The sequence below is a fragment of the Saimiri boliviensis genome, chromosome 5 (genome assembly GCF_048565385.1).
Source record: "Saimiri boliviensis isolate mSaiBol1 chromosome 5, mSaiBol1.pri, whole genome shotgun sequence".
In the NCBI taxonomy this organism is placed as follows: domain Eukaryota; kingdom Metazoa; phylum Chordata; class Mammalia; order Primates; family Cebidae; genus Saimiri; species Saimiri boliviensis.
In genome coordinates this window covers 74,029,513-74,307,480 of record NC_133453.1, presented here as the reverse complement: position 1 = coordinate 74,307,480, position 277,968 = coordinate 74,029,513, and the positions used below count along the sequence as shown (strand labels likewise).

General features: G+C 36.2%; 1 protein-coding gene across 5 annotated transcripts; it reads left to right on the top strand.

Moving 5' to 3' along the window:
* Positions 1-71,918: 71,918 nt before the first annotated feature.
* CSRNP3 (cysteine and serine rich nuclear protein 3) lies at positions 71,919-277,728 on the top strand. 5 transcript variants are annotated; one of them, XM_074399563.1, is made up of 7 exons: positions 71,919-71,991; positions 91,442-91,612; positions 115,966-116,054; positions 196,563-196,733; positions 255,469-255,728; positions 264,361-264,657; positions 266,970-277,728. In XM_074399563.1, the coding sequence occupies exons 4-7, from the start codon at positions 196,586-196,588 to the stop codon at positions 268,020-268,022; spliced, it is 1,758 nt and encodes a 585-aa protein (XP_074255664.1). In that variant the 5' UTR covers positions 71,919-71,991; positions 91,442-91,612; positions 115,966-116,054; positions 196,563-196,585; the 3' UTR covers positions 268,023-277,728. The 5 variants fall into 5 exon arrangements, with proteins under 5 accessions (XP_074255664.1, XP_074255665.1, XP_003921966.1 ...); XM_074399564.1 differs by lacking the exon at positions 91,442-91,612 and having other exon boundaries at positions 71,936-71,991; XM_003921917.3 differs by lacking the exons at positions 71,919-71,991; positions 91,442-91,612; positions 115,966-116,054 and adding an exon at positions 173,369-174,362.
* Positions 277,729-277,968: the final 240 nt, after the last annotated feature.

Below are 277,968 nucleotides of genomic sequence, written 5' to 3'. Positions count from 1 at the left end.
GTTCTTTTTTGAAAGAAAAGATAACCTGTGAAAAAAGTGAAGAGGACATTTTCAAGTAAATGTTACAATAATCCCATGGTTCTAGGAATAATGCTTTTCTCTTCCAACTGAACTAAATACATATTTGAGTGTCTGCTATATATCAGCTTTGCAAAAGCAGCTAAAACATCAAAGAGGAATATAACTATCGAAAAGGCTAAACCAGAGGTGAAGAAACTGGAAAGTCGTGCTAGAGTCTGGAATTGATTCTGTGGCAAAGAGGAGTGATTACTTCTGAGCAGTAGAAGGAGCAGTGACGTATGATACATCTGTACCTGCTGAATCTGGTAGTAATAAGGCTAGGTTGTCCATTTTTTGCTAGTATTTTACAGCTATCTTATTTCCCGATTCCTTAAATGGGTTGTTATCTCTTGGTATTGCATACGTATTTTATTAAGTAAAGAATATAGCTAGATTTTTAAGCCATCAAATGTGACACTTTCTGCTAACAGACTATTTAAATCAACTTACTTTGTTTTACATTTACAGATAGGTTACATTTTATTTCTGTCACTTTCTTTTGTGCTTTCTACTTGTTGAGGCTTTTCCTTTGTTCTTCTCTTCCTTCTTGTCCTCTCTTGCTTTGTGTTTTCGATTTTTCTTTCCATCTTCTCTGACGGAAAGTCACGCATCGTCTGCCTTCATCCCTCCCTTCTTTCCTTCCTGTCTTCTTTTTTCTTTCTTTTTTATAAGTGATTACTCTTAAATATTAACATACAATTAACATGTAATTTCTCTTTTTTACTTGTCTTTTGAAGAAACAACTTTTGCTTTTTAAAATCTTCTGGACTGTATGTTCTTTTCTATTTCATTTTTTGCTTTTATATTTATAACTTTCTTTCTTTTATTTTTTTCATTTTGATTTATTAGTGTTTTCTAACCTCTGAAAATCTCTATTTCATTCATTGATTTCAACCTTTGTTCTTTTTTTGATAAATGCACTTAAGACTATCAATTTCTCTCCAAGCATGGCTATAATAACATCCCACAAATATTGGTATACTTTATTTTGTTAACATTCAGTTTAAAATATTTTCTCATCTCTATTTTAATTTTTTCAAATCTTACTAGACACTTAGAGGAGAACTGCTTAATTTCCAAATACTTGAAAAATTTTCTAGATATATTTGTTTTGATTTCTAATTTAATTTTTCTACATTCAGATAATATAGATAATATACTTTGCATAATCTTAATTATTTGACTTTTGGGGGAAAATGCTTTGTAGCTCAGCATCTATCAAGTGTGGCATATATTTCATGTGTAGTTGAAAATAAAGTACATCTCACTTGATAAGTACACTATTCTATATGTTTTATTCATGAATTTGAAAGAAATCTTTATTTCTTTTGGCTGATTTTACTATCCTTTACCAGAAGGGATGTGTAAAAATTTTCCAACGTAATTATAAATTTGTTTTTTTTTATTTTAGTCCTGTTAACTTTTGCTATATATTTTAATTTTTATTTGGTTATTTGATATTTATTAAGTGCCTAAATTTTTAAAATGCTACATTTTTTTCTAGTAGATGGATCCTACTGTCCTTTAGAATAGTCCTGTTAATTTTTAGTAATGATTGCCCTAAGTTTGTTTTGTCTGATTATTATTATACTTATGGTGGCTTTGGCTGGGATGATGGCTGCATGGTATATCTTCTTTCATTGTTTTACTTTAAATGTTTCTGCAACCTCGTATTCAATATTGAAAATTGATGAATTGTATTTTATAGCTAGTCTAACAATCTTTCTCATACACACACAGACACATTACACACAGACACACACCTCACATTTGCATTTAAATTTTATGACTTCTTTTGGATTATTTGTATAATTCAGTTTTATACATTTTGTCACTATACTGTTTATAGTTACCCCAGGAATTGCCACATGAATGTATTACATTTTAAAATGAATTAGTAGTTCACTGCTTTCTGGACATTACTAGGACATGAGAGCACTTTTATTCTATTTCTCCCATTTCATCTTTTGTACTATTATTATATATTTTCATTTTACATGTAGTCTAAACTCTGAAAGACATTATTACTATTACTTTTATGAAGTCAATGCTTACTTAGTGTTTTAGAATGTTTTCACACTGCTATAAAGATACTACCTGAGACTGGGTAATTATAAAGGAAAGAGGTTTTGTTGTTGTTGTTGCATGTTCGTTTTTTCAGAGGGAATCTTGCTCTGTTGCCCAGGCTGGAGTGCAGTGGTGTGGTCTCAGCTCACTGCAACCTTCATCCCCTGGGCTCATGTGATTCTCCTGCCTCAGCCTACCAAGTAGCTGGGACTACAGGCACCTATCACCACAGCCAGCTAATTTTTGTATTTTTAGTGGAGACGGGGTTTCACCATGTTGCCCAGGCTGGTCTTGAACTCCTGATCTCAAGTGATCCACTTGCCTCAGCCTCCCAAAGTACTTGAATTACAGGTGTGAGCCCCCATACACAGCCAGAAAGAGATTTAATTGATTCACAGTTCCTAGTGGCTAGGGAGGCCTCAAGAAAATTACAATCATGGCAGAAAGTGAGAGGGAAGCAAGGCACGCCTTACATGGCAGCAGGAGAGGGAGAGAACTTGAGGAAATGCCATACTTAAAAACCATCAGTTCTCGTGAGAACTCACTCACTAACACGAGAACAGCACTGGGGAGCCACCACCATGATCCAGTCACTTCCTACCAGGTCCCTCCCTTGAAGGTGAGAATTACAATTTGAGATGAAATTTGGTTGGGGAAACAGAGCCAAACCATATCACTTAGTATTCCCAAAATATTTACCTTTCTATTCTTTCCTACATTTTCTAGTTATCTACGGATTATTTCCCTTCTGCCTGAAAAAAACCGTTATTTTTAATATTTTCTTTACTGTGGGTCTGCTCTTATTGACTCTCTCAAGTTGAATTTGTCCCCTAATTTTTTTTAATTTTCACTTCTGAAGGATATTTTGACCAGATATATGAGTTCCAAAATATTTTTTTTCTATTTTAGCATTTTGAGGTGACAGTCATTGTCTTCTGTAAAAAGAATAATTTCGAAAAAACTCTAAAACAACAATTCTCATGAAAATAAAAACATGAACACATATGAAAGATTTCATTTAACTCATTAATTAATTAGAAAATCCAAAAGAACCAAACAACAGGAGGAGAATTTGACTTATAAAGATCCATGAGTTCTGCTTGATAACATGTATTTGCTTTGCCATGAACGGGGATCACTTCCTGGCCACAGGTAGGATTATCAAAAACAGAGGCTCTGTGGTCTCTTGGTGAAGATTCCTTCTCTAAATGTTGCTTCCAAATGTCTCTGGTCCATTGCTCTTTTGGGCAGTTTCATAGCCTGCTTTCTCCCCCTCCCCATGCCATAGCTCCAAAGAAATTCTGAATCCTCTTTTGCTCTAGGTGCAGACTATGTGTCATTGTAGCCATGTGCTTAGCTTCCTCCTGTACCTGCATAATGGCACCAAGGTACTCCAGGGTTATGCTAAATGTGGGTCATTCCTCAACATCTTGAAATTTTTTTGGCTTATGTCCTGTAAAGGGCAGAACATGCCCTTTGCTTGTGAGTCCCTTAAATGTTTCTGTCTTTGAATGTCTATCTTCGAGTTTTAATTGTGAGGGAGGAAAATCAGATTATTCATATCTAATACTTTACTCTTAATATTTTTCTCTTACTTTCCAGCAGTTAGCAATAGTGATTTTCCTTCCCTTTGAGGCAGAAACTTTCTTTACATAATATACTATTCTTTGTATTCTGGAATTCATTCTTTGTTCAGTTCTCTGAACTCTGAGTCTTAATATGCAACAATCTGACGTTACTATGGATTTATGCATATCAAATTTGGAGGCGAGTGATTTTTTTATTGTTGATATAATTGTATCTGAATTTCTATTCTTTGAAACAGAAGGCTTCATGATCTTCATGATGGAAAGGATTCAAGAAAATGAGAGAAATTTACAGAATAGTGAAATGCAATAGCAGACAATTCAAACACTACCTTAATAAATGTAAATACATGTACATATATTTTTAATTTCATAAATGTTATAGTATACTCTTGGTGCCAATCTTTAGGCTGTTAAGAGGAATTATCACCCTATTCCCATTTCTAGAAAGGCTTTATATAAAGAATTGGCATAGAACTATAGTTGGATTTAATAACTATTGCCATTTTCCATACTAAACAGCACCTTTTGACAAACCTGCCAATATTTTAGAAAATCATATTTTGATGTACCTGGTCATCCTTTTTTGTCAGTTTCTCAAAAGTTAAACACAGCATTATCACATGACCCATAAATTCTACTCCTAGGTATACACCCAAGAAAAATGGAAACATACGTCCAATATAACCCTGTACACAAATGTTTATAATATTACTCATAATAGAAAAGCAAAGGTGGAAAAAAGTGCCCATCCATGGATGAATAAACAAATGGGGTATACATATATAATAACTTATTCAGTCATAAAAAAATGACGTACTGATACATGCTACAGTTTGGATGAATCTCAAAAACATATGACAGGTGTAAAAAGCCATGCACAAAAAGTCACATATTATGTGATTCCTCTTATATACACAGAACGAGCAAATCAATAAAGATCAAAAGAAGATTAGGCTGGGTGCAGTGGCTCACGCCTGTAATCCTAGTACTCTTGGAAGGCCAGGTGGGGAGCATTGCCTGAGCTCAAGTGTTCCAGACAAGCCTGGACAACATGGCAAAACCCTATCTCCACAAAAATTAGCCAGTCATGGTGGTGCAGGCTTGGGGTTCCAGTTACTTGCAAATCTGTGGTGGGAGGATTTCTTTGGTCCAGGAGGTTGAGGTTTCAGTGTGCCTTGTTCCTGCAAGTAAGCTCCAGCCTGGGCAACAGAGTAAAACCCTGTCTGAAGAAAATAAAATAAAAATAGATTAAAGGTTACTCGGGATGGAGGGACAGCAGAACAGGAAGCGCTTACTTAATGGTTATGGGATGTTTTTATGGAGTAATAAAGATGTGAAACTACAGAAAGCTTGTGTTTGCACAATATGTGACTATAATAAATACTAGTGAATTGCACACTTTAAAATGGTTCTGTTACGTGAATTTCACACCGATGTAGTTACGTGGAAAGTGTTAGTTAACGTTATTGTAACCCTATCCACAAGGGGGCGCTGCTTCCATTAAGAAACATGACTCGTAAATTTTTTTGGCTGGTAGGAGGGCAGTTAGCCTTGCAAATACGTTTTCCGCTTATTTTGCATCTATTTGAGGTGTAAAACAATGAAAGCAAATATCCACTTTGGAAACATTACTAGAAAAATAATGTTTACATTTGAATTGTCTCTTCAAGAAAATCCGTTTGTGAAGCATCTTTATTGAGAAAAGATTTCCTTCCTTGAGCATAGATCTCATAGTGCAAAAATTAAACCAACATGAGGAAATTATGAAACTAAAGACGTGGCTAATGGAAAGCATCTCAGCGACTAACATAAAACTGAATGAGCAAAGTGTTGAAGTATTCATATCAATAGAGAGTTTCACTATAAGTACTTGAGAGTCTCGAAAGTGTTTATCCACGTTTTCATAAGCACAGTAAAATCTGGTTGTCCAACTCAGAACGCCTTTTTAATTCTGTCTCTAATTCAGAAAATACTTCATCATTTAGTAAAGCTACATTTCTTGAAGTTGCGTCAGGAATAAAATAATTAACTCATCATATACCAGAGTTCCTGTGGCCAAGGGTTTTAAGAGAGTAACACAGGAAGTGTGCACACACATGTGTGCAATATTTATTTTCAGCTCCAAATTCTCACAATAAGTCACTCTTCACACAAAAAGAATGTCTTTCTGCCACTGTTCACAACAAAATCCCAAATGTAACAAAAAAGCCCAGGAAAACATAGTCCCTAAAGTAAATCTGATCCAAAACAATCTGATTAAAGCCGTATAACTATAGCGTTGTAAAGTCATTCTTAGGTTATTTATAAAGTCAACAGTCAGCATTTTCCAAGGCATACTAATAGGAAGCAAAGCCTTGCTCAGGAACCAGCTGATAAAGATTATAAAGCTCATCCTCTGAGCAAAACCAGAATGATGTCACTACTAAATCCCTCATAAAATAAGAAACAGGCATTTTAGTGCAGGTAGTTTGGAACAAGAATCAATGTGGGGCTTGGCAAGAGAGTCCAAAAATCCAGAAACATATGTTTAATCTTAGGCTTTTCTTTAGAAAGATTTGGTTGTATACCAGAACCTACTCTAGTCAATACAATGATAAATCATACACTGTATACATTTTCTTAAGGTACTTCAGTTCATTCATTTTAGAAACACAGATATCCTTTTGCCATCTTTATGAAATAATCTTCAGATATTGTTATTATAGCATATTGATTTTCAATTGCTGAGTAACAAATAACCACAAATGTTGTGGCCCAGACCACATACCCAGTGTTTATTGTCCCGTGGTTTGTTTAGGTCAGGAATCTGGGTACCGTTTACCTGGGTCTTCTGTTCAGTCTCACAAGGCTGCAATCACAATGTCAGCCAGGACTGGAAACTTATCTGAAGCCTGGCATCCTCTTCCAAGTCTAAGCAGCCGATAGTAAAATTCAGTTCCTATCAGCTATAGAACCCATGGCAGTTAGTTTCTTCAAGGCCAGCAGGTGAATTTCACTGCTTCAAGGCTTTGAGCCCAGGGGAGACCTAAACCTTCTTTTAAAAGGCTTACTTGATTTGGTCAGGCTACGTAATAATCTCCTTTAGATTGACTCAAAATCAAACTGTTTTGGTACCTTAATTACATTTGCAAAATCCCTTTACTTTTGTCATTTTCTATTGTTTGGAAGCAAGTAGCACATTCTGCCCACATTTGAGTGGAGGCGAGTATAAGAGGGTGGTGGTCTAAGGTGGGTCGGCCATGTATAAAGATGGCTGGATTAGATGAACTCTGACTAGCCTAATCAGAATTCTAATGGGTACTCAGGACAAGCCATGAAGAAAGCATCTTCTACAACCCTCCCCTCATTATAGAGTAGCAAAGCTTCTTTCTGTCCAGTGGGTGCAAATATCACCCAGGCAACAAGCATAACCAGTCATCACACCTTATGCCTTGACACTAGCATTCTCATTCATTCATACTACAAATAAACCTATCGTTCCCCATAAGACAACGTCCTGAGCATGGAAAGTTAAAATGGTTTGTATCCATTTATATATTTGTTATTTGTGCCAGTACAGGGGATGTGTGGGTTAGAGGCATGCAGCTTGAATTTTAAAAATCGAAATTAAAGTTCTACCAGTACATTAGTAGGAAAATCAAGTGGAAGTTATCTAGTCATAATTTTGGCTTGTCTCATTTATTCAGGATATGAGGAATTGCTGGGGCTATTTTTCTTTTTTGCAGTTTATCCTATTGAACACACACACACACACACATGCACACACACACACAAACATACACATGATGAGTTCGTTCTCAGACCACTTAATGCACATAACTGTCTTCTCAGGAAGGTACTGAAGTGAGTTGGCAAACATATATTGGTTACTGCATTAGTGAGGAAAAATGGCTACTCCATACAATCCCAAGAATGAAAAAGAACAGAAAAGCAAAATGCAAAATTGAATTAAATTTAAGCCATAAAGGAATAAAGAAAAATAACAAGTAAAATAATGTTCTTAGAAACAATGTTAAACTTAAAGGGCTTTATGTGAGGCAGTAAAGATATTGCAGGGATAGACATTGGAGACAGCTTGGAAAAGCAACATTGCTGGAGGCTGGTTTTAAATCCTGACTGCATGGCCTTGAATAATTTGTTGGTCCTGGCAGTGATGCACAACATTTGGAATAATCATTCGGAATGAAATTTAACTTTTACTTGAGGATCATTTGTAATAATGATTTAATATGTTACCAGAAATGATAACGTGATCGAGTCAGTCAATCAGTAGGTGTTTGCTTAAGTCCAGTTACATGTCCAATGCAATGTTAGATTACAGAATATTGAGACAGCGATCCTGTATAATGCTAGACTTTTTTTCAGAGACCAGAATTTGGTGTGAACTAGTAACGAAGGGGTCAGAATATTGAAGAAGTCTTTTCATGAAACACAAGCCAATGATCCTTTAAGTGTCCCCTGACACAATGCCTTGTCAAAAATGCCTTGTTATATATTAGAATGTGAATTTCTGTCTTAAGTGAGAGAGCATCCAGGAATCCAAGCCAGTCACCTTTGGGATGGTAACCATAGAGATATGGCATCTTGGCTTCCTTGGAAGGCTTCAATGCCAGTTACTCAACGATAATCAGCTATTTGTGTCAAAATAGGGAGGATACCAAGGTATGGTGCCACCAGCCTGTGCATAGAATAGGATCAAGCATATAGCGTGTATTCATTAAATATTGCTGCAAATTCGAGGGAGTGAAAATCTGTTTATCAGCTTTCTGAAGTATTTGGGACAACTTAGAATTTGTAGCAGTTTGCACAGCCCTTATGCCTTTCCCGTTAGAACTTTTCCCTACCTCAAATCCCATAGCATGGGCAGTCGGCAGACATCCTTCCACTGTGTGACTGCACCCTACTGCTCACAGTTGATTGCACCAGAGACTGGACCTAAGCCGGCCATTCAAATTCTCTTCCTTAATCGTTTGAACTAAAGACACCGAGACTGGGAATTGCAAGTTTAACTATGTAACAGCAGAGCTGAAAAAGCCTCTCTTCTTCCTGAGACCTGGTTCTTTAACATTTCTTTGGATTCTGTGCAGAGTATCTTTTCTATAAATCCTTTTTTTCCTTTTTTTTTTTTTTTTTTTTTTTGCTTGGGCTACTTTGATAGTTTTATTAATTTTCACCAAACATATCTCAATAGGACCACTGACATGCTTTTGGAAAGTGCTGCAGACTGAAGAAAGAAATGTGAGACATTGTGCATGAATCAGCTTGTTTCTTTATTTTTCTCACTTCAAGCATAAAATCTATCAAACTTTAAGCTTTTAAGACATTGCAGTCTCCAGGATGCAGCAAGTTTAAACGCAGATAAATTTATTTTCTGAGAACTGGTTTTGTATAAATTCATTCAACCACTTACAACAGCGTCCCACCTGAAAATGAAAATACCACAACATAAAACTTTCCACAAAAATAGGTTAAAGTAAAAAGCGATGGCTGTGTTGTAAGGATTATGAAGAGATTCAGTAGCACTGATTGTTTTGTTAAGCATTCATTGTTTTCTACATATAAGCCATAGTTTATAAATTGACTCTAGTTTGTTCAGTGATATACATAACATTACGTGAACATATACACAGATTAAAAAAGGTTTGTCCTTTAACATTGTATCTTGTTTTTGTTTGTTTGTTTGTTTGTTTGTTTATTTCTCACAATACCTGAACCTTGATTACCACAAAGAAGAAAGGGTTGCAAAATACTATTTTTTAAACTTATTGAACAGCATTCTTTCTAAATTTCCATAACATCTTTTAAAAAAGATATCAAGACTACTTTTTACTTTTATTTTCTTATTTTTCATTTTACTTTAAGTATGCTTAAAATATCTTATAAAAGACATTTTAAAGTATAAAAGACATACATTTTAAAGTATTGCCAATGATAAAATTCACATGCTTTAGAGAGTATATAATTGAGTTGATTATTTATTGCTAATTTTGTTCTTGCTTGATGAAGAAAATGTAACTTGGAGTAGGCTAGAGAGGATAATTTAAAACTAACTGTTTTGGTGTTTTGAGTTATTACTCTATTTGGTATTTAGCCACTGGGATAACAATTACTAATGTAACAAAAGCACATCCAACCCACTGTGTTGCTGTGGGTCACAGGGGTCTGCCTCTGTTATTGCTTTTCTCTCAACGTTAGCAGCACTCCCTGTGGTTATGGCATGGTCTGACACTACAAGTCTTTTTCTGACTGTGTGTAGCTCAACACAGAGGAGTGATTCCAATCTCCGCTTGTCACTCATCTCTCATGCCAAATTCTGCAGTGAAAGGTGACAGCATACACTTAAATTGGCAATGAGCCCAAACACCAGAGTCTGAGATCTTGTCCCTCTTAGGTCATTATCTGGGTACACAGATGGCGATCACTTCCGCTTAAAGGCTCAGGAGGCAGAGTCCTGTGGTGAAGCTTGACCATGAATAGGTAAGGGGAGCTCCGTCAGTTAGGTAACAGTGTGAGAAAACAGTGTTCCTCAAGCAATCTAGGGCTGACATCAGTCCTCTGCGTAGTCTTCCTGGTGTCTCATTTCCCAAAACCTCAGTTAATAACATTCATTTATTGCATTCCTGATAGTGCCCTTTGGCCTGGATGTTTAGCCTACATGACCTTCTTGCTATATGCGTTTTACTGGAGATGCGCGGAAAAAGCATTGTGGACAGTGCATATTTGTAGCTTAAAAACAGAGCAAAAAGCGAGAGGCCTTTGATGGGGAATAGCTTAAGCTGGCGAGAGGAAAAAAATTAGAGGAGAGGAAGAAACACAGAGTGACTTTTACCAACCAAATTAAAAAACCCTGAATATCAGTCTATAACCTTTTATCTTTCTGAGGAGAATCACTGGTTACCACTGGAAGCTTTCATAGAAGAAGTCGCCTATGAGCTCGCTCTCAACTATATTTTTTGAGATTCTTCTTTCACAGTTATCTCTACTCATCATCTAGAAATAATAGTATTATTAATTATTACATATTAAGTTATATAATAATATATAACAATATTTTTATTATTGCAAACTTTAATTTCACTGTCACTCTTCCAAATAATTTATGTGAATTGCCTCATTTACTTCTCCCATCAAAAATATAAATATAATTTTTACATTTCAGTTGGATAAACTGAGGCATAATGAGATTGGGTAACATGCTTAACTGCACAAAGCTGAGTGGCAGGGGCAGGATTTGAACCTATGCACTGTGATTCAAACATGTACCCACTGAAATATGCCACACACGTGAGTCTGACTCAACTCCATTTTATTCTAGCAATTCCTTAAGCAGCACACCAAAGTTCACCTGAAGCTTTTTTCCTCTCCAAAAATGTGAGCAGCCAACGTTTGCACTCAGGTCAAACTATCCTAGGGGGATAAAATGTCATTTTTATCAAGGTCATTATAACTGAACTTTTTTGAGGACTTGGGAGCAAGAAATAAGATGGGTTGAATGAACATAACATCAGAGGCTTGTTTCTGGATTTATTCATTGATTAGTTCATCAAGTATTTGGATAAGCACTTGCTTTGTGTCCTAGGGACTGAGGATTACCCATGAAAGAATTACCCCTTCATTTGGGCTTCTCTGCCCCCAAATCCAGACTGTTTCTTGGAGGCTATTAAAAATAATTTTGAGGCAAGTCTGTAAGAACAAATTATAAATAAAAACTAAAACATCTGGTTGCCCATGGTGGCTCACACCTGTAATCTCAACACTTTGGGAAGCCAAGGAGGGATAATTGCTTGAGTTTAAGAGTTTAAGACCAGCCTGGATAACATGGCAAAGTCCTAGCTCTACACACAATACAAAAAATTAGCCGGGGGTGGGGTGGTGAGACATGCCTATAGTCTCAGCTACTCGGGAGGCTGAGGTGGGAGGATCGACTAAGCCTGGGAAGTGGAGGATATAGTAAGAAGAGCTCATGCCACTGCACTCCAGCATAGACCACAGAGTAAGATTCTGCCCCAAAAACAAACAAACGAAAACCCGTAAAACATCCATACCTCTCAATTCTGTGAACTACTGGATATAATAAATAGTGCTTTAGGATTCCTCTAACATATCTCCACTTTCCCTTCCAGCCACTTCATCACTTCACTGTTGCCTGACTTTGGTTTTGGGAGGGCATCTCTGAAGTCACATGGTGGAACATGCTTGTGGATGGGAGTAGCTGCAGGGACTGAAGGCCCTGCCAGAGCAATGTGGACTCAAGAAAGAGTACTGGGACCATGAAAGAGAGGGCGTGAGCATCGAGCATGTGACACTTGACTGCCAAAGCCCCAGCTGCCTCCCTGTCCTGCTCATAAAAAGCATAGACACAAAGGAAGGGGGATATGACCTTATAACAAAGATTTGGAAGTTGCGTGAAAGAAAAGGTAGTAAAATCCACATTTTATAATGTGGATCCAACCCGGATATTTCTCATCCAAAAGTATTGGCCCTGTGGGTGAGGCTAAGTGGATTTTTACACAAGTTTCTGAACTGGGGTTTGGGAATTCAAGGTAGCATTGGCCAGCTTTGGGCCCTGTAACATATAAATAGAGTGAGTGAGTGTTTGTAGACCCCAGAAACGGGTCTAAATACTTTTTTCCCCAATCTTTCTTCAAGAAAGAAGATTGTCTTAGATTAGCTTTACTGACTCTACTGCACTGCAGACCAAACAGAAAGAAGCAGGCAAAGATATTTTATATGGAAATGTTTTAGCCGTTAGTATCCGGAGAAAGGGGTTTTGTTTTTAGAGCTTTTAGAATGTTGTCCTGAGGCTAGTATTACTACTTCTTCAAGGTGGGTAGGGGAGTGAGGGAAGGGGAGGCAAGAAAGGGAGCATCCCTGGACAATAAAGAAGAATTAGTGTAAGTCCAAAAGAGATCTGAAAAATACTCCAAAAGAAAGGAAGGGAGGGGAAGGGAGAGAGCATGAGAGAGAAAGGCAGGAGTCAGAGCTTATCAGGAGTTCTAAGAAGGACCCAGGGAAGGCTCTTTCTGAAGGCAGCATGTAGTTTAGAGAGTGAAAAAGCACACTTGACCAGCTCTGAGGAGTTACTGTGAAGTCATCGTGTGCTGCGGATGCCAGAGGGTTAAAGGCACTTTCCAGGTTTCTTTCTTTCTTCTACTCAGATGAAAAGCAACTCTGAGAGTTTTGGAGGCCATGGTGATCAGTTGGCAGGTCCAAATTCAGATACGGCCAAAGTCACAAAACAGTAAATTGGATGCGTCAAACACTTCTTGTGATGACTTATCACAAATACACAAATATCTTATTATGAGCCTAGAGTTCTTTTACAGTTTACTGGTGTGTAACCTTGTTTTGGGTGTCCACAACTGCCAGCCTTCCATCAAAAGATGGAGGAGGAGCTAGGCAAGGTGGCTGTAATCCCAGCTATGCTGAAGGCTCAGGCATGAGAATTGCTTGAACTCAGGAGGTGGAGGTTGCAGTGAGCTGAGATTGTGCCACTGCACTCCAACCTAGGTGACAGAGCAAGACTCTGTCTCAAAAAAAAAAAAAAAAAAAAAAAAAAAAGATGGAGGAAGAAGAGAGAAAAGAATGGACATGAAAATGGGTACACTAAATTTCTTCAAAGGATTAGCCAAAGTGAAGACTATGGATGTATATGAAAACTGGATGTCTACACTTGTTACATTTTTAATAATAATCAAGTGTGTTTAAAACAACATTAACTTTTTCATTTTTTACAAGTGAAAACAAAAGAATATAGAAGAACAAACAGACAAAAACTCTCTACATTGAGGTTCTGATTTTGTACAAAAGGTATTGAAAGATGATGGGATTAAAATTCAATATCCAAGAAATTTTGGAGTTTAAAAAGTGGTTGGTTTTTTGGAAAGTCTGCTTAGGTAATTGTTAACACTACTTAAGTGGAAATAGAAAATTGCATCCCCATAGTTGCAAAAGATCCTCTCCTTTTATGACTTTTAAATAGCAGTGTTTGTGAATATTACATGCATATGTCTAGTCAGGCAATATGATCTTTGTTGGTAGGATGCAGCTATAAATTACCTAATGAAAATTTGCAAACTCCAGCAGAATGCTCACATTAATGAGTCCTTTGGGATAACATTTGCTTGAACTATGTTTATCTAAACCAAAGTGATAAAATCAATTAACTTAGAAATAATAATGAATTAATTATCCTATTTCAGCCACAGTTATTCTCTGTTGGCTGATATGCTCTCTGTCTCTCCCTCTCTTATTAGATTTCTACATATAATTTTTATCTGTTTCAGAGGGAATTAACATTTCCTTCGCCGCTTTAGAGAAGGAAGATTGTTTAAGATTGGCTTTATTGACTCTACTGCACTGGAGACAAAACAGAAATAAGGAGGCAAATGTATTCATGTGAAAATGTTGTAACCATTAGTATTAGGTTTTTGGGTTTTTAAAAATAACTTTTAGAATATTGCCCTGAGGCTGCTACCCCTTCAAGAGGCTTAAAACTCCAGACCCAGCTTTTAGTGAAAGTTCTGAACATCCAAGTTGGAAAGTTATTTTTTTTAGCCAAAAGTGAAAGGTAGAAAATGAATAGTATAATAGAACTAGAAAAATTTTACTTCTTATTTCAGGGTTTGTTTTTTTTTACATGATTACCCTAACTGATTTTATACAAATGTGATTATAGTTTGTGTTGTTGTTATATTATTATTGTAATAATTGTAATGATATTTTTGAAGATCTGAACTTCAATATTTGATGAGTATGATAATGATATTTGAAGAGCTCACGTAGTAATCCATTACATTACTTGAAAGCACAAAACTGGAGGAACCTGCATGGCGTATTGTAAATCCTGTGTTTATCTGCACTAATCACTTCCTGGTACTCTTGTGTTCAATGTTACATGAAACACTCTGACATAAAAACAAAAATGTACTTGCAATAATAAACATATTTGCAGAATTGTAACTAAAAAGTATTGTGACCCACCTGTTTTTTTCCTTTACAATTTGAGTTATACCAAGGCTATAAAAGCTCCCATATTGTTATATTATATTATAATGTCATATGCATTAATGTTGTATATTATAATGTCATATACATGTCTCAAATGGCTATTAGTTTTTTATTCAGATGTACTCTCTAAGACCTTGAAATAATTGATATTGAGTTAAAGGTTTGTCAAAAATTCTTCAATCTCCTAGATTCCTTTGTCACTAGCATAGTTCACACTGCTTACTTATCTCCAAAAGCAAACAGCAAGTCCAAAGATTGCTTTGCCTATTTTTTGGCACTGATACTCTTTGTGCAATTTATTCTTCTGTCTGCATCTGGTGCTTCTGAAAAACAGTCTCTCAATGTTTCCTTGCTATTTCTTACATACATGGGTATATTTTCTCAGGCTAGGAATAGAGTCAAGAGATGTTACTGGAGATATTCTGATATTGGCACATATAGCTGCCTAGGGAAAAGGGAAAATAACACTTATTAGAGTTTCACTTTTTTAATCAAGAAAGGAAATTGTCAGTGTAAAAAAAATTTCAGTGTAAAAAAACCACAGACCACAAAAAACACAATGGTAAAAATTCCACTGACTCCATTGGAATAATATGTATTTAAGTTCAAATATTAGTGACTTTAGTTAAGACCGTAAGGCCTAAAATTGTCATCCCTTAGAGAGAAGTTGAAATATCTTTCTTTAGACACAGAAAATGTATTATTCTGATGATGCTGGGCAGGAAACGTCATCCTAACCAATAAACATGGAGTTGATTCCAGACCACATCCAATAAAGATGTGGAAGCAGTTTTGAAGCAGGGTAACAGGCAGAATAACAGGCAGGCTGTATCCAATAAAGATGATGTGTATGTGTGTATATATATAAAGATGAACCCAAATCAAGAAGGAACAACAAGGAAAGAAGAAAAGCATAAATACCACACTGCTTTTCCCTGGACACTCTAGGTTTGTATTTTGTACGTGAATCATATTAGTCTCTCATGGCCTAAACTGAAATAGCTAGCACATTATAAACATCCTTTCATGGTGAACATCAATAATACCTAAAGCTCTGTTCAGTAGGGTAACCTGAGATGGTATAAAATATAAAATTTGGTGGCAAGGAACTCACACAAATACACACGTACACGCACATTAACAAGTTCTTACATTGGAATCAAATTTTATGTCAACAAATGGAAAGTATTAGTAAAAGTGGATGACTCTAAAAAACATTGTCACTATGTCAATGGGAGAGTTAGCTGCTAATGTCACCTGTGTCCCAACAGTAATTATGTCTATATGAACCCTCTTAACTCAGAAAGTCACCATTTGTACTGTTTTCACTAAACCTAGGGGTTGCCATTGTATTGTTTTTACTAACCCCCTTGGGGTTGTCTTGGGATTCTAAGTGGCACCAAATCTCAGGTCATGACAAATGCTTCATGAGCCTGTGTGTCAAGGATCCCAAGATAACCCCTAGGTTTCACAGGACTGTAGATAAGGAGTTAACAGAACTCAGCATATGGTTGTACAAAATTTTAGACTCTCAGAGGGAAAGCACAATATAAACAACATTATTTATACACTCTAGGCACAATGAGTCATTGTGATCATTCTGGGAAAGTTACATATAGTTGCAGAGAACTGTTTACCAGCTAAGTTCTCCTATGCCAGGCAGGGGCCAACCTAGCATGCAGCTCCTTCTAAGACAGCAGTCTCAGGTCTACTGTGAGAATTGCTTTCTGTATGGCCTGAAACCTACATTTATTGTCAAACATAAGAGTTTTTTCTTTAAAGAGTCATAGAGAGAGATTCTTAGTGGTAAAATATTGACTGAATGAGAGTCTATCTATCTATCTATCTATCTATCTATCTATCTATCTATCTTCCATCTATCTATATCTTTCTAGCTAGTATCTATCAATGAATTGATATGTAAATCAGCATCATTATTGTTGTTGGAATTACAAATAAATGGAATAACTTATTGCATTTGTAATTCTAAGACAGCCTTAAATTCATTGGGATAATAAAATGATAAAGGTAATTTTAAGTATATTAAAAGTAGTTGAAATATACTTATGACTTTCTTTTTAAATTATTATTATTATTTCAACAGTCTTGGGGGAACAGGTGGTGTTTGGTTACATGGATAAGTTCTTTAGTAATGATTTCTGAGATCTCGCTGCACCCAAGTACTCACTGTACACCCAAGCAGTGTACAGTGCACCCGACGTGTGGTCTTTATCACTCATCTGCCTCCCATTCTTCCCCTCGAGTCCCCAGAGCCCATTATGATCTTATTACATCTTTGCATCTTTGTAACTTAGCTCCCACTTATAAGTGAAAACATACGATGTTAAGTTTTCCGTTCCTGAGTTACTTCACTTAGAATAGTGGTCTCCAACTCCATCCCAGTTTCTGTGAATGCCATTATTTCCTTCCTTTCTATAGCTGAGTGTATTCCATGGGGCGCGCGTGCGCGCGTGTGTGTGTGTGTGTGTGTGTGTGTCACATTTCCTTTATCCCCTCATACGTTCATGGGCATTTAAGCTGGTTCCATATATTTGAAATTGTGAATTTTGCTGCTATAAACATGTGTAAACAAGTGTCTTTTTCTCTGGATAGATTCTTTCTCTGGGTCGACTTCTTTTCCTCTGGGTAGATTCCCTGTAGTGGGATTACTGAATCAAATGGTAGTTTTACTTTTAGTTCTTTAAAGAATCTTCACACTGTTTTCCATTCTGGCTGTACTAGTGTACATCCCCCTGGCAGTGTAAAACTGTTTCGTTTTCACCACATCCACACCAACATGTGTGTGTGTGTGTGTGTGTGTGTGTGTGTGTGTGTTTGTTTTTTTTTTTTTTTCATTTTTAAAAATGGCCATTTTTGCAGGAGTAAGATGTTATCTCATTGCGGTTTTGAATTGTGTTCCCCAAATCATTAGTGACATTGAGCATTTTTCCATGTGTGTGTTAGCCATTTATATATCTTCGTTTGAGAATTGTCTATCCATGTCCTTAGTCCACTTTTTGATGGGATTGTTTACTTCTTTCTTGCTGATTTGTTTGAGTTCCCTGTGGATTCTGGATATTCTGCATCCTTGGTTGGATGCATAGTTTGAGAAGATTTTCTCCAACTCTGTAGGTTTTACTCTGCTGATTATTTCTTTTACTTCAAAGAAGCTTTATAGTTTAATTAAATCCAATCTCTTCATGTTTGTTTTTGTTGCATTTGCTTCTGGGTTCTTGGTTATAAAGTCTTTGACTAAGCCGATGTATAGAAGGTTTTTTTTTCTGATGTTATTTTCTAAAATTTATATAGTTTCAGGTCTCAGATTTAAGTCTTTGATACATTTTGAGATTATTTTTGTATAACGTGAGAAATGAAGGTCCAGTTTTATTCTTCTACGTGTGGCTTGCCAATTATCTCAGCACTGTTTGTTAAATAGGATATCCTTTCTCTACTTTATGTTTTCATTTGCTTTGTTGAAGATCAGAATTTGGTTTTATTTCTGGGTTCTCTGTTCTGTTCCATCAGTCTATGTGCCTATTTTTTTATACCGGTACCATGCTGTTTGGTGACTATATCATTATAGTATGTACAGTTTTATATTAGGTAATATGATGTCTCCAGATTTGTTCTTTTTTTTTTTTTTTTTTTTTTTTTTTTTTTTTTTTTTTTTTTTTTGAGATGGAGTTTCGCTCTTGTTCCCAGGCTGGAGTGCAATGGCGCGATCTCGGCTCACCGCAACCTCCGCTTCCTGGGTTCAGGCAATTCTCCTGCCTCAGCCTCCTGAGTAGCTGGGATTATAGGCACACGCCACCATGCCCAGCTAATTTTTTGTACTTTTAGTAGAGATGGGGTTTCACCATGTTGACCAGGATGGTCTTGATCTCTCGACCTCGTGATCCACCCGCCTCAGCCTCCCAAAGTGCTGGGATTACAGGCTTGAGCCACCGCGCCCGGCCAGATTTGTTCTTTTTGCTTAGTTTTGCTTTGGGTATGCGGGCTCTTTTTTGTTCCATATAACTTTTGGGATTGTTTTTTTTCTAGTTAGAATTGTTTTTCATCATTCTGTTAAGAATAGTGGTGGTATTTTGATGGGAATTGTGCTGAATTTGTAGATTGCTTTTGCAGTATGGTCTTTTTTACAATATTGATTCTAACCATCTTATGAGCATGGGATGTGTTTCCATTTGTTCATCTCATCTATAACTTCTTTCTGTAGTGCTTTGTAGTTTTCCTTGGAGAGGTCTTTCACCTCCTTGGTTAGATATATTCCCAAGTATTTTATTTCTTTTTTCGCAGCTGTTGTAAGAGGGTTTCAGTTCTTTATTTGATCCTCAGCTTGGTTGCTGTTGATGTCTAGCAGTGCTACTGATTTTTATACATTGATTTTGTACCCTAAAACTTTACTGAATTCATTTATCAGATATATAGGAGCTTTTTGGATGAGTCTTTAGGGTTTTCTAGGTATACAATCATATCATTAGAGAACAACAACGATTTGACTTCCTCTTTACTAACTTGGATGCCTTTTATTACTTTCTCTCATCTGATTTTTCTTCTTCCTCAGGAGCACTAATCTTATGTTTAGTCACATAACATAATCCCCAGTTATTTAGAGGCTTAGCTCATTTTAAAAATTTGTTTTTCTTTTTATTTGTCAGATTGGGTTAATTCAAAAGCCTTGTCTTTGAACTCTGAAGCTTTTTCTTCTACTTGTTCAATTCTGTTGTTAAAACTATCTAGCGTATTTTGCTTTTCTCTAAGTGTTTCTTTCATTTCACGAAGCTGTGATTGTCTTTTCTTTATGATATCTATTTCTCTGGAGACATTTTCATCCATATCCCATGTGTGTTTTTAAATTTCTTTAAGATGATTTTTATCTTTTTCTGGTGTCTCCTTAAGTAGCTTAATAATCAACCTTCTGAATTCTTTTTCTGGCAATTCAGAGATTTCTTCTTGATTTTGAACCATTGCTGCAGAGCTAGAGTGAGTCTTATAGAACCTTGGATGTCTTATAGAACCTTGTTTTGCTATATTACCAGAATTACTTTTCTAGTTCCTTCTCATCTGGGTAGATCTGGAACTCAAGGGCTGCTGTTCAGGTATTTTTGTACCATGGAAGGATCCCTGGATGTGGGGGTCTCCTCCTTCCTGTAGGGATAGGGCTTTCTGAGAGCCAGAATGCAGTGATTGTTATTTATTTCTCTTCTGGGCCTAGCCATCCAGAGGGGCGACTGGGCTCCAGCCTGGTGCATGTCTGCAAAGAGTCCTGTGATGTGATCTGTCTTCAGGGTCTCTCAGCCATTGATACCAGCAACTGTTCCAGTAAAGGTGGCAGGGTAGCTAAGTGGACTCTGTGATAGTCTTTGGTTGTAGTTTTGTTTAGTGCATTGGTTTTCTCAATGCTTGTTGTGCTAGCAGTAAAGTCATGTGTACAGACTCAAGACCTCTGGTTAGCCAGGGTGTTTCAAGTGATGGAATTAGATGTTGTTTTCTCCTTCTTTGGAACAGAATCGTTCTGTTCTGAGTTTCTGTAATGGCTCGAGTTGGTTAGCCTTCAGCCAGGAGGTGGTGCTTTCAAAAGAGCTCCAACTGCAATAGTAGAAGTGGAGTGTAATTTTGCCCTGAGTTGGCCAGGATGAGTACTGGGGCTTCTCAGGTGATGGGCAGGGCCACAGAGCAGGTTAGCTGGGCTGAAATCTTGCTTGATATCTGAAATCTAGATTTTTAGATTCCCCAGTGGGAAGGTATATTTGGAGGCCAACTTTTTCCCCTCTCACCCATTGGGAACTCACAAGCTACAAGCTTCTCTGCTGAGAAAGCAAGCAGGTGTCTGAGGCCTCACTTCTGCCTGCCTGCACCTTGGGCTGCAGCTTCTGCACTTATATCTAGACCCTTTTACAGCCCAGCCTCCCAAATGCCTGCCCTTGTGCCTACTCAGGAAAGTTGTTCTCAGTCAAAATTATTACAAAATTCAGCAGGAATTTTCTTCACCCTGTGGACCCTCCCCAGTTCTGCTGGCTGCCTTCACTTCCCTGAGGACTTGTATGAGATAAAGCCATGAATGGTCACTGGGGTTCAAGGTGAGGACTGGGAGTGCTTATGGGGTTCTTTCTGCTGCTTGCTCTACTTTCATATTTTGCTCGGCTGTCTACATCTGTTTCAGCTCTAGGTAAGGTTAAATGCTTCTCCTGTGGTCTGAATTTTTAGGTTCCCCAGTGGGAAGATACGTCTAGAGGCCAATATTTTCCCCTCTCACACTTTAAAAACTCACAATTTTTTGGTTGTCTCATGGTGTTTGCAGTGGCAAGCCACTTCTTTCAAAGGGTCTGTGAATTCTTTTGGTTTTCCTGGTATGCTTCTGTGGTGGTTCTTGGAGCAAAACTTCACAATGTGAATCTTCAGATGCTGTTGTGTTCATCCAAGTGGGAGCTGCATGTTAGTCTTGTCTCCTAGCCACCATTATTTTTTCACTTACAAATTTCTAATATTTTCTTTTCTTCACCTTGCCCCACAGACAAAAAGATTTATTCCAGTTAACATAAATTATGTAAATCTTTCAACATAATTTTGGTCAATATCCAATCTATCAATCATAAATGGTAGATAAAAATAGGATTAAAGGCGTCATTCTATTATTTATGGATTTCAGTAGGTAAATATTAGATATGACCTGATAACCAGCACCCCCAAGTAAGTGCATAAAGATTAACTGCCCTGCTGCTGTTTTGCCTCTGCCCCAAAACATCTAGCTTTCTCCTAATATTGAAAATGTAGAAAGATGAGGGGTAGAAACCTCAAGATAAGCATTTGGGAATTCATCGATATAAGCAGAGAAGGCAATACACCATGAATGTAATGTCAACCAAGTGGTGACAAGGCAGACCCCTGAAAACTCCTTGTAGGTGGGGATGCTCGAGGACTGTTACACAGACAAGAACAAGCAGATGATGAATTGAGATCTGGGAGCATCAGAGAACCACTCTAGTAGCTCCCCATCAACATGGACTCTGTATCTTTCATACAAACAAGGCATAGACTATTTTCAGAATTGGAAGTCTAGCAGTCTGTCTCTTGGAGGTCCAGCGCTTGGTTATAGAGTGGCAGACATGTGAAACAGCAGTAAAGTCAGAATAACTGGAGTCACATAGCTTCGGAGATTTCTTAACACCAGATAGATAATACTATACCAAGCAGAGAGGCAATGATGCTCACTGTACCCAACAAAGTAGGAAAGTCTGAAAACAAAGTAGCACATCATAGAGAGAAGCATCTATTGGGAATTCCTATGCAAGTGGAACAATAGCAATGCCAGCAGGAATAGAGATGAACATATGTGTGTGCTCAGGTGAAACACACACTTGTGAGCACAGATGAAACTTGGAAATCTCCCAGAAATATATATGGAGAGGAATGTTTCTGAAGCTAGAGAACAAACATGTAGGAACAAAAGGAACAAGAACAAAAAATATTTGGGTAGCTATGGTGACCAACCATCTAGTTTAACTGGAAGATTTTCTGGGTTTTAGCACTGAAACACCCACGTCCAGGGAACCCCTCCCATTGTCAAGCAAATGACTGGTTACTCTAGTTGTAACTCTAATTGTGATCTAATTTGTGCTATGTACTAGTTGGTCTTGGAGAAATTTGAATTATGTATATTTGATTATACTTATTTTTAAATTTTTTTTAGTTAAAAATTTCAGAAATTGAATTGCTGGGTCAAAGATTACACTTAATTTTATGATTTTTTTTTTTACACTTACTTTCAAATTGCCCTAGGAAACAGATATAACTCCCACAAAAGACTAAGGCATTTTCAAAGCTATAGGAATTTAAATGGCTTGTACTAGCACAGGAGTAGATACATCAGCACAATCGTATTTGCTCAGATCATAAATAGATCCAAATATATATAGGGATATAAGACATGAAAGATATAATATTTCATACTAATTAGAAAAGATAGTTTTTGTAATACATGTTGTTGGGAAGGTGTATTGTTTTTCTGGAATAGAAATGGATCCCAGTACACCTCTTTAGAATAAATTCCAGACATCCCAAAATTCAAATAAAAAATAAAACCATTAAAGAAGAGCACACAAGCTATATATTTTTCAATGTTACTTTTTAGCGGGAAATGACTGTCTAACAAAAGTTTCCGAAGTCAAAGGCAAATGACTAGTGTTCTTGAACATATACAAATATTTTTTGAAATATATGTATATGCAGGAAAACATACCATAAGTTAATCACAAGAAAAATAACAAAGTGAGAAAAAGAAAAACTTTTTTTGAGACAGTCTCACTCTGTTGCTGGAGTGCAGTGGTGCAATCTTGGCTCCCTGCAGCCTCTGCTTCTTGAGTTTAAGCAATTCTTCTACCTCAGCCTCCCGAGTAGCTGGAACTACAGGCACCCACCACCACACTCAGCTAATTTTTTTACTTTCAGTAGAGATGTTGTTTTGCCATGATTTCCAAGCTGGTCTCAAACTCCTGGCCTCAAGTGATCTACTCTCCTTGGCTTCTCAAAGTGCTGAGTGAACCACTGTGCCCAGCCACAAATACAATAGTTTTAAATCCCATAATATTGGCAAAAATGAAAAGATTTGATAATATCCAGTCTAGGATAGATGTGGGAAGATCGCTTTTTTTTTTTTTTTTTTTTTTTTTTTTTTGCAGGGTTCCCGTAAATTGAAACAACATATTGGGATGGCAATTTCACAATATTTATGGCATTTTAAATCAACATATCCCCTTTACCCAGCAAATCCATTTCTAGGACTTTATCCAACACGTATATTCATGCAAATACACAAAGATACATGTAGAAGAATGTTCACTGCTGCATTATTTATAAGGACAGAGAACTGGAAATAACCTACATGCCCATCAGTATAGTTCTGGTTAAATAAATGATGTGACAACTACCTAACACAATGTAATGTGGCCGTTAATAGAATGAGGCAGATTCAGATTAATAGAAATAGACAGTTGCTGCAAGTAAGAACAGAAACTTAGAGAAGAGCATGTTTAGCACAAGTTCATTTATGTAAAAAGATGTGTATTTAAACATAAATATTTTCTGGAAAGCTATGGCTGAAACTGTTAAGAATCATTACCTCTGGCAAATAGAAATAGGAGTAGATGCTGGGGCTGAAGACTTTGACTTTTGATTTAACACTTTTCTGTATGATTTTGGTTTTGCCACAAAACAAAGTGACTTTTAAAACAATAAGATTCATAGGATTTATAAAAGGTTAGACCTATCTGTTCTACTTGTTTGCCCATTTTCAATATATTCCCAACAACCATGGCTATTTCTTGAATGACTTCATTCAGTTTGATCAAAATTGAACTTCAGAAAGAGAAGGAAGAATATCAGCTTGTTGACAGGGGTAATATTTGTTCTATTTGCCCCGCACCTATGAATCCTCTTCAAATTGGTGCAAATAAAAAGGCAGTATATCCCCTAACCAGGATATGTTGGAAAACAAACAAACAAAAAACAAAACTCTTAAACTCATAGAAAAAAAAAAAAAGACCCCTTTTATCCCAATATCTCTGTCTTTTTTGGCTTTTTACTATTTAGTAATCAAATCTTTAAAAAGTGACCCCAGATGGGTAGCTGGTATTGTTTGTTGCTCAGTAACAGAAACTCACTTAGGCTACTTCAAATTGTTTGAGTTATTGAATGGATATATGTGGCAAACAAGGAAGATAAGACCCCATAGGAACCCGAGAACACTGAACAAATGGTTGATGCTCATAGGAACGGAACACAAGTAGTGGAATTGTCACACGATATTGGGGTTCCATTGATTTGGTTGTTTTCTTGACTGAGCACATCATTCTTGGGCAATTATGGAACTCATCGTTTGCTCTTACCCTCCCCAATCAGCTTGTTCATCTCCCTTTCAGCTTCAGCTTCTTCATATCTTTACCTCCCTCATGGTTCCCATGGGTCTTGCCACCACATGGCCTCCTGGTGGTCCTCCCAGCTTCTGCTACCACATACTCTGCTCTTGCAAATTCTGTTTCCCAGTTTAAATTATACAGAAGGAATCTGGGTGACCTAGCTGCTTACTTGTGTTTATAGCACTTCCCGTCAGGCCACTTTGGATGGTTGCCCTTGAGATAGGTACCCACCTTGCTTGCATAATGGAACAGGAAATAGAGAACGTACTTACCCTAGCTTGGGACCAATGTCTTAGAGATTTTTTTTTTAATAGTTCTAATATTTTGTTATTGCGTTTTAGGTTTTGGGGTACATGTGAAGAACATGCAAGATTGTTGCATAGGTACACACATGGCAGTGTGATTTGCTGTCATCCTCCCCATCACTTATATCTGGCATTTCTCCCCATGCTATCTCTCCCCAAATCCCCACCCCTGCTGTCCCTACCCTATTTCCCCCTGACAGACCCCAATGTGTGATGTTCCCCTCCCTGTGTCTATGTGTTCTCATTGTTCAACACCCACCTATGAGTGACAGCATTTGGTGTTTGATTTTCTGTTCTTGTGTCAGTTTGCTGAGAATGATGGTTTCCAGCTTCATCCATGTCTCTACAAAGACATGAACTCATCGTTTTTGATGGCTGCATAATATTCCATGGTGCATATGTGCCATAATTTCCCTGTCCAGTCTATCATTGATGGGCATTTGGGTTGGTTCCAGGTCTTTGCTATCGTAAACTTTGCTGCAGTGAACATTCATGTGCATGTGTCCTTATAGCAGAACGATTTATAATCCTTTGGATATATACTCAGTAATGGGATTGCTGGGTCAAATGGAATTTCTATATCTAGGTTCTTGAGGAATCGCCACACTGTCTTCCACAATGGTTGAACTAATTTACACTCCCACCAACAATGTAAAAGTGTTCCTATTTCTCCACATCCTCTCCAGAATCTGTTGTCTCCAGATTTTTTAATGATCACCATTCTAACTGGTGTGAGATGGTATCTCAGTGTAGTTTTGATTTGCATTTCTCTGATGACCAGTGATGATGAGCATTTTTTCATGTTTGTTGGCTTCATGTATGTCTTCTTTTATAAACTATCTGTTCATATCATTTGACCACTTTGGAATGGGCTTGTTTGTTTTTTTTTTCTTATAAATCTGTTTTAGTTTTTTGTAAATTCTGGATATCAGCCCTTTGTCAGATGGGTAGATTGCAAAAATTTTTTCTAATTCTGTTGGTTGCCGATTCACTCTGATAATGACTGTTTCTTTTGCCGTGCAGAAGCTGTGGAGTCTGATTAGGTCCCATTTGCCTATTTTTGGCTTTTGTTGCCAATGCTTTTGGTGTTTTGGTCATGAAGTCCTTGTCTACACCTATGTCCTGAATGGTTTTGCCTAGATTTCCTTCTAGGGTTTTTATGGTGTTAGGTCTTATGTTTAAGTCTTTAATCCATCTGGAGTTAATTTTAGTGTAAGATGTCAGGAAGGGGCCCAGTTTCTGCTTTCTGCATATGGCTAGCCAGTTTTCCCAATACCATTTATTAAATAGGGAATCCTTTCCCCATTGCTTGCTTTTGTCAGATTTGTGAAAGATCAGATAGTTGTAGATGTGTGGTGTTGCCTCCAAGGCCTCTGTTCTGTTCCATTGGTCTATATCTCTGTTTTGGTACCAGTACAATGCTGTTTTGGTTTTGCCAGTATTTCATTGAAGATTTTTGCATCTATGTTCATGATGGAGATATTTTACGTTAAAATGAGAGAGCTAGTCTGGATTCTTCATCTAAGTGGCTTTAAAAGATCCCTGAAAGGGACTATGAAATTTACATAACAATGAGAAAAAAGTCACACTTCCACTGCTACAGGTTAGACCTCTCTTCCACCCATATAATCATGTAAAAGTAATGAAAATCTAATTGTATCAGTCTGTTCTCACACTGCTATAAAGAAATACCTGAGACTGAGTAATTTAAAAAGAAAAGAAGTTTAGTTGGCTCTTGATTTTTCAGCCTGTACAGCAAGTATGGCAGTATCTGCTTGGTTTCTGGGGAAGCCTAAGGAAACTTAAAATTACTGTGAAAGGCAAAGGGAGAAGTAGGCATGTCTTCCATTGCCACAGCAGGAGAAAGAGAGAGACAGTGAGGAAGTGCTACACACTTTTAAACAACCAGATCTCACAAGAACTCACTCACTCACTGTCACAAGAACAGCTCTGAGGGGATGGTACTAACTCATTCACGGGAACTCCACCATTATGATCCAATCACCTCCCACCAGGCCCTCCCTACCTCCAACAATGGGGATTACAATTTGAATGTCTTACATGGCTGGAACAGAAAAGAGAGCACATGGGGCTGGGAGGGAGGTGTTACATACTTTTAAGCAACCAGATCTCGCAAGAACTCACTCAGTCACTATCACAAGAATAGCACCAAGGGGATGGTGCTAACCCACTCATGAGAACTCCACCCTCATGATCCAGTCACCTTCCACTAGGCCTCACCTCCAACACTGGGGATTGCAATTCAACATGAGATTTGGTGGAGACACAGCTCCAAACCATATTACAAATCTAGTAAGAAGTTAGTCAAAAACAGTACAAATTTTGAAGAAGAATATGTATTATTTAATTTATCCTTTTAATTTCCTGGTTTATATATGCTTTATAATATACACAATATAGTAGTATATTAGTAGACTATAGTTAAGTAGATATGTGTAATAGGGATGTATTTAGTAATTAATTGATATTGTTTATAATGAAGCAAGTTATAAGCTACCCATTATTCTATAAGCCTTATGATGTCAAGGGTCCATTTGTTTGTTCATATTTATCAGTTCACACCTAGCATTTAAGTCATGTACAGAATCTCTTGAACCCAGGTCAGATGCTATTTTCTTTACTGAATACTACAATTCTAAAGAACTCTGCTTTTATGGAATAAAGTAGATTAGCGTAAGAGTCAATTCAGTCGCAGTAGTTGGTGTGGACATACTGTGATAGAATTAGTGTGCTCATCATATACAATGCATCATGCCATGGCCAAGCAGTGGGCAAGGGCAGAAATCACAACACGTAACTGAGAGCTGAGAGCTGTAAGGGAGTGAATGGGCAGGCATATAAGAAAAATGCAAGCATGCAGAAAATTAATGCAATATTAAGGAACTGTAACTTCTTGTCCTGCATGGCCAACTTGATAATAGGAGTATACATTTAGGCATCTGGTTTTGATAGAATTGTGGGATGTCACCCTTAGGCAACCTGAGGGGTCAGAATAAACATTGATAAGTTGAGGTACAAAAAATTATTTCAGGGAGGATCCATAAAGCTGAAATCCTAAAGAAAAATTTGAGTCAGAAAACAAAATGGATAACTGAATAACAGAGACAAAAGCAGATGTAGAATCCAGGGTTGAAGCTGAATAGGTAATCAGAACTAAGATGTCAGATACTGACTTGTATGGAAGTATGAGGGCAGCTTTTGTTATTTTTGTTAAGCTGTTAGTCTCAGAATCTTCACTGTCCCAATTGCAAACAATATATAAGTTAGATTTTTAAGAAACATGGTTAAATGACATTTTTCTTCCTGACATCTTTTGAATTGCTATAATCTTACTATAATAAGATTCAGGTAAAAAATATGATAACAAATATATACAATTATAGGTAAAGATTCACTGTTATTAAAATAATAAAATTTTTAGGCTATTTTCAAAGATCTCCCATTAAATGTTCTCAAACTGCTTTGCTAGACTTCTTATTTATTTTATGTTTCAAAATACCTTGGAGTCAAGCCACTCCCAGCTAGAAGTATTTATTAATGCAAGACATGCATATTCAGGTGTCTATATTTCAGTGCCTATGCATTTGATCTCTGTAGTACAATACAGAATTTGACTGATCTCTGTCCTCAGTTTATGAGAAGTAGCCTCTAAATCCTTGGAATTTTCTGAGTGATAGGAGTGCTTATGGTATTCATGGTGGACCCTATTTATACTAATGAGGTAACTCATGGTGGGCCCTACATGGTTTATGCTAATGAGATGACTCAGGTTAGGTACCAGCAACACCAGAAAGACCAACCATGTCATTAGAGAATTGGTACATTGATATTAGCTCAATATCTGGGGACCATAAAGGGGTCAGCGATTTGGTTTAATCACATGGACAGTGATTCAATCGATCTTCCCTGTGTAATGATACTCCAATAAAAACTCTAGACACACCTCAGGTGGGTCCCCTGGTTGACAAGTCTCTGTACATTGTCACATATCAATATGCTGGAAGGGTGACTCATCCTGACTCCATGGAGAAACAAAATGGAAGCTTTGCATTTGGGACCCTTCCAAACCTCACTCTTTGCCTCATTCCTTTTGGCTAATTCTATTTGTGTACCTTTTGCTATAATAAAGCTATAGTCATAAGTATAGCACTTTTCTGAGTTGCGTGAGCTGTTCTAGTAAATAATTAAGACTGAGGAGTTAGAGAGAATCAAGAAATTGTAGCCAACTGGTCAGAGTACAAGTGGGCTGAAGACCTCTGAATTTACAGCTGGTATCTGGTAAGGGCAATCTTGTACCTTCAATCTATGAAATTTGGCTCAACTATGGTTAGTTGGTGCTAGAAGTCATTGCAGTCTGTTTTCAAATGGCCCTTCCCTCACTTACGTACACAAAGCTGTGGTCCTCAAAGTATGGTCCCTAGACCAATAGCATTAGTATTTCCTAGAAACTTGTTAGAAGTAAAAATTATCTGGTTCCACCTCAGACCTACTAAATCAGAACCTCCAGAGTTGGGCCAGGAAACCCGTGTTTTATGAATCACTCCAAGTGATTCTGATGAATATTGTATTTAAGAACCACTGAAATAAAGAAACTTCATTCAACCTTCTGATGGCAGTGGTGGCCCGTCTGGAATGGGCATTGCCAAGATGCCAGCTTCAGCAGGGGAGGCATGGCTGGGGCTGCATGCTCTGCAGAGCTGCCAGGGGCTAGGAACTGGGTGCAGCTGCAGCCACCCAGCTATGGCTTTGCACCTGGGCATCACTATGCTCTCATGAGGCCCGGGAAGCTTCTACTGCCCCTGCAGGCTCAGAAGTGCCTGCTCCTGCTCTCTGACCTCTCCCTGTTCCTGGCATCCAGTCCAGTGCAAGAGCAAAGTTGTGGTTGAGCCTGGGCACTGTCATTACCCGACTGGGTGTGTGCATGATCAGTGCAGCACTGACATGCCAGCCGCCTGCTCCCTTGCCCCCCTCTGGACTTTAGGTGCCAATAAGCATGGGAAGGAGGCAAAAGAGGGTAAGGGCAGCTTGGTGCATGCCTGCAGGTGCCCCTCAACACAAATTGCCTGGTGCCATAGATGACATGTTGATGGCAAAAGGCAGATGGGCTCCTGCGCAGAAAGAGGTGGGTCCCTGACAAAACCCCACCTTCAAGCCAGAAAGGGCTTGAAGACTGGGGGCTGGGCTTCCAGTCCCAGATGAAGTCCTTAGCCCACAGTGAGAACTTACGGTGCTTTTTCTGGGGCTGCCCATGGCTGCCCATGGACCAGTGAGCACACATTTCCTTCCTCGGAGCCCATAAAAACCCAGACTCAACAAGACTCAGATAGACATTAGGACTACCAGCTGCGGGAAGGAGCTACCCATTTCTTGAGAGCTGTTCTGTTGCTCAGTGAAGCTCCTCTCCACCTTGCTTATCCTCCTGTTGGCCATGAACCTCATTCTTCCTGCTCACAGGACAACAACTCAGGATCTGCCAAATGGTGGGAATGAAAGACCTGTAACACAAACAGAGCTAAAACATGCCCCTCTCTCACCAGTTGCTGACGAAAATGAGAGAAGAGCTGCAGCCTTTAGAGGGCTGTGACACCCCCTTCAGGGCTCTGAAATTCCTGGTGTCTACAAACCTCTGGGAGTCACTGTGTTCCCCAGTGGCCACAGTGGAAGCTGCTTGTAGTGTACCTGGTCCACAGCCTCACATAATGCTGGCACCTATGGCAGTACCTGAAGCTGCTCACCTCATGGCTGCCAGCAAATGACTGCTTGTGCACAGTGGCTGAACCCCACACTCTCCCACACGCTCCTTACTGCTCTCTGTGCCTGGCACACCCTTGGCAGATGTGGGATCCAAGCTGGTAGCATGAGCTGAGCACAGCCTGTCAGGTCAAGTGGGCAGAAAAAGCCCAGCAGGTCTGAGCAAAACTTGGGCAAAGATGCTACAAGCCACAGAGGTCTCCAGCTAGAAAAGTGACACCCCAAGGATCCCATGACAATTCCATGTCAATCACATTAATCACATTTCACTTCCTGTAATGAAGACTTCCCAGACTTACAAATCTGACATCCCCTTTATGAGCTCCCAGGTCTAATAAACATATTCTAATACAGCAGTTACCAAATTTTGTTTCCAAGACAATCTTAAATTTCTGGAAAACCCCAAAGAGCTTTTGTTTACATGGGCTATAGTTACAGTATCAGAAATTAAAACTGAGATAATTGTAAAATATTTATTTTAGAATCTATTTAAGTTAACAAAAATAAGTGAATAAATGTTAGTATATATAATTTTTTGTGTGTAAAAAGTTACTGTTTTCCAAACAAGTGAGAAGAATGGCATCAGTTTATATTTTTGCAAATCTTTTTCATGTCTGCCTTAATAGAAGACAGTTCGATTCTCATACCTGTTTCTGGATTTAAAGTGTTCAACTATGTTGTTTCAGTTGAAGTATATTAATAAAAATTTGTCCCACATTGATATGTAGTTGAAAAAGTGAGAAATATGTTAATAGCCTTTATAGATTATTGTGGATATTAGTTTTAGTACTATTACAAAAGTTGACAAAGGTAGTTTTTTGAAGGTTAGCTGCAATGTGAAATTAGAAATTATATCAATGAAATCTTTGTACTCTGCTACATTAAAATCTTTTATTCTTTCTTGCACTTTGAACATATATTTTAACAATGCATTGTTTTGTAACATCATGCTTCCTGTCATTTAGAAAATATTCATTCACTGAGTTATACAGATTTCTTAGATGTTGACACATTTTATTAGATAATATCAAAATCACAGTTGTTAATGTTACTACTGATCTCAGGAAAAATTTTAAGTGTTGGGAAGCTCTCAAGTAAATGGTGGTAGAAACAAATTTTCAAAATTCTATTTTTTTTTTTTTTTTTTTGCTTGAAAGCTCATATTTTATCATTGGCAACAAACCCTGAGTTTTCTTTGAAATGACAGACTCACTTCCTTCATATCCAAGAAACTGCCTGCCAAATACCCAAATCTAAAAAACCAGTCTGTCTGCCAGTCATTCTTTCAAGTAAAAATGGCTTTTCATGGAGAAAAAAAAAAGACAACTTGTTTAGCTCCTGACTCAATCACACATGTGCTTTTCCTTGAGACAAGTATCATACTTTGGTATGAAGCAGAAGTGGTTTATTCATACTTGCCATTTAATCAGAGAGAACATTTTAAAAATATGTACTCAAGGGTCAAGGTTTTTTTAGAAGCAGGGTCTCACTTTGTTCCCCAGGCTGGAGTACAGTAGCACAGTCATAGCTCACTGTAACTTAGAACTCCTGGGTTCAAACAGTCCTCCCCCCTTAGCCTCCTGAGTAGCTGGGACTACAGGTGTGGTATGGGCTACCATGCCTGGCTAATTTTTAAAATTTTTTTAGAAATGGGATCTCATTATGTTGCCCAGGCTAGACTTAAACTCCTGGCCTTAAACAATTCTCCTGTCTCAGCCTCCCAAAGCACTGGGATTACAGGTGTGAGCCACAGGGTCAGGATTTAACAAAACTAAATATTTTAAAATTGTATTTTCTTTTAAGTTCTGGAGCATATGTGCAGAATATACAAGTTTATTACATAGGTATCAAGGGCATTGTTAAGAGAAATTCTCTCTCTCTCTCTCTCTCTCTCTCTCTTTTTCTTCTTCTTCTTCTTCTTCTTCTTCTTCTTCTTCTTCTTCTTCTTCTTCTTTTCTTTCTTCTACAAGTGTGTGGCAGTAAGAATAAAATCAAAGGTACAGAAAAATTCGGTGTTACAGATATTAGTGCTAAAGCACCAGCAGTTTCACACACCATGGCTTCTAAACCATTTATGCAAATGTCAACACAGCGGAAAAAAAGCAGATAGCATCTCAGTATAATTATGAAAAGTATTTTGCCCTCATGGTGCCTCTGAAATGGTCTTCCCCTAAGGGTTTGTGGACCCACTTTGACAACCACTGATCCAATAGAAATCCCTATTGCTTAGTTGCGCTTACACTAGAATGGAGATTTTGGGGGGTTAGAGATTTCATCTTTTTGGCCGTTTTATTTTAAAAGCCTAAAAAGGTGTTCAGTTCAAAAACTGCAACATAAATATGTAACCAAAAAAAAAAAAAAAAAAAAAAAAAAAAAAAAAAACCACAATTTAATGCTCACTATATTTGCAGTTTGTTCTGTACTGTTTTGCTTTTAGTCTTCCCTAATAAGTGTCTGACACTTTGACTTAGAATAAACAACAACAAAAACAACAACAACAAACTGGGGGAAAAAAGCAGATTATATAAAGCTTACTTCTTAGAAAGTTTCCCTCTGCATGTGGAGATATCCTGAAAAATACATAGTCAATAAGAAATTGTCTTTAATTTCACAGGGACACTAGTCTTCAGAAACTAGGAGATGTTTCTGAAGCATACTCTAGAAACTTGACCATCAGTGAGCCCTACAATGAGATTTAGCTTGTCCACGGAAACCTTTTTAACAAATAATGCAAAACATATCCTTTCCCTTTTTCTTTCTTTCACAAAAGCTTTCTTTAAAAAGGTAACGTGGAGAGTAATAATTCACGTACACTTTCAAGTACTGTTTATTTTTTTCAAAATTGCCTGCTTCTTATTTCAATTGTTAGTCACTGTGAATCACATCATAGTATTTCTCAAGGTAATTCTATCTATTTCTTCTGTAAAGAACTTGTCAATGGTGAACATAACACGTACCAGCAAAAGTTACTGCCCAAGAATAAATGCCTCTACACATTTGAACATGCAGTTTTCTCTCCGTAGAATATTCTCTTTCTTTTTTGATAGGCAAAACCTTACCTTTGATTCCATTTAAGCCTGAACTAAAAATTTACCTCCTCTCTGTGACCTTTAACTCTTCTTCATGTGCAAGTTGAATCATGCCTTTGTTCTGCCCTGCCATTTACATATATCCTACTACTGTATCTTGTAACTCTTATCACAATAAATTTTAAATCTTTATTAGCAGGAATTCTGTAATTTTCAGCTTTGGATCCTCAGGACCACATATAGTTCCTGAAACAGAGTAGCTATTTAGAAAATTGCTTTTTGGGTTATTGGTTTTAAAAAAGGAAACGTAATTATCTTGTTGAGAGAATTGCAGTAGTGTTGTTTTATTTTCTTATTGTCACTGATACATCATGAGACATGCCCTAGTACAACATTCATGCCTAAGATGATCTGTAGATTTCACAAATGCTGTATAAATCTTGCCTGGAGTAAATACAGAGGAATAAAGCAGCAAGAAAACAAAATGAAAATCCATTTAAATCTTCAATGTTTTTCAGAAACTTGGTGCATTTCTAAAGAGTAAAGGAAGGAGTACAGAAAGGAAGGAAAGGGTGCATTTCTAAAGAGTAAAGGAAGGAGTACAGAAAGGAAGCCTGACTTTCTCAAGTGCATTCTTTCTTTTTAGTTTGTTTTTTGAGACAGAGCCTCGCTCTGTCTCCAGGCGCCAGGCTAGAGTGCAGCGGCGCGACCTCGGCTCACTGCAACCTCCGCCTCCCAGGTTCAAGCGATTCTCCCGCTTCAGCCTCCCGAGTACCTGGGACTAGACGGGCGGGCACCACCACGCACAGCTCATTTTTGTATTTTTTAGTAGAGACGGGGTTTCAACATGTTGGCCAGGATAGTCTCGCTCTCTTGACCTTGTTATCCGCCCACCTCGGCCTCCTAAAGTGCTGGGATTATCGGCAGGAGCCGCAGCGCCTAGCCTCCCAGGCGCATTCTTAAAGAAACAGCGGTACTCTGCTACTCAAAGTGTGCTCCCTATCAGTATCATTGGCAGCTTGCTAGAAATGCAAAATATCAGGTTCCACTTCCAAACTCTGCATTTTAACATAATCTCCAGGAGATTCGTATGTGCATTAATGATTGAAAAGCACCAGTCTAACGTCTTAAAAATCTCCTTCATTCATATCTCTCATTTTAAGGGCATCTTAATAGCAGCTATCGTATCACTGATCCTTTAGTGCTTTGTGATTTTGAATTTCTGCCAATCGGTAACAAAGAATATACTGAAAAGGAAAACAAATCCTCAACTACTCCTATTCTAAAAGGGAAGAAAGGTCAGTGAAGATGAGAACAAAGGGTCTTTAGGAGGATAAGGAAGAATAAAAGCAGCAGAGAGAAGATGCTTGTAGAAGATAGGAGTATGGAATGTTGATGATTTGTTGTATAACTCGTGAAAAAAAGAGCACAGAGATTTTTTTTTAACTGTACACTCTTGAGAAAACTACTTAATTTATTAGAATCCAAATTACACATATTCAAGTTTTTGGAAACAATATTAATTAAAACTACTATTGCTGTTGATAAAAAAGGATCATATATTAGAACAAATACTTTAAAGTCTCTCATCCTTAAGGACTATATTAATGAACTATCAATTTATTATAGTTGTTTTATTTCACCTTGCCTGTATATGATGTGATCTAGCAACTCAGAGGAGTCTTTTTTAAAAAAATGTGTTTTTCTCTAAATTTATTAAACTGTTATTTGTGGTTCTAACTCAGTCAGTGAAATGATTTGGATATTGGAGGATTTGGATCATGGGGGCAGATTTCTCCCTTGCTGTTCTCATGATACTGAATGAGTTTGCACAAGATCTGGTTGTTTAAAAGTGTGCGGAACCTCTTCCTTCACTCTATTCCTCCTCAAGCCATGTAAGACATACCTCCTTTCTCTTAGCCTTCCTCCATGATTGTAAGTTTCCTGAGGCCTCCCCAGCCATGCTTACTGTATAGCCTATGGAACCATAAGCCAATTAAACATCTTCTTTATAAATTACCCAGTCTCAGATAGTCCTTTACAGCAACACAAGAATGGACTAATACACTATGCTAAGTAAAAATATGAACTTCAAGAAAAGTCAAGTACAGATGATCTAAGATGTCTTATATGTTATTTTTTCACAATAGAAGCAGGGTTTTTTTTTTTTAAATACAGCTGAGGAATGACAGCGTTCACAAATTTGGAAAAAAAATGCTCTATTTCTCATTTGCAGCCTGCAAGGTGGCCACTCTGACAGGCTGGGAAGTACAGCCTTTGGTCAGAAGCTAGAAACTGGCCCTTACAATCACAAACCCACCTTTTTGGTGATAGTCCCTGGGAGCATGCTTGGATAGTTTTAGCAGCACAGCATTGGTAATGAAAAACAAATTGGGCCCAGTGGGATTTCAAATTAGGGAGAGATATAGGCTTTAGTTGAACCATCTCTAGTCTTCAGGACATCATGATTCTGTTTTATTTGGAAGAAGTAAAACAACAAGAGATTAAGTAACTAATAATTTGAACATTGGAGATAATTTGTGTGTCAGAATAGAAAATGGAAACTGTTTTATTAGGTAGCCAGGTGAAAAGGTCATTAAAAAAATTAAACCTGTTTCTGTTTTAACACTTATTGTAGCAAATAGTAAGAACTGAAAAACAAAGGTTGGCCTGGAATCTAGTATCGGGTGTGTTATAGTTTTCCTTTGAAACAAAATTGTTCTCTTTCTAGTACCCCTTCTCAACCAAGAAGAATTAATAGTAGGACCAATTTATGTACAAAATAAGTTTCAGGCTTCTTATACTTGGACTCGTTATTGCATAATGGGCATCAAGGGCAGTAATTGGCCATGTAGGCTCTTTTTAAGTTAGCTTTGCTGGATATTTGCCCGAAAATATGTTATTCTAGTCAAAGCCTTGGTAAAATAACCAGCATCTTCAACTGTGACCTGTTTCAAAAGAAAACACATTCTTACTGAATTTATGCAAATCACTGTATTGCCATAAAATAAGAATACTCACAAAGAATTTCCACATTTTGGAGAACTCAGGTAAAGAGAAAGATAAATTCTGCTCACAAAAGTACACTTTATAATCAGAGTATCTGTCTTCTAAATAAGATGTTGTCTGTTAACGTTGGAATTGCCATCAACAAACCAAGCAGCTCTCTGTCAGTCAGGTGAACCAGACTCTGTCAGTCAGATAAGCAGGTAAGAGCTGTTTATCAGGCAGTGTAGGAGCCAGCAGCTCCTCTCACAGTTCCAGAGTCAGTCCTAGGGAAAAAGAGGCTCCCCGCTCATGAGTATCTCCTTTTGAATTCATCAGGCAGGAAGATCCTATATAAACCATTCCCATTTTACTATGGAACCCTCTGGACACTGCTATCCCCTTACAGTGTTTCTCTGATGTTATCCGAGACAGCATGGGTATTTCAGATGTCAGATCATTTTATTTCCTCCAGTCTTAGGAATAGGTTCAGTTAACATCCCATAGCAAGGCCATAAATGCTTCTTAAGTGGAAATTCTCTAGTTCAAAGTCCCAATAGTTGTCTTTGGGAAGCACTCACAGCGTTTTGCCATAAGCTTCAGTTAACATTCCTCAAAGGGCTATTAAGTGGAGAATTTGTTCCTACCAGCACTTCAGCTTCTACCCTACACCCTGTGAGCTTGGAAAATACTACTGGAAAATACACTTAGGATGTCTAATTAACATTGCTTGAAGGGCAGATTTATATATCTTCTGTTTTATAGTATCAGGTAAGTGAAATATTCTCCAGTCAAATACTATATTTATTTTCCTAAAACCTTTAGGTAAAGGAGTCACAATTACTTTATATAAAGCTTGTTTAAATATTCCAACTTTGATAATCCTATCAACCCTTACATTTTTATGTTCTGTTCTCAGGAACCTTTTTCTTTTCCACCCCCAGACCATTTTATCCTCTCTGGTGAAAGAGGATTTGGGTTCCTGGCAGGGGGTTGAGTTGAGACTTTGGCCTTTTTGTCAATCTTTATCTGGATTAACCTGCCTCAATATTGCCTCAGGCAATTTTTGGTCAGCTTTCTCATTACAATCTTTGCTTTCTGATTTTTTTAAAAATAACATCTATCTTGGATAGAGACAGAAAACTGGTTTGGAGCCCTTCAATGCTGGGAGACCAGCAAGGGCTCCCTTTGTTCCACCCAACCTTCAATGGTATTATTTTAAAAGCTTTGTTTTAACCTCATAAATTTTCATTTTATTTATATAATTTCTTAATATCTCTCTAAAGATTTTCACTGTCCTGGGACAAATCCCATGACTTTCCTCCTCCTTTTCCATTTTAGTGTTAATTACCCTAATGTTTTATTAGCATCTGTAAGACCCATGAAGGGAAGCTGAGAGAGCAAATTTAATAAAGCTTTCCAAACTGCTGTGCCATGTGGAAGCGGCTCCCTCACTACAGCATTTACCATCACCTGTGTAACAGGCGAATATCCCAGTCATTATAAAGCCAGTCCCCCATGGTTTGTATAGGAAGCGTATCAGCTGCCTCATGTGGGGTGCTCCACTTGGCATTTATAAGGGGAGTTTGTAGTCCCCCTTTCAGGATAAATAGATATTACAGTGGCTTTTATCCAGTTCACATGGTTGGCTGCCCCCTCAGGAATAGCCTCCTGTGTGTCTCAATTACATATACCCATCCATGATTGTTTGATATGAGCTGTGGGTTCTGCATCAACTCAAACATGTTTTTCCACTCTGCAGCATTTCAAACCAAAGATATTGCACCTAAATTAGCTGCACTCACAGTCCATTTTAGTAAAAGTTCTGTAGGAAGCCAGTGATAAACTGGTGATCTGTAATATAAAACGGTGCAATTTTCCTTAACATTACACCTTTTTTTGCTCTTTCCCCACACTGACTACATTCTTGGTAACCACACGTCTCCAGAGGCACTTTCTGTAGCCCTGGCATAATTTTCCCCTTTCATGGGTAGTTTTGAGGCTATTGATCTGAGCAGACCCACGTCTGAGCTTGGTCCAGTCTCAAGGCCCAACCTGGCACTCTTCTTTTAGCTTTCATTTTAGCTATTATAGAAAACAATAACCAAGGGATTAAATATTTTGCTTTTTCCTTATTAGTCCACATTTCCTTTTGCATCCAGCTCCTCAGGAGTTGGGTCCATTTCTCAGTTTTTCCTGTAAACTTTACTTTTCATAACTGAATGCAGCCCAGCTGCGCTCCATACTATGGGTGACCACATGGCCACCCACACTTTTAACCTTTCTCTTTCTAGTCATTTAGTTTTTTATACATTATTTTTATCTTTATTTTGAGGGAATCTTTAAATAGCTTTTCAACTAGACAAAATTACTTTTCCTTCAGCAAAAACCACATCCTCATTTTTTAAAAATTAAACTTCACCAAAAACACATCTTGCTTTCTTTAAACACTCTGTATGTAGAACTGTTTCTCTTATACTTAGTAGTTTTTATTACATATAGTAATTACTAGTAACTCTTAATAACCCCTATTTCCCATGAAAGACCAAGGGTTTCTTAACTAAACATAAAATGATGTAAAGATTTTAAATTACTGAAGAAAATGTTGAAACTAATTGTATTTGCCAAAGATTGCTAAAGTTGCATGAACTAAAAAGCATTTGAGCTAGATTCTGTTTTATAAAATATTTGATTTAAGCACTTATTTTTCTTTAAGCTAATTGATTAGAGTTTTATTTAGGTAATTTGGTAGTGAAATATTGCATACACATGACACATATAAACACACAGACATACAGACACACAGGCAGAGTCATATATTATAGATTTATAATATTTTTCATTTGCCAGTTTTCAAATCATTTCTCCCACTTTAGAATATTAATCTCCTGATCACCACCTGTTCCATGTTCCAAACAACTGTTAGCAAGGCAAGTCAATTTGCATCTCCAAAGACATGCTCTTAGGTGAAACAAGGTAGAAAATGTACAACTTAGAGACACAGAACTTGGATCTAAACAAAGACAAGGTGTGTTATATAAATGTAAAGCCACTGTCTTCCTCATAAAGAACCATAACAGACAATAAATAGCATGGTTTAATCATTATATACTTATTTACTCAATAAAATTTTAGCAAATGTGAGATAAAATCACTTTGCATAATCTATAAAATCATATTACATACGTACTGGCATGATAAACACTGTTCTACTCAGTTCAGGCTGCTATAACAGAATACTGCAGACTGGGTGGCTTCAACAACAGAAATTTATCTTTAGTTGCAGAGGCTGGGAAGCCCAAGATCAAAGGCACAGGCAGGCCAGGCACAGCGGCTCATGCCTGTAATCTCAGCACTTTGGGAGTCCGAGGTGGTGGATCACTTGAGGCTAGAAGTTCAAGACCAGCCTGGCCATCATGGCAAAACCCCATCTCTACTAAAAATACAAAAATTAGCTAGGTGTGGTGGCACACACCTGTAGTCCCAGCTACTCAAGAGGCTGAAGCACAAGAATAGCTTTAACCTGGGAGTCAGAGGTTGCAGTGAGCCAAGATCACCCCACTGCACTCCAGCCTGGGCAATACAGTGAGACTCTCTCTCTCTCTCAAAAAAGAGACACATACAGATCCAATGTCTAGTTTTTGTTGAAATTCAAGCACATTTTAATCTTTCCCAGTATTCATCAGTTTTTCTTGTAAAAAAAAAAAAAAAAGTTTTTTCTTGTAAACAATGCTTCAGAACATAATGAAAGCATTTTGGAGATTTTTAATCAAGGCAGAAAATTTGGTTTCTGTGTTTTTAAGTTTGCAGACTTTCAGTCTGCATCATTATATAATTTTTTATATAATCATCATTATATAATTTTACAACAAAATTATATAATGATGAAAATATTCATTTTCAAAATGTTCTTTCCACAGACTGTGTTTCTTTCAGAGAATTATAATTTTTATTTTATTAATCAACTTATTGTAAGATCTTAGTAGATTATTTCTCTTAATAAGGTTGGGAGAGTTTGTACTGAGAGTAAAAAAGTTGTTAGCTCTTCATTTTCAGGTAACTCACTTGTGGTTGTATTATTTGTAATATTTTTATTCAGTCAAAGTTCTTTTTAAGCCACTAGTTCATTTGTGGAAGGCTTAGGTAAGAGGAATCTAGGAAAAAAATTTGTAATCCCATCTAAATAAGTCCAGTGAACTGCTCTGTATTTTAATAATACTGAATGAAAGCTTTACTGTCAACCCTTTCTCCTTGTTGAAGGCCCTACCCTTCCCTCCCACAGAAGGTGACATGTGACTGCCCCGACTGTGAACTCATTGTGACACCCGGTATATGAGTAAATCCTAAGGTTTTGCTTAGTTTTCAGATAAAAAAACTTTAAAAAGATTTCTAGAATTATCTTCCCCCACCTTCAACAGATATCTTGAACATCTCACTTTGATGACTGTTTGTGGTCATCTTCACCAACTCCTGGTGATATTTTATAACATTTCAAACTGCTGGGTCATCCAGACCTACTGACTCTGAGTAGCTGAAACAATGATGAGAATTTTCAAAAGAACTTCACAGGTGATTCCTGTACACCACAAAGTCATAATATGCTTCAAATTAGCGGTTCTCAAATAAAGTAGAGGAACATGCTTGCATCTGAATCAACTTGGGATGCTGGTTAAAAATATCCGGGCGTCAAATTCTATCCATGACCAGCTAAAATCAAATCTCTAGGGATGGAAGCTAGAATTTTGTGTTTTAGAAGTGCTTTTTCATGCAGGGTCAGGTATAGAAACCACTGTAGTCTGTATCTTTGAAATGAGCTTTATAATAAGACCTGACATTTTTCTTACTCCTTTCAAGATTTTATTGCTAGCAAGATTTTACAATTCTTTGACATTCTGGTGTAAATCTGTGGCTCTCAAAATGTGGTTAATGGGCCGGCAGCAACATGAGAACTTTAGAAATACACATTTTCAGACTCCACTCCAACCTGCTTTGGAGGTAGGGCCCAGCAATCTGTGTTTGTTAACAAACCCTGATATAAGCGTCAGCTTGAGACAATTGGTTTGCGTCAAATAGTGAAAATAACCTTTCTACTTTGGGAGGGGGATGCAGGGAGAGAGTTTATAATAAATAATTTCATGTTTAAGAACTAAATTCCTTAAAAGATGCAATATTGGCAATGAAAAAATCTCCTTTTCTCTTTGTGTTTTCCTTTACGTTGTGTGCTGCAGATGTTGGCAAGAATAGCAACATTTTAGATGTTTGCAGTAAGAGAGTCGAAGATCAGAATTGAGAAAATCTTTTAAGGTTAAATTATCTCAAATACTTCCTTCCAAAGACCTTGTGCCAGTTTGTGATTTCCAGGCAGATGTTTTCCATTATGCTGCTACTGGGTCACGACAGAATCTCCACAGTTTGCAGTTACCATGACAACCTCATTTTTTTTAGTCTGCAGAGAATAGTACACAGCTCAGAGGTATACATTTTCTCTTCATAAAGGAAATGTTGATCCATCAAAGGAATTGATTAGGTTGACAACTGTACAATTTGATAGATCAGCAGTAAATTTGAAGGATTACATTTATTATCCATGCTTTATCTGGTGGACAGTGTCTTATTTCTACTAAATTTTCTGAACAAATAAAGATTCTGTGATAAGCATACCAGTCTTTAAAACTATAAAAAGCTAGAGAAAATGTTTTGTTATTATTATAAGCCACATTTTTCAAGTACAAGGAAAAGATTCTAGGAAAAAATAGCCATAAATTTTAGTGACTGTATTTACTGTTTGACATTCATTTTGAGCCTATTTTCCTCTTGGTCACTTACAAAAATGAAAGCAAGTATTAATTTGCAAGACAATGATAATTTAATAACATTGTAGACTTGCAAACAGTATATGTGGCATCTAATTGTAATTTCATTTGGGAATTTATCTAGGCTATCATTAGGTCTTACATGTACAAATATGCTATGGCAAAACATTTTCAGAATTAACATCCTTTGATAAATGAACCAATTATCATTTTTAAATTAAATCAGGAGAAATGTTTTCCTCTGCAAGTACTTATTTAGATATGATAATTTTTCTTTCAGGTGAGGTGCCGAGGCACACGCCTATAATCTTAGCACTTTGAGAGTCCAAGGCGGGAGGATTATTTGGGCCCAGAAGGTTGAGACTAGTCTGGGAAACATGTGAGACCCCACCTTTACCAAAAGTTTTTTAAAAATATTAACAGGTGGCATGCACCTGTTGTCCTTGCTACTTGGAAGGCTTAGGCAGGAGGACTGCCTGAGCTACAATGAACTATGATCCCACTATTGTACTCCAGCCTGGATGACAGAGCAAGACCTTGTCTCTAAAAAAACAAAAACAAAAAATTATTTCAAATATTATTCATAACATACTGAAATCATGTTCTGGTTGGTTTATGATATATGGATGAATAAATATCTTTCCAACACAGGTATTTTAAATTATGGTAACTTCCTTCAGTGCTAAGCCCTGTGAAGACTGGGAAAAAGTACAATGTTCATCCAGTAAGCTATAAAACCTCACTTTATTTCTTTTACGCAAACAGTGAGTAGGCAAAGGCTCTATTTTCCACTTGTCTTCACAATACTTAATAATTTTTTATCTTAGAATAATTTTGATAAATTATAATCACATACATGCATTTCAATGATAGGCAATTTTTTTTAATTTTAGTCAATTTTTTTGAATTGTGTTATTTGGCATAATGGTGAAAATTTGAATTTCTTTAAACCTGTTTAGAAAATAAATTCTTATTGTACATTCTTCATTGGCAATGTTCTCTTGATTACAGAAATGAAATTGCTGTGTTGGTACTTTTCTTTTTGCATCCTTTTGCTTTGCATTAGTGGCATAGGTACTTGTATTATTTTCCCATCATAGATTTTATGCCTCCTGAAGCCCAATATTATTTTCTTGGTTTGTCTTTGTATCCCTTTTACTAACTAATACACACATAGGTGTTTATTAATGCTTGTTATAATTAATTGAATAAAACCACTTTATGCCCTGTAAATTCAAACTATAGTACTACAATGTGTAAGCCTAATGCTTAAACCATAGCTTACAAGTTTAAGCTACACATATTGAATATATATATATATATATATATATATATATATATACACACACACACACATAAATATGATGTACATATAAAATATCCTTAGGATTTAAATTGAATGGTTGCTAATCTGGTACTAATTTCTAAATTCTTGAATTTTCAAATATTCTAAAATTAATGTGGATGAGTTTTATCATTTGAAAGGCAACAAATAAATTTTAAAAATAACTAAGCATGGTGGCTTATGCTTGTAATCCCAGCACTTTGGAAGGCCAAGGTGGGAGGATCACTTGAGCCCAGGAGTTTGATACCAGCCTGGGTAACATAGTGAGACCACATCTATATTTAAAAAATAAATAAATTTTAAAAATAACAAAAATAATATTTAGTAGCTATTTTTCTTTTTGAGTATTATTTTCTATTCCAAATCATCTGGTAAATATGATGGTGGTGTTTGTATGTTTTCTTACTCTTCACCCCCTCTGAAATTATGAATAAAATGTTTAAAGGATTAAGTCTGCTTATCCAAGAAAGATTTTACATCCATACCCTGGCAGAGAGTCAGGGAGGAAGCCCAGAATTCTCCTCTCTCTTTATTCTGTTCTATCCCTTTACATCCACCTCCCCTTATCTCAGCAGTATGTATTAGGCTTTTAGGAAAAAGAGAATCATAGGATTTCAGAACTGGAAGAAATGGAAGAGGTTATTAGATTATAGATCACAACAATTTCTAATGCTCCTGTGGCCAGGCAACACTACAATGGGTGGCATGGACTTGCCGTGGCTTCTGATGTCTTAGAGAACACAACTCCTGTCTAAAGAGGATAAGCAGTTAAGCTTCAGCTAATTAATGCCAAAGGAGAATGTAGGCCAGATCTACCAATGTTTAAAAGAGAATCCAGAAACGGGCTTTTATGCAAACATTCTAATTTTTAAATGTTGACAACAGATGCATACAAAAAAGCACTGCCAGTCAAATAAAACATATCTGTAGGCCAAAATTAGCCCATGAACTTCCAGTTTTCAAAGAATGGTTTGACCAAACTCTTATTTCACAGATGAAGGAACTAAAGTTCAAACTGATATAAAATCTTGCCTCAAATCTTCCTGAATATTAGACAAGCATTTCAGTGCTCTTCAACCTTAGATACTGGTGATTTGATGTAGCTATTTCCTTAACAAGTTAGGAGGGAAGTTTGAAAGCAGGTCCTGTGTGAGGATGAAGTGTCTGGGACTTGTTTCACGCCTTTGATCATGCAATGAAAGCATTTGTGTTTGTGGGTCAGGAAGCAACAAGAAGGTTTTGTTTGCGTAGGTGGTATGGTTTGACACCAGAAAGGCAGGTAGTATAATAACATCTAATTGCAATACAACATTCAACTTTCAGGTAGGATTTTGCTAATGGGAGGAAATTGGTATATTCTATGTTACTTTCACAGGATTGTTTGATGAATGTCTTAGAGACTACTTGTAATTCAGAGAGAGAGAGAGAATTACATAAGCAAATTGCAAGAATAATCTTTTTCCCTGTCCTTATATTAGTACATTGTATTTTACTTTTTGCATTTAAAGCACCCTTTCTCTAAAGGCTCAAGAAACTTTCAACAGATCTTTGTTAGTATAAACCAGACCATTCTTATGAGAAGTAAATTTTCTATAGGCATATTTTATTTTATTCTGTTTCACTGATACTGTATTTTTTTACAAATTGAAGGTTTGTGGTAACAAACATTATATGCTCATTTTGGGTCTCTGTGTCACACTTTGGTATTTCTGCCAATATTTAGACTTTTTTCATTATTACTATATCTGTTACGGTGATCTGTGACCACTGATCTATGAAGTTACTATTGTAATTGTTTTGGGCACCATAAACCATTCCCATGTAAGACAGAAAAGTGAATCCAGAAATGTGTGTGCTTTTACTGATCCTCTGACTGGCTGTTCTCCCATCTCTCTTCCTCCCTCAGCCTCCCTGTTGTCTGAGACACAATAATGTTGAAATTAGGTCACAGTGGTTTGTAAGTGTTCAAGAGAAAAGAAGAGTTACATGTTTCTTACTTTAAATCAAAAGCTAGAAATGATGAAGCTTACTGGGGATGGCAATGTGGAAAACCAGGATAGGCCAAAAGCTGGGCCTCTTGTGCCAAACGGTTAGCCAAGTTGTGAATGCAAAGACAAAGTTCTTGAAGGTAATTAAAAGCACTATTCCAGTGAACACATGAATAATAAGAAAGTGAAAACAGCCTTTTTGCTGATATAGGGGAAGTTGTCATGGTCTGGATAGAAGATAAACCAGCTACAGCATTCCCTTAAGCCAAAGCCTAACCTGGAACAAGGCCCTAATTCTCTTTAATTCAGTGAAGACTAAGAGAGATGAGGAAGCTGCAGAAGGAAGGTTGGAAGCTACCAGAAGTGGGTTCATGAGGTTTAAGGAAAGAAGCTGTCTCTACAACACAGAAATGCAAAGGGAAGCCTCCAGTGCGGATGGAGGATCTGGAGAAAGTTATCCAGAAGATCTAACTAAGACCATTGATGTAGCTAAGACTACGCTAAACAACAGATTTTTAATGTAGATAAAATGGCCTTCTATTGGAAGAAGATGCCATCTAGGGCTTTCATAGCCAAAGACGAGTCAATGTTTGGCTTCAAAGCTTCAAAGGACAGGCTGAGTCTCTTATTAGGAGTTAGTGTAATTGGTGACTTCAACATGAAGTTAGTGCTCATTTGTCATTCTGAAAATCTTAGGGCTCTTAATAATTGAGCTAAATTTACTCTACCTGGACTTTATAATTGGGACAATGCCTGAATGACAACACATCTGTTGTCATTAAAACAGCATGTTTTAATGAGTATTTTAAGCTCATATTAAGAACTACTGCTCAGAAAAAAGATCTCTTTCAAAATATTACTTTTTGTTAACAATGCATACAGTCCCTCAAGAGCTCTGAGGTAGGTAAACAAGTTTAATGTTGTTTCATGCCTGCTAACATAACATCCATTTTGAAGCTCATGAATCAAGGAGTAGTTTTGACATTCAAGTGTTATTATTAAGGAAACACAGTTTGTAAGACTACAGCTGGCATAGATAGCGATTCTTCTAATGGATCTGGGCAAAACACATTAAAAGTCTTCTGGAAAAAAAATTCATTCTACAAGCTATTAACAACATTCATGATTCACGGGATGAGGTAAAAATATTAACATTAACAGGATTCTGGAAGAAGGTGATTCCAAACTTGGAGTGGTGACTTTCAATCAATAGATGACTTTGAGGGGTTCAGTAGTTCAGTGGAGGAAGTAACGGCAGATGTACTGGAAATAACAAAAGAACTAGATTTAGAGGTAGAGCCTAAAGCATGACTCTAAAGTGTGAATTGTTGCAATCTCATGATATAACTTGAATGGATGAAGAGTTGCTTCTTACAGATGAGCAAAGAAAGTGGATTTTTGAGATGGAAACTACTCCTGGTGCAGATTCTGTGAACAGTGTTGAAATGACAAGAAATGACTTGAAATATTACATAAACTTCATTTGTAAAGCAGCAGCAGAGTTTGAGATGATTGACTCCAAATTCGAAAGAAGTTCTACTGTGGGCAGTGCTACCAAGTAGCATCACATTTGATAGCATTGCACAGAAGGGAAGAGCTTATCAAGGTGGCAATCTTTATTGTTTTCTTATCGTAAGAAATTGCCGCAGCCACCAAAACCTTCCCCCACCACTACCCTAATCATTTGGCAGTCACCAACATTGAAGCAAGACCTTCCACCAGCAAAAAGTTTCAGATTATTAGAAGTATTTTTTTTAGCAAGAAAATATTTTTAATTAAGATATGTACATTGATTTTTTAAGATATAAGCTATTGCATATTTAATAGACTACAGTGAGGTATAGATGTGGCTTTTTATATGCATTAAGAAACAAATTCATGTGACTTGCCTCATTATAATATTTGCTTTATTGCAGCGGCCTGGAAGAGAACCCACAATATCTCTGAAGTGTCTGTGTTTCCTCAGTTAATATTTTGGCCACTGAGGAGATCTTATATTCCAATAATCCAGCAGGCACTGCTCCTTGTTTCAGAAACTACACAAGATTGGAAGCAGGATGAATCAGGTAAAAGATGACTAAAATCTGCAGAGGAGAGTATGGCTGCAAAGGTTAGGGAGGACCTAAACCATAAAATATATCACAAGGCAAACTTCAAATGTGTAATAAAGATGACTATCTGCATCAATGATTCTTACCCCAGATCATCTAGGAAACTGAAACAAATACCGGTGCCCAATGAATGGCCAGAGATTTTGATTGAATTACTCTGGGAGGTGGGCACACAGACATCTTAGCCAGTTTATCTCCACATAGTGGTAATAACACACGATGAAAATATGGTGAAAATAGTAATAGGTCCAGAAGTGGACTAAGTCTTCCTCTAAATCCCCATCCCAGTGTCCCATAATGCATTCCAATATATCCAGCATGAAGATCTCCTGAAGAACAGCCAATCCACCTCAGCCCCATATTGCCATGCTGACAACTGAAGAGGGAATCTAAAGCCTTAGTTAATTGCATCCTAAGTGCCAAAGTCTGTTTAGTTCATAACCAATTGACATCATCCAGGTGCCAATTTTCCTTGTTCTGTGGCAGGGCTGCCAGATAAAGTGGCCTGTGTCTCTAAGATTAAAGATTCTTGCCGGGCGCCGTGGCTCAAGCCTGTAATTCCAGCACTTTGGGAGGCTGAGGCGGGTGGATCACGAGGTCGAGAGATCGAGACCATCCTGGTCAACATGGTGAAACCCCGTCTCTACTAAAAATACAAAAAATTAGCTGGGCATGATGGTGCGTGCCTGTAATCCCAGCTACTCAGGAGGCTGAAGCAGGAGAATTGTCTGAACCCAGGAGGCGGAGGTTGCGGTGAGCCAAGATCGCGCCATTGCACTCCAGCCTGGGTAACAAGAGCGAAACTCCGTCTCAAAAACAAAAACAAAAACAAAAAAGATTCTTTAATTTTCTCAGAGTTCAGATGTATGAAGTAGAGGAGACAGAAGCATTGATAGAACCAGGCACCACATGCTGGACGTGCTGAGAAAGACGGTCAGAGTAGAGCCCAATATACGATCATTCCAGAGACAGCACCAGAATTTGTGCATGGTGGGAATGGGAATAGTCCTTCAAAATCTGTCTCAATGCTATATTCGCATAGCAAAAACACTATTTTTACCTAGACAGAGTTTATTTGCAATACAAGAAATTATGGAGGCATGAGAGGCTGATAAAGATTATGGGGTTAACCACACATCCTAGCCATATATTTGTGATAACTTACGATGGCTTCAGAACTGGCTTCCTGTAAATGCAATACTTGAACCCAAAGGTCAGGAACAGAGAGAAAGCATGGATCCTCTAGTATGGTCACTGCCACAGGCCTTAAAGTGATGCTTTTGGAATAAACAGCATTCCAAAACCAGAGGATGACAGTTCTTAGTGTTTGTTTCTTTAAGTTCACCAACACAATCACCCCTCAAGGTGTTAGGTTAGTATTGGTTTCATGAAGTGCCACCTCATGGACTCAGAATCCTCATCCTCTACTTTTTTCTCATTGTCCACTTTGATAGCTAATTTTTTGACCCTCAAAGCATCAAAATTTGTATTATCCTTATCGACAGGGCAACTTGCCATGCACTTACTTCTCCAAGGGAGACTAACTCCAGGGATTCCATGGTAATTTCTTTCTTAATATTTAGCGTTGCCACTTGTGACTTTAAAGAAAAAATAAAATATGAATATATAGACTTATTTACATTGGAGCTCTGGGCAACTCCATAATTTGCATTTAATCCTCTGAACACCTTCAGATAGAGGTTTTCATACACCATAGGGATAATTAACTTTTATAAATATAGGTCGTTTATTATTTAAACTCAAAAGAATTTATCTAGTAAGCACCACAGTTTAATTCAGTGTTTCCCAAACTATTCTGCAGAACTGGGAACAAACAGTTGCCACACACAGTTTTGTGCATGTATTCACACACACACACACACACACGCACAGGATTTACTGGTTTGGGAAATGCGGTCTAAAACAAATGTAAACTGGTTATTTACTCTTAAGACTGCAAAAGTTTGTGCCAATTAACATTAGGAGGATATATTTTAACACACTTTTGAAATGTATTCAACCAATCTTCCATTTTGAATGGTCGTGAGAAGAAACTAGTATTTAAAAAAAAAAAAAAAAAAAAAACTTCAGAAAATGAGTTCAACATAACAAACTGGGAAGCCATGAACTTCAGATTCCCAGACACAGTTCGCATTCCAGCTCCATCACTTTCCCAGCTGGGTGACCATGGTCAGACTACTTGATTTCTTGAGTAGAAACAGGATAAACAAAATCTGTCTCACAAAGTTGCTCAGAGATTAAAAGAATTATGCAAGGACCTTGGAACACAGAGGTCCTCAAGATATCAATAAATCTGTATTCCCTCCCTCCCTCACTTCCCAGACTCGTCATGCACATGCATATGTATTTATAACTCTAATCAGGTTTCCTATTTGGATCTTGTTCTTATTTCACTTAACAATATACTACAAATATGCATCTGTATTGACAAAGACCATATGACTTAATAAACCAGCTAGTATTTCGTGGTTTCAAACGTGAGTTTCACTGGACAATTGCTTATTATCGAACATCTGAGTTCTTTTCAAATTTTCCTTTTTATAAACAGCTTTGTATGAACAGCTTGGAACAAATTACTTGTTTCCTTTACAATTATTTTCTGGGAATACATTCCACAAAGTGAAATTCTAGGTCAAAGGGAAAAAATTATATAGTTTTTTGTCACAAATAGCTTTGCAGAAAATTTGAATCAATTTACAATGACATTTAAAATATATGCCTACCTTTTTACCCTAATCTGTCACCAGTGGATTTTCATAGCTTTTGCAAATTTAATAGATATGTAATGGTACTTAAACGTTTTCTTAAGGGAATTTTATTAATGCCATGGATTTTTGAGTATGCTAGTTTAATATATAATTTTTGTATGTGCAACCTATTTCTTTACTCCTTTGGTATTTATTGATGAGAATCTGAATTTTATGACTGTGGAATCTACAGACAACTTTAAGTTTTAGAGCAAGTATTGTAACGTATAATAATTGCTTATTTAAGATGACTAGCAAGCTTAATCATGTGACTCCCGTCCTACTCTGTTTCACCACTTCCCCATGATTATCTCACTCTCTGAAGTTGATAGAGTTTCATGGATCTTAAATTTTTTAGTACAAGAATGATACTACAAAATATTCAGCACTTAAATCTCTGTTATGACTGGCCAAGAGTGTTTGTTATGTCATAATTTCTTTTAAAATTCAGAAGAGTCATGATCCTCAAACTTATATCAATAATTCATAACTATGGGCATGCTGTTAAATAAAACTCTGATAATTTAAATATTAATATGGAGAGGGATTAGACTAAATTCCATAAGATAATTCCAAAGGACTATCTAGTTCCACATATTGTCAAGCTCTACCTACAGTATGTTTTCCCCATTTCCAAGGCAACTTGACTTCTACCTGCTCTATTCTTTAGGAGCAATCCTGACTGTAGACAACAGATTTCATCTCATAGTTAAGTCACTGGTCCTACTCGTCCAGCCTTGATCTTCAATTTCAGTATTGATCATTATTCCATCTGTCTGAAACCAAAGGATTAAGGGACTGCCTTGATTTTTTACCCTATTGGCCCCTCTCAGGAATAGTTGACTATTCCCCCAAACTGAAGCGTATTAGTTGGGGCAGAGTTGGTCTTTGACCTGTTCGCTGACTATAGATACTGACTTAATCTCTGTCCTAAGCCTTAGCAACTATGATGTCACCTTATTAATTACTAACAAATGAAAATCTAGGTGAATCATAATCCAAAGTGTGAGGCTCTACCATTGTTTTCTGGAGAAAAACGTATGTGTTATTTACATGTCACACAGAAAAGCTCTCTCTTGCCAAGGTGCACAAAATAAGGACTCTCTTATATGCATATGCATGGCTCAAATACTGCCTTCTTTAGATTGGGGAAACATGCATGCTTTGTAAAGGAACAGGCATACTGAGGACTGTATACTGAAAGAAAAGAGGCAAGAGAAAGAACCATGATGGTAATAACCAGCAATCATCTGCAGAAACAGTTCACTAGATGTCACCCCACACTGAAACCAAGATTCATGTTTTTCTGACAGAACGCACTAGCAGGAAGGTGCTGTCTGTTTCTGCCAAAGACTCTTACTTCTCTCTGAGCTTAAATTGGTGGAATATCTGCATACAGAAAATGTTTCCAAGTCATAAAGCTAACTTTTGGCTTTAAGAAAAGGATTTTAATGTTCTTGAAGTTTTGACATTTGAGCAATGATGTAGTATGCTAAATTATTAAGTAATTTTATATATTATGTAAAAATTTGAAAATGCAAATAAGCAGAAAAAAATTTGTAGAAATTACCTTATATCGAGAAATAAAATTTTAAACATTTCAATATATTCTTCTAGAACTTTTTCTACACACACACACAAAGATAGATTATAAAAGTACATTATATGTACTCTTTCCATGTCAAGAAATGGGTTTTTACTGTGAATATACAATGACATTTACATGGTGCAGTAGTGTTCTAGCTAGTATTTGTTAACCAGTTCCGTACAATCATTGATCCTAGATGCTTGAGATTCTACTGTGTTGAAAAAAGATGTGAGCCATAATGCACTTTTCTCATGTTTTTTATATTGATGCATATGGTATCATCAAGTCTTACTTCAACCATTTTAGCATTTTCCTTTGAGGATATTATGCAGATTTTAAAAACAATCTGATAGTAAGCTGTCTATATCCATGCACTTAATTTAAAAAGCTCTTGTTTACTGCTAAGATTTCAATTCTAGAGAAGAAAAATGCTTGCTTGAGGTGAGCATTCACTCTGAGGAAGCAAGATATGACGCTGGATCTTATCTGATCATAGGTGGGACTGGTTGGTTGGGGAAATCTACGGACAGGTTTTGTGTGTAAAGTATTGTGTATATGTCTTTTACTGGGAAAAGACTTATTCTTTATGGCTCTTCAAAGGGATTAGTGAAATATTTTTGAGAGCCAGATGTTTCTGTGTTAAATTCCTAATGGAGTTAGTTCAGACAAATTATCTAATTTCTCTGATCTCATTTTACCACCTATAAATTTGAGGCCATAATACCTGTCTTGAAGTATCATCAGAATTAAGTGAGCTCATGCCTTTAAAGTTCTCGGTTCACAAATGCACCAGCATTTTATTTCTTATTCTGTAGATGGATCTTTCCTTTTTTCAGAAATATAATTCACGATTTCTCAAATCAGTTGAGTGTGTGAGTAAATAATACATGATTAATTTTGGTTTGCTTAAACATATTTTATTTAACTGCACAGTAATGAGTAAACAATACTGCTGCTCTTATTTCCAATGTGGCTTTTATCAATATGCTTTTGATTTGTTTGCTATAAGCACTATACATTCTTATGATTTTTATCTTTCTCTCACATTTTTCCCCTCTGTCTTTTAATTCTTTCCTACTTGGCAACCTAATGAAATCATTAAGACCATCATAAAATAGGTCCTATTGGGTTATAAATATATATCATTTCCATTTCTGCTGATACTTGCCATGCATTTGTGGAATCCATTGTTCGGGTTTTGAATGAAAATAATGAGGTGATCACTCTGACAGCTCACCCTCCACACTGTTCCCACAATTGCTTGAGTAATAATAGAAAAGTGCTTGCTTTTATTTGACAAACCTTTTTTTATTATCTGGCCCAGTTCAGCCTCATAGCTTTGGTTGCAACTACCCAGAAAATGAAAGAATCAAGTATGAAAACTTCCTCTATGCCTTCTCACTAGAACACACATACATCTTTTTAATAGTTTCCCTGAGTGAATATTGTGTTTAAGGAATGCTTTATTGATCTTTCTTAGTACCTTTATCAGAAATAGTCTCTTTTGCAGGCATGTTACTAAATAGAAAACACACTGCTGATCTGCTTGAGGAGGGGGTGAGTACATGTACTTGATTTTATGTGTCTAAAATTCCTTGTTCCTCAAAATTTATCCAACAAACAAAACTAATGAGGGAAAAATCTCAGCGAGGTGGGAATTGGTTAATCTTTGCTTCCCAGACTTGCTATTATACAATTCCTTTCCCTCCCTCCCTCCCTTCCTCCCTCTCTTCCTTCCTTCTTCCTTCCTTCCTTCCCTACACACCCTCCTCACATTCTTTTTTTTCCTTCTTTCTTTCTTTCCCCACCAGGTTGGCTTCTTTGAACGTCTGCAGAAGAAGTTAGTAGGTGGCAACTTTGATCTAAGCCTTCAGTGCTAAGCATGTCTGCTTTTACCTTGGGCACTGTGCAAACTGTGGCACCCAAGCTGTTTTACTATTTTAAGCTGCACTTTCTCAAAATGCTTTACTGTTCACTACTGCTGCAACATCAAGATCTAAAAATTTAAGAGAGGTCAACATAAACACATTGTTCCTTTATTCAGTAGGTCTACAGAGTGTTTAATATGCACCAGATACTACTTGTGTGATGAAGTGCTCATTTCTGTGATTAAAGTTTTCCTATTAAGTGTATTTATTCTCACTTCTGGAAGAAGAAATTCTTCATTCAGACTATGGTATTATATATTATATTTAATATACACCCTAAAATCAATTTTTGGTTCATTGTATCTGGTTCATCAGATTTACTAGTTCGGGCATTCTGTGAAATTTGATAGAAAAGAATGCAAGCATTTAGATTCTTTTCCATCACTTCAAAGTTCAGAAAAGATTAATTTTAAGTTCATTGAAGTAGTCAGCCTAATAATCTCCCTCACCAACCTATGCCTGTTGAACAAATTCTCCACTTAAATGCATTAAAAACCTGATAGGAATGAAACTATGTATTTGGTCTTGGTCAAAAATGTAAATTGACATAAAGTAGTTTATGTATTAAATTACATTTTGGAACACCTTTGTATAATCTGACACAGTGCTGAATTATGATAAATAAGAGTTTCTGCCTTCAAGGAGCTTCTAGTACTAAGTAAAACATGTAAAGTTTTTTCCTTCCATTTTTATGAAGTAATAATAGCGTCACAAACTCTCTCTTTTATGTAAAAGGAAGGGTCAGATTCCAAACTCAAAACTGATTACTAAGGCTTCCTAAAACTCAGTATTCATAAACTAAGATCAGCACATTACTAATTTGTGCTAAAGAATCTATATTAATATTTTATTATTTATTCTATGAGGAAATATTTTTTCTAAAATATCCAGCATTCATTTACAATTGCTATAAGCAGGCATTGTGCTAAATATATGCCTGTATATGTATATCATATATTATTATATATTTTATCATATTATATAATATATTATATAATAATATATCATAATTTGTCATATATTATCATACAATATCATATATTTTCAAATAACATCTCTTTGAAAACAACTCAACAAAGAAGGTATTATTTGTTTCTTTCTTTTTTTTTTTTTTTTGAGATGGAGTTTCACTCTGTTACCCATGCTGGAGTGCCATGGGGTGATCTCAGCTCCCTGCAACCTCCGTCTCCTGGGTTCAAGTCACAGTGTTTCCTCAGCCTCCTGAATAGCTGGGATTATCAGCATGTGCCACACCATCCAACTAATTTTGTATTTTTATAGCGATGGGGTTTCTCAAAGTTGGTAAGGCTTGTCTTGAACTACTGACCTCAGATGATCCGCCCACTTTGGCCTCCCAAAGTGCTGGGATTACAGGCATGAGCCACTGTGCCTAGCCGAAGATATTATTTCTAACTAAATATACAGAAAAAGAAATTGAGACTTAGAGAGGGTATATAATGGAGTCAGTACTGATGCCAAGGCTCTGGATCTGGAGCTTGTGCTTGTAATGACTGCATCTTACCCAGATTTTGGAGATAGAGTGATAAGCAAATTAAGAACTTCCCCTGACAGCAGGGAGCTTACAGTCGAGTTAGGGAGCCAGTTATTAACTATATCATCACACTAACACAGAAACACAAATAAGATATTCTCTTAAGTGGAAATACAGGATATTAAAGCAAAACTATTATGGGGAACGTGGTATAATCTAGGAGGGTGTCTCAGTTCATTCTGGTTGCTATAACAAAATACCAGAAACTAGGTGGCATATGAGCAGCAGTCAATTTATTTCTCACCATTCTGGAGTCTGGGAAGTCCAAGATCAAAGAGTCAGCAGATTTTCACAAGGGCTTTCTTTCTCGTAAATAGTGCCTTCTTCCTGTGTCCTTTCACAGTGGAAGGAAGGTGAAATTGTTTGGATCTGTGTCTTTACCCAAACTCATATTCAATTGTAATCTCCAGTGTTGGAGGTAGGGCTGGGAGAGAGGTAATTGGATCGTGGAGGTGAAACCTTCATGAATGGGTTAGCACCATCCCTTTGGTGATGTTCTCATGATAGAGTTCTCATGAGATCTGGTTGTTTAAAAGTGTGTGTCACCTCCTCCCTCTCTCTGTCTTCCTCTTGCTCCTGCCATGTAAGATGCTTCACACTCTCTTCACTTTCCACCATGATTACAAGTTTCCTGAGGCCTCCCCAGAAGCTGAGCAGATACTGCCATGCTTCCTATACAGCCTGCAGAACTGTGAGCCAATTAAACCTGTTTTCTTTATAAATTGCCCAGTCTCAGATTGTTTTTTGTACCAATGTGAGAATGAATTAAGAGAGAAGGGATGGACCAGGTATCTCAGATTTCTTTTATATGGGCACTAATCCTATCTATAAGGCCTCAGCCTCATGACTTAATCTCCAAAGGCCCCACCTCCTAATACCATTAATTTAGGGGTTAAGATTTCCACATGTGAATTTGGAGGAAACACATTAGGAATATAGAGCAAAGCAAGAGAAAAACCTCTCTGAAAAAGTTAGATTTGACCTGCATTCTGAAGTATAAGTGAACATTAAATTGGTGAATGCAATGAAGAAGGAGTTGGGGGGACAAATTAAGCATTTGAAGTTAGAGGGACAAGTTCAGAGGCAAGAGAGAACGTCTAGAATAGAAGGCAGTCAAACGTGGTTGAAACATCTCTAGCAAGGAGACAGCTAGCATGAAAATGGTGAAGCATAGAGGCCAGATCATGCTGGAATTCACAGGTAATAGGAATATTTTGGCGTGGTGGCTCATGCCTATAATCCCAACACTTTGGAAGGCCAAACTGGGTGGATAACTTGAGGTCAGGAGTTTGAGATCAGCCTGGCCAAATGGTGAAGCCCCATCTCTACTAAAAATACAAAATTAGCCTGATGTGGTGGTGCATGCCTTTAATCCCAACTACTCAGGTGGCTTAAGCATGAAAATCCCTTGAATCTGGGAGGTGAAGGCTGCAGTGAGCTGAGATGGCATCATTGCACTCCAGCCTGGTTGACAGAGTGAGACTCTGTCTCAATAATAATTAATAAATAATAATAATAATCAATGAATGTTTGTTCTTTTCCTAAGAGCTTTGATAATTTACTCCGTGATTTTGAGCTTCTAAAGGTTCTATCTACCTTAAAACCCTTGGCAGCTTTGCAAACCTACTGTATAAAAACATAAAAACATACTTGAAATTTCATCAATTTTTGTGAAGACCATTTTGTTATGTCTTGAGTAGTCCAACATTTCTATTTGAAGTTATTTAAAGTTTTCATTTTAATTACTTTTAGCTTATCTTCATTACCTACTTAGTTGGTTGCAGAATTTTTGGTTAATCCCATCCATCTGGAATGTTCCATGATACCGTCAGTAATATTTTTGGCCTATAATTTTTGCAATACTACATAAAAATAAGCATAATACATATGATAGTATAAATGTAATGATGACTACCCATATTTCTAAAGAAAATGTATATATGAATCCACATTCAAAATTTTCTTATGAGGAGAAACTTGGTTGTTATCATCATGTACTTATTTTTCTTCTCATTGGTACGTGGGCATAAGTAGAATACATGTTTCACTGTCCTTTTTTTCAGTGGGCCATGGTAAAAATACTTGATAGCCATGTATATTCACATGGCATCATAATGCATGAAACAAACCATTACTGCATACTAACACTATTTCTATAGTGGAGGTGATACTAAGGACAGTAGGAGCAGAGGGAAAACAGACCCTCAAGCTCAGTGTTTCTGAAAGAAATGAGAAAGGCTTCAGTGTCTTATCCTAATTTCTATAGCTAAGTGGAATTTTGCCAAGCTTCTTCGGTGTAAAGGACCCGAAGAAAGAAAATGTATGAACACATGGAAGTGAGAGAGCATCACATAATTACAAAGTAATAATGAGTTCAGAACTTCAGAAAACAAAGGTGAGACAGGTGATAAAGCAGGGCAGGCATGCAGCTTTTGAGAAACCCATAGGGAAGAGCCTAGTTTGCCAATTTTGTTTAAAAGAAATCCAGTTTCACAGAGGTAGATAAGATGACCCATCATAACCAACAGAGGAACCAGTCTGGGTTAAATCATGAGACTATTTCTGAAAAATGGAATGTTATTTGTATTTCATGTGAGAAATTACACAAAAATATTGTGATTGATATTGTTTAAGGGGAACACACATTGTTGAGACCACTAAAAATTCTATTTTTATGGAAATTAGTAGTCAGGAAAAACACACAAAAAAAGAGATAATCAATATGTATGTACAGAGATTTGGCTCCAGATAAACACCCATATGATAGCATCAGGTCTACTCAGCACATTAGTGAATTTGGCAAGATTAATGATTTTCTTAGCAACCTCCCCAGGAAATGAAGTTTGGCTGATGCAGTGCCATCTTAGGAAAGGCTAGATCTGCATATTATTAACATTTGTGTTGGTGGGTTCCCAAAAATGGGTGTAGTTTGACCCAAAATGAGTGTTAGAATAAAAACCCCACTTGCTATAAGAGTGTGAAACCATCTGAGGGAAGCCAAAAATTAGACATTTCTTTAAGCACAAATGGCTGGTGTCAAAACTAGTTGCAACAGTGCTATGTTCAGCAGCTGTGCCTGCACGGTAACTAGGGAGCTATCTGGCTATGAATGTTTGTTTCACACATCAGAATTTAAAAGGGAGGGTAGAACACACTGGGCAACACCTCATGAAAATAAGGCTAGGTTTTCTTTCTCTCTCCATAACTTGTGTCTGAAGCCTTAAAACAGGAGCAAACCATGATATAATAATGTTTTCATCTTTGGAAAAATGCACATTTTTCTACTCTACCAATGGCATTTTAAAAAGAAACACGACTATTTCGTCATTGACCATTCCTACTTCATAGCTATCTTAGATTTCCTTTTTAAGCCATCTTTCCTAGAGACCAAGATTGGCCTGAGACCAATTTGTTTACTCTATGCCAGAAAGTTATTTCTCATTTCTCGGGCCCAATTACCTAGAAACCTTATAAAATGTCTACCCAGGAAAGCTCAAGAAATAAAGATTTTAAAAATAAGGTTTCTCTGAGGAACTCTCAGAATTTTCAATCCAAAATTCTTTTCTGGTTGGAGGAGGGTGCACAGATAGGAATCATAATAAAGGAAAATGAGGAGCATTGTCTGCTTTGCAATCCTAAGTGTATTTCTTTTGTCAGTTTCTCTTGGTGTGAGCCCCATGTGTTAAAAGGGAAAGATCTAGAGGTGAGGATCTCCTACAGTCTCCTTACTCAACATGATCACAGTTATTTGGATAACTTTAAAGAAAGGTCTAGAAGTTAGAGGCAGATGAAGGTCTCCTTTTGCAACTGCTTGAGCCACATGAGTATGTCAAAAGCAAAGAGGACCAACAGGTGAGTCTGAGATGTATATAAGGTGGAGGTCCAGGAGACTGGTAACCACTGAAGACTTAGCTTATTTATACTCTCAGTGATCAGATGAGACCTAGAATTGCTAACCTTCCTTTATGATTTCTATTCTCTTCCCTCTTTATTGAGTGTTTTCTATCTGTAGGTACTTTCAAGTGGCCTGGGCTTAAGTTAGATTTTGTGGAAATATTGAATAAGATTTATTTATTCTTTTTTTTTTTTTTTTTTTTTTTTTTTTTTTTTTTTTGAGACGGAGTTTCGCTCTCGTTACCCAGCCTGGAGTGCAATGGCGCAATCTCGGCTCACCGCAACCTCCGCCTCCTGGGTTCAGGCAATTCTCCTGCCTCAGCCTCCTGAGTAGCTGGGATTACAGGCACGCACCACCACGCCCAGCTAATTTTTTGTATTTTTAGTCGAGACGGGGTTTCACCATGTTGACCAGGATGGTCTCGATCTCTTAACCTTGTGATCCACCTGCTTCAGCCTCCCAAAGTGCTGGTATTACAAGCTTGAGCCACCACGCTCGGCCCTATTTATTCTTTAACAGTTTGGAAATATCTCATATAGACAAACTTGCCACCCATGCTCAAAGAAGAACCCAAGGCTTTTTCAAGACAGGTAAAGACAACTATGCTTTGGGGGCAAAATTCAACTAAAATTAAATCACAAGGAAGACCCTAAAAAAATATGAGAGGAAAAATTTACCTTGGCAATATTTTTATTTTCCAAGGTATGCTCACTCATGCAATCGTGTGCTTGGGCCTGTAGATAAATGCCCCACAACTCTGAAGGTCTGAAGGTGGAAACATAAGACAGAACTATTGAACATATCTTTCTGGGATCAAAACTGTGTTACCAAAGAGAAAAAAAAAGTAAGTGCTTTATTACATCCATATTACATATAAAATATTTTAAAATACATATTTTTTTCCAACATACTAAAAGGAATATTATCTGCAAGAATTTAATGGAAGAAACAGATATTTTTTGTTTTGTTTTGTTTTGTTTTTGTCTGAGGAAATTGGAGAGCTGTCAAGGCAACCAGGACTTGGGGAACCAGATTCTGGAGAAAACGGAGACTCAACTAAGCTGCACTTGAGTTGAACCCAACTTTCTATGCCTATGAAAATAGCATACTTCTTACAGCAGCTTCAGAAACTAAACTTAAATCATATGTTGAAAAGCTGCAAATAAAATTAAAACATTTCAGAACTTTTAGTAATTGCAGGAGTTGCTACCAGATCTACTCTGATTTTATCAGTGTGTTTCTATAAAAAGTAGATTTTCATACATGCAGCAGTATTTTCTTTGGTAAGAATCAGACAGATTTGAGTTCAAACCTTGATATTTTCTCATAAAAAAATAAAGGTATTAGTAAAAAATGAAGACAGATAAAAAATGAAGATATTTTACAGTTTGAGTAAAATACTATAAACACGATAGGTAGATAGGTAGCTACCTTCCTAGTGGAAACTTGGTATGCAATGCAAAAAATGTATTGCTAGTACTTAACATATAGTCTGAAAGATTAGGGCATTGATGAATGAAACAATTTTCATTACCATCCTCAGCATAAAATACAGGATAACAGGCTTAAAATCCCACCTTGAAGGGAAAAGGAGACTATCATTTAACATATTAACAGCAACATTCATTATTATCATATCTTTTACATCTGTTTTGGTTATAAAATTTTTCTCATATTGTCTCTTAGGATCAATCAAACTATTTTTCACATTGTTTCTCAAGATTATTTGCCTCTTGAACCAAACTTTCAGTTCCAGACCCAACGGATTTAGCTTGCAGCAGATGATGTGTCTCCTGAGAATGACCAGAAAAAAAAACAGGGTTTTTTTTTGTTTGTTTGTTTTGCTTTTTTAGGTCTAGGAAATTGGATTGCTGTCAAAGCAGCCAGGACATGTGGAACCAGATCCTGGAGAAAAGCAACAACTGAGCTACAATTGAGTTGAGCCCAACTTTCTAGGTACCATTTCTCCCCTTGGGATATCTGTTGAGTCTCAGTACAAGACAAAGATCTGGAAAGCTTGGCAGGAAACAGTACCTAATGTACAAATTGAAGTTGCCAGAAAGAGATTTAAAAACCATTGAGACTAATATGTACCTTAAAGTAGATAAAAAGACAAAGAATTTCAACATAAAATTGCAACCTATAAAAGAAAAGCAAATACAAATTCTAGAACTTAAAAAAAAACCATACTAAGTTTGAAAACTCAGTAAATGAGTTTAGTAACAGACTAGATATAGCTAAACAGAGAATTAATAGGGTAGAAGAAAAGTTAGAAGAAAATATCCAAACTAAAGTAAAGGGAAAAAATAATGGAAGATATAGATAAGCAGATAGTCAATACATGTAACATAGTGAAACTGTCTAACACATGTGAAACTGAAGTATCAAAAGTGGAAGACAGAAAATGAGAAGAGAGAACACTCAAAGACTAAGAACTTTTCCAAACTGATGGAAGAAATCAAAGATTTGAGAAGCACTACAATCCCAAAAAAGATAAATAGCACAAATTAATAAATAAAAAATAAATTACAGTACAACTTCTTAAAATGAAAAATAAGAACACGGAAAGAAAGGATACTGAATTTATCATTAGATGACCTGCACCTATAGAAATATCAAAGTCCTTTAGGCAACAGGAAAATGATTTCATGCAATAATATATAACAAGGAAAAAAGGAACAATATAAATTATAAATATGTGTATAAGCTAAATGGATATATAGTTTCCTAATAAATTCCTATGAGGTTTAAATGTATGCAGAATTAAAATAAAAATGCATGACAACAGCGTGCTGAAAGCTTAGAGAGAGATAAGTAATTCTCACATTTTTTGGAAAAGAATAAAAGTACGAATTTATACTAACTTTAATAAAGGTTAGCTGTTGAATAATCACTATTTAAGTGGTAAAAGAATATGTAAAGGAGAAAATGGCATAATAAAAATGTTTGGGCTGAGCACAGTGGCTCATATCTGTAATACCAGCAATTTGGTAGGCCAAGGTAGGAAGATCGCTTGAGCCCAGGAGTTCAGGATCAGCATGCAAAACATGACAAAACCCCATCTCCACCAAAAAAAAATAATAATAATAATAATACAAAAATTAGCTGGACGTGGTGATGCATGCCTGTAGTTCCAACTACTCAGGATGCTGAGGCAGGAGGATCATTTGAGCCTGGGAGGTAGAGGCTGCAGTGAGCTGAGATTGCAACACTGCACTCCAGGCTGGGTGACAGAGTATGACCCTACCTCGGAAAATAAGAAATAGATAAAGGAAGCAAAAGATATCCTCCACACCAGTCTAATTAAAACCCTAGCATATATTTTGCCTTTTTCAAGAAAACACCCACAGTTTACTAGATTTAATAGCATATTATAAACTATGTTAAAAATTTCCAGATTTCATATCTCACAGAATTGACAAATATTCAAAAGCTTGACAACATATTCTGTTGTCAAGTCTGTGACAAAACAAATACTTTCAAAGATGGCTGCTGGTGTTCATACAAAAGCACAGAACCTTCTAAATAAGGAATTAGCAAATTCTGACAAAATTGAGCATGTATATATTCTTTAGGCTATCACATCTCATTCTTTCAAAAGTGACAAAGAACCAGAAATATCATATTTCTTCCTTTTCCCCTATGAATTATTAACTCAGAATAAACAAAAAATGAAGAAAGTTTTTCAATTTACTATGAAATGTACAAGGAATGATTGGATTCAGTTATCATTAATTTTCAGCTTCAAATAAAATTACAGATATGTTACAATTATGAATACCTAATACTGTAAAAAGAAAATCAACCCAGCCTTGTACTACCAGTACATACACAATCTAGGAATAAAGTCTGAAGGCAACCAAACATCTAGATTTAAGTAACAAAGGAACATGTTAAATAACACCTTGGGAAAGCAATTAGCAAAATTGAGACCATGGAAAACTCTACAGAATAAAGGATCTGGCTTGATCAACAAATAAATTACAGCAGAATTATTCTCAAAAGAACAGCAGGTTATTCTCAAAAGAAGAGAAAGAGAGCGAGAAAGGGAGGTAGGTCAGGGCAACCTGTGGTATAAAAGAGACCACTTGCAGTGTGCAATATCTGAATGGACTTTCTTTGGATGCTGATTTCAACAAAAATCTAGAAAAAACTATGCCTGGCTAAGAGTTTATTTTTAATCCTTTTCTTTAAATGAATTTACAACTGCAAACCAAACTTTATTAGAAAATAATTAATTAATAATTAATTAGTAATGGTAATGATAAATACCTCATAGCATCTGCTTTGGCAAGATCAGAACTTAAAATCTTGTTGTTTTCGTTACCCCGAATGAAGACAGGAAGAAAAACTAGCAGAATGAAAAGGCTTCAAAGTATGTGTGTAGAAGTGGTATGAGAAGGACAGAAAAATCAGTCCAGGCATTTCATTACTCACCATGAATTGCTTTTTTTCATTTTTTATTTTTCTGAGACGTTCTAACTTAGTCGCCCAGGCTGGAGTGCAGTGGTGCAATCTTGGCTCACTGCAACCTCTGCCTCCTGGGTTTAAGAGATTCTCCTGCCCCAGCCTCCCAAGTAGCTGGGACTACAGTCATGTGCCACCACACCAGGTGAATTTTTGTATTTAGTAGAGATGGAGTTTTACCATGTTGCCCAGGCTGATCTCGAACTCCTGACCTCAAGTGATCCTCCCACCTTGACCTCCCAAAGTGCTGGGATTACAGGCATGAGCCACTGCTCCTGACCCATGGACTGCTTGAAGGAGTCAGTTTGGGGTCTGTTGTGCACCAGAGCTATACTATGAACCATCTGGTGCTTTCCCTCACTTCAGGAAAGAAAAAAGCTAAAAATCATTCTTTATAGTTTAATGAAACATAGAAATGCCTATAAACTAATCAAGAATGCTTTCAAAAATTATATTAGGATTCTTAGTTATTAAGGCCATTTTGGTGGTTGTGAAGGAGAAAATTCACCTGAATAATTTTTACTTGCCAAGTCTGTCAGGACACCTGCTGTCATTTCAAATATTTGAATTTTATAGAAATCTTTGGCCAAACCTCACATTGTATAATCATGGAAAGATTTTCCTTGTTCTTTCACTGTTTTCCAAATAAAACTCTTCTGTTTGCAATGTGCAGCTGCATATACCATTTATTTTCTTCTTGTATGGCTAAAACACAAACAAATAAGCTTAAATATTTCATTTATACAACAGCATTCTTAATTTTGTTGTTACTTGTTTTATTTCCAAATATTCATATTTAAATAATATTTTAAAATAAATTCTTAGCCTTATGTATTTGAACTCATTTTTGTCTTTAATATAAATAATTTTAAATGGCTACAATTTCTTGCTATTATAATCTTAAATTTATTATATAATTACCTATTTATTAAAGGCAAGAGTGCCTACCCATAATACTGTCTGGGAGAAATGATTCCCTGGGAGTTATGGCTCAGATCAACTTGGAGATAATGAAATGACGAAGCATCTTTATTTCTATCACTCACTCTGGGATGACTACAGAGGAACAGGATGTGTAGTCCTGTAGTACCCATCATAAAGATTTACACAAATTGTTCCTTTCTTCCAGAGTGCTGTTACTTTCCTCAGTGTTACATACTGTCATTAAATTCTCCACCCTCACTATTACAGCTTCCATTACCACCCACATGGCACTACGGCTTTATCCATGGGTGGCAGATGTTATCACCATATGTCATCCGATCAATTTTCCATTCAAGGGTAATGTAATGTTTGGGGGAAAGCCAACTCACACTTTAGTAAAGGCTGTCTCTGTAGTCTTCACCAGCCGTAAATGCAAGCATCCTTTCAACTTACTGGCTCTGATGCCTAACCAAAAAATCAGCAGGGATCTTAGAGGCTCAGTGCACATTTCCATGTTAGCTGGGCTCTCTCTCACTGTCACCTGCCAGATTGTTTCCTATTAAGGAGTTAGGTATTATTTTGTTTCCTTCTACTTTTATTTTTATTATCTACGAACATTTTGGACAGAGCATCATTAGGTGTATGATGAATACCAAAGGGTGTATGAGGCTGTTACTGACTGTTTATTTCTAAGATCTATATCTCATCTCTTACTCCAGAAGTTGACATTACTCATAGAGTTTGAAAATCTTATTCAATATAATTCTAAGGGAAGCCAAAGTAAAGACAATATCAATTTGTCTATACAGTTCTGATTTGCGCACATGTTCTCTTTCTCTCTCTCTCTTAATTCTTCTTGCTATCTTCTTTTTTCTCCATTTTCTCCCAGCTCCATTCTGAGTCTTGCTGTGGATTTATATTTTTCCACATTTATTGAACATCTATTATTTACCAGTCCCTACCTTATGCTCTGCATATTTAAGTATTAAATAAAATATAATTCATGTATGATTTCCAAATCTTGAAGATAAACCTTCAATTATTTTGGAACCAGTCTAATCTAATCAGTGCATTTCTCATCCATGTTTGGCAATTAAAATGTGGAATGTTTGAGAGGTGAGGAAGTAGAAACAATTATGTATTTTTATTGTTTATGAGATTGCCTACATCTCAAGTGCTCAAGCTGCCTGCAATTTGGTGAAGAAACTTCTGTTTACATCAGTAAAATGTAAACTTGCATTTATATTTTAAAAACTTTGGTAGTGTCATTTTTCCATTTTTGTCTTACCAGTTTTAAAACAAAATCTCACGGTCAGACTCGTTCAAAACCCCTTAATTCTAATGATCACTTGAATTGTCTTTCTTTAGAGGTTTTTCTGTCAAGTATGTATCTTTCTTGACATGTGATAACTAATAGTTACTGTGGCATTTCAGGTGTAGAAAATCTACATGTTTATATAATATCAGTCCACCCTTCTAAAATTTGCATTAATACCATTCCAGAAGACAGGTTGGCTGGTGGGGGTGAATTTTTGGAAATTTTCAAATAATATGTTTAGGAAGTAGTCTAAAGTCACCCTTTTCTGAGTTACAAGTAATATTCACACATCATCACAATTTAAAGTTTAAAGTACTTAAATATTATGCTGTATATATAATACATGTTAAAGCTACATTATAATTTAAAATATAATTTTCATCCATTAGAATGGTAGCTCCATAAAGTCAGGGACTTGGTCTTGTTTACTGCAGTACTGTAGTACCAAGAACAATATCTACATAAAAATGCTCAATAAACATCTTTGAATTCATACTTTAGAAGCGCATTGTTATTTCTGTAGGCAACTAATGAGTAAATTCTTACTAATTTTCATCAGTACAAGTGATTTTATGAAATATCTTTGAGCATCTCTTCCTGTCTGATTATCATGGTCTTCTTACAAGGACACAGACCACATTCGTGGTTTATTAGTCTCTCTACATCTCTGGGAATTTATAGCAGCATGCAAAATATTTTGGCCAGTTGTACCAAATTTTATCTTTGAGTTCCTACAAGCATTTGGGTGGTTGCCACCAAGATGTATTGATCTACTTATTCCCCTGTATTGATTTGGTCAAGAGCAGTCTTAGTGCTCTTTATCATGTTTGGATTTGATATCTCTGAATCTCAATTTCAAAAGCCAATTTAAGAGTTAGTTAATGACTTCTTCAATAAAGACCGGAATAAAAATGACTTTTCTCTATTTGTTTAGGTCCCTTGATATGTTATGAAACTAAAGACATTAAATAGTTCCACTGATCCTTCAGCTTATTTTAAACATATTTGAAGGTCTTAGCTTTTATTACTTTGGTCTCTTGCAAGAGTCTTCTTGATTCTGACCTAAATATTTTTTGATGCATCTGTACTACCACTCCTTAAGATCTTTTTAATTCCACTCACTTGGCAAATTTCTGACTTTCAAAAATATAGGTTTTATTAAGATAGTCTCTTTGGACAGTTAGGTATCAAAAATTTTTATTTAATCATTTGGTCTGTGCCAAGCCTCATTTATTTCCTTAGTGATCATTATATTATCCCCAAACATGATCTCTACAGCTGAATGGAAGAAACTTCACCCAGCTAATACATAAAATATTGAAATCCTTCTATTACAATCTACTCTATTTTTGGACTTCCTTAAAAGTTGGCCTTTATTTTACTCTTTAGGCTTATTATCATTTTTAGCTTTTAAAGAACATTTTATTATCTAATCAATGGTATTTTAACTTTTAGAAATTTTGTAATCGTTTCCCCCTGTTATGAAAGATTTTTAAAGTCATGCAGACACACTCTCAGAAGGTCTGTTACCTTTGCTTCAGGTGAGCAAGGCAACATGCAGCTGAGGTCCCACGGCCATCAAGGGCCCAACTGTCACTGCTCCTTTGGACAACATCTTCCTCTCTCAATATCAGCCTGTGATACTCCCATCATATCATGCCTGTCAGATGAATGGTGTAAGCTAGAGACCTGCAGGAGCAAGCCAGGTTCACTTTCTGCCTCTGTCCCTATTCTGTTTCTCGGAATTAAAAAGATGGTCTTGTGATTACTGTCTTTGTTAGAAGACCCTTGTTCTGGGTGTATAGGAAACACTGTACTTGCCTCCAGTTCTTTATCTCCCATTCATTTTTCCAACCACCACAGTCATCCTGCCCTGCCCCAACTGCTCCACTGAAACTGTTCACTGTCAGTTCACCAGCAACTAAATTGCAAATTTCATGAGTGACAACAATGCTTCTAAAACTTAAATGTGCGTGAGGATCTTGTTGCAATGCAGATTGTGATTCAGTTTACTGGAGTGGTATCTGGGATTCTGCATTAGAACCAGCTCCTATGGAACGTCTAAGCTGGAATAGTGGACTGAACTTTGAATAGCAAGGCATTAGACCTCATCATAGCCTTTGACAGTTCACTTTCCTGAAATTCTCTACTCCTTTGGGTTTTGCTGCACCATTCCCTCCTGGATCTCCTCCTCACTAACTGTTCCTCCTAACCAACCATCTTTTCTTCATTTTACTTTCTTCTTGTTCTTTAAAAGTAAGGAAATTCCCTGAGGTTCATTCTCAACTTACTTCTCTTCTTCCTAGAGTGATAACTCTCAAACTTCAGTGTACAAAGGAAGCCAGCTGGAAAATGTTATCAAAATGGAGCTCCCTAAACTTCATATTACAAAAATTCTGATTTAGTAGTTATGGGGTGGAGTCTCTTAGTCTGCATTTTTAATTCTGCTAAAGATGTTACTCTCTTTAAAGTACAAATGTATATAAATATTGTGTTTAATTGAGACAATATTAGGTTATGTATACCATACACAATGTATGCCATAACCTCATATTTTCTTAAACACAATATTTATATACGTTTAATTAGTAAAAAGTTTGCAATAGTGAAGCAAATTAACATATCCATCATTTCATATAGCTATACTTTTTTTTTGTTTTTGTGTCAAGAGTAGCTAAAATCTGCTTATTTTGCATGAATCCCAGAGTAATTTTATTACCTATAGTCCTCATGTTGTACATTAGATCTCTAGACTTGTTCATCATATATATATATATATATGCTATATACACACACACTTATATATGCTACTTTGTATCCTTTGACCTACATATTCCCATACCTCCAGTCCATCCCCGCCTCTGGCTATCACTGTTTTGTTCTCTATCTCTGTATATTTGATTTTTTTAAAAAAGATTCTGCATATAAGTGAAACCATGAAATATTTCTGTGTCCGAATTATATCACATAGCATAATGTTCTCCAGGCTCATTCACATGGTGGCAAAAACCAAGATCTCTTTTTTAGGACTGGATAATATTCCATTGAATATATGTACCACATTTTTATACACTTATCCATTAATGAATGCTTAAGTTGTTTCCATATGTTGGCTATGGTGAATAATGTTACAAAAAATACAGACATCTTTACAAAGTTGTAATTCCACTTCCTTCTGAGTATATGCCCAGAAGAGAGGCTGTTAGATCATATGGTAGTTCTATTTTAAATTTTCCTGCCATCCTCCATACTGTTTTTCATATGTAGCAGTTTATATTCCCACTGACAGTGTACAAAGAGTACTCTTTTCTCTACACCCTCTCCAACATTTATCTGTAGACATTTTGATAACAGCCATCCTAATAAGTATGAGGTGGCATTTCTTAGTAATTTTGGTTTACATTGTCCTGGGAATTGGTGATGCTGAGCACATTTTCATAAATCAGTTGTCCATTTTTATGACTACTTTGGAGAAACGTCTATTTGAGTCTTTTTCCCATTTTTTACTGAGTTTGTTTTTCCAGTGTTGAATAGTATGAGTTCTTTATAAAATGTTTATATTAAACCCTTAGGGTGCTCATTTATTTTAATTACTTTAACCAAACCCTTGACTGGAGGTCCCAAATTGAACCTACACCCCAGCCTTATTTATGAGTTTAACCAACTATTTAATATTTTAAACTGTATATCCAAAAAGTTCAAAATGTCCAAACTAAATTTGTTATTTTGCTCCGAAATCTCTTTTCTAAATCACTGTCTGAGGTAATGGGGTAATGGTATTATCATCTAAACAAAAGAAATCTGGGTAGAATTTGTGCCCAGCAAACACCTGCCTACAAATCTCTGTCTACAGTCACGTTTGACGTAGAAATCACTTGAGAGAGTTTGCTAAAAACGCTGAGTCAGAAACTCCTCAAATGTTTATTCACTAAATCTGGAGGAGCCCCATAAACCTGCATTTCTAATAAGTCATGCCCCAGTGATTCTGATCAAGATGGCCCCAAACAATCACTTCTAAAATTGCTGTCTGTCGTAGGGATTCCTCCAGTTATTCCTAGCCATAGGACCACAAAGGTTTTGAAAGCATTTTTTTCCCAATAGAGGACTTGGGGGTGGGAATAAGAGATAGTTTAACCTTCCCCAAAATCTTTAGCAGGGCCTCCCAAAGCTACTCCAAATAACAGTCCAAATAACAGTGAAAACTAAGCAAAATCAATGCACTTCTATCTAAAGTTAGCGTCAGATTAAGTCACCAACCATTCCCCTTCTAACGATATTGACATCCCTAAGCCCTTCCTCTACAGTTATTCCTAGACTAATGATTTGCCATAATGCCAGTAACTCTTAAAGAATATTTGCTTGCCCTTCACTCTTGTTTTACTCCTTTTTGCCATATTCCCATGAGGACATATTACTGCTTTAAGAAATTGAAGAGCAAGGCTTATAAATATCTCAAGTAGACAGTGCATACCTCTGAAGCGGAGATATCTACTGTTTAACTTATATCTCCCTAAAGAAAATTTTCAGACCACCTTCACTAGAGGAAGCTCATTGAGAGAATTTTTTTTTCATAAAGATTCCTGGTTTGTATTACAGTATTTTAAAAATTAGCCTCTTTGAAACTGTGGATAAATTTGCTTTATTGCCTTAAAATATTCTAATTTGGTATTTTCCTCAATTGTCCTTTTATGCATGCTATGCCTCTTAGTTCAGAAGTGAAATTATTTTTGTTCAAGTTTATTAGGATAAAATTGGAGTTCAACTGGTCACTTTGAGGCATGGCAACCATGTGACGGATCTCTTTTCAATCTTTAACAAGTTCCATTATTCCCAGATTGATGGCATTTAAGGAATCTGAAGTAATGCAAACCACATAGCTTTGAAATGTTTGAATATTCTAATACACAGGATGAAATATTTTTCATACTGATTAGGCTTCAAAACTGGGATTGAGTGAAAACATTGTCAAACAGAGGTTGTTGTGCAAATAATATAAAATATGAATATAAAGGGTGTGGATTCATTTTTTCCAAACTGAATAGGCATAATGTCATCTTGATGTTCAGTCTCCCTCCTCTATCTGCATATCAAAATGTATAATGAGGAATTACATTTTTTCCACTGAGAAAAATCAGTGGGAACTGAAAATTAGACAATTTACCTAGGTTTTACTATGAGCATTTTGCTTTGATTTCAGGTAGGTGAGACATTGATTAACCCTATTTTTCTAAATCCAAAGCAAGAGTTTTTACTTCAGCTGAAGTCACCTGCAGACATTTCCCATAGTTTGGAGCAATTTTAAAAAATATCTTGCATTTCTGCTTTTCTCTCCATATTTCTTTTCTCCACTCCCTTCCTCTCTCCCAGCTGCAGGGATTTGTCCTCTAAAAGAGTGGGGGTGGGAGGGAACAAGGAATGGATGCAAAGCAGGGAGCATGAGCTAGAGAATGCCAGGATCTGGCTTTTGTTATTGGTTGGCTGCCGCCTGATGGATAGAGGAGGGAGGAGTGAACTCTCTCCAGTGTGTTCTGACGGAGCCGGAGTACAGAAACCATATTTACAGGTAAGAGGAAAAAAAAAAAAAAAAAAAAAAAAAAAAAGGAAAAAGAAAAAGAAAAAAAGAAAGAAAAACCTTTAAAAAAAGAAAATTCTTTTTTTTTTTCTTTAGAAGAGAATGCTTCTCAATTTTGATTGAAACAATTTTACAATAGGAAAATTATTCTGAGGACATTTTCCGAAACTGTGCCCCTTTTATTACTTAAGGAAGCTTTGCAATGAGCTAGCTGTTCTTTCTCCCTACAAAACCCTTAGCTCATTAAAAGCAAAACAAAACAATCGCTAGAGGCATATCTTATCCTAAATAACTTTCTGTGCAAGTGTCATTGAAGCAAAATTAATAGATAAAATGAATCATCGTGTGTCTTTTAAAAAAATTTAAATTCAAGCGTATGTTACTAGGAATTGCAGGAAGGATGAGAAAACCTCCGTAAATTCCACAGGTCCTGAGAAAATGGAGCCTTCTCTGAATATACAGTGTACAATTTTATGTGGTGGCTTTTAATATTGGCAATACAGTAAAAAGCTTAGGAAAATTATTTTTGCAGATTGTAGACTCTTTTAGCACTAATCTAGAATGAGTGATTTGTGTGTGTTTAAGCCCTTTTATTTAACTTACTCATCTTGATAAATCTCATGTTGTTGAATATTTGCGTTATTTTATTCAGTAAACTTTAAGCTTATGGGCTAAACAACCCTCTGTATTTGTTAACTTACGTGGAGCCAATTTTATTTTAAATCTCAGAAATCTAATTTTGAAGAATTAAACACTGCTATAAAAATTAGCTTCATAACACGCATGTTTCACTGGTAGTTTCATTTATCAATCAAACACATCTGGCTAAGAATTCCATCAGAGCATTTATATTGTTGATAATGTCAGGCAATATATATATATTTTTAACAACTTTAAAGTTAAGGTTTTACTTTACTAGTTGCTTATATCCCCTAACATGGTCCTTTATTTTCCCTTAGGGAAAATAGAGACAAGTTCTAAGTATGTAGAATAAATAATACATTTATAGTAAAAACATACAACAAATTGAACTCCCAGTCACTTAATTCTATAGTTATTTTAATTCATAAATATAGATCATTTAATGGTGGTGGAACCTCATTAAAATTGAGCTTTCAAGAATTATTACTGCCTTGGGTACACTGGCAATCAATTAATACTTATTGATCATAATAATAAAATAAAAATCTTTCAATGAAGTAAATAATTCGTTGATACATATTTTAATATGTTTTTGAATGAATCAAAACTAACAGCAATAACTATATAATTTCTAAGTATTTTTGCTGTTGTTTTTTCTTTTTGTTTTTGTTTTTCAATTTTCTTTATTTATTGTACTTTTTTGTGTGTGTGAGAGAGATTTTGTCTTTGAATAAACAGATACAAATATAATAGTTCTTGCAAAATTAAAATAAGAGGGAGAAATTGATGAATGTTAGGTATTAATTATCTAAATGAATAAAGAAGTACCTTAAATTTTCTAAATGTACTAAATATAGTTAATAACATGTTTATGTGGTTAAGTGTCATAATGACCCAAGTAAATTTCTGGCATGATTTATTCTGAACTATTTCTGGATTTCAAAAATTATTACATAATACTGAAATTGTAGCATATTTCTAATTATTGACAGATCTTTCTGATATGGTTTTTCAAGCAAAACAATGGTTGAAATTAATCCACCCCTCACCCCAAGATTGGAATTCAAGGTGATGTATAAGACCAGCTATTTGTCTCCTAAAATGTGTTAGAGGAAATAAATCAATGCAACTATATTTTTTAGAAATTATAAATTCTGAGTAAAGCTACCTCCAGGAATGAAGGGGAATTGATGAAAATTAGAGAGCAGAGTTCCACATGGTTTTAAATTATTCTGTTGCCTTGGAAACCAGCTGCTGCAGATGCATTTTGCTTTCTTTGGCTAAAAATATCACCCTTTTAATAATCACTAAGGGAGAGAACTGAATAAAACCAGAGTATATTGTTACTGCTTTTTATAATTTCCTTAATGGTTCACATATTTTGGATGAAAAGTAGATAAACCCTTTCTCAATCAGCATTTCCTATCAGCCACTGGCAGACGTCTGCAAGTCTTATAAAAATGAGAGAACTGGGGTAGCTTTTATTGCAGAGTCCACAGGAAGAGATATAGAGAGAGAATGTATGCTGGAGTGGAGACAAGAGGGAAAAAAAGCATAAAAGAAAACAGTTAGGAGGTTTCTGTCCAAGTGAAGGATGAAACAAGGCAAATGAAAACCATGTAAGGCTTCAGTGAGAAATGGGAGGGCATCACCATTTCTTTTTCCTTTGGTACAAAGATTTTTAAATTTTAATGTAGGTTTTTAATGGAATTCACTATATACAACTTTGTTCCATTTTGCACAACACTCTTTCCTTTTTCTCTTTATGTTTGTGGTGGTTTGCAATATACTGAATAACACAGTAAATTAAGAAGTATTTTTTTAGTGTATCAATCACTTTAATCATCAAAAGGAAAGCTTGATATATATCCAGACTATGGATAGTGAGGAGCGTTCAATACACATTTTGACATTAGAATAAGAATTCTTTAAACTTAATGTCAAAACCATGTTTCACTAATGCAGTTATTTCCTTACCTTTATAATCTATTTTATATATATATATATATATATATATATATATATATATATATATAAATTATACATTCCAGTAAACTAAAAGCTATTTGTGTTAATATTAAGGTCATTAATTTAAAATGTAATGTGAATTACTGTAAATGCACATATATTTTTTCTTGCTTTATTTGAAATATTTTTGCTTTCTTTGAAAATAAACATTACTTTTATGTAGCTTTTCTCTATACAAAAATATCACAATTATCATCATATTCTACCTGAGGCAATTCCTTAATTTAAAACATTTTTATTATAAAATGATAGGCTTCAAAGGCAGTACTGTCATCCCACACACCATTTTTGCAAATCTCTCAGCTATTTGTTGAGAGGAAAAATAATCATAAAGCTGTTACAGCTTTCCTATTATTTGTATTATAATTCAGATGATATTCCTAACTATTTTCTCTTTACAATTCATTTAAATATTTGTGACATATCATACTTTATTTTCACAATATTAACCTTAGTCTGTTAGATTGAGTGTTAGCAATGTAGCAAGTAAAAGCCCTACATGCTTAAACTATGTCTTAAAATATTTAATATGTAGCCAATATATTATTTAAAGTTAAATTAATTTGGCATGTCAGTATGTTGTTTTTCAAAAAGAGGTAGGGTGGTGGGAAGCAGTTTCTTTTTATCAATTAACATGAGCAAAACACTTCAGTGACAGCACTTTCAGCATAAATACTGATGACGTTGAAGAGCATGCTAACAACAAATCGGATAGACTAGTGAATGGATTATGTAACCTGTGCAGATAACCCTTATTTAAGGCACAACCAAAATTATCAAAAGCATGTCAAGATTCTGAAGAGAATGTGTTTCGTAGGCTTACTCTCAACTACAGATAATTTAAAAATACAGTTTGTTAGTCATTTTCTACTTACTGCTTCATGCTTCTTTCTCTGCTAAAAGTAGCTTGCCAGAATTGTAGATGGGTTTTTATGCCCTCTTAAAGCCTCAAAAAATACTAAAGAAAATGAAATACTTAATAACTTCTCCTGTAATGTAGGTAGACAACTTTATGCCTGTAATGGAAATATGCTAGTTTGGCAAATAACCTCTCATTGTTGGAAATGGAGGAGTAGGATTTGCAAGAAATGGAAATAATGCCAGACTAAGAAAGCTTGGGTCAGATTTCATAAAGTTCAAATTGTGCTATATACATCAGATAATCCAGGCAAATAAAAAAATTACATTAACATTTGTGCTATAGTACACTGTAATTCAAAGGTATTATTAATTAATTGTTATTTTTGACTTATATATTTAATACCTGATAGTTTAATACAGGATTTATTCAGATATTAAAAGGGGGTTGGTTAAAAGCAGCATTACTGCTTTTTAATTACTATTTTCTAAGAAGAAGCAAGGAATGGATTTGATTATCAAGCTAATGGTCACATTTGGATATTTCACATATCTCAATGAATCAGTTGGGCAGATCATTTGATTTCTTAGTCAATTGCTTAGATTTCAGTTATTATAATGGTCTAAATGTTTGACCTGAAAACTTTTGAATGTGCATGCTCTGAGAAAACAGACTCAATACAACTTTTAAGGTATTTAATTCAAGATTATAATGGTTAGATAAATATCAGTGCTAATTCTAAGAATCACATATAGCAAGGGAATCACTTTGATATGAGATCAACTTTATGATCAACTTCATAATCTCATATCATGGCCAAAAAGGTACATAAGTATACATGTGACTTATTGCCAATAGGCTTTTATACTTTACTTAGATCAAGAGCTTAATATATTATTTTCCAGTACCACAAAGGGTGGTGCACACATTTCTCCATTTCTCCTGACTTGTGCACATTTGTAAAAATGACATTATTTTCAACAAAAATCACCAAACACAATCAAAGTTAGCATATATATCTATATAACGTGTTATATTTTATTTTATTTTGTACTTTAGAGATAGAGATTTGCTATGTTGCTAGGCTTGAGAGCAGCAAGCTATTCACAGGCAAGATTATAGTGTATAGCAGCCTCAAACTCCTGGGTTCCAATGATTCTTCTGCTGTAGCCTGCCAAGTGACTGAGGGCCGCAGGCTTATGCCATTGTGCCTGGCAAAAGTAAATTGTATGCAAATGTTTATGTCTTTCAATAATATTTACTATAAATTCCTCAGCCAATACTCATGTAATTCATGTATTAACTTTTCACATTTTAGTCTTCTGTTGCCCTAGAAACATGGGACTGCCCTGCAGAGAGAATTTTTTTCTGGACTCTTCATTTTACCTACGACAAAATTAAGGCACAGAGAGGACAATGATTATATTTAGTGGGAAATTAAGCATTTGCTTATGCAAAACTACAACAGCCAGACACTATGTGTTTGTATTAAATATTGGATGTAGTGTGTTAAACACTGAACGAGAGAAAAGCAGAACTTAGAAAGGCTTTGCATGGAGGTGAAAAAGCATGGTGTGGCCAGATGGTCTCTGATGCATAACAACGCAGGGATTTTAGAGTTGCACAGAACTCTCCACTTCAGAGTTGCCCCTAGTATTCAGTGAACCAAATAGCTTTGACCTACTATCACAATCTCTTTGACTTTTTTAGTTTGCTGTCACAGTCAGAATGCATTTCAGCTTTGTTTTCTAGTAAGTGTGGATACAGTTAGTTGCTGTCATGTTGTGAATATATCACAATATATTTAATAAATAAAACAAATAGTTTCCTAAAAAGGAGCCCTGAAAGCATTTACAAAGATTTGCATTTACTCTTCTCTCCTCAGATTAGGCTAGCCATGAAAAATCAATATTTTTCATCAATCATTACCCAGGTAATATCGGTTGTGATGGTGTCAGCATTTTAAAGCAGAAAGATTCTAGAAAACATTTTCAAAAGCGATTAAAAAAAAAAAACACAAAAAACCTCTTTGTTCAGTCTGATCAAAATTCCCTTTTCGTTGCTCATAAAACTCATACTTAAAATTTTAAATTATTTACCCCCTGTACATCCAAATCAAAAAGGGCTCCAAGGCTGCTCTCAGGCTGCCCAGTGAAGTTACCTAGAGCTGAGTATTAAATGGAAAATGAGCTTGGGGATGCCATTATCATCTTCTATTTTAAGAGATCTTTCTATAACATACAGGCAGGGCCAAGGAGAGAAGCCTGTGCTGTGCTCCCTGCCAGGGCTTCTTGGGGTGTGGTCATTACAGCACTTCGTGATCTCTCAGTACCCTTTTACTACCATATAAATTATAGTTCATCATGGCAAGGAGCATCCTTTATCTCTGTGTCAATGCCTAATACAGTTCCTGATACACAGTTATGTGCCCCCAAATTGTTTTGCTGACTGAATAATTAGGTAAATTGTCTTGTCAGATAGTTATCTAGCCTCCTCTTACATCCTCTCAATGACAGACACTGTACATTCTACGACATTCTCTTCCTTCCATGTTCTTCTCTCTTAATGCTGTTCAGTGTGACAGTGTCTGTGTCACACAAATGTCATTAAGTCACTCAAGGTTTTGTCTTGCAGACTTTTTAGTATCCAAACTCTATTTGTGCTCTCCTACATTAATGGGGGATTTTATCTGAATGTAGTTCCCATTTCATGCTTCCCTGCTCTGTTTCATTGTAATACTGCTGTTTCTGATACACACACACAGATTATTGTGTAGTAAACCAATGGGTTAATTGTAAATTAATGTAATTAACCATAATTGTTATATTAATATATAATATAAATGTCAATTAATGTTTGTGTAAGAAAATATTGTAGTATATATTTAACCAATCTCTGACTGCTCTCATACATCCACTCTTAGTCAATGAATCCCCTTTCTCTTGAGTTAAATTTGTTAGCAACATTTGATTAAAGTTAAAATTATTCAGCAATTTTTTTTTTTTTGGCTGCTCTGGGCTTCACTTTCCGCCATTTGTGTTGTGTTCTGGTGAACAATTCTAAGCCATAATGCCTGATAAGTGACAAAGCTGAATAAACTGCAAGGAAAAGAAGGGTGGATACTTGCATGCTGAGTGCCACTGGGGTTTACTATGCCTCAAGGTAAGGGTAAGCAGATCCACTGAGACTGGTAGAAGTCCTTTGATATAAATATCACCACAACTAGGTAAAAATGACCAAAAAATAAAGAATGAAATAGCCTTATGAATTTAATCTGAAGGGAAAAGAGTGCTTACCAGTGTATCAAAAATGTGTTTGTTTATATGGAGCTATACCATGGTATACATATGTTCCTTAAATGTGTGATTCAGTCAGGCAGGCAGCATGCCTGTTTCTAGAAATGCATCCTTTGAGCTAATAGAGTACTGCGACTTTGGCTTATCTATCATGATTTTAGGTAGTGCAGGATAATCATCGATGGGCTTCCTAATTGATTGCCTTTGCAGTCAAATAGACATACCCTCTTATTGTCTGTGTAAATTTGGACCAGTTATTTAAGCTACCTAAGCCTTAGTCTTCCTATCTGTAAAATTCAGTTATCTACCTGGGTAGTATTGTGAAGATTGGTAGGTGTAGGTAGAGCACTTTTCAGTGCAGAATTTGGTGTATAGTATAAGACATTGTGTACAATTTTTAGTTGTTGCTAGTCATGCTTTTCTGTTCATAAGGGAAGAATGGAAGGAGCAAAATAATCCCCAGTAGTTGTAATGACTTCCTAAGTATTATTGCTTGTTAGCAGATGAAAAAAAAAATCACCATTGATTGGCTAGATTTTCTATTTTTTCCATGTTAACTACAATTAAATCACTGGGCATCAGCTGATGAAGTTAGTATCGTATGAGGAAGTGCAATTGTGAAAACAAATCCTAGAATTATAAAAGAAGAGCAAAGGTAGGACCTTCAAAATATTAATATCAAGCATTTTCGAAATTGGGACATGGTTCTCAGAAAAATAATTAAAGTTTCCATAAAAATGTTCTGTGGTTAAATAAGTTTAGGAAAATCTGGATATTTAACTAAGATCCATTCCTGTTAGGTCTTTTCTATGATAATGCACACTAAGACTTTTAGTGAGGGGTATGTAATATTAAGAAATTGTAGGCCAGGTGCAGTGGCTCATGCCTGTAATCCCAGCACTTTGGGAGGTCGAGGCAAGCAGGTCACTTGAGGTCAGGAGTTCAAGACTAGCCTGACCAACATGGTGAAAATCCATATCTACTAAAAATAAAAATTTTAAAAAAATTGCCAGGTGTGGTTGTGGGCACCTGTAATCTCAGCTACTCTGGACCCCGAGGCAGGAGAATTACTTGAACCTGAGAGGTGGAGGGTGGAGGTTGAAGGTTGCAGTAAGCCGAGATGGTGCCACTGCACTCCAGCCTGGGTGACAAAGCCAGACTCAGCCTCAAAAAAAAAAAAAAAAAAAAAATTGTAGGCCTGTAGGCCAGGTGTTAGCTCATACCTGTAATCCCAACACTTTGGGAGGCCAAGGCAGGCAGATCGCTTGAGGTCAAGAATTTGACACCAGCCTGGCCAAAACGATGACACTTTGTTGCTGCAAAAGATACAAAAATTAGCCAGGTGTGTTGGTGGGTGACTGTAGTCCCAGCTACTTGGGAGGCCTAGGTGGGAGAATCACTTGAACTAGTGAGGTGGAGGTTGCAGTGAGCCAAGATCACCCTCTGCACTCTAGCCTAGATGTCAGAGTGAGACCCTGTCTCAAAAAAAGAAAAAAAAAAAAAAAAAAAAAAGACATTGTTAGACCTGCTTCACTGCTTCACAATAGACCCATTCCCAACACAAAAGTCACCTACTAAAATCTTGCAGATTGTGTTTTGTATATGCTTCACTAAGCATTTTTAAAACAGATATATATCTACTATGTTATTAAAGAACATCCAACTCAATTCTGAAGCATGGTCTATATTTTATAATTTTCAAACTATAAAAATAGTTCCAGTGTTTCTAATATAAAAACATTTTCAAAATTATTCAATTATACATGTGTTCATTCTTCATCAGAGTAACATATTCAATTTTTTAAATTTTCGCTCTTTTTCTCTACCTCACATTGTGCTCTTAAACTTCAAAAAGGCAGCATGTGTACGAATGTTTCAAAATATTTGCTATCCAAAGAAGTTTTATTTCCAAAAGCATGATTCCATTTTGTTTAAACTCCTTCTCTATGAGGAAAATCTGGAACTACTCCTTTGCTCTCATGTCTTCTCTTCTATTTACATTACTTTTCTGCTTCAAAAGTACCTGGTTATTTATTGAACATTTCTTGAATCTTTGAATAAGATCTGATTCTTGAGTTGCTCACAGTCTACTAAGAAATTGGGTAGAAAACCTATGCCAAGTTTTATGTAGAAGGGATGTAGCATGACCATAAAAAGCACAGTCTGTGGAGTCAGGCAAGCTGGGTTTTAATTCCAGCTCAGTTACTTAATTGCCTTTGTCAATGAACCTAAGTTACTTCCGATCTTAAGCCTCATGTTGCTCCATGCTAAAAAGGGAAGCATAATACTTAATTTAGAATCACTATAAAGGCGAACGAGATAACATGTTCACAGAATTTAGTTTCTAGCACCAAGTAAACACTTAGGAACATTATTATGATCTGTTTATCCAAAAGCAAAGCTATTTATTAACTAAAAAAATTAGAACATTTGGGACAATATGAAAAAAAAATTTCAAAGAATTCTCATTAAATTCTGTGAAGGCACCTAGCTACAAAGAATGTTCATGGCCTACTTCTTCTGTAAAGACAGTCGAAAAATACCAAAAATTACAAACAGAATGTTTTTTAATAGCTATTATGAATGTTTACAAACAATATTTATGTATATTTTACCAGAAAAAGGAAAATTAAGTAACTTACACACACACATACACACACATGCGTGCATGCGCACACATGCACAAACACACAAACACATTAAGAATAAAAAGAAAGTATGTGAGATAAAAAAATCTAATCCTAAGTGTTCAAAAACAAATCAATATCAAGCAGTGAGATCTTGAGAATGTAATACACTTGAACCTAAGTGTGTGATGATAAAAGTATGATTTCAAGTGCCCAAATGCCTGGGTGTGAATTCTGGCTCTAAAACTAATTAGATGTATTACCTTGGCCTCATCACCTAACCCTGTATGCATCAGTTTTTAATCTTTAAATGGTATTATTAATATTAATGCCTATCTCATATGGCTGTGAAGATTAAATGAGTTGATATATATTATAGTAATTTTCTATTGCCATGTAACAAATTCTCACAAACTTAACAACATAAAACCACATTTATTTATGAGCTTATAGTACTGTAGGTTAGAAGTCCTACACAGGCACTTTGGGAGGCTGAGGTGGGAGGTTTTCTTGAGCTCAGGAGTACAAGGTAAGCCCGGGCAGCATAGCAACATAGTGAGACCCCATCTCTAATAAAAATCAAAACAATTAATCAGGCATGGTGGTACATGCCTGTAGTCCACTACTTGGAGGCTCAGGTGGGAGTATCACCTGAGCCCATAAGGTTAAGGCTGCACTGAGTCATGGTCGTGCCACTGCCCTCCAGCCTGGGTGAGAGAGTGAGACCCAGTCAAAAAAAAAAAAAAAAAAAAAAAAAAAAAAAAAAAAAAAAAGACCTGCATCGTATGGCTAGGTTCTTTGTTTAGGTCCTCACAAGGTTAGAATAAATGTGTCACTTGGCTGAACTCTTATCTGGTCACTCTGGGGGAAAATCTACCTCCAAGCTCATTCTTGTTTTTGGCAGAATTTTGAATTCTGCTCCTTGGGATAACAGAACTGAGAGGTTCCTGTTTCTTGCTTGCTGTCAGCTGGCTGAAGGCTGCTCTCAGTTCCTAGAGGCTGCACATATGCAGTATCATGTGACCATTTTCTACTTCAATGTCAGCCACAGAGAATCTCTCTCTCATCGAATCCCTCTCATCCTTAGTATCTGACCTCTAGACCTTGAATTAAAGAACTTGTGTGATTATATCAAGCCCACCTGCATAATCTCCCTATCTGGTTTGGGACTTTAATTCATATGTAAAATCATTTTTAACATAAACATAGCAACATAAACATAATATAATCACAGGAGTGTTGTCCCACATCTCATGTTATTCACATGTCTAGGGTTATACGGGCATGGGGGTGTACATTAAGTGGTAGGGAATCTTAAGGGCCACTTTGGAATCCTAACTAGTACATATATGAAGTGTTAGAACAGTACTTGGCACATAGTAAGCACTATATGTGTGTTAACTATTATTATTATCTTGAGTAGCTGACAAGTTTATAAACAAATTTTAAAAAGAGCAATGCCATAGTATTGGCAAAGGTGAAATAATAATATCCCAAAGCACTCTTAAAGAAATATAAATTGGCAGAACCTTACTGGCAGTCAAGTTGGCGATGTATATGGAAGACTCAATACTTCCACTTATAGGAATTTATCCTTAAAGGTATAATTAGAGATATGCATACATACACACACACACACACACACACACACACACACACACACACACACACAGAGTTATAGCTAGGTGCAGTGGCTCACACTTGTAATCCCAGCACTTTGAGAGGCTGAGCAGGAGGATTGCTTGAGCCCAGGAATTCAAAACCATCCTGGGCAACATAGCGAGACTCTGGGTCTATAAAAATATTTTTTAAAAAATTAAATGAAAAAGGAAATGTTAATTATACTGTGATTTATAATAACAAATACTTAAAAACAAAACAAACATGCCCCTTTAGAGGTTTGATTAAATATCATGGCCTAGTTATTCAATGAATTACAATGTATTAGACACAAAACCAAAAATCAAATAAAACAAAAACACATGGTTTTGGAAAAGATTCAATGAGGTTATATGCTCATATTATTAGTGGAGAAACCACAGGGATAAAATTGCACATACTGAGTTAATCAATGCACACTCCTTCCTGTAGTGTGAGGTAGACTCTTGGCAAGATATAGTCATTTGACGAGGGTGGGAATATGCCCTCACAAACCCCCTGAGATTGCTGTAGTTCAAACCAGACTGTTGGTGACTACTTTAAGGAGGACCAGCGTCTTTCCTGGAGTGTGAGGTGGGCTTTGACAAAATAGGGTCACTTAACAAGGTGACCCACCCACCAAAGCAGCCAGGGCATCCTCCACAGGAAGACTTGGCACCATCTCTCCTAGTTCTCTGTGCTGCCTCTATTCATGTCTGCCTCAAAGTGGAAACGGTCTGGTATGAGCCCTCGCTCCTGATTTATAGTTCTCCTTTATGCTAAACTGGTTAGATTACACTCTCAGACAAGATTTTAGAGCATGATTTTTGTTTGTAGCTATAATACAAGGCATACTGCAATACAAAATATGTACCAGTGGGATGGGGAGTATGGAAATTAGATCACCTACAATGCACATTCTGGCATTATAAAACAGCTACATGGAGGCCATTATCCTCAGCAAACTAACACAAGAACAGAAAACCAAATACCACATGTCTCACTTGTAAGTGGGAGCTAAACACTGAATACATATGGATGCAAAGATGGGAAAGATAGACACTAGGGAGGTCTTGAGGTGGGAGAGTGTGGGAAGGTGGACTGGAAGGCTACCTAATGGGTACTATGCTCACTACCTTGCTGACAAGATCATGTGTACACGAAGCCCTTGTGACACAAAATTTACACATTTAACAAAGCTGCACACGTACTTCCTGAACCTAAAATAAAATGGAAAAAAAAATAAAACAGTTACTATTAGACCATTAGACAGGTAAGAAAACTCAGACTGAGAGAAATTGATTAAGTTGTGTAAGAGATCCTATTCTGGAAATGGTGAAGCCAGGTTTTGAAGCAACTGGTGTTTCACCATGCCAGGGATTCCTGGTGGTTTCTGAGGCTCTGCATATATATTTTTAAATCTCCCCAGGAAATTTAATGATTAGCCTAGTGTGAGTCCTACTGTAGTTAGTACACATTACTGCTTCCCTATATAAATGAAGGCAAATTAGTAGTAATAGTGCAAATAGCTTTTTTTTTTTTTTTTTTTTTTTTTTTCGGATGGAGTCTTGCTCTGTTGCCTAGGCTGGAGTGCAGTGGAGTGATCTTGACTCATTGCAACCTCCATCTCATGGGTCCAAGTGATTCTCGTGCCTCAGCTTCCTGAGTAGCTGGGACTACAGGAGCACACCACTATATCAGGCCAATTTTTCTTTTCTTTTCTTTTCTTTTCTTTTCTTTTTTTGAGACAGAGTTTCACTCTTGTTGCCCAGGCTGGAGTGCAGTGGAAGATCTCTGCTCACCACAAACTCTGCCTCCAGGTTCAAGTGATTCTTCCACTTCAGCCTCCTGAGTAGCTGGGATTACAGGCATGCACCACCATGCCTGGATAATTTTGTATTTTTAGTAGAGACAGGGTTTCTCCATGTTTGTCAGGCTGGTCTCGAACTCCTGACCTCAGGTGATATGCCCACCTTGGCCTCCCGAAGTGCTGGGATTATAGGTGTGAGCCACCACACCCAGCCCACCGGGCCAATTTTTGTATTTTTTGTAAAGACGGGGTTTAGCCGTGTTGACCAGGCTGTTCTCAAACTGGTGACCTCAGGTGTTCAACCCCCTTGGCCTCCCAAATAGCTAGGTTTACAGGTGTGAGCCAACATGCCCAGTCAACAGATACGCTTTTAATTGAGGGATACAAATATAACCACAAATTCAGAATGAAACAATTCTTCCCATTTACCTTTCAACCCAAAGGGAGGTATACCAAAATTCCTAATTTTTGAAACTAGCATCTGCCCTTGGATTTTACAACCTAGGCTGGCTTCTTCTACCTCTTGCTTGCTATGACTACACTGATAAAAAGCAATGTTCTCATTTAGGAATTTCCCTCCAGCCTTCGCAGAATCTGTCTTCCATGTCATCAAATATATTTGCACCTTATATTCCCAGGACTATTCAATCTACATTCACATTTATTCTGCATCCATTTTTACCTTAACAATCTGTCCCCATTCTTGTTTTAGATTTTGCTGGTGAACCTCCTGTAATCAACCTAAGCCCATGATTATGTCCAAGTTATAGAGCAAGTGTCCTTGCAATGGCAGGAGAGGGAGAAAGCACATACACACACACACACACACACACACACACACACACACACACACATCACATATCTAACATATATATATATATGTAATTACAGGTATAACATATATATGTGAAATTGCATATATTATATAATTACATAAATATGTGCAATTATATTTATATGTTATGTATGCACATAAACATACATGTAGTACATATTACATGTAGTATATGTATATACGCATATATATGGAGTATATGTTATGTAAGATATGTATATATGCATATATATACATATATGTATGTACACATGTACTATATGTATATATGCATATATCACATGTAATATATGTAATATGTATGTAATTACATATATATATTGACTTACATATGTATATTACAGTTGTGGGGGTTTACTATTAAGTACACCTAGGCTCTGGGCAGGGCATTCAGTGCCTTTGTCCATAATCATAAAATCTCAACCATTGAATGTAAAAGTCTGTCAGACTTGCCTGGTAAAAACAAACATTTAGGTCCCTTGCAGAGGATCAGTCTAAGCTCTAACTCTACGAATTTTAGAAAACTAACTTCTGTTTGTAGAAAAGTCAATGTAGCCAACATTCATTGTAGTTCTTTTTCAAAATGGCAATTTTTGATTTTTATCTTTGTATTCTGTAAGTGATGCATCCTAAGTCAGTTGTTTCCTGTTAACAACAGCATAAAAATTAGTAACTTACAATTTTCTATTGCTACTTTTAAATACTAATAATCTCCTTATACTTTTAAGTCTCTAAGTTTGTTTAAAGTTACTAAAAAAGTTGTCATTTTGAATATTTTAATCCAAACTCTGATTATTCTATGTCTTAATCAGTTCTGGTTACCACAACAAAATATCACAGACTGAGAGGCTTATAAACTACAGAAATTTATTTCTTATAGTTCTGGAGGATGGAAGTTCAAAATCAAGGTGCTGATAGATAATGTGCCTGGTGAGGGACTGCTTTCTACACAGCCATGTTTTTGCTGTAACCTCATATGGCAAGAGGGCAAGGGATCTCTTCTGGGGTCCTTTACAACAGCACTCACTCACCTTCATGACTTACTTATTTCCTCAAAGCTCCACCCTCTAATAACACCACCTTGGGATCAGGATTTGAACATATGAATTTTAGGGGACTCAACCATTCAGACCATAACATTCTATTAGATAAATATAGCAATCGTAACAACTTTTATCTTAGGAAAGCTAGTAAGAAAATTGTATTTAATATACTTCTCAAAATGAATAATTATGTATAGAATCAGTAATAATTCATTAGAGTTATCTATTTTATTTTATTTTTGAGAGAGAGTCCCACTGTCATCAAGACTAGAGTGCAGTGGCACAATCTTGGCTCACTTTAGCCTCTACCTCCCAGTTCAGCAATTTTTCTCATGCTTCAGCCTCCCAAGTATCTGGGATTACAGGCATGCACCACCACCGTCAGCTAATTTTTGTATTTTTAGTAGAGATGGGATTTTACTGTGTTGGCCAGGTTGGTCTTGAACTCCCGGCCTCAAGTGATCAACCTGCCTCTGCTTCCCAAAGTGCTGGGATTACAGGAGATCTATTTTAAAAACCTAATAAGGTATCATCTCCTTGGACCAACACAGAACTTTTAAGGGGACCTTGGAGTAGAATTAAGGAACTTCTTTCTAACTTCTAACATGTACAACAAATAAAATTTTTCAGTGCTAGAAAATATAAATCAAGTCATCTGTACTTCTCTCTGTTTGCCAACAATTTTTTTCCAGCCATGCACTATCAGAAAGAGCATTCTGTATTATAGGATGATTTTTAAATATTGTTTATGATCACTTTTGCTTGACTATGTGGATGGAACAAATTCAATAAAGAATGTTCATAGTAACTGTCTTCTCCCTTAGTTTTCCTCCCTTCCCATCTATTGCTGCAGACATCTGAATGGGAGGAGCATCTTATTCTCTCTCATGATTTAGCTTTCCCTGTATGGTCTTGCTTCTATTGCCATGGAATCATTACAACATCACAATTTTAATAATACAACCAGTAATACAACCAGAGTGTACTCCAGTAGAATTAGATTGTTGAAAACAAAATAGAATAAAACAATTCTTTTCTCTCTCACTGTCTCCCTCAATATTTCTCTTTCTCTCACTCTTTCTCTCTCTCTCTTTCTGAGTCTTCTAAGCTTTGGGATTCTTTTTTCCACCATATTTTTTGTGTTTACTTAGATATGTAATCTTACAATTTAATCTTTCTCTAATGACTTTGTACAAGAATCTTCAGCACCTCGAGGGCATAGAAGTATAAGTGTGAGCAAATGTAACACTTTGACAGAGATTATTTACATTGATTTTATATTAAAGAAAGCAATTAAACAACTTTATAGTAAAACAATTTCTAAATAGTTTCCTATAACTAATAAACACAAGGTACAACAGCATTTTAAAAAATCAACAATAGCTTTCAGTCTTTCAAAACTTTTCTGCAATATTTCTAAAACTGCCAAATGTCACTTGAAGATGAGCCTCTCTCTAAACAAATAAAGCTTACATTACGCCTACAAGTAAGTTTGTAAGACACAGGCTGCTTGGCTTTCAAACAAGGTCAACCCAGAGCCAGAGTCCTATAATCCCTATTGTAGCAGGTAGTGGCTGTGATTTGACTTTCAAAAGTCTCAAATAAATAAATTTAGGGTGAATTGTAGATAAAATAGTTATTAACTCTGTGCCTCCCTTTTCCCATTAGTAAGTAAATCCTTGAGAATGATCATCATCCATATATTGCCTTTTCTCCATCGCATTAAAAGAAGTATTTCTTTAGAGTGATAAAAGAAAGCCTACATTTTTGTTGTCATTTTGCCACAGTAGCACCGCAAATAGTACAAAGTATCTGGATGATTCCTATTTTAAATCTAATAGGTAAGGTGTCTCTTTATTATCATCAAATAATTAAGAAAGCTAGAAACCAGAGGTGGTCCTAGGTGAAATTAAGTAACAGAATCATTTCAGAAAACCCTTTGACCATCCCTCCACTTTGTCTTCCTTCTAAATTCTAATTCCCCAGCTGCCACCCCAAAAGAACTGTTGACCTCTTCAGCCCTGTGACTAGTTAGGTTTCTGACTGTAACTACTCATCGGAGTGACTAAATCCTCCCTAACGGATTTTTTCTTTTTCCCATCAAAATTACCTTCTTTACTATAGACACTCTGTTTTCTGATGAAATAACAAACTAATGAGGTGTCCCTTTAAAATGTAAGCCATATCTTGCTACTATACTACTTAAACCCTGTAGTTTTAAGTAACTGTAGTGGCTTTCACCTCACTTAGAGAAATAGCCAAAGTCCTTAAAGGCTCTATACAGTCTAGCCCTAAAGACCTGTCTGACCTTGTCATGCACTGTGCCTCGCTTGGGCTTTGGCACACACCATTCCTTTGTCTTGGACTGCTCTTCACTAAGAAGCCCACATTGTTGGTTTCCTCACCTCCTTCATGTTATTACCTCTTGGTGGAGTGACATTAGTTCACCAATCAACTAAAGATGGAATGCTCTTGCTCAGTCAACTCTGTAGTCACCATATCATACTTAATGGCTTATTTTTCTCAATAGCATTTACCTCCATATGATGTTTATATATTTAATTTATCTGTTTCTTCTTATTATTTGTCTATCCCTTCCCCTAATAACACCCAGTAAATAAGTATCATTAGAGTAAAATAAATAAATAAAAGAACAAAACGAACTTCGACGTTGCTTCTTTATCACTCCCCAGCATCTAAAATAGTCACTGGAACATAATAAAATCTCAATAGATGTTTACTGAATAATGAACGGCCCTTAAACAAATGACGGCAAAATAGATCTCTTTTCTGTGTAATAGCATAAATGACCAAAGAATGATACTCAAATTCCCTTAAAAAAAAAAAAAAAAAAAAAAAAGAGGAGTCATTGGTGTTCAGTGTGGAGGTTGACAGAATATGATGATATGATAAGGTAGAGGTAAGTCTGTTAGAAGCCAAAGCCATCTATAAGCTGGGGACATAAGGAAGCAGAAAATACAGAAACAGAGGAAGCCAGTCAACAGAAAGACCTGGAAAAAATATGCCCCAAGGAATTTCAGCTACCAAAATCAAGGGTGAGCATGACGTCCACAAGTGACACAAGGAGGGTAGTTAGTCCTTTGCTACTTTCTTAAAAATAAAAAAGTCGCTCCAGACTTGATTCTTACTACCAGAAAGGCATAGATAGGACTGCCATGCTGGTGTTTGATGTCACCTCTCCTTGATATCGTATATTGTACAGGTGTCTTTTGTGAAATAAGTATGTCTCCCCAACTGCTGCATCTCTATTCAAGAGCATTTCAGATAGTGGGTTGAGCTGATGGGGAAGAGACTATTTTGATTCCCTAGTTTGTTAATCCTTCCAAGTTATATATCTAAACCAATCTTGGGCTATCTTGTAGAGCCAGTTCAAGTTGGGATTAAAATTACAATGCAAACTAAAAATTGCTTCTTTGGCTTTGTAAAGAAAATTAACAAGAGAAAGAAAAATGCAGATTCTGAATATAAATGGGGCATTGCCCAGAGTTAGAGGAGATTACATAAGGAAAGCTGGAGCAAAATAACCTGGACCCAAGTAACAGCTTTACCCTTTGGCCTGAGCATGCTTTCTCTGGCTTCCACAGGTCATATGTCTTACTACCTACCGTCTCCTTGATTAAGAAGCTGTTTATTATTGTACTTACACTATCGTTTTCCTTCAGGTAAAGTGTTTCTCAGTATCCTTGTTGCAAATAATAGTAGACAAAACAGAAGACTAAGGTGACTTCATGATTTTATTATGCTTACTTCAACTTACTTATCAAGGTTACCTACCAGTGCAGGAAATTTTATTTGCAACCCACCAACACTTTCACTGCTTCTCTATATAGCTATGGAGAAATTGCTACTCTCAGAGGTTTAGTGATTCATCTAAATTGATGTAAACAAATTTTAAGAAATGTTATCAGGCTACATATGACTGGCTTTCACTGACCATGTTGATACAGAGAGTGAAGAGATTTAAATTAATATTTTATTCAATAAAAGATTTAGGGACTCCGGTTTACCATGTATAAAATCTATTCAGCCAGCCTCCTTGACATAGGACTCAAGTATTCCCTGTAGCTCTGCTAAATTGACTGAAAACATGATAAGGCATCTAAATTCTGTAGGTATCACCCTTCCTAGCAACCAATTTGATTTTTGATGGACAAAGAGCCCCAGGAAAGTAGATGCCTTTATACCTGAGAAAAAAAGAAATCCCAAGCAAGACAGACATACCCTCATCAGTATGCTCTGGATATGACAGCATGCAAGTGAGTGATCTATTTTGTTCTGAACTCTGACTCTGTCATTGACAGTACACAATTTACTAGAACAAACCAAATAAGTGTATTTGACTCCTATTTTGACGTTTCAAAACACTGAGCCATAATTCCTTATGCAGCAAATTTATTCGTATTTTTAATTTTTACTTTTTTCTTACAAGGCACTGTTGTCAGAATGAGAATGAAAATAACGACTTAGGGTGGAATTGTCTTCAATGCTTTCCAACATTATGGGAAGAATAATTTCTGCATGAATATGATAATGTGCTCTGCGTGGTTCAAAATTTACAGCCCCCTCCAATGACTTTGAGACTTTGACTATGCAGTCAGCAGCCAAATATTTCAATGCTCCATTGCTCCCATTCCTGCTACAGATACATGTGACAGCGTTGCAGCTATGAGTGGAATTTTAAAGGGGAAGTTTGAAGAAGTCGACGGCTCCTCACCCTGCTCTTCTGTGCAGGAATCAGATGATGAAGTTTTCAGCTGTGACAGTGCTGAGAGTGTTGATAGTGTCAATCCGTTCACTTTTAATAATTTAACCAGTGAGTATCTAAAGCTCTGTTTCAGTTGTGCTCTAAATTGTGTTGCGTGGCCCATTCTTGGGGGCTTTAGCTTTATTCACTGGCTTGTATCTGCTCTTAAGTTCTTCGTGATACCAAAATATTTGTAACATATGAAATAATTTTGGTTCATTAGACTTCAGCAGTATACTCGACTCATTTCTGTGAAGTGAGAATACAGGAGGCAGAAATGAGTCCAATCAGAGGTAAGCAGACAGCAACCGAAAGTAATTTGATGTGTGTCTTCAGCTTGCTGAAATAAATCTATCTTTTGAAATGTAATCAGTAAGCTATTTTGAACTGCTGTAGCTTGGTCAATGAGTTGCAGAATACTTACAGTGCTGAATGTAATACATTTACTTCCTAGATGAGAAAATGATGTTTGTTTTTAAAAAGATTGCTTATGTGAAATAAAGGCCTTGAAAGCCTTGAAATCCTACAGCTGGACACAGGTAAAACTCAGACCGAAGGCATGGATCATGCACTTGAGTAAGGGCAGCTTTCTTCATGTATATATTTCTCCCAAGCAGTTCATGTGAATAATACCATCTAGCTTAGTATGATATGTTCTGACTTAAAATTCTACCCATTTTCAAATTGCATTCCTTGTAACAGATGCCCAAATGAAGGTTGTGAACTAGGTGATCCTTTTCCAACAGCTCTGTGTTCATTCATCCTCAATTATTAAGGGAAAACAAATCTCAAAGTTATATTTTAGAAGAGTTAACATGCAAAGCAAAACTAAATGAAGTGAAAGCCCCTTGCCTTCACCCATCCCTCATGAGATGATAGGTGTAAACGTCCTTTTAATGTTATATTCCATGAGTAAAGGTAAAAATTATCTAACATAAAAGGTGTTTGGCACCTGTAATCCCAGCTACTCAGGAGGCTGAGGCTTGAGAATCGCTTGAACCCAGGAGGTGGAGGTTGTAGTGAGCCGAGATCGTGCCATTGCACTCCAGCCTAGAGACAGAGTGAGACTTCATCTCAAAAAAAAAAAAAAAAAAAAAAAAAAAAAAAAAAGAAAGAAAGAAAAAGAAATTCATACTAAAGTTCATTCAGTGTAGTTCTGTGACTGTTTTTAATCCTCTTCTTTCTCCCCCAGTATTCAAAATTTTATTAGGTATTCATAATTCTCCTTCATCATTATTAGAAAAATTTAGAATAAAAATATAATATCTCTTGACTGAAGTAGACCCTTTTTTATTTGGAACTTTTAGAAAGTATAAAAAAGTAAGGAGGAGATTAAAGAACACTTGGGAGAAGGGAGAACACAAGAGCTGTTCTGAGGATATGATTCTCCAGTTTACATGGAAAGGTTATGGCCAGAGAGTGGAATTTCAGAGGATAAGTTTTGTTTGGGATTTGTCTAAAGTCTTTTCGCACCTCCTTCCAAGTGACTGTAACCTTGTGGATAGCACTGATACTGCCTTTTCCACTGAGCTGTTACCTATGATGCCTAGAAGGGTTCTGAGCACTGGATGATGCTTGCAGTTTTTTTTTAATTGACTGAATGAATTAATTTCTGACAAATCTTAAAAGCTGGAAAGAGTAAGTTCACTAGATATTCTTACCCTTACACAAGCAACAATACATATTTACATTCAAGACCCGTGGGAGCACTATTCAAACCCTTTCTGCGTACTTGGGAGAGCTCTTCTTTTTCAAGTCCTAGAGCACTGCAGGAACTGCCTACTACTTCTCAATCTTTTTTTTTCCCCCGTTAGCCACTCCTAAAAAACATTATCAGTTTAAAACTCTATGTCTTTGAGATATTCCCTCATCTAGCAGTGCAGTGCAGTGTTTTCCACACCCCTGTGATATATTTTTTTTTAAACCTCCAGCATGCTTACAACCTCCTTGGTGTCTATGACTTTCTACAAATTGGCTCTCTCCTGGAAAAATCTATCGCAGGACTCCTCTATGCAAGACACTTATTGATTTCTATTGCTTCTGAGTTCACAAAGTACCTATAATGCTCATTTAAACACCATCAGGCCTTACAATTATGGCTCAAGATGCTTTCCAGATGAAAGTGATGTTCTGGTGGTTTAGGGAGGTTTGAAAAATTATAGGTCAGGCAGTTGTTCTGAGCACCTGAACAGTTCCCTGGAAGGTTAACAGTTATAGTGGAGAGTGGTTTTATTTTTTAATAACTATTTTGACATGTGGTTATAACTGCTCCACTTCACCACCATTACTCTAGTCTAGAGAGGAGAAAATACATACATATCCACTGTGGTCAGAGAAGACAGGCTATTAAAGAGAGCAATGCAAAGTTTGATTACGTAGTTTTTTTCCTGTTGTGCTGTTGATGTACTTTTCTTTGTGAATTTTCAAGGGTTTTGAAGGAAACAGTTGTCGATACTTCTCTGGAAGGGAATGGTGATATGCATCATTGAATAACTTGTAATTGAGTATGTAGTCAGAGCCATTCCTTGAGATAAACAAACAGTGGGGAGGAAGAGTAAAGAATAAATGGCAATATAACCTATGAAGGACTATCTATCACTATGGGTTACTTTTAGCCTGATCACAAATTCAACACTTTATTAATTATTTTATAAAGTTGGGCAGATTGAAGAAGAAAACTCATGTAAGTGCTTTTAAGAGGCTCTAATGCTCTGTATTTAACTGAGACAAAAACAACAGTAAAGAGTCAAACCTCATTTTGAATTCAAAGACTATGAGAACCAGGAGGACCTTCGAGAGCATCTAGGCTGACTCCCTTATTTTGCAGATGTGGAGACTAAGGCCCAAGGAGAGTAATTTGACAAGAATCTAAATGTGAACTGGTGGCAGAGGACTTTAATGTAGATCCCTAGAGTCTACCTCTCTACCAGACCACAGGGCTCTTTGATGGTTCAGTGACAAGCCTGACTACTAAGTAGAGGGACACAAATCATCAAGTGAAAGACATGGCTGTATCTTTTATGTCAGCATCTCTTATAACTAGAATGAATCTATCTTTTGGTAAATGTAATTGGCTTCTCATTTCTTATTGCCTTTTTGCGGCTGTGGGACAGTGCCAGTGATGAGTTTATGAACAAATTCAATGAGCTAAATGAAATAGTGGGCAGAGAATTCAATTTTAGTGTGAAAGAACATTTTACTTCTCCTTTCTGTAAGTAAATGACAGGGCAGACTGTTGAGACTTTCCATGTATGTCGCTGACATTGATGGAAATGTCTTACAGCAAACATGTTGTTTTACATTTACATGAAGGAAATTGGTTTGTCTTGGTGACATAATGCTACTTGTGATAACGTGAAAATGTTACAATGAAAAGTAGGTGAGATGAAGTATGCAGCGTCAATCTGTAGCAGCAGCTAACAACTGAAGGGTTAGTTCGTTTATTTTAAAGGTAAAACCTTTGTATATATCACTTTTTGCCAGAGGGATTAATGGGTATCCTGGACTCCCTGAAAAAAAGATAATATCTTTATATCTTTTGAACTCCAGGACCTTGAATTACTTTTTCAATAATTTAAGAGTTCAGAAACCCACTTACCCTGCATTTCAATTGGACTCACTTAGTCACAGCTTCTGACTGAATGAAGTAATTATATTCCATTTTACTGGCTAGGGACAGAGCTGGATTTTATATTTGCTTGTTTGTTTTAATCTCCAACAAACTTCATTTAAATTTGGCTTTAAACTCAAAAGCACAATTGGACCAAATTTCAAATAAAATTTTGTTTATCTATAACAATGAATCTAGAAAAGCAACAATCACTGTGGTCTTTAACTCTTAAGTAGCCATCATGAAAAACTAAATATAGAGATAGTCCTGGTGATGTTAATGGTACTATGGTTCATGTCATTTGAAGGATATGGCTTTATTAGCATAAGATCCAATACATCTTAGAAAACCTCCCAATTTCCCACATCTATTATTTATCAGGATGTTTGTAGGTGGAATTGATATTGTAGCTGCATTTCATAGAGAGCACAAGAATTAAAGTTGCTATTAAATATTAAAGATACCATCTTCACGTTAGTGATCAAAACATTTTCATCTAACAGTGTAATTTATTTACAAATTAATCTTAGACTGTTTGCATTTTATAAACCTCATGTTAGAGGGTCACATCTTTACTTTGGGGCCATCTAGGAGGGGTCACAGAAAATAAATAAATGATTGCTCAACTGTAAAATATCTTGGCTTGAAAAATGGATCCAAACTAATTTAAGTGATTAAAATCCTACTAACCATCTTCAAAGTACCATCATCTTCTAGCTTTGGTTCAAATACCAGAGCTTGACTTGCTTTATACTTGTTGTTTATGATGGTGATGATGAAATCAGTGCCTGAAGCAAATGTCCTTGTGTTTCTCAGAAGGTTTTAAAATTCACTGTGCAGATCAGGCAGTCTGATGCTTTCTGACAGCTTGGGGGAAGAGTATTTGTGTGCAAGGGAATGCAGGAAGAATTAAACTTGGTCCTGAATAAAAGAGAGGCAGTTGGTGCGATTTCTAAATAGGTGACAATAATATTTAATCCATTCACTCTGGAAAGTGCCTGTTTGTATATTAAAAGAAATCCTTCTTTTCGGTTTGAAAAATTTGTAAATAAGCTCGGAATGTTTACGGCCACAGAATTATTGTTTTAAAACCATATGTTTTACATGTTTAGTTACAGTGATCTTGCAGGAACTGGAATGGTTAAATAAGTATCAAAATTACTGAATTCCATTGAGAATTGGACTAAGGTTAAAAGCACAGTTTTTAAATGCAATGAAGAAAGAGCAATCAGAATAAATATAACAAAACAAAAATGTAACTTGCTTTTCAACCAAAAACCGGCATATAAAAACTTGAAAAAGATCTTTTCAATGATATTTAATTTTCAGGTAGAAAAGTCTTTTCAGTGACTTAAAGTTACAATGGACTCAGTTTGGTGCTTTTGCCCATATCTCACAAGTATTATAATAAGGGAGTAGTAGCAAAGACTGAGTTATGTAATTTACAATTCTAGACATTTGAATAAAATTTTATGAAACTTGATTTATATAGTGAACTCTTAAGTTTCTTTACATTCCTTAACATATAACTGCAATAGTCTTAGCATTATCAAAAAAAAAAAAAAATCATGAAAGAAAACACCAAAAACTCAACCTCAATTAAAACAATTTTCAAAAGCAACCTGAAAGCTGGTAAATAGTCCTAGATAGAGTGCAAAAAGCACTAGATATTTCCATGGTAAATGTAATTGGACCTACCCATTTTCGGGTGGGTCCCATTACTTGTGTCATATAGACATGTGAAATATATAAACTGTTATATATTTTTATGCCGTTGGATTATAATGTTGGTGGAAGTATCATGTGAGACAGTAAATGAACATATTTTGCTTACAAATCATATAAAGTATATACATGTATATGTATATGTTTTTCCTTTTTTATCTTTGAGATGAAATATGTCTGTTGCTCAGACGAGAGTGCAGTGGCATAATCTCGGCTCACTGCAACCTCCACCTCCCAGGCTCAAGAGATTCTCCTGCCTCAGCCTTCTGAGTAGCTGGGATTACAGGCATGTGCTACCATGCCTGGCTAATTTTTGTATTTTTAGTATAGATGCAGTTTTGCCATGTTAGCCAGGCTGGTCTTGAACTCCTGACCTCAGGTGATCCACCCGTCTAGATCTCCCAAAGTGCTAGGATTACAGGCATGAGCCACCACTTCTGGCTGCTATTTATCTTTGATCTTGAAATTTGTTTTCATGCCTTACTCCTACATTTTTGAGAATATATATGCTTTAAATTTATCAGAGGCTAGTATATTTCATTGTTTTTGAGGACCTTGGTTTGGAAGAAGTTATGGCAATTAATATTATATATGGATAATTTTTCCAACATAGCCTGCACTATTTTATGATTTCCCCCAAAGACGCTATCCATTATCTTCTTGCTATGTCAGATCTGACTTTCTGCTGTTTGCAGTTTCTATGACAACCATTATTTTGGCTTGGAGAGAATAGCATATATTCCAGATTTATAGACATTTTTAGATATATATTTCAAGAACTCTTTACTTACTAAATGAATTGATGATTAGGCTTTCCATTATAGTGGTCATTAATCAGTTATAATGAAAACTATGCTAAGATCATGGTTATATACACAGATGTCACCTGGACACGGTGGTTCACACCTGTAATCCCAGCACTTTGGGAGGCCAAGGTGGGCCTCATTAATCATCTATAATGAAAACTATGCTAAGATCATGGTTATATACACAGATGTCACCTGGACACGGTGGTTCACACCTGTAATCCCAGCACTTTGGGAGGCCAAGGTGGGTAGATCATGAGGTCAATAGATCAAGACCATCCTAACCAACATGGTGAAATCTCATCTCTACTAAAAATACAAAAATTAGCAACGCATGGTGGTGTGCGCCTATAGTCCCAGCTACTCGGGAGGCTGAGGCAAAAGGATCACTTGAACCCAGGAGGCGGAGGTTAAAGTGGGCCGAGATCATGCCACTGCACTCCAGCGTGGCAACAGAGAAAGACTCCGTCACACACACACACACACACACACACACACACACACACACAGATGTCATACTTTTTACCTAGATTTTTATAAATAGGCATAAAGCTAGAGAGGCTGCAAAAGGAAACCTAGGGAGTAAATTGACTAAGTAATTTATGAACATTAATAAGAAAAGTTATATGTTTTTTAAATGCCTTTCAATGTCCGATAAACAAATGTTTCAATGAAAAATTAAAGAATGAAGAGAGTCCAAAAAGGATAAACACATCCTATATCAACATTAGCATTTTCAACAGAGTAGCTCTTCTGTAGCAGCTTTGTAGTGAGTATGGAAACGGTTGAAATTTATAATCGCGATGATTTTAAGCTCCTTGATGGCAGGACCTATTTCCTATATTTCGCCCACATTGCTTAATGGGTATAATCAGAATAGCAAATGTTATTGAGCATTTTATCATTTGCCAGGCATTGTGCTCAATGTTTTAAACAAATTATCTCATTTAATAATTCTTATTTAGTTTCTAAATACGTTTTTGATTGGCATGTTCATGATTTTTTTACAAAAAAAATTCAGTTGATGAAATGTTTTCTATCATCTTAAGCATCACATGGGTCAACTGAAATAGGCTACTTGTATAGCAATTATTAAGATGGTTAAATACAATTAGGGTCTTCTTCAACAGGCCCAGGTTTATTGAAACAAATGTTTTCGTATCAGATATTCATGAAGATTCCAATTTATGCCTAACGTATTGTCAGTATGAACTAGGTAACTTCCCAAACTCTTCATATAGTTTCATCAAAATTCAGCATTCTCATTCATTAGTAAATTAGAACATTGAAATATTTAGAACTGATGTATTTAACATTTGTTTCTTTAAAAAGCTGAATTGTAGAAAAAAAGTTTTAGCTTTAAGGGTGATTTTTACAGTTTTTTTTTTTTTATGGTGAAAAAGTATCGAAAACCTACATACTATGCAATTGGTTGAATCATCTTTGGAAAATCCACATAATTAATTATCACATAGTCAACAAAAATAGTTGAATAAATATATCTATTGAGATAAAAATATATTCCCCTTTGTAAAGAAGTTGGCAAACTTACATTAATTTCATTAATTTTTGTAAAATCATAAATACATAGTATAATAAGATCCAGAAGGAAAAAGAAAAACACACATTTTCTATAGATGGTAATATTCAACAAGTGGTAGAATTCTGTGTGATTTTTTAAATCTCTATATATTTCACATACTTTATCCTAACTATATCTATTGTGTTATTATAATTGTTTTCTAGAATTTCCCACCAATCAATATAATTACTGCTGTTATAACATACTTGTAGATTAATCTCAGAGTAAATCTGTAAAGGTGGAAATCATAGTTCAAAGGGTATTGTTTTTAATTGCCCTCCAAAAAAGTTTACCAATTTATATGCCCACTTCTAGCACATGACTGCATATTTCCTCAGCACCTTACCAAAACTGGTTAGGTGTTTTTCTGTCTCTCTCTTATGTCTGTCTGTTTCTCTCTCTCTCTCTCTCTCTCTCTCTCTCTCTCTCTCTGTGTGTATGTGTGTGTGTGTGTGTTTGTGTGTGTATAAATACATGCATATATTCACACATTATAGACCCACACAATGCATACATAGACCAGTATGATTGGTAAAAACATATACCAATGATTGTACTTGAATTTCTCTGAACACTAGGAGTCTAATTGTTTACATATTTAATCATTTCCCTTGTGTGTGTGTGTGTGTGTGTGTGTGTGTGTGTGTGTGTGTGTGTGTGAATTGCCTGTCCAGGTTTTATTATGATAGTGATTTTCTTTTCATTGCTTTATAATATTAAGGATTAGTAATTTGGTGGATGCATAAACAGTATCATCCCTATTTTGTCATTTTTCTTCTAACTCTACATTTGCTAGTGAAATATATTTATACTGTCAAATATATTATGGATTTAGGTTTTAGGAACTGCTGCCAAGATCAATTATACACAAATAATTGCTTCTAGGATTTTCATAAATTTCTATATGTATTTGAACCTTTAGTCCATTCAAAAATTTTATTGGCATAATGTGTGAAATTTAGAGATAATTTTCCACTTTCCCTAAAATTATACATTGAAGATAGTATTTTTATTTATTTTTAATTCTTTTTATGCTAAATTATCACATATAGTGTGATTAGTGCTTGTAGTTTTCTTTTTATTACTTGCTCTAGTTATTTTAAAACCAACACTAGTCCAGTGTTATATCATGGCTTTGTAGTACATTTTATCTCAGTTGAGAGTTCTCAATTTTCCCTAACTCACCACTGTTAACAGAAAAACAGTACACTACCATACTCTTAAAGTTCAATGTTACCTCACAGGATTATTATTTAAATTTTAGAGGAATATTGTTAAGCTACTAAACAAACCATTGTTATGGCATTGGAATTACATTAAATATGTAGATTAATTTAGGCAACACATTAGATATCTTTTTGTATTTAACTATTATTTTATGTACAGAAGAATTTTGTTTTTTTTTTCTTTTCTGCAGTGCATATTCCCTGCTAAGTTTTTGACAGTTGTTGTGTCTAATATGAATGGGATTTTGTAATTATATGTTCTGAAAGGTTATTTTGGGTACTAGAAAGGGTACAGTAATTTAAAAATGGAAATGCCCCCAACATTTCACCTTTAATTTAGGTTATACTTTATCCTAAATTAAGGAGCTATTCTTCCATTAATTTTTTCCAATTAATAATGAATGTAAAGTTGTATCAAATTCCTAATAGTACATAGCAAGATAATCCCATTTTGACACATTAATAGGATAAATTGAAAATATTCTTTCTAATATAAAACTATTATTGCCTTTGACTCTATTTCATAATAAATTAATTTCATTAGTTTCACATAAGTATCTAATTAATCTGGCAATGTATGTGCATTAAGAGACCTTTAAAAATGTTCAAGATTATCTTGAAATGTATTTTAAATACATTTCAAATTCACATAAAGAGAGATCATAAAATGAAAATTATACAAGACAGCACTACCAACAACCCTCTTGGGTCTGATCCTTCATTTTAATGTTGAATGTTTCTGAAGCATCATATCATTTAATCCTCACAAAAGAACATATGAGGTGAGTAGGGGTGGTAGTTCTACTAGAGATTATTTTTATGTGACAGATAAGGACACTGAGATGAAAAGGAAATCAGTAGCTTATCTAAGCCCACACAAGGTATAAACGCTGGCATTAAAACTTAAAATCAGCTCAAACTCCAGTGTCCGCACTGTTAACCACTATAGTATGCTATACTTTCTACAAGAAAAGAAAAATAATTTTCCATTTCCATGCCATGTAACAGAGTGTTTTCAAAATCTTTAATTAAAAAAATTCTGCATTAAATACAAGTGATCGTTTAATTCTTATCTACAGTATTATTAATTAGAATAAAATGACGGTACCACTGGAAGTGATAGAGATTGAGATTCTGATCAAGTTTAACCATCTATGCTGATTACCATTAAAATTAGTCTTGTAAAATGCTGAAACTCTCATGTCTCTGCTTTTAGTACCTTACATGACTGAAGGGATATGAATTCTTCACATATATCAAGAGTTTATTAAAATTCTATTTACATGAGGACTAATGGCGCACACTGAGTGTTAAAGACTACACTGAAGATGTATTGCTGCACCTGAGCAGACTGAAAAGAGTGTTTCTGTCCTAAGGAACTTACACCATACTTGAGAACCTCAGACTAATCGACATGAAACCATGCTAAAAAATATAATCATCAACTAGTACATTGTATGGATTAGAGAAAAAATAATTCTCATTTCTAGAAAACTTCAACCTGTAAAAAGTACATCATTAAATGGAAGCAGATTTTGTGGGATTGGGGTTATAAGTTCATTCTTCAACAAAAATATTTATTGACAAGATCTAATTCTCAGTTTTAAGTAGTTAAAATGAACAAACAAGCTCAAACTGCTAACCAGTTTTGAGTTTCCAGTGATTTCTGTCCTATAAAGGAAAACCCATTGATTTCTGTCTATTTTCCACGTATGGAGAGTAATAAAAAGATAAAGGCATTGCTTGAAGTGGAAGAAGAAAAAACTCAAAACATGAGGTTTCAGGAGGCAAATAGATACAGAAGTTGACTGAGCCTCCTGCACCTTTTTTTCAAATGGGTCAAACAAAGTATTCACTTTATTTTTTTGAATTCTTTAATTATTGAGGTAGGATAAAAGAGGACAACATTCCTCTGTTTAGCATCTCATATTCTACAGCTGCAGATTAACTTTAGATTTAGTTTTGTTTCTTTGTAGTGAATTTTTGTTTGGATAGCCTTCATCTGGCATTAATCTGCATTATTTCTGTCCGATTACCAGACATGAATCATAGAATATAACTAGCTCCTCTAATTTTAAAGGCTGAGATAAATTACTTTTCTAACTTCTGATGTTTTATTTTTTTTAATTTAAATTATTTATTTTAGATAAAAGAGAGAGAATTCATTCAGTATTACGGCAACAAAGGCCTGTCAATATAACTACATTCATTTAATTTCTCTTAATGGTAATACATAGCCACAGGCATTCTTTAATTTCATTTCTTTTACTGGTAATACTTGGCGTTTGTCCTGGTGCTTCTTTAAAATAGTCAAAGTTAATGGTTATGGATATGTGAGTCAAGACTTTTTATTGCAAATGACCAAAGCCCTATACAATCTAACTTAGATAAAACAGAGAGATCCCAGCTCATGTAACCGAGATAGTCAGGGGTAGGTCCTATTAGGCCAAAATGAATTGGGGATTTAAATGATAACCTCAGTACTTACCCTGTCCACTAAGATGGATCTTTCATAGAGAGATAGTTGGGCCTTGCTGCAATGGCCCAACGTTTGTATTTTTAGCCTCCATGCAACAACCTCCCCAGGGATTCAGCTCCCAGCAGGCAGCACCCACTTTTGATCTCTGGTGACTTACACCACCTCTTCACTATGGGATATCTCAGGGTAAGTACGTAGATTATAGTGAAGAGAGATCCCTCTTCACTATGGGATCTCTCTTCACTATGATCTACGTACTTACTGTGTCCACTATGATGTTTCACTTGGATCTCTCTTCACTATGGGAAGGACTCCTTTTCTCCTACTGTATATGAGATCATGAGTTTCTCAGATGATCTGTGGAAGATGCCTGTTTACTTATAGACTTACAAATTGCTCTGTTCTTGAAGATAAGAAGACATATCTTACACCCCTAGCTCCAACAGTTTAGATCTCAAGGATTATATTAATGCATGAAGTATGTGTCCACTTGTGCTCAGATAGGATCTCTGTCAAATTGCATTTCTCAATTTCCATGTCTACTCCCTTCCAGATGGGTTCAGCAAACAAGAGGCACTGGTGGGACAATGGAGGGCAGGGGGAAGGGATACACCAGAATATGCCCACCCACCCATCCATGCCTCAGGTAGTATTTCCAGTGGCTACCACATCTTTTCAGCATTCAGGCCTTGTTGCAATGGCCCAACTTTTGTATTTTTAGCCCCCATGCAACAACCTCCCTAGGGATTCAGCTACCAGCAGGCAGCACCCACTTTTGATCTCTGGTGACCTACATCACCTCTTCCTTTGTGCCTCCAGCCTGAGGGGTGGCAGCATCTACCCACTGTTGCTAATATCTGAGTTTCTTTTTTCTGTTTTATTTGGGGTCTCAGCTCCTTCAAAACCATTGTAACTACTTCCTTGTATGAAATTTCTTCACACAGGAATCATTAGACCACCTGGCATGAATTCTATTTTCTAAACAGGAACCTGACTGATAACCCTAGCATCAGTCGCATATCCTTCACTGACTCAAACACTGTCACCAGTGCATGAGGTCCTTTGATTGGCTGTCTCATTCATTTCTCCATCATAGTGGTAATAAGAAAGGAGACATGGAATATGTTACTAGAAAAAGCAGGCAGAAGAAAAATGTGTTGGGCCACCAATAACAATGGACACCGTATTAGTAATTCATTTTGATCTCGTAGTTCCTAAACATGAAAAAAATGAAACTAAAGATTTTTCAAGACATCATTACAATAAAATAATTGGTAAGTGAATAGTGGAAATTACTAATAGCCAATTGCTTATTAAATTTATAAATATTCTATCACATTCTGTTCTATTGTTTTCTTTTTCTGGTTAATAAAAAAAAAAACTAATATGTTGAGGATATGTTGTAAGTCCCATGATGTAAAATAAGTAAAATGTTTTACTTATTTTCACTATATAGTATAAAATTGAAATTCATATGCCCATGTGAGAAATGAAGAGACTGATGTTAAATAATTTGTTCAAAGTCATAGAGGTTAGAAATTTCAGAAATATGGCAACCTCTGTTTTTTGGTACTCCAGAACCTAAGTGTATGCTATTACAACATCATGCCACTAATATTTCTCTCTTGAACAGTGTTGAATCTGCAATTCTGTATTTTTAAAAAATCTTCATTTAGGGCTTCTTCTGTATTCACCCTATGGTAAAATTATTATGAGGGCATCTATTGTGAAGTCTATTTACAAACAGACTTATGTAATAAGATTCCCTCGTGTAATATCCAGAATGGATATCATACATTTTTTTCCCTTTATTTATGCTTTATACTTGACATTGGCATTTTGTGCTCCATAGTGTTACAAACAGACCAATTTGGGTTTAGACTAATTACACAATTATATATGCCTTCTGTCTGCCACAACATGCAATACTTCTGAGGTGTAATGAGAGTACTTAACAGGTATAAATACTTATTAGGTGCTGGACACTTTCTACAGGGGACTATTTGGGATACTGCTAACATCTAATTATGGCAGAAAAGTTACGGACATATTCTCATCAGAAAGCCTGTGGTTGTTCCACATTTTCTTTTTTTTCTTTTTTTTTTTTTTTTTGAGACAGAGTCTCACTCTGTCACCAGACTGGAGTGCAGTGGTGCAATCTCGGCTCACTGTAACCTCTGCCTCCCAGGTTGAAGGGATTCTCCTGCCTCAGCCTCCCGGGTAGCTGGGATTACAGGTGCCTGCCTCCATGTTCAGCTCATTTTTGTATTTTTCGTAGAGATGGAGTTTCACCACATTGGCCAGGATGATCTCAATTTCCTGACCATGTGATCCTCCCGCCTAGGCCTCCCGAAGCGCTGGGATTACAGGCATAAGGGACCGTGATTGTTAACTCAACTTTTAGTTAATTAAGGGAAGTGCCATGGACTGCTTAATTAACTAAAAATTGAGTTAACAAATTCTGTAAAGGTCTCCCTCTTTTATTCCTATCAGTAGATATCACATTTTCTTTTTTTAGGATAAATTTCTATTTTCTGCAGCTGAACATGAAAGTACACTGACTAACATAGTCTGCAGTTGAGCTGTGTTCCCAGGACCATCTGTAAGAATTTATTCATTTCCTGGGAATCTGATCAGTTTTACCAGTAATTCTGTTTTCTTTGTAAAATTAAGGAAACCTACAATCAATTTTATATTTAAAAGTTGATAGTTGTTTGAAAATTTGTGAGACTCATGTCCAAAAACCATTCTGTACTTTAAAATTCACTTCCCTGAATAATTTTCTTTTATGCACACAAAGATTTTTTTATGTAAAAGCATGGATATCATCATATCACAGACTTCATTTAATATTTTTTACTTTCTCTTCTTTATTTTTTGGCTTGACTTTTTCATCTTCTTCTGCTGTTCTTCATTCACATTTCTTGCCCCTGTGAGGAACTCTTATTGACACCATAATTTTTATCCTTTCATGTATTTTTAAAATATTGAATAGTCATAAACATGTACCTATCTATGATGATTTTTTGAACAAAAAATGGATATTTTCTATGACTCTTTTCTGTCAAAAAAAAGATCATATTTATACATTTTTCTCCATCTTGGTTTTCTCATTGGACAGCACCTTATGGAAATTCCCCCAGCTATTTGTCATAGCTACGTTTTAGTAACTTATTTGTTTAATAATTGCATAATATTACAATGTATGAACATATAACAGTTTAGTCTCTCTTTCCCATATGGCTGTTCATTTGTTTCAGGTTAGTTTTTATGCTACTATGAACAAGGCTATAATACATTTTCTTAAAAAATATCTTTATAGACTTGTACTTTACCTTTCATGAGACAGAAATTTATGGAAGAATACTGACTTAATAGATATTAGCATATTGCTTTTTCCAAAAGGCAGTAAAATGTATACTCCTATCAGCTTTGGATACGATTATACTTTTTCCCATAAATGCCAAGTAATAGGTGTTCATTTACCCATTAACAAGAGAAAGCCTCTGCCCTCATGATGTCTACATTGGTAATTAAGATAGATAATAACTAAATATTTCCACAATGTCGCAAATCTGCTGTGAAGAAAAATAAGGTAGGGTTAAGGAAAAGAAATGGGGGTAGCTATTTTAAATTAACATTTTTGTAAAAGTCCTCTCCAAAGGGAATATTTTGGGGACCCGATGAAGTAAAGGAGTAGATCGTGCAATATCTGGGGTAGGACGAGGCTTTCAGAAGAAAGAATAACAGATATAAGATGTCAGAAAAGAGCTTGACAGTTGTGTGAAGACTGGGTAGGAAGTTATTGTCAGGTAGTGGAAGTGAAAGATGTGGGAACTTGGCCAAAGGTGGTAGCCATGGAGATGCTGGGAAGTGGTCAGATTCAGGATCCATCTGACCACTCTGAAGGCAGAGCTGAAAGGCAATGCTGATTGGCTGTGGGATGTGAGAGAAAGAGATGAACATCAATCACTTATAGGCTTTTAAAAATAAACATTTTATTTTCAAATAATTTTAGATTTTTGGAAAAAATTGCAAAAATTTCACAAAGAGTTATCATGCACCTTTTGCCCAGCTTCCCCCAGTGTTAACTTCTTACATAACCATAGCACACTTGTGAAAGTAAGAAATTATCACTGGGTACCATGCAATTAAACAAGGTACAGACTGTTCAGATTTCACATCTTACCCATGAATGTCTTTTTTTGATATAGGATCCTATCAAGGATACCACACTGAATTCAGTCATCATGTCTCCTTAGTCTCTTTGATCTGTAACAGTACCTGTCTTTCCTTGTTTTTAACAATCCTGATTTCTTTGAAGAAGAAAGTTTTTTTAGAATGTTCCTCGATCTTAGTTTTCTCTGATGTTTTCTAATGATTAGACTTTGGGTAAGGGCTTTTGGGAAGAACACCAGAGAAGTAAAGTATTCTTCATATTGAATATCAGGGATATATAATATCAGCATGATGTATCACTGGTAATAGTAACATTAGTCAACTGAGATAGTGTCTGCTAGATTTATCCACTGTAACATTACTATTTTCACTTTTTCATACTCTGTATTTTTAAAACAACTCACCAAACCCAGCTCCCATTCAAAGTCCATGGTAGTGATCAAGTTTCACTTCTTGAAATTGGAGGATCTATATATGTTATTTGGAAACCTTTTATAAGGAACAGTTTTTCTCTTCTCACTCATTTACTTGTTTACTCAGTCATTTATTTAGCTCCATATAGCTCACAGATATTCATTTCTTTCTTGAAACTATTATAATCTAATCCTATCATTAATATTTGTTGCCTAAATTATTTCAACTCTGACCATTGAGAACTCTTTCAGGTTTGCTTTTGTATCCTTTCGACATGCCTTGGACTATCTTATTTTTCTTCTTCTTTACTTTCTGGTATTGCACAAGGTTGCAGGTTCACGTTGTATTTCCTCTTTCCAGGTCCTAAAATCAGCCATTTTCACTAAGGAGCTAGGTTTTAATTGAGAACTTTAGTAAATGATGATGCCATTTCCTGACATGAATAAGCCCAGAGACGGTAGAAGCCTGGAACTTGTGTCTTTTGTCCTTTCCTCCTCCTCCTCCTCCTCCCCTCCTCCTCCTCCCCCTCCTCCCCCTCCTCCTCCTCCTCGTCCCTTTTCTTCTTCTTCCTTTCTCCTTCTTCTTCTCCTTCTTCTTCTTCTTCTCCTTCTTCTCCTTCTTCTTCCTCTTCTTCTTCTTCTTCTTCTTCTTCTTATTATTATTATTATTATTATTTGGACATACTATGTTCCATTCAAATGGAGCTGGAGAATACAGTAAACCGTAGATATGAATCTGAAGCTCAGAGAAGAGGTTCAGGTTATAGATCTAAATTTTGGATTCATCAATAAATGGTGCCACTTAAAGACATGGGATTGGGTTTGATTTCCTTGGAGAGCATCAGAGAAGTCTCAGAACTGAATCTGCTAAAGCATGTAGAGTTCAGGAAGAATGGAAGAAATCAGGCAAAGGAATTGAAAAAGAGCAACAAATGAGTTAGGAGATAAGCTAGGAGTGTGTGGTATCCTAGAAGCCAAGTGAATAAATATGTCAAGAAAGGGAAAGTGATTATAAGAGTAAAGTTCTGTTGAGAGATTGAAGAGGATAACGACTGAGAATTTACCGTTGGATTTGGCAATATTCAAGTTCACTGCTGACCTGGTTAAGTGTTATTTCAGTAGAGCTGTGGAAATGAAGCCTAATTGAGAGGAGTTCAATGTAGAATTGCAGCTGAGGAATAGAGAATGTACTTTTTAAACAAGTTTTGTCATAAAACAGAGCAGTGATAGTGTGATGGGGAGCTAATGTAAAAGAAAATAATAATTTTAAGATGGGAGCCATTATGACATATTTGCATACAAATGAGAATAATCCAGTAAAGTGGAGAAAAATGATGATGTGGGAGAGGGTATAATTGAAGTCATTGGTGAGAGGAAATGGAATCTAAGGCTTAGGCTAAGGGGTTGACCTTAGAGAGGAAAAGGACGTTTCTTCATCGTAACATGATTGAAGACAGACTACATGATCACAAATGTCAAATGTATAGAGGATACATTGAGAGGAAAGGGAGGAAATTTAACTGTGGCTCTTTCCATTTTCTTAGTAGCAATATCATGAACTGAGAGTGAGGAGGTGGGAAGGCAGTTGGGACAGTTGAAAAGAGGCAAAGATGCCTCTTTGAGCGATGTCATAGAGCTGAGCCATGAATTGCCAAGGAAAGTGTGATAAGATTGCCAGGCACTACTGGGGATGGAGTTACGTTTGTGGTCATATACCAAAAGTTATGTCACTAACACAATATCCTACATTTTCTCTAGTTGCAGTCACCTATTTAGCTTCTAGGGGGCAGGTTCATAGCAGGAGGGGATCTGAATTTAACCAGGTGGGTTTTTTGTTACCTAGTTTGAAAAAGAGAGAGAAAGGCCTTGGAGGTGAGTATATATGCAAGGGAGAGACTGCCATGATGAAAAATGGACTCTAAATTTGGTAAATGGGGAAGTGTGAACATTTGTGGAATGAGTGAAAAATGTGTTGAGGTCAAGAAAATTTTTTATTGGTGAAGTATATGATTTAAGTAATGTGGAAACCTGTTATAAAGCTTCTCTAAGGCTTCTCTATACCCTGTTGATCTTATTTACCTATTCAAGTGACAGAACTTGAAACATGTTTTTCAATCAGTTCTGTGGTAATCTGTCTAGTCTAGTTTGTACCTCTTCTAGGGCCAGCCTTATCAATTTACAATTTTCTGGAAAATCATTTACTTCCTTTTTATAATTTTTACCTAATTTGTCACCTAGATTCTCTTATAATTCCAGCAGATTCCCAGAAATTGTAGTATCTCTTCCTATGCCTTTAAATAGAGAATTCTTACCTGAAAAATTTTAGAAAATTGTTTGCACATTTTGAACATGGGTGATTTAATCGAAGAATCCAATGGTCACCACCTCATCTATAAATAGTCTAAGATTAATTTGGTTATAATAACTCTTGTCCGCTTTACTGAAATAGAATGACTAAGTGCTATTATCTTTTGGAAACTTTTTTGCTGTGTAATAATGTTTCTTATATTTCAATACTTATTTGAAAACAATGGAAATTCATTTTTGTTGTTTGGTGGATGAGTTGATTATGGGTTGCATATATTTTTGTTAGCGGTACTTCAGCTTGTATGTGGAGGTACAAAAATTGGAGTGGTATTGATATTTTAAAAAGAATTATAAATAGAATTAACATGACTGTCAGTTGTTTCTTCTCTTAAAAAGATAGGGTCACCTCTACACAGCAGATTACTCTCTCTGGCTAGATTTCTTTGTCCCTGGCCCTTTGCTCTGTCAGAATGCTGTCCTGGAGAGTAAATGATGTTTGGGGCTGGTTGCAGGCATATTAATTTTGTGATGCTGTAGTTTGAGATGCAATTACAGATTCAATTAAACTATTTCACTGAACTTACAAGTTTTATTATCATTTGAGAAACACCAATTACTCCACTTGTGTTCATAGACCATCATTCCCTTTTGACTTATTTAAGCTGTGATGTGCACCAGGCTTCCAGACAGGCAGAAGTCGTCAACTTAGAGGGAGCAAATTCTGTGATTCTGATGGGAACAGGTTTATTCTGAAAACCCCAGCGCTGGCAAAAGAGCTTTTTTAAAAGGCAGGAACAAGATGACAGTCTTTTAAACAAGTTCTATTTCCTTATAGCTTATCATTGAATAATCTATTAAAAATATTACAAGCTGATTTCATAGTTTATGCTGTCATTGGGATGGGACCTTTGGTGATCTCAGTGCAGGCTGCCTTGGCTACTGACTGAAATATACCAACAACAGTGAGGCATATAGAGAAAATGTTGAAAACATGAAAGAGTGCCTTGACCATTGCCACTCAAGATGGCAGCTGGGATTTGTAGGACAATTTACAGTAATTTCCATGGGCAACCAGGAAGCCAAGGAGGCTGGAACAAGGAGAGATTGGCTTTACTTTCTTCACAAGGACTGCAGTATTGAAAGAATTTCCACAAGTTAAAAAATGGGTTCTAGGTGACTTTCTCAATTAAATCCCAAATACTAGAAAAGAGCAGACTTGCATCATAAGTGTTAGATGCACATTGCTAAATTATGAAATGGGTTTATGTCGGTTTTATTTTTCATAAGACATATAATCAGACATCTGACCCAGGGGTTCTTTAAATGACCATAACAAAGTTGTTTGAAGACAAATGATATTATATTTATATAAGCATACATTTCTCAGTCTTCTACAAGTTTCATACTCCTAAAGCACTTTTGTTACAGTACCAGAAATGATTGTATTTATCCTTGAATCAGCCGTAGAGAACATTCGTTGCTGCTGCGCCTAACCATAGGGTGAGGATTCCACTCACAGGGGTATGAAAGGCAGTGCTGGGGTTATCCAATTTGGTTATGATCACCTCATAAAGACAGGATTTCAGGAAAAATGGCAGTTCCTGTTGATCTTGCATGACATGCCCCGGGGGGCCTGCAAAGGGTGAGTAGCTGCCCCCAATCTTCCTGAGGTGCATTATTCAGGATGATTCCTCTACAAAGTTGTCTCAGAGTGAGCGCTGTAGATCTTAGAACAATTTTTAAAATTCTATCTCTGACATGTGTGCACACCTACTTTGTTTTAACACAGTCTTACACAGCCAGTGTCCCCAAGTCACATCCACCCAGCACAGCGGCTAAACTGGAATGATTGCCGGATTCAACTATTGCGCATTGTGCACAGAATAGGCATTGAGCACCAGATACCAAATACTTGAAACTTTGTATTGAACAAGTCATTCTTCCCAACTCCTACTCCTCCCCTCCTCCTCCTCCTTCCCTTCTGCTCCTCCTCTCCTCCTACTCCTCCTCCCCTCTTGCTCCTTCCCTCTTCCTCTTCCTCCTCCCCTCCTGGTCCTCCCCTCTTCCTCTTCCTCCCCTCCTTGTCCTCCTCCCCTCCTGCTCCTCCTCCCCTCCTCAGCTTTCCTTCCTTATCCTCCTCTCCTCCTCTTCCTCCCCTCCTGCTCCCGCCCTCCTCCTCCCTTCCTCCCCTCCTGCTCCCGCCCTCCTCCTCCCTTCCTCCTCCTCTCCCCCTCCTGCTCCTCCCCTCCTCCTCCTCATCTCCTCCTTCTCTTCCTCCCCGTACTCATCCTCTCCTCCTCCTCCCTTCCTCTTCCTCCCCTCCTCATCCTTCTCCCCTCCTGCTTCTCCTCCCCTCCTCCTCCTATCCTACTCCTCCTCTCCTCCTCCTCCCCTCCTCCTCCTCCCCCCCTCCTCCTCCCCCCCTCCTCCTCCTCCCCTCCTCCTCCTCCCTTCCTCTTCCTCCCCTCCTTGAATTCCTTCCCTTCTGCTCCTCCTCCACTCCTCCTCACTCCTTCCCTCGTCCTCCTCCTCCCCTCCTCCTCCTCCCTTCCTCCTCCTCCCCTCCTCCTCCTCCCTTCCTCTTCCTCCCCTCCTTGGATTCCTTCCCTTCTGCTCCTCCTCCCATCCTCCTCACTCCTCCCCTCCTCCTCCTCCTTCCCTCCTGCTCCTCCTCCCCTCTTCCTCCCATTCTCCTCCTCCTTCTTCCTCTTTTTAAGCATTTTTTTTTTAGAGGCTGGTCTTCAATTTCTGGGCTCAAGTGATCCTCGCATCTCAGCCTCCAGAGTAGCTGGGGCTGCAAGCTTGCACCAGCACACACAGCGACACCTTCTTCCTTTTTGGCAGACTTCCCCCTAGTGGCTTCACTGGCCTCAGTTACGGTCAGTTTTATGCATAGATTTATTTTTATATCCTTGACTTTCAAACAGGTTAGAGTTTGAATCCTTTTCTTCTATAGGCCAGGGTACCTTTGCCTCTGTCTAAATTACAGGTTAATTATAGTATGTAAATTTAGATCATAATATTTCTCAATATTTTTGCTTTTCTCAATAGAATAGTTTAATGCCTAAAGAAAGTATTATATTTACTTGGCTGCCAAATACAATAAGTTTTTCAATTTCACTTTAATAATGGGTAGTCAAAAATATCTATTTTTTTCTTTATGTTGAGTTACAGGTCACAAATATAGTAAGTGTTTTTATTTGTAAAATAGGGAGCTTAAACGTAATGGCATCCCCATTTTTTTTTTTTTTTACAGCAGCAGAAACTTTTATTTCTAGAATGAAATTTTAAATGGTACCCTAATAAGTAGAAATTACATGTAATAGGGAATTTATTTTAAAAGTTGACTTTAAATTATGAATGCTATTTTAGCCATATTCAACTCAACATCTAATTTAGTTATTTTGTTTTAGTTGCAAATATCCAAATATCTTTTTTTTTTTTTTTTTTTTTGAGACAGGGTCTTGCTCTGTCACTCAGGCTGGAGTGCAATGGCACAATCATGGCTCACTGCAACCTCTGCAGCCTGGGTTCAAGCAATTCTTGCATCTAAGCCTTCTGAGCAGCTAGAATTACAGGCATGAGTCACTATGCCCAGCTAATTTTTGTATTTTCAGTAAAGACGAAGTTTTACCATGTTGGCCAGGCTGGTCTAGAATTCCTGATCTCAAGTGATCCACTCACCTTGGCTTCCCAAGGTGCTATTATTACAGCCATGAGCCACTGTGCCTGGCCACAAATATTTAATAACTTTAAAGTCTATATACAGTGGACACAAACAGTTGAAAATCAGTTTGTTTGCTTGCTTGCTGCTTGCTTGTTGGTTTTTAATTTCTTGGACTGTAATCTCAGCATCTTTAAGAGAGAAAACAGGAAAAGCTCTATTCTTAAATATTCCTCAAAATAAGTGCAAAGTGTGATTCAAGTTATATCTTCTGTGGTCTTCAGTATGCCATCATTTGAATGTCTAATGTTCTCAATAGAATTTTAAGATATTTAAAATCACACCTAATATTGTACAGCAAGGTGACTATAGTTAATGATGATATATTGTACTTCCGAAAAATGTCAACAGAGAGGTTGCTTCATGCTCTTGCCACAAAAGTGATAACTATATGAGGTAGTATATTTATCAATTAGCTAGAATTTATTATATAAAGTATATGTACTTCAAAACATGTTGTAGATGATAAAAACATACATGTTATCTGTCAATTTTTTTTTTTTTATTTTTTTGAGACGGAATTTCGCTCTTGTTGCCCAGGCTGGAGTGCAATGGCATGATCTCGGCTCACCGCAACCTCTGCCTCCTGGGTTCAGGCAATTCTCCTGCCTCAGCCTCCTGAGTAGCTGGGATTACAGGCACGTGCCACCATGCCCAGCTAATTTTTTGTATTTTTAGTAGAGACGGGGTTTCACCATGTTGACCAGGATGGCCTCGATCTCTCGACCTCGTGATCCACCTGCCTCGGCCTCCCAAAGTGCTGGGATTACAGGCTTGAACCACTGCGCCCAGCCTGTCAATTTTTTTAAATCTAAAAATCATTAAAAATAATAAAATTAAGGCCGGGCGCGGTGGCTCAAGCCTGTAATCCCAGCACTTTGGGAGGCCGAGGCAGGTGGATCACAAGGTCGAGAGATCGAGACCAACCTGGTCAACATGGTGAAACCCCGTCTCTACTAAAAATACAAAAAATTAGCTGGGCATGGTGGTGCGTGCCTATAATCCCAGCTACTCAGGAGGCTGAGGCAGGAGAATTGCCTGAACCCAGGAGGCGGAGGTTGCGGTGAGCCGAGATCGCGCCATTGCACTCCAGCCTGGGTAACAAGAGTGAAACTCCGTCTCAAAATAATAATAATAATAATAATAATAATAATAAAATTAAATTTTGAATAAATTTTTCAGAGTTTCTTTAAGTTCATCTACCAAATCTGGGGTTACTCAGAACCAAACTGACTCAATAACCTTTATTAGCTCTGTAATTCCAGTCAAAATGTAATATTTCTGTGCTATTGTTGTATCACATATAATTCAGTTTATTCCAAATCTTTATCCCAGCATATCTATGTAGATATTGATAAAATCTAAAGGAAAAAAGAGAATCCTGGAGGCTCAATTTACCTGAGACAAATTTTTTCTTAAAGATTGTGGTATTTCATTTGTTCAAGTTACAGCAGCATAAGTTACGTGTACAGGGTATTTGTTCATTCAAGTAACATATTTGTAGAATTTCTACACTAGCTATTGTCATTGGCTATGATCAATGATAGCTCTGTTCTGCCCACTATGGAAACATAATAAATGAACAAGCTTCTCTACCTCATTTAAAAAAAATTTTTTTTACATTTTTATATAGACTTGGTAATATTATCTTAACATATGAGAGTGGAAATTCAGTAGTGGTTTAGAAAAAGTGATTTTATACACTTTAGTCTGGGTAAATAGAAAGTATATTACTGCCGGGATTTTATTATCTCTCTAAATTGTTGCACTAATCCCTTCTAATTATGGCCCTGTAATTTTAAAGAACATTTTTGTTAAAATACATCTATTTAAAAAAATATTTTGTGTATTTTCTTAAAGCCTAAGTTATCTTAAAATATGAATACATAAATATTTGAGTTACTTTTACAAATAAATAGTTTCCTTTAAACAAATCAAACAAATCAAGAACTGTAACAAATATTCACTGTGATTTTTGACTGTCAAAAGCTAAAACATTTTGATTGATTTCCCTGGATTTTTGTGTGTTTTGAAGACATGAATCTCCTAAAGCCTAGAAAGTTGCTTAAGTCTAGTATAATGCTGGTTAATAAAATGGATATATCTTTAACTTATTGTCCCAAATGATATTTGTTAATTGAGAACCAGATAAGTAAATGAGTTAAACTATAAGCCTTATTATAAGAATATTCTTTCTTTGCTAAATTATATATAATATGATTATTCAGTTCTATATTTAATGCCTTACTTATAGTTTAAGATATCTATTGATTTTCTCCTATGTAATCATGATATTGGCACCTTTATAGTAAGTTTACTCTTTGGAAACATAACATTACATAACATACTAAAACGAATTTTCTTTTTTAAGGAAAATATGAAGAAATATCAACAGACTGAAAATATGCTTTCAGAGGCATAGAATCTTCAGGAAAATACCGGAGTTCCTGAGATCTCAAGGTCAGCAGCTTATACATTGTTATTATCACGCTTTTACAGATTTTCACCTGTGCATCTGTTTCAAGTTGTTGATGTGTAATTGGATAATAAGAAAAAACTGTTTTACTTAAAATACATGTTTTAAACAAAGTCTTCTCAAGATTAAAAAAATTAATTTATTTTCATTAGGGACAATAAAAAACTGTCTTAATAGAGAACTACTGGTTATTGTAATTTGTTTCATTTTTTTAAGGGTAGTACTATTAGCATAAAAATAAGTATTTGACATTTCTATAAACTTTTCTTTCTGATTGTTAAATATAAACCTATTTAGTGAATTTTTCATTTCTTTTGTATCTTTAGCTGCAATACGCACACAGATACACATAGTTTAAAAGGATAGCTAATCAGCGATTCTTCCGACATTACTTGAATTACATTCGCTGACTTTCTTTAACAACAGCCAAATAAATAATGCTATCATTGGAAAACGTGGCTTCAATAAAATAGCAATTAATGTGAAGGAACAGGAGGATATGGGGAATCTTTTCTAAGTTGTTTAGGATCATATAACTGAAAAAGAAGAATGTGCCTACTCATTATTAAGCAGCTTATTGTAACGAAAAATTAATGTACAGTATTTATTTAAAAGTTATAAACGTAGGTTAAAGTGGTTTAGTATAATGGAATGCCTTGAAAAAGTACATGATTTTTTGATGTGTTTATATTGTGGAGCCCAATATCAAATATGCATAATTTTAAATGAAAAAAATAGTTATCTTTCATTTGGATTGTCTTGGGCACGAATGTCTTCAATATCTGTATCTTTTTCTCATTCTTCCAAGGGTATAGTCATTTATGTAGGACTTACCATATGCAAAGCAATGGGCTAAACACTATGGTTCTTGCAAAATGAATAAGATATGATACCTATTCTCAAATATTCTCAACCGATATGTTACACAAAAATTAATTTTACTATTAACTCAAGCAACACAGAATTAAAAAGACAAGCCAGATTTTAAAAGTGTAAGTAGTTAATTCTAAAGCTAAATGGGGATTATTTGGGGATCATTTGTATTTTCACATTAAAGCTTTTATTAGCCTAGAATATTGAGAGTTTATACCAGAGAGAATGTTGCTCCATTACAACCCACACCCAACTGATTTTTTATTAAAGTAGCTCTTCGAGTACAGCACAAGTAAGAAATATGGGATTCTAGGAAAGAAAAGTCTCTTGCCACAACTGCAAATTTAATGTTATAGAAAATACTGTGCAATCACCTATGAAAAGAACAAAGGTGACATTGACGATATTTTTTTAAATTCAAGTACATTGGATTTCTTTATTAAGCTCACCAGAGAATTAAATCGTTTCCCCAATAACCTAGAAAGACATGTAGATTTGAAAGAGATTGAATGCTGTAAGTCTGTAAGGGATCATATGCAAATAGTAGCTAGGTGAGTACAGGGATTTGAAACGGGTGGGAGTGCAGACTCAGCTTGAAATGAAGTTGCACAGCCCTCTGCTTCTCAAGAAAAAGCTTTTTAAAAGGGTAGTGTCTTAAGAAGCTAATGCAAGTAAAGTAATTTAAAATAGTAGACTTCTTATTGAAAAACCAGTGAAGATATCCCTTGCTTCATTGTGTCACTAGGGAAGTAGCTAAATTAATTTATATAACCAACCATAATCATACAACAAATATTTGTCAAGTGCCTACTATGTGTTTAGGGGTATGGGGGGATTGCTGGGGAGTGACAGCAGTGAATAAAATATTCTTGCCTGAGTGGAAATTACATTCTAGTGGATGGAAATAGGTGATTAAAAAAAAAAAATTAATTGTGTATTATGTTTGATGGTTGTAAGTACCATGGAGATAAAGGAAAAAAGAAAGGGAATAGACAGTATAAGTAGAGGTAGAATTTTAAAATAAACCTAAGAACTTTGTACTACATAATTTACACAAAAGAGATAGATGTCACTTTTGTTCACATAATAGCAACTAAAAACAAAGGTGATGAAATAAACATCTGATGATAAGTTTTCTAAATCATTATTAATTAAGATACATGTTGTAAATGTATGTAAAATCAGTTTTAGTTTCACCAGAAAGAAAAAAATATTATTTTTTAGAAATGATATAGTTACTACAAGTATATGAAATGATGTAGTATTAAAGGACATAGGTCTATGTGTGTTTTTATTAGAAAATATATAGACTTGGAAATCAAATCAATTTTGTGCGATCATTAACAAATAAGTAATCAAGATTTTTTATGGTAATCTGGTTGGAATATTTTCATTCAATATTTGGTTCTGAGCACAGGAGTCAGGAAATGTTGAAGGCCCAAATACTCCTGTCTGTTTTCTTACAGTTCATTTATAGTTTAGAATTCATCATATAAAGTGATGTTACCTTAAATGTCATTCAGCCTTGACTTTACCAGTTGGAATTGAGAGATTTAGCCAATTTTGTATGCTGAAAAAGTAGTTGAGTTATTTTGTTTTCATTGAGGATAAGTCAATGTAAAGTAAATATCTGGTCATGCAAATAAACAAAACAAAATTTGAATTAAGATATTTCAAAAACTATTAAGTATTGCAAGTTTTTCAGTCTTCCAAAAGACAGATATTGTAAGTAAACAGTATGTCATCTAAAGGAAATGTGTCCAATATTAGATTTTAATAAAAGAAATAGGAAGTAAAGCTCACAATTGTTTAGAGGCTCTATCTATCTATCTATCTATCTATCTATCTATCTATCTATCTATCTATCTTTTTTTTCTTTGAGACAAGATCACTCTCTGGTGCCCAAGCTAGAGCACAGAGGCAGGATTGCAGCTCACTCAGCCTCCCAGGCTCAAGTGATACTTTTCAGCCTCTCAAGTAGCTAAGACTATAGGCTGCACTACCACACCTGGGTAATTTTTTGTTTTTCTAATTTTTTTTGTAGAGACAAAGTCTTACTTGTATCTCAGGCTGGAGGAAGCTCTTTCTTCATTAAACAAAGCAGAGAGTGTTTATTACATGCTGTATTGTGACAATAATTGATGGTTAGCTCTGTAAGGTTAACCACAAAGAGGCAGCTTGTGTTGTTTGTTACAGGAAAGCCAAAAGAGGGAGGGAGAGAGAGAGAGAGAGAGAGACAGAGAGAGAAATAGAGAGAGACAGAGAGAGAGAGAGAGAGAGAGAAAAGAAGGAAGAAAAAAGAGAGAAAGAAAAAGAAAGAGAGAGAAAGAAGAGTTGCAGAGGACTGGTGAAGGTTATGAAGCAAACAAAGACTTCACATGGTACATTTCTCTGTTAGGGATAAATTCTTTCCAAACCAATATTGACCTTTGTTGTATTTATCTGGAAACTTCAATGGAAGGAACTAGAAATTCTAGTTGAGGATAACTAAAACTTGACTTTTCAAAAGCAAGTAGAAAATAGCATACTCTTTTCTTTACATTCCCTTGCTTTCATGCTCCTTTCATTTGCTTTAAAAAATTGCTAACCCAGTAATCATTTGCAACTCTGTACCACAAATCCAGTTCCTCATGGATCTTTCCAATTAATGATTCTTGCATTCTCTCACAAACCAATACCCACACGAATCTCACATTACTTGGCATGCACATGCTCCAGGTGGTTCTTCCTTCTCTGACCCTGTCTTCGAGTTCTCTGAGTAATTTCCTAGCATTCTTATTCATCCATCATTCTTGCAAATAATTTATCTAATCCAGGGTTTCTTAACTTCAGCACTACTGACATTTGGATCCAGATAATTCTTTATTGGGGGAGGGGTGAGGGCTGTGCTTTGCACTGTAGGGTGTTTAGCAGCATTTCTGGAACCAAACGTCACTGGCACTTCATCTTCAGTTATGATAAAAATGTCTTCAGACATTGACCAATGTCCCGTCGGGGCAAAATTAGCCCAGATTGAGAAGCTTGAGTCAACCCTAACCTCTATGACCTCCATAAACTTCCAACCACTCTACTACATCAACCACAAAGCCTCCTGAGTACCTCCAGCACTTCAATTAAAACAACTCAGCAAGGCCAGGCATAGTGGCTCATGCCTGTAATCCCAGCACTTTGGGAGGTGGAGGGGGATGCATCACTTGAGTCCAGGAGTTTGAAACCAGCCTGGGAAACATGGCAAAACTCCATCTCTACAAAAAAAAAAAAAATACGAAAGATTAGCTTGGCATCTGTAGTCTCAGCCACTCAGGTGGCTGATGCATGAGAATCGCTTGAATTTGGGAGGTGGAGGTTGCAGTGAGCTGAAATCATGCCACTGCACTATTGCCCTCCAGCCAGGGTGACAGAGTGAGACTTTATCTCAAAAAAAGAAAAAAGAAAAAAGCTCAACAGATACACTTTAAATACCAGTTTCCCCTGGTTAAGTAACACTTACCTCTATTTGATCATCTGTATGTTTTTAGTTTCCTTTTATTTGCTTATACCTGGTCTTGTACCTAAAACATGTTTTACAAAATAATAAGACAATGTAAAATAGGTGGGAAAACAATGGTAAAGAAGAAATAAGGTAAAAAAAAAAAGATGAAGGTGAAGAAAAAGAGTTTATTACATGTGTAACCTAACTTTACCCCAATGTAATCCTTGGGGTGATTACATTGGGACTGAGCTAGCCCCTCAACAGCATTCACTAATGTAATCAGTGGGGTGAAGTTAGGGTAGAAATGCAATAAACTCTTTTCCTTTCACTTCTTTTGCTTAGAATAAAATTAGACTTTTATTGCCTTTAATCTTTCCATGTATCCTAGCTGTGCTTGGAAGTTTGCTTGGACACCAGCAGCTTGCCACCCACAGCTCTCCAGCAACTCCTTTCTTACACAGTACATGCAACCATGAACCCGAGCTATAGAGAATCCTTTCTTGTACTCACATTCATGAGTGCTACAGGAGCAATTACACCACTCTGCAGATTTATGGTGTTCTAATCTGAGGTAGTCCCTCAATAGCATTCACTAATCCTTTCATTCTGACTGTGGTCGGCCACTATTTCAAAAGTTCATTACCCCACTCAAGCCACACAATCTCTCCCTTTCACTCTTAGTGCACCTGCTATTTTAACAAGAAAATTGAGGTCATTGTGTGGAAACCACTTGTGAATCTTTGCAATTTCCTCCAGCATCGAATTGACTAGGTCTATAAACATCCTTTGCGTCCTCCAATCTCTAAGAAGGCTCAGGAGTCCTTCCTGCTATTCAAGGCAAAGCCTATGTTTGATTTTACTTCCTATCACTGAGGTGAGACCTTTTGCCATTAATTATCTCTTTTTTGTCCTTTATCTCCAACTTTTTCTTCCTTGCTGGCCCTTTGCCTTCGGCCATTCATGGTTTTCACACTCCTGTCCAAAAAAGCAAATTGACAAACAAAAACAAACGAAACTCTTTCTTCACTACCAGTTGGAGAGGCTTTCTGTCATCTCCATCTCATTCAAGCTCTCCAAGCAGTAGCCTACATTCATTATCTCTGATTTCTAAGATACAGTCACTCCTCAGCACAGTGCGATCTGATTTCTAACCCTATTTAACAGAGCATGCTCTTTCTAAAGGTACAGATGACCCACAGCCCTTATCTTGACTGGCTCTCTCAGGGGTATTTGCCACTGTTAACTACATTTTTCTTCGTGTTCCCTCCCTAGGCTGTTGTACTGCTCCCTCTTGGTTTCCCTCATATTTTGTGGATCTTTTATGTAAAGTCCCCTTTCACTGTCTCTTCGGTCTCTGTTCTTCCATCAGAGAGTCACAAATCACAAACTCAAACCCTAATAGGTGGCTACAGGTAATATAAATGAATGAAGTTGCCTCATTGAAAACAGTAAATACTGTAGAGGTCAAACGACGTGCCCACAAAAGAGTTATTGATACTTTACTTCTATTCAAATGGCGGGGCTCCCTGGAGATCCATCTTCAATCTGTTGAGCTTGTGTCTGTCCTGTTCTTTCTAATCAAGCAAAGCTGCTATTATGACTTTGTTACTGACATAGAGGTCAATGCCTCCAACCCTTTTCTTCAGCTAAGCTACAGAATTACAAGTTATGCTAAAAAGTCTACAGGGTATCAATGCATAACAAGGACACACAGAAAAGCAAACATCAGAGCAATAAAATGGAGTAGAATCCAAAACTAGACACTAAATACATGCAATCATAAAATGCACTGCCAAAATAATCATAAGTCCATGAAGAAGCTCTCAAAGGAAAGTCTTTTAACAAACTGAGGTGCACATAATTAGTGTCTGATAAAAGAGACAATTCAAATAGGGGAAGGAGGGAAGAACTATGGCTAATTGAGTAGATGGTACTAGAACAATTCTTTGTTTGGGGAAAAAATAAGATGTGATCTGTGTATTACACAATATTAAAGTAAAATTTAAATAACAATTTAACATACTCTTTAAAAATATTATTGAACATTGAATAAATTCAATAGCTTATAGGTATTTATGTGACTTTGACCTAGAAAAAAATCTAAGCAATGCAAGAAAGCAAAATTATTTATTCATTTTTGAACTTATAAACAGTAAAATTTATACTTCTTGGTTTATAATTTTGTGAGTTTTGACAATTGTACAGTCATGTAACTTTCACAACAATCAAAGTACAGAACCTTTCCATTACTGTTCCCTGCACGTCCCCTCGTCAACTTATCCCTACCATCATCCCTGGCAACTAATCTACTCTAGGTCACTCTAGTATTGCCTTTTCTAGAATGTCTTCAATGGAACACAGAGAATGTAATCTTTACCATCTGACCTCTTTCATAATGCATTGAAATTCATTCATGTTCTTGCATGTAATAATAATTTTTTCTCTGGTATTGCTAAGTAGTATTTATTTGTATGAATGTGCCATAATTTGTTTATTCATCCATCCACTATAAGATATTTAGGTCATTTAGCTTGTGATGATTTACATAAGGCCGCTATAAATATACATGTAGAAATTTCTGTGAAAACCTAAATTTTTATTTTTCATGGGCAAATACCCTAGTGGGATTGTGTATCACATGATAAGTGTATGTTTAGCTTTCTCAGACTGCAAAATTGTCTCCCAAAATGATATACCATCCTAAATTCCCACCAACAATGGATGAACATTCCCATTGCTCCATATCTTCACCAGCACTTGGTATTATCAGTTTTTATTTTTTTATGTTATTTTAACCATTCTAATTATCACTCTGGTTTTAATTTGCATATCCTTACAATAACATTGAACATGTTTTCTTCTGCTTATTCACCATTGTTTGCTCTCTTTTGTGAAGTGTTTGTTCAAATATTTTGCCCAAATTATACTAAGTTGTTTTCTATTTTTGAGTTTTGAGAGTTCTCAAAATATAAATATAAATAGTTCTCTATAGAGAGTTCTCTATAAATATTCTTCATAAAAATACTGTAGGAAATACGTGATTTGCAAACATTTTCTCTCTCTCTGTGGCATGCTTTTTCATTTTCTTGATCATGTTCTTTTAGAGTTTTAAAATTTGATAAAGTCATGTTTTTCAATTTTTTTTTCTCCTGTGGATTATGATTTTGATGTTATATCATTTTCTTTTTTGAGGGGAGGGTAGAATCTTGCTCTCATTTTCTTTTTTGGTGGGGAACAGAATCTTGCTCTGTCACCCAGGCTGAAGTGCAGTGGCATAATCTTGGCTCTTGGCTCACTGCAACCTCTGCCTCCTGGGTTAAGCAATTATTCTGCCTCAGCCTCCTGAGAAGTTGGGACTACAGGCATATGACATCACGCCTAATTTTTGTATTTTTAGCAGAGACGGGATTTCACCATGTCTGCCAGGCTGGTCTTGAACTCCTAATCTCAAGTGACCTGCCCTCCTTAGCCTCCCAAAGTACTGGATTACAGGCATGAGCCACCTCCCCTGGCCTGATGTTATATGTAAAAGGTCTTTGCCTAAACCAAGGTCACAGTGATTTTCAACTATTTTTTCTTCGAAATGTATTATGATATTATGTTTTGTATTTAGCTGTATGATCTATTTGGAGTTAATTTTTGCATAATGTAAGAGATTGAAGTTCACTATTTTACTTACTTACAGACATCTGATTGTTTCATCACATTTTTTTAAACTATTCTTTATATCCTAAATTGACTTTGCATTTTTGTCAGAAAATCAATCACATTTGTGCAGGTGTATTTCTGGTCTCTCTATTGTGTCTGATTGATGTATGGATTTGTACTTTTCCTATTATCACACTGTCTTTATTACAGTAGCTTTATAGTAAGTCTCGAAATCAGGTAGTGTGAGTCCTCTTCTTTTACAAAATTGCTTTGGTATTCTAATTCCTTTGTATTACACTGTGAATTTCAGAGTCAGCTTGTTGATATCTACAAAAGAGCCTGCTGAAATTTTGATTGGAAAATTCATTTATGCACATTAGAAAATCTTCTGAATTCTATTTTCAAAATAAAACACTTAAAAGAATATGTACTGCATATATGATACAAATGGACAATATTATTAAAATATAAAGAATTATTAGATAGCATTAAAAAGAAATAGGAATCTGATGAGGATAATTGGCAAGGACTTGTGGGAGCTTTTCACAGAAAAAGTTCTGATGACCTCTAAACTTAAAAATTAAAAGACTCAACACAATTACAAATCAAAAACCTTTGCTTTATACTGATCATCTGAACATATAAAGCTTTGGGAAACAATTTAGCATATTGACAGAGTGTCATCGTTAAGGTCTTTTTGAACTTTGAGTATACCCCATCGTCTAATTATCTGTGAGGATTTAAGCAAACTGCTGAGACTTTAGAAATCTTCAGATACTTCATCAACAAAGTAGACATAGACTCGGGCGCATTGTAAACACTCAATGTAGGCCATCATAAATGCGTTCAACACTGATGATGATGTGGAGAAATGGACCATATTATACTACATGATGGTCCAGGAATTTGGTTCAACTTTTCTAGGAGACTATTTGTCATTACGTATCTTAAAATCTTAAAGTCTGCACACTCTCTGACTTAGAAATTCCAAATATAAAAAGAAATTACGGCAATAATTATGAACACAAAGCAATGTGTAAAAAGATGTTTATTGAGATTATATTTAAAGTAATAAAATGGGAAACATCTGCCTGTTCAAAAATGAGGAAGTCATTAAACAAATTATTAAATATGCAAAGTAAATTTTCTGAGGTATTAAGTAAAGGTGTTTTCACAGCATATTTTATTATGGGGAGCTCTCTGAAATATAAACATAAGTGAAAAAGTTCATGAAAACAGCATTTAAAGTATGATACCATTTGACTCTTAAATGATGTATGTGCATGTAAGAAAGGATAATTATCTATGTACACACATATAAATGTCACAAACACATGCACAAAATAAAAGTGGTATGTCTAGGTGGTTGGATATAGATTCCATTTATTGCCTTCTTGGTATTTTTTAGTAGGCTCTAGATTTCCTGAAGACACATCTAACTATTACTTTTAAAAATAGGTAATTTAAAGTATAGAATATGAAGGGATGGAAAATTGTAAACTACATAAAGAGATAAATGGGCAACTACTTAAAGCATGTTTATTTCATAGATGCCCATGGAATTTGAGTAGCCTTATTATTTAAGGACATCCACAAACTAATGAGAACATCAACAAGACCCCAGTAGAAAAATGGCCTAAAATAAATGAAAGGGCAATAGAAAGAAAGAAGAACAGAAGGAGAGGGAGAGAAAGAAAGGGAAGGAGGAGAGAGAGAGAGAGAAAGAGAAGTGAGGGAGAGAAGGAGGAAGAGCTAAAAAACAATTAAAAAATTGTTTATCCTCAACAGCAGTCAAAGAAATTGAAATAAAATGATGTAATATTATGTCTGTCAAATGAGCAAAACTTTTTTTATTACAGATTTGTTTCACTGATGCATACTGTTGATAGAAATGTTAAGTCCTTTGCCTCTCTTTTAATCAAGTTATCTGTTTCTTGCTATTGATTTTTCTGAGTTCCTTACACACTTTGATATTAACTTCCTATAAGATGTTTTGATTGCAGATATTTTCTCCTAATTTACAGATAATTTCTTCACCATATTAATTGCTTCCTTTGCTGTGCAAAACTTGATAGTTTGATACAATTCCCTTTGTGTACTTTTGCTTTTGTTGCTTGATGTTTTAGAATCAGATTTTTAAAAAATTATTGCCCAGACCAATGTCATGTAGTGTTTTCCTACACGACATTTTCCTGTGCTTTCTTCTAGTACAGTTACTGTTTCAGGGCTTAGATGGGTAACTGTACTAGAAGTCTTTAATCCATTTTGAGTTTATTTTTGTAACTAATATGAGATAAAGGGATAAAGGTCGTTTTATCTTTCTGCATGTGGATATCCAGTTTTCTCAACACCCTTTATTGAAGAGACTGTCTGTTCTCCATTGTGTGTTCTTGGCAGCTTTGTGAAATATTAATTGACCATGGACTATTTTTTAGCTTACTTCTGGTTTCTCTACTTTGTTTCATTGGTCAATTTTTTTTTTATGTTTATGCCAGTACCTTACTGTTTTTACTATTATTTCTTTGTAACGTAATTTGAAGTCAGGTAGTGATGGCAGCAGTGGGTTGTCTGGAGTGGTCACTGTCATCATGCCGCTGTTGCAGGGATGTGCAGCTGGGCCTGCATGCTCCATGGGTCAGGCAGGAAAGGGGACAAGTGCATCCCCCTTCCTTTCAAGTTGGGACAGGAGTTCCCCAGGAGCCACTGCAGCCACCCAAGTCACAACTGCAGATCTGGGCATCCTTGTGCTCTTGGGGCCAGAACAGGCAGGAGACCTGCCCTCCTGGGTGCAGTTGCAGCTGCCCATCTTGGCTCTGGACCCACGTCTCCTACTTAATGGAGCAAACAGAAGCCTTTTATTCCCACATCACGAGTGCAGGTGCAGCTGCCCAAACCATGGTTGTAGATTCTGCACTCCTGGGAACCCGGGAAGGCCCCTCCCTGCCCCCGCACTCACGAGCTCAGAAGTTCCTGCTCCTACTACTTGGCTTCTACCTGCTGTCCGTGCCCACTCCAATCTTGGAGCAAAGATGGGGCAGAGCCCATTTGCTGTCATAGCTAGTCTGGGTTTGCATATGCTTGGGACAGTGCCGACATACCAGCCCTCTGCTGCCTCATCCCTTTGCAGACTTTGGGCACTGACAAGCAGAGGAGGGAAACTGATGAGATGCTGAGTACAGCTTGACACGGTCCTTGCAGGTGTCCATTGGCACCTACACCCTGGGCACCATGAACAGTCCCAGGAGGTAGACAGGTCCCTGGGTAGAAGAGGGTGGGTCCCCACCTCTAGACAAGGAAGGGCCTCAAGGCTTAAGGCCAGGCTGCCAATCCCACCAGCACCTGGAGCTAACTCCCTGTTACAGGAGCCAGTTTCTGACTACGCAGTGGCCAGACCCCAGGCTTGCTCACATAGCCCTTGCTGCTCCATGCCTGACTTACCCTTGGTAGGCATGGGATCCAGGTTGGTAGTGTGAGCTGAGTGCAGCCTGCCAGGTCGATTGGGTGGAATGAGCCCAGTGGGATCAGGCAAAACTCAGGCAAAGGCACCACTGGCCACAGAGGTTTCCAGCCAGAAAAGTGACACCCCAAGGATGCTGTTAACAGTAGTGTGATGTCTCCAGTTTTGTTCTTTTTGTTCAGGACTGCCTTGGCTATTTGTTTTTTGTGTGTGTTTGTGGTTCCATATGAATTTTAGAATTATTTTTTTCATGTTTCTGTGAAAAGTGGCATTAGAATTTTTATTCCAATACAAGGGATTGCATTAAATCTATAGATCTCTTTGGGTAGTATGGAAATTTTTCAACAATATTTATTCTTCCAATCTATACTCTTCTAGAAAAGTTGAACATAAGGTATATATATTCTCATTTATTTGTGTCTTCAATTTCTTTTCTCGGTGTATTATAGTTTTCAGTGCACAGATCTTTTATCTCCTTGGTTAATTTATTCTAAGTATTTTTTGGCACTATTACAATTGAGACTGTTTTCTTGATTTCTTTTTTGAATTATCTATAAGAATGCTACTGATTTTTGAGTGTTGATTTTTTATCCTATAACTTTACTGTATTTCTTTATCAGTTTTAATAGTTTTTGGTGGAGTCTTTAGAGTTTTCTATGTCATCAGCAAATAGCAACAATTTCACTACTTTCTTTTCTATTTAGATGCCTTTTATTTCTTGTCTTGCCTAATTGTTCTGGAAAAAAACCATCAGTACTATTTGAATAAAGTGGCATGAGTGGAAATCCTTGTCTTGTTCCTGATCTTAGAGAACAAGTTTTCAACTTTACCATTAGGTATGATGTTAGTTGCAGGCTTTTTATATATGGCCTGTATTCTGTTGTGTACATTGTACATGTATTGTGTACATTCTTTCTATACCTAATTCGTTGAGAGTTTTTATCCTAAATAAACAATTTTCAAAGAACACCTAAAAATGGTCAATAAGCACATGAAAAAGTATTCTACATTATTAATCATTTTAAAAGTGCAAAAAAAATGCAAACTAAAATCACAATGAGATATTACCTCACACCAGTCCAAATGGCTAATGTAAAAAGGAAAAAAAGGTAACAAGTATTGGTGAGGTTGTGGAGAAGTGGGAACACTTTTACACTGTTGGTGTGAATGTAAATTAGCATAGCCATTATGAAGAACTGTATGGAGGTTCCCCAAAACATTAAATCTTTTTCTGCCACTGCACTGTATTCACGATCTCAGTTAAAAGTTGCCAGTCATCTAAATTAGAAAACTACAAAGTAACTGACATTATTCCCTCTTACTTACCAGTCACTTCCAGAAAATCACTACCAAATTCTACTGGCTTCTTTCCTCATGTTACTACTCATCCCTTCCTGCTTCACTGCCACCACATTAATTCTGTTATTCTTCATCTCTCAGCTGGATATAGGGCGAGGCTACCAATGAGTTTCTCTGGTGCTGTTTGCATACCTTCAAATCCATTCCCAATACAACTGCCTAGAGGCTAATCCAAAACAAATATCTGATCATGACTTTCGTTCAATCTCTTAAATGTCTTCAAAGATTTTCCATACATTGATAAGATCAAAGCCACTTTTAAAAATTACCAGCCTTCCCCATTCTTTTTCAGCATCATTGCTCCATCTCTGATTCTACATTTCACTAGTCCTGAATTCCTTTATAAACACCCTCTTGTCTTCACACCTTTTTGCTTTTACATAAATTGCTTGTACTGGTTGGAATATTCTTCTATTCATTCTCTTCCTCTTTTTTTGTGTGTGACTAGCTCCTGTTTATACTTGAAGGGTTGTCTCTAGTTTCCCTTCTCCAGACAGTCCTTTCTGACCTCTTTTCATGTTTAGCACCTTCCGTTTACTGTTAACCACATAAATGACAACTTTATTGAAATTATCTATGTACATGCTATCTTCGCCTCTATACCAGTGAACTCGAAAGCAGAATGCAGGTAACCTATGGAGTGAGCCAGAAGATCTTTTGGAAGTAAAATTTAAAATATCAGTATTTATATTTATGTTGTACTATCATGTCTAATTTTTATATTTTTATGTGATACAATTTATATACTATGCCTCTTGATATAATTTGGCTCTATGTCCCCACCAAAATCTCATCTTTAAGCTTCCATACTTCCAACGTGTTATGGGTGGGACCAAGTGGGAGATAATTGAGTCATGGGGGTGGGTCTTTCCTGTGCTCTTCTCATGATAATGAATAAGTCTTACAAGATCTGATAGTTTTAAAAATGAGAGATTCTCTGCATAAGTTATCTCTTTGCTTACCACCATCCACATAAGATATGACTTGCTTCTTTTTGCCTTCTACCAAGATTTTGAGGCTTCTCCAGCCATCTGAAACCTTAAGTCCATTGAACCTTTTTCTTTTGTAAATTGCCCAGTCTCAGGTATGTCTTCATCAGCAGTGTGAAAACTGACCAATACAGTAAATTGGTATCAGTAGAGTGGGGTGATGCCGAAAAGATACCCAAAAGTGTGGAAGGGACTTTGGAACTGGGTAACAGGCAGAGATTGAAACAGTTTGGAGGGTTCAGAGGAAGATTGGAAAATGTTGGAAAGTTTGAAACTTCATGGAGACCTGTTGAGTGGCTTTGACCAAAATGCTGCTAATGACATGGACACTGAAATTCAGGCTGAGTAGGTCTCAGATGGACATAAGGAACTTGTTGGGAAGTAGAGCAATGGTGATCCTTGTTATGTTTTAGCAAAGCAGCTAGTAGCATTTCCCCCCTGCCCTAGAGATTTGTAGAACTTTGAACTTGACAGAGATGATTTACGGTATCTGGTGGAAGAAATTTCTAAGCAGCAAACCATTCAAGAGATGACTTGAGCAATGTTAAAGGTATTCAGTTTTAAATGGTAAATAGAGCATAAAAGTTTGGAAAATTTGCAGCCTAACAATGCAATAGAAAAGAAAATCCCATTTTTTGAGAAATTCAAGCCAGCTGCAGAAATTTGCATAAGTAATGAGGAGACAAGTGTTAATCACCGAATGAGTGGGGAAAATGTCTCCCGGGCATGTCAGAGACCTTGTAGCCCAACCGTCACAGGCCCAGAAGCCTAGGAGAAAATCGGTTTTATAGGCTAAGCCCAGGGTCCCTGTGCTGTGTGCAGCCTAGGGTCTTGGTGCCTTGTGTCTCAGCCATTCCAGCTGCCATGCCTGAAAGGGGTCAGTGTACAGCTCAGACCATGGCTTCAGAGGGAGCAAGCCTCAAGCTGTGGCAGTTACACATGGTATTAAGCCTGCCAGTGCACAGAAGTCAAGAACTGAGGTTTGGGAACCTCTACCCAGATTTCAGAAGATGAATGAAAATGCCTGGATGTCCAGGCAGAAGTTTGCTGCAGGGTTGAGACTCTCATGGAGAACCTCCGCTAGAGCAGTGTGGAAGGGAAATGTGGAGTCAGAGGCCCCACACGGAGTCCCTACTAGGGCACCATCTAGTGGAGTCAATAGAAGAGGGCCACTGTCCTCCCCACCCCAGAATGGTAGATCCATTAACGGCTTGCACTGTGTGCCTGGAAAAGCCACAGACACCCAACACCAGTCCACAAAAGTAGCCAGGAGGGAGTCTGTACCCTGGAAAGCCACAGGGACAGAACTGCCCAAGATCATGAGATCCCACCTCTTTCACCAGTGTGACCTGGATGTGAGACATGGAGTCAAAGGAGATCATTTTAGAACTTTAAAATTTGACTGCCCCACTGAATTTCAGACTTGCATGGGCCCTATCAGCCCCTTTGTTTTGGCCAATGTCTCCATTTGGAATGGCTGTATTTACCCAATGCCTGTATCCCCATTGTATCTAGGAAGTAACTAACTTGCCTTCGGTTTTACAAGCTCTAGGCAGAAGGGACTTGCCTTGTCTCAAATGAGACTTTGAACTGTGGACTTTAGTGTTAATGCTGAAATGAGTTCAGACTTTGGGGGACTGTTGGCAAGGAATAATTTGTTTTCCAATGTGATGACGTGAGTTTGGGAGGGGTCAGGGCCTGAATGATATGGTTTGGCTATGTCCCCACCCAAATCTCATATTGAATTCTCCCATATTGTGGGATGGTCCCTGTGAGAGGTAGTTGTATAATGGCAGCAGGTCTTTCCTGTCCTGTTATCATGATAGTGAATAAATCTCATGAGATCTGGTGGTTTCAAAAATGTGAGTTTCCCTACACAAGCTTTTATTCTGTCTTGCCACCACCAGGTAAGAAGTGACTTTTGTCTTCTGCCATGATTGTGAGGCCTCCCCAGCCACGTGGAATTGTGTGTCCATTAAACCTATTTTTCTTCCCAGTCTCAGGTATATCTTTATTGGCAGATTGAAAACAGACTAATTCACTTAAATAATAATATATTATGTTATGTGTAAATACATGTACACACATGCAGAGGAGTGCATGTAGAAACATTTTTTTGAACTGGAGGGGATGTATGATTTAAAATGTTAGAAGACCCTTGCTCTGAAGTTTTTCAAAGACAAGATATATGTCTGATTTATTCAGAACATATAGCATAGTGTTGGGCACACAGGGGACTTTTTGGAATTTAACTGAAATTACAATTTTAGCAAACACCTATTTCTGTTTGTAAAGGTATTTGCAAAGTGTTTAAAGATTTGAATTACAAGAGATAATTCTCTTGTCTACGAAACTTAATGTGTATGAGAGAAAGAATTTGAGAAAGAAATGCGAAGCAAAAGAAGAAAATTAATGCTAAGAGAAATTTCATGATTGCAAATGTTTTTAAAAATGAGGAATGCAAAGTTTTAACAGATGTATCTTTATAGTTTGCCAAATGTAGCTAAAATGCAACATTGTCATAGACTAGAATATCTATGAGGATTTACAAAAGGGAGTAGTTCTTTTTAAAGCAAATGAAATTTTGAAGGTAAAGTATGTTTGGTAACCTCAGTTCTCCAAGCATAGAACTACAAACGTCCTTTTAAAATTCCCTTTGCAATGAGCTGCTCTAATTTATATAGTATTTATATATGCCTTGGGATATCTGTCAATCAGTTTCAATTACTAATCTGAAAAAAAAAAGGGTCCAGAAGTCTAAACCAGAGAGAATTCCAATGAAATAAATATGATTGTCATATAGCAAATGGCTCTCTCAATTTTAAATTATAACTCCAGTTATTTACAATTACAGACAAGGAGTGCAGAAAAAATGTAAAGAAAAATCATCTTTATAATTTATGTAAGGATGAATGGATACACAAATGAATCAAATATTTACAAGCTATGTGTATTTCAGTGTTGTTTTCAGGGTAGTGTTGAAAGTATGTATTTGCATATAACATGAGATAGTTAGAAAGAAATTTTTCCTCTTGTAATTAGTTTTTTAAAAAACTCTTCATGAATATGATGAATTTAGGAGCCTGTCTTGGACTTTTTTCTTATAAAATATAATAGTACTGTCTTTTCCTGGTGCTTCTTTATTTTAAGCACAGCTGATTCCAATTTTGTTGTTTCTTTAGGTTTTTAACATCAAGCCAAAATAAATATCTAAAAATTTGTGTTACTCTTGGAAATTTTTTTCCTACTCTGAGGCATACATTTCCCAAAACAAAGTTATTTTTATATCACTCATGATTACCTTTAAAAATCAAAAGTAAATGTATAGTATGAGATATTTCTCATTAAGAAAAAAATAAAAACTAATGTATGGAACTGTAATTTAGAACACCTAAAATAATTTCTTAAAATTCTTATTTTCCCCAAAATGATTTTTCAAAGCAGGAAAATATGGTATACTTTTAATGTGGACATTTAAGGATTTTTCCTCAACATGGGTTTGATTTCCAATTGTCAACATCGTATAACTTTCTCTTACATCCATTAGAGGTGATAGCTTCAACATTTCTGTCAAATATAAATCAAGTGTTGAAAAATGCCTCTAGTTTTATGCTTCATTTTATGTGTAGGTGTTTAATTTTTAAGCCCCTAAAGACAAAAGGATGGCATAAATAATAGTTGTAAATACAAAAGTGAAATTAGAATAACGACTCATTTGCAAACTCACTTTCCTAATTGTCATGACACCCCCAATCTCAAATTGATGGAGGAGCTATTCTGCTTTGAAATCCTGTCTTCCATTTACACTGTAGCAATGGGAATCCCTTACTTAGCCATCTTTACTTGACAATCTTATAAGGTTAAAGAGCATAACAAAGTGCAAAGAGAAGCCAAGCTGCTCCAGGCTCACACTGTGTGCTCTGTGTTGAAACTTCCAGAGGTTTATTGATGCAGTGGGACTAGAAAAATGAGAGCAGAACCAATTTTCTCCATGGCCTTCACCCTTTCTCATAGACCACAAGATAACCACTGTTATCAAAAGGACACAGCATTTCTTTCTCTCTCTCTCTCTCTCTCTCTCTCTCTCTCTATCTCTCTCTCTGTCAAGCTAAAATAATGATATTTCTTTTTTCTACTCAAGGGTGATTTTGCTAGATTAAATGTAAACCTTAGCACGATGTTGCTTATGTTTCAGACGAGGAGTGTATTTTCATGGTTTTTCTCTATTACTGGTATGGGAATAATAAGAGTATTAAAATAATCTTCTATTTAAGTTTGAAGACTTTCTAGCAAGTTGATAAGTGTAAGAAATTGTTTTTATAAATGGGCAAAACATACGACAATATATTTTACTGTTTTCAACATATCTCTTACAGAAGATTTGTGGTGATAAAAATCAATACAACATATAATGAATCCTGTCTAGGAGAGAATAAATTCTTCTCATAACTGTAAATTTTGAAGCAAAAGTAAAGAAAGAAAATAAGGTAAAAATAAGGTGTGTCCAGTGAAATTAATCATTTCATTAAAGGTTATATTGCTTTCTCAAGGAAAGGAAATTCTGTGCTTTATAAAATCAAAACTAGGTGTATTCCATTAAGACAGGGCTGAAAACTGGCAACCTGAGAACTGAAGATGTGTTTGTTTTGGCTGTCATCGTATTTACTAAAATTAAATTGGCTGGATTCTACTACTTCATTTTTTCAGTCTGTGTTAATGAACGTTTTTTGGTATCTATTTGTTCTTGAAGTCATCTGAATTTGTGACTTGCTTTAGAAAGCTGTTATTGTACAAGTTTAAAAACATTGAAAAGTGTGTAAGACAGATTCTTTTATATACTACTGGTGAACATGTAAATTCTTTACAATACTTTTGGAATATGTTTAGCAGTATTTGTTAAAACATTAATTCCTTTGAATCTTTCATCTGTCTGCAATCATTCTACAGAAGCACTCATATGAGTACATAAAGAATGTTCACTGACACATTGGTTATAAGAGTGAAAAATAGAAAACATTGTGAATATCTATCAACAAGGTGTTGATTTAATAAATTATAGTGAATTCTTATATAGCTCTTTAATAAAAAATAAAGTAGTTCTAATATACACTGATGTGGAAAATATCAAGTAAATATTAAGTAAAAAAACAAAATGGTGAAATATTTTCATGTTTCCTTAAAAAGCAATCTCATATTATTAAAATAATAATATATTAGTACATTAATAATATGTACCAAACTGATAATAGTAGTTGTCTTTGATTGGATGAGATTGTAGTGGGTTTCTTATATTCTAAACCAATATTTCTGTAACATTTAAATTATTAAAGCAAGTATATAGAACATAATAAAAAATGTAAATGCAGACATTTAAAACAACAAACCTTTCTGTAAAAAATTATCAGATGAGAAACTGCTTTTCTATATTATACTTGAGACTTGGCTTGGCCATTGATATTGTAAGAATAATGGTATATAATATAGTCCAAATTCAAACACCTGTTAGATTATGTTTACCCACTTTTTGACACTTTTTTGTTTCCTTGTTTAAATAAAATGCATTTATAGAGATATAGGTAAAATTGTTAAAATATGACTCATTCTCAGGAAGAAGAAAAACACTTATTTAGATACATGTTTTTCATAAACAAATGAAGATAAATATTTGGAGCTTCATGAAAAGTAGTACGCTGGGGACTAGGTATATTCTAAAAAAAATTTTTTTTACATATATTTTAAAACTATGTAATAAGCTGTTCTGGAAGGAAAGAAAGAACATATTCCTTCTGCTGCTGTGAAGAAAACCTTGTCATCTCAGCCTTAATCACAAACTAGGCAGTGGTTTACAAAATAAGCTTGGCAAAATTTAGATGCCCTGTCCTTGTAGACCATTTGGTCTACAAATGGACAGATGATATACAAGATGGCCTTTCTGTCATCAAGGATAGAATCAAGAATAAGGCAAGCTTACTTGCAGGGAAAAGAATCTGTGTGCTAGCCTTGGCAAATTTTATGTCTGACCTGATCACAATGACAGGTTTATTGCTATGAAGAGAGAGAATAAAAACCTTGCTGGGCCTACAGAGAAACTTGAAAATGAAGAGGGGAACATGGTCTGGAAAATGAGATCATGGCTTGGACTATTGTCATCATTATCAATAGCAAACATATATTGTGAACCTGCTCGATGAGAGACACTGAATTAAGTGTGGTGAGGCTGATGTTATAAAATCCACATGGGAAGCTAACAGTGTAACATATAGTTACACTGTGGATTTAATGCCATATTTAGTCATTCTAGAAACACCAGAATTAGTAGGATTTGAAAATTTCTGTTTCCCATGAAACAATAACTTCTCTTTTCAGAAAACTGTACACAAAAGTTTGCATGTAAAATCAGAGGTCACTCATCCATAGGTCCCTGGTTCTACTTTAAAACAATTTTCTTAACACTAAAAGATAAGAAGGACAGTCTGGTTTTGAACTCCAAGCTATATGCACATTTGTGTGCCAATAGTATACTTCCAAAATCCTTGTAACTAAATCTCAACCAAGTATGTCAACACAACTTTTCTAAGCCTTTTTCAGTTTAAATATAATAGCATCTTATGTATTCTATTTCTTATTAGTTCAGTACGGGCAGCCTCAGAGTTTGAAAATGCAGATTCATTTGACGTCTAATTACTCTTGTTAACCTAGTTATTATTCACCATGCTTAAACAAGTTTCTTCCAAGTGCATCTGGTTATGGTTTTTATTTCTTTCCTGAGTCTATTTGATTAAGGTTTCCACAATGTTTCCATAAATTTCAGCTGAATATGATTTTCACATGATTCTGCCTGTCAAGAAACATGCTAGTACTCAGTGACAATATGAAAACCACACCTTATTATTTAAAATATTGGTTTTTGTCAGGTGACAAGTAAATAACAATGGTCTTTTAGATTTTTATAATCTTCTGGGTGTTTATTGACCTCACCTTTAAAAATTACTCTTAGGATTTTTAGAGTGTGTAATGTTAAGCATGTGTCAAGTTCTTCAACTCAATGCAGTGAACAGAAATGCATGTAAGATTTTTTTGAATTCTGACTCTGCCATGGAGAGATGCTTCTGGCAGAATCTGCTCATTCTTCCAAAAGTAATATTTAATCACAACCCACTATATGTAGTTCTTTCATGTGTGGCAGTTGTTGAATATATTAAATTTTATATTGTGGGATAACAAGATTTTAAATTTTGCTTTCAATTAAATAGATGAACAAAATAATATGCATTAACATTAATTAATATGTATTAATGTCTGCTATAAGACCATGTATTGCACTGGCTATAGTCATTATTTTCATATTTTATCTTATATATGATATTCCCCAAAGGGAAATTTAAAACAGCATACACAAAACAAGCACTCAAACAGGAAACTCTGCGTTCCCTTAACTCCCTTGATCTCTCCAAAAGAACCATCCACAGAAATCCAAATCTCTATTTTTTCCATCATTCTATTATCTCTGCTGCCCAGGACAGAAAATAAGTCACCTTCTTTAAATATCAGGAGAGAGGGATAGTGTTTAATAAACCTGACTGTTACTGACACATTAAACGTCATGCTGCTTTTTCCTGTTTATGGCACAGGGACAAAGGAATGGTGAAAGAAGCTGCTCACCGAATGCCAGTGAGTTTACGCATCCTGACCTAGAGAATTCTAAGGAAGCTCACCTTGAGTTTTCCAGATGAAAATATCCCTGCATCCTAGATACATAATGAAGGCTATTTATCTGCTCTATCAAATCAATGTCATAGTATAAGTAGCTCAAAGAAAAGATTTTATTATCATCAATTAATGTGTCAGTTTTATAAGTGTAAATGGGAAAAAGATTATTACTACCTTTAAATTGATTTGTTAAAAATTATTAGCAATTATTCAGAGTGTAACACCTCCTGTCAGAGAGCTCACAATTTTTTTAAAATTTCATTTTTGGTATATCAAAGAAATATCATTATATTGTTCACTCCAAACTTCCTTTTCTGTAACTGTATCCTTTTCAAGTTTTCATACTTCTTTTCTCTTGCTTTTTCCTTTTTCCACACTCCTATTTCTATTTTCTTCTCTTCATATTGATCTTAGAGTTTCTTTACCTTACCTTGATTAAATGTATAACCCAGAATCACCACTTGCCTTCCATTTTTCTTTTTGATTTGTTCAATTCAGAAACATTTATTATCTACCATGTACACAGGCACTGAGAATCTTAAATGAAGAAAAGATAGCCCCTGCTTGATGAAACTACTGAGCGTTTTTTTCCCTTCAGCTCCTCAGGACAGATGAGAAAAGTGAAACTAGAATGTTTGCGGATAAAGAGAACAGAGTTGGCCTATCTTTAGCATTATTAGCAAGGACCCACTGTTCAGCGGTACCTTTGGCAGTTCACTGGTGGCTACAATCCCTTTAAAAGGCAAGATTATTCATCCCATAACATAGGAATGCCTACATACATAAATACCCCTGAGTGAAATCCAGTTAATTAAGTTCTTTTTATGTGCAATTGCCATGACACTTTGTGTAATTTCTTATTATTATTATTATTATTACATATCACCTGCCTCTAATTGTGCTATTTTCCCCAAAACCAGTAGGAAAGTGGGACAGGCCATTTTGGAGTTCTGTGATTCTAATTTTCAGTGATACCTGAGTGCCTCTCACTAGCTTTCTCCTGCTTTGCAGATTATATCTGCTGCCTCTTTTTTCCCATATACTAGCTACTTCATGAAATAGCTAGATATGTTTCCATACCACTTACCCAGTGTCCCCACTCCAATCTCTCACAACTCCTGGAGAAGAAAGAACATATCTCTTTCTTATTTCCATATGGACTGAAAGAGCCATTGTGTAGAATTGCTTTTGAAATGAATTATTGACGTTTTCAATGGCGTCTTCCTTAGTATCTTGCCTTGACATTTCTCCCATTTTTTTCAGTCATCTCCAGTAATAGAAATATATATTCTATTCCCCTGATTTCTGTTGAAGTGCCTCCTCCCCCTCTTAAGTAAATAATGAAATGATTTATATTTGCATTGAGTCTTGACGTATTTTATGGCATGTAGCAATATACTTGTGAGATACGCTTCTCACTTATGAAAGATCTTGCATCTTGCCATTGCTAAGTACCTGTTTTAGCCAGTTTTCAAGTAATAAATACTATGTTTAACATTTCTATCACTTCTTACTTAAGAACCACCACAAATACAGAAAGAGTTTTTTATTTTCCACATCTGGTAAAGAAACGCTCCTAGCGATAGCTCATGCTATAGGAAGCATGAGTTGTTCTGGATTAATGGGTTGATAAGGTACAATGTTAATTAAGCAACGAAGACAGGCTCCAAATTTTACTCTAGTCTTATTGTTTTTCTTTAAAATATATGCCACCCTTTGCATTCAACTCCATGGTATATTTATGTTTGTTGTAATACAAGATGATGTTTTGATTACTTAAAGAATTTTCTGTAAGTGTTTTTAGGAAAACTGACAGATCAATATGCACTGTTTTTACTCTGTGGTTTCATGTAAGTCCAATTTGCCCTCTCTGATAGAAAGCAGGAATAGTTAAGAATTTGCTTTTACACTGCCCAAGGAGTACACTGAATTTTCATGGCTAACCTACTTGATTTTCTTCCTAGTCCTATACACACCCACTTTCCCCCTCACTCCCGAATGAGCTGACTTTTTACCTGACATCCTATAAAAGCTTCCTTTATTTTTTCCAATATTTGATTATTTTCCCCTAATGGCTTTGCATTTTAAACTTTTTTGCATCGCTCCTCTAGATATTTTTTATTAAGAACTTCAAGAGAACAAAAGCTTTAGTCTGTTCTATAATTGACAGTGTGCTTTGCACAGTTGATGTGTAACAAGATGTTTAATAAATGCATTTGGATGATGACTTTTTAATTCATTTTCCACGGCTTGCTTTATAGGACCTTTTTATTTGAATTAACGTGAATTTATATTTTCACTCCAAGTGGCTGCCTGCTAGAGATATAGTTAATAATAAGCAAAAAGTTTGAAGTAAGAATAACAGTAATACTTGCTGGTATAAAAGTGGTAAAAATTTTCAGAATTAAATTAGTTCTGTGTCTGAGTTATTTTAATTTTCATGTGAGACTAATTTTTTGCTAAAGGTGTTTGTTAGTGGCTATGCTGGAGCAAGTTATAAGAAACTAGAGGTGCTGATTTGAAATCTGAATAAATCTGCAAGTGAAGCCTACTCCTTGAACTTGAGGAAACATCAGTGTTGCTGGTAATGTACAAATCAACCCAAAGGATAAAATGCCAGAAGTGATTGACCTGTATGTAGTCCATCTCCACTAAAACGACATGAAATGACAAGACTCTCCAGCCCAAGCCTCTAACCTATTACTATTCCTGGATAACAGAGTGCATGTCTCACTGAGGCAAGGTGCTGGCAAGCAACCAGTTCTCCCCCTGTCTCGTTTGCTCTAAAATGCATTGACTAGGCTGTTGAACTTGTTTATATTATTTGCTTCAGTAGCTTGCCTTGGCAAATTACTCCCTGTCTTTATTGTTAAATTCAGTGTACTGGTAGTGTTTTAATTTTGGTTTGCAGCCCAGTGTTTAACATTTCCGCTAGTGTAAACAATCTTAGATAAGTTGATATTCTCTCTGAGACAGAAGCTTATAAAGTTTCTCTTTTCCTCTATTTGGAAGTCTTTTACCCAATAACTTGCAAGTCTTCATTTTTGCATTTAAAATTATCTTAACTTTATGAGAAACGTAATTAATACCTGTGATCTTGTCTGTGCTCTACTGCTGGGCAAGGCAGCCTCCTCCTTATCTCCTTCAAAAGCTTAACTGTGAAGTCAGCTTCTCTTCACTATTCTCTACACACTAAGCCCCTGAGACTCATGCATATATTCCTGTGTTCCACAACACACCTCATTGATCTTTCCCATTTTATGGCATCAGTTCTTTGCTTTCCCCTGGAATCCCTGCTGGCTTGCCCCTGTAAGCTTCTGGTTACATTCTGAATTACCAACTTAGTCTAAATCTCTAAAGCCTGAACTCTGGATTCCAGTGACCTAGAGAGAGAATTCACCTGCCTGGCCCTGTCTGGAAAGGACCATCCATTTTCTGTAGCTGGTAGTTTGGCAGTCCTTCTATATTTATTTTTAATATAGTTTCTGGGTAATTTGTGTAATTCATGCATCCAGAAATAACCTCAAAGGAACATTTTGCATGTCTTTGTAAAAATCAAATATTTTTACATGACAGTGTTTTCTCTGAAAAGTATGGCCTTCCAAAGAAAACCTTACATTATAATGTCTTGTATTGCCCCAACTGCTTAATGGTGGAGTCAGTATTTTATATAGCACCAAATGATCAAACTCTTTTACCTGAATATTTATCTGAAGTGTCAATTACTGTTTAGAGCTTGAATTCTAGCTCAATCCCTATCTAGGGTTTCTGGCCTTCTCTCTCTACCTGAATAGCTGCCATGTAATCACATCTTCTACACCAAAAGCATTTTTTTAGACAGGGAGGAAGGACTTCCACATTCATTTTTTAATTGGATAATTCACATTTTAGATCTTATACAAGTTTATAAAGGAAAGATCCTTTTGCTTTATTCTTTACCAGATCATTTTTCATATGGCCTCAGAATTCTGTCTCTCAGTAGCTCCTGAACACCACAGAGGCTGTCCCATAGGACACATTGTCCTAAGGCCTCTCTCCTTTGTCTTCAGCTACTTGAAAATGACTTAAAACTGCGGCAAACTACTTGCCATGTATGTACCTATGCAACGATCCTGAAAGAGCTGCACATGTACCCCAGAACCTGAAGTACAATAAAAAAATTAAATGAGAAAACTGTATGTGAAATGCTTCAATGTAGTACTACGCCTTTCATCTGTGGTCAATAAATATTAGCTATTACATTAAAAAAAAAAAAAAAAAAAAAAACTGGAAGTGTCTTTACCACATAATCGGTGGTGCCTGCCTTCAAATTTTCTGCTCATTATAGCATAGGTTCTTCTCTCTCTGCTTTAGAGAACTGAGGGACAGCCAACCCAGGTGACACACACCATGGGATACAAAGGTGAATTCGATCATCTCTGCCTATAGAGAACACAAATCTAAATGCAATCATGCAATATCTCCTAAACTCTCATGTGGCCACTGGAGACCTCACACCCATGATAAGCTCATTCTGCTCTTGGAAACTGTTGTTATGACCCAAGCGGTTCTTTCCATCTCTCCTCTCATATACTTAATGAAGGCACAAGCCTTGATCACCCCAAGTTAGAGTGAGTGCTCATATTTGCTAAGGTAACGGGGTGTACAGCCAATAATTTCCTTCTACAGAGTTTATAGTTTTCTAATTATTTTTATCACGTTCTAAAAATAAGATTACATAGGTCTAGAGCAAAGTTGCCTTCTTATTAATGAGGAAACTAATCTAAGCCAGGTCTAGAAATGGAAACTCTGTTCACCACAGCGTTGTGCATGTTGTTAGTAACGAAATGTGCTGTCACAACCTTTGAGGAGTGATTAGAATTTTCAAAGATTTTTTTTTTTCAAATTGCCCATTGCCTTCCACAATTTTTATTACTTCATCCTAACCTTACTAGCATATCCTAACATTCCTAGCATTCCCTTCTCTGGGAAACTGGTTTGCCTAATCACTGATGGGATTGTTCTGCACTAGTAAATGGCATGGAGAAAGTCAAAAGTTTTAGAACCAGGCCTTTGAGAATTAGATGAAGCTTATGAAAGAAAAATGCCCATACACATTTTTTTGGCATATTATTTCCTAGTGTTTGGGAATCTCTTAAAACTCACTGATTGGTGCATATCTTGTCAGCATTTGGTGAAGATGTATGTGTGTATGTGTGTATGCGTGTGCGTATGGATGTAAGCATATATTTACATAAACATATAAACAAAAGGGCTCTAACAATTCATAATATAATATGAACTACTTCTTTCAGTTGTCAGTATTTTGTGAATACCTTCACTAAATTATCAAAATAAGTTATGACCTCATAATTTTAATAGCTGCATAATATTGTACTGTATGCATAGATCAAATTATACGATCAATTCCTTATTACTGAATAGTAAGATTTTTATATTTCCCCACTATTAATAGTGATCTGTAAAGTTAAATCTTTAAATCCATGTATGATTGTTCTGTCTGTATAAATTCCTAGAAACTAATTTTAAGACTTTTGGTAAGAAATGACAAATCAATGGAAATTTATCTTGTATATTTTAATTGCAAGTTATCACATTATTCTCTCTTAGTGATATACTTTTTACATTGGAATAGACATGAGTATGTAAGAATATTCACAGCTCTCAAAATCTCTGATGTCAAGTCTTTATGAAGTAGCACATACAATTTTTTTTCTAAATTTACTGAGAATCTGTGGTTTAGTAAATAACAGTAGACTCTCAAACTCCTCTGTAACAGATCAAGCAACCGTTGGCTCTTATTATCAGTTGAAATATGTCATGTGGTTGTGTCCTCTCCTGAGCAGGCTGAGGGTGACACTTAGCTGGCTTTCTGGGATGGCAGATATATCTATTGACTCACACTTAATTTGAGACCTTGGGATTTTCTTCTACTTTACTAGACCAGGTTGCCTCATCTATCTTCCTTAACTCTGCCAGACATCTATCTGGACTGCAGAGCTATAAGTGCCCGTGTCTCTCAGATCTCCCTGCATTTTTATATTGTTATTCTTTCATTAATGACATTTTATCTAATTAGTTTACTTTCTTAATTAATAAAAGAAAATGCTTGTAACACATAATGCAAGTTAAAATACATTTAGCTAGTAAAGACAGAAATATAAAAGTCAAATATATTTACCTACAATCTTATGGACATTTAAATTAGATATATATCTATATATCTATAGATAATAGGTATTTTTTTTTTTTTTTTTTTTTTAGAAATGGGGTTTCACCATGTTGGCCAGAGTGGTCTTGAACTCCTGACCTCAGGCTATCTGCCTGCCTCGACCTCCCAAAGTGCTGGGATTACAGGCATAAGCCACCTCGCCTGGCCACTAAATGATATATTAATAAGATTTTGAAACTGGATATGTATTTATTACCACATGTCCAATATCATTTAGTTGTAGCTTTTAAAGGTCAAATACATTGTTTTCTATCTATTTTAAAAAATTTGGCATGGGAGGTGAGGAAGAAGACATCTAATCATCAAACTAAATTATTTTCTTTCTATTAATGATTATGTTAATGCTCTTCTAATAAATGTATAAGGTGGTTATAATACTAGGATTCAGCTTATTTTAAATTTTTAATTTTCATGGGTACATATTAATAGTAGGTATACACATTTATGGGGTCCATGAGATGTCTTGATACAGGCATATAATACGTAATAATCACATCATATAAAATGGGGTATCCATCTCCCCAAAAAATTAGCTTATTTTGAATTTGCAATAAAATCAATGGTTTCCAGTCTTTCAATAAATATAACTGAGCTTGTACTATATACAAAGCATTTCTCTGGGGCCTTGAATACAATAAACAAAAGAGATCAAAATACTTGCCCTCCAGTATCTTAACTTTCTAGTGAAGAGAGATAGACAAGGTTAATGAAATAGTATGTTATGTTTGTATAATTTATATATATATATATATATATATATATATATATATACCTATATACACACACAATGGTGGATATAATGTATATTCTCTATATATAATATATACAGAATATCATATAGTATGTTAGAAAGTGATGTGAAATAAAATAAAACTGGAATTAAGTAAGTGGACTCTTAGGTACAGAGCAGAGGGGCAGAGTGGCTGGACAGGTTAGTAATTCTTTACTAAGAGGAGAAAAGAATTGAAAGAAATTGAGGAGGTTGCCAAGGGGTCATCTGGAGAAACAGTGCTTCAAGAATAGAGAAGAACCAGAACACTGGCTGTCAGGCAGGAGCAAGCCCCTTCTTCACAGCACAGCAGTGAGGCCATAGGCAGCTGGAATTGGTGATTAAGGAGAGTGCTATAGGTGATAAAGTCAGGGTACCCAGTTCATGGTTCTTTTGGCTAATGAAACACTAATTGCAAGTTATCATAGTATTACTCTAAATAAAAGGGAGAGCCATTACAGGGAAAGGGTTATTACTGTGAATACAATTCTTACTCTAAATAACAGGGAGTGCTATTGCAGGGTTTGTTGTTGTTGTTGTTGTTGTTGTTGTTTGTTTGTTTGTAGAAAGTGATTTATTTAGAGAGAGAGAGAAACAGGAGGAGAGAGAAAGAAACAGCTAACTCTCACACTGAGTGAGAGAATCCAGAAAGATGGAATCCAGGAGAGGAAAGCAGCTTCCACACTGAGTGGAAGGGAATAGAGAGAGATGGAGTGTAGAAAGGGAAGACAGGCTTCCACGAAGGGAGTGTTCATGGAAGAGGACCCAAACATGGAGTCCCACATTGGAGGGTTTTGAGAAGAGGTTGACATGATCTGACTTAGATATTTAAAATGATCTAATGGCAACTGTCTTGCAAATTGACTGTAAAGGAGAAAAAAATATAGGAGTCCTTCTCAGGAGGCTTGGACCAGAGTGAGAGTAGAGGAGAAGGAAGTGGTTTGATTCTGAATATATTTTGAAGGTTGATCCAACACGATTTGTTGATAGCTTGTGAGGTGCTAGAAAAGGGTAGAAAATTAGAAGTTCACATAAGAATATAATAAGTTTAAAAGATCCATTGTAGATTCAGGTGGAGATATCAAGAAGGTAAGTTGTCCTGGGACATGCAGTTCAAGAGAACAGTCTGGAGAGAATAAATAAGCTTGAGAGTAATCAGCATGAAAATGATGTCTAAACCCACCAGAGAGCATAAGATCACACAGAAAGTAAATGTAAATAGAGAAAAATAACCAAGAATTGAAACTTAACTCTCTACAGTTTAATAAAGGGGTCAGGGAGAAAAGAAGAACCAGCAAAAGAGAAAGAGAAGGACCAATCAGTGAAGTAGGAGGAACTCCAAAGGAGGGGTGGTATGGGCCACAAGTAAAGGGTGTGCATCAATTAAAGTGATTGGTTGTGTCAGGTGTTTCTGATGGATAATAAAAGGGGAACTGAAAATTAACCATTGCATTCAGCATCATGGAGACCACTGGTGGTGTTGACGAGCATAGTTTCAGTGAGCAGGTGGGAGAAAAGGCTAATTTATATGGCTTTATGAGAGAACGGGTGGAGAAGATTTAGAGTATGTATAAACAATCCCAGGAATTTTGCTGCTGCAAAGGAGAGCAAAGAAAAGAGGTAGTAACTACAGGAGAAACGGTGTGAGAAAGTTGTTAATATTTTAATGGGAAAAATAATAGCATGCTTAGGTTGAGAATAATCCAGCAGAGAGTGAAAAATTAATGATGCAGGAAAAGAAAAGAATTGCTGGCCCAGTGTCCCTAAGTTAGGATGGGATTTAACACATAGGGGCAAGGAGTATATTAAATAAATTTGTAAAATAAATTGACCTTGACAGGGTCATTATGAGCCCTTCAAAAAGTCCAAAATTCTGATGGAAATGAAAAATATGTGGAGATGTATCTGGGTTATTGTCACTTCTTTCAAGATTATGAATTCTGAACAGGGGCCACGGGGATGTGGACCATATCTCTCTTATTTTAATCTGTGTGCCTGGCACCTATGATGGGTCCTAGCCCATTAAATAGATATTTAATAAACCTTTGCTAACTAATTAGGTAATGGGAATATTTTATTTTCTTCCCTTCTTATCTGTGTTTCTTAAATTTAGAAAAATTAACATATATTACTTTTTTTTTTTTTTTTTTTTTTTGAGACACAGTCTTGCTCTGTCGCCCAGGCTGGAGTGCAGCGGCATGATCTCAGCTCACTGCAGTCATTGCCTCCTGGGTTCAAGTGATTCTCCTACCTCAACCTTCCGAGTAGCTGAGAATACAGGCACTTGCCACCATGCTCGGCTAATTTTTCATGTTTTTAGTAGAGACAGGGTTTCACCGCGTTAGCCAAGATGGTCTCTATCTCCTGACCCTGTGATCTGCCTGCGTTGGCCTCTCAAAATGATGGGATTACAGGCGTAAGCCACCACGCCCGGCCACATGTATTACTTTTTAAATTAAAGAATAAATATTGCTGATCTTAAAGAGATAAATAGATTCAGGAGGTTACAATTAGTGATTTCAAGTGAAATGCAATATCTGAACAATAATTTACCTCAGGGAATTTGCTAGAAACTCTATAATACAGAACCAATATAAAAATTGATACTAGATGCCTATTATTTGTTATTATTTGTTTTCAGTACATAAAGTTAATTATGTGTTACCAGCCCCACTTTCCTTAGATGAGGAAACCAAGGCTCAGAGATGTTAAGTACCTTGCCTGAAATCATAACATGAAATGGAAGACTGGGCTGCAGCCAGGTCTGTCTAACTCCATGCTCAATACCCTACTTCACACATCTCCATCTTCCGTAACGCTGGTATCCTGCATACAAATGCTACCTAAAAGCTCAGTGCAGTGTTTTCTTTGAGTCAGATTCATGTTAAACAATTTCTTCACCACATAAATTCAGAACTATTTTCTGGGGGTTTGATTTTGATTTAAAGAGTGTTTCTAATTAGTAGTCTTTTAAGAAATGTAGAGCGCATTTGAATGAGTTCAGAGAATTTTCCTCAAGTGAGGCAATGTATAACAAGGTTTCCTAAATAATAGGTACTTACCTTTATTACCTGGAAGAAAGGAGGGATTTAAAATCTGAAAACCAATCTATAGTGTAGGATACTGGTAAATATTACAAAGCAGAAAGTGAATTACTTATGCTTTTTTTCCAAAGATGGATTTACAACTGACTTAGAGAGAAGTACAGAGTTTAAGTCAATTTCAGCCATGTTCTGATTTTCTTAAATTGAAGTGCTTTAGCAAGCATTGTAAAAATATTTTCAAATGATATTAATTAAGCAAAAAATAAGTTTTCATTATATCCTTCTACAGTTTACTCCCTTCTTAATTGATAACCATTGTCAATGTTTCTTATGCCTTTAAGTCTTTTTCTGTGGACAGTATAAAATGCTTTCAGTGTTGTTTCTACTTTGAAACATACTGATGAACCTCATCCATTTTTATATCTGTAGACCATCCCATATTATGGATGTCATTAATCATTTAACTATTTCCATAAGGAAGGACACTTGAAATTCTTTTCAAATTTTCAGTATCACAAATAATGCTACAATAAGCCCCTGTGTAATTCTGGAGAATATGTTTTTGGACATGGAATTATCAGTCAAAAGGTTTGTGTTTTGAAAAACTTTCACAATGCCAAGTTACTGAACAAAAATGCTGTATCACCAATGATGTAGACAAGAGCCTGCTTTCCAGTCCCCTGCCAACCCTGAATATTGTCAGTGTTTGTATCTGCCAATCTGGTGTGTGTTTGTTTTATTGCTATATCTGGGTTTCAATTTGTGTTTCCTTGATTATTAGAGAGATTGAGCATCTTTTCATACATGTATTAGTTGCTTCAGATTTCTTTTTTTTTATTAAATACCTGCACAGATTTCAAAATGTGCCCAATTTCTCAAGGATTTCTTCTTTTAGGTTTTACTGAAATATTCCGGAGAGTACTCTGATTCTACCTAGGAAATAAGAGTATATTTGTAGTTTGTAATTTTCAAACTGGAAAGTCTGTCTTTATGCAGGATATTTTTTCTTGACTACAAAAGAAACCATACTAATGGTAAGAAAAATGATTCAGATGTGCAGAAAGTTATAAAGAAAAACTAGTAAGAATACAAAGAAAAATCTAAAAACCACTTGTAATAATGACCTCAAGTTACCTACTGTTAAGTTTGGGTACTTACACATCTATGCTTTACATGGATTTTTAGTATATCATTTTACAAAGGTGACACAGATCATATGTGTTCTTTTCAAATCTAAAATTATTGTTTTAAATTTTAATTCATTTTGCTTGTATTTTGAAAATAATGCGTGCTTCTATCAAAGCATGCAAATACTAAAATGTGTGATGCAAAATGTAAAAGTCTCTCCTTCCACTATGAAAACTAATTTGTGGTTGCTAAATTCCTTCCTCAAAAACTGTCTGCCATTTTGGCATCCAGAACCATTTAGAAGGACTACTTAACAGAGTGAAGTGGAAATTCTCTCAAAATACTTCCTGGGAATAATTAATCAGAATTTTGCTTCTCCTAAAATACCATGTTAATACATAGGATTGGGGGGGTCTTAACATGATTGGATTCCCATTTCTGCCACCTACTAATAGTAGGATCTTTATTATTTCACCCCTTCTCAGCCTCAATTGTAAAATGAGATTAGTAACACATACCTCTCCAAGATACTCTGAGGATTAGATGGCAATACCACTACCTGACGCATGGGAAAGTATCCAATAAATATGATATGAATTGTCCAAACTACTCCATAGAACTATATTTATCTTGTAGCTAGATTTACACAGGAAATGATATTGTATTGACCTTATTTATTTATATCCAATAGTCTGTGTCTTATCACAATGATGGCAAACAAGATTTCTTTTTAAGTGTTGTAACATAACATAAATACTTCGCTAGGTCATAACATTTTTTTTTCAAGCAAAAGGAGTCTAAATTGTATGGAAATCATTATTTCCTAAAAATCAAGAGAAACATAATCCTAAATAAGCAAGTACATAAAATCTACTAGGAATCAGCCTGTTCTTTTTAAGTGACATATTTAATCCTGGGTATCTCACTATTTCTGTGATGATCTACTGTGGACAAGAAAGACTAAATAGTAGAGTTAGCCAGAATTGTGTCAAAAATTAATATGATCCATATTCATGGCATTTTCAGAACTACTCCTTTAGGAATTTCTATTCTAGTCTGGATGAAAAGAATTAACAACTAAAAATATCTTCCAACTGCTTACCTTCCTTTTAACTTCTTTTTTTAAAATTGTTTTTCTGAGTTAATGTCCTTTTCTCTCTCTCTCTCTTTCTTTCTTTCTTTCTTTTTTAAAGTAGTAAAGGCTATTATGGCTTACTTGAGTCAATCTGCTTTTGAATTCTTGAATGCTTTAAACCTGGCTACCTAATCTACTCTTAGCTATATTGAGATTACCTCAAAATGCTGTGAAGGAGTAATTCTGAGGTGGTGATTCACATTGTGAAGACAATTTTATTTATAATCTGTGCTAATAGAGACTGCCTTGTTAGGGAATCTATACCTCAGAACCCTGTGAAATCTGGTAAGGGCCAGAAATAGATGTCATCTTTTCTAGTATAAAAATATAAATGCTTTTCCAAGATTCACAACTAAAATCAGTTCATTGGGAGAGTTGAAAGGCAGGGTAATAAATGTAAATTCAAATTTGAGACCAATTTGAAAGTCTATACCTGTAGTCAGTTAATACGAGTTAATTGCAACTGGTTACTAAATTAGGCAGATATAGAACTTGGTTTCTCCAGCATAGAAAACACAGGGATTCTGTCCATTCTTTGACTCTTTTTTACCTCTAAGTAACTTACCCAACCCTTTTTAAGCCTAAATGTGGCAGCTCTCAATTACATAGAGCATTATTGTTCTCGATGAACTGTTGCATTTTTATCTATGTCATTTAAATCTTCACAAAATCACTGAAAGACACATCTCTTCACTGACTCTCAAATTGGGAAGAATTGAAGGAGGCAGGAAATATGACACAATGTGGCATGACAAGGAGAAAGAGATGATATTTTTTCTACCCATTAAACCCCCCTACAAGGCCACAGAGGCCCTGGAGTAAAATGAAGATTCATTGTATGGCAGCCTACAGGAGCTTTCAGTCTTGCTGTAGTCCATATGGTGCAGACAACGTGTCTTTTCACATTTGTATTGATGTCTAGAGATAATCATCAAAATGACCTTGAGAATGTGGAGATGAAAAAAGATAACAGCTCAGTCCTTGGTTTTTCTATAGTCTGTCATACCTCGCTGAGGAATCATAATACTTTAGAGTGGGAAGCACTTTTTAAAAAATCTTTAACAATTAAATTGTCACTATACACGTAGGACCTTGAATATTCTAAGGCCTGGCTAAATATCCCTAGCCTTAGCAAGGAATTTCAGATGTAGTGAAATGTTAAACACTCCTCTCAGAACCATGCTGATCATTGTTAATGATTTGAGGACAAAAACAAGGACATTAATAAAAAAGCCATCACATTTTTAATGGCAATGGCAATGCATGAACAAAACGATTTTTAAAAGCAAAGAGAAAGATATGGGTGTCAAATGAAAAGAGGCAAAATATTACTTTGATATTATAGAATATTATTATAAATAAGACCCTATTTTAGAGAGTATTTCAATATATCAGTGAGCCTGTGGATAAATTATAATGTGATCCTGTGGAAGAAAGAAAAATCAAGGGGAACAGAGTGGACAATTTATTTTGAATAGAGTGGGAATGATATGAACAGCTCAATTAAGTGCCAACAGTTTAGAATTAGCTAAGAGTCATTGTCTTCTTGGGACAAATAAATTCTAGCTCTTCTAACTTGCTTTACGCTTCACATAAATGTGAACTAAAATATGCTTACATTGTTCCTGTTGACAACAGAGCAAACCAAAAAAGGCTTCATTTGCTGAGTAGAAATAAAGATTAATTCATTCTTGTTTTCCAGAACACAGTCAAGGCACCCTTTTTTTTCAGTTTCTATATTTAGAGCAATGTAGGTATATTTTCACTGGACAAATGTGGCGCAATCCATCCTGAGTCTTGCCCATTCCTTATTGTCCTACTTTATCCCTCTGTCACTTGCACATGCTCACTGGCTAGTCCTTGGGAGGCTACCACCCCTCCTCAGGCAAAGGATGCTTTCGGAGTCACTGGTTCTGTGCAAGAATAGCCATTTGGGAGGATGATGGGTGTAAACTTTTTCTCAAACATTGCTTCTCTGCATTTTTGGTTTTACCACATAACTTGCCCTTCTCTACCTCACCTCCCAAAGAAGACTTACTTTTATTCACTTCTGAAATCAGCCTCTCAGATCTACTTTCTCTTACCTTTTTCTATCATCTGCCTCCAGAACTGGACAGCTTTTATGGCCCATTCTTATGCCATCATTCTTTGATGCTAAATTTTCCCAGGCTTTAGATTTAATTCCAAGGTTGTTCCCACATGGAGTCTTGAAGTTCCTTTTTCACACCTGCTAATTCACACTAATACCCCTAGTCATTTCATCTCTACTCAGAGCCCTAGGGTGACATACTCTTATGTGTTCTGCGTACCCCAATGTGAACTCTATAAAACCATGTTAAAACAGACATTGGAAAAGTTCCCACCAGGAGAAAATGAAGTTTCCTTCACACCTTATTTCTATGATGCCTTATTTATTTTCCCAAAAATCTTTTAGTCTCCCCCAGTACCCAGGTGAATAGAGGGAACTCCTGTTGCCCTCTGTCTGCCATTGATCTTTCTTTCTCTGTCATCCCTTGCTGCTAAATCACACGTGGAGATGGAGAAATTTTAAAATAAAAACTCTCACATGTGTCTTATATGTATCCAGTAACAGCAGCAGTCAGTTTCATAAAGCCCCTGCAGATCTTGCTAATAGCTATTCCTGTCTAATTCTAGCTGTTCAGTGCTAAAATAGAAAGCTGAGAGAACAAAGTTGTATTCCCAGAGGAATTTAAAACTGTAGCACTTGATAACAAGTAAAAATAAATTATATTCAATAAAGTGCTGATTTGCAAACTGCATGGCTATACCGTGAAACATTGGGTTACCACTGTTTCCTGTAGCAAAAAAGAACATAGGAATTATTAAAAAAAAAAAAAAATCTCAGTACTCCATACATGTTTAGGCTGTGATGTCAACCTGTTTTCAAGTGAGCCAGATATATAGCAGGAGGGCTTCAGAGAGCATTTTAAGAGTTGCAAAAGAAATACAGAAATTCAATAATATGAAAAGTGTGAAAAAACATTCATATTTATTTTCATTGAGGAATCTAACCTATGAATTATTATGGCACAATGATAAATCATCAAGGCAGCCTACATTTCTGGCTTAAGAAAACGTTATGAAAAACATTATCAGCACAGCATGGGGAACCCAGGCTGCTGAGTAGGCCAGTGTTCTGACCCAAAATTTTGGATCACTTTTCCCTCTCCACATCTTTCATTTATCAGCATGTTGGTCAGTGTGGCTCAAATGGAAATTTAATTAAAAGAGAAGAAAGCCATTAATTTTTCTGCAAACATCTAAATAATGATCTTATGGAATTCTCAATTAATGTTAAGTGTGTTATATATTAAAAAAATAGTCTCAAGACAGGACTCCATTTTCTGGTGCTCTTAAGCCACTCACTTGAGACCCTGTAGCTCTCTCTTTCAGTAATCTGAATAGAAAACCAACTATGCATTTCAACACAAAGCTCACCTTCAGTCAATCAATATAAGGTGAGGTATAATTTGGTTTTTGCAACACAACTTAGGTGATTGTAAGCTGTGGAAACAATAGATAATAAAAGTTAAAATTTATTGAGTTCAGCATGAACCAGGTATCTGATCATCACTTTATATCTCCTTTAACCTTCACCAACCTAAAAGGAACAAACTAACATTATCTTCTTAAACAGTCATCCTCAGACCCTCTGATACCCTCTTTCCCTGAAAATGTTAGCTCTTCTTTCACTGTTTTTCTAATACCATACCTTCATAATTCTTTTTTTCTTTTTTTCTTTTTTCTTTTTTCTTTTTCTTTTTTTTTTTTTTTTTTTTGAGACGGAGTCTCACTCTGCTGTCCAGGCTGGAGTGTGCAATCTTGGCTCACTGCAACCTTTGCCTCCTGGGTTCTAGCGATCCTTCCGCCTCAAACTCCTGAGTAGCTGACACTGCAGTGTGTGCCACCATGCCCAGGCTAAGTTTTGATTTTTAATAGAGACGGGGTTTCACCATGTTGGCCAGGCTGTTCTTGAACTCCTGACCTCAAGTGATCTGCCTGTCTCAGCCTTCCACCATGCTGGAATTACAGGCATGAGCCACTGCACCTGGCCATACCTTCATAATTATTTGTAATATCCATGTTCATGTAGATGATTCTTCCAGTGTTAGTATTGTGATTATGTTCTCCAATGCTGTTATGTTTCATTTCTATGTATGTACCATGCACATTTTTATGACCAGTAACTGTAGTCTTTTCATTATCTCAATCTCAAGCAGCATATTGTCTAGCCCCTACCTCCTATCTCTCTAGGTCTCTTCTTCCATCAATCAGAATCCTATAGCTCTTCTACCTCACCGGGACCTACACTGCATTGATCACACCACCTTCCAAGTACATCCTCCTTTCTAACATAACCTAAATTCCATGGGCCATCATTGTAATCACTTCCTTAAGTTTACTTTCAATTCCCTTTGCCCCTATCTCTTGTTTTATAGAATATGCCTGGTATGACCCCACATTCTATACCTATTTTCATACAGCCAAACATGGCTGGAGAAAGTGTACATCTGTGCTAAGGTATTTCCATTTAAATTCACAACCACTAATTTCAACTTAGTGCAGGTGGTTGCCACTAATTCTTATTTCCCAGATCTACTTATTTTCTCCCTCTCCAGATTTCTTTCTTTTCTTACTACCAAACCTCAGTTTCTCTCCACCCTCATCTTTATGATCAGCTTACGATCTTGTTTCCCATTTCACTGTTAAAGTATAAGCAGAACAGAACTTTTATAGGCTTTCCCACAAAATTTCTACCTTCCATTTGTCATTATGGATGTTTATGTTTCTATCCAAAGCCAGGTACTCATCTGGTGATGAGTAGGTCTCATTTCTTGTTACCTACCCAAAGACACTGCTCCCAGCAGATACCTCACTGTCCTACATCATCAATATCTCCAATCAATATCTCAAGTTAATCTGTCCTACATCATCAATATCATTTCTAAGAGCATATAAATATCCTGGCTTTTTTTTTAATTTAAAAATGAAAAGTCTCTTTTGCCCCACGTCACCTTCCATCTACTGCCCCATTTCTTCCCCATCTGCTTAACAAAACTCCTTGAAAGAGCTGTTTATCCTCTGATCAGGCATTGGCCTCACAATGTCTTCAAAACTGTTTGTGAAGATCACAGTGTCTTTTGCATTTCTACTTCTAATTGTAAATTTTCAGCCTTCCGCTTACTTGACCCATCAGTAGCTGTAGAGAGTTGATCGCTCCCTCATGCATGCTATACAATCCCACCTACTCCTCATTTTGTAAGACTCTCTTTGCTGCCAGGAAACCACATACATTCTTGTTTTTTCTCCTATCAAATTTTCTGCCTCTTAGTTTCCTGTGCTGGTTCTTCTTCGTTTCCTCAATTACTAAACATTGGAGCACAAAAGACTTAGTCTTTAGACTGCCTCCTTTTTCTGTCTAGGCTTTAAATATTATCTGTTCACTGGAAAACTTTCATCTTAAGCTTGAAATCCTTCCACAAACTTCAAGTTTTATATATAGAGAGAGATAGACAGAACTACCTATTTGAAGTCTCCACTTGAATATGTAATAGATATCTCAAGTTAATTTGAACTAACCTGAATTCTCGTTCTTACCCATCACTCTGAAAACCTTTGCAGACTTTCTCAGAACCAACTGCTAATATCATTATTGTGATCACACAGGTGAGAATCCTTGGACTCAAGATTGTGTACTCATTTTCTCCTCACCCACCATGTAGAAAATTATTTTGGCTTTACTCCAAAAGATATTCAGAATAAATCATTTTTTTATACCATGCGATCCATGCCACCATCTTTTATTATCTGGAAGTTTGGAAGAGCCTCCTAATGAGGCCCCTGATTCCACCTTGCTCTCCTTTCAAGCAGCCAGAGTCATCTTAAACCTTGTGCAGATCATTTATTCCTCTGCTCAGGACCCTCCACTGACTCTTTATTTCACTCAGAGTCAAAGTCAGAGTTCTTACCATAGGCTGCAAGTTGTAACACTGTCTGCTGCTCTTCTCACTTCCTGCCAAGCATATTAACTACATCTGACTTCAGCTCCTCGCTGCCTCACTTGCTCACTCATCTGCAACACTCTGGCATCCTTGTTGTTGAACATCTCAGATCCTTTGCATTTGCTGTTTCTTCTTTCTAGAATTCTCTTTACCCCAGATATTCTCTCAGCTTACCTCCTCACCTCTTTCAGCTCTTTGTTCAAATATTGCTTCTCAATGCACCCTTCCCTAAGCAGAAAGAATTTGCTTACCACATCCTGCAATATAAGACTCTACTTCCTACCCCAACACACTTACCACTACCTAATATACTGTATGTTTAGTTTCTTTTTGCCTGCCTATTTGCTTGGTCCCTTTTTTCTTCCACCAGAATGAAAGCTCCTTGAGGATAAGACTTTTTGTGTGTGCCTAGAATAATATCTGTAATATAAATAGCATATGCTCAATAGATATTTTTTCATGAATGAATTGAGTTTTCATTTTACAAATGAGGAAACTGGCTTCAAAAGTACAAAGCCCAAAACCATAGAGCAAGTAAGCTGTGGCACTGAGAATGGAATGAGGGCAATATGACCCCTGCGGCATCTTTTCTCACCGTTTTCCCCTAGATACCTCTAAATGGTTTGCCAAGTCATTCAGCCTCTTCATTTAGGCCTGTTTACCAGATACTGGACTAGGAGCTGGGGAGTCGATGACTAACGTACCATACTGAGATGGTTACATAGGCGAGAAGGACCACTTTCAATACAACTGGGCAAATAAAATGAAAACGATGACAGAAGGCCCTTATCCCAGTTTTATAAATTCAGAGGCTGAATCTTAATATGTGAGTAGGCATTAGTCAGATGAAGAAAAGAGGAGCTATTTTAGGTAACAGAAATAGCATGTGCAATGTCATGGATGCATACGGTTGCATTTTATGTCCAGTTTCTATTATTGGGGAATAAAAAGTGACATAGGATATAATCAAAGATAAGACTGAGACAGGAAGTGGAGTCTAAATGGTGGAGGGGTTTGGTGCCATGCCTGTTATCTTGATAGTGTGTCCCTCAGGAGTTTAGCAGGGGAGTTCTTGGTTTAGGTTTGTGTTTTAGATTGCCTATCTGGTAGTGCTGTGAAAAGGGAGACCAGTGGTTAGACTGGTGCCATTAGGGGAAGACAGAAGTAGCAGGGATGCTGCCGAAGGTACAGAACTGAGAACCATTTGGAGGAAAAGTCAGCAATGATTAGTAACTAAATAAATCAGATTAGGGGCAGGGAAGGAAAGCATTGAGGGTGATTCCAGGTTTCTTGGATTCAGCAACTGGGATAGTGTTACTGGACTAAGAAATGGGTTGCAAGAGGAGAGGGATATTTGATGGCAATGACTATAGGTTCACTGTTTGACACACTGACTTTGAGATTCCTGAGGCAAATCCAAGTGGTGAAACAGGTTTGAAGATCTAAACAGTTATCAAGGTTAGACATGTAGATATGGAGGTCATCTACAAAAAAAATAAAACTCGAACCCTGAGAATGAATTAGATAGCCAAGGTAAGCAGAAAGGGAGCAGAAAGCAGTGGGTCAAGAACTCTGGGGACCTGCAAGTGGGACTAGTTGCAGGAGACAGGGTTGGATGAAGAGGGACCTGCCATGGCAACCAAGAATCAAAAGTCAGAGAGGTGGAAGAAAACTAGGAGAATTTAATGGGAGTGACAAAAATAGAACATTTCCAAAGGTCTGAGAAAAATAAGAAAGAAAATCTGTATTGAAAAGGTCAGTTTTAAAAGACTGGTGGGAGCAGATTCATTGTATCTAAATGAGAGAGGAGATGAGAAATTAAATTAGTTCTCAAAATTATTGGACATAAGGGGGGGACAATATCAATATAGCAATGCAAGAAGAGCTTTTCTTGTTTTGACTTTTGAATAAAACGAGAAGATGTGATCTGAACTGATAGCCCAAACACACTGAAATTACCCAATAGTTGTTTATGGCTGGTGCCAGCTCGAATTGACTAACTTATCTATTTGGATTGCCTAGAAACCAGAGTCATGGCTAGAAAGCACAGTCATTGCTAACTATTTGTAATATTCTCCTCAGTGTGATTTTAGACTGAGGGCAAGTAGAAAAGGAAGTGTGGCAAAAGTGGCAATCTTGTATAGCAAGGGTCAGCAAACCATGGCCTGTGGTACAAATTTGGCCCACTATCTGTTTGTATATGGCCTTCAAAGAGTGGTTCTACATTTTAAAATGAATGAGAAAAGAAAGAAAAGAACACTTCGTGAAACATGAAAATTTTATTAAATTCAAATTTTAATGCCTACATATAAAGTTTTATAGGAACACAGACACATTCATTTATATATATTTATATATTTATATCTTATCTACAGCTGCTTACACATTGAAACAACAGTTGAGTAGCTGTGATAGCAAGCATATGTTTTGCAAAAGCCTAAAATATTTACTGCGTGGCTTATTACAGAATAAACTTGTTGACCCCTGATTTATAGTGTCATATCTGAGAAGAAAGAGGGAGATGGAGTTAGAGAGAGGGAGAAAATGGAATCAAAGGTGCATATGGAAAAATCGGCCTTAAAAAGAATAAAAGGATACTTCATCTTGTAAAACTGGGGGAAAGGGTGACAGGGCTGTGCAAATATAGACCAGTTTGTTGGTGCTGAAGGAGAAAGAGGAGGGAGCTCCCCCCACAACCATATACACCCCACACTCTAAGTTAAATGTGTTGGCTGCCATTGATCATGACATTCTAGAGGACAAAAACTGTGTCGTATTCATCTCTGCCTCCCCCACAGCTTTCAGCACAGCGCCTTCCTTTCAGCCATTCTCACTAAATATTTAATTGAATCCCAGGTGAAACTCTATTATAAGCACATTCCTAGAAACCTCTGCCCTTGGGGCTTGCATTTAATTCCCTTACTATGTAGCCTGCATTTATTAAAGTTTGATGTTATGTTTAGAGGTGTGAAGAAAATGGAATCCGGTTTCTTAGTTAATTTTCACTTGGCTAAATGGAGTCAATATTGTTAGAGAGAGTTAATATTCTTATTAATATTGGCCATTTTTCCCTTTCTTCAGCCTGAATAGTTCTACAAGTTACTAAAGAAATTTTGAGAATAAATACTATACAAAGATAAGGCATTCATGCAGATTTTTTAAAAAGCCACTAGCAACGTGAAAAGAAAATCAGGACCACAGGGAGAGTTGAAAAATTAAGGGGGAAAAAAAACTATTGTAGATTAGAGAATATGGCAACACTTGGTTATTTTATTTGGCCAGCATGGTGGATTTTAAGAGTCTGAATATTAATGTCCTTGAGTATACACTACTCATTCACTGCCACTGTCACAGTCGCTCATGTCTTATACCTGCTCATACAAATGGATTGCCAGTCTGGACCTGAAAGGAACTGACATGTATAATTGCCAGTGAAGGGTTATCTGAAAGCACAAGAGAAGTCTGCATGACCAGCTTGAGGTTTACCTTTTATCATGGCATGTATATTTTCAAAGAAGTTACTGAGCAATTTTCTCTGCCTCTAGGAGGACCATCTCTGTACCATTTAAATTGCTATTTCCATTTTTAAAACATTTGTAGGAAAGAAATCCATCATTCCACCATTAAAAAATGGAAAAATAGCCAGGTAAGATAATAAAAAAGTTGGCCAAGTGCAGTAGCTCAAACTTATAATCCCAGCACTCTGGGAGACCAAGGTGGGCAGATCACAAGGTCGAGAGATTGAGACCATCCTAGCCAACATGGTCAAATCCCATCTCTACTAAAACAAAACGAACAAACAAACAAACAAACAAAAATTAGCTGGGCATGGTGGTGCGTGCCTATAGTCCCAGCCACTCGGGAGGCTAAGGCAGGAGAATTGCTTGAACCCTGGGTGGGCAGAGGTTGCAGTGAGCTGAGATCGTGCTACTACACTCCAGCCTGGGCAGCTGAGGGAGATTCCGTCTCAAAAATAAAAAAGATAATAAAAGAGTTTGTAAAACACACACAAAGACACATTTAGATGAATATACACAGATTTATTGTGATTAGCCAAATCACGTGTTTACTATGTAGCCAAAATAATTAAGCAAATTTTAAAAAAATAAACAGCAAGCATGTGGAAGTGTCAATGATTTTACCTATTACTCACCTCATTCTGAATGGGAAAATGAATTCTGCCAGCACTTAGTTGTCTAATGTTCTTTAGTTCCCCTCAATAAATCTTTGCATCTTTAAAGGGAGCTGTTTAAGTAATGACCTATAATGACATTCATCTTGCCATGATCATTCTCATTATTAATCTTCTAATAGGCATAGATTGCTGAAAGGAATACTCTAATGAGACTGATGACAGTGGCGTAGTTCCCAGCTAACCAAACCTACATACTCATCTAAATCGTCTGTAGTACAGCATAGACGACAGCACAACATAGGCTTCAATAAGGTGATGTGTCAGAGACTACTGAAAAAGAGAGAAAGAGACAAAGACAGAAAGAGAAGTGCAAAGAAGGAAAAAAGGCAAATTACTTTGCCTGTTAATCATATGGAAATTGGAATATAGGTGTTTTTATTTCTTTTGTCTGTGTTCATTATATTCAAAATTTTGGTTCTTTGGTACTTTGCCACTTTTGTTAATAAATCTCTCTGGTACTGGAAAAAGACAGAGTTTGGTCGGAGAAGGTGAGAAATATAAATAATACAGTCTCTCAACTATTGACCTCTGCTGCTGAAAGTGTTCCCTTTAAGATCACTTGTTCCACATAGTATAATACTCCTCATAGATAAAGGCTAAGTGAAATTGGATATAGTCTTCAGTTGAACATGCTTTTTACTATCTTAATTTTTCGCTTTCTAACTGAAAAAGCTTTAGATACACTATGCCAAGATAAATGCTGGGAAACTGACATTTTAAAAAAATAAACAAAAATAATTTATTAATAGACTATATGGAAGGAGTCCCAGAGTCATTCACAAGTAAAGAAAAAGGATGTGTAATAAAACTAATAGTGGTCCTAATGAGGAAAATCAGGCTCTATTGTCACCATTTAGCTTTGACATTTTAGAATGTAAAATAATACAATTAAAACAAAAGATCTATAAAAACAAATCAAATATGAAACGTATTAAGTGTGCACATTAAGTATCTTTCTACTCTATTTGTCCCATATTATGATATTACTCTGAATGTAAAATTTTTCTTAAACTAACAGATCATTTTGTAAGGACAGATTACAATTAGATTCTGTTGCTTTCCTTAGGGAGCTCACAGTGTTATTATTTCACCTGTAAATTTTCCTCTTGTTATATGGTGGAATGATGGACTTCTTTCCTCAAAGTGTTTATTGAATGGAATATCAATGTCAATGGTATAGATGTAGCCATCCCTAGAGGCAGAAGAAATTGCTCAGTGACTTCTGTAAAGCCATTTTGAAAATTATCCATGTTGCTAACCTGTGTAGGAAGAGAATTGGGTAGTTACTACCTTTTGCTAGCAACCACCTCAACCACAACTTTTATAACTATCATGAACAATCCTTATTCATCTATCTCTTTTCCTGCATCCTCTTTTGTCATGATACTCTGTAGCTAACCCAAGCTTTACACTATCTTTTCTCTCTGCCCTTAAGCCATCTGGTTCCCACTGAGTGAGTCTATTCCCTACAGCCGTCATATCTACTCTGATGGTGTCCACCTAAACCACAGGAAGCATAACTGTAGTTTTGTAGCATTTGCTACCAAATGGACCTCGAGTTATTAAAATCATTCTGGTTTAGGTAGAAAGCAAAGCAATGCAGTTATCAGGTGTACTATCTAAAAGCAAAGCTCAAAATATCTATGAATAATTTTGTTAACTGCTCAATCAGATATGAAATGCAGATCCTTATGGTAAACCAGACTTTCTCCGTTTATGTACTTGGCTTGCAGATCTAATCTTTCAGTAGTATGTATTTAATCGCTTTAAACTGTTTGTTTCTCTAGTATTCACGATATGAATTGGCTCACTGGAGCTTACGTTTGAGAAGCAAAAAATGCTATTACTTTTATATTTAGTTATAGCTGTCCACTTTTGCATAGTGTGTTTAGGGACAGAAAACATACCTTTAAATACTACCTGTCTTATATACAAAAGGAAATACCTTAATTCCTTAAATTCGTTAATAAGTACTAGCCCTTGTCAAATTCTGCCTTTGAATACAATTTAAAATTTTTTGCAGTTAAATAATAAACGTCAAAATACTCAAGTTGAAAACAGCATTAGTCTAAACTAGGAAAGTGGCCACTTGAAATCTTTATGACTTACATTTGTTGTCAGTAAAACTGTATAAAGTAACAAGTATGGGGTCCTCCTACATTTCATGTCTACTGACAGATGAAAGCAAATGTCTAAAACTTATAGGGAGAAAATTCAAGTTCATCAAAAGTTGCATACATTCAAGTTCAGATACAGAAAACCCCCAAAAGACCATACTGGGCTCCAAAAGGGAGAATGGTTGATTTTTTTTTTTTCTCTTCTTCAAAAGTAATTTTTTACTTTTTCAATTCAGTAATGATTCCTCTGTTTGTTCTGGTTTCTTGATATTCTAGAAAAAGTCATTTCAATGTTGGCAATTTATTCACTGAACCCAAAATGGACTGTTCATTTGGGTGGTATTCTCTCTGCAAATATTACAATATTACATTTACTCTCTCTTCAGTGAATGTAATGCAAATGCTTACAAAATTGTTGCAGTATAGGCCAGATTGTAATTTCTTTTGTTCTAGGAAATTCTCAACAACAAAACAAATTTTAATATTTGCTGCTCCACAGTGTCTTCTGCCTTAAAAAGAAAGAATAGACAGTTGTGATAGACAAAAAAAGCCAGTAAGGAATTTGTTTTGTAAACTCTTTTCTTTCTGGTCTGTTGTAGGTTTAGCTGGGATGGGCAGGGAGGGCTTCTCATTATTAATCAATGTCTCAATAAGTACTTTTTATGTTAAATACTAATAAAGTCCAGTGAAATTAATTCTGAATGGATATACTGAATGAATTAATTCTGAATGAAAAATTATTCTCTATGTAATATTAACACATGAACATTTTATTCTAACTTAGTTTTTTTTTATTTAACACACGCCATGAGTTGACAGAAAGCTTTTGTTGACAGAAATAGTATTATATATTTGCTGATGTGTGGATCCAAATGTAAAAATGTTCACAAACAGCCATTAGGAAAGCCTGAACACCCCCTGATGTACAAGTGCCCCTTTTTTAAAAGAAATCTACCTGTGACTCCAAAGAGATCACATTAGATAACTGTGTGCAAAATCACAGAACTGGTCTTGGACAGACAAGGAGACAGGCTGAAGCACGTCTCTCCTACATTTGAAAGAAAAGGAGGGAAAGGAGAAAAGTCGTTGACAACGGGAATGATAACGATGATTGGTGCTTGAGAGAAGGGCCCAAGAAGTTTTATCAGTAGGGTAAATTTTTAACAAGGCTGAAAATGTGTTACCAGCTGTGGAACAGCTGCAACTGGGGAAAAATTGCAAGACATTTTGTCTGATCCAATTCTCATAACCCTGTTGTTGGGGGAGAAAAAGTGTATGCACTATCTCTAGCTTTTCATCTGTTTCATTTAGACAAGCTAGAAAAACACAAACTGAAAGTCGGTGTTAAATAATAATTCTTTCCTCTGAGTGATTTGAATCTTAGCAGCACATTCTAAAGACAGCTATCTCAATGCTTGTGTCTACTGTATGTCTATATTCTAAAAGCACTTTCACAAAAAAAACTTGTTAAATAGTGTTGAGCATTTCTCACGGCAAAGGTTTGTGGTGGACTCTAAGAATATAAATATGAATAAGACAGGGCTTTTGTTCTTGAGATTGCAGTTTATTAATATATTTCTAGAAATCCAAACATATTAATAAGGCATAGTGTTATAAAATTTATAGCAGAGTAATAAAGAGATATGAAAGAGAACTAAAGGGACAAGTTTTTTCACTCCACGTAAAATGATATGGGAAGAGGCTCTAAAGAGAGGGCCCTTTAGAGCTGAGCCTTCAAGAGGGTGGGAGAGTTAACCTGATGAAGGAGAGAAGAGAGTGTGTTAAGTCAGCGGATGGTATTAACATTACTATTGTGCTATAGAGTGAAAATGTGCTTCTGTATCAGAATCCCCTATTTATAGCCAAAAACTTACTGGCCAATACAGATTAAAAGCTACCTCTCAAATTGTTGCCTGGGAAACACTATGTAATGACTGGTTCTTTTTAAATACACAATCGTTAAAGCAAACTAAATTTGGCCCGAGAAGGACTCCATACTTCCATACTTGAGTCCTTGTGGAGGAGTGGATGGATTCTAACCTAACTTAATAGACAAAATTGAAAAACTAACTTAGGAGCACGCACCTGTAATGATAACTGAGTCTTGGCCAACAACCCAGTGGCCAAACTTCAATCACTCATAGACTGCTAAGTATTCAAATTGCATTTAAATAAGGTAAACGTCAACCTGTAACCAACCGAACTGTTTCTATACCTCACCGCTGATTTCTGTACCTCATTTCCCTTTTTTTTTTTTTTTTTTTTTTTGTCTATATATCTTTTCCCACCATGTGACATGAGTCTGCGAATCTGTTGTGATCCTAGGGGCTGCTCAATTAAACTTTTTAAAATTTAATTTGGCTGAAATTTTTCTTTTATCACAATTAATACCCATAACAAAACTCAGTGGTAGTATGCTTAAAGGCCGGGCGCCGTGGCTCAAGCTTGTAATCCCAGCACTATGGGAGGCCGAGGTGGGTGGATTATGAGGTCGAGAGATCGAGACCATCCTGGTCAACATGGTGAAACCCCGTCTCTACTAAAAATACAAAAAATTAGCTGGGCATGGTGGCGCATGCCTGTAATCCCAGCTACTCAGGAGGCTGAGGCAAGAGAATTGCCTGAACCCAGGAGGCGGAGGTTGCGGTGAGCCGAGATCGCGCCATTGCACTCCAGCCTGGGTAACAAGAGCGAAACTCCGTCTCAAAAAATAAATAAATAAATAAATAAAAATTAAAAAAAAAAATAAAAAGAATAAAAAAAAGTATGCTTAGGTTCAGAAAACTTTAGCACCGGGTCTCTCTGGGCTAGCAAGAAAGCACAAGTTCAACTGCTCGACCTTTGTCTTTCAGGCGCCCTCTGAGTGTAACGGAGACATAGTATAAAGACATTGATATTGTTGCAATTAGATGTTTATGCCACAGACCTTCTCTGGTGTTTCTGCTGTTAAATTTCATGTGAAACTATATAATGCCCAGCTACAAATTTTTCTGGATTCTGAACATCTTCCTCCAACAAAACAAGTAGCACATCCCTGTAGTGCCCCTTGTCATTTTTCATGAAAATAAAATCTCCCCCACTTCCCCAGGCAAGTAAACTAATTTATCATCGGGTATGGTTTGGCAGCTGGGTCTGTGGTGTCACTCCCTGACACCTTAATGTGCCACCTCTAATCACCCTTTTTGGTCTATTGTCACCTAGGGAAAGAATGGAAACAGTTACGTGAACGCCTCTGCAGTACCTGGGAAACAAATTTAGAAGAGCAGCATAGTGTGTGATTTCTTAAAGAAAATGTTCAAAGAAATCTGTTCATCAAGCAAAGCAATCAAGTGTTTAGGAATCCTAGTATGGCATCAAATTTCAAATTCAGCCTAAGGGTGGAGAGTGGAAGCAAAGGTCAATTTCCTTGATATCTAAAAGCTTAAACATAGCAGCAGTTGCAATTACTTAGAAAGTGTTCCTTCTTAGGCCGGGCACGGTGGCTCACGCCTGTAATCCCAGTACTTTGGGAGGCCGAGGCGGGTGGATCACGAGGTCAAGAGATCGAGACCATCCCGGTCAACATGGTGAAACCCCGTCTCTACTAAAAATACAAAAAATTAGCTGGGCATGGTGGCACGTGCCTGTAATCCCAGCTACTCAGGAGGCTGAGGCAGGAGAATTGCCTGAACCCAGGGGGCGGAGGTTGCAGTGAGCCGAGATCACGCCATTGCACTCCAGCCTGGGTAACAAGAGCGAAACTCCGTCTCAAAAAAAAAAAAAAAAAAAAAAAAAAAAAAGAAAGTGTTCCTTTTTTTAAAAAAATGCTTTTATTCTTATTAAAATAACTTTTTATATAACTAATTCCAATACAATAACAATTCTAATATTAAATTTGGCATTGTATTAACAGAAAGATGAAAAACATAGAAAAAGCCAAAGTAGAAATTAAAATGATGCATTATGTAATTCTAAGAAATTTTATCATTTTGATTATATTTCTCCGATTTTATGCTTATGTGTATTTCAAAAACTGAGATCACAGTGTGCATATTGTTTTATACTAGAACACAATCCCTTAAATTTTTATATTTCTCTCTAGTCTTCTTCTGTACCTATTAGTTGTTATCATATTTGTCTGTATTTCTGGTCAATTTTTTCACTAATTTTTATTTTGTAAACATTCTTATTGTTTTTACAAAATCATGACTGATTTTAATCATGATAGATATCCTACTATATATATAAATCATATAGTAAATATATATATATTCTATATATGAATATATATTCTACTATATATGAATATATATTCTACTATATATGAATATATATTAAATATACTTGAGTGATTTAAAGCTTTAATTATTATAAACGTAGTTTCTTAAAAATTGTCTGTGTTTAAAAGCTGCATTCTTTTTGTTGCTACCTGGTACCACAGTGGCCATAGAATATGGTAAACTGGAGTGATGTAGGATGTAACCACAGGCTTCCCAGGGCAAAGAAATATTGTACAAATATGATGTAACAAATACAGAGGGACGACATTAAAGCGCCTCACTGTTAGTGACTGAGAAACAGTAGCAGTATAATGCCCAAATTTTGTCTAAGCTATCATAATTGCATGTTCCATAGATAATCATCAGAAATTAAAGAGGCAAAGATCTGAATCATGCTATGGCCTACAAAGAGTAGCAGTTGCTGTAGTGTCCATGGATGTCAGCTAAAATTGTCGGGGGTCCTAATATTCCAATAAAATGTGTCTACACCTCTCTCTTTTCGTAATAACACAAAGTGGTATTTCGTAATAACACATAGCACATTCTTAGAATATCTAAGTAGAGTTTATTGAGACTGCTATCAAACTAGCTTATTTTTACTAATTTGTTTACAAGGCTAATTGCTTTTCTTGAATGAAATGTTGATGTTCTAAACTAATGAAGGTGTGAAAAGAGTATCTGTCCTTCAGCAAGATCATGAGAATTAAATACCACTACCTTCTAATATGAAGGAACACATATGTACTATAACAATATGTGTATATAACAAGCATACCCCAGTGTAAGAAGGCTGCATAATTTCCTTCCTTCCATAAATAAAAAAACAGAGCCAAATATGTTTGGATCATAGTTTCATGTAATAGTGCTCTTTGATAAAAATAGACATGAATAATGAATACTAAATAGGAAGCTGACTATATGAACAAGAAATAAAATGCATGCCTCATATCAAAGAAGCCAGCCACTAGCATTAATAGCAAGCCATGGAATTAGCTCATTAAAACATTTGCCTAAAGGAGAAATCTAATTTATTTCTTGTATTTATTCATGTTGTATGATTAATAGGAAGCATGGAGGTGGATTTCCTGATCAGGAGCATGATTTTAATCTGCACAGAATACTTTTATATCGTCTTCTTACATGAACATTACAATTAAGTTCAATTGATGGTACTCAAGATTTGGAGTTTTACTGTAAAAAAAGTAACCACTTTTTGTTTTTTCTTAACCATTAATCAGGCCACTGAGAGAAATTCTGTGCTTTTAAAAGTTAACTGTGACAGACAGAATTGTCTATCTGGGTTCATAGACAAAATCTATGAATCTCCGTTCTTCCAAACCCTCTATCAAATTCACTCTTTTAAAATTCTCCTGAGTTATTTAATAAAACTCAGTTGTAATCAAACCAGTCAAATACCCTGAGTGACTACAGACAGACTCTAAGATGCGTTTCAAACATCCTAGCATTACAAATGCACAATCCTATGGAGATTAAAAAAAAATCTTAGCATTTTCAGAGTGATTTTTAGTTTCCTTCACACATACATTAGTCATGCCTCAATATGTGTGTACATTCTAGCCCTTCTGCCTAGAATACCCTTATTTTCCACAAAAGAACTCCTACTCATTCCTCAAGATTTAGTTCCCATGTCACCTCTTCTGCAAAGCCCACCATGACTACCTTAGTTAAGATGTCACGGTAGTGCCATACTGGGTTAAAACCATACTACCTGAGTTGGATTACTGTCTCTATCATGTGATGCCTCAGTGATTTCATCTATAAAATGGAGATAGTAAAAGTAGCTACCTCATAGGCTTGTTGTGACAGTTATATGAGTTAATTAATACATTCAGAGCCCTTTGGATATTGTAAATTCTTGATAACTATTAGCTATTTTTAGATAGCATTGTGCACACTACCATATCCAACTATTTTTTTAAAATTTTCTGTGGAGATGGGGTCTTACCGCATTGCCTAGGCTGTATATTCTTACATATTCTTCAATTATAGAACTCCTTTCATTATGCTGTAACATCTCTTTCTATCTTTCCCTGCCTCTAGACGGAGAGCCACTTAGCTTGCAGACTGCCAGCTCTCTAACATGTCAGAACAATGAACTGGTTCTGAAAGTACAGAACTCAGTGAATGTAAAATGGATAAATGTATGAATTAATGTGTAAATGATGAATGAATCCAAATGAATAATATGCCAAAGTTGTTTCTGTATGTCTCTATGATACAAATAAAAGTAATCTCATTTTATTAACCAAGTATTTGTGGACTTGTATTGGTGAAATAAAATGTAGGAAACTCTTTTTCTTATGCCTTGACTCCAAAGGCAGTGTCATAACCCTTTTACTTACAGTGCAACCAATAATAGGACCATCAGTCTTATTATTTTTTAAAAAACCTGCTCAGTTCATATTTGACTTTGGCATATACTGTTTTACTCCATATTTTATTTTGTCACAGGTTAGACATCAGATCAAATCATTACAGTTAGCATTTATGGTGCTAAGAAATAAATGTATCTTTTGTGTTCTCAAAGAGGTGGTCTGCTTCATTTATTCTTTTCTCTCAATAAATGCTGTTTTCTAATGTCTTTGTATTGATAGAGACTTAAGGGTGGGGAAAATCTGGATACTTTCGTCTCTGTGCCACTTTGTATAAAGAATTCTTACAGCCATGTTCAAATGATTTATGTACATATTGTAGATGCAGTAGCATCAATTATAGAGCTACCCCTACCACTTAACTTGCAACATTCTGAGTGGCCATTCACTGGCCACTTAAGTTAACATCTGCTGCTTTGGTAGTCTAATATCCAAATAGAATGAAAAATCAAAAGGATAAAACTCCAGTAAGCTTGTTTACTTCAATAAGTAATGGTGGTGGTGGTGGTGGTGGTGGTGGTAGTGGCGGTGGTGGTGGTGGGGTGTGTGTGTGTGTGTGTGTGTGTGTGTGTGTGTGTGTGTTTTAAGTCTTAGTCTGCATTATCCAAAGTTATCTGTTTCTTATCCTTGCATAGCTAAAACATATTTGTCTTTTCTGCACATTTTTTTCCTAAATTAGAAATCAGACACAAGAAAAAATACAACACAGTCCACTATATACATTATTTAAGGGTGGTCCTGTTGTTTTACAGTTACTCTCAGTTTTCCAAACATAACATTAACTATATTTGATACAAATAATTTTTTGCAATGCTGGAAAGTTAACCGAGGCAAATATGAATAAAAATGCCTGTGAAATTACTGAATCTGTGTAACAAAACTAGTTTAATTAATGCTCTTCAAGATATAATTGGCAGTTGAATCATTGAACCATTGACTTTTAAGGCTACCAGTAAGATCGGAGACCAGTTTATCTAAACAATTTCAAATATTTCATCATTCTTTCTGATACCTTCTTTTCTTCTCCTTCTTTAGTCCTGCCTTTCGTTCATGCCCCCATTGTTTCTTGCTGATTCTTCATGAGATCCCTGCTGCTGCCCCAGTGCTCCTCCAGGTTCTTCCTCAACTGCCAAAATTGTCTTCTTTACTCATTACTTTGCCCATAGCGCTTATCTTATCCCCTGGTGACTTTACAATGTCCTGCATGTTGCAAACATCTTCTCACCTCCAGCTTCACAGGGCTCTGAGAGAGCCCTAGACATCCTCCCTCAAAGTCCCAATACATGCCTAAATCTTCTGTCACCCAAGTCTCCTCAAAGACCCTCTTATTGTAGTTAGTAAAGCTCTTGCCTTTGTTTCTGGGCTTTTCCCAAAGGGCCACTTACAACTAGGAACTCCCTTTTCTCCCAGAGCGCCTATCTGTGTCTTCTCCACCATGAAAGCCTCAGGGTAATGAATCCTTTTACATGGCAGCTAGGAGTTCTTGGACAGAGTGTTTCAAGAGGCTCAAGTGGAAGCCACAGGGTTTCCTAGGACCTAGACTGGGAATTTCCAGAACATCACTTCTGTAGTCTCTACTGGTTAAGCAAATCACTCAGACCAGCTAAGAATAAAGGTGGAGGAAATTAGATTCTACTTCTTGCTGGAAAGAATAGCAAAAATATGTAGCCATTTTTAAAAATTTGATTTAAAATAATTTTTATGAAGAGAAGTTTTATCTCTTCTAGACTATAATATCCAAAAGTAAAAGGCTAAATTACAATTTGACATTTGATAAATTATTTTTAATTACACAAAGGATTTTTCTGATTTTAGCAGATATATTGAAAATAAAGAAATTTATTCATTATGCATGAAATACATATTCACGTAATAAAATATTCAAACTTTTGGAAAAGTCCCATTGACACTTTCACATAACATGCTCAGCACATTTTTTTTTTAAGCTAAGGAGACTATGATCTCCTTGAGAACAGTGTATATTTCATATTTCATTTTTATATCCCTAGCAACTGTCTCAAAACCTGGTATATGGAATCTTCTCAATAAATGTCTGTTAAATTGAATTGAATTAGTCCTGAATTTTGAGTTTGACGTAGCCAATTGATTAACTTCTCTGAATGTGTTGTGAAGGAGAAGAAAATATAGCAAGAAAATCCAGCGTCATCAAGGGTGAATCCAACAGTACCAACTTGTGTATGTACCAGTTAATATGGTTCTAGGAAACACAGGTGATAGTGTTAGTAAATCTTTCTTCATGCATAGAATGTTCAAGACATCGTCCAGTTAGCATACGTTCATGTCTAAATTACTGCAAGAACTGGATAGCAAACATTTTGGATTACTTCTGATAAGCTCTGGTTATTTTGTACGAAAAGGGAGTAAATAATTCTATGAGGCCTATTTGGAGAAAAAGCAAGCTAATAAAAAGTCAACTGAAAGAACTGACTTTTATTTTTTTCCCAATTCACAGCTTTTAATGTGGCAGAGTAAATTAAAACATTCTTTAAATCTTGGATGGAATTTGCTTCTCACAGCTATGATCTTTTTTTTTCTTTGTTAATTTCATATTTTAAAAAAACTCTTGGCCCATAAAATCGTTTTATAAGCAGAGCCACCATTGTACCTTGTGTAATTTTAGAATCTTGGTGACTATCCTCTTGCCATCTCATTGGTTACAGAGTTTTGATTAGAAGGATGGGCATATTTTGTAATTTGTTTTTATCCTGAGGCAATTTTATGAGATTTCAAATTATACTACTTCCCAAATTTAATTCTATTTATTCTGCATGTATTAGGGAAAAAAAAATTACCGCTTATATTCAAAAGGCCTATCTACTTATTTTATCTATCTGTGTTGTTAGAATAATTCATTTAAAAATTCCTTTAAGCAATTGTTAGATTATATATCATATCTTTCAATTTTATCAATACTAATTGACAATACTTGGTTAAAGCCAATTTAAGGAACTAAAGTACAAATTATTGCTATAGGTTTCCAGGACATACTTTCCAAAGACTTTTCTGTTCCTGGTTTCCAGACTTGAAAACTAAGGCATAAGATTCTGGAAAAACTCACCAAGGTCATTTATGACAATAGCAGACCTGGAGAGATTATTACCATTCCATGATTCTTTCTCTTTCTAGTTCTTATGTCCACTTTTAAATACCTTTTTCAACATGAATTAATTATCAGGTTCTTATATTTAATACCATACACTATAGACTTCCCATTGGAAAGTCACTGTTTTATTGGCGATTTGTTTTCATTGCTAGCTATTTTCATATTTCTTGTATTTAGTTATAATTATTTCTTATTGTTAAATTATTCCTTTGCATATATACACATAAATTTCACATATATGTGGATTTTTTTTCAAATTTCACAATCCTTGTTCCCCCACTCCCACTCCCTAAAAACTTGCAAGTAACTTAGTTTTCTGCTGATTCTTTCCTTCCATTGGGCAACCATTTTATTTCACTGTTTTTTGAAGTGATGCAGTAAGAAAAAAATGGCTGCCTTTTGTTTACGTCCTTGTACATAAGCATGAGTGACATCATCACATATATTAACTAGGATATACATATCTTAAGAACCCAGAAGTATAAGCCAGAAACACTATATTTTCCTTTTTCTTTTAATGCCCTAAGGTTTTGCAGCTTTAGCATAGCTCTAATGCTGTGCTAAAAATGACATGAACATTTTGGGATAAATGCATTAAAATGATGTTATCTAAAACATATCTGAATATTTCTTTCAATGTGAAGAAAAACCCATCAAAAGATACTTATTTAAATTATAAATATTCTAGATTAATGCTAACCCTACAAATAATATTATAAAGAAAGCTATTAACTCATTGTATTTAAAAGCTAAGCTACTTAACCATACTTGCCTATTCTGGTTTTAAATTATTTTTTAAAATTTCAATTGACACACAAAAAATTTTGAGTTATAATATTTTTCCCCCAAAGAATTTCTTATTAATAGAAGGCTTAAGCAAAAATATATACATATATATGTATATTCACTTTTTAATTACTGAATTATTTATAAGTGCCATTAAATTACTGTATATCTAACTATTTAGAAAATTTATTTTTTCATCTGCATTTATGGTGCTTCTGACTTTTCCTTCTGTGCTCTTTGTTGCACTTTGCATGCATTTGTCATAAGATTTTCACTGAGACTTAAAAGCAACAAGCTTTCAAATACCATTTTAATTTAGACAGTCATTAAACAGTTAAGGAATTGATTTTTTAAAAAATAAGTTTCAATAGCTAAATAGTTCTTTATTTGGAAATCCACAATTTTTAGTTTTTGAGGAATAATTTTAGATATTTAAAAATATTTTTAGAAAGATAATCTGACCATAGACACATACACACACATATGTGTATATATATTAATGTAATATTTATGCATTAAAAAATTCCTATAAATGTTAAATAGTTTTCCCTGAAACTACATGTTAACACTAAAATCAGATAAGGTAAATCATATGCTTTATTAAGGTAAGCTCTCTAAAATAAGTTACTGCAATTTTTAAAATAAATATAAACATATGTCCTTTAGAACTTATATTGAAATCTGCATTGTTCCTTTAAGTCAGCTGTTCTAGGAATGTGTCATCTTTTGAAAAGATAAATTAATCATCTACTTCATTTATATACATCAACAAAAATGATTCACCCTCTCATCTACTTTATCAAAATTAATTAGGATATCTATTTTTATTCAAATATAGTATCTTTTAGTGACTGAGATTTTATTTGAGGACATTTTGAAGGAAACAGCAATAATCTTTTTATTTAAAAAAAAAAAACACACACAAGAAAAAGAAATGCCAGCAATCTAAAGGTTAAAACATATTGCCAAATCATTCAGTAGCGCAAAGCTCTTTAATAACATTTGTACAAAAGTACTTTCAGAAAGTATGAGATAGGAAATGGCTTTTTGCAAGTTCTCCTTCCTTAAATTATTATTCAGCCGCTTATTAAAATAAAATCTAGTTAACTTCTTTTGAGGCTTGCTCAAACATTTTCTATAATAATAAAAAAAAAATCTTGTGAAGGGATTTCCATAAGTTGTGCTGCATTAATGACTTAGAGCAGCTTCCTTATCTGTTATTCCTTCCTCCTAGTAGACCTCAGCTGATAAAAATAACCATAGACACAGTGAAGTCAGTGGCACGCCTGGCTCTCTCAGGCAAAACTCCATGTGATCACATATAGGCAGCCTCAGTGAGGCTGATGCCGTGCAGCAAGCAGTAGGTAATGAGTCTTTGTGCAGAGTGAAGCTCTTGTCGCTGAACAATAAAGCATATGGTACAAGCAATAAAACACAGGGCTGGGAAATTTAAGAAGATTCCTCTGAACCAGGAAGAACTGTGTCTTCGGTGATGCTGACACATATTATAAAATGATAATTTATTTTGGATCCTAATGAATAAAGAGTGCAAGGACTAAGACTACAGCTATTTGAACAGGTCGGTGATTTTATAAATTATTCCAATACTTCCTTGTGTTTGACTGGATTTAAATTAGAATGGGCTGGTTGCCTTAAACAAAAACTTTGCAAGATATTTGTAGTGTGTAATGTTAAGGATGCACTTGAATTGACCCAATGTGATTAAATTGTCGATGTAGTCAGATGTGACAGAGAAATGTTGATATCATTATATTAAACTGAAAAGTTATTTATTCTATTTAGAAATTTTATAGGTAAGAAAGAAATTCATCTAATAAATTTTAATCTTATATGTATGCAGAAATAATATAAAAGAGAGCACTACTAACAAATAGCTCAAATAAAAAGCTTCAAAATTATTTTTCCAGTACTAAAACAATCTGGTTGCAATAGTTTACATGTCTTATAAATTAGATAACACGTCTTTCAAAATTGGTTGATGTGTTTTAGTATACTGCAAAAGGAAGGCTTGGAATATTTTATTATTTGAATAAAAAATTAAAAACAAGGAAATTTTGAAATGTTAATAACACTATTAGAACAATCTATTTTATACTTTAGTAATACATATCTATATTTTTTTTAATGTTACATTTCTTTTAGCAAATGGAAAAGATTATTGCACAAAACCTTTTCTTTTATAAATATTATTCACTGATATTTGGAGAAAAACAAACTAGCTTAATTTTTAAAAGGAAAATATTATTTGATGATGCATATTTTCATTGGTTTACTATTTAGAAAGAATATATGTCTTTATGTATATTTATAAAATATGTATACACATGACCTTCTTTATGTAGAAGATAACCACTTCTTGCATTTATGAGCAATAGAGAAGTTTATGTTCCAAATAGAGAGATTGTTGTGTGTAGGAAAATAAGGAAAGAAATAACTAGCAAATAAAAGCACAACACTGAATATCTTTGCCAAAGACAGATAAGCATTACAGCAATATGAATCTTTAGATTTAAATACACAGTTTAACATTGCTCTACATTTTTACTGCTGTTTTGTTTTAAAGGCATCCTGGGACCTAAATTCTTTACAATTAATTTTTGGACACCACTTAGGATGACAGTCTCTAAGGCACTGGGGCACATTTAACATTTTACAGAATTACTATAGTGACCTCATGTATTTGTGTAGTGACTAATATAAATTTATGACTGTAAGATGCTGTTCAAACCACAGCAACAAAAAGAAATATCCCATGTGCCTGATTATACGTGCAATATGTATTTGAATTTAAAAAAAAAAAAAAAAAAAAAAAGCTATGTTTCAAAAACAAGAGAAGTTAATGAAAATTTAAAATTGGCCTTCCACACGTATTTAAATGAAGCATTTGACTATTTAGGTTTCCTTGGTTACCACAGTCGCTGCTGACAGCTTCTTTCGGTGGGGAAGGGGTAAGCAGTGAGAATAGAACTCTAAAACAAAGCGTTAAAATCGTTTATCCATTAATAGACACGGGGGAATGTGATGCTGACAGCCCAGTAAAACCTGCGCCCACTCCCCATGGCGTATTCCTGCTCTCCCGTGATTCAGGTACCTTGGCAGAGCCGCAGTTCCACAATTCCTTACCCAGCATTCCGTTTCAGCTGCTGGAGGACTGCCTGAGCCTTATGCAAATGAGACCTGCTCGGAGGCTTTGACTGCAGAAGCGAGGGGAGGGGGGCAGAAGGGAGTTCAAAGGTCACAGGGCTGGTGGAAAGCTGGATCCGTTGCCTGAAAAAAATGTACTGGGATCCTCTGCAGCAGTGTTTTGCAGCAGTTAAATGAAGTATGCTGTATTTCTGAGAGTGAAGATTTTACATCGTGTGTGCCGTAGTCGTTTAAAGTGCACGCAGGTATGGTGACATTTCATGATGCGCCTGATTTTATTTCTATTAAAGACACTGATGAGCATTGGCTATTTTAATTCATTGTGGCAATTGACGGGGAGTTCCTGGTTTTCAGGATTCCCTTAACTAGTTTATTTTTTAATTTTCTTCTTCGTATTTTCTCTATTTGAAACATGGGTGTTTTGTTCCAATAGAATAATTTCATGTGAGAAAAAACTGGGTTTAGGCTTCTAAATTATTCAGTTTCGGGGGTGAGTTCTTTATTGGAGACAGATATGTGAGTTGAAACATCTAGATAAATAACGAGGCTTACAACTTTTAGGGGATTTTCACATTTTTTTTTTTTTTAAGAAATGTATTTAAAATAAGATCCGAGTTCCTAGCCTAAGATTCTTGTGAGGTATCTGGTATTAAATAATGGAGTTCTTTTGTTCATATCTCATACAATCTCATAAGGACAATTTGAATCAGTATATTTTCATTCCATTTTTGAGAGAGGGTTTTGGTTTTGAGAGTTTTGTTTTGTATTTTATTGCCAAACATCTTCTTGGAATAATAATTTCTTACATTGGGGCTAGATCCTTTAAATCCTTCTTTGATTTTTCTAATTGTTATAAATTCTCTTTGGGACTTTTTGGATAATGCTATTTGAACTTAATGTGTTCAACTTCCTATGACTTTTCCTTTCAGAGAAGTCTGCATTGTAAAGTGAACCTTATAAATGTCACAGGCAGGGCAGAAGTCTTCCCATGCACTAAATATCACACTTTTGTAAAATGTGCGATTACATCATAGGAAAGTCTGTCCTGCACCAAACAAATGTGTACTCACTTTTATTGTTCATATTTTTTTTTATTTCTAAAACACATTTTCAAACAAATTTAATTAAAACAGTACAATCAAACTGTTTATTCCTGTCATTAAAGCATTTATCAATTCAACAGTTGCAATGTTGATTAAAAATATTATTTTCATTTGCATCAACTGTGCATCTGTCTTTATTACAGGTTGTATGTGTATGAAAATATGTTGGAAAAGATGAAGAGACAAAAATAGCTTTTAGCCATGAAATGACTGCTTTATGTTTTGATATTTGCATAAGATATTTAAAAATGAATTTTATGAAGCTTACATACAAACAGCTAGTACATATTTAAACTTAATTACTTTCTTTGCACTGAAAAGAGGGAGTTAATTTTATTATATGATTAAGATGAGGTACTTTGGCAACAATATTTTATTGTAAAAGAGAGGGGGGCTTGAGGAGGAACCAAAACAGGAGGATAGCCATTTAAAACAGCGAAGGACGGTTATTTCAAATATTTATGAAATTCACTTAGTGGTTATTCATGGGCAGATTCTCACCCTTTATCACTCTATGGGGACATTATGACATTTATCCAGGATCCTGAGATTAATTTAGGAAAAGGAATTTATGGTTTGTATGAGCTTTTTAAAAATTCAAAAACTGACATTTTCTTCTGAACTGTTTCTCTTTTGAAACTTTCAACCACGACTTTAGGTAACAGTGGTATCTTTTAAATTAGTTGTTCTATTTTTATGTTGATCAGACTATTCTGTCCTCTGGTCCAAACAATATTTATAGGCTTTGCATATATATATATATATATATATATATATATATATATATATAATGATTTTTATATACATGTATAAAACAATAAATGCATACATGTACACACATATATTTGTAACTATATATTATATAATATTGCATATATTATATATACATACATATACACACATATATATATATATTTCAGGCAGCCAAAGAAAATATTTTTAGTGGTGAATCATATTTAATCCAACAATTTTTTTCTTAAAAATGTTTAGTTTTAGCTTTAATTTAACAGTGCCTGTAGTTTGTGTCTACTAATCTCTGTGTGTGTTGTAGGCAGAGAGGGAGGAAGGAACCAAGTTTAATGTTCATTTAAGTAGTCCAGTACTTTTAACTTTGCAAATGCAACTGCTACCACAGAGCTTATTCTGAATATGGAAATAAAAACAGTGCGGGAAAAGAAGGAAAGCCCATGAAGATTCTTAGAGAAAAAGTGATAATAGACAAATGTGAAATAAAGAGAACTGTTGTGATTCTGTGAGCCACGAGAGAGCTATTTATGTCCTGCAGCTAATTTATGGCTTTGAATATCCTGGATAATTTATGTCTCTATGCAGATTCACTCAAAACTTTGAAGTCTTTTGCAATAGCTTGAGCCATACTATTTCCATACGAATCTCAGCAGCATATACACAGCAAGTTTTTGGTCTGGATATCTAAATGTATATAGAAAAAAATTTGTTTGTGTAAATACAATTCAAATCAAATTTGAGAAGTAAAGGAATAAATAGAGTAATCTAAAAACAAATCTTTAGGGATATGCACTTAGTCTACTTAAAGAGATGGTGTTATATCAGACTCCAAAGGAATCCTTAAGGATTTTTCAAAAATGAATTTCCTGCTCTTTGATTACCAGTCTGTCTTTGTCATCACTTGAAACTAGAGACCATATTGTAGGCTTGGAAAAGATTTTAGGGCAAACATGTTCTACTCAGTCTAGCAGCATGGAACATAGTCTAAAATCTACAAATAACTGTTGTCATCTCAAAATCCAGTGGGTAGGTTTTAATTTTTATTATTGCTATATTTGTTCTCCTGAACTTCTGGAGCCTATAGAACAGGAAAAAATAACAACAACAGAAAAACAAAAAAAAACAAAAACAACAACAACAAAAAACAAAACTAAATTCCTGAAACATATAGAAGGAAAATCCTCAAAATAATTGAGTATTCAATATAATCATATTTCTCTATTCTAATAGTTTAAAAGAAACAATCAGAACAAACAATTGCTGTTTTTATTGCCTATTCTAGAATTTACATAAAATTCCATCCATTTTATTAAAAATATAAGAACAATAAAATTGTAAAATGATTTTAAAGATCTTATTAGACCTATGGTAATGCTGTAGTAATTCCTTTTCTAGGATAGTTGGAAAATAATCTGTATGATATAAACCAAGTTTCTAAATAGCTAAAGTTTATGACTATAAAGGTCAGGTTTTTTGCTTGTTTGTTTGTTTGAGATGGAGTCTCACTCTGTTGCCGAGCTAGAGTGGAGTTGCACAATTTCAGCTCACTGCAACCTCTGCCTCCCGGGTTCTAGTGATTCTCCTGCCTCAGCCTCCTGAGAAGGTGGAACTACAGGCATGTGCCACCACGCCCAGCTAATTTTTTTGTATTTTTAGCAGAGACAGGGTTTCACCATGTTGCCCAGGATGATTTCAATCTTCTGACCTTGTGATCCACCCACCTCGGCCTCCCAAAGTGCTGGGATTACAAGTGTGAGCCACCGTGCCCGGCTCTAAAGGCCAGTTTTTAAAAATACTAATAGCTGTCATGAAAGAAAAGTATAGTACACATCATACTTGCTTGTTGAATAAGGGGAAAGTCAGTTTAGGTTTTTCTTCATAGCATGTGAATTATTATTTCAACCATTATATTTGCTTACAGCAAAAGACAAAACTATTCCAAACTATTCTCCAACACCAAATATCCTCTTACTGTTATATATTTTATATGCAATTTTATATGCTTTTAATAATCGTATTTTCTTTCTCCTTTTTAATGTTAATATGTAATATTTTTAACATAGTAATTGTCCTTTGAGAGCACTTCAAAAATTCAAAAATTGCTCTCAAAGAATATTTAATTCTAAATCACTTTGCCTTTCCTGGACAGAGAAAGAGAGAAACAACCTTCCTCCATACTTCTCCTATGTACTGAACTCCTGACAGATACATACATATAGTATAGGAATGTAGAAAATTAGCAAAATTTATTTTTCGTTTGTCTTGTGTTCAGAATGTTGAAAATCATTTGAATTCAAAATGAAAGACAAATTTCTCTTGTTAGTAGAATGAGAATCTACAATTTTAAACTATCAATAGTAATTTGAACCTACTTTTTATCAAATAGGAAAATGAGGAATCTCTAACAGGTATACAAAAGAAAACACAGAGACCAGTTTTTTGGTTGCATTTGACTAATCATTGGTGCCATATATTTCTTGCCAATTTTGGGACTTGTGATCCATCTCATTTTCAAATCCTGGCATCAAATTCACCACCTTTCACCACAATGCTAGATGAGAATATTTTTTACTTGCTCAATCTCTTATCTCCATGCAAGCTTACAAATGCACATATTCATTTAGAAGTGTATTTATCCACATGTGTTCATGCTCATGTCTTCCACTCTCTTCAATCATAAATAAGGAAAGTAAGACAACTGAGTCATCAACTGCCATTTCTTTGAAAACTCACTAATATAATATGTCAAGATACAAAAAGCCCCTAGACCATTTTAATAGATATTCTCATATACTGTGAAGAACTTGATCTAGAGGAACCAACGTTCCTTCAACCTAGTATCAAAAGACTCTGTAAGAATGAGATCTAGTCCAAAATATTTGGGGAATAACTTCACATTCTGGTCCTCTTTTGCACACTAGCATATTGAAAGGCCTGAGGATTCTTACTATAACAAGCCTGGGTACCTTTGTTTAATACAATAAAATCTTGTAAATTTAAGTCAATTTATGAACCACTATAAAAACAGAAAAATGTTGTATATTGTTTTCTTGATATGTAAAAGCTTTTATTGTGTTGTATATTTTATTGTGTTGTGTATGCGTGTTTTCAAGGGTGTGAAGAGGCTGAATAGGGGAATGGCTAAGAGCTTAAATTCAAGTCCCAACCCTGGAGTTGTTTACACAATGTACTCTGACACTTACAGGGCATGTGGCCTTGACATGGTACTTGAAATTTTTAAGCCTCGTCTTCTTCATTGGCAAAGTGGTAATATTAGTCTCTATATCAAGGAATTTTTATGAAAAGGGAATGATATGATCCATACCTCGTACATAATAGGAATATCATGTATGATAGCTAATATTAACATTTTTCAACCCACACAAGTCAATTCCCTGGTGCTGATGAAGCGAGTTCAGCTAAAACTTATAGTCATAGAAAATCTTCGTGGAACATCTTAGGTTTCAATGGATGAGGAAAAGGTGTGTTTTCCAAAAATAGAAACCTTATCAGGATTTTATTGGAGGCTATCCTAGGTAATACTGAGCAGTTAATGCTAAGAATTTGAATGGGGCAAGTAGAGAAGGTAGTCAGGACGGTCATCAAGGTTCAAACTATATGTGGCTTAACAGATATGTACCTTGAATCATTCCAACTAGAAGTAAAGTCTCCACAACATCCTCAGGTATGATGTGGCAACGCATGCTTTTCTGAGCTCCCTGATTTTATATCCTTGATGGCTTTTCAGATTTCCATCTTTGTGCCTCTGGTCCACTATTTTTCCATTGGGACTTTGTGCAATTAAGGCAGTAGTTACTCATCTCTGTTCCATCCAGAGTTTCTATCTCATCATAGACTGAGTTTTTCAATTACAGGGGGAGACTGGCACATAGAAAGTGTCCAAGAAACATTTGCTGAGCCAATGTTATTATGGGGCATAAAGAGTCTAATTCTACCTAATGACATGAAAGTGCTAATTCGTGTGAATCATGAAGTGATCACTTTGTTACAGATTAACTGCCATTTTAAACTTCCTGAATATCATAATGGTGTTTAGAAATATTGAATCAATTGATTTAGTCACAAGGTTTTCTAAAAGAAATTAGAAAAATATATCTACATTTGTACTTAAAAATTACTTTAATAGTAGCACACCTAGAAATGCTTTTTGGTAAATATGCATTAGTAACCAGTTCTGAGTAGACTGCAGGAATATCATGACTCTACTTTTGTGAAACTTGTTTAAAGGGTGAATCTGCTCTAAACAGTGGATGACCAAGTTTCAAAAGATTGTATGACCATGGTGCGACCTGTTTCTATTGTGAACAAGTTTTAATATGTGTAAGTGGAACACTTACTAAGACTTGAAAATCCAGGTAGTTAATTTTACACTTTATAGTACTTTTTACTCATTGTTGCTTAATACAATGTCAGCTTCAGGTTGAACAACTATTGTTCTCTGCCTTAAATAGTAAAAATCTATATTGTGCCTAAGGTGGTGATTTACTTTGAAGAATGTCCAAAGTAGTTTTTTCTTCTTGTTGTAATTTTTTAAATCTCCTTTATTTTTTGTGCAGTATCATTGGCAGGATCCCAGTGCTTGGATGAGTATAGTTCTTAAGCTTGCCCATATTTTATTCTGATGTCTATTTTAGTGTACTTCATGAGGAAAATGTTTTTTTTTTAAGTCCCTTTCCTTCACACTATTCAGATGATTCCTCTAAAGGAAAAAAGGATATCATTATCTTAAATAGCCTTCAATTTACATTGGCTCATCTGTTTTGTTATTCAATCAGAAACTTTCTAAAGGACAAAGGGAGACTTTTTAAGTGCTAAGAAGAAGAAAAAAATGCTGTCTTCCAGTGATACAATAATAATAATTTTTAATTCTTTTAGATCCCTGTGTGTTTCTTTTTCTTGATGTGGCAAGTCTTGCAAATTATTCAAGGAATTAGGCTAAGTACTATTCTTTAGTCTTAATAGCAAGCATGTAAAATAAATTTTTCATTGACTTCACTTGGTACTTTTGTTGTTAGAGAGGAAAAAATAGGCTTACACCAAGCCCTTGATCAAATTTCGACAGTTTTAAAAGCCTTATCGTGTTTTTGATAACAAAACACTATCTAAAAAGTTAACTTTAGAGAAGAACTTTTGACTTTCAAACTAGGGTATTCCACTATACCATTTTGCCAAATGCCAAATGATGACCCATGTTTAGGACCAAGAGGCATTCAAAACCAAATTCTGGCCTTCTTGTATGAATACTAATCACAATGGCACACAAGTACAGGTAACAAGGAAAGCTTCCTGAGTACCTCCCAGCCATAGAGAGTCATGCAGAACCTCTTTGCAATTCTTAGTAAATGGAATAGCCATCCCTCTATTAGCAGAATACATTTCTCTTGGCCCTAGACAATGATCATCATTTGTCATTTGGCAGAATGGTATAGTTGAAAACAGTAGTTTGAAAGTCAGTATAGCCATTGCGGTGAGGGAAGCAGGTATGAGCAATTAGAGGCATCGGTCTTGGCATAGAGGTCACGGCTTTTGTCATTCATTCTCAGGTAGTGGGGTCTGCTTTGTATCACAGCCTGTTTTACTAGTTATGCCCTGCCCACCCTCCTCACCGCCCCCCACCCGCCCCCCGTTTTCTTGAGACAGAGTCTCACTCTGTCACCCAGGCTGGAATACAGTGGCACTATCTCAGCTCACTGCAACTTCTGCCTCCTGGATTCAAGCAATTCTCCTGCCTCAGTCTCCCGAGTAACTGGGATTCCAAGCATGCATCACCACACCCAGCTAATTTTTCTATTTTTAGTAGAGATGGGGTTTTACCATGTTGGCCAGGCTGGTCTCAAACTCCTGATCTCAGGTAATCCACCCACCTCTGCCTCCCAAAGTTCTGTGATTACGGTCATGAGCCACTGTGCCTGGCCCCCTTATTTTCACAGAAGGGCAAACCTAGACCCAGAGAAGTAATATTCCTACTTAAAATTATGCCACTTGTTAGTAGTCAGTCCTGGATTAGGACTCCAATTTTATGTCCGTTCATTTACTGAGCAGGCTCTGGAATACCTATTCAATCTACAAAGCATTTTATAATCAAGTATAAGAAAAACATTGGGTTGAACAGGGATTACAATAGAGTCTAATAAGTACTGATAAATGCATAGACCAGGTGGTGTGAATGCAGAGAGGGCACTTAAGCACAGTGTGATACTGGTCAAGGAATATTTTCAGAGAAGGACTGGGTCAGTCATAAACCTCAAGCAACTGATCTAAACTGCTGAAATTTCAGTATCCTTTGTTAAAACGACCTGGTAGGATGTGGTGGAAGATTACAGAGAATGGTTACAAAGTGTCTGGCGCATAGTAGGTGTTCACTAAATGCTAAAATTACTATAAATGGAATGAGGCTACCTAACCATCTTTTAGGAAAGACAGGTACTGTCTAGGAAAGTGTACCTTAACCTAGAACCATTCTTTCCTCAAGCCACAAAGTTGCAAATGAGGCTGGTTTTGGATAGTTGTTTGGGTAGTACGTGGCAGCCAAGACAACAGTGAAGAAATCCACTGGAAATGTCTCCAGCAGATGCAATAGGTCCTTTGGCACAAATGCTAGAAGAAACTGAAGGAGCTAGAAAAAGCCCTATTTCTAGGAAGTGGGTGACCCTGATGGTAAAAGGAATATCGGCAACAGATTTATAAACTTCCTTTATACTTTGAAATAAAATGTTCCAAGTGAATCATTTCTTCAGGTTCTGGATACCCACCAAAGCTGGGGAAATGGTACAATCACCAGAGGAGAGGCTTTTATCCTGGGAGTCTATAAGAAATGGCATGCATTTCTCTCTTGTGCACTTGTTTTTCTGGAGAAAGTGTTCATTTCTTAATCAAATTCTCAAACTGCAAACCATCAAACTGCAGAAATGTTGTGACCCACTGCATATAAAGCAACTCAGTCTTTTAACTCAAAGTCACAAACAAATCTGGCATAAGGACTTCATATAAAATTTGGGAACCCCACAATGATTATTTCTCCAACAAAAATATTTATTAGCCAGGAGTGCTCCCAGGGTTCTTGGCTTAAGCAGACACCTGGACAAGTGAGGTATATTTGGCCAAATGTGTGCTTCTCACATTGGCAAGCCACCAGCAGCATTTTTCACATTGGTAGTGCCCCATGGAAACACCTTGTGGGATTTTACCTTGTAAAATCATTGCCAAATTCCTCTTCTTTTGGCGGCAGATATGCTTATTTCTTGCCAAATGGGTTTAAACAGAAATGACTCTAGTATTGTAGAAATATATATCCTTTTCTTTTAGAAAAGTGCATAACCATTCTCAGAATGTATGGAGTGATAAATGTTCAAGACACTTTGTCCTTACTCAGTGACAATTGCTTGACCTAAAAGTCATGCCTTCCAACAATTACATTCAATATGGCTTTAAAAGGAGCATTCTCCCGACATGCATGTGCACATTTTAAAAAAAATTAAAAATATTATGCATTGTAGTTACCATCTGTGATTTGCTGGAAAAGACCCCAGTAGGAGGAAGCCTAGTATAGATGTATTGACTTCTAACCCTGGCTTGGTAAGAAACTTTGACAAAGTAGTTAATCTCTCTGTAACTTGGTTTCTTTAACTGTAAAATGAGGGTAACATGGCCAAGATTGTTGTAAAGATGCAGTAAGATAAAAGATTGTAAAGTAACTGGCACATAGTAGATCTATTTAAGGCCTCTTCCTCTTCCCATATCCCTTTACATAATAGTCTCCGGTTTTGTACTTCCCCTGGGCTTCATGTTTTATACTAGTAAAAAAACTGACAAAAAAATTAAGTATGACATAAATGACATTAAACCTTGGAAAGAAATAACAAATTAAACAAACACAAGCATATACAACAGTTACAAGAAAGGGGTCCCAATCCAGACCCCAAGAGAGTGTTCTTGGATCTCACACAAGAAAGAATTCAGAGTGAGTCCTCAGTGCAAAGCAAAAGCAAGTTTAGGAAGAAAGTACAGTGGTGAAAGAACAGCTATCATAGACAGAGTAGGGCATTTCTGAAAGCAGGAGGAGTAATGCTCCTACCTTAGCTACAATGCTTGTATAGATATGATGAAAAAAGATGATGGGGAGATGTGCTCTGCTACAAGCTTTTGTGATTGAGGATTAATTTTCTTAATTGTAATATTTTGCAAGAATCAGTATTATTATCTTTAAAGCAAAATTAGGAATGCTTTTGTTCTCAAGATATCGGGATATTAGGACATTCCCAAGTCTGAGTCTGTTTAGTAAACACTATCAGTCTGCTCTCTTAACTGTAAACATCTCGAGGCTAGTAATACCTAAATTTATGAGAATGCATCCCAGCAAGTCCCAGCCCTCACTCAAGATGGAGTCGCTCTGGTTTGAACTCCTCTGACACAACTCTCCTGGGTTTGAAGCACCCTTAGGGAAAGCAGGTGAGGCTAGGATCACATGACTGAAACAAAGAGCTAGGTAGTAGCAAAGAGAGGGTCCTCTAAATGACACTTGGAATCTGTTTCCAATATGGGTGATGTCAAGGAAATATGATGTCACATAGTACTCAGCTTTAAAGAGATGGCCTTTGCCTTCTTCTATCCCAACTCTGCAGGCTGCTGTGCAAAGAATATGAGAGTGCAATGAATAAGAAGAAAAAGAAAAAGAAGGAAGATAATTTGTTTAAAGATTGAAACAACAAAAAGCTTATAGAACAGAGTCAAAAGCCTAGAAAAAAATTCAGAGTTGCTCTGATTTTATGAAATCTACTAAAGAAGCAATTTATTTTAGAAGGGCAACTGCTTAAAATAATGATTAGTTAATGTGGCAAAGAGTTTAGGGGACGTCCAATCTTTTAGCTTCCCTGGGTCATATTAGAAGAATTATCTTGTGCCACACATAAATATAGTAACACTAAGGATAGCTGATGAGCTAAAACAAAAACAAAAAAGACTCAGAATGTTTGAAGAAAGTTTACAAATTTGTGCCGGGCTGCATTCAAAGCTGTCCTGGGCCGCATTGCAGCCTATGCGTCGCGGGTTGTACAAGCTTGATTTAGACTATATTCAATGTTAGATTAACATAATAGTATAAGGACAGAACATTATAGATTACTCAAAATCATGATTTTAAAAAGTTGAGAATGAAAAGGATTTAATTTAAACTAACAGTTAAACATTTATTCAGATATTTAGGAACATTTGGTTAACTAAAGATATTTCTCAAAATTATAAAAATATCATAGCATGTGTGTGTGTGTGTGTGTGTGTGTGTGTGTGTGTGTGTGTGTGTTTAACTGAGTTTTCTTTTCTTGAATATTGGAATAAAACCTACATAACATCAATTGAGCCACTGTCCTGTTCATTCTCTATCTGGCCCAGTAGACCAACTGATTGATAATTTGACATTGTGAATAGTCTTACCTTTGCTAGCTAAGCTTTTCCTATTTGCTATCATGGAGGAGCCACCCACAGGTATTATCACCAACTTGTTACAATGTCTCTCACTTCGCCATTTGAATTTGGTGAAGCAATCAGAAGAAACATCAAAATTACATTCCATTCTGAGTAAAGGTAAAAAAGAAAAGCTTCTTTTCCTCTGCAGCTCAGTGCAAACACTGGTACTTCCTGGGCCCTCAGCCCATTGCTGATTGAAGCAGTACCCTTACCTTATTAAGTTCATTGGAATAGAACTTTATCATAGTTTCTTAGTGTTTTGTGCTTGCTGGAAGAATTTACTGGAAGAATGCAAAATAGATTATTTTGCACTTTCACAAATCGTGAAAAATCCCCCCTCCCATGCCACCATATAATGCCCCTTGATCTAAAATCTTCCACCTTTGCCAAATTTCAAAGGTGGAAGAATCATTGTTAATTATCATTGCAGTTAAAAGTTACTCTCACTTTGCTTGAATACAAAACCAGCAATGCAAAGGACCCAATTGCCCTAGTAAAAGTGAACAAAGGGGCTCTTGATGCCTCCTGTTGTTGCTCATAGAATATCCCCTAAGGCTCATGTACTACACATTGCATGGATTAAGGACCCAGCACACTCACACCTCACCTTCCTTTCTTTATCCAGCCAGGAATGAAATAACATCTCATTAAAGCAAACATCCCATTACCATATAAGGAAATTCCTGCCATGCCAAAGTTACTTCCTGTCAAGTTCATTTCTTCCTACATCAGTGATGGGCAGGCCTGTGCTTAATCTATTAACCATCACTCACCACTGACTTTTGCAGATTGTTTGGTAAATTCATTATTTACCCTAATGACCTTACATGTTTCATTTACTAGGGTTCAAGGGCAGAAATTTTCATTTCTAAGTGGTTCCAGTCTAGATGAATTTTCCTATTTAGATGTTTTAGTTGATTGCACAGTAATTTACTTTCTCACCAAGAGCACCAATGAGCATTGTCAGATTAAAAAAACAACAAAAAAAGTAGATTTCTCAGTTCAGTTTGAATTTCAAATAAAATCTAGTATAAGTATGTCCCAAATATCATTTTTTTTAAATCTGAAATTTAAATGTAACTGGGTGTCTTATATTTTTATTTGCTAAATCTGACAACCCTAAAGTGGTTCTTCTGCAAATCATGTTACCTGCTCCTCAGAAATAGGGAATTTATGGTGTTCTTACGATATGTTTTCTGTGGTCATTTCCTTATGATAGATAACAAAACAGGAAATAGGGGCAAAATGTAAGAAGAAAAAAAGAAGTAAACATTAGATGAATATCAGCGGGATAGTAAGAACTCAATGGGCCATTTATGAAAGCTGTGGAATTTTTAGATTGTCAAAAGAGAGTAAAATAAGCAAGATTTCAAGATATACCCAAAGGTTTGCTTCAGCCATTCTTCCACAGGCAATAAAATGTATGTTTTTATCTATCCTCTTGATCTGACATTTTTAGTCAAACCCTCCCCTTAACATGCTTCTGGCTTCTGATATTTTTCCCTTTGAACTCACCATTAGCTTTGCCTTCCCAATAGGACAGAAATATACTAAATGAAACAATTGTACTTATAATCATAGAAAATCTAGTGTTTCTTCATCAGTTTTTTTCTTGTGGAGAGATTTGGAAACATTTGTACTTTTCTGCTACTTTTTCATAAATGCGCTCACAAGCTTCTGGGCAATGGCCACATCTAATATAAATATTAAATAAACAGTATATGTTAATGAAGAATGACAGATTTCTGAAATGATAACATGTTTATTTAATGTTTTCAAATAAAATAGTTCTTAATTAAATTTTGCAATAGACAAAGAGTTGTCTTCTTGTCTATTGAAAATGTCTTCTTGTCCATTGAACCCCAAACTGAGAATGTGGCCAAGACGTGAATTCATAGATTATGATAAATGCCCAAAAATAAGATAAATCGGTGGCAGATAAGGAGAAGATACTGGCTTTGAAACACAATTGAACTTCAAGCCTCTGAGTGAAAGTCTCTGGAGTAGTGCCCAGCCAGGTGGCCTCTGTTCACAATGCCTCTCTGCCTAATAGCCATGTAGTTGAATGATCAAGGGGCAGACATTTGACCCAAGATAGGTTGAAAAATTGCTCAGCCTTTGGGATATTACATTTGAACTGTGACACAGAAAGAAGTTGCTGGAACTTAGACCTGGTAATTGCAAAGCTCCAGAGAAGGAATTTTTACAGACATAATCTCAGAAGCTGCCCCAGTTCCTGTTTGCTAAGTTTTGGTTTCAAGCTCTGTCTTAGACGGTTTGAACTAGTCCAGGGTTTTCCCAACAGAAGTTTTTTGCTTAAGCTAGTCTAGAATTGGCTTTTGTGTTGCTTGCATGCAAAAAAAATAATTGCATAATGCTTTGGGATCACTTTCATCTCTCATTTTCATTCTCATTCAACCAAATAGGTTGTTAGGGGAGATAGAGTGGTAAATAAGATGAATAGGATTTCTGCCTTTATGGAGCTTTCAGTCTAGCAGAAAAAAAAAAAAAAAAAAAAAAAAAAAAAAACAGATATTAAGGTATGGATATTAAAAGTTTGTATTAATTCACTGAACAAATATTTATTGAGCACCTTTATATACAAGGCATTGTTGTTCCAGGCACTTGTAAAGAAAACAAGGATCCCTGTTCTTGTATTTTTTATTAGGAAATGAAAACAGTAAGTAATAAGCATAGAAATACATAAACAACTAATGCGGGTTTAGAAAGTGGTAAATGCTATGGAAATACATTTAAAAGTAGATCAGAAGGAATGGTATATCAAATGTCCTAAAGATCAGAGAGAAATTGCAAGCTGGAGAAACTGCAAGATTATTAGAGCTGAAATATCAATGACAAGGCCAGTGGCTCAAAATGAGGATGAAGAGGTTAGACAAGCTAGATTGTTAAAGACTTCATAAGCCATTTTGAGGATTTTGAACTTAATCCTAAGACAATCTAAAGCCACTTTAAGAGTTTTCAGCTATAGACTGACATGATCAGATTCGCATTTTAAATTTATCATTCTGCCTGCAACCTTGAAAACACACTGAAAGCTAGCAGCAGCGGATGCAAGAGAATAATTAGAGGCCCTTGGCCTTATCTAAGTGAGAAATGGTAGTGCCCTTGATTAGCATGTGTTTCATGAATTGGACAACAGTAGCTGTGATAAAATGGCTGTTATCTAGGCTTCAATTTTCAGCTCTTCATATTTAAAGTAAATTAATGTCTGTCCAACTTTATCTCTGTTCTTTGGGCTTTGATGCTATAAAAGTCAACTTTAGGGCCAGGTGTGGTGGCTGATGCCTGTAATTCCAGAACTTTGCGGGGTTGAGGTGAGAGGGTTGCTTGAGGCCAGAAGTTGGAGACAAGAATAAGAAACATAGTCAGGCCCTATCTCTACAAAAATTTTTTTGAAAAATTAGTTGTGCATGGTGGTGAATGCTTGTAGTTTCAGATACTGGTAAGGCAGAGGTAGGAGGATCCCTTGAGCTCAGGAGGTTGAGTCTACAGTGAGCCACAATCATGCCACTGGACTACAGAGTAGGCAACAGAGACCCTGTCTCTAAAAACAAATAAAAATTAATTAATTAAATAAAGCTAATTTGTAATGTTTGACACATTTTCATTTGCTGTATACTACGAAGTTTAATTGGGCCTCATCTTTAGGAACAAAAGCATAATGTGTAGGTATTTAAGGACTACAGCAGCTGTGGGATAGGCTTTAATTATCCTCACCTGGCTCTGTATCTAGCCAGTCGTACACTGCCATCCTCCAACACAGAACAAATAAATTGGCTATACAACACTTTATTAATAAGGTATCCTGCCTGTAGAAGAAAACCATATCTCCCTTTAACATTCTACTAGTAAGCCTAGATTAAGAGTTACATACGGGTAAGCAATGGACCATTTGGTCTTCAAATTTTGTTATGACATTTTGTTATACTCACATAGAGAATATTTTTTAAAGGCAACGAAATTGGACAAGCATTATACTTCATTGCTACACGAGCAATTTTGTACTTAATAGGTGTTTCAATGGTGTAGGTATATGTTTGAATGTTTGTTAGCTTAAATACTGATCACACTCTTAGCAAACTGTTCCTTACTTCCTTTGACCTGAGTGTAGCTCGGTCTCTTTTAATTTTGAAGACCTAGACAGAACTTAAATGAACTTTTAACTCCGTTTCTTTAGGTATTGACAGTCCCAAATGTAACTAAAAGGAAAAAAGAGGCTTTTCAATTCTCTTATTATCTCGTCAAAAATTTTCCCCTCATTTTTGTGGAGGTGAGAAAGGACAAGAAGAGTAGCACGCACCACCATTTTCAGTGTCAGGACATGGATCCCTGTAGCTCAATTACGTGTCCATGATTCTTGAGAAGTCTACCTTTCCTGAAGAAGCTGGGGAGTTGGGGGGAGGGGAAGTGGAGCTTAAAAAGAACTTGGTTTCTAACTGCTCCCATTGCAATATCTTATTATAAAAATGTACTTTTTAAACATAGGTTTCCATCTTGTATTACTTTGTGTCTTGGAGTCTCTCCCTCATGAATTACTTTGCATCTTGTTTGAAGTGAACCATTTTAAAATTTATATCCTGTCCTACTTTTATTTCAAGACTTTACTTAAAATATCTTTTTTCTCTTCGCCCTATTCAGATATGCATGAACATTTTATGCATTTCACACTCTTTAAGATGGAGAAAATAATATGCTAATCTGAATAGTGGTATAATCTGAGTAGGAATAGAGATGTTATTTTCAAAAGAGTGGACAATGATATATCTTCCTATTGCTATCAGTTATCTCCCTTGTTAATATAACATTCATATAGAAAGACATGGATTAATAAAGCAAGTAAGTAGAACACGAATTTGGGAGTGTTCTTAATTTGATGGAGCCCAGCATAGAAAATGTTTGCTTCTTGAGGCCAGACAGCCATCTAACTTTCTTTTGTATCCCCTATTCCACTCAAGGAATCAAATACATACACAGTAGTTGCTAAATGCGTGCTTAGATTAATGAAATAAATATTATTATTCCATAAGCATTTTTGAAACATAAAAAAATCTAATACTATTGTGGTCTGGCTGTTTTCCCATCCAAATCTCATCTTGAATTGTAGTTCCTATAATCCCCAAATATCATGGGAGGGACCCTGTGGGAGATAATTAAATCACAGGGGCAGTTACCTTCTTGCTGTTCTTGTGATAATGAGTTCATTCTCATGAGATCTGATGGTTTTATAAGGGGCTTTTCTCCCTTTATTTGGCACTTTTCTCTTCGCAGTCATGTGAAGAAGGACATGTTTGCTTCTCATTCTGCCATAATTTTAAGTTTTCTGAGGCCTAACTAGCCAGGTGGAACTGTGAGTCAATTAAACCTTTTTTTAAAATAAATTACCCAGTCCCAGGTATTTCTTCATAGCAGCATGAGAATGGACTAATACAATAAATTGGTACTGCAGGGAATAGAGTACTGCCATAAATACACCTGAAAATGTGGAAGCAACTTTGGAACTGGTTAACAGGCAGAGGTTGTAACAGTTTGGAGGGCTCAGAAGAAAATAGGAAAATGTGGAAAAGTTTGGAACTTTTTAGAGACTTGGAGAGCTCAGAAGACAGAAAGATATGGGAAACTTTGGAACTTCCTAGATACTTTTGAACAGCTTTGACCAAAATGCTGATAGCGATATCCACAATGAAACCCAGACTGAGGTGGACTCAGATGGAGATAAGGAACTTGTTGGGAACTGGAGTAAAGGTCACTCTTGCTATGCAAAGAGACTGGCAGCATTTTGTCCCTGCCCCAGAGACCTGTGGAACTTTGAATTTGAGAGAGATATTTAGACTATCTGGCAGAAGAAATTTCTGCATAGCAAAGCATTCAAGAGGAAGCAGAACATAAAGTTTGAACAATTTGAAGTCTGATGATGTGATAGAAAAGAAAAACCTATTTACTGGGGAGAAATTCAAGAAATTCACTGTAGAAATTTGCATAAGTAATGAGGAGCTAAATGTTAATCACCAAGACAGGAGGAAAAATGTCTCCAGGACATATAGGAGACCTTCAGGGAAGCTCTTCCCATCACAGACTTGGGGGCCTAGAAGGAAAAAATGGTTTTTTCAGGACCCCCGGTTCTGTGCAGCCTGAGGACATGGTGCCCTGTGTCCCAGCTGCTTCAGGTCCAGCCATGCTGATAGGGACCAAGGTACAACTCATGTCATTATTTCAGAGGGTGTAAGCCCAAAGCCTTGGTGGCTTCCATGTGGTGTTGAGGCTGTGAGTGTCCAGAAGACAAGAATTAAGGTTTGGGAACCTCTGCCTACTTTCAGAAGAGGTATGGAAATGCATCTATGTCAGGCAGAAGTCTGCCAATGGGGCAAAGCCCTCATGGAGACCCCCTGCTAGGGCAGTGCAGAAGGGAATTGTGGGGTTGGAGCCTTCACACAGAGTCCACGTTGGGGAGGTACCTAGTGGAACTGTGAGAGGAGGACCACCATCCTCCAGACCTCAGAAGGGAAGATCCACTGACAGCTTGCACCATGGGCCTGGAAAAGCCACAGACAGTCAGTGCCAACCCATAAAATCAGCCAGGAGGGGAGCCGTGCCCTGCAAAGCCACAGGGGCAGAGCTTCCCAAGGCTGTGGGAGACCACTGCTTGTGTCAGTGTGCCCTGGATATGAGAAATGGAGTCAAATTAATTCGATCATTTTTTAACTTTAAGGTTTAATGGCTGCACTACTAGACTTTGGGCTTTAAGTATTTCCTTGTTAGATTTCAGACTTGATGGGCCTGTAGCCCCTTTGTTTTTACCAATTTCTCCCATTCGGAACAGGTATATTTACCCAATACCTGTACTCCCATTGTATTAACAAAGTAACTAACTTGCTTTTGATTTTACAGGCCCATTAGCAGAAGGAACTTGCCTTGTCTCAGATGAGACTTTAAACTTCAACTTTTGGGTTAATGCTGGAATGAGCTTAGATTTTGGGGGACTGTTGGAAGGGCATGATTGTGTTTTGAAATGTGAGGACATGAGATTTGGGAGGGGTCACAGGCAGAATGATGGTTTCACTGTGTCCTCACCCAAATCTCATCTTGAATTATAGTTTCCGAAATGCCCACATGTCATGGGAGGGACCCAAGAGGAGGTAATTGAATCATGGCAGCATTACCCTCACACTGTTTTCCTGATAATGAGTTCTCATGAGTTCTCTAATGGTTTTACAAGCGGTTATTCCCCCTTTACCTGGCACTTCTCTCTTCTGTTGCCATGTGAAGAAGGATGTGTTTGCCTCCCCTTCTGCCATGATTGTAAGTGTCTTGAGGCTTCCACAACCATGCATAACTGTGAGTCAATTAAACCTCTTTTCTTTACAAATTAGTCTTGGGTGTTTCTTCATAGCAGCATGAGAACAGACTAATACAAATTCTGTACTAAATTTTACTAGGATTCACACCAGGAAAGGTCAAAGAAGAGATTTTTGACTAGGAATTCAGTGCTGGTTTATGTGACTCTCTAGGGCTAGTGTGTGGACACATCCAACAAAGAACCATGTTTACAGATGGAGAGGCTGGAAAGAATACTAGAAATTAGACAAGTGGTCCTCAATTTTGAGTGTGCTGCAAAATCACCCAATTGGGGGCTTCATAAAGTAAAAAGTGACTGGCCCGAGTTCCTGGGAATGTCTGATTTGTAGATCTGAAATGGGAGCTGAGAATTTGCATTTCTAACCATCTCACTCCCAGGTAATGCTACTGCTGCTCATTCAGGTAACACACTTTGCAAATTACTGACTTAGACCTTTCTTGGAGAGCTGGCCCAGTTCAGGGAATTTGAACAGTCTGCTTGCTCTGTGATCTGCACTGAAAAGAAGTGATTTCAGAGATTTCCAAGAGGAGTACAGAGATAATGGTAACTACGGGGATCTCAGAATAGTGTTAAGTGTCTTGCTTCCCCCTGATTTATACACCGATTATAATCTGGCAGAAAGAGGAGAGAATGGCCTCAGTAACTCAGATGTGAGTTAGAACCAACTGAAATAAATGAAGTGGAAGATAGAATCCATTGAATTGCCTCATTAATAAAGCTTAGCCATCCCTAATCTAAAACCCAAAATGCTCCAAAATTCAAAGCTCTTTGAGCACCTAAATGGTGCCACAAGTGAAAATTTTCATACCTGACCTTATCTGATGGGTCACAGTCAAAACAGGGTCAAAACTTTGTTTTGATCACGAAATTATCAAAGATATTGCCAGAAATTGCCTTTAGACTATATGTTTAAGATATACAGAAATGAATTTTGTCTATAGACTTGAGTCCCATCCCCAAGGTACTTCATTATGTAGATGCAAATATTTCAAAATCCAAACAAATTCAAAATTCAGAGCACTTCTGATCCCAAGCATTTTGGGTAATGAATATTTAACCTTTAGTTAAATACCTTACTTTCAGTTAAGTTAATGTAATTTAAGATCATGTACATTGACTTTACATATATCTAAGATAATTTATTTAATGTGTATACCCTAGAATATCTTTACTTCTGCAAAGAAAGTCTGTACTCCTTACTTGACTGTGCCAGATCAAGGTAAAATGGGGAAGGTGGAGAAATGTCAGCCCAGGGAAAGGGGAAAGTCCATTCATCCTAGAGAAATGATTTAGAAGAAACCATATCCATTTCCCATCCATAGACCTTTCACTCCAATTATTGCTATCTCTCAGGTAAATAGCCTTAGGAAGTTTCTGAAAAAGTGGCAAGGGCTTCAGCAACCAGGTAGCATAGGGACGCCTGTCACCTTATTGCAATACCGAAATGGAAACTACCTAAAATTTAGAACTGTTTTTATATGCTTCATTGTGCTCATCTAATTAGGTTTCCTGAATTTTAGATCTTGAGTACAAAGGTTGCACATACTGTTTTGCGTTCCTTCCAGCTGAATTTCATATAATATTGTAATCAAGGACTTGGGGAGACATTGGCATTTTTTTTCTTTATAGATTTTCTTTTTTGCCAACAAGAAGGAATAATGATATTATATTAAAATTAACTATGTCTCAAAATATAAAAACTTTTTGGTAATCAAATGATTAAATATTCATATTAAATTTTTGTTAATTTGAATATAGAAATAAAAATCTGCTTGGTGATCCTTTCAAGGGAAAGCTGTAGCTCAGCTCATACATAAAAAGCCACACAAAAATGACTCTGGAGACCTTGGCTACACGTTCAGCGGTCAAATATTTCAATGCTCTGTTGCTCTCGTTCCTGTTACAGGTACATGTGACAGCGCTGCAGCTATGAGTGGAATTTTAAAGAGGAAGTTTGAAGAAGTTGACGGCTCCTCACCCTGCTCCTCTGTGAGGGAATCAGATGATGAAGTTTCCAGCAGCGAAAGTGCTGACAGTGGGGACAGTGTCAATCCATCCACTTCTAGTCATTTTACCCGTGAGTACTGAAATCAGAACCAAAGTCAATTGTATGGTTCTGCAACAAAATTAATTGTCATTTTAATTTTTACCTTTAATTCCAGCTATGTATATTTTCCAATCAACAAAGTACAAAGAACAGTTACCCAAAAATGCAGTATTTTCCAGGTGACTCAGTAGATTCCTTTATTTAGAATACTTTTTGCAGGGTATTATTTGATTGTGTTAACCAGTTAATTGAATTTCAGAATCACATTTCATTATTAATGCTTTTCCAAATAAACACCTAGTACTCTGGGAACAGATGGGTGAAGACAGATAATAACTCCAGTTTCAGATAAAGGTGTCCTTTCACAACTGAAATGATGTTCTAGGAGAAAACATTTTAAAAGGCATTATTAAGGAATGGAGAGTCTAGATTATGATTAGAAGGAGTTTAGGCAGCCAGGGATTAGGAAGAGATGTGAAGGCAGCAGGTGTCTCCCAAATGTGCAAGTGTGTGCAGTCCAGTGCCTCTTTCCTAGTGATTCCTCTAGTCCCTCTTCTCCAAGAATAATATTTAAAGCCCAAGAAAAAACACATTTTATGCTTTATTTATTTTATTTTATTTTTTTGAGATGGAGTCTCACTCTGTCGCCCAGGCTGGAGTGCAGTGTGGTGATCTCGGCTCACTGCAACCTCTGCCTCCCAGGGTCAAGTGATTCTCCTGTCTCAGCCTCCTGAGTAGGTGGGACTGCAGGTGCACAGCACTGCGCCTGGCTAATTTATCTATTTATTTGTTTGTTTGTTTGTTTGTTTGTTTTGTATTTTTAGTATAGATGGGGTTTCACTATATTGGTCAGGCTGATTGCGAACTCTTTACCTCAGGTAATCCACCCAGGTGTGAGCCACAGCACCCAGGCTATGTTTTCTTTTTGATTCCTTTTTTCGCCACAATGTAATGTCAGCCTTTCTGTCAGGCAAGATAAAAGGCGGTTTGGAGGACTAATATAAAAAATTATTAAGGCAATGTAATCTATAGTAAAAAGGAAACTGACTAGCAATAGTTAAATAATCTTTGAAAATTTATGTTTCTTAAACAGGAAGATTTTAATATGTTTTAGTATTATGATAGATAACTGGTCTTTTTTTTTTTTTTTTTTTTTTTTTTTTACTTTCCAATTAGCTAATGTTGTTAATATATGACTCTATAACAAAGAATTGACTTGGGCAATGTCACAACTCCAAAAACTAAATGATTTAAACATATTTTTGAGAGATAATAAGAAACTCAATAGCTGTTGAACATGAAATAAATATGGCAAAATCAGTAGTATTCCATTAAGCAAGCACAACTAATTAGACAATATGATGAAAAGATTACAATAATTATAGTAGAAAAATTCATAAAATATTTAGGGACAAGGTTATGGTGTGTTGTAGGTGGTCTACAAATACTTTGACATATATCCATGATAGTATGCAATGAGCTTGTGCTTTTGATTCAAAAGAAGAGATGTACTTAGATTTTTTATCTTAATACTAGTAGTGATAATATTATTATCTCGTGGGTTTTTGCAAAGATCAAACAGACGAAGTGAGATAATGCACATGAAAAAATCTTGGTAAAATGTCAAGTACTAGGCAGATGTTTAATTAAAAATTATGATCATAGCTAACATTTGTTGGATACAGGCTATGCTCCAATAGCTTTATATACATTATCTATACTCCTTACAACAATTCTGAAAGTAAGTAGTACTGTCTGCACTTTACAGAGGAAACAAGTGAGGCTCAGAGAGGCTAAGCATCTGGCACAAGATCACGCAGGAGTTGAGCCTAGATATATACACATGTCCTACTACATAGTCTCTACCTGTTGCATGATGGTCTTATTTTGCCCCTTAATTATATAATATTGGACATATCTTTAAAATGTTATTTCTTGTGAGTTATAATGGAAGCCTTGAGTTATTGAAGAGGCAGATTATGTTTCTAGTTAAAAAGATAATGCCATTAATGGTTTCAACATTAATTTATAAATACAAGAGAAAAACTAAAACAAAATCTTCATCTGGCATTTCTTAGGTGACAGAATGATAAAAGTTGATTTGGAGAAATAAACTAATGAGAATAAAAAGGTATTTTTAAAAAGAAGCCATAAATGTTGAAAAGCCATTCCATATATCAAATTATAGTAGAACACAATGTAACTGATGTTTTTTCATAATGTGCTCTATTTAGGAACCAACATGTTATATATGAAAATTTTATGTATATAAGAAAAGAGCATTATAAGAAAATGAGAAAGGGAAAGACTATTTAATAAATGGTTGTGGTGGTAAGAAATTTGAAAAAGTGATTTAGACTTATATCTTACAATATAGGCCAAAATACCAGATAGATTACATGGATAATTTTTTTCATTAATGAGGAAAGTTGCATTTTGCCATTTAGTGGAATCACTACATGAACTTTGATATGAGAAGAAAAAATAATCACATTAAAAATACTTAATATATTTAACGATGTAAAAATATTAAACTTATCTGCTACTTAAAAAAACAAAGCCCAAAAACAATTTATATTGGAAAAATTATGTGCAGTTAATATAGCATTATTTTCTGTTCACAGCATAGCAAAAGTACATGTAATTTCTTGAGATAAATATGAAGACACACATCTTTAAGGTAAATCCACATAGTAGGAAATATGATTAGCAAATATTTTAAAGCAATGAACAACAATAACAACAAAAATGCAGACTAAAAATACTAACGAGTTTTCATTAGAATGAAATCACAGAGATTTCAACCCTTGAAATTGGTACTCATTTATCCAATAAAAAATACTAATACGTAAGTGCTGGTGAAGTTTGCAGTACATTGTAGTCACACACGTCTATTAATGGCATTGATATTTAAAAAGCACTTTGGAAATACAAAAGCCATAAAAACATTCATAAGTCTGTACTTCAGAGAATTTTTCTGAAGAGAGAAATATTAAAATCAAGGTGAAGACTGTATAAATGAAAATATTTGTGGTTGATAATAGTATCAAAAAAGAGGGATTGGAGAGCAGGGAGAGAAAGGACCATGTCTAAGAGTGAGGAAATGAGCCATTAAGTTATGGTAACGTATTCACTAATTTATTTTCTTTATAGTTATGAAGACCTTTTGGCAATATGTACAATGTTTGTGAAGTAACGATAAGGAAGAAAAGCAGAACACGATATTTTATCTATATTGTCAGGCAGAGTCTAAGTCTATGCCCGCACAAAGGTAAAGAATGGCAGGGTGTCCCAATAACTAGAAACAATTTGATTTGTTGAGGAATTAAAATTACAAATGAATTTTTATATTTATTAATTTTTAAGTCTGTTAACTTTGTATGTGTTCTCACAACAAAGTAGCCAATTGAAACTGCTAAAAATTATAACTGTAGTTCACATTGTGTTTATGTTTGCAAAGCAGCAGATTGAAATGGCATGATAAGCTAAGATATATATCATTCAACAAATACAGACTTTGTTATAAGTTATGTTCAACAGAGATTATTTTTTTCATTGAAGAAAACAGACTTATTTTACGATGTCTAAGAAGTCATTGAAGTGTTTCAGCACATCATTTAATATCAGTCATAGTGGCAATGGTTAGTTTATAACATGCTGTTTTAGCTTTGTATTAAATAGAATCTGGCAGGGATTTCTAATGCTTTTTAAAAATAATTAAGAAATGATTTAATAAAAACTGCTATTTTCATTTAATAGTCTGCTTTGTTCACTATAGTCACATTATGAGGAGAATAAAATGGGAACAATAGTAAAGAATCAAAAAACAAAAATTCTACCTGGAATATTTGTTGCAGAAAACATTTGAGAGGTTGGGCACGGTGGTTCATGACTATAATCCCAGCACTTTGGGAGGGTGAGGCAGGAGGACCACTTGAGCCCAGGCAGTTGAGACAAGCCTGGGTAATAAAGTGAGATCCCCATCTCTAAAAAAATTTTTTTTTTTTAAAATAGTCAGTTATGGTGGTGCATGCCTGTGGTCCCAGCTACTTGGGAGGATAGCTTGAGTCCAGAAGGTTGAGGCTGCAGTGAGCCGTGATTACACCACTGCACTTGAACCTGGGTGACAGAGTAAGAGAAAGAAAGAAAAAAAAAGAGAGAGAGAAAGAAAAAAGAAAAGAAAGAAAGAAAGAAGGGAGGGAGGGAGGCAGGAAGGGAGGGAGGGAAGGAGGGAGGAAGGAGGAAGGAAGGAAGGAAGGAAAGAAGGAAGGAAGGAAGGAAGGAGAAAGAGAAAGAAAGAAAAGAAAAAGAGGAAAGAAAGAAGGAAAGAGAGAGGATGCCGGGCGCGGTGGCTCAAGCCTGTAATCCCAGCACTTTGGGAGGCCGAGGCGGGTGGATCACGAGGTCGAGAGATCGAGACCATCCCGGTCAACATGGTGAAACCCCGTCTCTACTAAAAATACAAAAAATTAGCTGGGCATGGTGGCACGTGCCTGTAATCCCAGCTACTCAGGAGGCTGAGGCAGGAGAATTGCCTGAACCCAGGAGGCGGAGGTTGCGGTGAGCCGAGATTGCGCCATTGCACTCCAGCCTGGGTAACAAGAGCGAAACTCCGTCTCAAAAAAAAGAAAAAAAAAAAAGAAAAAAAAAAAAAGGAAAGAGAGAGGAGGAAGGGGAAAGAAATAAAAAGAAAAAGAGAAAGAGGAAAAGAAAAGAAGAAAAAGTAAAGCAAAGATTGGAGGTGGGTTCTTTGTTTGTTTGTTTTGTTATTTTTATTGTTGTTGTTGTTGTTTTGAGACAGGGTCTCACTGTTACCCCAGTAGCTGGGACCACAGGTGCATAGCACTACCTACTACACTGGGCCATTTTTTTGTATTTTTTATAGAGATTGGGTTTCATCATGTTGCCCAGGCTGTTCTCAAATTACTGAGCTCCAACAATTTTCCTACTTCAGCCTCCCAAAGTGCTAGGATTACAAGCATGAGCCACAGTGCCCATCCTGTGATCTAAGTGTTTTAGCCAGTGTGGGAGGAGTAGCTAATAGAACTTTTTGTTTCTAGAAATGTATTTCAGATCATTTGCTAGTCTAAAAATTGATACATAAATGTTTAGAAGACTTTTTATTATGTTGTCTACATGAAGGTATGGGCTTCTCTGCAGTGGTTTTGTTGGATGTTAATCTATGGTTATAAATTTTCAGAACTGTTATTATTGGTAAATCCTATTTCTTTAGTCTATTGTTTTTTTTACTTAAAAATGATTATTTGTCTTAGAGTAAAGAAGGATTTTTGAAGACTATCAAATTTGTGTAGCATTAACAAATGATTTAGTTTCACATGGGGGTTCTTTCAAATACGGTTGCCCTTATTTAAATCTTACTCATATGGGCTCATCTACCAAATTAAAAAAGTCTCATGTCCCGTTTTATAGGTACTAACATATTGTGTAACATAACATTTTGTTGCGTTACAAATACAGAAATTGATAAGATTGTTTGGTACGTGTCAACAGCTATGGTAGCAGAAAATTCCATGCTATTTTAAATTTTCTGTTAAAATATCCAATTTGTAACACACCATATTATGGTAATAAAAGCTTCAAAATATAAATCAATAAGGGCATTATGGCTTTTTCCCTGGACTTCTGAATTTTGCTAGGCAACAAGCACACTTATCAGTGATCAACCAAGGTCATATATTGTACTTCCCTTGAGATAGAAACAGCAGAGTCTGTATTGCTGTGAAATGCTTTGTTTTATCAAATCCCTGTGGTTCTATAGCCAATCAGCCTGTACTTGAGCACAGTCAAGAGGAGAGCTACAGAGACACTAGAGAAGAATGATTTTTTTTTTCTGCCCTTTCAAGGTTCTTGGCCCTTCACATAAGTAATGAGAAGCTATGTGATAAGACATAGTCCCAAAAGGAACACATTATGTCTCCTGAAACCGAGTTTCTACAAAAATATGTACAGTATTTAAGAAGTAAAAAAAATATCAAGGATTAAAAGGGTACACATTCTAAATTGCACATGAATGCAAGTAGTGGATGTTCTTCAATAGAATTAAAATTTTTGTTAATTTACAAAGCACTTTCACATTCTTGAGTTAATTTACTAGCCAAAAATTGTTGTGTGATTAGGAGCCAATGATTATGCTCACTTTATAAAAGTAGAAATTATTATTCATAAATATACTTTACCCAAGAGCTAAGATAGAATCTCCTTTCCTTCTTTCCTTCCTTCCTTCCTTCTTTGCTTCCTTCCCTTTTCTCTCTGAATACACAAGGCGTAAATACGCCATCACGTGCTCCCAAGTCAGAATCTTTCCCCAGTGTGATTTTCTTACTACTGGCTCCACATTTCATAATGAGATTAGACATAAAGAATCAATAGAAAACAGATTTGACATTAAATTTTACTAGAAGTATGACTGGAACATGTCTGTTCTCTTTACCAAGCTCTTAAAAATGCATTGAAGATTTAGATTTAATTTCAACAAACATAGTATATTATGTTACAGGCTCTGAGCTAGAACCTTTCAAACATGTCAAAGTGATATATTCCAAACAGTAAATACAGCTTGGAGATACAGTGATAAATTATGTCTACCCAGCATTGTGGTATTAGTTTGAGAACTAACTTTAGCAAAGACATATATAGCAATCTACCCCTGACTCAATGCTTTTGTAAACAATGGAGGATGGTTTAGGACAAGCTGATGAACGCAGTTTTAGAAGTCTTTCCTTATGCAGGAGGAAGGACGTGATGATGCTCAAAGATCTTTTCTAATCTGTAATAATATGCTTCTAAGAAAAAAGATCCAAAATAGCATAATTAGTTAGAGTTAAGACCAGCAGGAAAGGAAACAGCATAGATAAAGGTGCCTCTGAAAAGCTATGCTATTGAATTAAGAGGTTCCCAGACTCTTCATACCCACTTACTCCTGGAAAAGAACCAATCAGCTTTGGCTTGTGAGACCAGATCTTGGACCAGCTGCAGATCATATCTAGATTATGCAGATTATAATTAGGTCATGTTCAGACACGGACCAGTTGAATCATTAGGTGTTTATTGTTGGAGATAAAGGAGTTAAATAAATTATGAGTGCAGGAAGATATTTATGAGCTAGTAGTGTTTTGGAAAATAGTCACTTGAATATGCAATAAGGCCTGTTGACTGATACAACAGAATTGTTATCAGATCATCTATCTGCAAGATTGTCAACTCCAGTAAAGATAAATCAGAAATGGAGATCATTTCTTACTGAGACCATTCTTCATTCTGAAATGTCTCTTCTTTCTTCCCAATTTCTGATTACTAAAGTTCTATACCTGCTACAAGTTTCATATCAAATATTTCTTTCTCCATGAAAACTTCACCAAGTCTCTTCTTTGACACATCCTCTTCACCGTCTCCTCAAAATCTCCTGATATTTCATCAACACTCACAAACTGTGACAATGGTTTTCCTTCTTCTTTCCATCCTAGTATTTTCCACCAAACTGAGTGATGTCAGTAACTGTGTGATGGCTCCTAGAACTGATCGGCCTCTCGTTTCCTTGAGCACTCTGACCTGGATTCCTTACTTCTATTGCCTTCATGTCTTTTACTACCAATCCATTTAGCAGCTGATGTCTGCAACTTCTCCCACAAGACTTTTGCAAGCCAGACTAATTCTCCCTCTGAAATACTCAATTCTAGTGTTACAAAATCAAATCATAACCTCTTTTCCTTCCATTTCCTTCCTGGGATTACAGGCATGTGCTACCACGCCCAGCTAATTTTTTGTGTTTTTAGTAGAGACAGGGTTTCTCCATGTTGGTCAGGCTGGTCTCAAACTCCCAATCTCAAGTGGTGCCCTTGCCTCGGCCTCCCAAAGTGCTGGGATTACAGGCGTGAGCCACTGCGCCTGACCACCCACTTTTTTTTAACCTCATCTCGTTTTCCACGATGTAGCACTCACCACTTGTCTTTACATATCTTTCCGTGCTTCACCAATTGCTCCATTATTTTAACATTTTATTTTATTTAAAAGGCCAGGACTCTTTGCCACTTTCCTGCTGTGTTCTTCACTTCGTATCCATTTTTTATTCAAAACACTTGAAAACAAAAATTTTAAGAAAGTGTTGGAGAAAATGACAAAACTGTGTTTTCAAACTCAGTTGTTCATTGATGCCACACAACCATCCCAACCAGGTAGATTTTCTCACCATCTCAGAGCACACAATGTTCACGTCTCCTCCAATCACTTTTCCCTCACCTCCTATTTCATGTACAGTATATCTTGCTTTCTCATGATCTTGCACCGTTCATTTATATTTGTTATTACCCACGTGTCTTTACCCTAAAAGGCTGGGCTCTCAAAATGAGTTTTGAAAGAATGAATGTAAGCTCATTTTGGGCAGGAATGTATGCTTATCATCTGATCAGTATATAAGTATTTCTATCAATGGTTGAATAAACAGACATTTAGGCGTTTAATACTTACCATTCACTGCACTACTATTAGGAGGTGGAAATATAAAAGTAAATGAGATATGATCCCGTTTCTGAAGAAACTCACAATCTAACAATATTTTAGCATTTCTCTAACACTTACTGTATTTTACTTTACACTGGAGTTATTTATGCACACACCTTATCCTTCCTCGAGATTTTCTAGAACTTAACTATGTATTCTTCTCGCTACCTGTTACTGGTTCAATTGCTGTTAACTACTTAATAACATTTAGCTTTGTAAAACTTTTTTTTTTTTTTTGGTATAACTAAGTCTTATAAAGTTAAAAAAAAAAGATGCATTTATTGTAAGACTTTACAATGGCACAAACATTAGTGGAAATAAATACCAACCTTACAGGCTAACTAACTATAATTTATGATTTTGATGAGTGTCAGGATTTTGATTTAATACTTATCATATCTGAATACATGTGATGATGAACTGTGTTTTAAATAGAGTCTCACTATAATTATGCATTCTTAACATGTACCTTTCTGGTTTCATTTGCTTATATATAGCTTTCCCAGGCAGAAACATCACTGTTTAATTGGATGCTGTTCAGCTATTTATGCGGAAACTGTGTAACACACTTGAGGGAGTCTGAGTTGTTTTCACCTTCACCATCCTTTGAATTGGCTAGGAAAAAAGGACATTACTAAGTCAGATCACTAACATGATATAAATACAGATCATTTAGTTCTTGTTTGATCTGTTTTAAATTCAGGATCAGGTCCTCACATTTAGCTCTAAAAATAGTAACATTTGACTTAGCTCTTTATTTCAGCCTACTGAGATCTTAAAAATTTTTCTGCCTTCTTATATATTTACATTTTCTCCCACAGTCATGTCTTATATAAATATATCTGAAATCCATCCACTTATCTTCATTTATTTTATACAATATCACCATTCTTTTTCTCCTGGACTGCTGGAGGAGCCTTGCTCTCTCTGCTTCCTTTCTTGTTCAAACCTCAGCCTCTTCTCTATGCAGCCACCTTTCAATCATTTTCAAATCATTAATTACTTTCAATTGAACTCATTTTTATGGCTTCCAAAATTCTGTACTTCTTTCCTATGCTTGAGCCTTCACTCTTCTGCCTTCTGTCCATCTCCAAACTCCAGCTGCAGTAATCTTTACTCAGTTCTTCGAACATGACAAATTTCCTTACCCTAAAATTCTGCTTGGAACAGTGTTCCCATGACTGACTCCTCATATTTCAGGTTTCAGCCTAAATATCATTTCTTTAGTGTAGCCATCACTGGTCACCTTCATCTGAAGTATGTAGGCCCAAAGTCCTTATCTCTGAGAGATAAGCATGAAAATTTTGACAGAAAAAAGTGATAGATATCTTGAAGCTGCTTTCAAATAACCTAGCAAAATAGAGAGATAGATGAGACTGAAAAAATATTGAAGTTTGGGCTTACTCTTCTACTGTTTACATTCATACATAATTATAGTTTTCCATAATACATTTTAAGAATATAGATGCATATGATTGCCACTGCACTACAGCCTGGGTGACAATAAGAATATGTCTCTAAAAAAAATAAAAATTCAAACAATTTATAGGTCCAACTTGTCCTAAAATTCTCATGAAAGAGCCAGGGAATATGGCCAAGTACAATTTTGAAAAAGAGTAAGGAAGAGGTGAAAGGCATGTTAGCCTAACAGATTTCAATACTTAAAAAGCTGAAATAGTTTAAAACCCATGGAATTAGCTCAAGAGTCTGCACATGGAACAAACAGGGAGCCTGGACTCAGACCCACATTTAAATGGCAACCTGGTATGTGACAGAGGAGACATTGCAAATGAGTTGAGAAATAAGAATCTGTTTCAATGAATGGCTTTTTAACAAAAAAGATAAAATTAGAACTACATAAAAGTTTTTTTGTTGCCAGTGGAATAACATACACATACAACTCCCTTTTCCAACCATGGTTCACTATTTTTACTAAGATCTTGTTTTTAAACTTTTAAACCTACTTCATGCCATATATGAAAATAAATTCCCAAGGAACTAAAGATCTAAATATTTTTTTTAAATTATAAAACTTACAGAAAAAAATATAGGAAAATATATGTATGTCAGAGTAACACACTATAGCATGAACTGTAAAAATTATTATATATGTGGGTACCTTGAAATAAAACTGAATATATGACAAAATACCCCATCAAGAAAGTGAAAAGACAAGCTACAGACTAAAAGGAGATATTTGTAAATCATTAACTGACAAATATAAAAGAACTGCAAAAATAAGGAAGAGCTAATATAGCAAAAAAATAGACATAGAACATGAGCAGATAATACACAGAAAAAAAGGCTAACACAGTTATGAACAGATGTGTAACTCTATTAGGAACCAGAGAAATTAAAATTGAAAGAAGACATCATTTCACATATATCCTATCATCAGATTAGCAAAATTTTAAGTGTTTGAAAATATCATATATTGACAAGCATGTGCTGAAGGCAGAACTCTCCTAAAACTGGCATGAGTGTCAGGTGATTACATTACTGAGGAAACCATGTGAAAAGTTAAACCACGGAATAATTGTCCATTTGAATAGAATTGCATAAGTAGTTGGTTAATATTATGACAGATTGGATAAGTTGAATTGAATAGCAAGCTGTACATGTATACACGGTTAAGTGAAATACACACGTTGCAAAACTATAGTATGACAGTACTTTTGTAATTAAAACACACACAGAGAGCAACACAATATTTTATGGAAGTAAAAATATACATAGGAAGGGAAAACACACAGCAATGTGAGGCTTAGAACCTCTGGAGATGAAGAGTAGAATGGATGGAGTGCCTTAGCTGTATTCTCTTATTTTTTTATATTTTAAGAAGACCAATCTGAAAGAAATATGGCAAAGCATTAGCATCCATAAAAATGGGTATAAAGCACATGCTATTTTCTAGAAGGCTGAAATATTTTATAGTTTTAAAATATCCTTTAAATACCTATTGTATACATTTTCCACACATTTAATTGGGATGAAAGTCCGTAGATCACCTTACTACCCCCTCGAACCATTATTTTCTCTTTCAGTAACTCCCCCCTTTTTTTCCTTAATAGGACATATCACAATTTGCATCTATTTTATAGTATACTGGTTTTCTTTTGTGCATCTGTCTTCTTTTGTATTCCTATTAGGAATGGGCAGAAGAACTTTGTAGCACAACAGTAGAAACTTCCAGGCCAAACTTGGCCATTAATTAGAACTACATTTTAATAAATCCATTCAGAGCATTCATCTTGTTCACAGTGATAGCCCAATGTTCACATATTTTCTTGAGATCCTTTCATACCTATTTATTACCAAGTTTTAAAAATAGGGAGTCATATCTTCCCCGGGTGTTCCCCTCCAGTCCCCACGGTGACATTTAGAAAAATCACCCATAAAAATTGCTTCTGTGCTATAAATACACTATACACTGTCACACTGTATATACAGTTATATGTTCCACATAGTATTTTTCCCGAGGTATTAAAACAGAATATTATTTCTTTAGTTGATCATCAGTAAAGTAGTTGTCTTGTGTTTGGGAGCCATTGTGAAAGAAAAATATTTAAGTTTGCTCTGATATTTCTTTCCCTAGTACATCAGTTGAACTTGTGAGAATGAACTTCACTGCAAGCTCATTCCGTTTGTTGTAACTCAAAAAGCCACAACCAAGGAGCTAGAATATTCTCACTCTCCATTTAGCTCTGTCACAATTCACTCTGACTTTGGTTAAATCATTTAACCTGTTTCTTCATTTGCAAAATGTAAGAATAGATTGATCTTCAAAGTATTATAATTTGCATCAGATTTCAGTAATCCTTCCCTCCAAATATAGCATGCCTCCAATAATCTCTTTTGCTTAAGTTATTTATAGTGTCGTATTTGAGGACATCTTTGTATTTTCAAAGTTTATGCTTGTGTACTATTATTTACTATTATATATGTATGTTTAACAGAATATTTTATTATAGCTTGTAGATCCCACAAAAATGAAAATCGTGAATTATTTTTTATTGTATTTTGTTTGGGGGCTGGCTTATTTAAACAGATAATGCACTCAACATATAGTACAATAGAAGTTTGAAAAAGTTTAAAAACAAGATCTTAGTAAAAATAGTGAACCATGGTTGGAAAAGGGAGTTGTATGTGTATGTTATTCCACTGGCAACAAAAAAACTTTTATGTAGTTCATGATTTTTAGCAACCATCTTCAAAGCTGCCTTTCGATGGAATAAGTAAATGTTCACTTTGGAATGTCTCATGAACACAGAGAAATATTCTGGCTGGAATTTTTAAAAGAAAGTAACAAAACAATTAAGAATTGGAAGGAATGATTTACCTGGAACATTTTTAAAAACAGGTAGTCATCTAATATCACAAAATGTTATTTATAAAGCTTAGTATCTACATTTGTCTCATGTATGTGCTAATTGTGGTGGGCTTAACCCTACATGTCAATAGAATATGCAGGCATATAGACAGTATGTTTTGAAAGGCTTTACCCATCTTAAAATAATGACTGAAATTCCCACCATTAATGTGATCCCTTTGGGATGGTTCCTTTGTGATAACTATTAAAATCCACATACAGATAGCATTCTAGTAGTTAAAAAAGTAGTGTCTAAAGTCAGATTACTTAAATTCTCATAAAAGATGTTCTATTTAGAGGCAAGTAATGAAATATCCCCCACCTTTGGTTTCCTTATCTATAAATACTGATAAAAAAAAAAAAAAACAGTACGGTGTCTGCCTTATAAACTAAAATGAGTGAATACAGGCAAAACACTTTACATTTTACTTGACATTTACTAAGTACCCATAAAATGTTAAATATGACAATGATAATGATGATGATGATATTGATATTTTCAAGGAGGGAAAACACACATTTTATTAATAGTTACTCAGAGATTCTAACTAAAGAGAGTAGGTCTCCAGACAAAAGAGACATGTGACAGTTATGCTTTTGGAAGAGTGGGAGAGAAGCCTGGAAAAGATCAAGATTAGAGATGCAAATATTAATATCTTTAGATGCAGGCAGATCATTTAACTGTGAGAAGCAGCCAGGTGTATGACAAGAGGGATGAATCACAGCACCTACAGAAGTAAGAGTTCACAGTATTTATTCTTTCTATTCTTGCTGTCGTTCTTTCTAAAATATCATGAGTTGAGAATAATAATCACAGCAGTAATAACTGGCATTTATTGAACTTTCATTAAACATTCAATGGGACGGACTGCCCTGACATTTTACTTGTATTATCATAGTTACTTAGCACAACCCATGAGGCATCTGAAGCTTGAAAAGATGTTAAGTAGCTGCCTAGATTTACAAAGCCAATAAGCAATTGGGCTAGCATTTGATTCTATGTCAGTCTGAATCTGTGTCCTGTGCTTTAGTATCATTATATTACATTGTTTCTCACAAAGAGTGTTGAAAACAGCATGATCAATTTTTCTCAATCTAGCATCTCTTTTGAAATTTCTGAAAACAACATTTTGCATCCAACTCAGAAAATACAGTAAAGTGTATTGGTAATTAATAAAACAGCATGTAGACTCCATTTTAAATGAGGGGAGCTCTACAAATATAACACAGGCTGGGTTCAAACAGAATACCCTGTATTTGCTTACTCATTCTTTCATGCATAAAACTTTTTGTACTGGCATCATACATCTTTGTCTTCTAATGGCATGGTTAATAGTCAGAATTTTGGCCTCTTGGATTTTTCTAAAACTGAACCACCTCACTCCTCATTTGTATTTATTTATTTATTTGAGTGGTATTTTCATTTCCTTTGAGTAAAAGGAGAAAGGAAGAAGAGTTGCTGGCACTGTCATGACTGAGGAGGTAAGACTGGGCATTGTGGTACCACCCAGCCAGGGCTGCTTTCTTGCAGGAAATGCTTCAGAACTGTGGAGACAGGAGTAATTTGGCAGCTGCCGGCTCCTTGATTGACCACATCAGGCTTTAAAAATATCAGTGAGCTCATTAGCATCAACCTTTAGCAGAACTCTCAAAACCGTCTTAATGGAAACATGTGAGAGCTTTTATGAGTGCACTCCAAGTTACGATTTATGGGAAATAGTCACAACAAGAGTTTGCTTGAAGTCTCTTGGACTCATTCCTCTGAACTCTAGGCACTATAAGAACATCAATAAAGCATGACGTTTATGTAAATACCAAGGCAGAGAAATAAGCATTGGCAGTGGTATTTCTGGAAAATTTTCTATAATCGTTATCATGGACAATTTGCTAGAAGAAATGGACAGTAACTTGCTTAAAAGTTGAAGAGAGAGGGAGGGAAGAGAGAAGGAAGAAGATAATGCAGTTGATTAGATTGAAAATGTATTTATATGCTCAGAATATGGGATTAGGAAAAGAAAAAGTGTAGTAAGCAAGGGGAAGTATTGCAGAATGGAGCTCTGTGATTGGTTCAGGCACGTAGAAAGAAAGCAAGTGAGGAATAAATGAGAACACAGAAGATTACGATGTGAGGCAACATGATTGTTAATTAGCTAGATTTGACCATTTCACTGTATATATATGTATATACTTTGAAACATTATGTTGTACGTTATAAATACATACAATGTTGTTTGTCAGGTTAAAAAAAATGAAAGAATAAAAATTTTGAAACCAATTCCTACTGCACCAGATACCATCTCTTAGTTTCTAGTTAAGAGACCAAATCTTTTCATTTCAACCTTATGCTAAGGGTGGGTTTCCTTTCCAGTGGTAAAAATGTGAGCTTTAAAAATGATGCTTACTCTTACACTTTACATAAATTAACATATTTTAGTTCTTACTCCAATTCTATGAAATAGGTTCAATTTTTAATCTTAATTTTATAGATGATGAAACTGGAATTTCAAGAAGTTCAATAACTTTCCCAGGATCCTACTGTTAGTAAAGTTGTGAAGCCAGATTTAAACCCAGACCAGTCTCAATTCAGTGTTTGAACTCTTAATATAATGCCTGTCTGTAGAAGCTTCAAAGTTTCTACTTTATGATGTGCAATTCTTAATCTTGCTTGATTTTAACATATGCAGAATTCTGGAATAAAATGAAATCAGTGTAATTTACTTAAAGTATTTATTGTATAGCATTATTTATAGTTCCAAAAAAGTAAAACCATTTATAATTTAACACATTTGCTCTTGCCTTTATCTTTTTTTCTAGAAAAATTACACTTACAATGTCTAGGTAATATTTACAAAACCACAAGATGCTTGCCAAAGTACTAAATGTTTTTTCCCATATACAAAGATGTGAAACATTTTTGTTGCTATTCTTGGTAGCCAATTAATTCTCTAATTTTCAAAATTGTATTATGTCTATAGTAACAACACTGATTACCTTAGAATTTCTGAATAACAAACTATGTGTGTGTAAAGCAGTGTGCAAACGAGTATTATATGACCTGCATTCATTTTACTATCATTTGGGTCAAAGTATCAGTTATAACCACTTAAATCACCATACAAATACTAGCAGTGTGTCTATATTTCAGGAATGAACTAGGAATTATCATTTCTTTGTGTTGTGAACATTCAAAATCCTCTCTTCTAACTTTCTGAAAATATGCACTAAATTATTGTTAGCCATTTTCACCCTGCAGGGCCACAGAACACTGGAATTTATTCCTCCCATCTAGTTATAACTTTGTATCTATTAGCCAACATCTTCCTATCCTCCCCTTCCCCTACAATTCCCAGCCTCTAATAACCAGAGTTCTACTTTTATTAGCCCAAATTATTTTTTAACTATCATATATAAATGAGACTATCAGCAGTATTTATCTTCCTGGGCCTGACTTATTTTATTTAACATAGTTCCTCCAGACTTGTTCACGTTGCCATGAATGACAGGATTTTATTCTTTCATGGGTGAATAGTATTCCCTTGTGTATATATATCACATTTTCTTTATCCATTCATCTGTTGATGGACGATTAGGTTGATTTCATATACTGGCTATTGTGAATTGTGCTGCAGTAAACATGGTATCTCTTCAATATGCTGATTTTGTTTCTTTTGGATACTCATTAGTGGGATTGCTGGATCATGTGGTAGTTATATTTGTAGTTTTTCTTAGATACCTCCATACTGTCTTCCATAATGGCTGTACTAATTTACATCCTTACCAACTGTGTATCCGTGTCACCTTTTCTCCAGGTTTTTGGCAGCACTTGCTTTTTTGTCTTTTTCATGGGAGCCATTCTGGTTGGTGTGATATGATGTCTGATTGTGGTTTTGAGCATTTTTTAAAATAATACTTGTTGGCTATTTATATGTCTTCTTTTGAAAAATGTCTATTCAGATCTTTTGCCCATTTTTAATTGGATTGGTTTTATGTTCTTGAGTTGTTTAAATTCCTCATATATTTTGGGTATTAGTCTCTTGTAAGATGAATAGTTTGAAAACAGTTTCTTCACTCTGTTGTTTCCTTTGTTATACCCAGGCTTTTTATCCTGATATAGTTCCATGTATCTATTTTTGTTTTTGTTGTGTATGCTTTTGAAGTCTTATCCATAAATTCTTAGAGCAATGAGCTGAAACACTTCCTCTGTGTTTTTGTCTAGGAGTTTTATAGTTTTGAGCCTTATGTTTAAGTCTTTAATTCATTTGGAATTGATTCTTGCATATGGTGAAAGATAGGAGTCTGCTTTTCTTTATCTGCACGTGGATATTCAGTTACGACCAATCCACTTGTTAAAAAGATTGTCCTTCCCCCATTGTATGTTCTTGGCAACTTCGTTGAAAACAGGTTGGTTGTAAATTGCATGAATTTATATGTGGATCTTCGATTTTGTCTCAGTGATATATGTGTCTGTTTTGATGCCAGTGCCACACTGTTTTGGTTACCATAGCTTTGTAGGGGATTTCTAAGTCAGGTAGTGTGCTGCCTCCAGGTTTGTTCTTTTTTATCACAATTGCTTTGGCTATTCTGGGTCTTTTGTATTTCCATATGACTCTTAGAGTTGTTTTTTGTTTTGTTTTGCTTTGTTTTTCTGTGAAGACTGTCATTGGTGTTTTGATAGGGATTGCATAGATTTGTTGATTGCTTTGAGTAGTATGGTCCTTTTAACAATATGAACTCTTCCAATCCATGAGCATGAATGTCTTACTTTTTTGTGTGACTTCTTCAATGTCTTTCATCAGACATTTCTTCAATGTCTTTTCATCACACCACTGTGCCTGGCTAATGTTTGTAATGTTCATTGTAAGATCTTTCTTGCAATGTGTTAGATTTATTTATAGGGTTTTGGGGGGTTTTTTTTGGTAACTCTTTTAAACTGATTTTTTTTTCAACTAGTTCAATATCAAAGTATAGAAACTACTAATATTTGTATCTTAATTTTGTACCCTGTGACTTTGCTGTTAATATTTATCAGTTCTAACAGCTTTTTGGTGGACGCTTCAGGTTTTGCTACATATAAAATCGTGTCATATGCAAAGAAGGACAATTTCACTTACTCTTCCAATTTGGATGCCCTTTATTTATTTATCTTGCTATGACCAAATGCTATGACCAAGACTTCTAGAACTATGGTGGGTAAGAGTGGTGAAAGTGAGCATCCTTGTCTTGTTCCAGTTCTTAGAGTAAGGGCTTTCAGCTTTTCCCAATTCCGTATGATGTAAGCTGTGGGTTTGTCATATATGGCGTTGTGTTGATATATGTTCTTTCCATATCTAATTTCTTGATAGTTTTTAATCATGAAGGATTGTTAGATTTTATCAAATGCTTTTTCTGCACCTATCAAGAAAATAACATGGTTTTGGCCTTTGTTTTGTTGATGAGTTGTAACATATTTATTGATTTGTATGTGTTGATATGCTGTGTTTACATTTTCATTCATTTCAATATTTTTTTAAACTTCCTTCTTTATTTCTTCATTGGCCTAATAAATGGTTAGGAGCATATTACTTAATTTTCATGTATTTTTACACTTTCTAAAGTTTTTCTTGTTACTGATTTCTATTTGTAATCTATTGTGGACTGAAAAGATGCTTTATATGACTTTGACTTTTTTTTCTATTTGTTAAGATTTGTTTCATGGCCTAAAATATGGTTTATCCTGGAGAATATTCCATGTGCTGGTGAAAAGAATGTGTATTCTTCAGCCATTGGATTTAATGATCTGTAAATGTCCGTTAAAGTTATTTGGTCTAAAGTGAAGTTAAGTTCTATGTTTCTTTGTTGATTTTTTGTCTAAATCATTTCTCCAATGCTGAAATCTGGTAGTGAAGTCCTATTACTGTTTTTGTGCCGCTCTTTAATAATATTTGCTTTATATATCTGAATGCTCCAATGTTAGATGCTATATATACTTAGAATAGTTAAATCCTCTTGCTGAATCAATCCCTTAATTATTATATATAATTATTTGTGTCTCTTTTCTTTTTTTAAATTTAAAATATATTTTGTCAATGTAATTATACCTATTTCTGCATGCTTTCTTTTGTTTTATCTTTACATAGAATACCTATTTCTCTTCCTTTACTTTTTTTTTTTTTTTTTTTTTTCGAGACAGGGTCTCACTCTGTCATGCAGGCTAAAGTGCACTAGTACAGTCACACTACAGCATCAACCTCCTGTGCTCAAGTCATTCTTCTATTAGCTTCCTGAGTATCTGGCACTACAGACACACACCATTATACTATTATATCTGGCTAATTGTGTGTGTGTGTGTGTGTGTGTGTGTGTGTGTGTGTGTGTGTGTGTTTTACAGATCTGGTCACACTATGTTGCTCAGGCTGGTCTTGAACTTCTGGGCTCAAGTGATCCTCCTGCATTAGCCTCCTGAATCACTAGGATTACAGGCTTGAGTCATCATGCCCAGCTTCCATACCTTCACTGTTATTCTACATGTGTCTTTACAGATGAAGTGCATTTCTTGTGAGCAACATAAAATTGGGTCTTGTGTTTTTATCCATTTATCCAGTCTATAGTTTTTAACAGAAAAATTTAAACTATTTACGTTTAAGGTTGTTATTTATAGATGAGGATTTACTCCTATCATTTTAATTAGATTTTTATTGTTTTGTGTATATTTGGTTCCTTTCTTTCTTTCTTATTGTACTTATTTGTAATTTGGTGGTTTTTCTGTAATGATAACATTTAATTTGTTTCTCATTTGTTTCTTTCTCATTTGTGTACCTGCTCTACCAGTACATTTTATACTTTTATGTATCTTTATGATGATAGGTATCATGTTTTGCCTCCAGATGTTAGACTTCCTTAAGAACTTCCTGTAGGACCAGACTGATAGTGATTAATTCAGTCAGGTTCACTACTCTGGCAAATAACTGATTTCTTTTTCATTTTGAAGGATAGATTTGCTGAGTTATTTTTAACTGACTTTTAAAAACATACTTTGAATATATTATCCTCCTCCCTCTTGAACTGTAGGTTTCTGCTCAGAAATCTGCTGCTAACATGATAGAGATTCCCTTATATGTAAACTAATGCTTTTCTGTTACTGTTTAAAAAATTCTCCATCTTTGACTTTTAATGGTTTTACTATGATATTTCTTGGAGAGAACCTTTTTTGATTAAATATATTTTGGATTGTTTGAGCTTCTTGAATCTGGATGTCTAATACCTCTTCCAATATTTGATCATTTGATGCTTTCTCACATTTTTTCTTTTTTTTTTTTAATCTGACTAGGTTACTTCAAAAGACCTGTCTTCAAGTTTAGAAATTCTTACTTCTACTTGAGCTAGTCTATTGTTGAAGCTCTCAATTGTGTTTCTTATTTTATTCATTGAAGTCTTCAGTTTAGGATCAGTTTGGTTCTTTTTTATATCTATCTCTCTTGAATTTCCCATTCAGATCATGAATTATTTTCTATTTTTTTAATTATATAATTGTATTCTATTGTATCTCACTCGGTTTCTTTAAGACCATTATTTTGAATTACTTTTCCAGCATTTCATGGGTTTCCTTTTCTGTGAGGCCTGTTGCTAGAGATGTCTCTGTCATTTACAAATAAATTGCTTTGTTCAAATCAACAGTATATAAATGTTCAGTTTGTTTAAGAACTGTTTAGAAAGTTAATAAAGTTGAAAAGATTTCATTTAAATATATCACAGGATTTGTGAAATCTTGCAAGCACACTTCTGACAAATTGCGGCTGATTTTCCATATATACTATAACGTAAGGCCACAGCAGGTAGTATAAGGAATGGCAGCCCATGAATGCAGCAGCTGATATCTTACACTTGGTATTTGTAAGGTGCCTCCTAATTCAGTGAATCCACACATGTTTTCATAGGAGTTTATCTTTGGTCTGCTTTTCCTCAAAATTATACTTTAAAAGAGAAATGACCATCATATTGGTAACCTGGCCTCTCTTATTTTAATTTCTTTCCTGATTGTAAAAGAACATAAAGATATGGTTACATTAAGGTTTCTCTTAAACTCAAAGTCAGAATCCAAACTAAACAAATCACAGTTCCTGGTTAGCAGTCGTAGGTCATTGTAGTCCTGAGCATTGTGTTGAGTCCTGTCAGACCACAGCTGCTCTTGGCAGCTTTTTCTTTAGGCCTTCCACCAAAATATTATTATTTGTGTTGTTCTGCTTGTCTCCCTCAGTCCTCTTTTTTTTTTTTTTTTTTTAATACCATTGATGCCAACTCTGGCTTTCTTTTCTAGCGTTTCATCTAAATTTCCTCCCAGAAGGCACAATTTTCTTCAAGTGTTCTTCTATTTGATAGGCTAAGAATGGAAAATACAGAACAAAGAAATAAAATATGGCCTGGCCTTCAAGGAACCCCTAGTTTTACTGATGAGAAAAGGAGAAACAATTTCCAGCGGAGCATAGAATGAGTCAGCAGAAGCAATAAAAATACGTGAAGCGGTACAGAGCAGAATATTACTTTTTAAAAGGAGTGTGGACCAGGAAAGTCTTACAGAGAGGATGTTTCAGCTGTTTTATTTTGTTTTTGTAAAAAATGATATAGTTTTATTACAGAGAATTTAGTTCAAGTTATCATTATCCCTTTCTATTTGTTGTTGTTGTTCTTGATAGAGTTTGTCCCATTGGAGAAAAAAAAAAAAGGTTTATTTTTGAGACTTTCATTACATTTCAGTCTTGAAACCTGCAAGCATGTGTGCGTGTGTACACACACACACACACACACACACACACCTTACAAACATACTTTACCTCCCTTTCTCTACTGCCTTGGTCTTATTTCATCTCTATCTCTTATTATTTTGATTTTCCACTTGATATTCCTACCTATGTGTGCTACTAAATGTTTCTACAGATGAGAATGTTTATTTTTTTCTTTAAAATATTCAGCTTTACCATTTAGAGAATTTTCTTCAGATCATTTAACACATTTTCCTACTCTCACAAATCTTCAAAGGCAGGCCGAGCTTTCTTCTCTGAGCTGGTTTCTTTATTCTATTTTGAAACATCTCCTTTCTAAAAGGCATCTTATTCTATTTCTGCCACATATTTCACATTAAAAAAATAATTTCTGAGATTACCATGGCATTTGGAAAAGAGTATCTCTGAAATTGAATTTTTAAAGTTATTTTTTTCTTACAGATAAATATTTTTTTAATTCTAGCAGCCCATTTCCCTTCTTTCATAAATGTATTGTTCATCATGCTGTTAGGTAGCCAATTCTAATTTGCATTTGGCTTTATAAATCTTTTGATTGGTTAGTTCTTGGTCTATACATTTTTGTAAGCATCAAAATATTTGTGTTTCTCAAAATAATATACAAAGAGAAGCATACATTTAAATATCTTTTTATATCTATGTATTAGTTTAGCTGCTGCAACAAAATAATAATAGCTTTAGCTACATTATATAGTTTATGTTTAAGCATATTATGTAGCTTACACAAAACAGAAGTTCATTTCTCTCCACATAAGGCTCTAATCATTAGTCTATTGATGCTATGAAAGCTCAATGGGTTTGGGAACTCATGACTCTTCTATCTTGTTGATCCACCGTGTTTAACACCGTTTCTATGTCAGATCCTGCTACCACGTTCCTATTTCTCCACTGGGAAGGAGATAAGAAAGAAATGAGAGAAAAGATGCTTCTTTTAAAAATAAAACCCAGAGTTGCCATACATTATTGTTACAGTCATTACCGAAGTAAGTCACAGGATTCCACTTAACTGCAAGGAAGGCTGGGTTACTAGTTTAAAATTACATTACTAGAGAAGAAGTAAAGATGTTGGAGAAAGAGTTGCCAGATTCTATACAGTCTACATGCACTCATACCACTTTCCTCTCCTCCAACCCAGACATTATGTTTCTAGGAATTAGTCCTGTACCTGTGTGAGGCGTCTCCCTACCTAAGCTTTTTGAGAAGCAGTAGGCTCCATGTATCTGTGGGTTCTGCAGCCACAGATTTGACCAGACTTGGATTGAAAATATTTTTTTTAAATAAAAAATAACAACATAACAATTTAAGAAAGGATACAGTATAACACCCATTCACACGGTATTTACATTGTATAGATATAATATATAATCTAGAAATGATTTAAAGCAAGTATGCCCAACCCCTGGTCAGTGTACCAGCACCCATCCTATGGCCTGTTGGGAACCCAGCTGCACAGCAGGAAATGAGAGTCAGGCGAACCAGCATTACCTCTTGAGCTCTACCTCCTTTCAGATCAGCAGGGGCATTCGATTCTCACAGGAGCACAAATCCTATTGTGAACGGCTCATGCATGGGATCTAGGTTGCGTGCTCCTTATGAGAATCTAACGATAAATGTAATGCACTTGAATCATCCCGAAACCATCCCTCCCCAGACTGTGGAAAAATTGTCTTGCATGAAAGCAGTCCCTGATGCTAAAAAGGTTGGGAATCACTGATACAAAGTATGGAAGGAATGCATAGGTCCAGTGCAAATACTACACCATTTTATATCAGGAACGTGAGTATTCATAGATTTTGGTAACAATGGGGATCCTAGAAGGAATCCCCCATGGATACTAAGGGAACACTGTATTCATGCTTTTGTGCTAATTTACATACTGTCTTTTTAATATCCCTAGACAGCAACATCTACTGCCATATTTTGACAGTGTGCAGTCACTGAGGAATCTTTCCCTCCTTCCTGAATCTCTACTTCTGAAACTTGGATTCTACTTACTGTATAGGTAGCTGTTGTCTAGGCTTTTTGTCTCCTATTATTACTTTTTCTTTTACATTCTTTTTTTTTTTTTTTTTTTTTTTTTTGAGAGAGTCTCACTCTGTTGCCTGCCCAGCTTGGAGTACAGTGGCATGATCTCTTCTCACTGCAGCCTCTGCCTTCTGGGTTCAAGTGATTCTCCTGCTTCAGCCTCCCGAGTAGCTGGGACTATAGGTGTGTGCCACCATGCCTGGCTAATTTCTGTATTTTTAGTAGAGACGGGGTTTCACCATGTTGGCCAGGATAGTCTTGGTCCCCAGACCTTGTAATCTGCCCTCCTCAGCCTCCCAAAGTGCTGGTATTACAGGTGTGAGCCACAGTGCCCAGCCACGATTACTGTTTCTAACGTTTTTCCTTTCCATTTTAGAGCAACTGTAAAGGGGGCAACTGTGGCCTATTTCCTTCTCTCCACAAAAGTGAATATCTCCCCCTCCAGCTTTCCTTGTCATAGCAGCACGTGGAGACTATTAGCCTCATTTTTCCATTCATCTCTGAAGCTTTCTCTTATTACTTTCACCCCTACAACCAATAACACAAGAGTCCCAGCCACCTTTAACTGTCTCTTGCTTAATTACCTTGTTTCTTCTTTCATCCTCGTCTGTAAAGCAGTTTCAGGGAGAGCATTCTAGAATTTTGAAGGAAAACTAGTCTTTATATAGTTTGGACTTTTCAATAAAAGAATGTTATTTACTATTTTAAAGATTTTTTATGTGCGTTCTGAAGCTAACGATAAAATAGACTCGGATTTTGGAGTCTGAATATATGCACCCCACCCTGGTTCCATGTGGCCTCCTGAAGGGAATGGATAAAGGCTTCATGCCTGCTCTGTAGAATTGCCAAAGAGGGCTTCCATCAGGCCAGTCCTTTTTTCTTCCTGAAACACTCTCTTAAGTCAGTCTTTTTATTTTTCTTTGATGTAAGCTCACAATTTCCTCACTTTCAGGAATTTAAATTACTACAAATATCCTGTGGGTTTATCCATTTTGAGGTACCCCGGTACCTACACAGTGCCTTGCTGGCCAGCTGTTCTCATCCATTGTCATACTGGTGCCACAGAAATTTCCCCTGAGAGGTCCCTCTTCTACACAAAAGCTGCCTGGGTTTTCTTCTCTTAACTAAGAAGCCTTCTTTTCATCCTACAACCTACGAGGAACGCAAAGCACACCGAGGTTTTCACTGCCTCTTCCTATTTCCTCCTCCTTCCCATCACCTCTTTCCTTTATTTATTCGTCCACTTCAGCAGTCTCAGCTGGCATTCACGAGGCATCTTTTAGGTGCCACACATCACATTGTTCACCTCTACAACCAGTGAAGTGGGTATTCTCATTTTACAAAGAGGAAACAGAGAGCGAGGGTAAGAAGCCCAACTACGGTGGGAAAGTAAATAGTGGCTAAGCCAGAATTGGAGTCCCAGTCTGACTGTGAAGCTAGCAGCATCACACTGCCCCTCAGACATATGAGCCTCCCTGTGTTTTTATAGAAGTCATGCAGAACCACGGAAACAACGTGACAGTCCACAAGATCTCATTTCAAATCCTGACTCCCATAATTTTGGTTGTGTCCTAGGCAGCTCATGAAATGAGCTCATTTCCTCATGTGCAAAATGGGACCAGTGATCCTTTCTTTCATTCAGTATTGACTGAGCACTTCCTACGTGCCTGGCATAGCTCTGGGTATTGGATATGGCAGGGATTAAGATAGACACAACCCTGTTCTCAAAGAACCAACATTTGGGTGAGGAGACTGGTAACAAATATACATATCATGTTTTTTAAGTACTTTTTTAAAAAATGAGGTTAGGCATGGTGGTTCAAGCCTGTAATCCCAGAACTTTGGGAGGCCAAGGTGGGCAGATCATCTGAGGTCAGGAGTTCTAGACCAGCCTGGCCAGTGTAGCAAAACCCCAGCTCTAATTAGAAAAAAAAAAAAAAAAGAAAGAAAGAAAAAAAAGGTAGAAAAATTAGCCATGTGTGGTGGGCATGCCTGTAATCCCAGTTACTTGGGAAGCTGAGACAGGAGAATTGCTTGATCTGGGAGGCGGAGGTTGCAGTGATCTGAGATTGTGCCACTGTACTCCAGCCCCAGCAACAGAGAAAGAAAAATGGAAAAAAAAAAAAAAAAATGAGGCCAGGCACAATGGCTCACACCTGTAATCCCAGCACTTTGGGGAATTGAGGTCACTGAGTTTGAGACCATCCTGGGTAACATGATGAAACCCCATCTCTACTAAAAATATAAAAAATCAGCTGGTTGTGGTGGCAGGCATCTATAATCCCAAGTACTCAGGAAGCTGACAAAGGAGAATTGCTTAAATTCAGGTGGCAGAGGTTGCAGTGAGCCGAGATCATGCCACTTCATTCTAGCCTGGGCAAAAGAGCAAAACTCTGTCTAAAAAGAAAGGGAAGGAAAAAAGAATAGAAAAATGAAAGTGAAGAGGCGATAGTGAAAGAAATGAGGGTAAAGAGAGACTTTTCTAGTAAGGTTAAACTTAAGCAGAGACTCAAATGAAGTAAGGGAAGGAACCACATGGATATCTAAGGTACAAATGTTCCAGGCAAAAGGGCAAGCACAAAGTTCCAAAGGCTGGATTTAATAATAACTAATTCAACAGCCTGTAATAAGTTGATTCTTTTTTTTTGGAGGAGGGGGTGCTTATTCTGCATGGTGGATTGCATGTAATCCATGAAACAGTACAAACAGAGAGATTTTTCTAGATGTTGTAGATACAGCATGAACAGAGCAGACTCAATTTCTCACCTACCTGGAGCTTAAAATTATCACTACTGGCAAACCTCCTTTCTGGAAAAAAAAAAAAAATACCTCTTGCCTATAATATCAGGAACCCATATGCAATTTTCTTTTCTTTTTTTTTTTCCTTTAAAAGAAGAAAGAGAAAGAAAAAAAAAGAAAGAATAAAAAAAGAATGAAGGAGAGGAAGAAAGAGGAAGAGGAAGAGGGAAAGAGAAAGAGGGTGTTGCTTTATTGCCCAGGCTAGAATGCAGTCTAAAAATGGGTATGCCTATAATTGTGCTTAATAATAGGGACATTAAAAAAATGAGGGAAGAAAATAACTAACAAGCAGCCAACCAATATTTCATTTAAACCTGTAAATAGGTGTGATGTGATAAGAGTGTATATTTTGTGTATTTAAAGGGGAGAGTTCTATAAATGTTAATTAAGTCTACTTGTTCCAGATCTGAGTTCAAGTCCTGGATATCATTGTTAACTTTCTGTCTCATTGATCTGTCTAATATTGATGTTGAAGTCTCCCACTATTATTGTGTGGGAGTCTAAGTCTCTTTATAAGTCTTATATATCTGGGTATTCCTGTATTGGGTGCGTATATATTTAGGATATTATATATCCTAATATATAACATTAGGTTATTGAATCACACATCTTCCTCTTGTCACATGACCTTACTTTCACAATTATAAGAAGTTGATTCTTACAATGTATATGGATTGGTGTACTGCAAGTACATAAACACCTTTCCCTCTTCAAAGTGTTGCCAACACTCCGTATTTCCTTGTCCAAAGCATGAGATAAACATTTGAGAGCAGAGCATTCCTAAAAGCTTTCTGTTTTGCCTCATTGCTATAACTTGCAGTTTCTTTTGCTATTCTCCAAGCAGGTCCGTCCAGACTGCCTATGGCTGCTGCCTTCTGTTCTGCCACCTTTCATGGCTGCTGCCCTCTCCTCTTGAAACCCAGTGGCCAGGTGGCTTCACCCCAGTATGGACCAGCCTTCCTCATAGGTGAAAGCTCTTGACTCTTCCATACTTTTAAATTAAAGGATAGAATTACTTAAATTCTTCCCAATCCAAGAAATACCCACATGCCTACCTCTGGTTTTCTGTACCCTCAGTTACATCTCATTTTCTCAAGAACACAATGAACAGATCCTTTCCTTTCTGTAGTTGAACTTCCTTCACAATCCTGTAGCCTTGCTGCTGGCCTCCATTCTCATGGGATACACATTGTTTATTTTGGCTTTGTGCTTTTATTTACTTTAGGGAAGATTAGTTCTTCATGGCTGCGTTTGAACTCCTTCACTCCCCATTTGACTGTTCTCTGTGGTCCCTGCTGGTTATCTTAGATTTTCTATTAATGTATCCCCTTTTCCCACTCAATATTTGACTACTTATGGAGAACTTGTGGGGAGCTGCACAGCTAAGCTTATTGTCTCCAATGATCTTCTCCCTCTGGCCTGAGGATACCTTTACCTCTGAAGCATGCCTACGCCTTGCCTCTTTATAGCAGGTGCAGTCATTTTCCTGCCATTTTCTTGATTTCTCTATTGTCTCTGCTGGGTAGTTTATTTTTCTTTGCCTTGTTCTTCTTTCCATTACCTGAAATCCTTTGCTATTTCCCCTGGAAGCTCTTTTGCGCTGACTGCTCTTTCTATTATAGCCACAGGCAGCTTTCCTGAGTTCTTTTCTCTTTCATTCTGGGCTGTTGAAGCAGGCATAGCTTACTTTTACTGGAAAATGATTTGTGGCAGCCTGCTAGAAATAGCCTTTTCTACCTCTTTAAAAGAATGCACTGATACTCTCTTCTCATTGAAACCACTCTTCTCCCCTCACATTGCAGAATCATATGCAAACCATGTTTCTAGTGCCCTCCACTACTAGATATAACTCACTCCTACCCAAAACAAAGCTCTCTGCCCACTGAATCACACCTCTTCCTCTTGTCACATGACCTTACTTTCCCAATTGACTCCCCACCCTTTAGAAACTACGATTGAAAAGATGTCATTTGTCCTTCACCACCCAGAGACATGGTCGGGGCATGCATTTTTCTCATTCATGAATGAGGAATGTTGCTCAGAGACATTACACGTGTTCCTCCCACAGTACACAGCCAATCACTGGAGAGCTACTTCTTGAACTGATTCTTCAGTGTACCTGTTTTCTCTCCAGTTCCCTACTCTTTCTATCCCAGAAAATTGTACTGGAGCTGTTAATGCTTCAAAACGTTTGCTAAAACAAGCCAAAATTTCCCTTGAAGCCATTGTTGAATTCCTGAAGGGAATGGGTAGTTTTTATCCCTACCCTGCTCAGTGGAATTGCCACAGAATTAGCCTAGTGGCCCTACTCTGGTATCATTTATACCAGATCGTATCCAAACCTTATATTTCATTGCTTACTCTTGTTTAGTATGTACTCATTACAAATGAGCCCTGAGGGATGGGCTCCAGAGATTTGCCAACCCCTACTACAAATACTCTTCGTTTAGATCTACTCTCCTGATACACCGTTTTGTGCCTTTCTTTTTTTTGTCCCCATTTCTACTTCTTGTGTCTTTTGCAGACCAATGTATCACAGCTTTCTGTACTTATTGCCTCCAACATTTCTTCTCACTGAGTAGTGATTCTCAAAGTGTTGACCCTGAAGTGAAAACATCAGCTTCCTATGGGATCACCAAATCAGAAACAGTAGGGACAGGGGAACCAGGCACAGTGGCTCACACCCATAATCCCAGCACTTTGGGAGGCCAACGCAGGAGGATCGCTTGAGCTCAGGAGTTCCAGGCCAGCCTAGGCGACATAGTGAGATCCCATCTCTATTTTTAAAAAGTCAAAGAAAGAAAAAGAAACTCTAAGGACGAGACCTAAAAATCTGTGCTTTTAATAAGTCCTTCCGGTGGCAGAATTTTGGAACCAGTTGGTACAGGCTCTTTACCTCTTCCTTAAATTTGTGGAAGAAAAATTGGTTAGAGTGAGAATATTTACGCTATGGAAATTGACAAACACTACAAATTGGGCTAAGAGCCATGTGTTAAACATTTTCTAGCACATGACTGCTGCCAGTAATTCAGTTGTAAAATCTGAGAACATTTTCATAGTTAATCTTTGAAACTCACCCTGCTCAAGGGAAATAGTCTGTGTTCCACTTCTGCAGGCTCCCACCAAGTTGTTTTCCTGACATTACTCCCTCCTTCCTGCTTCAGGTTCTGGGTACAAAGGATAACAGTGCATCCTGACTGTTTGCTTCTTTCTGTCTCATTATATAATATTCAACAACAGTAGATTCTGCAGCCCTGGAACTCTCCTATAACCACGTCACTCACAATCGCTATGCTTTCTTATGCTGCAGTGCGTGCTTCTCATTCACGGAGGTAAAGTTCCTGTGGTTTTTCTCCAAAATGCTATAAATCCAGGAGTACACTTATAATTCCTTTTTTTTTTTTTTTCCTGTGAGGCAGCTGAGGCATCACAGGTATGTGACTTGACCCAGGTCATTTGGTTACATGTTGGGCCAGAAGAGAGACCTAAATCAGAGGCAGAGTGAAATGTTCTCCCACCAGGATCATTCATGAAACATTCTCCCAAGTGAGAAATGAAGAGATCTTGATATGTGTGATTCAGAAATCAAATTAGCAAATATTAAACCCCAGAACCATCAGTAAACTGTGAAAATCCCAAGTGGTGGCATAGCATTAATCCTATTTGATCTCCCCGGCTGTTTTCCCTTAAAAGTCTTCATCTTTATTTATCTTCATTTTGCACTCTACCTTTCATTGATTCCCCTTTTATTTCTGGCTGCCCTGCCTGCTGCATTCAGCAAGCCATTCCTTCTCTCAGATCTAGAGGACCCCAAGTTGATTTCCTGTGGTTCAGTTCTAAACACTTAAAAGAAAGGTTGCAGCATTTTCTTTTGTACTCAGGTGAATTTGATTGTTTAAAACAAGCTTTCTTTCAAAGACTCTCAACAGATTGTACAAAAGCTTAATCATCCTATCTGTATGTAGACTAAAATAAGACCTAGGGTGCATCATCCCAGGCTGCCTATTCTTTGATTTTTGAAGACGTAAAAAAAAAAAAATCTCCTTTTTTGTCTCCTTTTCTGGCTGAAAAATTAAATTCTAGTGTTCTTAAGGAACAATGCATTAATCCTAAAAGCGTATATGTGTATTTTGAATCAGTCTTTTCGTTTTCTACCAAGGCAGCATTTAGAATTGCCATTTTTATTTCTTGTATAGCTAATACTGACTCCTTTTCCTTCAAGATTTTCTTTATTCCCTCTGATTTATTGCCTTTCCCTCTTTTCCTGTGGTGTTACCCATTTATAATGCCTTCTCTTGATCACTTTGAAATCCACCATATGTTTTCCTGTTTGCTATCTCCCGATCTCCCTGTGGCATTAACTGCAGTGAATGGTGGATGTTTTGTTGGGACCCTTGAGAGCTTCCATGAATCTTTATTCCTTCAGCTGGACAGCAACAGTTTCTCCAGCCTGTGTCTCCAGGATCCTCTCTAGAACTGCTTTCAGTATCTCTTTCTCTCCCAGTTATCAAATAAAAGACAGAGTAATCATTTTACGTTTCCTCCATACATGGATTTATCTCTTATGGTGAATTTCAGCACCATTTTAGGAAACACTGTCCTTGTACAGCCACCCTGTAGTGGGAATTTTATCAAAAATTATTGTATTTCATATATTGTAAAATTGATGATACTTGATATGTTCAGCATTAGCTCTTTGATTCTTCAGAGTTAGTGGGGCAAAAGTCTATTGCGTTCGTTCACTTAGCAAACATTTATTAAAAGCCTACTAAGAGACATACAGAGACATGAGAATGAGTACCCCAGGGAGGCTAATTATTTGTTAACATTTTCTCATTAGGGCCAAGGTTTCTAATTATTTGTATAGCTTTTTCATTATGTTCAAAATAAGAGATTTACTACCTGCACTAAATGCTATATAACATTATAACTTAATCATAATTGCCTTGCTATTGCAGTATTCTGGACCAGATAACTTCCAAGTAGGTATATTAGAGGGTTTTAAATTTCAATGATAAAATAAATCACTTGTTCTTGGTAAACAGCAGTTATTCCATGCATTATACACATTCAGAATTTTGGATCCCTGTGACTACGACTTCAGGCAATTGACTAAGGGCTGGAAACCGTGAGTGTGTGTGTGTGTGTGTGTGTGTGTGTGTGTGCAGGAAATTGGCTCTGCCAGTAAATTATAAGGGGCAGCTTGATGTGCAGACCATGAGTGTCCTCAGCAGAGTTAAGTAGTGCCAGTGAAGGCTTTTTTATATTCTCACTCTAGGGAGCTATTTGCTTTGGTGGGAACAAGACCAATGTACAAGTTGCCTGTCTTCTGTGGAAATCTAATTTTACTGACACATATATTTTACTTATTCCATTGATATTCTGTAACTTCTTATGGATGCCATTATAGCAGCCAGTGGCAACTGCCCAGGTCACCTGCCTCTAATGTATTATGGATATTAAGAAAAAGCATGACATTCAAAAACCTTAGTCTATTGGGAGAAGCAGAAGTGGAAACAGATAAGTTACACAGGTCAGTAAGCAAACAATCAGAACGTGTCACTATGTTTAAATTATATTTTTATAGCAAAGCTGTTTTATAAATCAGAAGTTAGCAAACTACAGCCTTGCAGGCCAAACCTATTCTGTCACCAATTGTCATAAATAAAGTTTTATTGGGATGCAGCTACTCTCATTGATCTACCTATTGTCTGTGGCTGCTTTTGCACTCTAATGGCAGAGTTGACCAGTTGCAAGAGACTGAATGGCTCACAAAGCCAAATAGTTAATATCTGCCCCTCCCTGCTTTTTTTTTTTTTTTTTTTTTTTTGAGACAGAGTCTCACTCTGTCACCTAGGCTGGAGTGCAGTGGTACAATCTTGGCTAACTGCAACCTCTACCTCCCCGTTTTAAGTGATTCTCCTGATTCTCCTGCCTCAGCCTCTCAAGTAGCTAGGATCACAGGCATGCGCCACCATGCCCGGGTAATTTGTTTATTTTTAGTAGAGACAGTATTTCACTATGTTGGCCAGGATGGTCTTGATCTCCTGATCTTGTGATCTGCCTGCCTTGGCAGCCCAAAGTGCTGGGATTACAGGCATGAGCCACGGCACCTAGCTATATCTGGTCCTTTAAAAAAAGGTTAGTATCTTGCAATCAAATATGTGTGAACCTGTTTCAAAGGGATGAGTTTAAATTCTACTAATATTTAAAGCATCAACTGACTCAAGATTTGCTTGCAGAATTTTTATAATTTCTGTGCTGCATAGCCAGGTCTAGAAATGATAACAAAATATGACTATCATCACACTAAAGGTAATAGAAAATTATTAAACATATTATGAGTGCTTAGAATATAGTGTAGGTATTCTGAATTTAGTATGAACATGTTCTTTTCATTCTGTTATCAATGTCACAACACTGTCATCCTATTAGAAAAAAAAAAAGTGAAATCCTGGGCGTGGTAGCTCATATCTGTAATCCCACTTTGGGAGGCTGAGGCAGGAGGATTACTTGAGGCCAGGTGTTAGAGACCAGCCTGGGCAACACAACAAGACACTGTGTCTACAGAAAACTTAAAAATTAGCATGCACCACCTTTTGTCCCGGATACTTGAGAGGCTGAGGCGGGAAAATTACTTGAGCCTAGGAATTTGAAGTTGCAGTGAGCTCTAATTGCAGCATTGTGCTCCAAGCTGGGTGACAGAGCAAGACTCTGTCTCTTAAAAATAAAAATAAGGAAACTGAATGATGTTCTCTCTCCCCATGAATGTTCTATCCCTGTAACGGGACTTTAGGGCTTTACAGTTACATTTTTAAAACCGAAACCTAGAAATCAACAAATCTACATTTATGTTTAAATAGATTCTTCATAATAATTTATTTTGATTCATAAAAAGGAACTTAAATATTTCTTTATGAGGCATTTAAATAATTATGACATGTCCCATGATTCATCCATATCTTTATTTCGTTATTGTTTTATCAGAACTTTGCATTATCAAGTTTAGTTGGAACAACCTGGGCTAAATGACTCACCAGCTATCGATTTTCATTTCCTATGTGCAAAGTAGAAATCTGTTATATCATTTCTAAGGCTGTTCTAGAAATAAATAAAGCCTGAAAAACAGCACTGTGGTAGACATATGAAAAATAATATCTTCCTTACCTTCTTTTTGATACATTCTATAAGATTTGAACATTTTTTCATGTCATACTTTATGTAAATACAGTATTCTTGTCACCTTAAACTTAGAAGGAAAAAAAAAAACCCAAGTGAACTATACACTGATTCTGTAGTTAAGCTGGTTTAATATCTCTTAAAACATTCATCCCAGTTGTTAACCTGAAAATATCGATTTAAGAGATTTAAGTCTAGTGATGCCCTATTCCGAAGGACTTAATAATGTAATGTTATTGCTAAAAGGAAGGCAGCCAAGATTGTCTTTTATTGTTTTTTTTTTCTATCACTTAAATCACCTATAACTATATTGGCATAAGGATCACTGAAGTCCTAGAGTAAGCAGATTTATAGTCTCTATCTTTAAGAAAGAAAGTAATGACCTATTGTGAAGCCTTGAATTCTAGTATCGATAATATTTTGATCTTGTTATTTTTCTAGGATTTCTTATGAACCAGTGTGGAAAATATTTAGGTATGTTTTAATTATAAAGAGAAAGCAATCTCTTCTGAAAATCGCAGCTTCTTTCATCTTGCTTTGTTCAGCATTCTAATGCCTTTCTTTGTTTTCCCCATAAGAACTTCAATCTTCCAGCTCACAAGCTTTCCAAGACTCCCCACTGAGCACAGAGCAAAATCCAGTCTCCTGATCCCAAGATTTAAGCTTGAAAGCATGCTAGCCTATTTACCTATCACATGTGGAATACTAAGGCTCTTACTTCTTTGCTCATATCCTTGAGACCAATGCCGGGCACATAGTAGTTGCTCCATAAATATTTGTTAATTATAACTCGTAACTAAAGTATAAACAGAAACTCCTCTGCAATCATTCACTATTTGTGGCTCCCTGAATGTGTTCTTCCCCTTACAACCTCTGAGTACTTTCCTGAACTGTTGAAATCCCGTCCACACTTCCAAGGTCCTGCTCCACAAAACCTGTCACGATCTTTCAGTAGCCAGGATTAATTTCTTCATTGGGTTTTCATAGTGCTCTTTACATCCGTTACACTATTAAACCAATTCATTTATCCTACAAATATTTATTCACAGACTATCATTGTAAAACATTATTTGAGACCTGGTGCCACGGCTCATGCCTGTAATCCCAGCACTTTGGGAGGATGAGGCAGGCAGATCTCTTGAGCCCAGGAGCTCGAGATCAGCCTGAGTAACATGGAAAAATGCTGTCTCTACTAAAAATACAAAAAGTTAGGCGGGCATGGTGATGTGTGCCTGTAATCCCAGGTACTCAGGAGGCTGAAATGGGAGAATTACCTGAACCTGGGAAGTCAAAGCTGCAGTGAGCTGAGATGGCATCACTGCACTCCAGCCTGGGCAATAGGAGTGAGATTCTGTCTCGAAAAAAAAAAAAATCAACAGAAAAACATTATTTGAAAATCACATATTGAGCACCTATTCTGTCTGCCAGGGATGCAACTTTCTAGGGATACAACATACGGTGGTAAAAAGACGGGCAAGGGCCCTTTTCTTACGAAGCTTACATTCTGGTGGTCAAGATGGATGAGAAACAGACAGATGCATAACAACAAGTAGTGATATAGACAAGAAAAATAAAACAAAGAAAGGAAAACAGAGAAGATGGATGCGTGAATAGTTTAGACAGAGAAGTTAAGGAGAGGACCTCAGAGAAAAGGATAGGAATAAAGAAATAGATCGCATTAAGAAGTATCCAGGACCTCTGCTAGGTACCGAGAATTTAAAGAGCACTGAAGCATGTTCCTTGCTCACAACCTGGTGAAGAAATCTACCTGGAGGTGAAAACAATGACCCTCTAGTGTCTAGAACAGGCGTCCCCAAATTATGGCCCGCGGGCCGCATGCAGCCCCCTGAGGCCATTTAACCGGCCCCCCGCCGCACTTCAGGAAGGGGCACCTCTTTCACTGGTGGTCAGTGAGAGGAGCACAGTATGTGGCAGCCCTCCAATGGTCTGAGGGACAGTGAACTGGCCCCCTTTGTCAAAAGTTTGGGGACGCCTGGTCTAGAAAGTACACCAATACATCTTGCAGAGGAAAGTCATTCTCACAGGAATATGGTTGTTTTGCTATTTGATGTGCATCTGTGTGCCTTACTTTATTGTAATTTCGTCCAGGAAGGAGCATGTGTTGTTCACTTTGGTATTTCCTCAGAGTGCTAACAGTCTCTGATGCGTTCTAGGCCCAGCAGGCTCTTGAATCCAGCCAGTGCAATCATGAGGAGAGTGTTCCCAGACTTACACTGGAGCTGGGGAGGAGCCAGCCCAGAGCTCCTGGCTTGGTGCTCTTAGCTGAGGGAGCTGATTGCCCTCCCTCTGTGAATTGCTGTACACACTGAGAAGCCCTGCAGCAGCGGATCTGATGAGTGGGAGAGCTGCCAAAGTGCGCAGCCAGGCTGGGCCCCTGGGCTGCCTGTGAGGGCATCCTCTTACCTTCTGTTTGAAACGCTGACTGAGATCATAGTGGAGACAAGTGGGCAGAACGTAGACAAAACTCATTCTTTCTCTCTATATTTATTTTTTTTAAAATGTACCTCAACATCACATAGGACAATTTATTCCTTTTGATGACAAAAGCCTGCCTCCATTTTACTCCTGGAAAAAGAAGGAGCTTTAAAGGAAAACTTAAAATTCCAAAGTCATTGGAAACTCTTACCCTCCTCCCCAGAGGTACATTTGAGACTACTCTATGGGCGAATCAGGGGCTTTGATAAAGAGTTTGGCATTTGGAGAGAGCAAGTGAGACAGAAACAGGATAATCTGTGTTCAAGTAAGAACATGGCATCATAGGATGTTTATGCACACAGGACAAATAGAAATGTTAGTACCCCATTTTACTTATTACATTGTTTTCTTATGCTATAATACTGCCTTGTCTAAAGGCAGTATCTTACCTGATGGTAAAACCAATCTAGACTTGTTTAGTCTTTGTGTTAAAGGGACAGTAGGCTTGTAGATGCTTTAGTCATGGGCCAGTACAGCTGACCAGGGTTGTAGGCCAGAACTACACAATTCTATAGGATTAAACATCTATTCGAGAGTTATAGGTAGTCACTGCATAACAAACATGCAACTTTCCCCAGCTTCTGCTTCCAAGCTCACATATCCAAACATACCACGGGAAGTAAGGAATACACCCAAGGGTAAAAAAAATATCCTGTTTATCATTATAACCCAGTTTCCTGAACTTATGTAAATGCATGCTACTGTTTCAATAGTATTCCTGTTAATGTTAAAAGAAACAATGTCTTCCATTGGCTTGAATGACCTTTTTTCCTCTTATTAGCTGTGACCAGTGACACACTCATATGTAAGCAGACTGGTAACTTACACAGAAGCAACTTAGAATTTGCCTGAATTCTAGGTGCTTAAGATATATTTATTTGGTGAATAAATAAATACAAACACATATGTGCATAATTGGATGAATGAATGAATAATTTAGGAGTTTATAGGTAAGATAAGATTCTCTTTGAGTGAATAACAAAGGAAGATGATCTGTGTATTTTCAGGGATCTGTATGTTAGTATAACCGTAGTAACTCCATCAATAAGACATGTGTCTTGAGATATTTTCCCAGTAATATTGATGTATTTGTGTTTTTCTGATCCACCCTCTCTTATTTAGTTCTTATAACCCATAGCATCAACATTCAAGACAGGACAAGTAATCATTATTGCCATGACTAACTTTGGCTTCACTAGAACTAAATGAACAAATTAATCTCAGATACTTATCATAAGTAGGTATATAACTATAAAAACATACATATGTAATATTTGTACATGTAAGTCATATGCATATTTTAATTCTAGCAAAACTTAATTCTAACAAAAATATGATTATTGTTTCCATCCATTCTAAAATTTCATGCTGATGCTACTATAATTTTATTATTTTTTAAATAATTAGAGTATTAAGCATTAATTAGCTCATTTACTAATTTTTTTAACAATGTTAGAGCAAAACACATAATTTGTTTTGTAACTGGTGGCTTGGCACTGAGGGCAGTCACTGGGCAGTAGGGTTGACTGCTATGGGAGACAAGCAGTAGTTCTAGTCACAATATCACTGATGCCGTGGCATACTTAGTTCTGATCTGGGTCAGGTTTTGTTGACTTGTTTTGTTATTTTGTTTTTAGCTAACATTTCTGAGAGAATGGCACAAAGTATGGCAGAAGGTATTGCTAGATCAAGGCAACAGTTGATTCACAGAGTATGATTCTATGTTGATTCAACAAGGCTATATAGCAAGAACTCATAAAATAGTTTGGAATTAAAGGAACAAGTCTAAGTACTGAATAGAAGGAAAGACCTTAGCAAGACTAGGCCTGTCACTAGGAAAGCTTGAGTTCTAACAAGAAAATGGAACAGAAATCCAGAAGCAAGAATGAGGCTACATCTTAAATTGTCTGGGTCTTTATATAGAGATTTGGTGGAAACACTACTACCCAGTCGGTGTGAGTATGCCCTGAGATGGAGAAACAGATTAATTGTATACGTGGCATCCCTAATGGAGATGGAGCTATTAGTGTATTTTCAGGCTCATTATCATTGACTCAGAATTAGGTGGAATTAATACCCACAGCTGGTCATGATTGGGACAGGAAAGAAGTGACATATTCATGACTATTACTGAGTGGTTTCTGCTTCGTAACATACTTTGTGGATCACTATGAATAAGTACCAGTGCTTATGTTTAATGGAATTTTGAAAATGTAAAACATATGGTCATAAGTGCCAGGGTATAAGATGACTCATTTATAAGAATGCCATTTCACGAATGCATTAAACAATTTCATTGTCAAATTCAGAAAACTATAGTAGAAATGTTTCTTAATGTACAAAATGGAGAATTTACAGTCTTTGTAAATCTACTTTTTGTGATGTTCATTGTGTAAAAGTTGGAAATTTCAAAATTTCAAAACAGTGTACAGATATTTATTACTCAAAGACAACCATTATTAGCATTATATTATCCCAGTATTTTAAGAAATTTATTATTATATAGTTGCTACATATTGGTAAACCTTTTTAATGCCCCCTTTTCACTGAATATTATATCAGGCATTTTCTAATATTATTAAAATATCTGTAAAATCTTATTAATTTTATTAGCTACAAAAATATCTCCATGTATATAGTACAAGAAAGAGTCATTTTACTCAACCATTTCTATACTGTAAGGTATTTAGTGTTTTGTCAATATTTTATTATATTTAACTTAATGATGAATATATTTTGACATAAATCATTTGCTAGGCTGGGTGCTGTGGTTTACACCTATAATCCCAGCACTTTGGGAGGCCAAGGCTGGTAGATCACTGGAGGTCAGGAGATCGAGACCAGCCTGACCAACCTGATGAAACCATGTCTCTATTAAAAATACAAAATAAACTGTGTGTGGTGGCACATGCCTGTAATCCGAGCTACTTGGAAGACTGAGGCAAGAGAATTGCTTGAACTCAGGAGGCAGAATTGCAGTGAGCTGAGATCGTGCCATTGCACTCCAGCCTGGGCAACAAGAGCAAAACTCGTCTCAAAACAAAAAGAAATCGAATTTGAAATTCCAGATCATATTCTTAATACTGAGTCCTATATTTAGAATTATTTTTTTAAAAAAGAAGATTTTCTAAGGTTCTTGATATACATTGAAGAATTGCTTTCTGAAAATGTTCTAATCATTAATATGCCAACCAGTAATATAGAAAAGTACCTATCTCTGTACTTTTGCCACAACTGAAGGTTTTTATAACTTTGCATTATTTGCTAGTTAGACAAAAATTATATTTTGTTATTTTAATTTTTATTTGTTTGTGACCACTGAAGTTGAACACTTTCTTAAATATATTTTTATTATTTAAATGTTTTTTTTTTGTCAGCTTTGTATTCATAAACTTTGCTCAGCAATGGTTGAGAAATGTCCAATGACAGAGACAAATCACAGTTGATTCTCAATATTCGTGATAGTTACGTTCTGTAAGGTTTCAGGGAAGACTGATTTAGTAAATACAGAGCTGTTGCTCCTAGGGGAAATACAGGGTTAGGTACCTGTGAGCCTCTGGTCATAACATTTTCATCCACCAATCAATACATAATCTTGTTTTGTTTGTTTCTGTTTAAAGACACCTTATTAAATATATATTGTTGATGGATTAACATTAAACTCATGACCAACAGCACTGTAACTTCTGCCTGAACAAAGCATGTCTTATCACATATTTTCTCCAAATGACACACCACTGCTTTCTTGCACTGAGGGAGTAGATAGCACTTGCACTCGGGGGCCTTTTCAAACAGGGAAATCACCTATGAAAATATAAAACGTGCAAATAACGTGACACAAAACACACCCATACAAAGGAGACGTGTTTACAGTAGGAGGGCTGAAATAGGAAGGCAGAAGTCACCTTGTTCAGCCTCAGCTGGGAACATGCACATGGGGCAACTCAAATTTTTCATTGTTCTGTGAGGTCTGTGAATGTGTATTGACTTGGAGTTACAAATAAATTCATAGTCTATAAATAGTGAGAATCAACTGTGTCTTCATATCTTAGTGATCTGGCCACAAGATACGTGGTTATATATATATGGCTGAGTAAAGAAATTAATGAGTGGCTGGATAAATACAAATCCGTAGATTTTAAAGGGAACAAGTCAAAAGGTGGCCTTTAAATCCTGTGATTTTGAAATATATACAGGAGTTGCCATACCCAATAGCAAAGAAAGGACAAATCTGAGAATGACAAAGTCAGTGTTTTGACATCTGAGGAGAAACAGCAGACAGGGAAATGGGAAGGGCCTTGCTGTGAAGTCAGGCAGAGTTGAATGTGAGACTCATTTTCCAGGCCTATGACCTTGGAAGACAGCCACTTGGAGCCTCTATTTCCTCCTCCAGGAAATCAAGATTAAAATACACATCTTAGACTAAGTGTCTCTTACAGATACATCTTGTCTCTCATTCATAATTATATCCCAAGGACCTAGCATTATTCCTGATATATTTGTCAATTGTCTGTCAGAAATATATCAGATATTCAGTGCCCATTGCCTTTATGTGTACAAATATAAGACCCACAACAAAGTATTTAAATTCCAAAATGCTATACATTCTAAGTACAGAACAGAGCATTTTAATTGTAAAACCCTTATCATACGGGGCAAGTAGCTACCAATAAATAGTTAACACATATTGATTCTCTGTGTCAGGCACTCTACTGCTTCATATAAATGATTTATGTGAATTCAAATTATATAAATGATTTACTGATTTCTTTACTTTTATTTAACAAACGTATAGTACTATGTGCCAAACTTTAATGTGTTACAGATATTTATATAATCCTCATAACAGCACTATGTAGTGAGTATTATTATTAAAACTGTTTTATATATGAAGTGACTGAGACAGAAAGATGAATTTGTCTTAGGTCACACAGCAAGTAAGTAACAGACCAGGATATGAACTAAGCGCTTTTTGACCACAGTTCATGTTTATACCATTACTTTACCACTGCTCCAGGAGATTGCAGATAAGGAATGGGTACAATAGCTAACATAAGGTGGCAATGAACCTATTGGTATGTGTCACTCCCAAGCCTGCATTGTTAGGACTGATAGCTTCAGGCCACTGGCAGTCTGGTACTCCAGAGGCTTACAGGGGCTGATGACTTACATTGCTTCTAACTGCTTCTAAGATGCAGGTAGCTTGCTCTTCTCCCCGTTTTCTGAATAATGTAGCTAGATTATTATTGCCTAATTCTAGAGTTTGGATCCTGGGAGCAGGTGTTTATAGGATGTAACAAGGAAGAAGAAAGAGTATGAGACCATTCTAGTGCTAATAGAGGGAGGCAATATAGAGGTTGCAGTGAGCTGGAATCGCATCAAAAAAAAAAAAAAAAAAAAAAAGTAGCAAGGTTAACAACTTGAGTTACAGACTGACATTGTCTGCATTTAAATCAGGTTCTCTGCTACTAGCTATAAGGTTTTGGTAAATTACTTCACCTCTCTGGACCTCAGTTTCATTTACAAAGCTTGTATAGTTTTACCTATTTAAACTATGATTATGTTGCTGTGAGGATTCAATGAATTCATACCTATAAAGCAATAAGAAAGGTCCTTGGCACATGGTAAGCATACAAATAAAACATCACTCTTGTGTCAGTTTGCTGAGAATGATGGTTTCCAGGTTCATCCATGTCCCTACAAAGGACGTGAACTCATCGTTTTTGATGGCTGCGTAATATTCCATGGTGTATATGTACCACATTTTCCCTATCCAGAGCAGAAAATCAAACACCGCATGTTCTCACTCATAGGCGGGTGTTGATCAATGAGAACACATGGACACAGGGAGGGGATCACTACACACTGGGGTCCATTGGGGGGAAATGGGGGAGGGACGGGAGGGTGGGGAGGTGGGAAGAGATAGCATGGGGAGAAATGACAGATACAGGCGAGGGGACCGAAGGCAGAAAACCACACTGCCATGTGTGTGCCTATGCAACAATCTTGCATGTTCTTCACATGTACCCCAAAACCTAAAATGCAATAAATAAAAGGAAATCATAGCTATTTAAACCAGAAAAAAAAATAAAATAAATAAAACATCGCTGATAGAAGCAATGTTTGAAAATAATTCATTTATCTTTTACACAGTTCCATCTCTTGTGTCCCAGTAGGTTTCCAAACTTTTGTGGTCACACACCTCTATCATTAAAAAGTTTAAATGTGTATACCAATATCTTTATTTTATGTACAAATAATGGAAGCCTATTGCTATAGTAATAGATTGTGTGCAATTCTAAACCAGACCACAGCAATGGTTCACCAGTTCTAGTCTACCTTTCCCTAATACCACTGAGCTGCCCTGGGGCACCCCTGCATTGTCAGTACTTAGATCTCCTGTCCCTGAAGAGTTCTTTACTCAAAGCTGTCTTTCACCTCCTCCAGTCTTTCTCAATTCCAAAGACTTACTAAAGACAAAAGGGTATCTTCTTCAGTTGAAGAAAAGTAATTAAATTCATTATCATCTGGGAACAGGAATAGTCCTTTAACTCTCCCAGGATTATTCACATACTCAAAAAATGTCCTGTGTTGTCCTTACTGAATCCTTAATCAAAGGCCAGGAGTGTGGGAGCCACAGCAGGCAGGTCTGCCTTAAAAGAATTCTGCTTCTCACTTTTTCCAACTCTAAAGTCCAAGAGACCCTTTGGGGAGTGAATTGGTCTCTGGCAGGCATCAGAGATGAAAATTTTGTTCCTGTAAATCACTTAAAAAATAAAGTTAGAGTCATTGAAGCCTGTATACATGAGACAGAGGTCAGAGGAACTCGTTAGTAGAGAATACTGAGAACGAAGGTTTGGAATTTTAGTTTGCTCCAGATGATAAACGAAACATGGAAATTTTTTGAGAAGTGCTCTTCAAAGATAAAAGAGGTTAGATCCTGCTTTTGTAAAATGCAGTATAAGCATTATTCTACTCTTTTTTTTTTTCTTCTCTCCAAGGAAACATAAAACTCCTAAAATGTAGAGGGGAAGCAAACCGCTTTATACCTTCGTTTTTACAGTTAAAATTCGAGGCTACATTTGACTTTGGAAAGAGTATTTCTTATAACAAATAGCTCATATATCATGAGAGTAGCACCGATAAAAGATAATCATAGACTCTTTGGGATGTTTCTATGCTTCCAGTAGTACCTGAGAATACAGACACACACACACACGGTATAACATATATATTGCCCAATGCACCCTGTAGATGTGAAAGCAGAGCTGTAGCTAATACCACCCTACCACTCTTTGGGGCTGCCTACATAGTTCCAAAGAGCTTTATACTGATTCCCCCTCTGGCAAGATGCTTGCAAAGGGAAATATCTGTGAACTCTGAGGATACCCAGAGGAAAAATATATTTCACAGGAATAAAAACACTTCATTAAGCATTCCTTAGGAAACCCTTCAGTTTGTAGACTTCACAGTGGAAGATTATTTCTTCAGGTGATTTGAATTTTGCTTTCACCTACTATATGATAGTTATGATATATTTACTTGTGAAATTATTATTTTGCAAGAATTGCAGTGTTTAATAGGAGTATAACTGGCACTGATAGGCCACATGTGGTGGCTTATACCTGCAATCCCAGCACTTTGGGAGGCGGAGGCGGAGGCGGAAGCAGGCGGATCACAAAGTCAGGAGTTTGAGACCAGTCTGGCCAACATAGTGAAACCCCATCTCTACTAAAATTCCAAAAAAATAGCCATGTGTGGTGGTGTGCACCTGTAATCCCAGCTTCTTAGGAGGTTGAAGCAGGAGAGTCACTTGAACCCGGGAGGCAGAGGTTGCAGTGAGCTAAAATTGCACCAAAAAAAAAAAGTGGCATTGATAAAAATATCTTGGAAATCTAAAAATGATTATGCATATATATATATATATATATATACACATACATATATATGATGGAGTCTTACTCTTTATTGCCCAGGTTGGAGTGCAATGGCATGATCTTGGCTCACCACAACCTCTGCCTCACAGGTTCAAGTGATTCTCCTGCCTCAGCCTCCTGAATTGCTGGGATTACAGGCATACTCCACCATGCTCGGCTAATTTTGTATTTTTAGTAGAGACAGGGTTTTGCCACGTTGGCCAGGCTGGTCTCGAACTGCTGGAGTCAGGTTATCTGCCCACCTTGGCCTCCTAAAGTGCTGGGATTACAGGAGTGAGCCACCGTGCCCAGCTTGCATATTCTTTATGACCTTATTTTTCAAATTTGCTCTGTGCTATATTCTGTCATTTGGAAACTCGGATAAACATTGTTGGAGTTACATGCAGGCAAAAGAGAGGGGAGAAAGAGAGAAAGAGAAAAGGTTATAAAGTGAATCTATTTTTCCATGGGTATTTTATTCTTTAATACCATAAAACTGCTATATGAGTCAGTAGGAGCTAAACTACAAAATTTTAACCTAGAAACCCCACTCCCTTATTTAGCACATGTGTATTGAATATCTACTCTATGTCAGATGCTTAGGATCTGTGAATGAAAAAACAAATCAAAATCCTGTTGGAAAACATTCCTCCATGTGCTTGCACTCTTCTACATCTTTCTGAGGATAATAAGAATGCACTGCCCTGACCTGTCCTTACTTGGATCATTTCTCAATGTTGTTGTGTTTGTAGCAAGCAAGCTTGAGGGATGAGGAAATGTCTTCCTCTGGGACAAAGAACAGTCTTACTTACTGCTTGCTATAAACCAATATGTTACAAAGCTCACTGAGCCTTTGGTGAAGTACAAGCCCACTGTGTAAATAGCATCTCTTTGACCCCTCCACAGCCCCTGTAGAATTTGGGGATCAAGGAGTACCAACAGAAACATGATGCTCATGCTGCTTCCTGTGCTGTGAGTAATCAGGTTCTTTGTTTTTGACTCTGGAGTCTCATGTCTTTTACTACCATCTGTGAACATTAATAGGATGACTTTAAAAATTTGGGGTAAAATCAGTCCCAGACATGCCAAAACCCTGCCCTCATTCAACTTATACTCTAGACCACAGCGTTTCAGTTCTATCATGACTTCATATTTTTATGAAATTCGAAATCATCCTCGCTTATTTCTGCTCCTTCTCTCATGATCTCATCAACTAGGCCTTCTACTTATGTCTTATCACCATTACCCTACAAAATTTAAATTATCTGTCTTAGAACACATGCCTATATATTATAAAATTTCACAGGAAATTAATAAATCTTCACAGGAAATTAATAAATAAGCAATATGATTTTCTTACAGGACAGTCACTGCTCTAAGGCACAGATGACAATTTAAGTACTAAGGGGCAGAATCATTTTGTAAATCCATCACTAATGGACTGCTAACGGCAGGAACTTCAGTCATGTGTTTTTGCTAGAGGTCGATACCAATTAGTGATACATTATCAGCAGGATTTATCTTTCAAAATCATTTATAGTATTCAGGTAACTCTTCCTCCACCAGCTACTTGCTTTTTAGTGATGAGTTTACAAACTCATTATCGATGGATTGTTTAGAGGATTATTATGGGGCCAGGGTTAGTTTGTCATGTTAGATCTTCTGATATGTAAAATATAGCATATTTAAAATTGTTTCTAATAGAAAAGTTATGTGTACCCTCAAGCCATGAAAATGACATCTCCTTGCTTCCATAAATAATTTTTTCTTTGAAAAATATCCCAGGAAAATAGGTAAAGTGACTAGAAATTATTGAAGAAGAAAGACATGTTGAGCATAAGGCTTCAGGGGAAAACTATTGAATGTTATCTTATTTAGAATTAAAGAAAATATATTTAGGAAACATAGTGCTTACTTATTTAGCCCATTGTTTAATTATTCATTCCTTTAGTTTAAACAAACATGTATCAAGTGAGTTTTAGTGCTCAGCAGTGTGCTGTACCCTGAGGTTCCACAGTAAGATAGTCCTTGTAACTTTAGGCCTAAGTACTGGAGAGAGACACACACACATTCACATTTTATTATCAGTATCAAGACAAGCATGCTTTGGATATATGTAGAAAGAACAGTTACTTCATTCTAGGGATTCTGTGGAAGGCTTCCTCATGGTGACATTTGAGCTGAGTCTCAATTTTATTTTTCTAGTAGATATTGAGTGATAATTCTATGCCAGATATTGTGCTCAAGTAATTCTTTTTTAATAGTTTTAAAAATTGTTATTCATTGATTCAGTCCACTTTGACTGCTATAGCAAAATACCATAAACTGGGTAGCTTATAAACAACAAAAATTTCTTAGTTCTGGAGTCTGGGAAGTCCAAGTTCAAGGCACCAATAGAACAGGTGTCAGGCAATGGTCCACTTCCTCGTAGATAGCACCTGCTTGCTGTGTCCTGATATGGTTGAAGGAATCATGGTCTCTCTGGGGTCTCTTTATAAGAAGGACACTAAGGTCAGGCACTTTGAGAGGCTGAGGCAGGTGGATCACTTGGGGCCAGGAGTTCAAGAACAGCTGGCTAACATAGTGAAACCCCATCTCTACTAAAAATATAATAATTAGATGGGTGTGGTGGCATGCACCTGTAATCCCAGCTTCTTGGGAGCCTGAGGTACAAGAATTGCTTGAACCTGGGAAGAGGCTGCAGTGAGCCGAGATGGTGCCAGTGAACTCCAGCCTGGGTGACAGAGTGAGACTCTGTCTCAAAAAAGAAAAAATTTAAAAAAGCACTAATTCCATTCATGAGAGTGACACCCCCAAAACCTAACAACCTCCCAAATGCCCCACTCCCTAATATCATCACCTTGAGGGTTAGAATTTCAAAATTTATAGAAATATAAATTTTGGAAGAACAGAAATATTCAGACCATAACAGATACTGAGAAGATTAAGAAAACTTGAAGTGCATGTGCAATTTAAAAATATGATCTAGTTATAGAAAAATCATATAGTAACATTTTTTGTTTTGTTTTTGATGTATACAGCCCTCCCAAATCACTCACTGACAGCCAAGGAACAGAAGGTACCCCAGTAAACCCAACTGTCCCTCTCCTAGCTGGCCTTATGATCTCTGCTTCAATCCCAGTTCTGCAGCCCTGGATCTCCATCATATTTATTTATTCTTGAGACAAGGTTTTAACTCCTTTCACCTATGCTAGAGTGCAATGGCAGGATCTTGGCTCACTATAACCTCTGCTTCCTGAGCTCAAGTAATTTTTCTGCCTCAGCTTTCCTAGTAGCTGGAACTACAGGCATGTGTCACCACACCCAGCTAATTTTTGTGGGGTTTTTGTTTTATTTTTTTTATTTTGTTTTATTTTTTATTTTATTTTTTTTGTAGAGACAGGATTTCACCATTTTGTCCAGGTGGGTCTCGAACTCCTGAACTCCAGTGATCCCCCTGCACTGGCCTCCCAAAGTACTGAGATAATAGGCGTGAGCCATTATACCCAGCCTGGATCTTTATTTTAAATGTAGAACTTTGGACATATGGAGCCAGTAAAACAGCATGGATTAAATTTCTCCTTTGTTTTTTAATGACTTAGATTTTTATTCGAGATAAGCATAGTAAAGGCTTTTTTAGATTTAGTGACTTTTTTTTTTTTTTTTTTTTTTTTTTTTTTAAGCATACATCAAGATTTCTCCTTCCCAGTGAAGTTTAAAGTTCAAGTGTGTGGTCTCTGGCCTGGTCTTGCTCTCCAGAGTAATTTCCAAGAGATTTTAGAATTTTTTTGTTGCTCTTGTTGCTGTTGAGGATTTGTTTTGTTTTGTTTCCTTGCTGTTGTTTTTAAGTGATGTTCTGACCTGGATTATCATGATGTATTAGGCTTGACAGGGTGCATTGTTGGACCAGATGAAATGCTGCTTGGGAAGTCATTGAGCAGGTGGAAAATGCTGTTTAATCCTTGTAACAGGAGAGGCTCATGGTGGTATTGAGAAAATGTAAAACGCAGCAAAACAGGTTAGTAGAGCTGAAGAATAGCAAACGTTTCCTTCTGTCATTGTGTCAGAATGCCTCATGCGGTTTTATTTTGCACTGAGATATTCCATGTCCCCAAAATATTTCTCCGGTGGTGGTAATGAATTGCATTGCCCTCTTGGTTGTAAGAGTGTGGGTATTCTGCTGAGGAGCCATATGGTTCCCATTTATTTTAATGTGTCTTTGACATCAGGAGAATTGCTGAGACAGCAGAGGGAAGTGCTTACACCTTGGACTGCAGCCAGAACTGTGATTATTTATGTTTGGTAACGACTACCTTTTTTCCCAATAAAAAATGATATAATCCAAAGATGTTATTCATGTTGAGATTTTAATAACACTAGAGCATAGGTTTATGTATTTTGGAAATAACTGTTACTTTAGTGGCAGTGAAATTTGTTTCTTAAGCATGATGTTTTAGTGTTTAATTGCACATGTGAGAGATTAAGGAAACAAGCTGGGAAGTAGGTGGTACTTATTTTCTCCCTGATAATAAAGGAACACACGTTTTATTTAGCTTAACAGCATCACTGAGATAGTACTCTGCGTATGTAATGTTTTCCATCTGTGGTTCGTAAGGTTTTTACAAATGTAATTATTTCTTATAATATTCCTATGAGGTAGATAAACATAATTCTGAAAATATTAATGGAGAAACTAAGAAATGCAGATGCTCATTAATGTAACCTGCATAATGGATTTTAGCAGGTATTAAAATTCAGATTCAAAATCAATTACATTATTTGATAATTTATTATTTTCCAGACATTGGGACAGGAAAATATTTTCTTTAATTCATTAGCAATATGACACACTTAGAATAAAATAAAAACAGCTTTTACCAATGAAAAGGCAGATACCTCCATAATGCATGTTGTATATGTAAATATTAATATTGGCTGTTTGGAAATCTTTTAAATTCCCCAGAAAATATTAATGTTATCTAAAAAATATATAGATAGTGTGGAAAGAGAAAGGAGCTGATAACATTGATCAAAATTCTGTAAAATAGTTCTCAGAAGTAATAACTTCAGGTTCTAGGTAAGTACAGATAGTCCCTGACTTCTTAATGCTGGTTGGACTTACATTTTTTGGTTTTATAATGGTGAGAAAGCAGTAGGCATTCAGTAGAAACCATGCTTTGAGTACCCATACAACTATTGTTTTTCACTTTCAGTACAGTATTCAATAAATTACATAAGATATTCAAGCTTTGTTACAAATAGGCTTTTCATTATATGATTTTACCCACTGTAGGCTGATGTAAGGTATTCTGAGCTAGGCTAAGTTATGATGTTCTGTAGGTTAGGTACATTAAATGCATTTTGCCTTAAAATATTTTCAACTTATGAAGGTTTCTTGGAAAGTAACCCCATCAAAAGTTGAGGAACATCTGTGTATTATATAGAACAGAGGGAATTTTTCCAATTTTTGGTCTGCTTTTGTTAGAACTGAGCAAAATTCAGTGCCTACATTTAGTTAAACACTAACATTATATTGTGTTTCCAATATTTTGCTCAAGTATTTTAACATATAAATTTTTAAGTGATTTGTCATGTAAGAATGAAGTCAAACCAGAGGAAGACTGATTGTCAAATATAGAATAGGAACATCAAAGTTCCTAATGCCTAGTGCTATAAATTTGATTGATTTATTGATAAGAAAGGAAAATCATATATCTAAGTTAGAACAAAAATCAGTAGATTACTCAGTTAGTGGTACAATTTCACATATAATTTAATCTAAACTTTTAGTTTAACAATTCACCATCCCCAGTATTAATTGTGTTTTACATTGATGGCTAAGGCATTCTGTAGTCACATCACATTTTCAGTGGGATATTAGTTTTGTGTAAGTAGGAGGATCAGTGCTAAGTCAATTAGATATAAAAATTAGACATAAAAGAGAAAATAATTTCTTTTTAAAAAATTTTTTGCTTTCTTGATCTGCAGTCCAATGCTCTACCTTTGAGCTGTACCCCCTGCTAAATTTTTGCCTTCTTAATTTCAAGTTTACTTTAAAATATAGTATGTCTTGCTTTTGTCCTAGCAAACAAAGTGACTTTTTTTTTTTCTAGATTACTCACAAGAATTAGGGGAAAGAGGAAGGGGCATCCTTAAAAAATAAAATGTGTGGATGAAAAAGTGCTAGTGTTGCAAAGTGATCTCCTTTTGTGAGTTAATTATATTATTTATTTATGACATGAAGTCCGGAAGGTCAAAGTGTGTATTAAATTTTCATATGCAGCTCTCAGAATTTACATCAAAATCTTAGGCAGTAAACCTTATTTCTTTTCAACCTGAGAATTTTCAGTAAGTGAGAATTTGCCGTAGATGAGTACCAACCCTATGAAGTCAAATTCAGCTTGTAGAGAGCTAACAGCCTGGGCTATGCCTGTCAGGAGAGGCTGGGAGGAGAGCGGGTTCCCTCCATGCATATCTCTTGCTTGCTTGTGTGGATGTAACCGCCAGACTGAATGGATGACTACGTGACATGCATGTTCATGATGCAAAACAAAGCTTTAGTCAATCAGCCTCAAGGGTCATCTTTTTACATTGTTTCTGTTCTTGCTAGTTTGTTGTTGTTGTTTAAATGCATATGCAGTATTTGCACATATCTTGATAGAATACTTATTATGTCACTTAGTCTTATATGAGAGTTTTTTTCTTTGAAAACTACCAATCTAAACAAAAGAGTCTTGTCTTGAATTATTTCACTCAGAAGCTGCAATGCACAAAAGACATTATTGGTCTTGAGGGTAATCCATTGTGAATATTTTCAACTTAATATATGAATGGAAAATATTTACAGCTAAATGGATAAGCTATCTAATTCTGTCTATGAATTACAAACCTAGTTCTCCTCTACCAAAGGATTTATATCAGAATGACAACTGGTTCTTATATGTGTCAACCATATTTTATATGGTCTAGTCTACTTGCTGCTTTACTAATACGTAAGTTGGTTGGTTGGTTGGTTTGAAAATAGGGAAGAGTGGCATTTAAGGGCTGAGAAGAGAGGTGCACTACAAATTTAAAGCATTTAGAGCTAGTAGTGGTAATACAGGGAACCAAACATATCAGGAAGAAATAGATTTGGACTAAAAACCATGATCATCAGCTAAGTGAGGGGTTTTTCTTGATTTTTATTTTTGAATGCCACTTTCATAGTAATAAGCAATATTTAAAAAGAGGAAAAAAGATCCCTGACTTGCTATCCATTTGGTAGAGTCAGATACTTCCTTACATTTACTGCCTCTGTTTCAGTTCTGATTATTCTTTTGGAAAGAAAAACAATTCAACACCAAAACATTGGGTAATTAAAAACATTTCCCCATATCATGTCCATTGTTCATAGTGGATTTTTTTCTTTGGTTTGTGATTGTTAGTATGTGTTTTAAACTCTTTATAACTGAATGTAAAATAACAGATCAGCTTATATTACATACATAAGGTAATTTGGATTTTGTTCATGGTTAGAAAGAAAGTAGTCCCAATTAGTCTTTATTTTCATTTTGCCTCTCATTCACCCGTGATACTTCTTTAGTATATGTCTTTTGGAGTTTTCTCCTCTTAAACAATGTATTACTAAATACCTTATTTGAGCAAATTAAATTAAAAAGATGACTGGGGCAAATATATTCAGAAAATAAGAATATGACTGAAATAAAAAGGGACAGTTAGAAGAAGGAAAGATTGCTTTTAATACAAAACTAGACTTCATTTTCAAAGGAATTATTCCTATAGTTCTTAGTGGCTAGACCCATTTTCACTCCTTGTGGTTAAGATTTGAGATCATATAGGTGACACAAGTATCAAGTTAAACTAACCTTGATAATCATGTCAAGTTGGAGAAGATTTGAGCATATGATCACGGGAAATTTATAAAAGTCATTTGTAAATGTTAAGTTAATTTTAATCATATCAACCATTGGAAATTGATTTAATATTCAATCTGTTATGCTGATTTCTATACAAAATAATTTCTGATGAAACTGGATCTTCTGCTTTTAAGCTAAGTTTCCTAGCTTGATAACAGATTTAATCTTGATTTGTTCTTCAAAAGGTTAAGAAACACACATATCCTTAGAGCCCCTGATTAATTTGGTCTGTATGATTTTAAAACAAATTTTCATTGCACGGGGTTTACCAAGAAAAACAACTTGATTTCAATAATCTCATTTTGCTTCTACTAAATTTTATCTAAAATTCAAAACCATAGATTCGTAAATCATCTGGCATTTTCCTTTTGATCAGCTTAAGAGAGATAAGTTTATTATTGACTTTAGACCCAATTGATAGATTTAATATCTTCTGCAATTCTTTAACATGAAACTAAACCATAACTTTCAACCACTATGTGCCAAATTCTGTGCTGAAATATATAACTCTGTTTACTGCCTTCTGCCTTTCCAGTGATAGCAGGACTTTGCTGATAGTTGTTGAAACAAAAAACAACAAGTGTACTTAAAAAGAGGATGACCAGCTTGCTGCTCAAGCATTCACTCCAGAGTGGGTTGCCCTGTGGTGGAATTGGTAGTCCAGAACCTGGTCTTCAATTTTACAGGCCGAGCTTTGTGTTGTTTGTGTGCATGCAGAGATGGCCAAACTGAGGTGGAATGATACACTAATAATGCTCACAAATGGCTAAAGCACAAATCAGAAAGCAAATCTGATTATTCTCAACAAGAAATAAAATTCACGAGTCAGGCTGATAATCTGGTAGACTTGAAGATGTATTCCATACCATATAAACAGGTCGGTTTGTGAGTTTGGAAATAGCAAAATCGTTTGAATTTTCCTATAGCCTAGTCTGATTCAGCTGTGATACACGATACACTTATCCCCTGTAGGGGATCAGAATATTCAGAATATTTATTTCCTCAGAGTACTTTCCTCCCTGGATGATACTATAAACACACTAAATAATTCTTAGTTTTTGATTTCCATTTTTAATCCACTCTTTTCACGAGTTCTTTATATAATTTATAGTACAGATTATTTTATGTGCCTACATTCTTACCCTGACATTGCGGATTAGTCAGTTTTCCAATTCTCTTCTCCATTCATTTTGAAAGCATTTTTTTAAGGATAGGTAGCTTCTGGAGATAATGAATAACAGTAACTCTGTGTTCATTTGTTCAATTTATAAAGATCAAGATTATCTCTACAATATGTGATCATTTTACATTAGCAGCAATATGGCCAGAGGTGCTGACCATATGATGTTCCCAAGAGCTGTATCCTGGGCAGTGCATACAGTGCTGCATTTAGACACTTTTGCTTCAGTCTGGTACAATGGTTGGCATAAAAGAAAAGGAGTTGAAAGACACTTAAAAAATGGTGTCAAGTATGAAAACAGCCTAATTCTTTTTATCCACTTTTTTTTTTATTTTTTTAAATATATATTTAATTTCACTTTAGGTTCTGGGGTACATTCATCAATTTATTTAACTGGAGTCTCACTCTGTCACCCAGGCTGAAGTGCATTATCGTAATCTTGGCTCACCGCCACCTCTGCCTCGTGGGTTCAAGCGATTCTTGTGCCTCAGCCTCCAGAGTAGCTGGGACTACAGGTGTGCATCACCACATCTGGCTATGTTTTTATATTTTTGATAGAGATGGGGTTCCACAATGTTTCTCAGGCTGGTCTTGAACTCCTGAGCTCAAGGGATCCACCTGCCTCAGCCTCCCAAATGCTGGGATTACCATCATGAGCCACCACACTGGCCAAAAACACACTAATTAATTTTCAAATCTCTCATGAAAGCCCCATTCTCCTCCCTCTTGTGCTTGCTCTTGACCTTGCAGTAGTAAAGCCAATACTGAACTCTGTAGAGACACAAAGCAGAGCTCAGTCATCTTGGAAAGGGCACAAATTACAAGGTAGGTATATCAGGGAGGTTTCAGATTCCCTACGGCAGATGTGCTGAGTGAATTTAGTCTGCTTCTTTCAGACTCAAAGGGCAGAGACTCTTTTATATGACTTCATTTTGTGATGTTAGTCAAATTGAGGCCTGGAGGCAGAAAATAGCCCATAAAGGCTGATGCTAGTCCTCTGATTCAATCATCAGAAGAGAGACTTGGGTGGCTCTTAACTTCAGGAAAGCCGCACTTACGATATCCCCTATAAGGCTGATCTTGCAGTATTTCCAAGACTTCCTTTTAAATAGATTCCATGGGCTTTTGAATCATTGTTCTCACAATGTTATATATAATATGCAAATTCTAAAATAAACATAAGCACATGTTAGGATTTTAAATACTAATACATAGGAGGAAGCAGTGTTCCTAATTCCTTTTGACAGTGTCAGTACTGCCAGGGGCCCAGCTGAAGGCCTTCCTAAAAACACAGATAATGCCCGGTGCGGCTCACGCCTATAATCCCGATAATGTTGAAGACTATTGTCGTCTTCAAGGCCTTAGAAAATCACCTCCAGACTCTGGCTTTTAGGGAAAAGGTAATTTGGCTTTTCTGGGAAAGCATGGTGCAATAGATTCATCCAGAAGGGTAAAAAATTCTCATAATCTAAAACTGCAGGTGGAGATATAAATACATTTGGAAAGGAAATTTCTTGAGAGTGTCACTAATTATCCAAAAAGTAATAAAATTACCAGAGGTGACCAGGCGCAGTGTCTCACACCTATAAGCCCAGCACTTCGGGAAGCCAATGCAGGTGGGTCACCTGAGGTCAGGAGTTTGAGAACAGCCTGGCCAACATACTAAAACACTGTCTCTACTAAAAATACCAAAAGTAGCTGGGTGTAGTGGTGGATGCCTGAAATCCCAGCTACTCAAGTGGGTGAGGAAGGAGAATCATTTGAACCCAGGAGGCAGAGGTTGCGATGAGCCAAGATCATGCCTTTGCACTCCAGTCTGGGCAACAAGAGCAAAGTTCCATCTCAGAAAAAAAAAAAGAGAAAAATTACCAGAGGTGTGTATAATAATTGTTTTAAATGAGTACATAAAAGCCTTTTTCTTTATCTATAAATTTATGGCCTTGAACAATAATGTCTTTAGGGCATCATTTTTATATCATCAAGAGCAAAAAAGAAAGTTATTATCACAAAACCAGAGACTCTAGCCTGCTGTAAGGAGTGACAGATGAGATTGTCAGATTTGATAGCAGATTACTGGGCAGATTGTTAAAAATTTGTCTTCTATGGTGATCTTTTACATTTTGACAAATTCTTCCTTGTTTTGAGATGATTTAAACATGTAGTTATGAAGCAGCTCATAACTTTTAAATCAAAGTTGAAAGTTGTCTTTATTGCCTGGAGTACAGGTGTGTCACAGTGAATATATACATAAATAAATTGAAAAATTATGCACATGTTGGAAATCATTCACTTTCTGGTAGTTTCTTCTGGAGAAGTGAAACCGCGGAGAAGAGGAAAGTTGGGAAAACTCAATTTCCATGCTAAGATTATAATTCTCTTACTGTCTAATCTTCTGAGTCTCTTCATTGTGCCTGAGTTTCTCATCACTGAAATGGAAGCTCCACACAGGCAGGGATCATCATCTGTGTTTTTATTTATTTGGTCATTTGTTCATTATTTTTATTTTTTAAGACGAAGTCTCACTCTGTTGCCTGGGTTGGAGTGCAGTGGTATGATTTCGGCTGACTGCAACCTCTACCTCTCAGGTGTCAGAATTCTCCTGCCTCTGCCTCAAAAGTAGCTGGGATTATAGGCATGTGACACCATACCTGGATGATTTTTGTATTTTTAGTAAAGACAGAATTTCACCATGTTGGCCAGGATGATCTTGAACTCCTGACCTCAGGTGATCTGCCTGACTCAGCCTCCCAAAGTGCTGGGATTACAGGTGTGAGCTGCATCTGTGTTTTTAACTGATGTATCCCAATCATCTAGAAAGTTCCTGGCACATAGTAGGCTCTCAATTTATACTTACTGATTAAACAAATCCATAAAATGAATATAATCATAGTAGCCTCTCTATATTTGGCTTGAATGTTTCATGGGGGGAAAATGAGACAAAGGAGTTTGAATCTCCTTGGAAAAACATTCTTATATAAATCCAACTTGAATTAGAGTCAATTTTCTTTCATTGCTTACACAGCCTTCCAAATCAAAATCATTATGAAGCCAGCAGCAGTTGACATTTTCCAGAGGTAGAATGATGCCAGACCTCAGCCTTGTTCACCTCCCTTAGTGTGGCCTCAGCTCTGTGCTGAAATGTGGTAGTGAAAAGACTGGGCTCTGAATAACAGATTCCAGTTTTAGCATTAGATATAAGACCTTGGCCATGTTATTTAACCTTTGATAATTTGCTTTCCTAACAATGGGGACTTGGGTAATATCAACCAGGGAGCTCTAAGGATAAAATGAGATAATTCATGTAAAGTTCTCTGCAAAGTACAGCACAGGGGAAGCACTCCGTAAATGTTAAGTTATGGCATTTTACCGTCAGAGGATTTCTTCTCAGTTCATTTTCTTCTTTTCCTTTTCCTGCGTGAGCACTTGTATCAGTTTTCTCGGGCTGCCATAAACATGACCACAAACAGGATGGCTTACAACAGCAGAAATTGCTCACAGTTCTGGAGGCTAGATGACCAAGGTGTGGGCAGGGCCAGGCTCCCTCTAAAACCTGTGGGAAAGGATCTTCCCTTGCATATTCCAGTTTTTGGTAGCCCCCAACATTCTTGGCTTGTGGTGGCAGAATCCCCATCTCTGTGTCAGTCTTCACATCGTGCTCTTCCTGGGCCTCTCCACATCATGTTCCCTCTATGCATGTCTGTGTCCAAACTTTAACTTTTATAAAGACACCAGTCATCTTGGATTAGGGCCCACCCTGATGACCTCATTTTAATTTGTTTACTTCTGTAGAGCCCCTGTTTCCAAGAGAGATTACATTCTGGGTACTTGGGATGAAGACTTAAGTGTATTTGGTGGAGAGGGACGAAATTGAACCCATAATAGAACAGCAGACAGGAAAAAATGATGGACTTAGAACAAATCCTCAGCTAGCAAAACAACAGCATGATTCTTTCTTCTCAACTATGTGTGCTTTTTCCTTCCCCAGTGGGATGGATCATATAATTTGGCAGCAAATGAGGAGCTTGTAGGTTTACACTACCTGCCTCACTAACAGTCTACATCCAAAAAGGTCACTCAAATTCTACAGACATGGGTTACTTCACTATAAAATGAGAGGACTGGGCCAGATGATTCTACCATGTCTTTGAATTTCAAAAGGTCATGTTTATGAAGTGTGGATTTCTTTTTCTCAACTACAGCCAGGGTCTACCTCTCCTGAATTCTCTGTGCGTCTTGATGTTCCTGTAACTAATAATAAAGGCTCCCACCATTACCACAAAAAATCAGCATATATGTTAATTAGTCTGAGCAGTTTCACAACACATACATATATCGAAGCATCACCCTGGGCATCATAAATATATATAATTTTATTTATCAGTTAAAAAATGAAGAATAAAAGGGCTCTGATATATCTCAGGCATTTTCAGTGTCCCAATGTATACTTGGGATACAATGGGATTAGAATGCCATTGTTCATAATGCTATTTAATGAGAACACTTGTTTTTTCAAATGAAAGTTTTATTAGATTTAGATTGATAAAATATCTAAATGGTGTCAATGAGCCTTTTTGTATGTGTTTTTATTGCTTTCTGAAATTTTGTAAAATTTGTAGACATTTGTTTTAATGTCAAAGACCCTCCACATAGAAATAAGATCTGAGATATGAGGGTTTGTACTATGTGTCTTTTTTGATTATAGTAAAATACAACTCCTGTGAAAGTCACAAAACCAAATTTCAAAGGATTAGAGGAAATGAGAGTTTACAGTTGTCCCTATTATCTGCAGTTTTTATTTCCCCAGTTTCAATTATCTGTGGTCAATTGCAATCTAAAAATATTAAATGAAAATTTCCTGAAATAAACCATTTTTAAGTTTTAAATTGCAGACTGTTGGGAATAGTGTGATGAAATCTCACACTGTCTCATTCCCGTTCCCCAAGGATTTGAATCTTCTCTTTGTCCAGTACATCAGTGCTGTCTGTGCTACTGGCCTATTAGTTATATAGTAGCCGTCTCGGTTATCAGATCAACTGCCATGGGTATCCTAGTGCTTATGTTCAAGGAACCCTTCTTTTACCTAATAATAGCCTCAAAGCACAAGAGTGGTGATGTTTGCATATTATTATAATTGCTTCATTTTACTATTAGCTGTTGTAATTAATTTCTTACTGTGCATTATCTTGGGTATGTATGTATGAATAGGAAAAAACATAGTATATATAGGGCTCAATATTTTCAGGCATCCACAGGAGATCTGAGAACGTATCCTCTAAGGATAAGGGGAGGCTACTATAAGTGGTCCGACAGATTCACAGACTACTGGCAACTTTCCTGAAAGTTTGCTTAGATTATCATTATACTTAAAAGTACAGACTACCATTATACTTAAAAGTCTACTCTGCCACAGCTAGAAGAAAATTTAAGAAAGAAAATAAGAACTCAATGCCAACTCTGGGATGTAATAGCTTTAGAGTGCCTTAGCCAACAAGGGTTGACCATGGATAGATTCAAGATCACCAAATGGCATTTTCATGGCCTTGTGTGAAAACTGCTGTCCTAAGTGTTCACAGAATTGTTTCTTTCTCTTTCAGCTTCCTCTATTCTCAAAAGAGAGAAGCGGCTGAGGACAAAGAATGTACATTTTAGTTGTGTCACCGTGTACTACTTCACCAGGAGACAAGGCTTCACAAGTGTGCCCAGTCAAGGGGGCAGCACCCTGGGGATGTCCAGCCGCCATAACAGCGTGCGCCAGTACACCCTTGGCGAGTTTGCAAGGGAGCAGGAAAGGCTCCACCGGGAGATGTTGAGAGAACACCTCAGGGAGGAAAAGCTGAACTCCTTAAAACTAAAGGTAATAAACAAACTCATTTTCTGCAAAATCGCATATCCTTACAGCAATTTGATTGAGTTAACCATTTTCATATTTATAATTATGAACCAAACTGGGCATTTTAGAAAACAGACTGCTTGCTGACACTTTTTTTTAAAGCAAAACAATATAGTCTCTTTACTGAAAGCAATGTAGGAAAGTTACCTGACATCATTTATTCATTCATTCCACCAGTATTTACTACTGAACATTGGTAGATCATATACACTGTGCTTAGGCTAGGACTAGCAGGTGACCAAAAATAGATGCAGTCTCTCTCTACAGGAACTTATACAATAATAGAAACAAAAAATATTAAAGTGCTAAACGAAATAAAAGCACGACTTTATTAGAGTGCAGTGAAGAGTTGCAAGGTATTGTGAAAGTTTATGTCAGGGAATTGATGTGGTCAAGGAGAGATTCCTCAAGGAAATGAAATCAAAATCTGAAGAGGTGACTAGGTAAAGAGAACTGGCAAGAGCATTTCAGGCATCAGGAAAACCCAGAGCTACTGTACTAGTCACACCCGAGACTAGGCAATTTGTAAAGAAAAAGATATTTAATGAACTCACAGGTCCACATGGCTGGGAGGCCTCACAATCAGGGCAAAAGGCACTTCTTAATGGTGACAGCAAGAGAAAAAGTGAGAGCCAAGTGAAAAAGGAAACCCCTTATAAAACCATCAAATCTCATGAGACTTAGCACTACCATGAGAACACTATGGGGCAACCGCCCCCATAATTCAATTATCTCCCACGGGGGCCCCTCCCACATGATGTGGGAATTATGGGAGTTACAATTCAAGATTTGGTGAGGACACAGCAAAACCATCTCAGCTACCTTGTGCCAGGAGGGAGAGCAGTGAGCCCACAACAGCATGTGTGGCTGAAGCAGAGGCAAGAAAGGTACAGTAACACGAAGGAAGCAAAAGTGAGGTTTTGTAAACCACATTAAGGTATTTTTTTCCTCTTCTTCCTAAGGCCATGAAAAGTTATCAAGAGTTTTAAGCTGAGTTGGAGTGGCAGGATCTGATCCAGCTCATGCAATGGTGGAAGAAAAGGTTGTGGGTGGGGTAAGAGTGTTGAGAGGGGATGGGATATATGAAGTTAGACCAGTTAGGAGGCTATTGCTACAGTCTGGGAGAGAGGTGACAATAGGTTATGTTAGACTGATGATGGTAGGGGAGTCAAGGAGAGATGAATAGAGGGAGAAATTTACCAAGCCAAATTAACAGTGTTTGATGACAGGTTGGATTTAGGAGGAAGAGAAGGGAGTTGTGAGGAATAACCTCTAAATTTCTGGCTTGCAAAACTGAATGGGTTATAGGTGACAGTAGTGTTTTGCTATGATAAGAAACACAGGAAGGGGACAGGTTGGGGGTGGGATGTGCAGAGTGAGATCATTTTTGGACATACTGAGTGTGAGAGGCTTTTGAGTTATCAAGAGATGTCAGGAAAGTATCCAAGTGGAGAAACTTATTTTTGTGCCACTTTAGAGATGAAATGGAGAGAAATACGACACTAGAAACATCCTTTGTCAACTAAAGACTCTCTTCCACTGGATTATCACCTTATCAGTTCATAGGAAATATTTTCCCATTATTATCTAATGACAATGAAAATCTTTCTTAGGTAATCCAGCGTACTTAGCATAAATGGTCATTTGTTGAATATCTGAAGCACCAAAAACACAGCTGGGTTAGCCTTACTTTTAGTTTTCAGAATAAAGTCAGCCAGGAGGGGTGTGATGTGCATTTCGAAACACCTTGTTTTTATGTACTTTGCAATGTTGTATGTGCCATGTTCCCAACTGTGTGACAAAGCAGTCATTTAAATTAAGCTGGATACAAGCTAACTTAGAGAATGTCTCATATTTCCTTTAGCAGTATTTTTGGCAGGTTTCATTGAAAGTCTCGGGTGTCATTAAAAGTTCTGTCAGTTGCATTCCACTATTACTGTTTTTTATGCTTGCTCTGCATGTAACTTAATTTAGTAAACATTCTCAGATTTGCTTCTGAAATCCACCCTCTGCCTTTGTCACCCACAGCAAATCAACTCTACCCCCTACCCAAAGAGAGAAGTCATTTTTCAAATTCAAATCTTGTTAGCACAATAGTAATGGCTGCCAATTATTAAGTACTTTTTATTTGCCAGGTACTTTATGAACATGATTTAATGTAACCCTCAGGAAGACCCAAAGGAATAGGTAAATTATTAGAACATGTTTACAACTGAGAAAAAAAAAAAAAGAAGCACAAAGATGTTAAGCAACTGGCTCATTCAAATAGAAAATGGATTATATTATTTTATTACTTCCTATTCTTGAGTAAATTGATTAGCCCTCATAGGCATTGAGAAATACAAACTTTGCACCTACAGGGAGTCATCCTGTCTGGGGTTTGGTACTGTGTGCAGTGGTTTTTAACAGTTGGGGGACTGACATGCTATCTGAGAACCAAAAGATTTATTGTGGTGAGCGTTGAGGCACATGGTACATATGATGAATGTTAGGAGAAGCCACAAACCTACAGCAACCTTCCGCCATGTGCTATGTACTGTAATTTGTATCCAACTACTTCCATACATTTTTTTAAACAAGCTGAATGAGAAAAGAAGGAAAAAAGAAAGACCACTCTATTACTGATTTGTTTTTTAAAATTCTGCTTAGTGTGGGATGTTGGAGAGGCAATCATCTGAGCGAGTGTCAGGTCTCAGTTTGTTATTAGTAAGTGAAAACACAGGTTTCCCCTTTGGTGAGATGTCGACAAAAGGCATTTGGTTATCATCACTATTTACAAATAAATGTCAACTTAAAAGATAATGAGATTTTGAGGTGATCCGATCTTAACCTCACTGTACTTAAAGTATTCAGAAATATATGTCATATAAAGCTGAAAGATCACAGCAATGTGAATCAGCTTTCTTAAAACTCTGAGGAGAATTAATGGAGAAAAACTTGTGTACATTTTAATTGTAACTCCTCTAGCATATTAACTTTTATGATTTTAAAAATATTTACCATGATTCAGCTATCCAAAATCAGCTACCTCAAAACACAGCTATTCAAAAATTTCACTCTGATACTTGAAATTTCACTTTTAATGTGATATTTGTTTGAAATATAAATACCTCTGGTGTAAGTAACAAGGTATAGATGCTCCTCAATATGTGATGCAATTATCTCCTGATAAGCCCATCATAAATTTAAAAGATCATTAAGTTGAAAATGTATTTAATATACCTAACCTACTGAACATCATGGCTTAGCCTAGCCTGCCTTAAGCATGCTCAGAACACTTTCACTGGCCTACCCAGGAGGAAGATCATCTGGCTACACAGTGCACCATAGGTAGCAGCTGTTCATCATCATGACTACATGGCTGGCAGAGCTGACAGTAGCAATACCCTGTATCGTGCGAGGGTATCGCTAGCCTAAGAAGAGATCAAAATTCAAAACTCAAAGCCTAGTTTCTACTGGATGTGTATAGCTTTTGCACCATCATAAAATCATAGAAAGAAAAACCATCATAAACCAGGGACCATTTGTAAATGTGGCTAAACTGATTTTATTATTTTGACCGGGGCAGCAGAAGGGTCATTAGTACAGAAGAGGACTCCAGAAAGAAAAGTAAGGATTGTTAAAAGCAAACTTTGCCCACTGTGAGTTGGCCTGAGTTTGTCCTTTGTGAGTGGCAGTGAACTGCCTGCTGAGTAAGGAGTGAGGAAAGGCAGCATCTGACAGGGCAGACATTTTCCAAAGCCATCGATATGGAAACACGTAATATACCATGGGAAACTCATCGAACTCAGAACTAAATAGTTTTCCTTCTACTTATTTGAGAACCCACAGCCCCAAAACAGGAAGAAGCAGCTTCTCTTTCCACTGTGCCTCAGTATCTTTCCAGGGTGTCTCTGCTGAGTTCCTAATAGAGAATCCATTTATATAATGGTACCTCTCTCAGTTGGGCTTTAATAGAGAAATATGTGAAAAAGAAACACACATATATACACTCCTCGATGTTATGAGACACATTTGGAAAACAAAATAGAAGTAGAAATGTATGTTTTAATTATAAAATTGCTCCTAATTTAGTAATTCATCTTCCAATCAAGTTATGAGTTATATATATCAAAAAATAACATGTAAGTATTACCTCAGTAGAACAAATCCAATTCTATTTGGGGAAGTTTAAGTGTGTCTTTTTGTTGTTGTTGGTGGTGGTGTTTCAAATGTTTATAAACAACTAATAGAGAAAGCTGATTGAATAAAATGCATGCTCTGGAAGAAATAAGTAGCTTTAGATTTCTAAATTACAGAGCACAGTCCTTCCTCTCTATCAAGCCCATTCAAACATGTCATACTCTTCACAGTAATCAATGCAGTCATCTTAATACTATACACTTTCCAAATTAAGTGCTTAGATTTCATCATCTGCACTACATTGTTGAACAATTACATTAGCCTTTATTCTCAATTCACATGTATCTGTAAAATGCATTAGGCAGGCATTTGTATGTTTTAAAGAGCATTGGTGTTCCATTTGCCTCTGGGTTCTATCATACTGAATTTTACTACCTTGTTCTAAGAAATTTAATTTAGTCTTCACAGCTTTGGCTTGCCTCTTAATATTTTTTCAGCCCAAGTTGTTCCTCTTATTTCTGAGATCCAAGGATCTATCCTCATTCTTGCTGCCATTTCTAACTGTTTTTCAGAATTATGCGCTTTTCTCAATTTTTCAGTCATATGTTTCTTGAGTAATGCTTGGTTATTACTTGCTCTCCTTTCCTCATTTAAAAAAAAAACAACCAACAAAAAACAGTTGCCCAATGGTAACTCTTCCTTTAATGATTTTTAACCTTTAAAAAAAACTCTGTATAAAATATTTTCATCCCACATCTCAGATTTATGACTTTGCTTTACCCATTCAGTGACTTACTCATGTAATATTATAATTCTCCTTTTCACCTCCAGCCCTTCCCTTTGTATCTCCTCAAAAGTCTTGTGATTTATCTTCCCGATAAGGGACTTAAATGCCCTGAGAGTTATAAAGGTTTAGAGGTTTTTGAGAGACGGTTGAACTATATCAATCGTCAACATTTTTGGATGTTTTTAACTATTTCCCCATACTCTGATTCTTTATTAGATGTGTCAGAACCTGCTGGTCATATGTTTGAACTCCACTCACCCCTGCAGAATTTCTGTTAGACTATAGAGATTACACCACAGCATACTTAGTGTCGGAGCTTCTGGAATGTATCTCCAAATGGAGGCCCACTTTAACATCAAACGGAAAACTCTGACGTGCCAGATACCTGCTGTGTCACATACACAACCTATATTGACAAGTCCTGTACAGAGAAAATAAACCTAAACAAAGTGATGGAGACTGAAAAGGTGGGCTGCAGCCCTGGGCAAATGCAATACATTTAAGAATATGTTCTTTCAAAATATTGTTGGCATTTTAGTTTAAATGGAACAACTAAGTGTATGTAATCAAATCTTCACTTTCTTTCTCTGCAACAAACATCGGACTGTTAATTTAGGGAAGTCAATTGCACTGATTCTCCTGATTAAAGTGTGGGGTACATTCAGTGGTGTGCTGGAGCCAGCTTGCTGAAGTTGCTCACTCAAGTGGATTGTGTACATCTCTTCCCAACGGTAGCTTGAAATCAGCTATGATGGGAGTATGTAAACCATGGGATTTGGCAAACATGACAAATTAGAATTTTTTTTCAAGAGTGTCAGTTGTTAAATATTTACTAGCATGCTACTGAATCCGCCTGGCTTATTAGCTATCACTGAAAGAGGCAATGTTGGTCTAAATCAGAGAAGAGAAGAAAAGAATTTGAGAGGAAATTTTTATACGTCTTATATGTTGACATTATCATTATCCCTCTTAGTGACAGTGTGGTAATGTGTATTCCGGGGTCCTCTTGTGACTTCAGGGTGTTGAAATTCTCATAAGCTAACAAAACAACCAAATATTCCTGGTTCTTCGAGAGCATAATTAAATTGGTGCCAGTTTGCCACCTACAATTAACAGCTAATGAGCTAAAGAACTATAAGATTTGACAGAATATCCAAACGATATACATATTTTCCTTTAGTTTTTCAGAGACGCTACGGACTGGGTCATCTGTCCAATTCCAGCCTCTTATTGAACAACTCTGCTGATCCAGAGCACACAGCTTTTAGAATGGGCCACTTCATTTTGCAGCTTTAATTGTTAGAAAGCTCTTCCTTACATTGAGCAACGTGCTGCCATGTGACTGCAAACTTTTGACCTCAATTCTGCCCCATAGGTACACAGAGTAAATCTTCCCTATTTTCTGAATTCCGGATGTTTGAAAGCAATGGTGGTGGACATGCACATACTTGAAGATAGCGTATGGGCTCTATGTGTTTCTGTTCTGCAGGATTAAACGTCCTTGATTCTTTCCACTGATCCTCCTGGGGTATGGCTTTTAGGCTCTTTGCTGCCTGGTTTCCCTCCGCTGGATACAGTGCTATTTATGTCTCCCTCATAATATGGTACTTGATCTGGACATGGTACTCCAGGAATGTGTTACATTATCCTCATTTTGTAGATGTTCTTTCCATGGAATACATTAAAGATACAGTGGCTTTTTAAACTGTGATTAATATTTTTCTTCATATTAAGCTGGCAGTAAGCAAAAAACAAACAAATAAAACTAAAAACAAAAAAGCTAAACTCAGGTCTTTTAAGCTGAGTCTGTGTTATAAATCAAAATTTTGTAACATCTCCATGGCAAAAACCCTCTTTAGTGCTCGACATGGCCTGCAGAGAATGATCAGTGAAGTTATGTTACATTTAATTTCAATAAACTTGGGCTTGTCGTCTCCAGATGGGATAAGCCTGCCTTTTAGGTCTTCATCCAAGTTATTAACTTAAAACTGCATTTAACAAAACAGTGCCAAGTTTAGGATATCCTCTTAAGGTAGTGATCCTCAAGGGTAAAAGGAGAAGCACCCCACCATGCCCTCCATGGAGAAACATTGCCAGGGTAGGCCACTGATAGTTTATAGAGATGCCATATCCCTCATTCCTGGCCTCTTTGGTGGTACAAAGGAGGCTGAGTATCACCGGTCTTAGAGATGTTTTTACTGCTCAGCCTCCCAAGCAGCTGGGACTACAGGTGCCCACCACTATGCCCAGTTAATTTGTGTGTGTGTGTGTGTGTGTGTGTTTTAAGATGGGTTTTCATCATGTTACCCAGGCAGGTCTTGAACTCTTGGCCTCAAGTTATCTGCCCACCTTGGACTCCAACGTGCTGGGATGACAGGCTTGAGCCACCACACCTGGTCTTTGTGAAATGTTTAATGTACACTTGCTACTGTGTTATTTCCTCTAAGAAAGTTTCTCTGCTTAGGGCAAAGTCCAAACTTCTATTTGTTTTTTAATACATTCCAAGTTATCCAGGTTGAAGATTTTTTTCCAATAAGTATTTTTATCTAAATGTTGAATGTTTTCCTGTGAAGATGAGACAATGATGTCTCATGTTGCAAGTATTTTAACTATGTGATGGATGAACTGTTAAGCTCGCCAAGCATAGTAATAATTATAATTAATGAATTTTAGGAAGTAACAAATTTAAATATGAAAGGATGAAAATCCCTTCTGTATTTAGAACTTTCATGATTTTTCTCATGGAATTTCTGCATTAATTCTATGCGGCTCCTCAGGATAGATATCTTGCTCATATTCAGGGAAAACTCCTTTTCTTAATGCTTTTTTATGAAGGAAACATAACATGATATGATAGTAAAAAAAAATGAAATACTGATTCAGGGTTTACTGATTGATGAGATTAATTTAGAGAAGAAATATAAATAGAAGCAGATTAGTCATGGGTATGTGAAAGTTTCCACATGAGCTATTATGCAGAAGGTACCATTTTGGGTGAGGGTTTGTGTGAACTCCTCTGAGGGCAGAGTTGTTTCAGTTGTTGTTTGCTGAGAGCTTGTGGACCCGGCCCTCTGTTCTTTGTCTTACTCAGAGCATGCTGACCTGGCTGATTACTTCGTATCAAGCCCTCATTCTTGGAACGTTCTGTAGGATAATTGTATTTGTAATCCCAATAGCACAGTGCAGCACACCTTTATTTCCTGGTGCATGGCTTTGCCGGAGCTCAAAAGACAGAGTTGTTATTTCAAGGACAATATATTTGCTGAGTTAGGTGGTGATGGCTTCCACAAGGATGCTATTACCTCTGAACAAGGACACGTTATTCCAACATTGGAGCTACCTATCATGAACTGAGTCTAAAGATAGCTTTCACTGATGAGCATTTGTAACCTTTGGTCTTTTCACATGGTACTCTCTAAAAGCTCTAACAACTGTAGCTCCTAACATTAGGAGGTTATGAGTTTCAATTAACAGTCTTCTGTCACTAGTACGTTTAAAAATCTAACATTTTGATGCCTTTGTTTTCCTTTCTGAGATTTCTCCTAAAGATTAAAAGAAATGATCTTTCAAACACTCGTTGATTACAGGGGACACGACGACATATAAGTTTATTCTCACCAAGTACAGACATAGAGATTTTGTACCCTGCCCTTGATGAGTCTCTTATTTGCTGCTTTGTGTTTGTAGATGACTAAGAATGGCACAGTGGAATCAGAAGAAGCCAGCACCCTTACACTGGATGACATTTCTGATGATGACATTGACCTAGACAACACAGAGGTAGATGAGTACTTCTTCCTACAACCTTTGCCAACAAAGAAACGAAGAGCTCTGCTGCGTGCCTCTGGAGTGAAAAAGATTGACGTGGAAGAAAAGCATGAGCTGCGAGCCATCCGCCTCTCGCGAGAGGACTGTGGCTGTGACTGCCGAGTGTTCTGTGATCCAGACACATGCACTTGCAGCCTGGCTGGCATTAAGTGCCAGGTAAGAGTTTGGATTTCAGGGCATCCATAGACCAGACATTATCCAACGCCCCCTAAGGAGGCAGTCATGGTACTTATAATGAAGCTTCCCCCATGTAAAAGAAAATTTTGTGGCAAGGCAAGACACGTAATTCAGGAAGAAAGACAAATTTAAGGACAATCATGGGAATACGTAAAATGCTTATGCATATAATATATAATTTGAAAGGCAACCCAAGCATCAGCTGAGTTAATTAAAATCATTTTATCTTGATTCTTGTATTATATCTGCTTATTTCATCTTTTTATTGGTATTCAAAGAGATCATGACATCCCTAACACTGGAGTGTGTATTTTCTGATCCACCCCTGGAATATAGTACGATGATTGATTAGAGGTTGTTGGATTAGTGGAAAAGTTACTAGATTGGGACCTCAGAAAACTAAATTGTACTCCCATCTTTGCTATTTGCCAACTATATAAAACTGGCAAGTCAGGTAAACCCTCTGGGGTTACTTCCTTTATCTTTAAAATGAAGGAGCTGAACTAGGTCAGGGGTTGACGCACTGTAAGTTCACAGGCCAAATCTGACCTTGCCGCATGACTTTGTAAATAAAGTTTGATTGGATCACAGCCACATTTTTATCTTTACGTATTGCCTATGACTGCTTTCTTACTCCTACAGCAGAGTTTACTATTGTGGTTGCCTCAGAGCCCATATGGTCCACAAAGCCTAAAATATTGATTCCTTTGACCTCTGTAAATAAAAAGTTGACCAACCCTTGATGATTGGCAATTAGATAATTATCTGGTCCCATTCATTTATAATGTCATTGGCGTCCTATAATTAGTGCCACTATTTTATGCAGAAACTTGGCTTTTTCAATAAGGAGAGAAATAGGTAGGCAAAAGAAGAGGGCAGTGCCTATCTGCTGAACAGTTGCTTAAGATGGATTCACAGAAAAGGGATTCATGAGTGAAAAAAAATACAGATACATATTCTGGCTCTAATATCTACTGTACTTTTTACTGGGGCTGAGATGATTGTATTAGGATAGTCTGCCTTCTCTTCTATAGCATAGGAAATTCCCTGTGCTGGATAAGGTGACAAGCAGAGCAAGTTTTTTTCTCTTGCCTGCACTCTGGTCTGCATACAGATTGATCTGTGGAGTCTGAGACAACTGACAAATCTCTCATGAATGCCCTTGGATTGTCCAAAACTCCACCTCTCACCTGAGTGAAGAGGTCAGTCCAACACTTGTTGAACCTAATCACTCTATCTCCAGTGTCCAATCACTAGAATAGTTTTGAGATATTGATGAAAAGTACATGCCCTTCCTTCAAGAAGTTTGTATCTAATGGAATGGGGAGGAAAGAGGGGGGTTCAGGACCTAAATACATGAGTCCACCAGTCACAGTCATGAATGTGCATATCCACTGGAGCCCTGAAGTTCAGTACACTCCAAATCAGATCTCTAAGAACTATTCTGAAAGAGACACTGAGACACTGTCAAAAGTGATACCCTTTCTCTGGGTGCCTTAGGCCATGACCCCAGAGCAATTCATTGACTATGCCTGACCAGCAGAAGAGGCCTATGGTGCCTCCCACTATCCAGCTGCCAAACCCCTCTGTAATTGTTTGCTGCTCCTCTTCTGAAAATAGCACTGATAGCCAAGTGCCCTGAAATCGTTTGTGTTCTGACCACAGGTCCAATCACACATGTACCCATATACCAAGCACCCCAAACAATGAGGAGGTAAACAAATGAGAGCAAATTGTGAGGGTGTGTGATGCTAAGTGGTGTAAGTCTATTTTATAATAAGCAAAGAGAAAGGCAACTGTATAATAAGCAAAAGGAAAAGTTAACATGGGGCATATCATATAAGTTAGATTAACGGCATGGGGAGAGGAGTGGAGTAAGTTTGCTTGTTTAAAATCAGGCACATGAACTGGGATGCAGCAGAAGGAAGGGGGACTTGGGGAAAAGACAGAAGCACTGGAAAAATGGGAGCAAAATTAAAGAATTGGAGGGACGGGAAAGTGGGGAATAGAGAAAAAAGGGAAGAAAGCCATGGAATGGGTCAGTGAACTGAAAATACATACCTGTAACCATAACCCACTTTTATTTTAATACAGGTATAAAAAGCAGTTACCGCTTACGTTTTAAGCCCTCACTTTCCCCTTTTCATTCCTATTTGAGGTTTGGTTGTCATTTGCTCTGGCATACGTGGCATTAAGTGGATTACTTAATTCAAAGAAGTTACTAAAAGGTTCTCGGATTTTATTTGGTTTGTAATAGTTCCACGGTGCTAATCTGTGTTCTTCCTTCCAAGGTGGATCGTATGTCTTTCCCATGTGGCTGCACTAAAGAAGGATGTAGTAACACAGCAGGTAGAATTGAATTTAATCCCATCCGTGTTCGGACTCACTTCTTGCACACAATAATGAAACTTGAACTGGAGAAAAACCGAGAGCAGCAAATCCCCACACTGAATGGCTGCCACAGTGAGATAAGTGCTCACAGTAGTTCCATGGGCCCTGTCGCTCACTCGGTAGAATATTCAATCGCAGACAGTTTTGAGATTGAAACTGAACCCCAGGCTGCAGTGCTGCACCTGCAGTCGGCTGAAGAATTAGATTGCCAAGGAGAGGAGGAGGAAGAGGAGGAGGATGGGAGCAGCTTTTGCAGCGGAGTCACAGATTCTAGCACACAAAGCTTGGCACCTAGTGAGTCAGATGAGGAGGAGGAGGAAGAAGAAGAGGAAGAGGAGGAGGAGGATGACGATGATGACAAAGGAGACAGCTTCGTGGAAGGTTTGGGCACCCATGCGGAAGTTGTCCCTCTTCCTTCAGTTCTTTGTTATTCTGATGGCACCGCCGTTCATGAAAGCCACGCAAAGAATGCTTCTTTTTATGCCAACTCTTCAACTCTGTATTACCAAATAGATAGCCACATTCCAGGAACTCCAAATCAGATCTCTGAGAACTATTCTGAAAGAGACACTGTCAAAAACGGTACCCTTTCGCTGGTGCCTTACACCATGACCCCGGAGCAATTTGTGGACTATGCCCGACAAGCAGAAGAGGCCTATGGTGCCTCCCACTACCCAGCTGCCAACCCCTCTGTAATTGTTTGCTGCTCCTCTTCCGAAAATGATAACAGTGTGCCCTGCAATAGTTTATATCCTGAACACAGGTCCAGTCACCCTCAAGTGGAATTTCACTCATACTTGAAAGGCCCCTCCCAGGAAGGGTTTGTCTCTACATTGAATGGTGACAGTCACATTTCAGAGCATCCTGCTGAAACCTCTTTGAGCCTTGCAGAAAAGAGCATATTGCACGAAGAGTGCATCAAGTCACCTGTGGTTGAGACAGTCCCTGTTTAGTAGCTTAAATTATTCTAGGACCAACTCTTCTCCTATTTAAGGCACTGTATTTAATTGGATTTCCTGGGCTCATCATTGTTTAAACTGAAGACCAAGAAAACTTGGACGGTGTTTAATCTTCCAGACTGTATTTTGTTTTTTCCTTTCTAGCCACTTGACTGTGGCATTGCACAAATACAGTCTTCTGTAGGGATTTTAAAAGACTTCAGACTGTTTTGATAGAAAATGCTAAATTTTAAAAATGCATATCTCACAGTTGCCTACCTGTCAAACTGTGTGAAACCTGCCAAGCTGTGTAGATCAGAGCTCCAAATTTTGGATTATCGGGCCTGTGCAAGTTTGTTAACTAAGGCTGGGAAATAATAAGATTTAGAATCCTAATTTTCGATATATCTGAAGATAATGGTGACTTTTTATTGTAAAAGTAATTATTGTCAGAAAAAGATATAATTGTTCAATGTGTATTTTATTTATGGTAGTTTAGAAGTCACGTTTTGATGAAAATGAACAGCCGCATGTTCATTCCAGCTGAAGATACATAGCTAGTTCCACAGAGCATGCCCACATGGATTGCATCTGGAATCCATTCACATTTCTGTGATCATCACTGATCAGATTTGCAAAATTCTGAAGGGTGAAATAGGCCTATTTTTGCTATTTTGGGCAAATAAATGATTCTATATGTGCAGGTCCTTACACAGTTTTCTCTAAAGTTAAGAGTTAGGACAATCCTCTAGGGAGAGGCTAGTTCACTGCCCTCCCTCAGCTGACTCCAGAGATGGAGGTAGAAGGAATTGCCTTTCTTTTTTAAACAGCATCATCTTGGTTCTTAGCTTGGACAGCACCTTTAAGCTCTACCCCCTACATCAAAATGCACTTTAGTGCCCCTTCACGGTACCTCGTGTGGGGTGGGGACTGAGAACTTTTTGAGATGAAAAAATAAAAAATAAAATTTTTAAAGATCTTAACTATTATAAGATTCATATACTTAATATAGAGGAATCATCCAATGATACTTATGAAGGGAAAATGACCTATTTGCCTTCGCCACTCTGAGGACCTAACTCAGTAAATGCAGAGGCGGCTGAGGAAACATGGAAGAGACACGACCTCAGCAACCAGCCTTTTCTCCAGCGCGATCAATCCATCTTTACAAAATCAGTGTAAAGTGAGATTTCCACTTAGTGACTAGCTGATTGAAGGGGAGGGCCTCTACCCATACTCAGCTAGGCCTTTCTTTTCTGAAGCATTTCGATTTGTCTTGCCTGGGACAACTAGCAGAACAGTCCAGAATTCATTGCATACTTTCTAATTACCTCACATTCTCTTATTAAAGAGAACAGATAGAAATAAAACATGCACTCCCCACCTTTAGATAACCTGCACTTGGTTCGTCGGAGGACTTCTAGGATCCCGTTTTCCTGTAAATTAATTTAGGTGACTAAATAGTGTATTCTACCTTTTTTTTTTTCCAATGCAATATGACTATGCTAAACCTGTTTCACATTTTTGACCTTCTATTGTTACATCACTTCACGTTTTATAACTATTTGAAATGCGGAACATGCCTTGCTATTCAGTGACTGCATCGCTACTTATTTTTTATGTCTTTTAGACTTGGGTGTTTAGAATTATGGATATAAATATATTGTAGATCTCAATTTCTTAAAATAATATTTTATCTAATTGAACTTAAAAATGCTTGATCTAGAGAAAGTCCTCCAATGGAAAAGTTTCTACTAAAATTTGTTTTGGGGGAAAAAAATGTTTACTTGTCAGCTCTTCCACTGTGCAGTTGATTTCTGCTCCTTCTCTCCCCCTCCCCTCCATTGGGCCAAATTTATAACCATTAATATTAACATTAAAAGAGCTTTGCGTTTGTCTTTATGTAGGTTGCAGTAACTAGGTCAGGGTTGTTCCTTTTGAATGATTGGCCCTTTGAGCTAATCAGATTGGGGATTCGTTGAAATCTCATATATATATACATATGTATATATACATATATATGTATACATATATATACATATATATATATGTATATATATATCCCATGTTGTCTGCAAAGTGACAGTTTTTAGTGCTTAATCTCCAAATTTTTCCCCCTACTGATACAATCTAAAGAGCACAGGCTCAAAGAGAAAATGACAAGAAGCTATTGTTCCTTCATTCAGGCACATGAAAGGATCATGTGTACTGTATTTGCTGGACCATTACAAGCTCTTGAAGGATCTGCTTGTGAAGTGCTCTGAGGTTATTCTTGGAACACAGAGTGTGGGAGAGTGGGGAAGAGCCAGCTCCAGCCTGAGCAAAGCTGAAGGGTGGAATGACAGTCTAGTTTCTGAAAAGAGAGAGATTTTAATTTCAGTTCAGCTTTATGTTCCTAAGATGATATGAAGCCTACTTTTTTGTAATTTTTGGCTAGATCTTTGTTTTCTACCTTTGTTTCCAAAAGGATGCTTAAGAAAACAGTTTTTTCCCCCATCCATTCATTGCCCTACTGAGAAGAATTAACCTTCCAATCATGACCAGCTTCCATTCCAACTTTTCATACACCTGACTAACTTGTAAACATCTCCCACAAATCACATACACAGGATACCTACTAAAACTCTCCCATAAACCTAACACATACATACATAGGCCCACACATACAAAATATATGCATATCACACACTTAGAGGATGACAGATTTCAGGCAATGCCAGTAGTAAGTATTGAGTTTCTCTGACCTCAGAATCTGGTTGGGCTTTATGATCTAAAAGCTGTGGTCTGGAAAAGAGGATAATTGGTAAAGCTATAGTTTCAAAATATCAGGTCAAAGTTGCAAAAATACTAATGATGGAATCATTTCATTATTAGTTTCTTTCCCAGAAAAGCTGAGAGAGCACACTGTTCCATCTGACCTTTTTTTTTTTTTTTTTTTCCATTAATAGCCCTTCTATTCAACAAAGAACTGCCCACATGCCAGGAAAGTGCTACAGTCCTTCTAAGCATTTAAAAATGGGGATCAAGCTAGATGCAGCCAGTTGGAATACTTAAGATCTTTATGCCAAGGCACAATAACCTGGACTGCAGCTGTTGTATTGACCCCATAGTATATCTAGCCAAACTGTAGTCTTTTGGACACACAACTTTTTAGTCATTCGCTATCACTTGCAAAGCTTCATGCTCCAGGCCTGGCTGTTCTAGTACCAGTCCTATACCTTTAAATGGGGTTTAATTCCCAGTTATAATCCTGGCCAAATTGATTTGAAAGTCAAGTGGTTGAAGCAGCTGGCATCTCCTTTGTCATTCCCAATTTCCTTTGGGGGAAAGAAGTCAATGAAAGAGATTTACTTAAGTTTTTCCCCCTTATCTATTGATCATTAATTATTAAGACATGGGTAAAATTTTTTTATCTCATGTCTTTTGGTTGATTGAATAATATAGTTACTTTTTGAAGACCCATAATTTCTTTGTGATAAAACTATTTTTCCCAATGTGACAGTCACATATAAAATGTGAAACTAACATTTCTTAGAATAATTAAAATCTTCACAATTATATATGGCCCTGCAATACTCCCTTAGTACCTCCCCCCAACACAAAGAAACTATGAGCTGCAAAAACACTAATTACAAATTAAGAAGCAGAGAGATTATGTTAAGTGGCTATGTTCTTTAAAAGTTTACAATGTAATAGATGACTTCTAGGCAAAATTTTGGTATGATTACCATTAAACAGAAAAACATACCATGCTTTACTTTCTATAAGCTGCTAATCACTATTTCTTTGATTTCAATTTTTGATATTATTGCATAAGTTTATAACTCTTTGGCCTTTCTATTTAAAATTTATTAACTATCAATTCTTCCTTCCAACAAATATGTACTGAACACCTGGTGTGTTAGAACAATTGTCTTGGGTAGTAAAAAGAGGGGAACACTACAAATTCTAAGGGATAATATTAATGAAGGGTGGCATGAAATAATCAAGCCTTCTCAAATCCTCTTAATATGTGATTTTATCAAGGGATATTAGAAAAACTGACATCAGTTCTTGTCTAATTATATGTGAGCTGAAACTAAAAGATACTTCTTTTTCCTAAATTAATGGAACTCACTGGATCTTCTTTCATCTCTCTCCTCTCATCTGAAATTTATGAATTAAATCTGGACTCAGCTAGGACTGAATCAAATGAAAACGAAATTTTTTATTAATTGCTTTTTCAATGTTAGACCTATATAAGTGATGCTATATTTACACCAGAAGACTCCTAGCAGACATTTTCAAGGAGGGTTTGACTCATGCATAACCCAGGAAACATTTCAGGACACTTTTAAGACAACCGTTTGGAACATAATCACTCTTACTTCTATTTATAAAAAGCCTATCAAAATAGCAAAATCCTGTTCTAAGTTCCAAAGACATCACCTTGCAGCAGGTGGAAAACAGAGCGGTCATTACACTCTGTCACTTTCAGCTGGAGTTATAAACCATCAAATTAATAAGTGGAAAATTTTTATTCTCAGAAGCCAACAGGAGACTGCATTTTTAGAAGGTGTCAGGAAGCCTTCTCTTTCTCAAAATGTAACTCAATATTTCTTTTTAAAATGGCATCTGCTCCTTATTCTCTTGAAGACAGTTAGCAGTACCAGTATAGCCAGCGTATTAAAAATCAAGCTTAAATGGTAAGCACCTTTGTGCTTTTGAAGACAAGACTTGTCTGTAATTTTAATTGGAACTGTTGATTGTATTCTTACCACAACCAAACCCAAAGTTTAAAGCCTGATCACTCTTAGGTCTAATATGAATTTGCAACTTCTGATCGCATTACTTTTTCTGAAATCTGCTAACTAGTACTGGAATAACAATAATGCTTAAGCCAAAATGCCATAGCTTTGCACCAATAGCACAACTCATCAGATGTTTTCTGTAGTATTAAGGAATTTAGGTAATTTAAGTGAATATCAGCAATTTAAATACCCACCAGAATTATGGAAGTATCAGAGTGGAAGTGAGGATGGAATATAGCTTAATAAGTGGTGATGTCTTTTAGGAATTATTAAAAAAATGTTCAATAGAGGTAAGCTAGATCTTATTACACTATAAAGACTAGAGTTGCAAATGGCAGAACCAAACCTAGAAGGAGCAGTTACAATGTAGACACCGTTTCAGCCCAGTTGGTGCTCACATCTGCTGACCAACATTCATATCAATTGCATTTTTACTGTCTATAAGTCATTTGATGCTTTAGAATAATAAAAACACATACCTACAGCATTCAAAATGAACTATTTTGTTAAAAAAATTAAACAAATTTTATATTAAAATAACTGATCAGTGACTTTCGTGATTGTAAAAAGTAAAAAGTACAGACATTTTAAAAAGCTCTTCTTTAACATTTTACCTATCAAATCTAGATATTCAGTGTGACTCCTTAAAACAGTCACTTCTAATTTCTACTTCAACTCCTTTCTTGGTTTTTTCAAACTAGATCATGAAACCTTCTTTCTAAACAATGTAGGTGGTTTTTTGTTTTGTTTTGTTTGTTTGTTTTGTTTTTTGTTTTTTTTTTTTTGCAAGAAATTCAAGCTCAAACATTTGATATGACCTGTGTTTTATGTGGTGATCAGTTCTGGGACTCGTCTAAGTCTGTACTATCTTGGCATACCTTGGGTTTCCTATCCTGAGAGTGGTAATGCCAATAGAATGATGGGAAGCAGGAGAATGGATTTGATCGGATTCAATGCCTAAACCAATATGTTTCAGTTCACTTTTCTATGTAGATTTTAAAATATTACATCTAGCCTAGAATTTTAGTATATACACATACTTGTTGTATCCGTGGGTAATGAGGTCATTTCCAAGATGTAAGTCACACTGGTGACTACTTTCTTTTACTTGTGATAAATATATCACTATACAGGGTAATTGCTTTTATAAATTTGATCCTTTGCATTGGCTTATAATTCAAGAAATGTCAACTTCACTGTGTCATCTTATGTCATCCTTCATAAAAGTTTCTGGCAGGACTAAAGTTTCAAAGGAATATGATAGAATTTATTTTGGACAATATTTGTATTCAGCATGCTAATGATGTAATTCCTCTCTTTGCATTACTCATTACCATGGCGATGGTTAAGTTCATTCATTAACTCATTTTAGTGACATCTGAGGCCATTTAAATATTTTTAAGATAATGTATATTGATTAGAAAGAGTTAGGAGAGAAATTTACTGTAGAAATTAGCCTTGCCATTGTCTAAGTTAATTTATGTGACCTGATTGAACAGTTTTAGTTGTAAGTTTGGAATAGTTTCATTGAGAGTATCTTTTTCCTTTCTCTTTCAGTCTTCTACCAATATTTTTATCTGTCTTGGAATTATCTTAAAATGTATTTATTAATGAGTATCTGGAAGAAAATTGACTTAGAAGATGTCTCTTTCAAATTTATCTAGGTACTTGTGATATTTATAAATGTCAACTTCACTGTGATACAAGGGTCACAATGTCACAAAGTGATACAAATGTCAACTTCACTTGTGATACAAGTACCTAGGTAAATTTGGCAGTAGGCATCAAGTCCTACTGCCGTACTGGATAAGACCACTATCCACCACCCTCCTTGTCAGGGGCATGGCTTCTTAATAATGGTTTTGCTGTGCTATCTACATAGGGTACCTGTGGAAAACGAGTTTGAAATTTCTACCTTCGTCGTACATTTTAAACAATTTTCTTTTGCTCCTCCTTTTTATGTGGTCACCAAAAAAAGCTTTTTTTCTTAGCCATTAAAAAAAGCCACCCCTCTTTAAAACAAATTTAAACATCTATATACATTTTGCAACTTTATTTAATATAAAAGAGAAGAAAAAATAAAATCCAAATCTGAATTACCCTAAAGTGGAAAAACCAAAATATCTAACCTAGGAACTTGCTGCCTGGTTTAGTGTTGATCCTTTAGTTATTTAATGGTGTCCAAATGATATCTGAAGATGACTCATTTTAAGATGTCATAGTTGGCAGTTATTTCATTTATATCTCAGTGAAATAGAACCCACTGCCATGGATTACCATCTGAATCCTGATTCATTAAGCACTAGTCATGCCAAATGGGGATCTCAGAATAGTTTAATCATTTCAAAGATACTCACAATGGCCAATTGTGTGTGAATAATGGAAAGTTTCAGATTCTTCTGTATTCTTCAGATGTTACAGTCCTGAGACTAGGAGGGATCTCCAGAGGTCATACGGCTCATCGATCTACCACCAGGGAGGACTGTCACTCAGGCATGCCCAACAGGATAGATGGCCATCTATTCTTAACATCTCTAGGGAAGGCAGTTTCCTTGGCAACACAATGCAGCTCTCTTAGGTTTTCTCACAATAAGAAAATATCTTGGCCAGTCTTTGAGGGCTAGGCACCTGGCAACAGTTGTGGTGATTTGGGCCATTGTACTAGGGGACTCAAGGGAAGCTGGGTTTCCCTCTACATTTGATGATTATTACTTCACTAAGTGATCATTTTATACGTCTCCCAAGAAATCAGATTTTTAGAGAAAGACATGGATACAGAGACAATGCTCAGTAACATGACCAGCTTTTGACAAATATGGTCTTATTGGGTTTTCATTTTTGTTGCTGTTGTTTGTTTTTGTGATTGCCCTTATGTCAGTAGGTAATGTCAGGAAAAGCGACTGACTGTTTCAGATCCCCAGTGACAAACATCAGAAATAGGATCAAGTGACTTGACTTTTAAGCTGTTATGTTTTCTGAGAAGTTACAATTACAAAAAGTAAGCATTTTCTACATTCTTACTTCTAAGTACCTTCTCATTAATCTTTCCTTGGCCTAAAATGACAAATAAGAATCCAAAGTTTTTCCACTCCTCCTGGGGGAGATAGGAGTAGTTGTGAAGAGTCTGTTGGAATAAAATGTCTCCAGAGATTTGCCCAGCCACCATTTGATCCCAGCCTTTGTCCCTGTGTTACTTAAACAATGGCTGCTTGCTTTCTCAGGGATCAGGAAAATGATTTAAAAATTTGTCTTCTTGACAAGGCCTGAAAATGAAGGGAAGAGTCCTGGAGAATGGTGATTTTTCTGGTTACATCACTTGACTCAAGCACCCCCTGCAGCTTTCAGAACCTTTTCTGTTTGCTCAGAGTTGACACCCAACTCAGAGTCAGAACTCTCCAGAAGATGAGGAGCACCCCTGAAATCAATGCTTTGTTTCTCCATGGGATTTTTTTCAATCTTGGTACAGCTGCAAATCTCCCCATCTCAGAAGCTCTTGTGAAACAACATCCACATCAGTGTGGTTACTCCCCACAAATAGCCTTAGGGGAAAATGATCCTTTTTATTTAAAAAAAAAAAAAAAAAAAAGGATAAATGCTATCGAATGATCATGTAAAGAATGTTGAATAAAATTTGGCCCATGTTTTAATTGACTCTAGGCACCTCTATGGGAATAAGTCTGAGGCATAGTTTGTGAAACATGTTTCAAAAGTGTTTGATGTATAATAAATGCTAGACATTTACAGTACAGAAATAGTTAAAAAAATAAACCTGTAGATTACAGCTCTGTTCCTAAGAACCTCAGCCTTTATTGTGTCTTAGTAAAGTTAATCTGCTTTATTTTTAGTTTATTGAATTTCTGGTGTAATAGCCTCTTAAGATAGAACTATTAATACATATGTACTGGTTAATGCCTGTTTATGCAGAAAATGGCACTTTGTTCTTTCAGTGTGTTTCCTTCCGTGTCACAGGGTATATCAATTTGATAGATCACTTGACATTTGTCAAAAATACATTTTTCCCATTTAAAAAATATGTACAATTCGTTGCATAGAAATATGTCACTTTTGCAGTGTCTTTATCTTGATCATAGTTTTAGACATCAACTGTGTCTCACTTTCCAACTGCCATAGAAATTTGGTACATTTGCAAATTCTGGTGGAATCTAGTGAGCTGAATGTACTGGTAGATTAAATGATCCAAAGGACTTGGGTAATTATCCTTCAGTCTGTGTTGAACCATTCAGACATTGGGAATGGTCCTTACACAAGGGAAGTCTTTTGAGAATGTCTTTTTTACTTTTTGTTTGCTGCTGTCAAAAAAAAAAAAAAAAAGAGGCAACTTTAAAAACTCAGAAAAACCACTGAACTGTATTTTCTGATGTTACAATTAGTTTTATCTTTCAACTGATTCTTATTGTTACTTTTACTCAATATCGACAGTACTTCAATTGATGTTTATTAGATATGTTTAATCTAATGACTTAAAAAGGTGGAAAGGGAAGAAAATCAACTCCAATCCACACATACAGTCATGTTACACTAAGATGTCATGTTGTGTGTCGCATAGTTTCTAGATTGATTTCTCTTGTGTATAAGTTATAACATCAAAAATGCCAAAGGGTATATAAAATAAGCTACAGTAATATTCAACAGAACTTATCCTGGACCTTATGTTGTAATAATTTATTCATTTAGCTGTAGTCTTCTGTATTTATATTTTCAGTATTTATTATGAATGACATGGAAATTTGTGTATTTATTGTGGCTTTTTATTGCAGTGTGTATATATATATAACAAATAAGCATTTTTAAGTCTTATCCTTAAGTTTCTTTTATTAGTGGCACTTGTATTATGCTGTACTTTTTATTATATATTGTACAATATCTTGTCCATTTGTTTGCAGCAGAGTAAAACCGGTTTCTAAGTTGTATGTACTGTTGCATTTCTGTTGCGTGTTGTGTGAAATGTTTGTTCTTACATCCTGAGATGCAATCCCTTATGCTGTCCCGACATACACAAGAATACCTCTCTCCCTCTGTGTAACAGATAACATTCTTAAAAGTTGTGTGTGAAGCCAGTTCCTGTGAAATGGTTCATTACATTGTCGTTTCAAAGATGTGTAATAAAACTTTATTAGGATTTGTCCCTAAGTAAAGATGCTTATAGCACT

What these genes read in the sequence shown, in the direction of transcription:
- CSRNP3 (XM_074399563.1), top strand. Translation starts at nt 196,586, where the DNA reads ATGAGTGGAATTTTAAAGAGGAAGTTTGAAGAAGTTGACGGCTCCTCA. An exon ending in CACTTCTAGTCATTTTACCC is followed by an intron (nt 196,734 to 255,468) that starts GTGAGTACTGAA and finishes TTTCTCTTTCAG; the next exon opens with CTTCCTCTATTCTCAAAAGA. An exon ending in TGGCTGGCATTAAGTGCCAG is followed by an intron (nt 264,658 to 266,969) that starts GTAAGAGTTTGG and finishes CTTCCTTCCAAG; the next exon opens with GTGGATCGTATGTCTTTCCC.